This window comes from Aulonocara stuartgranti (genome assembly GCF_965226115.1).
Source record: "Aulonocara stuartgranti genome assembly, chromosome: 14".
Classification (NCBI taxonomy): domain Eukaryota; kingdom Metazoa; phylum Chordata; class Actinopteri; order Cichliformes; family Cichlidae; genus Aulonocara; species Aulonocara stuartgranti.
In genome coordinates this window covers 36873854-37075712 of record NC_138950.1, presented here as the reverse complement: position 1 = coordinate 37075712, position 201859 = coordinate 36873854, and the positions used below count along the sequence as shown (strand labels likewise).

Genomic DNA, 201859 nt, shown 5'->3' with positions numbered 1-201859 from the left:
GTTTTGTGTGTGTGTGTTTTTGTTCCTGAAATTTTTGTCCCAGAATACAAATTAAACGAAATATATTTCACCATTAATTCTATATTTTGCTCCCAGTGGCCTTGGCTAAATCATATATTCTTAGTAGTCCGTCTGATTTATGAGCAGAAAACGAGGCACCAAATACAGCCCAAAAGAAGTTTGAACATTTACAGCTGAGCTGCAGAGTTGGCTCCTTGTCATTACATATGGTGGCAATATTTTCCCTACAGAAGATTTTCAGGCACTCCTGCTATGCGGTGTGCCTTATTGTCAAACGGACCTGACGTAGATCCAGACAACAACACAACGCACTTCTGATCATAACCGCGAAGAGTTCAGCTCGGTCCAGCATAAGCGTTCGGTTCCTGCTCGGCGTGGCGGAAATCCAGGCTCCTGACCGCCAACACTCAGGGCAAAGTTCCTGGAGGCTTTTGTTCGTCCTTCCCCTGGCGTTAGTAGGCGGATCTGTGGAGCACTTTTAAAAACGCGTGACCTCGATCTGTGAGCTCTGTGTGTGAGTTAAACATGTCGACCAGCGGAGATTTTGATTGCATAGTGATCGGGGCAGGCGTCCAGGGCTCCTTTACGGCCTATCAGCTGGCAAAAAAGAACAAGAAGACTCTGCTGTTGGAGCAGGTGCGTCATGAAACGATTTTGAGTCAAGAGTCTAACTTGAGCCATTGCATTTTAATCAGGTTTCTCTACGTTCCACTGTAACAGTACTCCATTACAGTTTACTTATAATTGACTACAAGTTCATAGAATGCATAGAAAATGTCACGAAAGAAGAAAGTATGAAAGAGTAGTTAGGAAAATACCATCAAAAGTAAAACTACTTAATTCACGAGTATGATAGGCAGTGAAGTTTAGTGTACTTTTTATTTTCCTTAAACAAAACAATATACAGATACGTGAAACAATAAGCAGATAAGTCACATACAGCACAGACAAAGGCGAGCAAAACAAGTAGAGTCCTTGTATTTGAAATGAAATATTTGTGTCTGTGCATCTACTTAAGTCTCATATTAGTATTATTAGAAGGTAGAGCCAAGAGGGGTATGGAAATTAAATATAAATACATGAGTAAAGAAAAACAAGTATTAAAAGTAATGTTATTACAGAACATTACCACAGTCCCTGAGGTGGTGGTGGTCCTGGTCTTCCTAGCCTAGACGTTTGAACTCTGATGTAGTGACGGTATCAGAGTTTCTCAGGTTGGGTGAACATTATGCATTTCATAGTTTGAAAACGTTATTCTTCATTCCTGATTCATTTTTTTTCCCTTTTCGGAGTCGTTTCCAGACGTCTTAAAGGAGGAAGCTCACCTGGAGGGTTTAGCCAATTTAAAGAAAAAAAAGAAGCTCCCAAACCCTGAGGAGGGGAGCCATTTAGAAGCTGACACACTGGTTGTGTTGAAGGAGTTAATCATGCAAACTGTATTGTATTTTAACTCTGACTTTATCATTTTTATCAAGCTGCTGGTTATTACTTCTATAAATTCCACAGTAGAGGAAACGTGCCTTAGGCAAAAATTGTTGTGATTTGACTACATAAATAATATTTTATCAAATTGAATTGAACTGAGTAGACAGGCCTTAAAACTGACGACTCTGCCTCCCATTCTACTTTTGAAAACTCTTGGAATCACCAGTAAGCCTGCAGTCTGAGAGCAAAGTGCTCTGTTGGGATAAAAAGTTACTATAAGGTCATTAAAATATGACGCGGTCTGATTGTTTAAGAGTCTGTATGTAAGAAGAAGGATTTTAAATTCAGTTCTGAATTGAACAGGGAGGCAATGAGTAGAAGTTAATATGGGAGAAATGTGCTCTCTCTTTCTGGTCCCAAGGAAAAAAAAAGAGAATTTTTTTATAGCAATGATGTCAATTAAAATTTATGCAGTGTTTTGTAATAATATTGCCTAAAGGAAGTATGTGTAAAATGTACTTTTTCCTACCACATAACTCTTTGGAACTTTGTGGCTACTTTTGTGTACGAGGAAGACTCCGCACAAAACCTCTGCAGCGAAGTTCCTATTTCACAGCAGTGTCATATCTGCAGTGAAATATTGTGGTCAGTGGTACTGAATAATGCATTAAGGTCTAGCAGGACAAGCACAGAGATGAGTCCACTGTCCACAAAAAAATATCATTCATAACTTTCACTAGTGCTGTTTTTTTCTGAATCTTGATTGAAACTCTTAAAAAAACATTACTTTACAAATGATCAGTAAACTGTTTTTGAGGTAAAGGGAAGGTTAGAAATTAGCCTGTAATAAGCTAAGGATCAAACAATGGCTTTATGAATAATGGTTTATTTGCCACTGCCTTAAAAGCCTGTGGTACGAAGCCTGTCAATAAAGACAGATCATCCTCTTTAAACTTGAAGAATTAATTCATGGTGGACTTTGGGCAGTCTTGGCAGTAATGGGGTCTAAAAGGCACATTGATGGTTTAGAGGAAGAAATTATTGAAGTTAACTTAGAAAGATTGATAGTAGAGACCTATCTAATATCAGCAGTTATTAGAGCTGGCGTACTTATTGATACATCTGTGGGACAGTTAAAGAAATATTTGGTTCAACAGAGCTTTGACTCTTTGTCAGCCTGGCTCGAATTCTCAAAAGAAACCTAGGGTTGTGCCTGTTTTCCTCAATGAATTAAAAAAGTAAAGTGTCCTGGCTTTACAGAGGTGGGTTTTAGGCGGTGCTGCCCCGGGTGAGGAGCAGCAGTGGGATCTGTGCTTTCTCCAGGAAAAGGAGGACTGGAGTGCTGAAGCAGCAAGTGCCTCTGACAAACCCCAATCGAGTAGTCTGGCGTTGTTAAGGCGGCCTAGGCAGAGACCATTTTCCCCTGGATTGGGATACAGGTGGCAGTGGTGGAGGAGAATAGACAGTTGAAGAGGCTAGAGAGTGAGTGGAGAGTAGAGAGGCTGGTGTGAAGCAGAGACCGGCCACTCTTATCACCAGAGGATTGGGCAGGGAGGGATCAGTATCTTTGAAGTCCTCCAATAGCCAAGTGAGTCCCATAATGTAGGGATTCGTTGTCTGGAGTGCGTCGCTGTCAGTCCCTCACCATTGACTGTGTCCATGTTACCGGTTGTGTCATTCTGTGATGATTGTGGAGAATTTGGACCCAAAATGCAGACTTCAAGACAGATTTCAATAAATGAAAAAATAGGCTTTAGTTACATAAGGCAGCAAGTCCAGATGTAGTCAAAAGTAGTCCTAAACAGGTAACACGTGAGGAACACACTCAAACAGTACAATGTAACAAAGAACTGAAGACAGCTAAGGGTTAATTTCAAAGGTATTCAGACTTCCCCTTCTATATACTTTTTGACTGGGTCTGGTTTTCCTCAGCTGGTCTTGTTGTCTTTAGTTTATACAAAAATGTACAGTAAATGAGTCATAATGATATTTGCGGCCTGCAGCCGAGACTGCAGTTTTATGTACTTTTGAGCATTTTCTTACTTCAATGCAGAAGTAATTTAACCAGTTGTTTTCATGCTTATATTTTCCAGTTTGTACTGCCCCACAGCCGAGGGAGTTCCCATGGCCAGACCCGCATCATCCGCAAGGCCTACGAGCAGAACTTCTACACCCACATGATGGAGGAGTGCTATGAACTGTGGGCTCAGCTGGAGAGGGAGGCAGGAGTGAAATTGTACAGGTAAGGAGTCAGCAGAAGAACAGAGAGAAAACCCAGAACAAGGAGATTTGTTACGTTCAAGGTGTTATGTACGCACAAGAGCAACAACTCAATCTACAGGAGCTATTAATGCATGACTTTCTCATTACCTCCAGCATCACTGAATTGGCCGTTGACAGCTCCTATGCTTTTGAATGTGGTGTAAATAACCTCATTAATATTTTGTAAAGTAGTTTGTAAAGTTATGAGTGACTATTATATTGTTGGAGTGGATGCTTTTATTTTGAAAGTCACAGAGCGACAAAGTTGCCGTAAATCAAGTGGCGTAAACCATACAGCAAACCAGACAGAAGCGCGAGTTTTAATGCACAGAGAGAAGGTGTGCTCTATGGTTAATGGACGGGAATGGGGAAAAGAACGGCTATTAAGGTGCAATACTGAGTTGTAAGCAGTTTCTTAGCACCTGGTTACATGTGGAACGGTGCCTTTTTGTCTTTTTCTTTTTTCTTTTTTTTTTCTTTTCTTTTTAAACTTTCGGAACCTCATTTCATTCACAGAGACAGTGGCATAAATCTGTGTGTAACCCCCATCAGCACTTTCACTTTCCATCCATCCATCCATTTTCATCCGCTTTGTCCGGGGCCGGGTCGCGGGGGCAGCAGCCTAAGCAAAGAGGCCCAGACCTCCCTCTCCCCAGCCACCTCCTCCAGCTTATCCGGGGGAATACCAAGGCGTTCCCAGGCCAGCCGAGAGATATAATCTCTCCAGCGTGTCCTGGGTCTGCCCCGGGGCCTCCTCCCGGTGGGACATGCCTGGAACACCTCACCCAGGAGGCGCCCAGGGGGCATCCTTGTCAGATGCCCGAACCACCTCAGCTGGCTCCTTTCGATGTGGAGCAGCAGCTGCTCTACTCTGAGCCCCTCCCGGATGGCCGAACTTCTCACCCTATCTCTAAGGGAGGGGCCAGCCACCCTTCGGAGGAAGCTCATTTCTGCCGCTTGTATCCGCGATCTCGTTCTTTCGGTCACTACCCACTAGAGCAGGGCGATATGGCCAAAAATATTTATCACGATATATATTTGAAAATTTGCGATAACGATATAACTGACGATATAATTGATGCGAGACAAAATACAACTCCACAACATTACTAGCGCAAAAAGACAACCTTCCATTTATTTTCACTTAAACAAGAAGCTGGTTTTTATGTACATTAAAGCTTTATAAAAATGTAACAGTGCAAATGCAAATTCCTTGCTGAAAGTTTAACCAAAAGGCATTTCCAGTAGAAATGGGCTGACATATCCTGAGCATAACCATGTATAATATCCACTGAAGTTAAAAAGAGGTGCTTTGCAACATTAAACTGCAGTGTGCAGTACGTATTTTTCGGACCATAAGGTGCACGGGATTATAAGGCACATTAAGCGAAACAAAGCAGTCAGATAAATCAAACTTTATTAAACTCATTCTTCTTGCTTCCTCCACTTCTGTACCATTGATTCATTAATGTTGAATTCTCTGGCAGCTGCTCTATTCCCATGTATATTAATGACTGACCTCGTATTGTGGATGGATTATCTCAGTTGTTCTCCTGACTGAAGTTTGGTCCGTTTACAGCATCCTGCCATGCGATTGCATTTGTCTCTAACCATGAAGAACCTTCACGTTAACTTTTATAAGTGGAAAAGTGTTAGTGTTCGTCCTCCAGCTTCACTGTTTATGTTATGCTAACATAGCTGTGTCGCTAGCGATCACGTAGCACATCATAATATACCAGCTAGCCCAACTTCAGTAACCCTACAAACGTCACTGCTGTTTAGTTTCCTGTCTTCATTTATGTTGGAAGTGATAGCAGAGCTGTACGTTTGAATTTTTTCAGAAATCTCTCAGTCATAACATGCTATATCATGCTTAGGTAACTAGCAAAACTAGCGAGCTAACTTCCGCTAGCTTCCTGCTAACTTCTAACTCCGTTAAATGTAATAACTTTTATTTTCATGGATGCCTGGAAGTTAAACTTCATAGTTACACCTGGTAAAGCAGCAATGCTGATCGTTTTATTAAAGATGAAAGAATTTAGACAGTTTTCAACTCTCAGTGATGCTGCAGTGTTGTTTGACCTGAAGTCAAATATTCGGAGTTTAGGACCCAGATTACTCCCAGCTTTAAGAGCATCTTAGTCCGACAAATACGACAATAACAACGGCCGCTTGCATGTTCTGCAAAAAAATGTGCTTTGTTGTGTATCTGACAGACAAACACCAAACCAGTTCCACATCACGGAAGTTGCACCATTTTACAAACCAATTCTGGTTCCTCAACAATCGGCCATGTGCGTATGAAAACAAAGGCACTGCGCATGCGCATTTTACTCCCATTCTATCGCGATATTTCATTTTCCTATCGTTGCCTAACATTCTACCGGTATTACCGTGAACGGTATAATATGGCCCAGCCCTACTACCCACAGCTCGTGGCCATAGGTGAGGGTAGGGGCGTAGATCGACCGGTAAATTGAGAGCTTCGCTTTTACACTCAGATCCCTCTTCACCACGACGGACCGGTGCAGCGTCCACATTACTGCAGCTGCAGCCCCAATCCGTCTGTCGATCTCCGGCACCCTTCTCCCATCACTCGCGAACAAGACCCCGAGATACTTGAACTCCTCCACTTGGGGCAGGAACTCATCCCCGACCCGGAGTGGGCACTCCACCCTGATCATATTCCTTTAAACTGTCCCATTTTGTCTCATTACCAGTAATTTTGATAGCACATTGTTTCATTATTTGTGTCTCAAAATAATAGTTTGTTGTACTAGAACACACTCACATTATGTTCCTTAGAAATACTGCGAATTCCCTGGTCTACAGCTTATGACTGATGGGTCTGCAAGTAAAGGCCACCTGTGCCCTTGAGCTGTTAAAAAAAATGACTGCATCACAATGAGAAATGTTCAAGCCAGGCTGGTTTGAGCAGCTGCTTCTAGAATATAAGCCATTAAAAAAGAGCAAGAGCTAAGCTAAAATCTACCCTCTGGACTATCTTCCTTTCCCTGTCATGTATATGACAGTGTGTTAGCACATCCATCAGCTGAAGCTGTACCATGCGTCACCTGTTATGTCAGGTCAGGTCAAATGACGTATCACATTTATGAGTCTACATGATTTTTTTTGCTTTCTCTGTCACACATTTGCAAGCACACAACCACACACATTAAATTGTGTGATGAATGGCTAAGCTGTGGTTGCAAGTGACTTATGGCTGCTGACAGATTTCGGAATGGCTTTGTGAAAGCAGTGCTGGCGCGGGTGGGTCAGTTATCTCTCAGACAGATCTCTGAATCAGACCCTCTCACTATAGGACTCAATAACTTAACACACTGGAGCTGGGGTATTACCACTAGTAATGATGTCCAGCCACTATGATGTCACAGGTGATATTAATGGGTCCATTTATTACTTGGTTTCATAGTTTTGTTCACCATCTGTAATTAATGCATCAAAGAACTGATGGTATATGATAACTTAATATTCTGCGGGTAAGGTCCTTAACGTTTCGATTTTTAGTGAACTTGAGTTTACTGGCTGAGTCCATCTCTCGTTAAACTGTGCAGTATCTTTGTAACCGTAGTCACGGCATGTAACACTTTTCGTTCTTGTATTTATATAAACTGAATATTGAGTTTTGTCTTCACACCGTTGACACTGCAGAGCAACTTTCCAGAGTGTGAATACTGGATGCGATACAGCTGTACTGCCCTGTACCACCCCTCCCCTGCAGTGGAGCCATAGATGCGATGGCTGCTGTTTTTTCCACCTGTGGACACACCTGCCCACCTCCCAAGTGGTAGCCCAGCTACTGTACTTCCCTCCATCCAACCGCACACATCTTCAGGTTGACCGTGAGCTCCGCCCGCCACAGGGACTCCAGGGTGGCATCCACCTGCTGCACATGCTCCGCTGTGGTGTTGCTGTGGATGATGACGTAGATGGCAGCATATGCAGTGTGTGGATGCAGCACCCGGTCCATGAGGCACTGAAAAGTGGCGGGGGCTGCAAACAAGCTGAACGGAAGTGAACCGTGATACAATCAATCAATCAATCAATCAAAGCTTTATTCGCCACATGCAGGTTGCCCTCGAGTGAAATGGTACCCCCCCTCCGTCATTACACACACAACACAGACATTACATGGGGATACAAGTCGGAGATCGGTAGCATTACAGAAAAACACTGAAATATACACTACAATGGGAAAGTACAAGAGGAAAAAAAGAGACCTCTACTCGTGCTGTGCTTCCATGGCAGGACAGCATGAGAACAGGAAACAAAAAAACTCCTCTGCACAAAAAGCACATAAATGTCCACAGCACAACTTTGTGAAAGACATAACAAGCCACAGGATTGGGTGGGGGGGTGAGGAGTAATACGAAGCGAGCACAGCAGCCGCCCTGCACAGCGCTACCATTCCAGCGCGGCACACAGACCCACCGTGTTCCCCCGCAGGAAACAAGCATCGAAGGCGTGATACCTTGTTCACCTTGCAGTAGTTGACACAGAAACATATAGAACCATCTTTCTACAACACAAGAACTATGGAGCTACACTACGCACTGTAGTGACTCTTCTATTACTTCCATTTTCAGCCAAATTCTGTATGAACAATTTGTCTTTTATGCTCAGGTAACCAATAAGGCTGTGCATGCACTGTCACAACTAGGGACGTTTCAAAATGTATCTCTAAGAAAGTGGTGTGAACGATCAGGGGAGAGAACACCTCAGCGCTGTTGCAATGCAGCAATATCTGCTCTCTATTGTGAGATAGTTATCATAATTGAGGGAGGCGGGGATGGTTGAATTTTTTCCTTAACTAGAAATGTGGTTTCAGCCTCTCTCTATGCTTTTAGGAAGGTGATATACCTGTGTGGCTCCACCCGTGTCTGACCCCCACCACTTCAAAGTCACTGTGTGACCATAAAGGGTCCTCACCACTTGGCAAGTAACCTAGAGCTGTATGAAGGGTGGAATATGAGTACTTGGGTTTTTTAATTTAAGGAAAATGCCAATTGAGCTCCACAGTGGCAGGCAGTGAACACAGGGCCCATTCAAGGACGTAGAGCTCTCATAACCCTCAGAATATTCACATTACTGGTTTGTTGAAGGTCATTTTGTAGGACTCTGCCATCGCTCATCCCATTCCTCCTTGCATAAAGGAGCAGACACCAGACCTACTGATGGGTGAAGCACCTTCTAGGGCCTAGTCAAGATATCCTTCACTAACTACATGCCGGGTCCAGGTTTCACTTTATGTTGCCAGTTACGACACTGATCCTAGCCAAATTCAAAATTAGTGAAAAAAAAAAAGGTCAGAAAAGATGAGGAAGAAAAAATGTCAGTTGTCCACCTCCAAAACTCCTCTAGTGTGCCAAAGCAGCTGAAACCGATTAACAATCCTGTCTGTTATTTAACTGACCAGATCAATATCCCAGAAGTTTAATTGACTTGATGCTATACTTAAAGTGGGGTTTTTTTTATCATTTTTTTTAGCAGTGCAGTTTGTAGCTAGCTCTTTATGATACTTTCGTTTCTTTTCTTTTTTTTAATGCCAAAGTTAACATTGCACTCTATTAAAGTCAATTACTAGTTTATTAATTTCTTTTTTTGAAGATTTATTTTCAAGATGCCGCCTTAAATTTCCCCTAATCTCCACTTTCAGACAAACAGGGCTCCTGGTTATGGGGCCAGAGAAGAGTGAAAATTACCAAAATATTAAGGACACCCTTCAAACAAACAAGGTTCCCATGGTTGTCCTGACCCATGACATCTTTAGTCAGCACATTCCCAATGTCAACTTGGCTAAGGGAGACGGAGCACTGGTGGATACAACTGCTGGAGTTCTATTTGCTGACCGCACACTCAAAACCGTACAGGTATACCACTGATAACATGATACGGACTTGTGCCGTGTCTTGAGTGTGTGAATGTGGATGTTTTGGTTTGTTCTGAAATTTGACAGAATCAAGTCTAAAAATTCCAGTTTAACAAATGAAATATTTTAAATAAAAAAGTAAAAATGATATCATCATTACTAAAAACAAGTCCAGGCATTCCAAAATATTTTAGGACTTTGTATTTTTAAATGCATGCTCAAAGACAGTCAGTATGAGGAATCTGTTTTTGTTTTGTCTTTTTATAATAAATTAAATGTACTTGAACCCACTGTCCATTAATCATCATCCACTTTACAAAGTTCCATATACATTTCTTGCATTCGTTCCAGTAGCTATTACTGTACCATTTAACAGCTATAACAGGAATTTCAAATGTTTTGCTGCTCTCTTCTTTTACAGGGGCAATTTCAGAAATTAGGTGGAGTTATAAGAGACAACGAGAAGGTAACGGACATCAAGCCTGGCCCTGTTGTAAGAGTGTCAACCTCTGTGGGTGTTTATCATGCTAAGAGTTTGGTGATCACCGCTGGACCCTGGGCTAATAAACTGCTGGCCAACACTGGTTTACAGTTGCCACTAGAGGTATTAAAATGTTCAGTATACAATGTGCAATGTTTATATGGCTGTACACGCGTTACAGTATTTTCAGGATGAATATAAGAAAGTTATTAGTGTCCTTGTTGCTTTTGAAACTGTTATTTCAAAGAATGGGGCCAAGTGAGCTGCTGTCTTTGGTGCAACTTTGGTGCATCAAAAAGCAATAAGATGGAATTTTGACAACTTGACCCCATTAAATGGCAATTAACTGTGATTTTTAATTAATTTAAGTCACAATAAATAGAAATTTTGGACTCTTAATGTAAATAGAAATTCTATGACATAGATTTCTGTTTCATGTTACAGACTTGAAACAGAAATTCATAGTTCTTTTAGAAATAATGTAGTTGCTGTGGGATGGCAATTTAATAACTGAAAAATGACATTGGCACCCTTGATTTTCTATTGGACTATAACCAGAATACAACCAGATCCCTTCTGTGACTCACCACTTTACTGTGGAGGAGGGGTTTGTGGTCCCAGTGAAACCAGGAGTTATGTCGTTGGACTGCAGATGACACACATGAAGATGGGTGTGATCTCCATTAAAATTGAAAATGTATGCCATGCCTTCTAATGATATTGTCTTGGGGAAGCATCTATAATATAAACAGAATTGGCCCTACCAAGAAACCCTGTGGAACTCCATAATTAACCTTAGTGTGTAAAGAGGACTCTCCATTTACATGAATGGAGTCTATTAGAGAAATATGATTCACACCACCGCAGCGCAATACCACAGCATTCTCTAATTGCTTTAATAAAATATGGTCAATGGTATCAAACCCTGCACTAAGATGTACAGGACAAGCAAAGAGAGGAGTCCACTGTCAAAGGCGCTTATTTGTAACCTTTACTGTTGCTGTTTATATACTGTGACAAGTTCTGAAACCTGACTGAAACTCTTCAAATAAACCATTCCTCTGCAGGAATCGGATCAGCTATTGGTTTTACAACTACTCTTTCAAGAATTTTTGAGATAAGAGAAAGGTTTGAGATTGGTCTATAATTACCTAAGATCAATTGGAGATAAAAAGTCTGTATAAATATAAATGGTATTGAAAGTAGCTCTACATAATATTACATTTGTGAGATGGTTATGAGTAAGTTTTTCTCTTTTGGTTACAGTTTTATTTGTGAAGTAACTGATGAAGTCTTTTCTAGTGAAGGGAATGGTTGGCTCAACAGAGCTCTACTTTTTGTCAGCCTGGCTACAGTGCTGAAGAGAAACCTAGCATTGTTCTTATTTTCTTCAATCAGTGATGTGCCTTGGTACACATTTGAGTTATACCAGGGAATCAAGTACTTCTGATTTGAAGCTTTCATTTTCAGAGAAGTCACAGTGTTCAGAGCTGTACGCAGTGAAGATGTAATACTGTTAACAAGCTAATCGACCTCTGTTGGAGTAGAGTTCTGATAGCTGCTCTGTCTGCTCTATTCATGTGTTGGCACATGGCACTGAAGAAGATAAGTGGCAGAATTATATCCTTAACCTCCGAGGACCTGGCGTCCACATATGTGGACATCACATTTTGGGTTGTCTAGATCAAAATACAAAATTTTGCTCTACAAGGGCCTGATATCCACTCATGAGGACATTATACTGCCTTTGTTTTATGAAAATTTAAAACGAATAGCCTCATATGTGGCTCTCATTTTTCTTAGAAACACAAATCGGGCAAAAAAAAAAATCTTGTGATTTTTATTTATTTATTTTTTTGTTTTGTTTTTTTTGTTTGTGCATTCATTGGGTCCCAATATGCCCAAATACGAAAGAGAAACTAAAAATTCATGCCGTGGAAGAGTTCGGGTCTGAGGAGGTTAAACTTAGTTACAGCACTTTCAGGAAGACATCTACTGTGATGCAATGTATTGCCCACTACTGTGAAATTCATTATTGTTAATTTAAATGTTATTAGAAATAATCAGTCAGGGTTTTTGGTAAAATTGCCCACAATAATTATTTTATCTGAGTTGAGCAGTAAATCAGATAAAAAGTCAGAGAAGTTCTGAGTGAGGGCCGGGCGGATAATAGATAACAACAAATAAAATTTTCCAGTTAGGGTGGACAAGGCCTTTGGTTGATTTATAAGCTGGAGTTTGGTGCCACTCCTCAGCCTGTGCTTCGAGGACTCTGACAGTTCATATGACTCAGTTTAAATATGAGTAAATACCCCTAACATAATCATCCTGCTGTAACCAGGTTTCTGTATTAGGCTGGATAAGCTTAAGCGGGCAGTGTGGGTGTCTCTGATTAGGCTCTATCGACAGACAGATGGATGGATGGATTTATTTTCCCTGTTGCAGAATTTGTCTGGCTTTTCAAATTAGACAGCAATTATTTGCAGACATTTGTCAATTTGTCAGTGGTTGCAATCAGTCCAAGTCGGACTGCAGTTATTTAGAAAGAAATTGCCTCCCACCAGGTGACATGTGTAATTGCTTTGCGACCTCTGGTCAGCCAGAGGCTGAGGGTGTTTCACTCACAATCTCTAAATGAACGTTTGGTTGCAATAGCTATTTGCAATGGGCTATTGAAAGTGACAAAATTCAATACAACCACCAGGTAACTTCCTTTAGGTGCTTGCCATTCTATTTTTACTCTAGTGTGACGGAGTCATAACCGTTCACGTGTCATTTAATGTAAGCTGTAAAATGATGTTCAGAAACGTAAAATTAGCTAACAAAATTCAGTGTGTCCTTGGTTCAGTGGTGCTTTATAGGCGCTGTGTTTTTTGCCAAATCATTTTAACTGCTTCCGTGTGCTCGTTTTTAGCTTGGCTGAGTCAGTTTTGCAATGAACTGCAAAACCTGCTAAATCCAAATGTAAATAAGGGCATGAGTCACCAGCAGCAGTGGTGGTTCAGTTGATGAGCTGTGGCCAGGTTTATTAGAAATAATTCTATTGTGGGCAAAACAAAAAAGATTGTAATTAAATTTTGCAAATAATATTTTTTACATGAGCAATCTTTGCATAAACAGCAAATCTGTGGACTCGGTTAAATTCCTTGGTGGGCATATCACAGATGATGTGAACTAAACCACAAGTACATCCTTTAGAGAAGAAAGCACCATAGCTCCTGTAGTTCTGATGGACTGAGAGGTTTGTTCTCCAAAATGAAAGATGCTAGAAGATTAAAATCCTGGGAGGAAAAATTATTTCCTGACTGTAGATGCATGTAATTAGTGATGCCTGTGACAAACACACCATATGTATTACCTTATGACTAATATTATTAATTTAGAATATTAACTTGTGACTTTTTTCATGCAGTGCATGAGATCCAATCCAGTTCAGCTCCCCCACCCCTTTTATCACGGGGATACTGTCCTTCCTACCCTTTTATATTCATCTGAAGATACCACAGAAACAAAATAATTTCTCTTCCACATTTAAACAGCTCAAGAGACCTGATTCAGCAAATCAGTCTTTTCCATTTTGCAATATGCCACACAGCCTGAAAAGAGAAGGTGATGAGAAAACAAGCAGACAGCTGTTAGAGTGGAGAAGTGGTGGTGATATTGGAATTGCATTATTCAGGCGGGGTGGTGGTGGGGTGAAAAGGTGTTGAATGTCATGCTTGAGTGAACTGGCGGAAAAGCACAAGCTCTGAGCACATTGGCTCACCAGAGCACTTGTGTCAGAATTTTTATTGTCCCGGGGAATGAGTGTACGGCCTATTAGTTCATTACACTAAAAGCTCCTGAAAAATGTGTCCTTATTATTGCTACCCATTGATGGACGTCATTTGTACAAGCATGTGTACGTTTCATTAAATCCTAATTCTCGCCTCACCACTGCAGAGCAACTTTTGTAATAGCACTTTTGTTTCAGAGGAAATAAATCTGAGTAGGTTGCAGTAGGAGGTGTTATGCATGAGTATATTTTAAGTTTTAGCTACTATGGTGTTTGCAAGCTGATATCAACGTGCTAATTTTGTTTCAAATGTGTAATATTCAGATTTAAAATTTAGACTATACATTATACAATATGTTTAAACTATAATAAATTCAATTCAGTCATATGTGGGGAAACCCTGCATTCAACAAGTACCAAGACTGGCATGGCATTTTGCATTAATTTATTTATTCTTTTGGTCAAGCTGGTCAATGCTGTATAAATATACAGTCAGTCTTGAGGTCCTTGACTGTGTTGCTAATGACTTTATGTTACTGCAGGTAGTAAAGATCAACGTGTGCTACTGGAAGGAGAAGGTTCCTGGGTCCTATAGCATGAAGCAGCGCTTTCCCTGCTTCGTACAAACTGAATGCTTGGAGTCCAAAGTGCATATCTACGGACTTCCGTCCAATGAGTACCCAGGGCTAATGAAGGTACGTCATGTAACTGGGCCTTTAAGTGAAGTTTTACACAGAAATTACTGCATACCTACCTCTAACATACAAACTGTGAGCAGGAAGTAGACTTTATAAAAGATCAATTCAAAATTTGATTTCAACATGTGATTTTGTTGTTCCTCATTTGGTTTTGTTGTCTCAGTAAATGCTTCTAGCACTTCAATATCGGTATATAAATCTGTGCTGTGTACTCAACCAGATACATTTTTTTAATCAAATGAAGGCAACGACACCAGAGTATAGCTTATGGATATGAATAACAGGCGTGTTATTTAAGTTCAGTGGCTGAACTGTGGGAGTGGAAAGGAGGACCCAAGAGCGGACACGAGTTTAAACACTGGATTTAAACAAAAAGTGAGCCATTTATTATGGCTGGAAAACAATGAATAAAAAAATAAAGCAAAGGCAAGCAGGGCGAAAACTAAACTAAAATCTAAACTGGGAAAAATTAAACTATGATTACTATGACTGAACTATGGTAACTGTGATAACAAACCTTATCAACATTATTCTGACCAGGAACGTGCGAGAAACTATGATGAACAAGAACATGAAACATGAAGTACATGGAACTTGACGTGACGTGGTGGGAGGAAACACAGACGACCTGACGAAGACTGAAGGAAAACAGTCTTTGTGTGTAGGGGAAGTAGGAACATATGGGGAAACAGCTGACTAGAATAAACATAATGAGGCCACAGGGGAAGTAAAACTAAACACATCAAACATGGAAACACCAGGCTTTTCAAAATAAAACAGGAAACATAGAGAGACGTAGACATGACAACACCAGCTAGACAATAAGAACATAGAACACGGGTAGACAAGCACACGGGCATGACTGAAAGTAAAGCACTGAGGACAAGACAGACCACATAGAGGACAGGAAAGGACTCATAACTAAAGAGACATAGAAGAACCTAAAATAGACCTAAAACTCAAGGCCAACTAATAATAATACTGGAACTTGATATCCTTTCAATATAATATAAGAAATCACAAAAATAAACTCAAAATGCTGGGTCACAGCCCCTGACATGAACAGGCAAAAACAGGGCCAAATGCAGCGGTCCAGTTCAAATCTGACCTTTTACTTGCACGTCTTCACTGGTGTCCTCTCTGCTTTTTATTGAACAATATCTCTGTGAAGGTTCTCAGTCATCCAGGTCATCGTAGTCAAAGGAGCTTGCAAAGAAAAGCGTCTGGACTTCTTTAAGTTACTTGAAGACGTTTCACCTCTCATCCGAGAAGCTTCTTCAGTTCTAAGGTCAAATGGTGGAGAGTCCCAGATATAAACCTAGTGGGAGTGACCCCCCACAGAGGGACAAAAGGACCCCCTGATGATCCTCTAATCGCCTGAGCCAAGGTGTGAAACTGGGTGTGGGTCCCAATCAGCCAGAGTTTCGGGTGAGTTCATTGTGAAACCTTATCATGCGAATTCCTCTTTCAAACCATCTGATGCCAATGTTCACATTTTGGACAGAGAGGACAGATGGTTTGAAAGAGGAGTGAAAGAAGCCATCTATGTCCACTGTGAGCGACCATCTTTGAACAGAGGCGGGGGTTTACGACACCAACTCTCTGCCATCTATAATCCAGTTTTGAGATCCCTTCCCAGACGCCTTAACGCCCACTCACATTCTGGGCCATCTGACCTCAGGAATTCGCATGATAAGGTGATAAGGTGGGGCCAGGTTTCACAATGAACACACCCGAAACTCTGGCTGATTGGGACCCACACCCAGTTTCACACCTTGGCTCAGGCGATTAGAGGATCATCAGGGTGTCCTTTGTCCCTCTGTGGGGGGAAACTCCCACTAGGTTTATATCTGGGACTCTCCACCATTTGACCTTAGAACTGAAGAAGCTTCTCGGATGAGAGGTGAAATGTCTTCAAGCAACTTAAAGAAGTCCAGACGCTTTTCTTTGCAAGCTCCTTTGACTATTGAACAATATCATAAAGTAAAAATAACTAATATTTTAAAAAGAATATGAGTAATAAAATCACCAACAAACAGTTATTTAATCTTATTTGTAAGTTCATTGAGCTCTTTATTCACTCATATGCCTACATTCTTGGGCATTTGAACTCTAGTCTCTTTTTTCACTTCCTTATCTCCATGTTATTCATTTTCTTGTGTGCCACTCAGCCTATTGTTCCCTGTGCTTTGAATCTCAGTGCACCCCCATACAGAATTCAAACTCAAAACCACCCTGCTGTGAGATGACTGTACTAACTAGTGAACAACAATGCCAAACGGCATATTACTGAAATTATATTCAGTTCTGTCAGATGATTTATCCTTTTATATTGTAGAAATCATGTTGGATAACTGGTTACCCTTTATTTGAAAGGACTTTATATAACTTTTTATTTAAATAATAATAAACATAACTGCTATAAGAAGTTAATTTAGGGTCATCATTATTGTTTTTAGCATCCTTTAAATAGTCTCATTGAGATCAAGATCTATTTGTCCAACAAAAGTGCAAAAAATGTTTTGTGATAAGAAACACATACTGGGGTGGCTGTAGCTCAGGAGGTAGAACAGGTCATCTGCTGACCGGAAGGTTGTCTGCATGCTAAATATCCCCAAGTTGCTCTCCGATTCATCCATCAGAGTATGAATGTGTGTGAATGGTAGTTAGAAAGCACTTCAAAGCATAAAAACGGTGCTTGTGTGAATGGGTGAGTGTGGTATACTTGCTGACATATGCAGCCTTTAAGCCTTTTCTTGAGAGGTGGTCCGCATGGTTTTTAAAAGGGAGTCTAGCATCCATTCACAGTCCTGAGTGTTTAACATTTTAAATTTCATGACTATGAATGTTTGAATATGAACTGTTGGCTGGATATTTTTAGGTGACCTTGTAAGTATCGTGTATTTGGTTTTAACAAAGTTTTAAAGTTTGTGTGATAAGAGAGTTCTAAAATGTATCAAAAGTAGCAGTTGTTGCTGTTAAGGGCCCAAACAGTTATTAGGTTTAGGGGGAAATCCCTTTTTCACACAGGGCTATGTAGGTTTAGAAACTGTGTTTTGTGTTTACCTGTTAGCTTTGTCTAATATCTAATATCTTGTTGATATGAATTTTGATTTAATTGTAAACAAGGATCCAACAGTAACTCAGTAAGAGGGCAAACACTTTGTCACACCAGTATAGATGTGCAAACGTCTCTAATTGTCCATGTTCTCCAGTAGTTCAGAACACAGCACTTCCTTGCTGTATTTAGTTTTATTGCTGCCACCCAGACACATCTTGCTAATAATTGAACTGAACATTGTCACGTGGTTTGTGGTGAGACATTACGGTGTGCTTGGAGTTCACTTAGGTTATTACTCTGTGTGAAAAAAAGTCAAATCACAGGGAAAAGCAGCAACATCATCAACTGATTTAGATCGGAGTAAATGAACTATATGTGTGAAACTGACACTAAGAGGGACTCTAAGATTTGCTAGGCAAGATAATTTTGAGATGGGGCAGCGATTATTTAAGTTACAAGGGTCACTACCGTTATGGAATAGAGTATCTGTGCTTATTGTCCTTTGGTCTTGTTGCCCTTTGGCAATAAGACTGATGAAGCAACATAACTAGGCAGTGCTCCAAATGAAAGCACAGGACCCACAGGGTATAGATGCTGTTGGTGGTGAATCAAATGGTAGATGGAGTGTTTCAGAATCCCAACATCCACAATAATGTGTAGTTTGGGCAGAGGAGAAGGGTGTGGTATCTTAGTGAAAGAAACTGATCAACTGTCTTATCATGTCTTGTGATCCAGCATTTAGTGCACAAAGCTGTAACCAGCCTTGCATCTATCCATTGCCAGCCATTTCATCTTGTACAAATCTGGCCAACTCTTCCAAGTTTGTGTTGTTTTTCCTTCTGACCAGATGTGGTTTTTGTACCACCACCCCGCCTCAGGCGATCAGTATTGTGGCCCTAATACTCTGTATCTGTAGGGTTATGACTTTTGGAGTTCTCTTTTAAACAAATACATATGAACTGCATATAATAATATAATTGTCCTTCTGACAAAATTAATTGGTACTGTAATTAATGTTACAAGTGTACATTTCTAGGAGATGGGTCATTCTTCAACATTGTTGCCGAATACTGTTCACTTCTTTTTTCCACATTTTATCTGCTCTTCAGACGTTTTCTGTTTTCCTTTAAAAGTTTATGAATCCATGCATGTTTGGAGGGTATATCCAAATTCACAAGCAAGTCTTGCTAACATTTGACCATTATTTATCAAAGCTGGAAAAAAAGGTTTTAGATTTTATTGTTTTAAAGAACTTAATTAAGGCAATTAATAGATAACTTTAAGTGTTTTATGTTTTGTTGTACACAACTGTTAATGCTTTTCTTTAAAAACAGAAATGCTGTGGCAAAATGGACTTTAAAATGTGATTTGTTCTCCCTCGACATCATATTAGTTGTAAGGTTTGTGCTGGAGTTGATGTCATCCGATGACACATCTCTATTTTGGGCATTATGGCAAGCCAGCAGGAGCTCACAGTCTAATAGCAGACCACATGCACAGCAGAGAACGGGAGGACAGATGGTGATGCCACGTTGCATTATTCACTCGAAGACACAGTCACCAGAGCTAGCAATGCTTGGACCATTTAACAGTTTGAAAGAATGCCAAAATGAAGCAGAAGACGGTGGCATTTTCTCATCTGTAGTTTGTTTGTTTTTACAGCAGGGACCTGCCAAGCAGTTTTCTAAAGCAGAAAACCTAAAGAAAAAAGTCAAAGCAGCAGTTCTTTTAATCCCTCAGGGTTCTCACTTTGCCTTTAGTCTCCGAGTAAGACTGTATGTGTCAAAACTGGCTTATAAAAACAGCACAAAAAAAGATGCTTTGGAAGTTTTTGTAGAGTCATCCTAACCGACAGTAGCTACTGAAATGAGCGGAACATGCTCGTGCCTTATTACATTTAATATAAAGCATTTTATTGAGTTCTGAATAACCCCAATCGGTGCTGCAAAAACAATCTGAGACAGCCTGCTAAACTGCAAAATGGTGAACAAAGAGCTTCTCCTGTGCACCTGCACCTTTGAAAAGTACCAGGTTTGCAGTGAACTTGTGCATAGTGCCATTCAAGCTGTGTTTCTGTTGTCATTCAATTGATATAAACACCAAAGCCACAATTAGTCCCACGGTCACATAACACAAAATGCTCAGATGCAAAATTGTTACTATGACATAATAACAGAATGCAAAGCTATTCTATTCACAATACTGCAGCTGTCCTTCTGCTCCTCATATCACTGAAAATGTGCTGAGTTTTTGGTACTTTCATATAGAACTAATACCAGTGATGTCATTACAGGTGTGCTACCATATGGGCAGCAAGACAGACCCAGACCAGAGAGATTTGCAGAAAGACAGGTCTGATATTGAGATTCTCCAGCATTACATCGCCCGCTGCTTTCCTGGCCTCATCCCTGAACCTGCTATAGTGGAGAGCTGCTTGTATACGGTACAGTGTTAACATTGTGTTTTTTGTTGTCATCTTCATCTGTGAAAGTGCAGAGAAAAAAAAAACGATAGTGAAAATTTACTGCGTAAATTGTGTATTGCGTTTATAGAATCACCAGTCAAATCTAGTAAACAGAGCTGTGTCCCAAAATAAGGTTTAAAAAGGTCTTCTTCTGTCTGCTGTACTTCACCACAGACAGGGATTAACAAATGTGTTAGACCACCAGTCATAAAAACAAGAAAACACACAAACGTTTTAGTAATCTGTCAAAAACTAGTTTAAACTTAAAAAATTCTGTTGGTATTTAAGCAAAAAGCAAACTGAAGGTAACCTGTCTGTCGCCAACAATGAAAATATCATTTATAATGCTAAAATGAAAAATGCAGACTTTTCTCGATAATGGATAATATATTCTATTCTATTCTGCATTCTGGATAGATTATATATTCTATCCAGTATCAAGGGGATTTATCAGAATAAATGAAGTTTATAATACAAAATGTGAAGTGTGTGAGTTTCTGTCTGTACTTAGGTTCTTGTCAGGTTTTAATGCTGTTCTAAGGTTCATCTTATGCAGTGCAGAACTGGGTTTATGTATTTTGTTTTTAAAGCAGTTTTGCAGCTGCTCACCAACACATGATCACATACTGAAGCAATAGGACAATAACATTTTGGCCACCTTGTCTAATATCACTGAAAATCCTGACAACTCTTCTCTCACTTAACAAGTCATTCTTAAGAAGATAACTAGTCTCTTCTGTTGTGCTCAAATTTGGTCTTCTGTCAGAGGTCACTATGCATATACAGTGGCCTTTTCTATCGAGTTAAACAGGTTTTTGAAACATTTTTTATAAAGACTTTGACAGGAACAGCTCACAAGGCCACAAGAAGCAGAACGAAGAGGCTGCAGCACTCTTGAGTGAATGTGCATTAAATCTTACTGCTTTTTTGAAAATAACACTTATTTAATTTACTCAAAGTTTGGTTACCAGGGTAACCCGGGTTCTCTGAATACAAAGTGAGGAGTCTCATAATGGGAAGCCCTACTACCACTACATCTAAGACGTAAGGGGTGAGGTCACTTCCACAGCACCTTTGGTGCCCTTGTTTCTTTTGAAAAGAACAAAGGCTAGCTCACAGATACCCAACCACATCTGTCCCACAGCTGGTGGACTGTGAAGAGCAAATCAGCTCCAGGAGTGAGGCTCAATAGAGTAGGAGTTCCTGCTCCATTTCTTCCTTTAGTCCAAAGTTGGGATCGCCCCCAAGACCAAGTGAGCAATCTAGGTGTTCAAAGAGTGCAGTGAAAAAAGCATGGAAGAATGAGGGGTCATCAACACTTGGGCCATATATACTTACAATACATAACTTTTTGTTAAGCATAGATAATTTAATGGCTTTATAACTGTGTTGAGTACTGTAAAATTAACATTTTTATGTATTAAAATTGCTACTCCCCTTTGCCTAGAGTTATAGCAGGCTGAGAACGCATCAGGAAACTCAGGTGTTTTAAGTTCATCTGTAGCTGTAGCAGGTCTATCAGTCTCTTATAATAAAACAACATCTGCCTGTAGTGTTTTTAAGGTGGTTAAGTATCTTATCTTTAACCTCTTCTCTCTGGAGTCTGCTCAATGCACTTTCCATGTGACAAACCTTAGTGTGCCCATAACTGTGTGTGTGCAGCTAATGTTGCACACTGCGTGTGACGCTGAAATAATTGAGGAAAAAAAATACCGTATTTCCCGGACTACAGAGCGCACCTGAATATTAGCCGCACAAGCTAAAATCAGGGGAAAATCCTGTTTTGTACATACATTAGCCGCACCTGACTAAAAGCCGCAGGTGTTTCAATGTTGACTTATCATATGTAAGAGAATATGCACAAAGCGAATTGTCAGGAAAGAGATGGCTGTTTGGAGACATCACTTTTATTAATATTTTGAAAAACAAGTTATGGGTACATATTTGCATAACTTTTTAGGTATATGTACAAGTAGCGGTAATTACAAGTACGAAACATGTACTGTGCTTCATAAATGAGTAACAAATGTAGTACATAACAATAACCTGCAGCACACCAGAAAAATAGATTCAGACTACCTTTTAGGCTCAGGTGCAGTGACACGGCTTTAACAAAAAGAAAAGTCAGTCATTCACCACCATCTTCCTGCGCACTAAAACCACCAAAGTCCTCTTCTCCAGTGTCGGAAACGAACAGGCTCAGGATGGCTTCGTCATCCACTCTCAGCTTCTTTCCTTCGTTGTCACTTTCAAAACCAAAGAAATCCTCGTTGTCAGTGTCAGAGTCGAACACCCTCAGAAGGGCCGTGGCGGTGTCCTCCTCTCCATCATGCAGCAGTCCAGCCCTTCGAAATCCGTTGGTGATCCTGGATGTTTTCACACTTTTCCACGCTGTCAGAATCCAATGGTGGAGTTGGGCATAACTTGCTTTTCGCAAGTTTATCGCCGCTCATCATCCACGCCTCCAGCTGAACGCATAGCGCTACTTTGAAGTTTGTTTTTCGCGCTACTTCGTACGGCACTACATTGCCTGGCGGATGGACATGTGACCAACATACCACTCTTGAACCCCGATCCTTCCGCCAGGCAACGTAGTGCCGTACAACAGCGGAACAAACAAAACAAATCCGCTCATGGACAATCCATAGAAAAGCCGCACCTGACTAAAAGCCGCAGGGTTCAAAGCTTGTGCAAAAAGTAGCGGCTTATAGCCCGACAATTACGGTACATACATCAGTCAGGTGAGGGGAAAAAAAGAACGTTTGATAGGATGTTCCATAGGGATGCATTATGTAGATGTGGATGTGCTGGTGCTGAGTGCATATGTACTTGATATGCTGAGCAGATGTGTAAAGATTGAGTGTGTTCAAATCAGTTTTATTTATACAGCACCAAATCACAATAAAGGTTGCCTCAAGGTGCTTTATATTGTTCGGTAGACCCTACAATAATACATCAGAGAAAACCCAACAATCATATGATCCCCTATGAGCAAGCACTTTGGCGACAGTGGGAAGGAAAAACTCCCCTTTAACAGGAAGAAACCTCCGACAGAACCAGGCTCAGGGAGGGGCGGGGCCATCTGCTGCGACCGGTTGGGGTGAGAGAAGGAAGACAGGATAGAAGACATGCTGTGGAAGAGAGACAGAGGTTAATAACAAGTATGATTCAATGCAGAGAGGTCTGTTAACACATAGTGAGTGAGAAAGGTGACTGAAGAAGAAATACTCAATGCATCATGGGAATCCCCCAGCAGCCTACCTATTGTAACATAACTTATGATGTTATGTTGAATTAACAAATTAACATTAATAAGTTGGATGTTAATGGAAGAAGAGGATAGAAAAATGTAGTGGATCCCCTCTGTTAGAAATACATATTAGAAATTTATCCAAGTATGTTAACACTCTGAGTCCCGCTGCCCACAAGGAATTCAGGGCTGCTTTGATACACTTGGTGAAAACTCTAGGGTTCAGTTCCAGTGCTTACAGGAGAGTCTGATCGTTGTCATTTTCTGTGTGCAGTATAAAGGCTTATATAGAAGTACCATGCACACCATTCTTCCACCCAAGCAAGCAGGGGGCCTAGAGGATTTAAGTTCTAAAGTGGTACAGCTGCACCGTCTTGAAACAACAACCTGCACTTTCTGATTATTTTTTTTCTTGTTTTGTTGGGTTTTTTGTTGTTGTTTTTTTAAAATTTACTAACTCTTCATATTTTATTGTTTTTGCAGCTAACGCCTGACCATCATTTTGTGCTGGACTACCACCCTGCATACAGCAACATCGTGATTGGAGCAGGATTTTCAGGTACAGCACAATATGGCTCCAAAAAAATGAAAGAAAACATGTGTAGCACATATAACTCTAGCCATATTTGTCAGGATAAATAGCTGACTTCTATTCATTCAAAACTACTGTTAATTCCTTTTTTAATGAAATAGCTATGTCAGTTTATATTTGGAGGTTTCTTTTCATTTAGCATACTTGTAGTAGTAGCTGTAGCCTAGCAACAGCTAATTCTGTCAGTACTCTAGCTCTGAGAATTTCAGACAGGAGCTGCTTCAGACCATCACAGTTATTCAAACCACACAAAAAACCAAAGTATAGATAGGAATGGTAATATTTTTTTGCTGTCAATGCAGGTGTTAATTTCTTAATGTAGACGTTTCCTTTTGAGACATTTCCAGCGTAACCAGATCTGTGTTAATAGTTAATATTGAAAACGAAGAACCAAGGTAAGGTGCATCGTGTGGTGATGCCTCAGGCACAAGGGCTCTGTGGGAAAGGGGATTTTAAGTAGTCATGAACACTAGACAGGTATCCTCTCCACTCAGGAAACCCTGCAGCTGTGGACACTCTGCATTAATCCCTTCTAATTCTTCAAAATCATCCCTGATGGTCAACAAAGTCCTTGGGTCCTTGACACAAAAGTCAGAAAAATCAAATCAAGCAAAATCACAAAAAATCAAAACAAAATGACATTTTCCTGAACTAGTTTCTGAGTCTGTGTTGTAGCTGATAAACTTGCAGCAGTTCCATTTAGATGCTCGTGATAATGATTTAACGCAATGAATATGAGCTTCAACTGAGTTTGTTTTTCCTCAACAAATCATTTTGGAAAAAGTCCCTTTAACAATATTTCATTGAGCAAAGAGATTCATTTTATAAAAAGGGGAAATTGAATGCTGGAATTAGCTTTATTTACAGTTTGTAAAATTTATTTTATTTAATTATCATATTATAGCAGATAAGTACTACTGTGTACCACTGTGTGATTTAATCACCCTACTGAACTACCTTGGTCCTGTAGTAATATTAGTAATATTGCAGCTGTTCTGCATCAAATTTGATGCCACACAAATTATTTGTGCTGCTCCAAAAAATAATTTCTGTCCACTATGAGATAAAGGAGAACAACAGCCTGATACCTGCAGGCCTGACAACAGGAGATGTATCACTGCTGTAACTCCTGTAACATTCAGCAGTCGCCTCATTGTTCTGACACACACAACAAAACTATTGACTACACTACACACTAACTACACAAGATTTGTGCTAAACGTCGCAAATCTCTCATCTTAAAACACCGCCGTCACGTTTGAATCGTGTTTGTACTGTAATGTGAAATATAAAATAAGGCTTGTATCGCCCACAGTCTGCCTCAGTGTGGCGTGAGATTATACGACCTGAAAATGTTTTCACACAAGTAACAATTTTTATCAAGACAGTGTCAAAAATATTTTTGGAAAAATCTCAGCGTTGGTTTAAATTTATTTATTTAAATTTATTTAAATGTATCATATCAGACGTATGTGCATTAATGGTTTGTAAAGAGTTAGTCAGTAATATTCACATGAACTGATTTCCACATATAATTCATTAATGTCTCTAGATGCACTTAGATATCATGTTTAAATGATCAAACCTACATTTTAAGAGCTGAAATGTGTAGCTGTACTACCAAAGAAACAGTAGCACTGAGTTTTAAAATAACGATAAATTTACTGAAGACTTTACAAGATCAACGAGTTTCCGCCAGCATTAATCTCCTCAAACCTCCTTTGTGCACACCTTGGTTACATACACAGCCTGTTTCTTTTTTTTCTTTTTTCTTTTTTTCTTTTTTTACATTTTTCTTTTCTTTTCTTTTTTTTAAATAAATAAATTGGTACAAATGGTTTTTGAAAAAGTACATTGAAATAATAGTTCGTTTTTTAAATATTTTTTCCCTATTCCATTTTTGGATTATCAGCTAAAGATGAGCCAAAATGGCAGGCTCCTCTGAGCATCATGAAACTAGCTGACAAGGCTTGTTGACACCTTTACTGTATTAAGCCATTATCCTCACAATCGCTTATTAAAGGCAAAACACCGTGACAGCAGTCAAACAAAACAAACAGTGTCTGTTTTGATTCAGTCGACAGAGTCAGCGGCGTTGTTAAAATGAAAATGTCAACAGCTCAAGACAAAGAACAGCAAGAAGTGTTCTGGCACTGTGTACACCAGATGTGTGCAGATGAGTGCCAACTCCAAAACAGCAGGAGCAGCAGCTAAATTAATCAGCATTGCTTGTTCCAGGAAGAACAGCAGTGTTACTCAGAACTCGGGGAATCAAGGGTTTCACCTCTGTCAGAGCAGCAGCCTAAAGAGGGAAAAAGAAATGAAGAGTAGTTGCAGAAAGAAAGAGGAGCCAGATGTTTGCTTTTAGTAAATGTAAGTAAGACAGTTTAATTAATGTTATTTAACAAAAAAGGGACATCATATTTTTTAGGATTAACTAATAATTCATATAGATCAATATAATTGGGGGTTTTTTTTGCAACCAAAAGGAAAGAAAAGAATCTATATTTCTTACTATTGTCTAAAGACTTTAAATGCACTTAAAAAAAACTTTAGACCCTCTTATTATCTACAGTCTGAGAGCTTCCAAGAATGGAGATGCAGTTTTCCAGAGATATTAAAATCTGTACTCACATCTAGGTAACACATTTGCCCTATATTGTGCATATGCACAATATGAGATATATGCACAGTATGAGGTTGCCATTGTTCCCATAAATACAGATCGGTGGCAAAAGTGGCCAGTTTAGTTTCTGACAGATAATAAATACAAATTTTAACCAAAATTAACCTTTTATTTTCACATCTGCACTTACGAATAAAAAGGAACCTTTAAGTTTGACAGAAATAAGGACGTGATTTATACTGTGATATTCATGTTGACTGATCATGATCTCATATCATCCAGCCATTCCTGATCATCAGGATTTGTGCACTCAATTCTCAATTAACAGGAAGTTAATGTGGTAAAAATGTAGCTGGTTCTAATCTCTGAAGGTTTTTCGGGGAGCCTTTTGGAGAAAGTAATAAGAAGTCCAGCACAAAAGTCCTGACAAGCTGCTATTCTTTATGACATTTTGACAGCAACAGCTGAAGATGGTCTAGTCTGAAATATTGTTTATTGACAAGTGTAATAATAGTGTACATTTTGTGTCAAGTCTGAATTAGTTAATACATAGCACTGAGTAATTAGCAATAATTTTATCAAAATATTCAAAAAGTCCAAATAATATCCCTGTCTTCATACATTCAAATCTTAATTTTATTACTGCAGAAAACTTTCCAGTTTTATTTGTTCTCAAATGTTGAATCAGTTATCAGAAGTGTTATTTGTTTTTGGTCAGTATAAAAATTATTGCAGCTTTACTGATTGATTGGTAAACTGCATTTATAGTGGGAATTTCTAGGGGCCAGTGACCGATTTTCCAGGACCCATCAGTTACTTAATAGTTGTATCCTCAGTCTCACAGGAGACATCAGGATTCTTAACCACCGTTATTCTTACATTTGTGTTCTCCCATGCGGCCTGCTCGACTCCACCTCTCCTCTCCTGCAGTTATCTATAGTGTCTCCTGGCACCTCTCCGTGTCTTCATGCAGTCGTGTCCTTTACCTAATTATAACTGTAATTAATATTCTGCTCCCAGTGCTTTGCTCTCAGACAAGTATGCGCTCACTGGGCTAACAGGCCTGCAATAGAAAATGTTGCAAATATAGATTACGTATTAATGGGGTTGTTTTTTTTTCTTATTCTTAGAGGTGTATGAGTAATGAAGCTAAAAATGTAGAGCTTCACACCAAATGCACATGTGCAGCCATGGAGGAAATGGTAGGTCTGTACTTAGCCTGTGCATCAAGTGCTGCAGAGGTGCACCAGCATGCACTGCTTCCATTTTTCACCAGGAATATTTTGCTGCAAGTCTTCATCTGTGTATTTGAGTTTCATTCAGTTTTATTTACATAGCACCAAATCATAACAGCAGTCACCTCAAGCCGCTTTAGGTGAGTGAACAAGAAACACTCAGTGCATCATGGGAAGCCCCCAGCACCTACTGTAACGTAACTATACGCTTTCTCAAAACAGAAAGTTTTCTGCCTGAAGTTAAAACTAGCGTGGGTGTCTGTCTCATAGAAAACAAGCTGAGAACTGGTTCCACAGAAGTGGGGCCTGAAAGCTGTGGACTAGGGACCGCAAATAAGCTAGTAGTCTTTTGTGGTGATCGGGTACTCTGAGTTTATTAAGATAAGATGGGGATAAGTAGTAAATGCTTATCCTAGTTTTTCAGCATGACTTTGACGTAGGATGTTTCTCATTTTAGAGATACTGCACAAATGCAAAAGGCAGTCATACATGTTTGTGTAACATGCACGTGGAATGACCTATCGTGGTCAAAAATGAGTCCAGCTTTTGTCAGTGTTAATGCCAACCACACATCATGATGCTACAATTTTTAGGGCCAAGAACAAAACATCTTGTTTATTTGAATGTACAAGTAGGAAATTAGAAGTCATCTAGATCTTTGGCTTTAAGCCATTCCTGCAGTATAACTAATTAATGTGTGTCATCTGGCTGCATGGATAAAGTTGAGTATCAATGCAATGAAAATGTATGGTATGCTTTCAAATGCCTAAGGAAAGCATGTATACTGTATCCAAAATCTTGTGGAAGTCCATAATTAATTTAATTTAATTATGTGCCTTAAATCAAAGACAGATTTATTGGTGAGAATGAACATTGTTTGCCTTCCAGTTTGTATTTTGTCCTATCTGTTTATGCTCTCTCTACACTCCACTCTTCTACTATATGGACAGAAGTATCAGGCCACACTTCATCTTTGAATCTGGGTGTTTCAGACTCATTGCAACAGGTGTAAAAAAAAAACAAAAAAAAAAAACATAGCTATACATTCTGCCTTTGTAAACATTTGTGAAAGAATAGTTTGTTTTAAAGAACTCACCAAGCATGTTCCTGTAATAGGTGGACACAGAGGCTGAGTTTCTCAGAGGTAGAGATGGTCACAGATTTCCCAACCTGCAAAAGCTGCATCTATAAATTGTACAAACAATTTCAGAAAAATGTTCCTCAATGTACGATTGTGAAACTCACTGGAATGGAACTCACTAGATGGGCTCAGGAACACTTCCAGAAATTACTGTCTGTGAACAGAGTTCAGCAAGTGTCATTAAAAACTAAAGCCTTTCTAGTGGCATTTGGCAACCCAATAGTTAGTATCCATGCAAGACTTTGACCATAAAGTAGATGCTAATTAATGACCTTCCAATATTAAGTAGAGATGGCACGATACCACTTTTTTATGTCCGATACCGATATCATAAATTTGGATATCTGCCGATACCGATATGAATCCGATATAGTGTTTTTTAATCAACAAAACTGTTTTTTAAATATCTTGCTGCATTTTGTGTAAGTTCATACTCAAGTTTAAAACAACAACTACACTAAAGCTATTCTGTTATACCTGTATGCAAAAAAAAATATTTCATAGTTCAGCAATACTGATCAATCTAATAAACTTAAACCTACACCATCCTCCCTATTCTGGTATTTTAAAGAGTACTTAGCATAAATATTAAGCAACCTAACTAATAGGGTTCCAACTCCCAGCAACAACAAAAATAAATAAATAAAAAATAGGGAACCACCCCTCACGCTCCACCTCATGATGCTTAATCGACGTAATCAACCTTAATTTGATGGAGTGTGAAAAAAATGCACAGAAATCAATTATTTTTCAAGAAATATTAAATAGATTCAACATCTTTCTTCAACAAAATTGCAGACTGCACAGACGGTACCTTCCCAAAGTAAAAAGTACTATAGCTTACTAGGGTATATTAGACTTAATAGTCACTATATACAGTAATGGACTTCTATTCATTTTACATCAAATTAAAACTTTGGGTGTCAGATAATTATTTATTAAAAGCTCGACATTTTAAATGAGAATAAGAAAGAAAAGTATGTCTTTGTGCCCCCTTTTCCCTGTTAATGCCCTATCGGCCCCCCTGGCTAAACTTTGCTAGATCCGCCCCTGCACAGTTACCAGCGTCAGCTACGTAGAAAAAGATCCTGGTGTAGAAAGTAACATTAAATACATTCTAACAACAGCTGATCAAGCTTAAACGTGCTGCTGTTGTTCAGCCGCTGGTTTCCTCTTTCTGGTGCAAAGTGGGCCAAAAACAAAGAAGAGACACGGACTCGCGACAGAAAAGCCGATCAGCTGATCATTAAGCAGTTTCATGATTGAAGTAGCAGCCGGAGAGGAGAGGCAGTCACTTGTTAAGCTTAACGCAGGAATGCTTTACAAACATTCAGAGATGGACTTACACACTTGCTTTACTTCTCTCGGGGATAACTTTGTCGGAGATGAAATGCCGGGTTGCTAGCGAAGCTCCAAATGCTATCCAGACCACCGACAGGTCCCGAATGCCACAGCCGCTCTATCACGTGATGCATACTGCTCCGACGTGCTAACGTTCTGAGGTGAGTTACGGCGTGTTGCAAGTTTTGTGAGGTGCTTTCGTGATATTTAATGGATCGGATTACATTTTTTATTTTTCTCCGATATCCGATCCAGTAATTTAGGTCAGTATGGGACCGATACCGATACGTAATATCGGATCGGTCCATCTCTAATATTAAGTCAAAAATGTATTAACCTGATAGTTTTCTAGAGGAAACTCCAAAAATGTTAGCCTCACAGTAGCACTGAATAAAAATCTATTAGATCACCAAGGCTAGTGGGATTCATCAGTGGTCCTGCTTGTTGCTACCAAGTTACAAGGGGAGCCATCCGATGATTAAATTATTTAAATACAGACCCAAATAGTGGGCTGAATTACTGTAGTGGCCTCATTTGTTTTGTTTTTTATTCTTTCAGTAAAATTGATAACATGTTTTCAGAGAAAATACAATTTTCCAATTGCAATCATAACTAGTGATCATAACTAATGCTACTAATTGTTATTTATTAAGTGTACTGGATGTGCTCAGTCTCCATCCTTCCACTCACAAAGTTCATATTTTGAGGAAGTTCACATGCTTTAATCGTAACACAGAAACATGTATTTCCTTCTGTTCTCTCCTTCACTTCATGCATTCATCATTAATGCGTGACATAAGTACTTTCAAGCAAGTACTGAGAACGGTTGCCATGGCTACAATATCATCCTGTAGGCTTGGCCTAGGTTTTCCATTCTCCTTCTCTGGCAAGATGAAAATTCACAGGTCCAAACTGTCAAAGGCAGCTTTTTATGACTTCAAAGCCAGACAGAATCCACAGGAGCCTTGAGACCTTTGTCAGATGGCACTGTGCTGCATTCTTCAAGCCCCGTTGATATTCACAATTTCCTTCTCAGACCCTAAAAACAATGAATCGTGACGCCTCATTTTAAAAATAGTATTTCTCTCATCTTACTCCTGAGCTAAGGCACATGAAGCCATTACGCCAAGAAAGGACAACTCTCCCCTAATTTAGTATTTGGTGTTGTTCACTAAAGTGAGTATATTCTCAGTGACAGGAGTTGCAACAGCTTTGCTTTTCTTTTATGTGTTCACTCATGTGAATCTCAAACCCAGCGCCTTATTCAGACAAAGCCCAAGAAATACAGGCTATTTTTATTCTAACTGCAAGGTGCCTGGCTTTGGTTCACATGAAGACATCAATTGATCTGACACAGCTTGATGACCTATGTTTGTGCTTTGCTCACTATGAAGGCTTCTTTATTTTTCCAGGTCATGGCTTCAAGTTTGGACCAATCATTGGCAAGCTTCTGTGCGAACTCAGCCTGGGAGAAGTGCCCTCCTATGACCTTTCACCTTTCCACATAAGACGCTTCCAGTCAAAGAGGAACTCAGCTTTATAGATCTGCAACACAGCGAGTGTTTTATAATAATAACAGCTAAATTATAATTTTAGTAAATTCATTTAATCACTACGTTTAAATTCTATGATTGTATTCTTTGTAAGTTTTGTTTTTTTTGGCACTAGGTGTAATCAAATGCTTTCAAGCATAATGAATATGTGTGCTGTTATCCATGTAACTAGGCTATAGGCTTTCTCTCATGATCTGATTTCTAACTAATATTTTGTGATTTCCATAATTACTATACAAACATTATAGATGGGCTCTATCAATCCACTGATCTGAAGCTCCTGAGTTGATTTGCACAAAGTAGTGCTTGTAGAAAGTTTACGAGATGTGATGAGGCTCATGTTTATGGTAGCATTACTGCGCATGTGTAATTCTGTCTGTAAACACGATAGCATGGAAAGTTTTGAATGACTTCTGATAAAACTTTCGCTCCTTTCCAGTCCAGTTCTTGTGTCTGACCATTTTCAGAGGATTTGTTTGTTTGTTTCTTACGCTACTAACAGACCTAAATGTGAATCAAGCAAAAAAGGCACCTGACTCATGACAGGAATCAGGGTTGTGTCTGCATATAACAGACAACTTGACCAAGAACCCATTTGAAATTGTGTATTTAGGCACTTTGTTATCAGCAGTCTGTCACAAAAACACTGTTCCCATTTCTTTAGTTGAATCTACAAGAAAATGTCAGAACTGTTTGACAGGCATAAACTGTGTTCTTTTTTACTAAAGAGTTGTTAGCTAAAAACACGGCACATCTTTGCATGGTGTGCAAGATATCCCAAAAAGTTTGAGGGAACTTGACAAACTGAGGACAAAAGATGTGGCAGGCCTAAAACACTATGGCAGATGATTGGTGAAAGTCATGTTCCTAATGAATGGGGGGGAAATCCAGCAAAGACCTGACACAGGACCTGAGGGTGTTGTGAAAAATAAAATTGAGTGTTGAAGCCAAACTGTTTTTTCTGAGATTTATTAAAAGAAACCTTTGCAAAGGAGTCAGCACAGACGGTCTTCACACCAGCACGAACAAAGAAGCAAACTGGGAGAAGAGGCCCAGTTCAAATGGAGGGAGTCAGTAGTAAGGTAAGTAACAGTGAGTGAGCCATCTGTAAAACACAGTGGAGGCTTTGGCATGGTTGCATTTTAGCCATTGTTGTTGGTGATCTTACAGAAAAGTCTTCTAAGTCATTGGATCTATTGTCCAATGTGGCTTGGAAAGCATCTGATTGGGAATAATTTCATTTTTCAGCTTGGCAGTGATCCCAAACAGAACAAAAGGTTCTTGTTACTTAAAACATTGGATAAAGAGCGAGGGGGGGGGAACTGTTTTTCTTGGTTTCGGCTCTGACTGAAAAGTCCTAATAGCTCTGATTCTGTCAGTCGGTTGGTATGAAGAGCTCAGCTGGAGCTGAGGTGGGGGACACATTTTGGCCGTCCAATCATGTTGCTGACATCCAGTGACCACCCACCCACAGACTTACAAGAGTTAACAAACACAAAGGTTAAACTTTAAAATCATTTCATTACATTCACTTTGTTATTCTTAACACAGAGAATTCACATTGAAACATTCAGTCAGACATGGATAGAATTCATTGCATGTTTTACTCAGTTTATGTAATTCTGCTTCAGTTATATTTATCTTTAGCACATTTTCACATGAACATTTTTTGGGACATAATCCCATCTTAATTTAAATAGAGAGGAATACTTTTATCTTTTACAATGTTTGTCAGTCATCTTTTTAAATGTATTTTATGAAACATCTTTTATTAATTCATTCATTCTGTAAGTCATTCTGTGAGACTAGTGGCTACAGTGTGTCGCGCTCACCCCCATCCTGCACCACACACACCAGGGTCAGACTCTGTAAAGGTTTTCAATGGGGGGCTGTTATCACTGTTGTTTTATTTTCTGGTCAAACAACACAACGCAACACTGTAATCCCACATTGTTGAGCTATTGTAAATTCAACAATTAATGACATATTCATTATATGTATGCGTGTATACATGGATGGGTGGATGGATGGATGATGCATCAGTGACCCACCCTCCCTGGATTTCCATCATTTTATCAACTATCCATCCATCCATCCATCTTCATCCGCTTCGTCCGGGGCCGGGTCGCGGGGGCAGCAGCCTAAGCAAAGAGGCCCAGACCTCCCTTTCCCCAGCCACCTCCTCCAGCTTATCCGGGGGAATACCAAGGTGTTCCCAGGCCAGCCGAGAGATATAATCTCTCCAGCGTGTCCTGGGTCTGCCCCGGGGCCTCCTCCCGGTGGGACATGCCTGGAACACCTCACCCAGGAGGCGCCCAGGGGGCATCCTTGTCAGATGCCCGAACCACCTCAGCTGGCTCCTTTCGATGTGGAGCAGCAGCGGCTCTACTCTGAGCCCCTCCCGGATGGCTGAACTTCTCACCCTATCTCTAAGGGAGAGGCCAGCCACCCTTCGGAGGAAGCTCATTTCTGCCGCTTGTATCCGCGATCTCGTTCTTTCGGTCACTACCCACAGCTCGTGGCCATAGGTGAGGGTAGGGACGTAGATCGACCGGTAAATTGAGAGCTTCGCTTTTACACTCAGCTCCCTCTTCACCACGACGGACCGGTGCAGCGTCCACATTACTGCAGCTGCAGCCCCAATCCGTCTGTCGATCTCCGGCTCCCTTCTCCCATCACTCGCGAACAAGACCCCGAGATACTTGAACTCCTCCACTTGGGGCAGGAACTCATCCCCGACCCGGAGTGGGCACTCCACCCTTTTCCGGCTGAGAACCATTGCCTCAGATTTGGAGGTGCTGATCCTCATTCCCGCTGCTTCACACTCGGCTGCGAACCGTTCCAGTGCGAGCTGGAGGCCCTCACCCAATGAAGCCAACAGAACCACATCATCTGCAAAAATCAGAGATGAGATTCTGAGGCCACCAAAGCGAAAACCCTCCGCCACTTGGCTGCGCCTAGAAATCCTGTCCATAAAAATGATGAACAGAACCGGAGAGGGCAGCCCTGGCGGAGCCCATCACCCACCAGGAACGAGTCCGACTTATTGCCGGCAATGCGAACCAAGCTCTTGCAACGGTTGTATAGGGATCGAATGGCCCGTAGCAATGGGCCAGACACCCCATATTCCCGCAACACCTCCCACAGGACACCCCGAGGGACACGGTCGAATGCCTTCTCCAAGTCCACAAAACAAATGTAGACTGGTTGGGCAAACTCCCATGCACCCTCAAGTATCCTGGAGAGGATAAAGAGCTGGTCCAGTGTTCCGCGACCAGGACGAAAACCGCATTGTTCCTCCTGTATCCGAGGTTCGACTAACGGACGAACTCTCCTTTCCAGCACCCTGGCATAGACTTTCCCAGGGAGGCTGAGGAGTGTGATCCCCCTGTAGTTGGAACACACCCTCCGGTTCCCTTTCTTAAAGATGGGGACCACCACCCCGGTCTGCCAGTCCACAGGTACTGCCCCTGATCTCCACGCAACATTGCAGAGGCGTGTCAACCAGGACAGCCCTACAACATCCAGAGCCTTCAGGAACTTTTATCAACTAAATGGTGTTAAAAAAGACATCAGCCACTGAGCAATCTGTCTGTGTGAAGCTAGCTGCGTGCTTAGAGCTGCGTGCTTAGAGCTGCGTGCTTAGGCTATGGAGGTGGACTATTGCCTAGCTCCATTTCCCCATGTACTAGTAAACATTTTAATCACTAATCAGAGGCCCTGTTACAATGGATGCCATCCAAGGCCATCAGTGGGAATGGGAAAATTATGCAGTGAAACGACAGAGATCACTGAGCCATTTGCTCCCTTGCCTCTAAGTGACTGCAAATGGGAGCAAAGAGACATTATACAAATGCAAGAATTAGAATTACATTAAACATGCAAATGCAAATATTTAACTACGAATAACCATCAACTGAAACATTGCTTACAGAACAATATCTAGCTCGTAAAATTACATCTTACTGTTGTATATGAAGAGTATTCATGGCTCCCCTAATATAACTCTGGCACCTTTTAAGGTCCTGAATAAGTAATGCCTCGTGGTTCACCTATGGCATTACTTATTATGCACACAAGGCTCTGTCCAGAGACTCGTGTGTCAGTATAACTACCAATAATGATTCATATAAGCAAGCAAAAACTTAAAGCTGTGTAATTTTATCAGCAACTCTACAGAACATTTTACCATTCATCCTGTAAATGTTTTTAGTGGTGAAAGCACTGATATACACAATGAACAGTACCTACACAGCAAGGAAAGTGCTTTGTCCTGTTTTCTGTCCAGTTGTCCTGTATGCAGGGTAAAAGTGAAGAAAAAGGATCAAGTCATCAGAAATATTCATGATATACTAAAAAACACACACAATTTATCTTCTAAAAATAACTTTTGAATTATTTAAATGTAATTATTAAGTCCCATGTACCAACAACCAACCAGAGCAGATACTGCTCTGTTTTTTATTTTGAGGACCAAAATATGCTCTCAAATAGATGAAAATCTGCATATGTTGATGGGTTTCAAACAGGGAGGGTAAAAATGGCACCATAGCTCCACTGTTCCACCATCTGGCACAAATGTGTAACACCCCAAACCCCAAAACAGTAACCAAACTCAAAAGGACCTCTGCCATTTTGATTTTAAAAAGACTTTATTGTGATTTTCAGACAGCGTACTTCTTTAGATTTCTTCTAGGGATCAAAAGGAAAACTTCATATTTGGTCTGTCTCAGCTACAGACTTTGGTGACGCTAGTACAAAGTGTAAAGCTGTTGACTTTTCATTGTGGGGCATGTTCAATCAGTCACCATAAAGCTGTAATTTTCTGTCATTCACACGTACATTGTTCAATCTTGCCAAACTTCTGATGAATAATAAGGTCCAACTTGTGACAACAGTCACAATATATACCAAGACTATAAGCCAATAGAAATATTTGGAGTGTAACCTGGTAGAAACATGCAGCGTCATGTTTTATGCTTTCGTGTACTACTCCTCGCAGGTTGACTGGATTCATCTTAAACATGGTCTGAACTTTTGACCCTGATGCTTTTTATGAAAACATCCTGTCGGCATGGCAACTCACCAAGAAACAGGAAGTATTTAAGGGGACAAAAAAGTTTAAAAGTGAGAAACTTGGCACACACCTCCAAAGTGATGAAGGCTTTTGTGTTGTCTTGGTCTTATTAGTGTCTGTGCTGACACCCAATAACATGTACCAATGAAGCAACAACAGTGTTACATTTGAACTAGATGTGCGAAATTTGACTTTTGGCATTCTTTAATATCTCAAGATGTACAAAAATGTCTCCTGGAGTGACATTCAAGAGCATGTCAGCTATTTTGACTTAATAGATGAGTTTTCAATATTTTTTTGCAGATATGGGCTTCCTGAGTTAATTTTCACTCAATATGTTTAAAATGTTAACTTTGTTAATATCAACCAGAATGTAGAGGACCAGACAGAAGTACCATTTCTTTAAAAAACGATTTCCCAGAAGGGAGTGAGCCAGCAAAACTCAGTTTCCACTCGCTGCTGTGAGACTGGAAAGCTAGAAGAGACATGCAGACACTGAGCCACTGAGAGTGACAGCAGCAGTATTTTCCACTTGGCCAAGCTTACTGCAAGTGTTACGTCAGTTTGTCTCTCTCACTGTGGTGAGAAGATGCTGTCATGATGGTTTCAGGCCAATGCAAGCATAAGTGATCATAACGGATATTTCTGCGAAATGCAAAGAGAGTAGTTGTGATGATGAATATTTACAGGCCAACCTGACGGAGTGTTTTCGGCAGGACATCTACACTATAGGAGTTAAATAAGAAATCCCAGAGAGACAATGGACCCAGCTATCACTATGAGTGCACTTTGCAATGCAGCATATGCATAAAAGACTTGTAAATTGGATAGATGGCATAGGAGATAGCTGAGCTCCATTAAGTGTGTTAGTTCAAGGAAACCATGTTTGCTTTGTCTCAAAGGTTAAAGCAGCTGCATTTAATAGGACAGGGTTCAATGCTCTATCCCAACATGACTGCAATTGCTAACAAAATTATGACCTTCAAGAACTTTAACCCCACAAGGGGTTAAATACCTGGGACTCTCCATCAGTTGTTTTAAAACTTTTCATCTTCTCAGATGAAAGGTGAAACATCTTCACAAACTAAAAAGAAGAGCAGCTGCCTTCTTGTGAAGCACTCAAGACTTTTAAAATGGACTGGTTCTTATGGAGTACTTCTCTACTTGAGCACTTTATACAACATGCATCATTCACCTGTTCATGCAAGCACCTCTTTCTACTCTGTTTTATATTTAGCATTCACAATCAAATTAACACAGCACAGAGCAACTTGGTTTTCAGTGTCTTGCCCAAGGATACTTTGTTTAAAGGTTTTCAGTAGCATTGTCTACAGTATTCACCCTGTAATGTGCATTTAACATCTTCATATTTTCTAATATGCTAGTTTTACCTTCCTTTGTAAAATCAGCCATTATGCTCCCAGTACATGTTTAAGACTGGTCTGATTCTGCCAGTACCACTTCTTACATGAGAATACACAGAGGCAAATCTGGTTTGAGTTACTGAGGTGATAACCAGCTTAGTATAGCTGCTTATTCGATTGCCAATGTCGGGGTGAGTAAATTCAGATAAAAGAAAGATACCTGGGTTTGTCTTCTATACTATTTTATCTAAATCAGATTTATGGATACAAAGGAAACTTTGATGAATGTGAAGAATGCCCTCTAGTAAAAAATTTCACATTTTTACATCATGATGTTAAAGTATTTTTTTGTGGGAAAACAAAACAGATGAAGCTGAACTAAAAATACTAAATATCACAAGGGTATAATATTTCACTACTTTCTGACATTTTATAAACAATTTATACTCAATAATTAAAGTAATCAGATGTCATACATGACACACTGAGACCATTGTGAAAAGAAAAAAAAAATCACCATCGAGGACCTCATCGTCCAGAGCAGATGACAGTTCAGAGGGGTTTCTGTGGTACGCTTGACACAAGGTCAGAGGCAACGACTACAAGTCAGCCAGAAAACAAGATGGACTGTCAGCCAAGGAGCCCAAGGGGAAAGACAGAAACAGCAGCTACATTTGGAAGGGTAATGAGCTGGCAAGGCATCCAGGAGAAAACACTGAAAGCATTGCATGTTTTTATGGCACCTTCTTGTCACCGTCTCTCTCCAGGGAAAAGGCATGCTTGCCTTTCCACTATCGCTCCCTCTGTCATCCGAGTCCACCTCAGTCCCCTCCCCCCGAGCCCGCAGAGATGTGCTACAGTGTTTGAAAGGCCGAATCTCATCATTCAGTTCCTGAATACTGAATGGGCTCAAGTAATTTTGATTAAGGAAGGACAAAGGTTGCTGACAGTAATCTGTAATCCACTTGAAGGATTTCTAGGACAATGAGCCAGAGGAAGGACTAAGATGGATTGGAATAATTCATGCTTCATTTTTACACTAATTCAAAGAGAGAATGGCTGTTGCTGTTTAAGGCAGTAAGCTTTTCATTTCACTCCATACAGAAGAGAACTACAAGCTATTAACACCCGAGAGAAGTGCCTGAAATTGACAGTTCCCCAACCAGGAAGTGCTGATGCAGCAAGCTGCCGATCTGATGTGTTATGAGAGGTGAAGCTGAACAGCCTGTTTGCAGCTTGGGAATGTTCCCTATTAAAAAAAGCCTCCATTTCAGTTTCCAGCTCCACAGATGATCTGACCTCACCTCCAGTTGCTTCCTGCTGGCTTTTGCTTGTCAGTGGCACTACGCTGCATGTGGGGAGCCACTGACGAAGGGCGAATCACATTTGACCTGTGAAGGGAAACTGCATGAGGCCAACCTTTACACATTCTCCCAAACATGCAATAAATATGAAATGTTAGAGGAGAATATAGCTCATTTCTAATTAATGTCTCAGTTTTCTTAGTTGCTTATGAATTTTTTGCATTAATTCTTGTCACCAACAGCAAGGTCCCCACTGCTCAAGAAGGCGCATGTACAGGCCCATCTTATGTTTGGCAGTGGAGATCTAAAAGATTCAGAAAAAAAAGTGGTCAGATGAATCCAAAACCGAGCGCTCTGACAACTTGACCGGCTGTATTTGGAGGATGACCTAAAGAAAACCATCCGCACAGACAAGCAGGGATTATTCTGTGGGGCTGTTTTTCTGCTAAGGGTACAGGATGACCACACTGAAGGGCCAAGAGATGGGGCCAAATATGGTCGAATATTAGATGAGAACCTCCTTTCCTCTGCCAGAAGACTTAAGATGGGTCATTGGTGGGTCTTGAGGCATGATCCAAAACATAATGCCGAGGTAACAAGGAGTGGCTAAAGAAGAGAAATCAAGAGGCCTCATCAGTTCCCAGACATCAGTCCTATTTAAGCCAGCTGAAGCTTCAAGCTGCCAATTAGCAACCAGAAAAAGCTAAAGAATTTAGAGTTTAGGCAAATAGCAGTGGACCAAAATCTCTCCTGTGAAAATGTGTGTAAACCTGGTGACAACAACAAGAAATGTCTTAGTGTTGCACTTGCCAACAAGGATTTCTCCACAAAGTACTAAATTATATTTTGCTTGGGGATCAAATACCTTTTCACTCTATGACCATCGAATTAGTTGCAGAAACTTCCTCCAGTGGTTTCTTTTTAGTACCATTTACCATTTCAAACTGAATGCCTTTTGTTCTTCCAAACCTCTTTTTTTTTAGATGTGTCACTACCTTCAAATTCCGTCTATTGGCGTGAAGAACTAAAATGCAATTTGGCCTTGAAGTTACTTTTTTTTGTTAGGGAGGATTTGTTTGTTGTTGACTGCAATGTTAAAATAAGTTCTTTAAAAAGAAAAATGATTTAATATGAAGGCAATATGAGCAGAGAGTACAAACATGCTGAGGGATTGGCTGTGTTAGCTCAGTGAGAGAGTTATTTATATAAAATCTGCTGACTGCAGTGCAAAATACATTTGTTTAAGGAACAGTGGGTAACGAGAACATATTTTAGATATCCAAGTATTCCCATTTTGGACATACTGCAATATTCCTTGAATCTTGAATTTCTATAAAGAAAGAAAGAAACCACTTTTCAAACAAACAAACAAAACACAACAATAACAAGAATTACTACAATCATTTCAAAGCAGACAGTTGTTCCTAATTTTGCTGTCTAAACTTTTCTGGAGAAGCACAAAGAAACTAAGACAAAGGACATGCTCTGCCAAACCGAACGCAGCAGACGAAAGACTTCAAGCTGGTGTCAGTTCATGACGGAAAGATGTTAAAGTCCAGCAGCAACATCACTTTAAAACTAACAGAAACCTGTTTTAAGACTTGTATAGACGTATACTCTAAATTTGATTGAGGCACCAGAACACAAAAAATGGCATGCAAAGAATTGTAACAGACTGCAGGATGTTTATTGGTCCTGCATCAGTCTCTGGCTCAATGATGTTACAGAGTAGAGGTTCCTCAACTTCTGCAAATTGACTTTGTTTCACTGCATCCTCAATTTACTTTTGCATTAAAACTACAGCAACATTCAAATGAGAAAATATTAAACCCTTCTATAATGCTGCTGAACATGACAAATTGTGTTCAGCTGGGTTGAGATCTCATTGTTAGGAAAACCACAGCATATGTGTACAACATTTTCATGCATGTCAGTATTTTTAAGTGACCCCTGGTGGAGATCCATTGATTTTATCTGGTTTTCCTATTGTATTTTATTTTATTGCCCTTATAGTTTAGTTTTGTGTTTCACTTTGTGTTGTGCTTGTCTGTCAAGTAAAAGCTGCAGAAGAGAAATGTTTCACATGGTAAAGGATAAACTAGGAAGTGCTTTACCTCTACAAAGACAAGTAGACCCAAATATTGCCAGCGGTATGCCTCCCACAACATAACAGAGTCAACAGATGCCTTTAGTAGTTAAAGTTTCAAATGTTTTCTTTTATTTGTCACCCATCTGAATGGCCAGTCAGAGACTGATCCACAGAAGCAAGACATAATACGTGTGTGAATGAGAGAGATAGTATAAAATAGAGGAGTTAAAATACCTGGGGTCAGTCATCCAAAGCAACAGAGTGCACAAGAGAGGTCAAGAAGAGAGTGCAGGCACGGTGAAGTGAGTGCGACGAGTTTCTGTGTTGATTTGTGACAGAAGGATAGCAGTGAGAGTGACAAGGAAGGTTTACATGATGGTAGTGAGACTTGCTATGATGTATAGACATATGGAGACAGTGGAACTACCAAAATACAGGTCAAACTAGAAGTTGAGATGTTAAGATTTTCATTGGGACTGGCCAGAAGGATGCTAGGGATACAGTTAGATGGTAGCAGATGCTCCACTGTGGCGAACCCTAAAGGGAGTAGCCAAAAGAAGCAGCAGAAGAAACGGGCTGATGTTCCCTTAAATTACACACAGTGAAATAAATATTAAAAGCAGCCACCCATAGCATCCATACTGCTATCTCACAACACACGAAGATACAAAAGTAGGTGCATCAGACACTCCCACAGCAGCAAAACACTTCAAGTCAACCATTCTAGAAGCCATTCCAAACAATCCCCATCATTTATTTACAATATATTAAAAAGTAATGCAAAATTTGTAACAAGTGGTCAATTTGTATAGTAATGAAAATAGGAACTATTCTCAAAGCTAGCATGAATCATAAACATATTTATATATAAATACTGTGTTTGTGTGTGTGCAGTCAGTGCTGGGTCAACCTTTTTACTTTCTTTTATTTTGTGTGTGTGTGTGTGTGTGTGTGTGTGTGTGTGTGTGTGTGTGTGTCTTCAAACAAAACATGTTATCAGGTCAATCAGGTCAGAAAACACATTTCCACACTCGTGCAGACTGCATAGAGAAGAAAAAAAAACATTTCTTAAAAAGCAAGAGTCACACCTAAATCCTCCCACGAAGAACACCCACTGATTCTTTCAGCCCCTGTAATGTGAAGCTTTTCTGAAGTTTAAACTGCTTCCAAACATGTCTAATGCCACTCAGCAAATACCAGACAAGACCAAAGGGTGTGATGTAGCACTTCAGTCAAAAAAATAAAATGCAGGTTGTTCTCTTTTTTTTTCTTTTGCTGTTCAGGAAACACCAAACTGAAAACAGAACAGGCTTGAATGACACTGAACATGATTTCACAGTATTGCTCATACAGGCTATAATGTATCCAGTTAAAGACATTACAGTTAAATGAACCTTGGTGATGTTTTACACTCTCATTATTAAAACTCACTGAAAGACATCCAAATTAAGATTCATTTACTTCTGTGGACTGAAACATCTGGTCCATGTGTGAAATCACCAAGTGTGTTTATGTTTACGCGGGTAGTTCGCTATTTGTCTGAATGAGACAACATTCCTAATTTGACAGAGGTAAAATCCATTTAGATACTTTAACTTAGCACTAGCTTTACTGAAATGGATCTCTCATTCCAATGAAGAGATGTCTACTAAGCCAATAGTCCATTTTAGAAGTATTAGTACTGTGCATTCAGAATGCATATCCCAGAGTTTTACTGCAGTTTGTGAAACAAAGCTTCTTGCATGTTTATGATCAGCTTCATGTTACACAGGAGAACCCCACCTACATCAGAAAAAAATTAAGATATCAACTAGCGTTTGGATAGAAGCAAATGTCACACAGCTGACCTTTCAGAATAAAATTTGCTTTAAAAGGAAAACTATATATTTTAAAGCTTCTTTTTTAGATTTCTGTTTTCAGTAGGAAGTTTAAGAGCTTTGATGGCATCAAACAGACTGTCTATAATGATTGTTATAATGTGTCACCGCTTCCTCTCACTGTACAAAAATGAAGTAGCAGCTGTGACTGTGGGTAACATAAAGGTCCTCCCTGCTGACCAGACAAAATGTGGCCCCGCCCCTCTCTGAGCCTGGTTCTGCCAGAGGTTTCTTCCTGTTAAAAGGGAGTTTTTCCTTCCCACTGTCGCCAAAGTGTTCGCTCATAGGGGTCATCTGATTGTTGGGGTTTCTCTGTATTATTAGAAGATCTTCACCTTACAATATGAAGCGCTTTGAGGAGACTGCTGTTGTGAATTGGCGCTGTATAAATACAGTTTTATATCATTTAATTGAACAAGCCATTGAAATCTTAACTGCCTTAGACTGTTGTGGATTATAACTGCAGCTACATATTAAGTGGTTTCACTCTTAGCTTAGTGTGAAGGACCTGTTGGGAGGAGCCTCAATACCACCCTCAGGTCACTACTGCACGTGCGAACTTTTGCACTTCATATTTTGTTCCAAAACCATTGTCAGTTTTGATCTTTCCATGTAATTTGGTGATAAGAAAAAGCATAACACTAGACTTTTTCTTTTTTTATATGCTGGCTGAGGATCAGTTTTTATAAGAACCCAACAAATGACTGTTGTCCAAAGTCTATTCTGTTTAAAAAAAGGAAAACACATCAACCTCAAAACTAACGGAAACAAGAGCGCATGTAAGCATGACACACAGGAGAAAGCCATAGAGTCTTCCTCACTAACAAAGCCTGGGAAATGCTTTGTCAAATCAAATCAAAATGGCTCAAACCATTTCACAGAAGTAAGATGAAAGTAAATGAATGTGCTCGACAGTAATCCTCTGAAAAACACATCTGTCGTTTCATAGTGATATAGCTCTCCTGGAAGGAAGAACTAATTTGCCAGTAAAAGGCAGAGAAAAGAGAATTCAGGCAAACAAAAAGCGAGCAGATGATAATGAAAGCGTCTTAAGTGTACCATGCAGCAGTTCATGAAGCACCCCAGCTGCAGAGAAGCCAGCTGTAGAGGAGCCCACTTAAATCAAATGGCACTTCTCCCAAACGGGAAGGAAGGAAGGAAGGAAGGAAAAAGACTGGTAATAAGAAAAGCAGTGTGCTCACATACTTGGAACAAAGGCTTTTTTGGCAATACACTGTAGTATGGCAATATATATTACTGTGGTATATTACATGTAAATCCAGAAGAGAGACAAAGAGAAAAAGGATCCATTATTATTGCAAGCTCAAGTTCTTTGGCTCAGTTGCAGCCATGATGAGTTTTATACCAGATGGCTGTTCAAGCAAAGCAACTGCTGCTTGCATGCAATGAGCACAGTCGAGCCGTAAATAATGGAGCTGCTGTTTGTGCAGTGAGGTCAGACTGATAAGTGCACGGTCAAAAACAGACCATAGTATCTGTTCAATTATGTCCTGTGAGGGTCTGCCACAGGAAGCATTGATTCTAAGTGTTTGTGTTCTCCTGCAGGGGTAGGAGTGTTTGTGTGTGGTTGTGTCCATATGACCACAAATGTGCTGATCTCTGCATGCAAGACAAAATGTCACAGCTGTCACAGTCTCATAAGGCTATGATGCAGTCTCGTAAGGCTTGTCCTCGCCATCTCGACCTTTCACACTGGTGTTGTATCTGTATCGAGGATAGTGTAGGGACGCCCCGCCTTCTTCTTTTTCTTCTTCTTCTTCCTCTTCATCAGATCTATCGAAAAGGTAGCGTCTTTGGCTAGGCGGGCTGGAGCAAGGAAGAACAAACAGATTTTTTAAATTATTATTTAGAAAGCGAATAGAGAACAGTATGGAGGCTGAAATCTGAGAAATGTCCTCGAATGTTTCTCAGTTATTATTTCATTTGCTCATTTGGGGCAAAAAAAGCTTGTGAATCTGATGACATTTTCTGTATTTTTGTAGAAATATGAAAACAGGCATCACGTTTTTACACAAGTGATAAAATTAGATAAATCAAATAAAACAAGTGGAACCAAATGAACTGACTTGGTTGAAACAATTTTACCCCCTTTCCTCCACACACAACAAAACACGGCTGACTTATCCACCTGACTGTGGATTGGTGTAGTTTAAACTCCTAGCAGTTTCAGTGCCTTTTGCAGCCTGCTAACCATAAACATGCCTTCTTCTAAAGTCACCAAAAGTTCACACTTTTTCCTTTCAGAATTTTGTAATACCAGATACATTTTCTCAATAAATAGATAAAAAGGTTTGGCATGATTTCATTGTTTTAAATTAGTTCTTTATCTGCTTTTAGTACTTGAGTCAAAATCCAATAACATTTGTACAGAAAATATCAGAATTTACAAACTTTTTCTGGCAGCTGTACAAACAACATGTACACAAAACACTCTGTGATATGCTGTGAAAAGTTCTGGTCGGATCAAAAAAGGCTAATATACTGTAAAAGACACTTTGCCACAGTTCACAGTTCAGGTCTTATATATTTCACTGATTTTTGGATGTATTATGTCCATATGGTGACTAGATTTTCTTCATTAGCCTTCATTATTCTGACTACATGCATGTGTGTATATGTTATATTCTTCTAATCAGAGAGCTGCAGTATTTTATTCATGTCAGCCATTGCTCTAGCATCTAGTGGGCACAAAAACTTGCAATCTCAAGCAATGTGGGAACATGCTACCATCCAAAACACATCATATTAATGTTGTTATTAAAGACAAGGATTTCAAAGTGACAGGTGAGATTACAATCTCAAAATGTTACAATAATATTTGTCAATGGCCTGTGAGAGATATTTTGGTCTCGGAGCATATGCTGTCTGATACTGTTTCAGGCGCCTTGAGGCAACGGCCCATTATGAATAACACTGAACTGAATATGAAAATTTAGAGGGAGAAAAATGTGGAAAAGCAGGAGACAATGATTTATTCTAGGGTCATGATATTGTTTACCCAGCATAGTGGCTTCACACTGTCACACAGCTATACTGAATATAGGCCATTTTCTAACCCATTTTGAGAATTGTTTACACCTCAATTAGCCGAAAAAGCAAGAAAAACAAGAAACCTACTAAAAATAAACATAGAAATTTTTCATATTGATATTTAAATATTGTAAACTGCTGGAGTTAATTACAGTGAAATGTGCATCACACATAAATTTGCTAATTGACTTGTAATGTAATTTTTATTCCTTTGTAAATCAAAGGAATATCTCAGGAGTATTGAGTAGCTGAGCTAGATATCCACAAATAATACCTTCTTATCGACTGTGTCTCCTTTTATGATAACATTTCACCAAACCAGGAGGCGGTTCTGGTCTAAAGGACTCCTGGATAAAAGCAATCAATGTGAAGAGACCACCACACAGACTACTGTCTCTAAAGTATACAGCACAAACTGTTAGCATCACTAATGTCACACGTGAAAAAGGCAATCCCCTTATTAGAATTTAAAACTATTCAAGTCAGACTGTATGAGAAATAGTTAATGTGCTGGTTAATAGAAGTGAAAGGCCTTTGTTTGGTTAGGTGACATCATGCTTCAAACAACTCTTTCCAAGGTAAGTCTACGTACTGCTTGCATCAGTCACTCTCCGGCCGGTATAAATACTTCATCATCAGGCTGTCGACCTTCTTCTTTCTCTTCTTCTCATCCTTTTTATTAAGGGGCTGAGTCTTGCTCTGAGACCCAGCTTCTTCATCCACTTCTGGACTTGAAGCCTTTCGAGCTGGTGCCCTTTTCACACTGCTGGAACTTCGGTAGGAAATAGTGGAGGCATCAGAGCTGGATTCTGATTCTGAAGATGAGGAAGATGAGGAAGAAGACAAAGACTCATCCTTCCTTTTGGATTTTTTCTGAGATTTTTTGGATCTCCTCTTGGAGCTGCTTCTGTGACGATGGCCATCTTCTGAGCTGTCAGAGTCAGAGCTGTGGCTTCTCTTCTTTTTCTTGCTCTTTCCTTTACTACTGTGGCCATGGCGGCTACTGCGGCTACTGGCTGGTCTCATGCAGTCCGCGGCAGATGCAGAGCGTCTGAGGCTGTTGACAGGGTGAGTATCTTTTCTGTCAGCTTCATTATTGTTGAACTTTTCTTCTTCACAGTCAGAGTCTTCCAAAGTCCTGCGCTTGAATTTGATAGGTTTAAAACTCAGGACTTCATTGATGGCTTTCTCCAGGTCAGGGTCAAGGTAGTTGCGATGGCTGACTGTTTTGACATCCAAGTTATCAACTGCGTCATTTTCAAAATTTGATCTGACTTGTGGTGGTGGCATGGAGATGCTGCGTCCAGTTGAAGAGTGTGGACTGTATGCTGACCTCTCAGTGAAGGCCACACTTCTACTATCATCAATATCAACATCAAACTCACTAAGACGGCAGCTGTAAGCCACTGAGTCTGGCCGACTAACACTTCCGGGACTACAACCTCCAAAACGTCTGCTATAGCAAGGGCTACTGGGACCACTGCTATACTGTGAACGGCTCCCTCTACCCTTGTCTAATCTTGAGGTGCTTTGATGGCGTCCAAGTGGGCTTGACAGACCTAAGCTGACGTTAGACTTGGCATCATTCTCTGGGTTTAACCCAAGAAATGTGGAGGCCCGACTTGGTGCAGTAAATGAAATGGTTGATTCTTCGTTAAAGTTGCTCCAGCGGCTGTCCAAACCTTTTCTAGCCTGGCTGTTGGCTTCTGAATAGGCTTGGGAGATGACTGACTGTCTGTCATTCATGCCATCCAATACCTGAGACTTTCTCCTTGAGCTGGCTAAGTATGCATCATTCTGAAAATCAGAAGCTTTGGGTTTCGGTTTACGAAAGGATAGCGTATCCTCTGACTCAGCATTCTGACTGAAGAGGGCATCTCCTTTGCTACTGAGGTTGGATCGTTTTCTGTAGCTTAGGGAGCTCATCACTGAAACTGGCCTGCTTGTTTCTACCTCTCTACCTTCTTTATTCACCTCTTTCCATTCCTTACCCTCTTTCAATTCCTTTCCTTCCTTTGCTTCTACATTTACAGCACTTCTACAAAGAAAAACAGGAAGAGACAAAAGAAATAAAGACAGTGGGAGAGAAAATGACAAAGACGAGATATTAGGCAAAAGCAAAGGTGAGTGAAAGAAGAGAATGAAATGAATGAATGAAATGTGACAAAAATCATAAAAACTGAAATGAGAGAAGAAATGCAAGTGCTGAAATTTAGCAAAATGAGATGAAAGCAAGGAAAGCAATGTAACACAATACCACTCAGGTTTGGTTCAGGGCTAATTTGTCTACCCATCTATACAGTCCTATAAAAATGTGTGACTTTTAATAATTTTTTTCACGAGCACATAAAAGTGCACTTGTATGCATTTCACTCACATAATGTGGCTGAAACTCACAGAAAAATGAACTTCACCACAGCGTAAATTCTCCCTTAAAACATAGTCCTTTCTCCCCCTTTTCCTTTCTTTTGAGCTGTTTTATAATGAGTTAAAAAACCCAACAGGAACTCTAAAGTATCTGTACCTGTGTACTGGCAGTTAGTCACTGAACTTGAAAGTGTGTGTCCATAGGGTGAAGCTGCTGAGAGAAATTTAAAAACACCAAGTATTTAAAGTTGGGAATGACTCAGCTCAGCTCAGCTGAGGGAGGAAAGTCAAATGTGGTAAGGAGATAAATCTGGCCCAGTCAAAACCGTCAGCTCGCAGACATTAATCTCAGCAAGCGGCTCAGGTAGACTGTGCCAGCTGGCCTATGGGCATATCGATAAATCCACCACCAAGGTCCCCTCCTTTTACTAAAGGGAAAAAAAGCCCTGCTTCACCAAGTGGATGACAATGAAGACAGAACAGTTTGCAAAATACATTTAATAGCAGTCCCTTCTTTTCAGTTAAATTCTCTGTGTTGATGGCTTTATTTCCTCAGGCCACAACATGTTAACCTTTTTAAGCAGATATGCTTAAATATGCTAAGTTCAGGAAAAACAAATGTCTTGGCAGACTGTTTCCCAACTGCTGCTGAAGAGACGGTGAGAGTTGCTACTGTAACCCACCTAAAATTTGCCTCATGAAAATGAACTGCTGTTCCCAAAGAATGCCAGTAGGTGGCACTGTGAGATTGTTTAGTGCTTGTGAACTTGAGTTGATATAGAGAATAGTGCTAAGGCTACGTATGCTGGTCCGAGCTACTCACCAAGTTTTTCTTTAATCCTTGTTCAAGAAAAAGGTTATGTGTGAAGACACAAATTGGATTTTACTCTTCCGCTTGCTGGGAAACACGGACACTTTTTGTTGATGCCGATGTACCTCTGTTTTTGTTCATTTCCGGTGACTGCGCTAGCATAGCAAGCTAATCGTTAGCTAATCATTAGCTTAGTATAATGTAAATTTCATGTGTTCCTTTTAAGTGCTGTATTATGTTTTTATTTCTTCACTTGTGAATGTTTTAAACCAATCGGAAATATTTCTTTGGAAGCTAGTAGGTAAGTTTTATTTATTGTAATGAGATGATAAATATGAGCAGTCTTTGGCTAAATAGTACTGCGACCACGTTTTGCACTTTCCTCGTGCATCAGTAATGTGCTTTCTCTCAATTCATTGGATTGATGTGACTGCTGTTCACAAAATATGAGATTTGAGTTAAATTTGTATGATGTGGAAATTGTTTTAAGGTTCTTTGATTTATTTTTATTATTGATTGCATTAAGTCGTTATATACAAAGAGTGAGAGGCATTTGGTCACTAGTGTTGAGTAGTGTTGATTAAGTTGTTACATGATATTCATGTAAAATATGTTCCTGCCCTGTGCAGGTTGGTTTTTTTGTTGGAGTCTAAAGTTGCGAGCCAGGATTCCGGATCCCCAGCTGCGATGCAGGAAAGGTTTCCAGTAGGGCTGGGCCATATTATACCGTTCACGGTAATACCGGTATAATGTTAGGCAACGATAGGAAAATGAAATATCGCGATAGAATGGGAGTAAAACGCGCATGCGCAGTGCCTTTGCTTTCATACGCACATGGCCGATTGTTGAGTGAAACAGATGAACCAGAATTGGTTTGTAAAAATGGTGCAACTTCCGTGATGTGGAACTGGTTTGGTGTTTGTCCGTCAGATACACAACAAAGCACATTTTTTTGCAGAACATGCAAGCGGCCGTTGTTATTGTCGTATTTGTCGGACTAAGATGCTCTTAAATCTGGGAGTAATCTGGGTCCTAAACTCCGTATGCTTCAGGTCAAACAACACTGCAGCATCACTTAGAGTTAAAAACTGTCTAAATTCTTTCATCTTTAATAAAACGATCAGCATTGCTGCTTTACCAGGTGTAACTATAAAGTTTAACTTCCAGGCATCCGTGAAAACAAAAGTTATTACATTTAACGGAGTTAGAAGTTAGCAGGAAGCTAGCGGAAGTTAGCTCGCTAGTTTCGCTAGTTACCTAAGCATGATATTGCATGTTCTGACTGAGAGATTTCTGAAAAAAAATCAAACGTACAGCTCTGCTATCTATGGAAGCCCGTTTCCGCCACTAAAAAAAAAAAAAAGCTAGTATCCATAACTCGAAATTTCGAGTTATTTTCTCGAAATTTCGAGTTATTATCTCGAAATTTCGAGAAATATAACTCGAAATTTCGAGTTACTTTTCTCAAAATTTCGAGTTAGCTCTGCCAATCAAAAATATACGTGAATGAGGTCGCTTTCTTGTTACCCGGAAGCATATGGCGCAGGACCACGCACTCAAAAACGGATCCCAACAAATTAAAGTATGTTTGCTGATAGTAACACCATGTGATTCAGCTAATAACACAGGGATTTCATCATTTGTGAAGCCAGGCTGAAAACACTCAGCAATCTGTGCATTCACGACTGGATGTAATACCAGTAGCTTAGCTGTAGCATTTGTAGCTGAGGGCTTCAGCTTCCGGGTAACATGGAAATGACGTCATTCACGTAGATTACTGATTGGCAGCGCTAACTCGAAATTTCGAGTTGCTTTTCTCAAAATTTTGAGTTAATATGTCGAAATTTCGAGATAATAACTCGAAATTTCGAGAAAATAACTCGAAATTTTGAGTTATGGATCCTTTTTTTTTTTTTTAGTGGCGGAAACGGGCTTCCATAGCTATCACTTCCAACATAAATGAAGACAGGAAACTAAACAGCAGTGACGTTTGTAGGGTTACTGAAGTTGGGCTAGCTGGTATATAATGATGTGCTACGTGATCGCTAGCGACACAGCTATGTTAGCATAACATAAACAGTGAAGCTGGAGGACGAACACTAACACTTTTCCACTTATAAAAGTTAACGTGAAGGTTCTTCATGGTTAGAGACAAATGCAATCGCATGGCAGGATGCTGTAAACGGACCAAACTTCAGTCAGGAGAACAACTGAGATAATCCATCCACAATACGAGGTTAGTCATTAATATACTGCAACAACATGGGAATAGAGCAGCTGCAGAGAATTCAACATTAATGAATCAATGGTACAGAAGTGGAGGAAGCAAGAAGAATGAGTTTAATAAAGTTTGATTTATCTGACTGCTTTGTTTCGCTTAATGTGCCTTATAATCCCGTGCACCTTATGGTCCGAAAAATACGTACTGCACACTGCAGTTTAATGTTGCAAAGCACCTCTTTTTAACTTCAGTGGATATTATACATGGTTATGCTCAGGATATGTCAGCCCATTTCTACTGGAAATGCCTTTTGGTTAAACTTTCAGCAAGGAATTTGCATTTGCACTGTTACATTTTTATAAAGCTTTAATGTACATAAAAACCAGCTTCTTGTTTAAGTGAAAATAAATGGAAGGTTGTCTTTTTGCGCTAGTAATGTTGTGGAGTTGTATTTTGTCTCGCATCAATTATATCGTCGGTTATATCGTTATCGCAAATTTTCAAATATATATCGTGATAAATATTTTTGGCCATATCGCCCTGCTCTAGTTTCCAGCCTACTTAGAAGTGACAACTGCGTTACTTCTTGACAAATAAGCTTATGAGATCTCAGAACAATACACTACCCGGGTAGTACTACTAACATTAACACTATACACACACTCACACACCTGAACTGAAAAGAACTCTGAACTCTAAAACTGAATACACAGACTGACAAATATGGACTATTGGAACTGTTGAATGACTGTTTTTGGTTTAGTTTTTGAATAAATGTTGACTGTTCTTTTAGCTGTGTGTCATTCGTGCCTTAGTCGATTCCTAGAGAACATAAGCCCAAGATCCTAACAAAGTATGGTGTGTTACACTACCTTTGTACTGACCTGAAGCTTTTGAGACTGCCGTCATCAGAGAGATTTTTGGTGGAACCTTTGTTCTTGGACAGCCATGACTTCACCCCTTCCACATGATCCTCCACCTCAGAATCTGTGTTTGAATCCCCTTGACTGGTGCAGGCCAGATACAGGAAAACAGGTCAGCGAAAGCAAAGGAGAGAAGAGAGCAAAGAATAGGATAAAGAGAAAAGTCAAATATTGCCATTCAGTGGGAGAATAGGGTGATGGAATATGAATGTGAAATGGCAGTTAGCACAGGTAGTAATGTTCGTGTGTGGTGTTAGTGTGGCAGCGAAGGGTGGCTGTAGCATTTATTCTAGGGGGAAAAAAACACATGCATGTCAAGTCAAGGTTGCAGAGATGTCAACACCTTAAGACTTCACTTATGGTTATCAAACCATGAAATCAATGCCAGAAATTTCACACGTTTTTCAGTGTTTATTGAACCTTCTGGCAGTTGTACAAAAAGGAATAGAAATTGTGTATATGAATTTTAATTTCTACTGTATTTGTTACATTTGGTATTTTTGGGGAGGCGGGGGGGAATCACACTGATGATGCACAAATCACAAAAACTGTGTCTGAAATAGGATCCACCAGGCGTTAAGGGGTTAAATGAGCGCTACCAATGCTGGCAAACATTAAACTTCTCTACTTCAGTGACAAAGAAACAACATGAAAGAGCTATAATGCAAGGCACAACAGCTTTGATATATACAGTTCAACAGGGAGGGAGGGATAGCTCAGTAGATAGCGTGGTCGCCCCATGATCGGAAGGGGCTCGAGTCCACTGAATGGCTTACCCTGAGGTACCCTTGAGCAAGGTACCATCCCTACACACTGCTCCCTGGGGGCCTGATTAGTGGCTGCCCATTGCTTCACTGAGTGAATGGGTCAAATGCAGAGAGTAATTTCCCCATGGGGATAAATAAAGTATACATTATTATTATTATTATTATTATCATCATCATTCAAAGGAACTGGAGATCCGGTTATTTTAGCAATTTAGCATTTTGTGGGTTTTTTTGTTCTTTTTAAATTGTATAAGAAGTAAACATCTCCATCACACAGTTGTTTTGTGGGTTTTCAAGTTTTGCGCATACTAGAGAGATATGGACAAAATTATTATTATTTTACTGTGTCTCCCAACACAGTTTAAAGAGCATGGAGGAAATTGCAGAAGACAGGCAGGTCTTTAACCCATCAGCAGGACCGGTATAAATGGTAAATGGACCGGTTATATAAACATATTTCTACTCTGGGCACTCAAAGCGTTTTATACAGTATGCCTCACTCACATCCATCTATTCACACCTATGTACACAAGCACTATGCTTTCTATCTAACATTCACACGTTCATATTTCAGTGGATGCATCTGAGAGCAATTTGGAGTTAGTATCCTGCCTAAAGGTGTTTGGCATGGATGTGCGCTGCCAGAGACCTACAAAATGATGTCTAGTATAAATGTCTCTGACCAAACTAGACTTGGTGAGGGTGGCCCTGCAACACTGATAAAGTGCCATCAAAGGTTGTGTGGTGCTATGAAATAAAGTTGCTACAGCCTAATTGTCCTATAGAGACATCAGAGTGTGGCTCAACATCTCTGCATCTGTTTCAGAAAACTTACCATCATGTGGAGCACAGAAAGGCCTAGAACCACTGAAAATTAAAATCATTTGCAATCAGAAACTAAAACTGAAGATTTCAAAAGGGATTTTTAACAGTATGCTTTGCCCTATGAGATCCGGCTCTTATGGAATACAATACCTTAAATAGTAATACTGGAGCTGCATTGCATTGAGTCCCAGCCCCAGCAAAGATGATGCAGAAGGGATTGGTGGAAGGACAGAGCGACAGACTATTAAGCTATAAAAAGCTTTGCAGCACACGTCTCGGCTATTAAATAATCTGTGGGATTTGCTTCTACCCACTGTATGTCCTCATCTTTTCCTCTGTGGACTTGCCACAAAAGACCATTCGTTTTCTTTGTTTTTATCTTTCATCTCTCCACATCTTGTGCTGTGGAGACATAAATTGTCCTTGACATTCTTTCGCCACTGGTTGTACATCTCTGTTATATTCATCATTAGCGTGTATAGATTCTCTGTGTGTCCCTGAGTCTTACAGAATCTATTATTTTTGCCTGCCTTATGTGAAAAGGCTGGGCAAGTGAAATCTATGTTGGATAGAGTCATAGGGCGAGAGGCGGAGCTACACCCTGGATTTATCTTTATATACGTGTGTGTGTGTGTGTGTAGGCACATGGCATGAACGAGCAGGGTCCAGAAAGGAGGGGCAGAACCAAAAACGAGATACTGGTAGACAGAGCACTCGCTCAAGACTATAACACCAGACTAATCAACCAGGGCGATGTCTGGATTGACTACAACAATGACTCAATGCCTAATACATGGATTCTGGAATGTGTACAACTATACAAGATCAACAGGATCCCGAGTGTCTTAATCAGGAATTCAGAACAAGCTTACAGGCCAGCTTCAAGCCAATTGCAGTGCGGGATTGACCAAGGAAATTCTCTGTCCCTGGAGCTGTTCTGCATTGGCCTGAACCCACTCAGCTAGATTAACAAGACTAGCTAAACGTTAGTCATCTGCTCTACATGGAGGAAAAAAAGGCTATCCAAATCTACCTGGGCCTGTGTACAAAATCCCTTGATTGACTACATATACAGAGTTTAACTACTGATTTTACTAATACACCACCTTCATTTTTCATTAATTTTTAATCCCACTCTAGATATATTCGCAGTTAACCACATCACACAGCGTTTCAAACATTTAAATTTAGCTCTGATTTAAAAAAAAAAAAAGTTTTAATAATTTAAAATGCTTTTCAAACCAATGTATTGCCTTGTGTTTCTGACCTGATGCAAAGCTGTCGCGGCCCTCGCAGGACAGCTGTTGCAAACATGAATTGAAAGAATTTGATGCAACTAATAGTAAACACTTTAGTAGTAAGAAAATTCTAAGCCAGAGATGTAGTGTTGAGGAAGGGTAAAGTAAGGGGTTGTCAGAGCGGTGTGTTTGTCTGGTTAAAGACTACATTTTCTCCTTTATTTCTTCCTCACTTCATTTTTATTTTGTTTTATTCTCATGTATTTATTTATTGAGGGGGTGGGAGAAGTACTTCTGTAAAAACCACTGCACACCACTGGGGCAGTGTGTGTAGTTTGGGAGCAGTAGTGTGCAATTCTAAATTAAATCAAATATATAATAATAACAATATATATATACATATATATATATATATATATATATATATATATATATATATATATATATATATATATATATATATATCATAAATCAAATCAAATATATATCTTAGTGACTGTTGGTACCTAATTTAACAACTCATGGTGTAGGACAAGATGTGCAGGTCTTTGCAAATGACTATTTAAACGAAGTATGTGAACCATATGAAGAATAAACTGTATCTGATATTATATAAAATGATAAGTCAGGCATGAAAGCCAGAAGTCTACACTTCCCTGCTTTGATTAGTAATCTGACAAGGTAGTGGAATAGCTGAGAACCAGAGGTTAACTGTTCGAGTGTTGAGCAAGACAGCTTTTTGTAAGACATTTGAGGGTTCTGCATTATTAAGCAAGTGCAATTTAAAGATTGATGAGAAACACACGATCCCTTTCTCCTGTCAGGAGGGCAGTCACTGCTGAGTCACAGTCACATCCAGCCCTAGAGCAGGGCAATAAAATATTAAGAGGGCCCAGGGAGCGAGAGGCTAGGCATCACCAAGTGATATTTAAACGCAACACAGAGGAACTGACACTTTCCAGGTAAACCAGAACATAAACACAGTGTGAGAGACCACAAGAACTGTGAGAACGATCTCCTCAAGAGGGATGACCAAAGAGATCCCGACACTTGTGGTTAACCAAAAAGTAAGTTTATAAACTGACTGAAACAGAACTAAAATAAGCTTTTTGTAAAGTCTGTCGGGTTTTCACATATTTCAGTGTTGAACAGCTTCCAGGCTTAAAGAGGGTATATACAGTAGAATAAATGATGTATTGTGTTGATGCTATCACCTAGAAGCAGAAATGTGAGTCATAAAAATCAGCATCTCTTTAAGTCAGCAGGTACCTGGGATCATGGGTAATCAGATACCACTTCACAAAGTCAAGAAAGCCATCATTATTGACTGTGCTTTTAGGATTCTGTGCTATCTAATCCTACCAAAAGACTGTTCCAGTGTCTGGGACACTGGATGTACATTAACATACAAGCTGGTCAAGTATATAACTTTGTTGTTATAAGTTGTGGCCAACCTGGCTAAAAATCCATCTTCTAGCATAAAATTCCAATCAATAATCTGCACACTATGTTTTTCTCTTCAACTCAGCTCACAAATCTCTGCCTCCTGTTTTTATTCTAAGAATGCTCACTTTAAGTGGTGATGTGGAGCACAACAAGGCTGGCAGACTAAGCCACTGCAGACTTAACGATAATCAAATGTGCAAAAAATAGAAAACTTTCATGCTGAGGGTTCATAATGTATTGTAAGTGTTATTCATGCATCTTCATGGCATGCAATAAAATGTGAAATAAACATGGTTAATAAGGGAATCTCTGAGCACTGTTGATGATGCATTTATCTCTCCTTACATGACGCTTTCATTCCTGTTTGTAAAAACTGCAGAAAATCAGTGCATTTGGAATGGAGCAATTACTCTAAACTACCAACACCTAAAATTTGTCTATTCATACATTCATTCAAAATCCATGTTCTATATTATTTCAATCTGTAATATCACCTCTTCTAGTCTTTTCAAAACTGAAAAACTAACTAGATGTAAACCAAATCCATCTAAATGTTCAAAGACTAGAATGCATCATTTCCAGTGGTGAAAATAAAATAAATAAATATGTGTATGTGTGTGTGCATAAGGAGAACAGGTTCCTCACATTCTGTTCTTTCGTTTCTGATACTTTGTTACCATGTCTTGCAAACTGGCCGTGGTGATGATGATGGTGATGATGAAGGGGGGGGGGGGGGGGGGGGGGGGGGGGGGGGGCAGGAGAAATAAAAAAAAACAACAACAACAAAGAAACAAATAGAAAAAAATTGAATAAAAATTATGACAAAAATGAAACGTGAATGATATTCAAATTATTTCAGGAATTAATGTGACGACCCCTTTTTTTTCTCTTCAGCGAACTCTCTGAACCTTTTTAAGGGACAAAGAGCAGACTACTTCAATCTGACCTTGCAGAATGAATAGAAATCTTTTTTCTTTCATTCTTTGAAATAGTTCATTATTCAAAGATCACTTTAGTGTATCTAACCCTGTCCCTTACTGTTTTATACGCTCTGCCCATTAACTTTGACTTTAATTCCCAGCGGTTTAAACTTTCTTTACAATGTCTTTACAACGTGGATGTAAGAGTTTCCCCTGCAAACAAATTATTGCACCTCCATAATATAGCATGTATATTTCGGTTCAATAGCATGATATGCATTTCAGCTTTTGGGTCACAGTTAGAGAAATCTTTGGTGCAGCACAGAAGAAAAGAAATGCATCGTCTATAAAGACAAGCATATCATATTCATGCTAAATTTATATGAATGAAAATCTGCAGTGTGATTTGAGATCAAATCTCACTCTGTCAAAAAAGGATACAGCTATTGTATACTGTTTAACAATTTTCATTGGAGCTGTCAGTGGAGCTGATGTTCAATGGTCAATGAGAGCTCAACATGACAGCTGTCCTGGCTGACAGACAATGATTGGTTTGTTGACATCATTTTAAACGTGAAATTTTTCTTCTTGGATACCTTGTCAAACTATAACCAACTTGATGAAAACCGTCTTTCAGTTAGATATAAAAAAAGGCAGGCACCAGTGAAAACAGTTAGATTGTCACATTAAAATATTGCTAATGTTCTCCAGATTTAATCTTGAGAACTCGTTTTGTGACCACTACAGAAAAGAGTGATTTTAAACCTCAGCTTCAGTTACACATATAAGTGGCCCCATACCTGTTAATAAGGTCTTCGTTGTCATCACTCTCCATCTCATCCTCAATGGCTGCCTGGAGGTCACCAATCCTTTTGAAAGCCAACTTAAGGTCTGCCTGCAGGCTCTGATTTGCAGCCTCCAAGCTCTCAATGTCCATTTCCTGTTAATGAAGCAAGAGATAAAATGAACCTTTCAGCTAGTCTGGACCAAAGGCTGATGAGTTCAGTGTTGCTGATATATTGCTTGTGGATGCTGTGCAGGGTGTCCTAACATGTTAGTAGCATGTGACTGCACTGCTTAGTTTACTGATATCATTCTCATTGCTGTCTTACCAGCTCATGCTTCTTGCGGCTGGCCTCTGCTTCTTTTTTGGCCAGCTCAGCCATTTCTTCTTTGATGTCACGGATCTGTCTCTGGAGACGTTTGTTTTGTTCCTTCTCTCGAATCTCACTGCTGCTGCGCTGATCTCGTTCCTCCGTCAGCTTCTCCAAGTTCTCCTTAAGCCGAGCTAAATGGCTCTGTCAGCAACAAAGGGAGGTGGTTAGAGACAGAGACTGAAACTATAAATATATAGATATGGCATGTAAAATGTGAAAAATGTGTGTATAGTAATGGTGGTGAAAGTAACATTTAAGAGAAACTGTACCAATCAGGTATCTCACTGATGTGCAAACCATCCACGGAGGCCCAACCTCTTGAATTCAAGTACCTGCTGCTCATATCTCGGTTCCTGATACAACAGGATGCCTTCAGGGGTCCTGTGAAGTTTCTGTTTTTATAGGGCAATGTTGTTTTATGGAATGAGGTGGACCTACACATTAATTGTGTGGTTGAAAATCTGTATTAAAGTATATAGCAAAACACTGCTGGCCAAATTTGTAGCCAAGGCGATGTTCTGACTGACCAGCATCCCTAGACGCAGCTGATGGTATGATTAGGTTTAGTGTCACTACTGATAGTTCGACACAGTGTTAGCTGGAAATTTAATTCCACCAGGATGGTACATGTCCATTTCCAAAAGGTTTACACAACTTTGTAATTAATCATTTTTTTTGTCCACCCTTGTCTATTCTCACCCCCAAGTGGTCACAGCAGATCACTGCCTCTCCCTAAACCTGGTTCTGCTGGAGATTTCTTCCTGTTAAAAGAGTGTTTTTCCTTCCCACTGTTGCCAAGTGCTTTCTCATAGGGACTTGTCTGATTGTTGGAGTTTTGTATTACTGTAAAGTCCCAGCACAGTCTCAAGAGCAAAGAGGAGATTCCAGGAGACGGGCATACTCTTGGAGAATTGGACAGGTCTGTAGATGGTTGTTAAACCATCATCAATAAAGGTATCTGCTCCTTTGTGCAGGAAGGAACAGGATGAGGACTGCTAGAGCCCTGCAAAATGACCTTGAACAGGCCCCTGGTATGAATGCCTCTGACCAAACAGCGAAACAAAGAATCTGTGGGTGAACCAAACAAGAGGGTAGTATCAGGGTCCAACATCCTCTATTGGGCCCTGTTCAATGTGTATGATTAGTATGTGCCCCCTCTTGAGCTATTTGCATACATGCAGATTGAGACAAAAGCTGACCAAATGACTGACTGCTGGAAACCAGGCAGCTGACTGACAGGCTGACCGTTGCGGGATCAGCATATGCTGATGCTTTTAGGTAGTGAAGGGCTGTCAAGTAGCTCTTGTCCTCAGACATGCCTTGCCTAGTAGCATGGACCAGGGAACTTAAACACATGGGGTCGCTATAGCAAAAATACACTGATTCTTCCACTTATCAAATTCGGGGTGATGAGTGGGGGAGTTCATTGCAAGTAGCAGGTTATACCCTTAACAGGTTACTAATCTGTTGCAAGATTAACACAGAGAAACAGACAAACATTCACACCTACAGTCAATTTAGAATCATCAATTAAGCTAACCACTAACTGCATGGACTGTCGGAGGAAGCTGGCATACTCAAATCAAACCCATGTAGACAAGCAGAGAACATGCAAACTCCACACAGAACGGTGCTGTTTATTAGTCGATTCAAACTCATGATCTTCTTGATGTGAAGCAACAATGCTATATAAGCACCATCATGCTGCTCATTACATTTTTATATATAAGTATTATCACAGATTATATGATTTAGCAACACTGATGGATATGTTTTTGAAGTGCAATACGTTTATAAGGTGACCTTTTTCTGTTTCTACAGTTTCTTTCTGACGTTATTAGGATCTTTCATGCTCCCACCAGCCTCTCAAAAATGTCTACCAATGCCAGCAGCACCCAACCTGTGTTTAGCTCTTACCTCTAGGCGTTTGACTTGGGTCTTCTCAAACTCCAGCTTGGTCTCAAGCTCACGACACTTGGCTTCCTGCCGGCTGACAAGGGATTTCTCCACCATGGACTGCTCCTGGAACTCGATCTGGCTCTGGAGGGCTTGCATCTAAGACACAAATGTAGATATGCTGATGTTACTATTTAGTGCGACACACTGTCTAACGCTGAGCTTTCCTAATCAAGTTCAATTCATTCCAAAAGTTTAACAGCTATTTTCATTTAGAATTTTGTTGGCACACCTAGCACTGGGTATTTACACATCCTCAACACTGCCTTTACCATCCTGGTAAAACTGCACCTCAAGCATCTATTTTTTTTTAAGTCCTAAAATGTTTCCCATTTAAAACAGAATCTACCTAAAATTAAAATTACTGATCTTCAAGAAGAAACTGCAAGTGAAAGCACTTAATAATAAACGATTAACTTAACAGAAAATGTACAGAAGATGCCTTCTTGTTCATCTTGTCAGTTTGTTCTTTTTTTTCCTTTTTACAAAACCCAAAAGCATCTTGAGGATGCTTGGTACTTGGAACCGAGAATGTCTCAGTGTGTCAATAAGTCACCAAGTGTTCATTTTATAATAGCTGTTCCAAACTCCTTAAATATGATCTCTGATGAATGCTTTCTATGATACAGTAAACACAAACACACTAACACCAACACTGAAATCACCTGATTTAGCTTCAATGAAAAACAGCCATTGTGCCATTTTCACTTTTCTCCCTCTTTACACATGAACCAAACAATGTGTACAAGTTCACGTATTTCCCTCTCCTTTTATTTGGGTTCAACTAATGTGTTTGATGAAGAATAAAAGATCATGCAGCTGCAGTCATTACAAGGATGACAGTAGCGCTTGCCTGAGTATGGAAACCAAGCTGGCCATCTGTGTCCCATATTGTCAGTGTCAATGTTGCGTGAATGACACATGCATCTTCTTATAATGATCACAGTGTATGCATATATCTCTGCTCCTTAACTAGTTTGGATGAAACGTGCTATATAAACTGCTTAGGCTACAAGGAATATCAACATTTATATAACTTTTGAGAACTGTTTTTATAACACTTAACTGCTTGCAATTATATATATATATGAGCTGTTGTAGACGATCTAAAAATGAACACCATTACGCTCTAGTGCGACTGTGAATTGTCCTCTTATATATTCTACATGTTATGTTTGGTGTAATGTCAAAATAAATGGCAATGCTATGTGTTACATGTATGTTGTTACGTTACATGTATGTTTCTAAATACATTTTGTTAAACTATTTTTAGTGCAGTGCAACTTTGTGTTCTCATTTATATATGTGAAAAAGTCTAATTATTATTGATTAGTAACTGATTACTTTGTCAAAGAATATGTAGCTTGCAAAAACTAACAACAATAAACACATTTATGTACTATTTGTTTGGTGTTTATCAACACCTGTTTTTGCCATAAAAAAAAATAACATGATAAATGAACATGCACCTCTGTATTTCTATACACGAACAAAGCAAATAAATTCTGTAGGCCTGGCAAAAACTTCCTGTAGGGTCGTAGGTCGTATTTTTGCTAGTTATGTTGAGGATTGTATTTGTCAAAAGCAAAGGAAACAGGCTGAGGAGAGGTACACATTAATCATATTCTGTAAATGAGATTTTTCACTGAACTGCAGTAGCAGAAACTCTAGAAACTTTCAGTGTGAGGAAAGCAGAGGGTCTACAGCAGCGGTCCCCAACCCCCGGGCCTCGGACCGGTACTGGTCCGTGAGTCGTTTGGTACCGGGCCGCGAGAGTTGAGGCTCAGGTGTGAAATGTATAGTTTTCAGGGTTTTTATCGGTTTTCAGCGTTATTTTGTTATCGTTTTTATCGTTAATTCTGTTTTCCTGGGTCTTTTCACGTGTGTTATGAATAAATCTTCTTTTTTTGGGTACCAGTACTAGTTTTATTTTGTTGTATTTATCCACGACACCTTAAAGGCCGGTCCGTGACAATATTGTCGGGCATAAACCGGTCCGTGGCGCAAAAAAGGTTGGAGACCGCTGGTCTACAGTATGAAACTATAGATAGTCACAGGACCATATAGTGCTCACAGTTTCTATTCTGAGCTCTTAGGCAGCAGTAAATGGTCTAATTACTGCTGAATGTCAGGAAAATTGGTGGCAACCGCAACGTGGCAGGAACATGGCTTCATTTAGAAAGAGAATGCTCTCATGGCTGCATCAAAGCATACAACAGGGGTCGGCAACCCTGGGCACGCGTGCCGTAAACTGATGGCACGGCCATAGCTGGACTGGCATCCACACTGACATTCGGCATACCGGGCATTTGCCCGATGGTGATTTTTCGTCTTTATGGGCCAATGTTTTTTTTTTGGCTGGGTTTTTTTTTTTTTTTTTTTTGGAACGGCATGGACAATGGGAAGTGGTGGGCTGGCCAGATGCTGGCCGATGTGTAAAAATAACTCTGTTGTTTGGTAGTGGCTATGGCGGAGCTTCCACAGAGGCCAGCAGGTGGATGAGGGAAGGGGAGGCAGGAGGAGGAGAGACCTGAGTGTCAGGTGAACTGAACTTCAGGTAAGAAGTTATGACCTGCAGTCTATCTGGGTCAGATATAAACCAAGTTTAGGTGGAGTTTATTTTTGTTGTGCTGACTTTTTACAGTCAGTTACAATAACTCGTATGCGTACTAGCTAGCATGACGGAGTTTCTATACAGCTGGGTCGGTGCTTTGATGTTACTGATAGTGAACTTTATTTTATTCATAAGGTTAGTTAGTAGAGTTGCCAACCGTCCAGTAAAAAGACGGAATCCTCCCGCATTCAGAGAAATTATTACGCGTTTGGTGTTGAGCTGAGAGGGAACACAGTTTGTCCCGGACTTCAGCTAGAATGAAAAAGACACAAAGCTGGAGTTTTGTCTTTGCTGCACAGCTGCCTCTTCTCCTTTCATTCTCTCCCCTCCCTCTCCTGTTGCTACTTCGATCATGAAACTGATCAATGATCAGCTGATCGGCTTTTCTCTCTTGTTTGTTTATCGCTCACTTTGCGCCAGAAAGAGGAAACCGGCAGATGTCGAGCTAAACAACAGCAGCACGTTTAAGCTTGATCAGCTGTTGTTAGAATTTATTTAATATTAATTTCTAGTGTCAGCTGATGTTTGCTGGAGCCACAGCTGTAAATAGTGCTGGTCATGATATCGGTTTGGATATGTGGTGAGAGGGAAACATGAAGATGAAACCAGGAGATGTCCTTACTGGATCATCAGAGCTGAACAGGTGATGGAGAAACAGGTTTACCTTTTAGGTGACATGGATGAGTTGAAGGGAAGTTATGAACTGTTTCTGGGAGACAAATAACACCAGGATCCTTTTCTAAGTAGCTGACAGCTGGTAACTGTGCAGGGGCGGATCTAGCAAAGTTTTGCCAGGGGGGCCAGGTAGGGCATTAACAGGGAGAGGGGGGCACAAAGAAATACTTTCTTATTTTCATTTAAAATGTCTGGCTGTTATTAAATAATTATCTGAAGCTTACAACCAAAGTTTTTATCTGACGTAAAATGTATAGAAATCATACATATACCAACAAGACTGTGCATCACTGTCACAACAGCGTTTGTTTTCATTCAAAGGCTTTATGGCTTTAATACCTGGTGGGCCGATCTCTAGTCAAAATGCCCGGGACGATTTTTTGTCCCAGTCCAGCCCTGGGCACGACACGCAGTTAATTAATTTGAGCAGATGTATTAAAAAATAAATGGCCACACCAGCGGTGCACATCGCAAATTAGCTTGCATAGATACATTAGTCGTGCCTCTTCTTAATGACGGTATCTTAGCTAACAACCCCAACTACCAGATTCTACTTGTAATTGGCTAAAAAAAACATAACCGGTGAGAGGGACGTTGCTAGCTGGCAGTTTTTTCGAGCGATGTTGAAATTTCCACATTCCAACACTTCAAATGCTTCAGGAGCTGTCCGCTCAGCGCAGCATCAGCACCACGGAAATCCGTAGACTCGAGACAGAATTCACAATGCAGGCGTATGGACCAATGGTTTTTTTCTGATCAAACCAGAAAGCTTTAATGAGCAGCTGGATTTGTCTCACATCAACTGGCTGGACACAGAGGACATCGAAATGCAGCTGATTGAACTGAAAAGCTAGACTCTGTAGGGGTCAAAGTTTGCAGAACTACGAACTCAGCTGGAATCCACAGCTGTACGTGTTCATGGAGCTGCATTTTCACCTGCTGGACATCACTACCTGACTAGTTTAACTGTCCTCAGAACATTGCAGAGGCATTATTGACAGTATTTGGCTCTAATATCTGTGTGAGCAGATTTTCTCTCACACGAAGAGTGTCCTCAGGTAGCCGTCTGAATGCTGGGCACTCGGAGACCTGTGTCTCTGAGTGGGAGACCAGAGATCACATTAACATGTGTATCCCTGTATTAACAAACATGCCATATTGGCACAGTTTATTTTTCTTATCATTGTTGTGAGGATACTATAAATAGAATTTGCATTTTCTGTTGTACAGTTCATTTTCTGTTATGGAGTTCTTGTTATGGATAAGAAGTCTCTTTTTTTTTTGTTTCAAAATAGCTGATAACTATTCGCTGATAGCTGCCAACATCTGCGAACAAATATATTTCTATAAAGTTGTTCTATATAGTGTGTAACTGTTAGTATAGAGCGTTATTAAATTTATTGCTAATGCAATTATATAGCACATTGACTTCTGAGGAAATTTTAGATGGCACTCATCATCAGAAAGGTTGCTGACCCCTGGCATACAATATGATACAGAAAAATTATTGGGTGTCAAGATTTTCCTAGTTTTACACTGGTTGTACTACCAAACATAAAAGGTAAACCAACCCACTGTTTGAATTAAGCTATCCATATTTAAGTGAGCGCTGCAAAACTTGACTAACCATAAAGACCTAATGGAGTCCTCTGGAAGATGAAATATCCCCAAAACAGATCCACCTAAATTGTTCACATTTGACTTTTAAAGAGTCTCTAATTCAAAATTTTTATTTTTTTATTTTTATGTTTTGATGATGAAAGGACTGAATTTCTGTTCACTTACTCTATCCTCCTGTTTTGTTTTGTTTTTTTAATTATGCTACTCCTTTCCCATCTTTTCACACGTTTGGAGAACTTGAGTGCTCAAATAGAGCAAAAACATACTGCTTGCATCTCTACCATTTATTATTATTATTATTATTATTATTATTATTATTATTATTATTATTATTATTATTATTATTATTCCCATTTTCTGTTCTTAGACAGAGTAAAGCCTGGCTGACCATGCCACTTCTCCATTTTTATGCCAGGAACAAAAGTCATCATCTACCTTCTCTTGAATTTCCTGCTTCTCCTTTAGGGCGTCCTCAAGCTGGGCTTGAAGGTCACTGATCTGAGCCAGGTTCTGAGCTGACTGAAACCCCCAAAAATGGAAAACAAGGCATGAAGCAACATTTTATTGGATTTAATGATCATTTGAAATGGATCACAAACTTTTTATTGCCAGTGTACATTAAACAAGAAAGAAATCATACCTGGGCCACAGCAGCCTTGTGTTTCTTCATCAGCTCATTGAAGTCCTCTTGGTCCTCCTCCATTCTTGACTGCAGGTCATTCTTCTCTCTCTGGAGACGACTCAGCTGCTCCTCCAGCTGAAAAAAAAAAAGATATGCCAAAGATCTACAGAGCAAGAAGGCAACTGCTTCCCCAGAAATAAAAAATTTAACTGTCTTCACAAGATTTAGATGAGGCAGGAGATCCTATACAATTCTCTGTCCTATTCAATGCCATGAAAAATATCTGCACACTTCTTGATTTTTTTTTTTTAGTTAGTTGTATATTTCTTGCACGTAAATGTTTCTGATCATTATAGTAAATTTACACACAACAGCAGGTAGGATTGAAAACTTTATATCCTTAATAAATTAAATCATTATCTAACATTTTCATTGTGCATTTACTCAGATTAACTTTTTCTAATATTAAAATTTGCAAAAAGAAAGAAAGAAATCGGGGAGGGCATAAATACCTTTTCACAATATTGCATGTCCAATTACTCAAAGTAACATCTATTAATCTATTATTATCAGTTACTATGTTGTAAAACAACACTACCAAAAGAGAAATTTAAGATGTTGCAGAATATATTTCAAAGTAAAATGAATGAAAATATAAAAGAATGTTGGAAAGCGAGTGGAGATAAAATGGCTCACAATACTGATTACACATTAACATTACTCACTGTGCAGTATTTCTGCATTATGATGAATCCCATTAACGGGCATCTGGAACTGGATAAGTAACAAGAGTGGTTTCTAAAATTCAGAGCTTTTTAAGATCTTTTTAAATGAGCAAGTAAACTTTCTTATGCATCTTTCGCACCAGATGTACCATCTTTAACATAAAATGTGTGTAGACACCCTAAATCTACAGGAGAGACCAGTGACCCTTTGCAGAAAGCTCATTTATATCCACAATCTAATTCTTTAGTCATTAGCCAGAGTTCATGACCATAAGTGAGGTTGTCAGCATCAAAGTAGCAGAGGCCCAGTTCATCGGTCAATCTCCTGCTCCTTTCTCCTGTCATTCATAAAGAAGACTCCAAGATACTTAAACTCCTCCACTTGGGGCAGTCACTTCTCCCTGATCCAGAGACACTGCTCACAATACACCATCACAATAACTTTCTGGTGTGCAAAGTCTGTCCGACATCATCCCTCGTCACCTCATCCAACTCATCACTGGGCGGTGATCAGGTCCTCTCTTCACCCAAGTGTCCAGAACATATGACAGAGTGGACGATAAGATTACAAATCTTATCGTCACAATCATACAAAATTGACCTGCACCGAGAACACATGTCCTGATGCCACATGATCTTATGGACATCCTTCAAAGACGGTGTTCATTACAGACAAACTGTTATGTGCACAGGTCTAATAACACCATCTTACAGGCTTTTCCTCACACTGTCCTTCAGGTCTCGCTGTGATTGCTCACATGAGCACTGGGGTCTCCCAGTAAGACAGTAGGACATCTGAAGTTGCAGGGAAACAATCCTCTGATCTGCTCGCAAAATTCCCAATGTACAGGAAGCACACTCAGGGGGATACGAAAATGCTCATCCCTGCCAGCTGCCTCCAGACTGGAACAGAGTCCAGCCCTCTCCAAAAGACTGGATCCATTCAGACTGAGATAATTAGTGTAAAATAATTAGTATTACCAGATTTAACAACAGTTCCCCGTGTTTGTTATAGACAGCATTAATTGTGATTGATTTTAGTTGTTACCATGTCTAGAGATTGTATTAATCATCCAGACAGTTTCTGTTACGTGTGTGGTTCATTCATGACTGAAGCACAGCGTCACCCAATTACCACAAACCTTAAGAAGACCTACAAATTGTGCTTTGGCTGTCTGCTGGATGACCAGGATAAATCTTGGGCTCCACACGTCATCTGCAACAGTTGTTCCAATGGACTGCGTGACTGGCTAAATCTGTGAATGGCCACAATGCAGTCCCGATGATGTGGCTGACATAGAGCCTACATATGCTGCTCTAATCACAGAACTCAGCAGAGGTTATCCAAGCTCCCTGATATAACCAACATACAGTACCTAATTAAGAGACTGGCAGCCTGGGAACTGTGCTGAAATAATCCTATTTTTGTAATAACTGAGATAATATACAAAATAAGAGGAGAGGTTGTTGGTGCAGGGCAATGGATCAATAAATCATGACTAATGTGACTATGTGAAAATGTTAACAAATCAATTTAGGCACAGAGTTAACGCAAAGAGCTAGTGACACTCAGCGCTTAGTGAAAAACAGTCTAATGGGATAGAGAATGATCCAAACATCCATAGCTTCAAAATCGGGGTTTAGATCATAAAACTAAGATTTCATTTTATTTTTATATTTATTTTTATTGAAAGCACCGAGTGCTTAGGTGTACCAAGATGCACTTGATGCACTAAAAATATCCATGCGGAATCTGGGGCAAATTCATTTACATATCACACTTTCTTTTTTTAATCCACTGTTGAGTGCTTTTATCAGTGCTGAGTGCTGATAAAAGCTGCGAATGCATCTCCATCTCTGGAGCATGTGATGGATACTTGAAAAAAGTGCCAGTAACCAGCATCAAACTCTCATTTAACAATAGACTGTTAGTGTAATTTCAGCCCAATTACATGGCCGGGCTCTTTGTTTTTTTCTCTCTTTTATTTTCCCTCTCAGATTGCTAGAAGCTCTTTGTGGAAAAATAAAGCTGTTGAAAACATGTGTGACAATTTTCTCAAAACACTGCAATTACAATGGGAGAAGCATGCAAGCGGCAGCCATCTAAAAGAAATGTCATTTGCATGATTTTATTTCTACTGAATTGCAGTGTGTCATGTAGTTAGGGCTGCATAAAAAATCCTCCATTTATGTAATTACAGTTTGTGTTATCGGTTCTCACAGCCTTTTACTTTTCCAGCATGCTGGGTGCATGAAGAGGTCATTCTCAAAGATACCATTTCAAAAACAAACAGCTGCTGGCACAGTGATCTTGATTCCTTATCTCATCTTATATACTCCTCCTTCACATTTTACTGAATAGATTACACATTCTGTCAAAACAGTTAAGCAGTATTAATATCCCAAGATGAATATTTTCTGCAGTACAACACTTCTCAACGTTCGCCAAACAACCTGAGAAAGAACAAATGACGGCTAAGACATCCAGGGTAGAGGGACAGAGGCCATAACACATTCTAATTTAACACATACTGTGAGTAAGTCTGAAGAGGAAGAACATTATGCATTAACCTATTAAAATAATCCACTCATTCTCTTCTGGTTATTCTTATTGAAGACAACAGTGATAACCACCATGCCACAGAGAAAGTAACTGACATCTATCACTCCGGAAATGATTGCAAACCACTTCGAGCACCATTATCCACAAATAGGGAAAACCTGGAAAAATAATAAACCTTTCCAAGGGTGGCCAGCCGACTAAAGTTACTCCAAGAGCGCACCAACAAATCATCCAGGAGGTCACAAACGAACCCAGAACAACAGCTAAGGAACTGCAGGCCTCACCTGTCTCATTTAAGGTCAGGAGTTCATGATTCATCTGTAAGAAACAGACTTCAAGAGGCAAATATGGTGGGATAGTGTGACGGACCACTTGCCGTAATTGATTTAACCATAAATTCTGCTCTCTACCTCAAAATCCTGAAGGAGAATGGTGGCCATTTGTCTGTGCCCTAAAGCACAAGCACCCTTGGGCTATGCAGCAGTACAATGATCCAAAATACGACAAGAAGTCCACCTCTGAATGGCTCAACAAAAAGCAAAATAAAGGTTTTGGAGTTGTCTAAAGAAAATTTAGAATTAAATCAGATTGATATGGCTGTGCATAACCTTAAAGAGGCCTTTCACGTTCAAGAACTCTCCAATGTCACTGAATTAAAGAAGAGTGGGCCAAAATTCCTCCACTGTACTATGAATGGCTCATTGCCACCAATATCAAACACTTGATCGCAGTCCTTGCTGCAAAGATTCAGACAACTGGTTATTAGGTTGGTAATAATTACTTTTTCACACAGGGTCAGGTAGGTTTGGAGAACCTTTTTCAAGTAATAGTAATAATAAATAAAATGAAAAGTAAGAAAATACATGTACTGTATTTACACAAGTTCCCTTTATCAAATACAAAATGCTCTTTGTTGATCTGAAACATACAAGTGTGACAAAATAAACTAAAGACTAAGAAATCGCCTTTTGATTACACTGTATCTTCTCTCCTTTTTGCCAGTCGGCTGTTCATTCAAAAGTATTTTTGAAAGAGTGTGTGAATATGAAATGTGGTGTTTCGGTGTACATAGGGTACTCTGACGTTTTCCAAACTATGACCTGGGTTTCTCTGCCAATTCAGTTAATACAAAAACCTTTTATCTTGTCCAGATTTAACTGTGTTGGCTCAATCTAAATGCTCATGCAGCTGAATTCTCAGCGAAGCTCTTCATTAACCTGCATTCACGATGACACTAATTAGAAATAATTAGCAACTGAAGTGAATGTTCAGTGCCATTTCTTCCAGTTTATACATCAGGACAAGCAAGGCAAGCACTGCCTGCCCAGTGAAATCTAAAAATAGGTATCGATTAAACTGTACTGCTCCACAAATGATCTCATGTTGCTTCTTTGAACTCATCCTGTAATTTACTGCCATCTGGTGGTCACAGTTGGCTAGCTGAACAAAGAGTCACCAGAATCTAATTTCTATTATTTTCATGATGACGTCGAAATAAAATAAGAAAAAAACGTGTGGGGCCAGTTTTGTAGCCACCTGCTGGCCTGTTCGTGCCAGTGGCTATTTTCACCAAGCCCAGTTACGAGTTCACCTGGGAACTAGAAACACTAAATTAATTATGCTTTTTTCTTGTCGTCTGGTTTACTAGCTTATTATTTTGCAGATTTAGATGATGAAGATTGTAAATAATAAACCTTTATATTAATATTTAAAAATATAAAAGGTAAAACCTTTTTTTTGGACCCATAAGCAAACATGGGAGCAGTAAAACGTTTTCCACCACTGCTCTGGGGAAAGGGTACGTTGGGCACTGGAAGTAATAATATATTACACGTCCAGCCAGGAAGGACTGCAGAAAGCTAAAAATACCCACACAGAGTGCAGCATGAATAAAAGAATAAAAACAGCTGAACACAGGTGTATTAGAATTAACTGGTATTTATATGACACTTTTCTCTTCTTACAACTGATCAGCTGTTTCTGTAACGCAGTGTAATTAATATATATTTATACTGATTTCTTTACTTTTTTCATTTCATTTTTTTGCTCATTGACTATAAAGAATTATGTAGAAGTTAAGCTTCTTCTACATAATACATACACTCTACACTCAACACTCTATAGTGATTATGTGAAAATGCAGAAACTACCAGAAGCTAAAACTCTTCAAACCACCTTCAGTACAAACAAATTCCTGACCTTGCACCTCTCTACATCTGGCTTCAAGTACAGTGTGCAATGAAATCAATAAAAGACTAGAAGTGTGCAGCAGGCTTCACAAGTTTGGCAGATTAATAGAAAGCCAAAGGAACATTTTATTATATAATTATATGATTAAGTATTGATATGTAAAGCCATCCGTTCATTAATTCCATCCATCCTTCCACGATTTGACTGACTATAATGGCATAATATTCACCTAAAATTAAAGTTAATCTTTTTGTTATTTAAATTGGTTTTAGCAATACGTGAACAACCATTGTGTGATAGACAGTCGTTTCTTTTCAACAGGCAGGAGAAGAACCAGAAGGAGATTAAACTTCACAGAGACAGAGAGTAAGAGTAGAGTAAATGACAGGCAAGAGAAACATTGGAGAAAGGAGAAAACACACTCTGACCGATGTGTGAAAACCAGATTATCATGGGAACCGGGCTTAACGTAAGATAAGTCATTCCGAAAAGGACAGAAAATATAAAGGTCAAAACAGATTATGAGCGTTTCTGACAGGAGCAAACTAAGAAAAAAACTAAGGAGCTAAAAATGGCTTCTTAGAAGAAGAAGAGAGTTGTATTTTGCAGTGACTAAGAAAAATCTCTTCATGAAAATTATATTGTCTTTATATGTAAATATATTTTAAAAAAATTAAAAAAAGAGGACCAGAAAGAGTAAGATGAGCTCAGAGGGGTCTCACAGGAAACAGGTATGTCTTCAATCTCTCACTAATCTCTGGCTAAAAGTAGAGATTCAACATATCTACTGATACCCCTCTACCACCACAGATGACATCTTAAAGAAAATGCCCTACATGGTTGAGACAGCTTTAGCTTTTTCTTAGGAAGAATCCTAACCTTCACCTAAGACTGCATGCTGAAAATTCTCCTTCTAAAGGCTGAGAAGGAAATCCAGTGAGCTGTACTGACCGCCTGTTTCGTTTTGGAAATGTCCTCCATCTGAACATGTAGGTCTTCAATCTCCACCTCCATGGACTTTTTAGCTTTAACTGCAGCTGCACAGGTGAACTCCGACTCCTCTAACTGAAACACACAGACATTGAGGAAAAGAATGAGCTCAGGACGACTTCACAGTTAGTATCCCAGTAGATATATTACAGTTTTTTAATGGATTCTGGTCCCAGTCAAGAATCCAGGTGGCTGGGCTTTATTTGGAAAATCTTCTGCTTTGGATCAGAGGTTTTCAGACGGTTCAGTCCCGTAAGAAGGCACAGGGGAGTTGAAGTGAGGCCACAGACATGAATGCTTTGAGTCATAACTCAATCACATCAGGGGGTGTTTTACAGCTTAAAGCCTGAAAAACTGTCACAAAAAATAATCCAAGATTATGCTAATTACCATAACAGGAGCATAAAATGTGTTGACATGTAAATGTGCTGGTGTCAGTATTTGACTTCTTTCATTCTTTGGTGTTTTTCTATCTAGATATGATGCACTGGTCTGCATTGGTGCATCATATCTTTATTCTCTTCCCCCTCTTTCTTAAATAGATAACTATCATATCTGATATCATATCTCACAGTACAATAATATTGAATGGGTTGCATTGTTGGATAACAATGTTGGATAACAATGTTGGATAACACCTCCCACCCACTCCATGACATGTTGGTCAGTCACAGGAGCACGTTCAGTGAGAGACTGAGATTACCGAAAAGCACCACTGAACGACACAGGAAATCATTCCTGCCTGTGGCCATCTCCCTGTACAACGCATCCACTTAACACACTGTTTGCTGCTACAGCTACACATGTTTCTTTTCTAAATATTTATTTATAAGTGACTTATGTATGTATGTATGTATATATATGTATATATTGTACTATTCTTAGTTAGCGTATTGTCTGTCTTGTCTTAATGTTGGTTTAAAATGGAGCACTGTAACAAAAAATAATTTCCCCCAGGGATCAATAAAGTATTCTGATTCTGATTCTGATTGTCATGTTTCTCAGGTCTTTGTCTGAATTTCTACGAACATTATTGCTAAGGATTGTCTTATTGCATTGGAGTCACACTGGGTTAAATATGTACACTTGGGTTTTAAGGGGTATTTATTATTTTCTTCTTTTTTTGGGTTGTATGGAAGCCCCAAACGCAATTTCATTGTTCTTGACAATGACAATAAATAAATAAATACTACTATCTACTTAGATTAGGGGTCTTTCCATTTTCCCACAAGCCACAGATGATAGCATGTTTTTGAAACTGCTGCTGTCAGTAATTTATGAAGTTGTGGCTGTACCTGATTCTTGAGTTGGGCGATCTCCCTCTTGCTGGGTGCGTTATTCTTTATGTGGTCCAACATGATCTGGGCATCTGCTAGCAAAGCCTTGGTTCTCTTCAAGTCCTTCCTCAAGCGCTTTTCAACCTCTATGTCACCACCTCTCACCTGGGAACCAAGATGACCAAAGTGTGACTCAACTGACTGAGTGGGACAAGTTATGGTAGTTATAGTAGTTATAGTAATACACAGTGTGTTTTATCATTAAAGGAAGAATCCTTAGATTATCTAGCATACATAGAACTTTCTGAAAAAACTGAAATTTCTGAATTGATAAATTAAATTTGGCTACAGTGAAACACTACATACGAAGAAAGTAACAATTTTAACTACTAGATAAACTTTAGTAGTTTCTTACTTACTAAAGACAATATTCTTTGCATTACAAATGTTTTAAGTATGTTTGAATAAACAAATGAATTATTACCTTAGCATACATTTGCAAAAATGTCTAAAAAATGTCTAAAAAATGTAGTCTAAAAGAATATCATGAAACGAAATGAGTGATGCTTACATCCCTTGATAACACAGCTCATTTTAAACATAAACACCTCACACAACTTGTTAAGTTTAATTTATTTGCCCATACTCATATAAAATTGGATCTGCAATCAGATATGTAAATTTTCTTCTGCTATGTCCACAAGGCCAAATTTTGCTAAAACCTCAGGTCATGTCAGATATTTGCTTACAGTTTTATTTCTTTTTTTTACAGATGCTGCTCCGGTTGCATTGCACTGTGTTCATTGTATTTACCTGGTCCTGTACAGACAGAAAGTTCGACTCCAGCTCTCTCTTCTCTTTCAGCACCTTCTGCTTCTCATCATACTCCTCTTCAAGCTGGACTTCCATTTGTTTTAGCTACACAAACAGACACACACACAGTCGTAATGCAACTGTTCAAGAACCTTTTACACAGTCACCATATTAACATATTATTTTCACATGCCAGCAATAGTCAATAAAAGCTGGTTTGGCTCAATTTGTTCACTTAGAAAGAGAGGTCACTGCAAATCAATACAAAGTGAAACTGGGATCATAATGCCCTGTCATTGAACAGTTTGAGTATGCCAACAGTCGGAATCGTGTGCTATGGCCTTCAGCTATTAGACTGCCAACTGAACATTTATTGAAGAATTGTGGACAAGATTGACGGCGCTCTCCACCACCATCACTGAAACGACAAATGAGGGAATTACTTTTGGGAAAACGGTGCCTCATTAGGCCCGCAGAGACCCATGAGATGCAGATGTTACATGTTCTTGTGACATGTAACATGTAATAGCCCAACACCGTATGAACACCTTTTTCCCCCATTGTCACCCATGTGTACATGGAAATGTGTCATATGCCAAAACATCCTTGGACAAGATACAACAGCATTTAGGTGCACGTTGGTTATATGAATGAGTGCGAATGGGTGACTGAGGCAGGTACTAGCACCAGTCCATTTAACATCTTGTGTCATTTAATTCATCTTGGTAGTTTCTGGATTCTTGGTGAGTTAAGTTTATAATCTCAAAAAAGAAAGGACTTTTTTTCTCAAACCTTTCAGAGTATTTCAAGAAGTGAAGGCTATTAGTAAGGGTTTGATTAATTACACATTGATCCTACCCTGTGAGTCAAGTCAAATCCACCATTTTTAATTCTATTGCACATTTAAAAACAATAGCTGTTCTCTGAAGTGCTGTGCACCTAAAAGAAATGTGCACACAAAGTCAAGCATCAAGGAAAAACATTTAAAACAGGGTACATGTTAGTTCAACGGTTTTCTGTGGTGTCTAGAAACCTCCCATAAACAACACTGAATTGATAGCAGCTTGATTGGATTTTGTCATATTGTTGTCATCATTTCATTTATCCTTTGCTGTGCATGCCCTTACAGCTAATTTCTCCATCAGTGTCTCTGGATCTAGTCTCTAGCTGTGCCTAAAACCACAAATTTTAATCCTGCTTCTCCTAAACACTTGCTGACAAGTGTTACAAAATGTGAAAAAGCACTTTCTCACCTTTTTGCTACATGACTGCCTGATCTCCTCCACTTCCTCATCTTTGCTCTCAATCTCCTTGGAATGGGTTTGACGCAAGCGCTCCATCTCCATCTCAAGACGTAGCTTACCCTGAAAGAAACACAGACCAGATGCTCTGGACTCACTGTGGCTTAAAGAAGCATAATGTTAATGTTCCGTCTTTGCCTTGATGGAGGTATGTGTCCAATGCCATTCATATTTCACAAAATATACTAGCATGACTTTCAGAAGGAGTTGAATGTGTACAAAAACAAGAATCATTACATTTTGGTGCAGATTTTGAAAACTTTCTTTAAAGTTGCAGGATACTGGACTTGGATGTGGATGCACACTTAATGTCCTTTTTGTTCCAAACTGTCATCTTTGTAATCTAAAAAGCATGACTACCATCCTTAATACTAGTCTAAAAACAGCCTTAAAATATCATCCAGTTAAGGAAATCCCAAAAAGCTGGTCCTGTTCATCTGGACGTAGTGTTTTCAGTGGGAGAAACGTTTCGTCACAAATGACATCACTTGGATGACTTCATGATCCGAGAAAGTGAATTGGTCACTTGAATGAGTGATGAAACGTTTCTCCCACTGAAGACGCTACGTCCAGATGAACAGGACCAGCTTTTTGGGAATATAAATAAAAAAAATTTACTAAGCAAAAATACAGCTTTAATTGGAGTTTTTTTTAGTTTTTTCCTTTTTCGTGTGTACCTGCTCCAACATCTGGATGGTACCAGCCTGCTCATCAAGCTCTTCTTCTTGGTCTTTCACCTTTGCCTCTAGATCACGAAGCTGCTTCTTCACCTGCATAGAAAAAAAATGATGTTCCAAAATGAATACCTGATATTCAATTAATAAATGAATGCACCATCATATATCTATTTTAGTTGAACAGACAAAGAACAGTTTTGATTTTTTGTGGGTGTGGACTGGCACAAACAGATGGAGTGGATGGTTTGACTAACTAAAAGAGGAATAGGACAAACCTTGGCCAGTGATGCCTCATCCTTTGATTCTTGGGAGTTGAGATCCTGCAGCTCGGCCTCCAGCTGCTCCAGCTTCAGGTTGACTGCACAAGCTTCCAGGTCTTTGTCCTGCAGGACAGGTGATTAGAGTCAGAACACAGAAAAGGGAACTGCCACATGTGCACGATGGGGAAAAGTTGAGATACTCTGCTCTACACATAGCCACAAAGTGGAAACACACAAAAGGGAAGTTACAATTACAAGTTAAAATGACAAGCTTGTTCTCTGTAACAAGCACAGTATGAAGCTGGAGGTCTTTACAATATATTACAACTGCAATCAAGAGCTACAAGTTTCCGTGGATAAAAATTGTAGACTTGGCATGAGTTAGACACGCAATTAGAATAAAAATGTACAGTCTTGTATGAGGGGCCGTACAAGCCAAAATTCATACTTTCACTCTCACATAGTTTTATTTTAATTTTTTATTCTTATGTTTACACATATTTAAAACACACATTACAATATTGTGTTCTCTTATACATGTATTTTAATGTACATATTCACAAATTTTCACTCTAACATACATGCATTTTCATTTATGCATTCCTACATTTTCCTCTCATTTACATGCATTCAATATGCCTTTAATCTCCCAAATAATATATATATGTAAGAAGAGAATGCTTACATGTCTGAAGAAAATATATGTATGAAGAGAATAATGTATGTGAATGAAAGAGTGTAGTGGAAACGGAAGGCTGGGTGTCTGTACCGCTGTGATTGGCTGGAAGCACGCGCAGGTCACTTTCAAGTGTCTGACAGCATGGAGGGGGGAGAAGAAACTCGAGTTCTTCAGCAAGCTATCTATGGCGTTATTTTTGTGCCACTATTCTGAGCGCAAGTAAAAAAAAGTTTGCAGGTGCAAGTGTTGCATTTTGAGGAGAAATTTATTTTGAGTGAAGAGAAGAGAGCAATGTGTTGCTCGTGCTTAACGCGATTGGTCCCATACTTCAGCTAGAATGAAAAAAAGACAAAGCTGGAGTTATTCTGTCTTTACGTTGCACAGCTGCCTCTTCTCCCCTCAATCTCTCTCCCTCCCTCTCCTGTTGCTACTTCAATCTCTCTTGTTTGTTTATCGCCCACTTTGCGCCAGAAACAGGAAACCAGCGGATGTTGCGCTAAACAACAACAGCAGCACGTTCAAGCTTGATCAGCTGTTGTTAGAATTTATTTAAAATTAATTTCTAGTATCAGCTGATGTTTGCTGGAGCCACAGCTGTAAAAGCTGCTGCTCATGATATTGGTTTGGAAACATGAAGGTGATACAAATCATACATATATACCAACAAGACCGTGTACGTCACTGTCACAACAGCGTTTGTTTTAGTTCAAAGGCTTTATGGTTTTTCCTATAATACCTGGTGGTGTAGTCGGTGATTTTTTTGTCAGTTGAGCCTTATATATTATGTTTAACCCGAGCGACCACCCGGTCAGCTGGTGGGTAACAGGCATCTCTAAAAACGTCAGAGCACTTATGCAAATATGTGATGTCTTGATGAATCGAGCAGGTATTAGAAGTTTACACAGCACCATTCTCGCATGAAAATATCTTAAAAGTTTATTTTGTGACCCAGACAGAGTAATGTTTCAAACTCCGCCACTCGGTTCCTCCGCCACTGCCTCGTTTGAGTTTTGGACGAAATGGATTCTGGGATATTGCATTTCGTCATCTCGAGCTGATTGGAGACCAGAACAGCCAATCAGATATTTTTGCATCCAAGTCTGTGATTGGCTGGTTTTGTGGCACAAATGTAACACAAAGAGTTGAGCGCGCACGGGCAGAAATGTTGAGAGTGCGAGCAACACATTGCGAGCGAGCGCAAATGCAAAAACTGAGCGAGAGGGGCTGCTGTTGTGTGTGTGTGTGTGTGTGTGTGTGTGTGTGTGTGTGTGGGGATAATAGCAAACACTGAAATACATTTTTTGCACGCAGCAATGAATTTTGTTCACTCAAATTCAGCTTTTCTTCGCTCAAAATAAATTTCTCCTCAAAATGCAACACTTGCACCTGCAAACTTGCGCTCAGAATAGTGGCACAAAAATAACACCATAGATAGCTTGCTGAAGAACTCGAGTTTCTTCTCCCCCCTCCATGCTGTCAGACACTTGAAATATTGCAATGTGTGTGTTAAATATGTGTAAACATAAAAATAAAAATATCTAAATATAAAAATTAAAATAAAACTATGTGAGAGTGAAAGTATATGTGTGTGAAAGAAGAATGTATGTGTGTGAGAGTGAAAGAATGAATTTTGGCTTGCACGGCCCCTCATAATCTTGGATCATATTGTGCAGCCATCCTGGTAACTACAAAGGAGGCCCAAACAACAATTTCTTCTTGCAGCTTTAAACTTAAACTCACAATGATCACACATGCTCATCTAAACATACTGATTGTCTTTACTGCTCAAAGACAATAAGTGACCGAGTAAATACAAAATCTAAATATGAGTAGGATGCTGAAAACTTTAAAATGCTGGGGTATCTGACACTAAATAATTCACAAATAACGCACCAAGTCCCAAGAAAAGAAAAACCCCTTCACTAAAGCAACGTGCCACAGTGTAGCCCACAGAGACACAGACCTCCAGCTGCTGCCGGAGGCCGAAGACCTCTCCGGTCAGCACGTCCTTCTCTCGAGCCAGTTTCTCCCTCAGGCTTCTCTCCCTCTGCACCTCATCCTGGGCTGCACTCAGCTCACTGTCAAACCTTTCAAAAATACACACACACACACACACACACACACACACACACACACACACACACACACACACACATAAAACACTGTAATTTATTTACAATTACTGTTGTTATTACACCATTACTAATGGGCCTTCCAGGAACCAGGCAGAGGTAGGTAAAGTAATAGAACTGTGTGATGACATGACAGGTAAAACTTGACTGCGTGTGTTTGTGTACTGACTTCCTCTGCTTCTTCTCCAAATCATGGTTGCGACTCTGCTGACCCTCCAGGTGAAGTTTAGTGTCCTGCAGCTCGGCTGTCAGTCGCTGGGCTTTCTTCTTCAGCTGCTGGATATTTCGCTGAGACTCCTCATAATCAGCCTCCAGGTCACTGATCTGCACAAAAAGTATCCTCAATATGTTAAGAAGCCTGTTTGATGAATGCATAAAAAATACAGTCAAGCAGTACGCAAGCAATTTATTGTTTTTAAAACAGCTTATTAAGACCATTGTAGCTTAAAAACCACGTGGGGAATGAGATTAGTTTTCAAATTAAAAGAAGAAAACTGGATTTATTCCAATGTGCTTTCAGTTATATAGTCATAAATGTGCTTGCTTTGAGTGCAAGTGTTTGTTTTGCTTAAGGATACTATTACCACTCTTACTGCAATAGATGCTCAAATCAAATTATAATTTCTAATCAGATAAGTGAGGATGTCACTTGTGATTGAACCCAGATTCACCCTATCATCAAAGTCTCAGAAGAGACAACAGTTAAGGCCATTTAGCAAAGTGTGAACAAAGCAAATCATCTTTCTTGCTGTCAATTCCTTAAAGTAGTCACAGTTTGCATTGATGACAGCTATGCACACGTCTGGTAAGAACTTAAACAGCTTCATGACATCATCACCTGAAATAATTAATTCCCTTCTTAATGTGTTTAAAACTAACCAGCTATGTTGTTATACCTTCGTTATCTGGGAGCCATGAAAGTATGTGTTGCATGTTTTGGTATGACACATTATATTGTCAGAATATATATATACTGAATAACTGTTTTTGTAATAAAATAAGGAAATCAGAGTCATATAATTAAGATAAAGCCCAAGATTTTACTGTAAAGAAAAACTTGAATTCTGTTCATAAATATGTATCAGTGTCCACTCACCCTCCTCTCCAGCTGCCGCTTGTTCTGCTGCTCCACCTCCAGTTTGTCATCAAGCTCCTGCTGCAGTCTCTTCTTGGTGAACTCGATCTCCCTGATTGCTCGCTCATACTTCAGCTTCCACTCTCCTCCTGTGATATTTCGTACTTTTATTGTCTACATCATGTGCTCTGTCACTTGTGCTACCCCATGTACTCAATACCACACATGTATTTACTGTATCCAGCCATAAAAGACATTCTGAAAGGCTGAGAATAAAAACATTTAGATGCTACGAACTAAAGTCAACCTTGCTTAGTCCAAGGCAAAACATCTCCAAGGATATCTTAAAGCGATTCATACATCTATTGTAAAGCTTAATTGAAATGCAGATTTCATTTTCCAACAGGACTTAGCAAATGCCCACAGTGACAGTGTTATTACTGTGCTTGAATGACCAGCTAAGTTACCTGACTAAACCCTATAGAGCGTCTTCAGGGAATTGTCGAGTGTCCATTAATTCAACATTCTCTTATTTTACCAACAAACCTCAATACTCTGAACTGCACTTTAGTAAGACCTATACAATTGTCAGTTATAGCCACGAGGAGCAACCTACAGGTACTGAATGTACTCCAGTCCTGCATAAATACCCCTCCATGAGTGTGGTGCTACATCATTTTTGCTTTACTGTAGTACAAAAGTGAAAAGCTGTTGCAAGATGGAGACACTGAGGAATCAATTCTTCTTTCACAAAGTCTGCAGGCCAAACAAAGACGGCTGGCAGCAGGCCTGCAGGGCGTCATGAACTGAGTCCTTGCTTCCTTTCTTGCATTGAACCAATCCATCTCTAATGTACTTCTTCACATTGGATTTTTCTTGGCTTTTGTCAAAGCATCGATTGGACATTACCCCTGCGGTTCCTGCACCCCCACTAAAGAACACACACTGGGTTTTTCTAACAGTCTGGAATAACTGGTACTGTAACAGCTGTGCAGGGCTATGTGAAGTAGAGTCCATTTAGGGAACAGAAAACATAACACAAACCACAAGAATGATTTGATGATGTGAGCTTGTGCAGAGATTGTCAAGTGTTAATTTCGTTTTAGGTATTTAGAAAGCCTCAAGTGAAAGATAGAATTGCTGAAAGAGAAACTGTAGCAACCACTAACGTTCCTTGTTGTTTTTTCCCCCTTTGTTACATTACATACACGATATAATGATGCTGCAGGAGTACACCCTCATAGACCTTAAAATAGTTACAAAAACAACTGTATAGGTTTACTAGAATGTAGCTCTTAGTATTGAGGGGGCTCGACCAATAAAAATGAGAGGAAGTGAATTATTGCATGCAATTATAAATCTATGGAAGTACAAACAGGATTTGGAAATGTGTAGAGTTATGAATAAGTTATACTCATTTGATTTAGTGACAAGAAGCTTGACACCCAGGAGTGATCAGTATCACTATGTCCTGATTGGTCAGTACTGTTGTGCTTGGGAGGTCGTGTCTAACCTGTCTCATCATCATCCACCTCTCCACTGAGTTCGGAAGCACGGATGAGTCGAGCCTCCATCACCTCCATCTCCATAGACTCCATCTCTTTCTTCGTGCTGTCAAATTTGGCCTGGTGGATTAGGGATAACAAGCAGCTTCTATAACAATGGCAACAAAACTCTACGAAGATTAATCAAGAATGTGGTTTTGAAAAGGTCCATTACAGTGTTAAGACTTGAGTAGCATTTTTAACTGTGTGCAAAAGTTTACATGGGTCATGGGTCAGGTGAAGGGTCCCCTTAACATAATTTTGCTCACAGCTCAGAGGTCAGAACTGGGTCTGGGTGAAATATATCACTTAGTGAAATGAACAGTGCTTGGACTTTGGCTACATTAAAATATAACACATGTTCTTATTTATTTTCTTCGTTATGCTTCTCCCTTTAGGTATCATCTACTTCAATTTCATTCTATCATCTTCTTTTACATCAATCGTCTGCACATCCTTGAGTCTTCTCTGTGATCATCGTCTCTTCCTCCTGTTGGTAGTTCAGCATCCTTTGTCCAGCATATCCACCATCCCTGACGAAACTAAGTTAGCCTTACCTTCCTCGCTCTTTCTCTCCTACTGCTTATACCCAAACTGATTTCAACATTCTATCTCTGTCTGTTGGTCATTGACAAAGGAGCATTACCAAAGCCCCTTTGAGTCAAACAAATTCTGCAGGTCCTGCCACACACAGCAAAGTTTTTAGTTGTGTAAATATTTAAAGTTGAAAGTCTCATTTTCTTAAAACTGGGTAGTTTGTTTCTTATTTGATGATCATTTCAGGTATCTAGACTCTTTTACTGAATAAACAGTGAACCAATTCAGCAGTAAATGTCATGACTGTTTAACATTACTACTCATGTGCGAAAATGACGCTGGTGTTCTTTCGTCATCTGATTTATTATTGCAAAAATGGCAGTCTTGAAATACAAATAACAGTCAAAAATACTGCTACCACAACATTCAGTATATGTTGCAATGCATAAGCAAAAATGTCCAATTTCATTACACGGTCAAAGCAACAGTACGAGAATAATGGGACAGACACCCTGAGCCAGGGTGTCCTGCACACACAGCAACGTGGAATTACAATTTTGTTACCTGGCTCAAGGGGCCCACGCTGCAAACCACAAACTGCAGGTAAGCAGTGCAATTTCAGGAGTGTTCCTCTCCTGAATATGAAGTGCATTCACAAGCCCAAATATCAAGTTTTCTGAGCTGGATGAATAATACGCTCACCTCAAAGTAAAAGTCAAAATGAGGTAGCCCGGAAATACAGCATTATAGTAGCTGGTGACAAGACTTTTCTCCAGTGTACATGCATGTGTGTATGTTTCCATCTTTACCTGCAGGTCCTTCATGTCCTTCTCCAGACGCAGTCTCTCAGAAGTTTCTGTCTCCAGCAACTGGGAGGCAGATTCCCCAGTGTTGCGCTCATCAGCCAGCTCTGCTGACAGCTCTGTGATCTGAAGTGTGAATATTGACAAATCTTGTATTAATGTATAGCTTGGAAGAACTCTCAAAAATTGTGAGATTTTATTTTAGGGTCAGTTCGTGATTGTAAAATTTGTTGTTAGGAGCTAATAGACAGGGTATCATCTGGGACCCGATAAGTAAAACATGAGAACTAATTAACTAATGCTAACTAAGCCTTGCTAAAGAAAGAATTTATATTTCAGTTGTCATTTGTCTTTATGTCATAGCAGGATGATATAAGAACAACAAGGCCAAATGTTAAGAATTTCAGAGGGACAAAGGAAGAACCATGCCGAACAGCTCAAAAGTTTGGGTCACTTAAAAATGTGATTGTTTCTCAAGAAAAAGACTTCACTGTTTTCACTGAGCAGAAATGGATCATAACCCTGTTAAAACACAGTTAACAATTCTCATCATCACTCATCATAAATCATTGAAATGATATTCAGTAGTTAAATCTATATCTCTGCAGGGATGCAGATGACCAATGTTAGCAAACATCACTCCAGATTAGCTGTCTGCTGACACTTGAGAAATATGCTAACAATTTTCATCCATCCATCCATCTTCATCCGCTTTGTCCGAGGCCGGGTCGCGGGGGCAGCAGCCTAAGCCCAGACCTCCCTCTCCCCAGCCACCTCCTCCAGCTTATCCGGGGGAATACCAAGGCGTTCCCAGGCCAGCTGAGAGATATAATCTCTCCAGCGTGTCCTGGGTCTGCCCCGGGGCCTCCTCCCGGTGGGACATGCCTGGAACACCTCACCCAGGAGGCGCCCAGGGGGCATCCTTGTCAGATGCCCGAACCACCTCAGCTGGCTCCTTTCGATGTGGAGCAGCAGCGGCTCTACTCTGAGCCCCTCCCGGATGGCCGAACTTCTCACCCTATCTCTAAGGGAGAGGCCAGCCACCCTTCGGAGGAAGCTCATTTCTGCCGCTTGTATCCGCGATCTCGTTCTTTCACTACCCACAGCTCGTGGCCATAGGTGAGGGTAGGGACGTAGATCGACCGGTAAATTGAGAGCTTCGCTTTTACACTCAGCTCCCTCTTCACCACGACGGACCGGTGCAGCGTCCGCATCACTGCAGCTGCAGCCCCAATCCGTCTGTCGATCTCCGGCTCCCTTCTCCCATCACTCGCGAACAAGACCCCGAGATACTTGAACTCCTCCACTTGGGGCAAGAACTCATCCCGACCCGCTAACAATTTTAAATGTATTAATCCCAAATTTAAAGAATTCTATTGATTATGTTTAGGAGTAACTCAAATCTCCCAGTGTGTGTGTGTGCGTGTGCGTGTGTGTGTGTGTGTGTGTGTGCGTGCGTGTGTGCGTGTGTGTGTGTGTGTGCGTGCGTGTGTGTGTGTGTGTGTATTTTTACCCGGCTCTCGAGACGGTCACTGTTGAGTCTCAGCTCATTCCTCTCTTTCTCTACCTTCTCTAGCTTCTGCTTGAGTTGCTGGATCTCTTCCTGAGAGGGAACATGCAAAAGATCAAAAGATGGTTTTAGTTATTTATGTATTTAAAAGAGACAATGCAGTTTAATACAGCTCAATATGGAGCACGAAACTGATGTGCTGCACATAGAGCCCATAGTTGCTCATTTTCAATCCTTGTCGAGCTTTTACATTCACAATACACAAACAAATTACAAAACGCATTACTTAAAACCATATTGCGCTATTATTAAAAAACTATAGACTTCAGTGTGAAACACAGCTTTTAAAAAACAACCCCAAAAAGCAGAAAACCTGGGGGAAAAATAAAATTTGAAAAGTATGGATACTTGTAAAATTATAAAATGATTAATGAAAATGACTACAGCACTGATTTACCCTTAAGTAACCTTTGACCTGTAAAGGATTTAGGATCTGTAATTGATTTGATTTGAGTGGGAACTGTTTTCCATAGATGAGTAGCCTTCATAGAAAATGCTGACTGTCCGAATTCAAACCGCGACATGGCATTTTACAGTAGCCTGTCACATACATGTTAGTGCACTGTGTAAATATACTTAATAATAATGCTTTTCTCAGTTTTACTGAATTGAACCATGTGTTTTAATCCAACATAACAACAATAAGAAGAAGAATATCCCCTTTGGGGCTGCGGCAAGAAGGGTATCCAGTTTAAAACTCCAAAATCAAACATGCTCCATAACTCCTCTCTGGAGGGGAGAGGGAGGGGAAACAGGAGGACAAAGGAGGGAACAACTAAGCTGTAGTGCCTCTTCACCTCACTGTGCAATACCTTTTGTGCAATACTTTTGTAAATAGTCAACAGTGCAATAGACTCAATACTTGAAATGTGCAATTCACTTGTATTTTTATTTTTATTCCTATTTATTCTATTTATCCCCTTCGTATATTTTATTTATATTGTCTCTGTATTTATATATATGTGTGTGTGTATAACTCTGTAACTTCTGTCGGTGCTGTGCTTTTTTGGAAATCGAATTTCCCAGAGGAACCCACCCGAGGGATTAATAAAGTTCTAGCTTATCTTATCTTATCTTATCTTATGCAGGGCTATCTGTAATATCACGGAAGAAATTACAGCTGTGACACTTGATACAAACCCTTCATTACACAGGTTGGTCTTAATTTCAGGATTTGTCATGTAGAAGTAAGGAGAAGGCATTTCTAAAACTGTTGAATGTAAAATACAAAATAAAGTAATTATTCAAAGTTTATATAACCACCAATATTACATCCCACCACAAAAATGGCGACTGATTTTTGTGCATTAAATCACCACACGGCTTTATTTCAGATACATACCAGGAATGTACCACCAGTGTATGTGCTTAAACTTACATCCTTGCCACGGATCTGTTCCTCAGTGAGCTGCACCTCTATCAGAGGTCTGACAGTGGTGAACAGCTTCCACCATGGCCAGCCTTTGACACCACGATTCTTCTTTATGTTCTTCTGGATGCAGCGGATTGCCAGATCCTGAATCTGTCACACAAATACAACAACATTAAGAAAAAGACCACAAAGCTGGACAATGATATTAACAGATACAAAGTGCAGGATAACCAGAAAAGTACTATGTGGGGAGAGTTTGAGGTTTCTTCTTGATTGTACCAAAAAGAGATTTGAAGATTTAAAGCTTCAAAGCCTCAAAGACATATCCTACCAGTAACATCTACTGGTCAGCTGTAATTATAGTGGCCACAAACTTTCAACTCCAGTTCCAAGCCAAAGGCAAGAATTCATTCTAAGGATTATCACCCACACATGAAAGTGTCACAACATTTTGAAATGTCAGTTTACTATAAAATGTTTAACAGTAAAACCACCAAGGGGGTCCTGTTGACCCCATTTTGTCATGAAAGATGCTGTAATAACGTGAGTGAGCTAAATGTGATAAGCAAACATATAAGGGACTGTAGTTAAATAACAGATGAACAATTAGGCTACTGCAGGCCTGAACGGGTTGTGCAAAAAAGTGATCTCTCAAATGATATGAAGTCATTTTGAGGCAAAAGAACATTCCTGTCACCAGGTAGAAGCTGCAATCAGCTGTTGGCAAAGTGACTTTTATATATCCTTCACTTATCCAGGTATAAACACTCACTGAGGCATCTGGGCAAGAGGGCAGCAGAAAGTACAACAAATATAATAAGATAACAGTTCCATAAAGATATGTGAAGTGGCCAAAAAGGACTGCATTGATTATAATGTAGAACACATAGTGGGTACTATAAAGGCAGAAGCATAAAGATACTTGCAAAACAGGTCCTTTTTCAAAATGTATATATAGGTTAACCACTTAATGTTATGTCACTTCTACAGGCATGACACGTATAAGCAAAGATATTGACATTAAAAACACTCAAAAACATCGGAAATCACTTTTTTGGAGACAACTTTTTGGCACAATAGCAGATCAGAGTGGGCACTGTGTGACAGAGTGCATGCAGAACTGGATGTGTTGCTGGTTTTGCAGAGAAGCAGCAGAACAGAGTTAAACTGAGCAAAGAGTCTGTGGAAATAAACAGTGAAATTGGACAGGTTTCAGGGAAGAAGAGCGGAGGAGGTGTTTCACTGATGAGAGGCTGCAGGTGATCAGAGGAAGATGTGGAAGATAAATATGAACTTTTCTAATGTTACAATAATTCTTTTATATGTAATATGTATATAATATGTAATAATTCATTTTGACCTTTTCATAAAGTTCTTCCTCTATAACAATTAAATATTTACATGTGCCAGCTGCTGTGTAATTTGTTGTTCCCTATGTTTATTAGTTTATTATAATGCATATCTTAAATGTATGATCAGTAATGAAATTATCTAAATAATCTATAAATCTAACAGAAACCCTAGAAAGTTGTTAGGTTTATATTGTTGGATTGTCATTTATGCTTAGAAATATATACTCATATATGCTTAGAGGTATATAGTCGATTGCATAGTGATAGGATGTCTGATCCTTAGCAGTCTGCAAAGACTCTGTGTGCCTCCCAGAGGGTTCTGGCATACACACACATCCTAGGGCAGCGGTCTCCAACCTTTTTTGTGCCACGGACCGGTTTATGCCCGACATTATTTTCACAGACCGGCCTTTAAGGTGTCGCGGATAAATACAACAAAATAAAACCAGTACCGGTACCGAAAAAAGAAGATTTATTCATAACACACGTGAAAAGACCCAGGAAAACAGAGTTAACGGTAAAAACGATAACAAAATAACGCTGAAAAACGATAAAAACCCTGAAAACCAGACATTTCACACCTGAGCCTCAACTCTCGCGGCCCGGTACCAAACGACTCACGGACCGGTGCTGGTCCGAGGCCCGGGGGTTGGGGACCACTGTCCTAGGGTCATGAGAGAGGTCGTACCTTCTCTTACTGATTTATGGGATAGGAGGACACCTACTCTGTATCTGTTTTAGTATAAAAGCCCTTTGTTTAGGTGGACCGCTGGGCTCCTGGCACCAGCTTTGGGGAGTCGTTCACAGGGTCACATCTTGGGACACACACACACACGCATACCTACACATACACACAGACGGTACTCTTTGTTCACATGTATGCCTATGTAAGACGTCATATGTTAATGAGACTATGCATATTCATGTAACCACAATAAAGAACAGTGCTGCAAGGGAGCTAACTGAGAGCGACTGAGGTTCGAGCGGAAGGAACGGCGCTCGTCACAGTTCTCTCCCTCGTGCACGAGCAACACAAAGAGCTCTGGTGACTTGCGTCTTGCTTTTGCCATTGTAGTAGAATTGTCTTGGTGTTCCAGCAATAGGCCTGTGCTACACAAACCTATCAAAAGTCATTTTAAATACTTATTTTACCAACCTTTGCTTAAAACTAGAAAAGAAATAACATGAAAATGAACAACTTAACTTCAAAAACAGGTCACGATCAAAATGGCCCATTCTGGCAGGTCTTGTGTTAAAGTGTTACTGCTTATAATACTTGAAACATAACTTATGATTATGGGAGGTATGATTGAAGATTTGTGAGAAGTTCTGTGTCATGGTTCTGGTACCGGTGTTACATCTTTCACCATCTTACAATGCTGTGACTGCAGCCATTCCCCAGCTCTCTGAATTGTACTCATGGCCATTGATCAGTGGTTTTTGATCAGTGGTTGCTCATCAGTGGTCATCTGGTGCAGATGGCAACAGATTTTAGATTTACTAGAGTTAATTGTGGTATTATTGCAAACAGATTGCATATACGTGCTAACTTGAACCTGTTCAATGGAAAACTGATCGCAGACAGACTCTGTCTTGGTGCTATTTTATTCTCATCTTGATGGACCTTTTGAAATCCTTTGAAGACAGTAGTTAGTAGCCTCAGACCTGGTCCCTATCTTTGAAATGACAACTTCAAAGATCACCAATATTTCTCCATAATTTTGGTCAGGACATGGACCCCAACCACAGTTTTCCATAGTGAGCCTAAGAGAGTTATGGCTATGTTGGAGAGTAAAGACAGTCAAAATAACAAATACTGACTTTCAAGCTTCAAGTCTTATTTAGCTTCCTATTTTCCTAGCAAAGAGAAAAGCGGACTGGCTCAAGATATTTTTCACCAAACTGTATGATTTTACTTCATTAAAAGTTTAGATCCAACGTTCTTATACATTTTGTTTCAAATGCTTTCAACACACGGCTTTATTTCAGATAAACTAACGAAATAACGAAAACTAGAAGTGAAAAAACATTTTCGTTAACGGAAATAAAAATAAAAACAAAAAAAGGAAAACTAACTAAAACTGTAATGAGTGTTCACAAAACTAACTAAAATTAACTGAATTTATAGCAAAAATGTGTTTAGTTTTCGTAGATGTGTGTGTGTCATACAATAGTCAAGGGTGAAAATGAAGTTTAGTTTCCAGATTTTTTTCTTGCTGTCTCATTATCCCAATTTGGGATTACTTTGAATATGACTGTGTTTTGGATAAAGCAAGTGTCTTGTAGTGGAAAGAGACAAATTATGAGGGACATTTCTAAAGGGGAAAAAAATCCCACAAACCTTAAAGTGCGCTTGAAAAGCTCGCACAAGAAGGCTAACCTAGCTTACCTTGAGAAGGTAAGGGAGCACACTCAAACCTCATCCCCAGAAAACAGAAGCTAACCCCAGGCAAGGCAGCGTGATGCATCCCGAGACAACAGGACGGGGATATCTACATAACTGTGTGAGTCAATTGCCTTCAAAAGGTTTATCAATTCACTTGAACCAAAATTACGAACACCCGGTGCTGCAAGAGTTAATAGTCTCATTGGGGCCAAGATATAAATTTTATATTTGCCTGGTATCAATGGTTGTTCATCTGCCTTTATTTATTTATTTAAAGAACCCATAGGTGGAAATGTGAGTTGTCTGTCTCTGCGTGTTAGCCCTGCGACAGACAGGCGACCTGTGCAGGGTGCAGGGTATGGTAGCTGGAATAGCAACATACCCAAGGATAAGCAGAAGAGCATGACTGATGTGATGAAAATGGGAATTTGTTGCACTTAATTATTGCAAACAAAACTAAAACTATAACTGAAACTAATCAAAACTAAACTGAAACTAAGGATTTTCAAAAAAATAAAAACTAAACTAAACTAGCAAACAATTGGTAAAAACTAATTAAAACTGATATAAAATTGAAAATCTGAAGTCAAAACTAAATAAAAATAAAAACTAATGAAAATTGCAAAACTATTAAAACCCTGGTCTGAATACAAGCAGTAGCATCTTTCTCAATACACCTGTTTCCTGTCAGGGTGGGGAAAGTGGGGATTCTTTCTTTAGGCAACTGTTTAATTAGGCTCAGCGTTGGCTGGCAGTGGAATCCCCCGTGCTCCTCTACTCTCAACTGTTCCTATGAATGTCAAAAAGAGAGAGAGTGGAGACAGACTGCAGGGCTTCAAAGCAGTCAGCAGATCTCTTCTATTTGTCTGTTCCCCCATGGCGAAGTGGAGTCTTCATCTTTCTTTCCTTTTTTCCTATTTCCCCATCATCCTTCTCCATCTCACTTATTTCCTGGAGTGCTTTGAATGCAGCTCCCTCAGGGAGAGAGGGGGTAGGATATGAGGAATGTGAAAGACAACAAGGAGGTTGCCTAGAGCAGGGAAGTGGGTTAGATGGGTAAACAAACTAACCGGTTGTGTCTTGTGACAAAAAAAGCAAACCTGATTGTTATACAAATTACAGCACAAATTCACATTCTAAACTAAGTCCATCTGTAAGAATGAAAAAGGACGGACTTGGATAAATCTTTGATTTTTAGTTTCATTAGCTTTTTGGCTAATGTTGAACACTCAGTATACGGAGTCTGTAAAGTTACAGAGCAGCATTACATAAAAGCCGCCAGCACCCAGCTGACTCAGTAACTGCAGAGTTCAATCAACTCCTACATCTTTAAAGCTCCCACCGGCATTCATTTTGTTAACAATATCCATTCAATGTATGTTTTATGGGTAAGCAGATTGGATTTAATGTGTCTTTAAAGTTTATTCACAGGGCTGTGATGCTGGATTTGACTGATGTCTATCACTTTCACTTTTCATTCTTGTAATTTTTAGAACTCTAGTGCAAATCCAGCATTTCTTACTGCTCCTTTACAATACAAGCACTGAAGTGATGAAATGCTGGGTAACTTATTGAGAAGATAATTTAGACATATGTGATTGTGATGATATGAACTTGTCAAGGCATCCTAAGTTGCATTAGAAGACAAACTACAGTGTGAGCCATTTCCTCTTATCTGCTTTAAGATTTCAACCAAGTCTGAGACTCTCCAGGATGCCTATGAACAGCGCACTAGAAACAAACTATTTACGACGGCGTAAAAGAAATGTGCCCAGTTCTACATCAATTACATGAGATTACTGTTTGCCACAAGAGATGAGGCTCAAACTGAGTTCTTTGGGGGATAACAAGAAAGCCAAACGCCCTTGAAAAGTCCTTTTTGTTGGCAGCCCTGAGACCAGTGCTGCAAGACAGGATAAAATGAAATGGTAATGAAAGCTTAATCTCCACACACACATATACACTTACCACAAATACAAACACTGTGTACCAAATTAACTTTGAGTACACATGAGAAAAGTTTCACAAGCAGCATGATCACTTCTGTAAAGCTACACATGAAGTCAACAGATCCCCACGTGTATTTTGCGAGACAGCACCAATGTTTCCCACTTGTCAGGTTATTATTTTACACACATGCACGCGCAAGCGCGCGCACGCATGCAGAGAAGAAAATGACTAAAGCACAATCATCCAAACAGGTAACTTGTAACACATCCTTAAAGCTTCTTTGTAGCAACCTAAACTCGAACTCACTTTTATTTCAGGGGAACTGTCAAATAATAATGAAATCCCATGACGGTCTTTTAATTGAAACAGGGGCAACTGTAGCTCAGGCAGTAGAGCAGGCAGTCTACTGATTATAAGGTAGGTGCAACAATCTCCGGCTCATCCAGTCCAAGTGCTGAAGTATCCTCGGATCCTTGATCAGGATACTTATTCCCAGACGCACTCCCCCGATGCACCCATAAGATTGTGTGTGTGAATGTTAGATACAGCATTTAGGCGTAGATAACAGTGCTGTCTGAATGTGATCGAGTAAATACGATTTTTAGTAGAAAACACTTTGAGTGCTCAAGTGAAGTAGCAAGGCGCTACAAATACTAGTATAATTTACCATTTAGAAAACTCTAGTTTTCTAAATAGACTTTTTTGTTTTTTAATATTTGTATTTTAATATTATCACACCTGCTTCTGGACAATGAATTTTTAAGGTACTAGTATTGTACCATTTAAAATAAATATATATGTATAAAAAATGCAAAATCATACTTTTGTTGTATAGACATTGCCTTGGTTTGTCTTTTAGTCAGTTGGGTTAACGCTTTTATGCATGTTTTTAACCCCAAAATTGGGTTTTATCTGTCAGACATGTTCTGTCCCTTACCTCAAGAGTCACTGCTACTCTTTGCCTTCAACACCAACTTCTGACACAACTAAGTCTGAGACTCTGTCCAATGCCTATAAACAGCACATCAGCAACTAGCTATTTACAATGACATGAAAGAAATTAACCCAGTTCCAGTCTACATCAATTATACGAGATAACTGTTTGCCATAAAAGCTGGGGCTCAAACCGAGGCCTTGAGGCAATAATAGCCATGGCTGCACTTGTGGCTCCTTACTGGTTGGCCCTGATGTCTCCTCGGGGACTGATGACATCCAGTGTTTGTTTTTTAAGAGGATTACCAGGAGGGCATTTCCAGAAGGATGTTAACACATGGCTGCTCAAGATTATGATTGATTATGTGTTTTTTATTGCCTGTAATGTCCTAATAGTTCTACTCATTCTGGATTCAAAGTCAATGTCAGGAATCAAGCTTTTTGTGGTTATAGTGAAGTAAAATAATAAGGTCATACCAATGAGGCATAAAAGGTACAGACAGATTAAAGGGGTATTCTGCATCTCCAGTTTCTTCAGTTCCTTTCCTTAAAGTTTTCCTCCTAACCTATCATCTATCTACCTGACAGAAGTCACCTATAAGGAATATAATGCCAAATCCCAACAACAGTCACCTCAAAGGTATGTAAATGCAAATGCAGAACAAAACGAAACACAATCAAAAATGAAAAATGAAAATGGAGGGGGGAAAGGTGATAAAAGGTATGAGAATGACGTCACACAGTCAGTAATCGATACTGGAATGGTTAAAGAAGACACTATGATGAAGTCACAGTGGGAAAGAGTAGCTGACTGGGAGCTGTTTCTTTGGCAGTTGCTCACTGGAGATGCATGATCACAAAAATCATCCGAGCAGCAGGGGGAAAGCCAGTATATTTACAAATGGCAAATATACAACATATCTTTTTTGCAAGTCATCAGTGCTGTGTTGGTCAGATTTCAACACGTAATTCCTAACTTTTTAAATGCCAAATGATAAAGTAGTCCTACCTTTCTCTTCTTGAACGCCTGTCTGGCTAAGTATCCCCTGCAAGCAGCCTGGAAGAGAGAAATGTTCCTCCTCGTCTGGAAATCTCGCTGCTCCTCCAGTCTGGACAGAATCCCTGCTCTGAAGAACACCTGCAGAAGGACAAGTAGAGTTAGAGGAGTGTCACATATACTGGCTCTCTCCTTTATTTTCTCACATTATTAACTCTCTGAAGTTAATAGTTCAAGTTCAAGTAAAGTGCTGTTAAAAACTATTTGCTCTAATTTTTTTAATTTTTTTCCCATGATCTGTCATTTATTCTTAAAAATCAAGTACATCACATAAAAGTTACAGAGTTCAGTATTCATCACAAAAGGGTACTCCGGATGATCAATCCACATCAGCAACTCAACAAACCGAATATTTTTATTCAGTGCTTCAATGGCTTTTATTTCTTCCTCAGTCAGTGAAAAATCAAATATCTGGAAGTTGTGTTTGATCCGCTCAGCTTTGAAGCTCTTTGGGATCATTACAACTCCTCTCTGTATGTTGAGGCGCAGGGCCACCTGGGCACTACTTTGGTTGTACTTTTTCCCCAATGGATACAAGCACCTCATCGCCCAGCAGAGGAGGACATTTCAAATTCACCCAAGATGCATCTCTAGAGGAGCCAGTTTGGCAATAGCTAACAATCATGATGTCATTCTGACGACAGTACTCTAGAAGTTTTGGTTGTCTGAAATATGGGTGGCATTCGACCTGGTTGGATACGGGTTTGTGTTTGAGACCAGGTTGCTCTAATTTTAATATTAGAAAAAGATAACCAGAGTAATTAGAAATAAATGTAGTTTATTTGTGTAAACTTTTGTAAATGTAGCACTTTTTAAAATGACTTCATGTGTTCAAGGAAAAAAGCTGTTCAAAGCAACAATTTGCATATTAATGATAAAGAAACTGACCTCACAGCCCATCGTTTGTCAGTTGGGCTAGTTTTAGTCATTAATCAAATGTACTCTTTATAATGAAGGGTAAACCTGCAGCCAGCTGAGACTGAAGAAGTCACTTGGTGGATTGACTAAATGTTTCTTCTAGAGATGGCACGATACCACTTTTTTATGTCTGATACCGATATCATAAATTTGGATATCTGCCGATACCGATATGAATCCGATATAGTGTTTTTTAATCAATAAAACTGTTTTTTTAATATCTTGCTGCATTTTGTATAAGTTCATACTCAAGTTTAAATAAACAACACTAAAGCTATTCTGTTATACCTGTATGTAAAAAATACACTGCACCCAAAATATGTCATAGTTCAGCAATACTGATCAATCTAATGAACTTAAACCTGCTCCATCCTCCCTATTCTGGTATTTTAAAGAGCACTTAGCAGAAATATTAAGCAACCTAACTAATAGGGTTGCAAACTCCCAGCAAAAAAAAATAGGGAACCACCCTCCACCTAATGATGCTTAATCGACTTAATCAACTTTAATTTGATGCAGTGTGAAAAAAAATGCACAGAAATAAATAATTTTTCAAGAATAATTAAATAGATTCAACATCTTTCTTCAACAGAATGGCAGACTGCACAGATGGTACCTTCCCAAAGGAAAAAGTACTATAGCTTACTAGGGTATATTAGACTTAACAGTTACTATATACAGTAATGGACTTCTATACATTTTACATCAGATTAAAACTTTGGGTGTAAGATTCAGATAATTATTTATAAAAAGCTCGACATTTTAAATTAGAATAACAAAGAAAAGTATGTCTTTGTGCCCCCTTTTCCCTGTTCATGCCCTATCGGCCCCCTTGGCTAAACTTTGCTAGATCCGCCTCTGCACAGTTACCAGCGTCAGCTACGTAGAAAAGATCCTGGTGTAGAAAGTTATATTAAATAAATTCTAACAACAGATTATCAAGCTTAAACGTGCTGCTGTTGTTCAGCCGCTGGTTTCCTCTTTCTGGTCCAAAGTGGGCCAAAAACAAACAAGAGAGACGGACTCGCGACAGAAAAGCCGATCAGCTGATCATTGATCAGGTTCATGATTGAAGTAGCAGCAGGAGAGGGAGGGAGAGAGGCAGTTGCTCCATATATCGGTTGTTAAGCTTAACGCGGGAATGCTTTACAAACATTCAGAGATGAACTTACACACTTGCTTCACTTCTCTCTGGGATAACTTCCTCGGAGATGAAATGCTGGTTTGGTAGCGAGGCTACAAACACACACAGCCGCTCTATCACGTGATGCACACTGCTCCGACGTGCTACGGTTATGAGCCAAGTTAGGCCGTGTCGCAAGTTTTGTGAGGTGCTTTTTTGATATTTAATGGATCGGATTACATTTTTTATTTCTCTCCGATATCCGATCCAGTAATTTACGTCAGTATCGGACCGATACCGATACGTAATATCGGATCGGTCCATCTCTAGTTTCTTCCACTGACAACGCTAACTCCAGATGAACAGAATAGACATTGCTTTGTGCACTGGTGCACAGTCATGTTGGAACAGAAGGAGACCATTACCAAACTGTTCCCACAAAGTTGGGAGCATGAAATTATCCAAAATGCCTCGGTGTGCTGAAGCATTAAGAGTTCCTTTCACTGGAACTAAAACAGCAGTTTAAAGAAATTATTAAAAACCCTAAATTACAAATAACAGTTATGCCCATGATGAGTATATGTAATTCTGCAATAATCACTGTGTGGGTACCTGCGTTATAGTTCAGTGAGGTGATCTACTATGATTTTGGGTCCAAGTCAAAATTTGCAGCCCAGCTGGGCAACTGCTATAGTTTTGTTTGGGGTTGTTTTGTTTTTTTATATAGTGGTTTAATGAGCAGTAGGTTGTTCCTCATCCAGTTGCCTGTGAGCTATGTTTACTGCCAGAGGGAAAAACAACAACAACATTTGTTCAGGGCTTATAGCAAATTCCAGAGTATCAAAGAATATTATGGTGAATTACTTTTGTTTATGTTTGTGGAGCTTTATAGATTTCTACAAATACTGATATTTTGTGTAAAATGGCATTGTGCAGGCCTTTTCCCTATACGCCAATCTAACAGTTTTAAATACTGCCTTACTGTTGTTGTGGCTATAGATGCTGGTGGGAAAATGAAGTGGCTAAGGTATAAAAAGCACAGAAATGCTTTTTCCACTCCCCAAAAATGGATTCGGGTACCACAAATCAATTCTGCTCCAGTGGGATTTTCTATCATGGGAAGATGATGTCTAACTAGCCTGGAAGCAGACAACACATGCGGCAAACATGAACAGCTATGCTCCTCAGAGACCCTTGTGTCAGTGTGGGAATGGTTTAATACTACCATGCAGAGAGCTACAAAAAGTTTGGCATTGCACACCAGGGACAGGTTGGCAGCAATACCTGCACAGCCCACAAATCTTGTGTTACTGCTAATTCCTCCAGGCTGATGAGAGTCCAAACACAACTAATGTCAAAAGTCTGTGTGATTTGCTTTAATTTTAGATGGCGGGACATGTGACTTGTTAGAAAATACTGAGAAAGACAATGCTAGTATTAAGACCCTCAGTCTCTTAGATGAAATGTAATATTATTATTTATTTAAATTATTAAAATCGGGGGTGGAGGTGGGGGGCTGGGATCATACCATTATGCAAAAGATTTAAGGGGGACAGATGTTCCGAAGACAACAAGTGTAGTGGTACAAGCCAAGTACACAGAGAGACGGCGAGCTGGATTTAAATGCAAGCGTGTTGGGAAAAAGTGAAGAAAGGAGCTAAAATGTAAAATGAGCAGCATCTGGCTGCATTTCAATGATATTGGAGACTGTCTGAAGTGATATCCACTTTTATATTCAGCCATTTTCCATGGTGGAGGATAAAAGGTTTCAAACATATCCAGGCCTTAAACCTCATATGTGTTCTCCTAAGTTACAGTTCAGTATTGAATATTACACAAAATAAACTATATACAAAGTGTCTTTGAATATCTGCATGTAGCACAGAGCCATGGCTCAGGGTCTAAATGAGTCTCATAGGCCAGAATGTGCTTGAAGTTATTTATAATTCTTAACTTGTTTGAACTTCTGCTCACCACAAACAAGCACAAGCAGAAACTTTGGCCTTTTAACCGTTTTGTTTGTTTGTTTGTTTGTTTGTTTTCTTAAGTCTTACAGTTTTTCCTACTGATAAAATGCTCTCATATGGCCATTCATACTACACAAAATAATTAGGCATTAAAAATTTAAATGACAGAAAAGTTTCTGTTTTTCCACTTTCTATAGAAATTTCTGGTTTTTACGATTACAAAAAAACCTGAACAGTCTGGGCAATCAGCTGCAAGAATTTTTGCTGTAACCTTTCACATCTATTACTTACAGTTTAAGTCCAAAGATGCGTGCCTACAGATTTCTTTCCTTGTCACAGCAGCTTTTTCTTCCTCATGTAGAAAAACAGTTAAATAAGTAACTTCTTTATACTGAATGGGAAGTTTCACTGGTCTGGCCCACTTAAGGTCAAAGTGAGCTGTACGTTGCCCGCCATGTAAAATGAGTTTGGCACCCCTGACATAGACCATGTTAGGCAGGTGTTATTATTTAACACAGACAAACGTTAGCTGGAAAATGTACCTTTAATTATCAACAACATCTCTTAGGCAAGTCATTGCTCTCTTCACTGCCATTTTTTAAGTGTGCCTGTCTTTCATGTATTTCCATCTGACTCTGATTAAAAAAAAATAACATACACAAATATATATATAGTAATAATATATATATATATATATATATATATATATATATATAATTCTATAATAACATAAATAATAATATGTAGTGATATAACGTAATGTGTTTAACTAAATTTATCCTGTTGTGTTATTATTTTGTGATGTGAAGTGCTGCTTCACCAAGCTACCTTCTTCATAAAGGAGAAGTGGCACTCCATTCTTTGAGGACACACAATTTTTGTTAGCATCTTTAAAGAGACTAATGTTTATTGAATTCAGAAATCTGACCTCAACTCCATTTACCATTTATGGAACATTTGCAAAGCCAAACACTTTCAGCAGTAGGGATGGGTATCAAAACCCGGTTCTTGTTGAGAACCGGTGTTTCAATTCCTTGGAATTTTTTGCCATTTTTGCAAACGATTCTCTTATTGATTCCAGTCGCCCCGAATTTACCTGGCAGGAAACATGGCGGCTCAAACGCTCAAAAGTTTGGTTATACTTTACGAGAACGGCTGACAACAGGGCAACTTGCAATACTTGCAAAGTAGATATTTCATTTAAGGGGGGAAACACTACGAATATGCAAAAGCATTTGCTCACAAAACACACGATGACCTTTAATAAATGTCATGTTTTTAATTCCGCTCCGGACTCGTGAATCTCAACCCAGCAGCAGCGGTAACGTTTGCACGTCCTCTCCCGTTAATGCGGCAGGTAAATAATCAACTAACAGTGCATATTATGTTAGCGCGATCTGCCTTATTACAAACCTGCCATTACTGTGCATTTAGGTGACCATGATGAGAGAGACAGAGTCTGGCTCAGATGCTGGCAGTTCTCCCTGCAGTCTACCGGTAGCGTCTCCTTTCAGGCCAGGATAGACGAATGTCACCGAGCAGTGACTCAGTTTGTGGTCAAAGGCTTGCACCCATTTGCCACAGCAGATGCCCCCGATTTTCGGTAAGTGTTTAATTGTAGGCAGGGACATTACTGGATATTCTTGTGTAATTGCTACTGAATAATTTATGTTATGCTTTGTTATTGCTACAGAAGAATATTTATTTTATTATTTTACATTTACAATTTTTTTTCCTGGGGACCCTGTGACACCCCATTGAAGAGCCGTAGGCTGGATCTCTTAAGATCTCACTGTTGGGTTTGTAAGGCCATGTTACTCCTAAATTTCTATCTTGTTCAAAGAGAAGATATAAAACTAAGTTCTAAGCTAACCGACCTTAGTGTTCTCCTTTTTTAAAAAGAATCGATAAAGAATCGAATCGTTAAACAGAATCGAAAATGGAATCGGAATCGTGAAAATCTTATCAATACCCATCCCTATTCAGCAGTATAAAAAAGTCTTTGTAACATTGCCACATCACCCTGGGATAAAACTGATTATCATGTTTAATGTCTTTATCAAGTCCATCTAGCTCAAGTGTTGCAGTAATTTAACAGAACTGATACTGTCATCTGGAATTAGAAACTGTATTTACTTATCTTCACTGACCTTCGGATCTAACTGTACATACTGTGTAATTGTTAATATAGAAATATGGGGAGCGATGGATGAGTAATATAGAGTATTTATCAGATGTTTAGTTAAGTATTATAGGAGTAGGCCGGTTGGAGAGTAAGTGGCCCACAGACTGGGCCACTTACTCTCTAAATGGGAAGCTGGTGCTTTACTTTCCCACATGAGCTGGTTGGACACCTTTGTGTTTCAACTGTCAGTACAAACATTACAAAACAAGAGGCATTACCAATGTTGTGATATGAAAACCACAGATTAAAAGAAAACTTTGGTACTAAAAAGTTAACTTTGGGAATGTAGTGGTCAAACTCTGAAGCAAGGTCAAACATTCTGCAATATCTGCCAAGGCCCAGACTGTTCTTTATTCCGCAGACATTCACAGATCTAATTAGCAAAAACTGCCTGCCCTTTTCCTTGTGATTAGCTGCACTTTATCCTCAACAGTCTGGCAGTGTTTGACTGCTGCTTGGCAAGATACAGAGAGTGCAGAAAATATCACCTCTTGCCCCCAAAAAGAAAAAAAAAAGAGAATTAGAACTAGTGAGGATACATGTGGAAGTGTGAAGACTTTGTCACTGCAGAGGAACAAAAAAGAAACAGAGAGCCTGTCGCCCCTTTTGCTCGACAAGCTAGTGAGTAGAATGAAAATGTGTTCTAATTATCTGTTTAACTGCAAGGGCCAAAGCATAAAAAGGTTTTTGAATTTGAATACTTTTTCTTGCTCTTTCACAGCAACACAAAGCAGCAACAGCCAGACGACAAGCTGATCAACATCAGTGTAGAAAGTGATGATGAAAACCCACAAAAATCTCATTTTCAACAACAAATGTAAAGACAACAAAGAAGAAAGAACTGGATTTTAGGATTGCAATAAAAAAGAGGGGCGTCTGAGGATCACCACAAAAAGAATTAGTACTGTGAAGGAAATGTTGAGTTTGCAATAACAGGAAAACTGCATTAACTCATAAGCAGAAGTACATTGAGATGAAAAGTGTATGCATTAGGGAAAACTCACCCTGCTTAGCCCCATGTGGTAGTTACTCTTCTCCAGCTCCAAAGACTCCAGTAACTCCTCCACTGCCTGGAAACGAGCAGAACGAACACTCATTAGATAAACAACCCAATCGCTCTGTGTCCGGGCCTTACCTATGTCTGGTCATGTGACCTGGCTCCTAAAAATGATGCAAGTTACGTGCCATAGCAACAAACACCAATCCACTCTGGAATCAGCTAACACAAGCACACACATACCTCGATGTCCCTAAAAAGGAAACAGACTACAAGGTTTGAAAAGTGATGCTACACACTACATTTGGTAAACGTGTCATTAAATGTACAGTGGGGGAAATAATTGTTTGATCCCCTGCTGAATTGGAAAGTTTGCTTATAAAGAAATGATCAGTTTCTAACTTTTATGGTGGTTTTTATTTTAGGGGAAAAACACAGAACAGCAACCTAAAATCCAGACAAAAGGAATTACATTTAAGTTACAAACTGATTGGACCACTCCACTTCACATGAACTCGCTAAATCTTTTAGGTTTCTTGGCTGCCACTCAGCAACTTAAAGCCTGCTTCAGCTCCATCCACAGATTCTTTATACAACTGAGGTCTGGAAACTGAATAGGGTACTGCATGACCTTAATGTGCTTCTTTGGCAACTCTCTTATTGTCTTTGCAGTATGTGTTTGATCACTGTCAGAAAACGGCTGAGTTGATGCCATAGAGTTCAATTTTGGTTTCACGTTTTTTAACAAGCGTTCTCTGAATCATCTAGATCATAGGTGTCAAACTCTGGCCTAATTACATTTGGCCCGCGAAGCCATACCAAATGACTATCAGAGCTGGCCTACTGGTATTATACAGCTAATATATATATTGTTTAGTATTAAGCTTTGCTTGTTCCATATTCAGTTTTTCAGCAAAACGTGTTTGAGTCCATAAGAAGAGATTCATTCTTATATCTGGAGGAATAAATATATTTCAATAAATATTAACGTTAGCCCGCGACTTTGTTCTAGTTTTGAATTTTGGCCCACTGTGTGTTTCAGTTTGACACCCCTGATCTAGATGTTCACTGTTAAACTGTATATGTACCTTCTTGAGCAGGGGACCTTGCTGGCGTTGCAAGATTTCAATCCATTACAGCATGGTGTGTTACCAACAAGGTTCTTGGTCACTGTGTTCCCAGCTGCCTTAGATCACTAACAAGCTCCAAGCTTTGGACTGATCTACCACCTTTCTCATGATCATCCCCACCCCATGAGATACGATAATCATCCCTCCTCTATCTGGAAAGATGTCCATTTTAGATTTCTTCCATTTACAAATAAAATAGTTGGAGTTCTGTATTGCTGCATTAAAATAAAACTGCAATAAAAATTAGATACTGTTCTTGTTTTTCTCCTCTGTTTTTTTGGTAAGGCAACAGCAAGGGCTCAACATCGAGTAACTGTTTCCCCCACTGTAAGAGCCTTTGAGGGAATCTATTCTGAGAACTCTTGGAAAAACTACCTTTATTTCATGCACATATCTGTTTTGTGAAATTCCCGAACAATTGCAAGACAAGATTAATGTAATTACAGGACTTTTGCAGTAATTAAGGAAGAAGCGTTCCTCTTAAAGAAGGGTTTTAGGTCCTCGGTATTTTTGCGATTTCTTCACTGAACACCTCAGTAACTCTTCTTTTCAACCATTCTGTTGTTAATTTACTCATCAGACTAAAACTTCAGATCTCAGATCATCATGATTATGTTTTGGAGTTGATGAATTAAAATTTGTTCAAAAACCAAAAATGCTCAAATTTAGTCTCAGAACATTTTCCCTGACGTGAAGTGGAACTAGACACAGTGGTCTTTTGGAAACGTAGGCTTTTCAATTGCATACGGTCCCTTTATTGCAACAGTCTTGAATTTGATTTGAAGTGTTGTATAAAAAAGTACAAAAATTTGCAAATTCCTAGTTTATTCAGATCCTGTGTGTAAGCGTGACTTTGAACAATCACATTGCATTTTATAATGCAGGAAAACTTAATTTCAACCCACAAAATTAAGCTGCCATGAAAAACAATATTGTTATTAATATTGTAGCTTCAGTTTTCAGCTTTTTTGGAAGCATCCTTTTTTTTTTTTTGGCTGCCTCTTGTGTTTCACAAGAAGCTGACAGACAGATATATCTATCAGGCAGGTATGAAACTGGGATCTGATTGTAAAAGATGTTTCATACCAGGCATTCTAGACCATGGAACCTCTCAAAGGAGGAAAACAATAGTAACAAACTTTAGAGAGAATTAAGCTTCTCAGGGATGATGCATTAAATTTCTCCCCTGCTGTTTGCCTGTTTGGTCTGAAAAGCTCTTGGCAGGCGTACCATATGGACACTGACAACATGGCTACATCATGCTGTCTTAAGAGGAGCAGACAGTACTGGGCTATAGCAGGAGAAAAATGGGGGCTTTTGTTTGGCAGAGACAAACCGTCCGACAGACTCAGCAAACCAAACCCTCTCTCTCTTGCTTTCTCCCTCTGTGAAAAAAAAATTGTATTATCGTCCAATTAAATCTGGCTAAAGTAATCTATCTCACACCAACACCTTCCATCCATCTTCCTTTTCAAATAAAGAGACCTGCGTAGCATTAGTACTCTTTGAGTGGGATATCCTCTCTAAGCTCATCTTCAAGAAACTTTGAGCCTCCTCACTGCCAGTGTAGTATAGAGCAGTGTAAAGGAGCACGAGATTTTACACATCTGTCCTTGTTTAAGTTTTTTTTTTCTTTTTACAAAACAAAACAAAATGTTGATTCTTAGAAAACAGATTCTGCACCTTTTGAGACAAGACATGAGGTACAGAGGATCTTAATGTAAATATGTTTTCTCACAGTATCCTCGTAAGACTAATCAGACCTTAGTGCAAAAATGCTATATACTCGCTAAATAAATGTAGGGAAGACATTAATCATATGCCCGGGGATGTTCCTAAACTGTTCTGCCACCTATACAAAAGAAATTGAAAGATAACGAGACAAAAAAGACACAAGGGAATGGATGGGAAGACAGAGAGAAGAGGAAACAAAGAACTGTTCCCACCATCAGTAATTATTCAGTACAGTGGCTGAATGCTGCCATCCCCCACAATTATAATTAATTATACACAAGAGCGGGAGAGCCAGGACAGCGGTAAGAGAAGAGGAAGAATAAATGGATTGTGTTCACAGACTCAAGTGTGGAGGGCAAAGAGGGAAACACCGCATGTCCAGACTTCATCCTTTCTACACTGTACGTGATTTTGTGGTGTGAAAAAAAGACAAAAGATATCCCCATGAGTAAGTATTTCACTTACAGGCAAAAGACTCACAAGAACATAAATGATCAATCTGAAAGTAACATTTCCTGTTATTTATCCCACATTTACACCACATCACTTTAACAGTGGATTTCAGGTACTCTTAAATAACCTTACATCTCCCACAATCCTGAGCAAATTTTACAAAACAATTTCCCCTTGTGAATGATTTATTCTGATTAAACCAAGGCAAATGATTACATTGTATCTTAATATACGAACAGCTAAGGATGTTGACAAGAGAGCACTTTTCGTTATATCAGCAGTCACAGTCCAACTACTCACAGCAGAACTGCAAGTATCATGCTAACTCTGCACTCACCCTCTTCTCATCTGTGACAATGTAGTGGTGGCCATACTTCTTGGTTAGATGAGGTGCCAGAACATCAAAGCGCCTTCGAAACTCAGAGAAAACCATGTGGTCAGGATAACCTAGAGGCAGAGAGGCAGAACAGAGAAGAGAGCACACAAACTCAGAACACCAAAGTTAAAGTAGCATCTGCAGCTGGTGGAAAGGCTAGAACTTTATCAACAGCCAACAGACAGACAATAGTATGAATGTCTATGGGACAGTCTTACATTGGGGTACTTTAACCCCTAACCCCAGATCAAATTAAACTGAAACGTGGTTCTGTCATCAGCATAACAGTGACTGGAAAGAGTGTTGAAATTACATACATATAACACTGCAAAGTAGTTACCTTGCCTGTGGATGCGCAGAGCATCTAGCAGCTTGGATCCTCGGAGCTGAGCTCTCAGGAGGCTCACGTCCAGAGTCATAAGACCCGAGTCAGGGCTCTCTCCATGAGCCATACGGTAATCACCTCCTCCTACTGCCTCTACTTTGGGCAGTAGGCAATGGACGAAGTGAACCTTAGAACGCCGCACCATGTCAATCAGAGCATCCTAAAAATAAAGAGATTATATCAGATATCAGTTTCCAGTTCTAAGACTTCATGCAACAACAAGCTATGAAAATAGTAGAGAGTTAAGCGTCACTGCCTTAACAAGTATTACAAAAGCAACAGAAGGGGGGACTGTTGTCCTACTGGGAGAACTTCAATGTTCATGTAGACAGCGAGACCTGGAGGGGAATGATTGTGAGGAACGGCCTCCCGGATCTGAACCAGAGCCATGTTTTGTTGTTGGACTTCTGTGCAAACCACAGTTTGTCCATAATGAACACCATGTTCAAACATAAGAGTGTCCATAAGTGCACTTGGCATCAGTACACCCTAGGCCGGAGGTCGAGGATAGATTTTATAATTGTTTCACCAGAGATGCGGCCACATGTTTTGGACAATTGGCTAAAAAGAGGGGCTGAGCTGTCAACTAATCACCAGGTGGTGAGTTGGGTCAGGTGGTGGGAACTGCATGACCTTAATGTGCATATATAGTGAGGGTGCGCTGGGAACGCCTGGCAGAGGCCCCGGTCCACAAGATCTTCAATGCACACCTATGGCAGAGGTGCCATAGGTGTGCAGCTCCATTGCCAAAGCAGCTGCACTGAGCTGCAGCCACAAGGTGGTTGGTGCCTGTTGTGTTTTCGTACCTTTTAACCACACTCTCATCCACTTACCACTTGGAGTTTCACTTGGATACACAGACTCTTCTTCTTGACAGCAGCCACACCTGTAGTGAAGGTTTTCCTCATACTAGTGGCTCGCCGCAGGGCAAGCTGGGAGCTGCCCTCCAGACCGGCGATGGAGCCCGACAACACGGTGGCTCCACTGGCCCGGCCCATGAACAGCGCGCTGATGTTCTTCCTGCAGTGGCAGAAAGATGATAGGGTTTGTACAAATCCACATCACTAGCATCCAAGAATTCACAAGACAATATAAAGAAATCAATCTGGTAGCATTAGTGCCATATTATAGTTTTGAGAGCCATATGTTGACAGGCTCCTTGCTGCACTCTTTGGTTCACTCTGTTGCCTCATGGTGTCAAACACTCACCTTATGACTGCTAAAGGTCTGAAACAGATTTTGAAAAGCTGCTAAGTTAGATATTGTCCCTGCAATTTTTGTCTTTTTAGAGCAAATTAATTGCTTTAGCTAGACTATACTTAAGTAGAGTGTGTATTCCCTTTTGCAAGACAGTAAGGCAAATGTTCCCAAGACTTTATAGACAAAGAGCCATTGATTTCATAACCTACAGTACAAAATATATTGACTTCATTCATGGTTGAACTGTGGATTGTAGCAGTAAGATCATACTGGAAACATTTGATTAAACTCTACATTCTTCCCCTTGTCAAGCATATTATGTTTTTTTGAGTGACTGAAACCATAAAATTTACAGACAGACTGAAATGAGTGCATATGAACTAAAGACAAGAGAACACAGAGCCCCCAGAGGTGGAAAGGCAGGCCTAACATGACAGAAACTGAGATAAATCCAGGCAATGCAAGAATAAATTGGGCATTTCTTTCACAAGTTCACATGCAGTGTACTGTAATGTACATTTATATGTTCTCTATATCGGACAAATGTAATTCTATTAGTACAGGACATAGTTTTATTTTCTTCTTACGTAACCAGTTAATTCAAATCCACTACTAGCAACTCCATCAGGGCACGTGCAGCTTAAAAACAACAGCGGTGATGACCAATCACTTCATACATTGTTCTATTAAACTGGATGATATTCATGTATAGACAGAGGCATCATACTTCTGGGAGTCCTGCAGCAGGGTTGCAGCATTCTGGGCAGCAGGGTTGTGCTTGGCATGGTTCAACCAGCCTTGGGTGTTATACTCCACCCAATTGGTCCCATGGCTGTGGCCCAGCAGGAAGAGGTGGGGCTTCTCTCCTCGCAGAAGTAGATTAGCTCCTGCAACAGAATGGAAATATTCTGCCATGGTGTATCAGTGTTGTCTATTTGTTTCTTCAGAAAGCCTCGACTGATTGCGTTAAGGGACAGCTACGTGTTTGAGTGTTCACCTTTGTTTTCTCCCTGTGCAGAGCCATAGTAGCTGAAGAGTCTCTCCAGCATGGTTTCCTCTGAACCTCCTGGCTGAACAGCCTCCTCCTCCATGAGCCACAGAAGGCCTCGAGCTTCATCTGTCCTGGCTAGAGTACGAACCTGTGATGAACAAAGGCAGGCGAAAATGTCTTTTTTATTTGGACAGATCAAGGAAAGACAATATAGAAATCGTTATCTGTCACTTTCATCAGAGGACAGTGACTGGGTACTAAGCAGCCAAATACCTGACAAGAGATGTTTGTGTTTTGCTTTCTTTTTTCAAAAACAAAATAAAGAAAGTAAAAACATTTTTTATTTTTGCTCTCAAGATTAAAGGTTGCTTTGGAGCTGTGGAGTTGACTGTCAGCACCATCATCTGATGTCACTATATAAACATGGAGGCCTTGGGTAGCATGGATTGGACCAATTTCTGTTACTCCTTCAAACCTTAGAGACAGTGAATTTCCACATGGCAAATCTCCACCTACAGTAAGCTGCTGTTGCTCTAGACAAATTTGTCCTTAAGGTTTGTTCAGCATTTTTCATAAAGACTCAATCAAGGGCATTCTAATGTCCTCCCAAACCTTCAAAGCTGAACACTACAGTACTGATTTAAACTAAAGTGCAAGGATTGGCCCTTTCATTTAATTTTCTACTTTTAAGAAGATTTCCTCCCATCCTTTAAAAATTGTCAGTCACACAAATCAGACTTGAGTGAGCTTTCCAACTGTGCACTGAAAATCATACAGCTCATATATTTAAGTTAGAAGCAAGCAAATAAAACGAATTCTGTGCAAATGCAGAATAAGCCTTCCACAAGCATTTCTGAATGCCTGTCATTCTACTTAGAAATCAATGTTCAATTAATGCTAGTAAATTAGCACCCAAAATCTAACAATATAAAAAGAAAACAGTGCAGCACAAAAGCTTGAGTGATTACTTGGATATAGGCTTTCACAACCTTAACAGCTGATTATAAAACTACTCCTCTTGTCAGTACAAAGTTTAAATCCTGCACTGTTTTGTTAAATTGTTGAATTTGTGGACCTAGCAGAGATGAGGCTTTCTACATAAAAATATGAAACCTGTGCAGACAGGCCGCTTATAATGAAAATACAAAGTTAGCTGACTCTTAAAGGCTTTCCAAATCAAAGAAGAGGCTTAGGATTGTGCTGCTGAAAACACATTATCTGCTAAAGTGTCATTCGAATCACTTACAGAGATTAAAAAGAGTTTGCTGTAATTTGAACAGAGATCACAAGCTAGATGCAAATGCACCACCTGTATTGTTTAATCAAAATTGAGTCACAGTGTGTTTCCATGTCTACTGTTCTTCTGGGTGTCATTAGTAATGCAGCTATTAACTAAAGCTAAAGGTATTGGACAGACTCATATTTGTGTAACACGATGCGGTGCTACCTCAAAAAGATCAACAACATTATTTTAATTCCTCTTCAGATAAATTGAAATAATTTGTTGTTCACTACTTGACATCACACACAAACACAGACACAAAATTATTATGATTCCACTCAAAAGGACAGTGGCAGTGTGGTGTAGTTCCATTGATGGCCTGGTGGAGCACAAGCTGTGTGGTTCAAGCTCACCGAAAGTCTTCTGTAGTTGCTTAAAATCCTTCAAGCTGGTTATGATTAGGAAAAAAGGTACCAGATTATGCACATATGCATCTCGCTGCATATGAGGGCTGTTAGCCACACAGTGGTGAGAATGCCTTTGCAGACCCATGACCTTTGCCAAAACGCCTACGATGGACATGTGGGAGCCTGAAATGTGCCACAGAGCAGTGGAAGATGGAACAAAAAAGGCACCAGAGGCAGAGGACCTTGGTGTTTATGTTGGTGTAATATCTGTACCACCTGATTGTTCAGGATTGGAAACAAGATAAAAGTTTGATCTACAGAGGCCTTGTGACGCTAACACCTTCAGTCTACAGATTCCTTGCCTTGAAAGACCAGGGCAGCTTGACAGAGTGATTTTGTTTGTGGTTGAGCACTGTATTATCTGAGGATGTGTGTACATAATGTGTAAGTCCATCATAAAGAGGATCAGTTGCAGAAACTTCTAAAATCTTTAGTGATTGTAGGTCAGAACATCCAATGTCAATCTAGTCCTAAGAGTTCATTTGAATTCAGTTGAACCATTAGAAACTGACCTCAGATTCACACATGCCAGCAAAAAGGAATCCATTCTGTAGTCTTTGCTGCTAAAGCACCACACTCGCTTTGAAGCTGACACCTGTTTCCTTAATGTTCCAGGTACGGGTTGCCTGGGTAACCATCTAATTTATTTACTACCTAGTCATATGTCAAACAACAGGATCCTGCTCGCGCACTGATAACTGCGTCAACCACTTGCCTGGAGAAACGTATCTCGAGTGGTTATTTTGTTATTTTTCCTGTAGTCACAGAATGTCATTTACGTTGTGTGGCCTCTGGTTGCTGTGAACTGCTTCCAATATGGATGCAGCTTAAAGCATTTCAGCTAATATTTGGGGGATTTGATTGTCTCTAGGTGTCTTGAAAACTAGAACGATCAACAGTTTGGCATGAAAAACAACGTTGCTGATGGTATCAAATGTCAGTTATTATGGTTAACAGACATTTGCTACTCTTACATAATTACAGGTTTGTTGTTCTACTCTCACTTCAAATAAAAATACACACCATTATATAAATCATCTAATACATTCAACACAGTCCAACACAAAAGGAAGCTGGAATCTAGTACTTGTCTCCATCAAGACTGCAGGACCATCTACACAGACCAAATGCTGCAAATACTTGTACTGCTAACAACACAGACTTTTAGTAAAAAGGGAACCAACGAGTGGAGAGAAAAGGAGACTCTTTCAAGCTTCAAAGAGAAAACACATCACAAATTTGATTCTAATCAATAGTGCTGATCTCAGACAAAATCCTAAAGGAAATGAAAGAAACAGCAAGAAAATATGGAACCAACCATCACAACAAGTTGACAAGCATTTAGGCTAAGCATGCTTTGAAAACTCTTTTATGTTACATCTAATTTCAGTCTCAAGAAGAGTAGGGGGAGTTTTCTGTCCCAGATCTCAGGTCCTCTGGCTTCAGCACATATTGACGCCTGCTTTGCTAGATTGGCCATGGACCTAGAACTATTTGCATTTGCCAGCAGTGATGAAAAGAGCTATTTGCTGGCTCAGTGGTACTCTGGGGTGCTCATTTGGCTACAGCTTCATTTGCATTAATGTCTCCCTGAATAATGACTGAAATTCAGGCCCAGATAAACTGCCCTTGAATCTGGACCTAAATACCTCAATGCTCCACTGAACATAAACACAACTTTAATCTGTGCTGTTAACACAGCATATTTCTCACAACTGATTCCAGGTGAAAGCAAAGCAGAGTGTAGTGAGGGTTGCTTACCAGAGCTTGGGTTGAGGCTTGATCAATAACTGCTACAGACAGTGAGGTGTTGGACTCTATGTCATCTAAAGCAAGTTCTATGTTTTCCTAGATGCAGGAGGGGACAGAAACTCAGGTTAGTAACCTACAAGACACGTACCAGCAGAAGATGAGCTCATAAAAAATAAAAAACGGAAAATCAAGTGCAGCTGTTCATCTCAATCTTGAAATCAGCAGTTACTAAAGCTATAGATTGGGTTGAGTACATAAAAAGTTTTGGAAATTTCTTAAACTGGACATTTGATTGTTGGGGGTTTTCTCTGCATTATTGTAGGGTCTTTGGTCTGTGCAAGCTTACCTGGAGGAAACCCACACAAGCACAGGGCGAGGCTGTAAACTACACATAGAAATGCTTTTACTGACACCACCAATTTCTCAACATTTGAGTTTTTGTGTATTTATTCAAGTTTTGAAGCTCAATTACTCGTAGAAACCACAGATCTTGATGTGAACCACTTGCATTGGAACTACAGTAGAAGTAGAAATTTTCTAAACCCCGAGTATCCTGTGGATTATCTGGAGTACTGAGGTCAAATTCTTTACTGCTGTGGAGCACCAATGAACTGATCTCCAGTGCATCTAAAATCCTAAAAATTTTAATTAGTTGAGAATTATCGGTACAGGCAGACGCCAGAAAAAATAGACATCTGTGTTTGACTACATGTAATTATTAAGTCGTCCTTAAAATCAGTGCATGAAATATGTATATGTTCTGTCCCTCCCAAGTGTTAAGCTCTGTTGTTCCAGCTGCACCTCCTTGTATCTCTCCAATTCCTTGACAAAGGTCCGTTCATGAAACAGAGTCTGTAGCCTCTCCTGGGTGTAGTTGTGACAGAGCTCTTCAAAAGTGGCTCCCCTCTGCTGATGAGCCAGCCGAGGGTTCTGGAAACCCGGAGTGTCAACGATCAGCAGAGAACACAGAGAGTGCTGACTAGACTTCAGGGCCCTGAGGGACACAGATGCATCAGCAGGCTTTAGTGAAGAAGCTTTGACTAATCAAGCAGTCTGCAGCTTCCCAGTGTCAAAATTATATTTATATACCAATTCATTCTTACAATATTTGAAGGTGAATGTTTTAAATATTTTACAAAAAAAATCTAAAGTGCAGCGCTTATCTGGCAAGATGAATTCATGAATGATCTAGCTATTTTATATAAGTCCAAATTGAATATGAATATTGTAGTACTAGAATTTGAGGTAAATGCTGACAGCTAACCTGTTAATAAGGGAGATGACAAGTGTGAAAAGCTCAGAGTAAAGTCCTGATGCCATGGCCTCCAAACACTCCAGAGCTGTGACTTTAGGGCCTGAGAGACAGATGAGATGCACGTTTTATGTTTTTTTCATGAGACTCAGTTTTTAAACAGCAGCTGAAAACAAGCAAAATGTGGTCTGCATCTAAGAAAAAATGATCATATCAACAATGGGAACCCTTTTAGCAATAATTCAACATAAATGGAAATTCCAACGTTTGCAGTATTTTTACCTAAGCCATCACCATGGCTAGCCTCATCTGGTGGTCCTCTGAATGAGGTAGAATGCTGCAGTCCTTTGGCCTGATGCTTAAAAATAGATGAAGATAGCTCCTCCAAGGTGCAGCCCAACAGGTAGGCCGCTTTCTGAGCCCATTCATGACGAGCAAACTGCCGACGTCCCACTACAAGTAAAGCATGAATGAGTTCAAATTCTAAAACAAAGAGCTAGAAGAAGAAAGGCAACGAAGATAACATGTACAGTAAAAATGAAGAGCAAGTGTAAGTATACAATTACTGTAGATCAAAACTACTATTTCTACCGTCTGTTGCAAATTTAGGCAAGATTTCGTTTCTGTGACACTCCAGTATCCAAATCCAGTACAACTATCAGCTCTGCTGAGGTTCAGTACAGCTGACAAGACCTCAGACTGTAACTGTTAAAATACAAATTCAATTTCAACGATGGTCCTGGCCTTCTACCTGGTAAACACTTCGCTTGGCACCTCTATTTAACCAAAAGAGATGTTCTCTGCCTTTGACAGGAGTTGTCCCAGATGTGAAAAAACAATGCTGAAAAGTGCAAAAACTGTCAGTTGAAATGAAACGACAACTGAGCTTGAGATTCTGCAGTAATGGAACATTTAGCGCTTCTCTAACGCAGTAACGCAGTCATATCAGCATCTATGATTTAGAGGAGTTCCCTAAAAGGAAATGAATGTTGACTTGATTCTTATACTTGAGTGGGATATCTCTTATATCAAGATTTAACTGCATAATGATAATTCATCTCCTGAAAGTGGCAGAGTGAATGAGAAATTTTCCAGACCCCAACTACTGCCATCAACAAAGGCAACTTTTGTGATGGACTCACTAGAAGGACTAAAAAGTATCTATTCTCTTAATGAAAGATGTCATGAGGTGTACAGTACAGTCTAGTACTGATTTACTGTATAATATCACTTTACCCCATCCAAAACACGACAGCAGACTCCTGAAGAATGTATTATTATAATACCACAACTATACTGTATTATATGCTGTCAATGGCATAGACAAAGAGAGAAAGGCAGCATTTCTTTGTGCAATGTGTAATGCTGAATTAATGCTGAACACTGGTGGCTCTAAAAGTCAACTGGTGAATATCTTGCAGTTGACGTGATGTAAATTATTTTTACTAAAATACTTAAAGTCAGTACAGAATAGTTTCATGTTGACACTTTGCAGCACATACACTGACAGTAAAAATTAGAGACACTTAAATATTTTAATGTCAATAAATGAAATCAATGTTTTAAAAATCTTTAAAATATTTAAGTAGGATCCAGTTATGATCCCACCTTAAACACCAAGAGTCCTCTGCTGTGTGGGTTTTAGCACATCATGTTTGTGTTCTGTCCCCACGACTCCAAACATAAATATGGAAATCTCTACTGTGAGAAACGGAAAAGCTGTGTGAGGCTGGTGTGTTCTTAGATATGTGATGGAGATGACAGCTAATCATGTTTAATCCTAACTCTCAATCTGTTTTTGCACAATTATCTGCAAGAGGAGAGCATCTCCACTTGGTCGGAACCTCAATCAAAGCCAGTGTGTTAGAATAAACCAAAGAATCATGACAACACCAGCGACATACAGCCAATCAAAGCGACACAGAACCAGAGAACCCAACAGGGTCCAGGTTAATCTGGGAAATACAAGGTCTGTGGTAGAGAGCTAAAACACAAACAAGAGATTTGAAAATGTACAAGTTTTACTTTGTTTGTTTCAGAATTGTAGTAGTGTGACAGAAGTCGAATGAGGTGACAGGGGAGGTATGAGAGAGGGCGGTTTAAAGAAACAGTGAAGTTCTGATTTTCATCTTAGAGAAAAGGAAAAGGCGATGCAAGGAGATGGGAGAGCCGTAATGAAGAAAACACAAAAAACACAAGAGAGAAAGAGGAGGAGCAGAAACAATAAAAATGCTAATGGCTGAAGAGAATGATAAAGGCATACAGACAGAAAACAAACAGGAGAGGCTCTGACATAAGGTTTTTTAGGTTAAAAAAAAGGGTCAACAAGTCGTGTGTTGTTTTTTTCCCATTACCTTCATCTCCATCTGTGTTTGATATGGCGCAGCATGCAAACATGCAAGTAAAAAGAGAGGGGGGGGGGGGGGGGGGGTGTTAGAGATAATAGTTTAAGGATTCATCACATCATCACAGACACAGGAAAACATGAACATTAGCATTCAACAACACTGACAACACATCATTATGCTTTGGAACAGCTGGCTGAGAAATGTGACTGATAGCACCCCAAACCCCTGTTTCACACCAATGGAGAGGAAATGATACTCAGGACTAAAAGAAAACGGTCCAAGCATAAAGAATGTCCTTCAAGTAAAGTCACTGTCAGTGCAGACTATTGACGTTAAAAATTATTCAAGTCACAAAAGACTTTCTATACTATGACTGATGTCACTTTGAAGTAAGTGTGCATTTCAGCAAAAACATGTAAAAAGATGACTTTTACTGTCCCCAGTTTTATGTTGGAGCATCCATCGCCACCTGACATTGAACCCATACGACCCAAAAAACAGAAGGAAACACTTCACACAGCCACCACATTGAGATTGCTGCAATGAGGAGAAAAATCAATAAATACGTGCAAGGGTAATCACTTCCAGTTATGGAGACACAATTTTGCAAATAAATTAAAGTTGGCACTTAAATTGGTAGTGATTGTAAAGTAGTCACATCCAAATATAAAATAAATGTATTCTGTTGCGCTCCATCTTATTTTCTGTGCAGGTATGCTTTCTTTTTCAGACGGCACAATTTTAAAGTTAAGGGACCTTCTACTTATATACAGTAAAACCTCAAATATATGACTAGTGATTAAACTAAAACTCAACTTCAAAAACTGTTTGGATGTCATACATAAAAACAGAACACAATGTAGGATTTGATCAACATACCTGGACTTCTAAAAGTTCTAGGGGAATTAACTGTGGACTGCTGAAACATTTTGGAAAAAGCCACATTAAACGGCATCTAATGGAAAAAATCTGCATTCCCTTTTGCCTCTGTAGTCAGCGTGCCTCTGACTGAGAGCAGTACATTCATATGTCAAACATGACACCTAGTGGCTGGTGGTAGAAAGTAAATTTGACTTAAAAACAATTTTTCTCCCACTTCTGCAAGAAGAATTCACATTTGATGCCTTACAGTTGATTGTAATTTGAACAGAGACATGCTGGCATTAAGTAATCAGGTCAGTGCAGTGCAGAGAAGCTGGGAAAATCAATAAATCAGTTGTTGGGAAACTTGCATATAAGTATAAAACCAAATGCAGGATATGCACATCTTCATTTCAAGTCGTCCTTACAATCTAAAACAACTAAAATTACATACGTAGGAGGATCATGTTAAAGGGACAAGTCAAATATGGCATATAGATTTTAGACTGCCCATTTGGTACAAATTCATTTTAGACTTTTTGCCAGTTTGTTGTTAACATATTGTCATCCATGGCCTCTTTTTTCCATATACCTTTTCCCTATTAAGCAGGATGACATTGCAAGTTTCAGGTCTTACTTTATTTGGAGTGGATCAGTGCTCACTCTAGTGGCAGCAGGGTAAGCGGGATATTTCAACCAAATTTCTCCCAAGCAAAACTTTCCAGTTCACTTTACACAAGTTCTGGGTCTAACCTGCTGTCTCCTACCAGTTCGGTGTGCCCAACAAACCTTCAAAGGTTGGTGGCCAATAGGCTTACTAAGAAGATGCCCAAACTGCCTCAACTAGTGACTTTCGGCACAGACCAGTGGGCATAGCTAGAGTTCATCAGGACCTTTGACTGAGAGGCGAGGAAGACCGTGATGTGATCCATGCAAACTTCCCACTTTCCAGTCTTTCTAAAGCGCTTGGAGTTCCAAAGGAAATTCCAAATGAAACCCAACTATGAGAAGTAAAACAAATGTAAAGGAAAATATGCATTTTATTCAGCAGTACGGACACGATGACACTTCAGTTTTTTGTTGTTGTTGTTTGTTTGTTTGTTGTGCAAAACAGGCCGTAATTTTGTTGTGACCATGTAACTAATCATGGCGATGTAAGGAGTCGCGCGTAAAACGATGGATTTTGCGCATATCAGTTTCTTTTGAAAATGATTATACAAGACATTGCATTTTAATAATCCAGACTAAAATGTGAAATAGAATGAAATTCTTTGTGGATTATCTAAGACAGAACAAAGCTCAAGCTGCTTGTGGAACGCATATGCACACTTTCACACTTTCACTGCTGATTTAGTGTGGGATCCCCTTACCGAACTCTCTCCCGTGAAAATGGAGCAGTGAAAACGGTATTTAACACTTTATGTATTTACACGCTTTTTTTATTGACACACAAACAAACACAGACGTTTCTACAGACCATTAACTTCTTTTGAAAAGTCGACTGTTTACTCTTACTGTAAATTTTATTCTTTATTCTGACTGAGAATAAAGTTTTTGCGTATATAGGAAGATCAGCACAGACTGGCTTTTGTTTTCATTAAGGGTTTCGACAAAACCTAAAACCTCAGTCAGAGCTGGCCATGACAGAGATGGCTATCACATCGGTGGTTAACTTCTTCTGCATCTGCTTCTGCTCACATAAAAGAGGGCATTTAATGCATCATGTCATTCTTTTTCTGCAGAAATAATCCTTATGAATGGCAGCTACCAGGACAGGCTGCAGAAAATCATAAATGTTGGGATTTACCTCAAAGAACAGTAAAAAGGTGTTTTTACACTTCCAGTTTATTGTTTTCTCGCTGAGTTTTGTCACAGATCTTTGTTAAATTTGTCTCACAGGAGATGATGACACCTCTCATATGCACGTGTCTTTCATGCTTGTAACGGGAGCCGCACAAGCCAGAACATTAATAAAGGGTTTAATTAAATAAATCTTATACAGGGCTACAGTTGTCTTACTTTAGAGGAATAAATATGAAAGAATTTGGGCATCAACACAACCTCAGACGCCGTCTCTGTTCAGATTTATAATTGTTTTGCGTTACAAAACAGAAATGTGGGTGTTTTGTTATGATTCCACTGAACATGGTTATCATATATATACACAAAGAGAAACCGTCACCTATAGCTTACATCAGCACCATGGACATAGCCAGTGTTGGGAAGGTTACTTTTAAAGTGTATTCCACTACAGATTACAGATTACATGCCCCAAAATGTATTTTGTAACGTATTCCGTTACGTTACTCAATGAGAGTAACGTATTCTGAATACTTTGGATTATTTAATATATTATCATGCTTTTTACAACTACATGAATGTACTATAGCTGTGTGATTTATTACTATTACTGAAGGTTACTCATCATACCAATACCAGCTACATTTTTAAATCTTAATATAAATGAGTAACAGTAGGTGGACATTAGGTAAGGCTGCACTTTTTGCAGTGATCTCGTATAGAAAACTATTCTGTGCATATATAAAACAGGTCCACAGCTCCGAACCGTAGTAAAGCGACCTCTGGCTAATACGTCAGGTTCGTGTCGGGCTCATAGCTGAAAACTTTACTTTGTTGCCTGGGTCAAGTTTGCTAGCGAGAGACAGAGAGAGGCGTTGAAAGGCTGCTCCAATGGAACTTATTGTTTCAGAGGAAAACACGAACACAGTGTACTTACAGCTGGGCTACACTGCCCATGAGGCTACATTCTTTAGGGCTATGCCTGTATTGCCTTCATATTAAATAATTTTTTGAACAATAATTTATTTAAATATTTCGTCACGTCATTTTGCGGGACGCAAGTAGAGGTGACATGGGCTTGAGACCCAGGCATTTGAGCCTCTTAATGCGTGTTTTGTTTGGGTTTCCACCGGCGTGGAATTACCAAAAATAGAGAGGGGACAGCCTAACATATGGAACAGGAAAAGGCCGCCGTGTAATCCCTTTATTTCAACAAAGTAACTGTATTCTGAATACCACCTTTTTAAACGGTAATTGTAACAGAATACAGTTACTCATATTTTGTATTTTAAATACGTAACGGCGGCACATGTATTCCATTACTCCCCAACACTGCCAGTGGCTCTACTACAATCTTTCTCCAGATGTCTAAGCTCCTAACTTTAAGTCTAAGATACAGCCGAGCCTCCCTACAGAGGAAATTCCTTTTAGCTGCTTGTATTCACAACCTTATTTTACTGGTCAGTACCCAGACGTTATGAGGGTGGTCAGATCTTTGACCATGACAATCTGGTCCATGTGTTTGTGTGTGTGTGTGCATGGCTGGGTCTGGGGCTTGCTGGGGCTTGGCCCCTGTGAGATATGGTCTTGGAGGAAAGAGGTTCACCCTCCCTAGTGCTCCTTGCTGGATGCTGCTGCCCCTCCCTGGGCATACTTGTTGGTTCCAGGGCGTGTGGTTCGCTGTTCTGACATGGTTGTTGACCCACTCCCTTGGTGGTCTGGAATGGCTTACACGTCTTCCGTGTTGGGGGGGTCTCTGCCGGCCAGTTCTTGGGCACCTGGAGCCCATTTTCCCCTACCCTCATTTTCAAGTTCATTTTGTGACAAAGACACTTAAACACTTACACTCACACTGGACACTCTCTCTCACACTCACACACTGCACAACCCCTACAAGAAGAATATATCTGTGCATTTTTTTATTTTTTGGGTTCTAGTTGCTGTATGGTTGTTTTTCTGACGGGTGTGGCAGTTGGTGATACACTGTAGATTTCTATTTGTACGCTATCCTTTTATTACATCTTCTCCTATTCCCCTATAATCACACCATCTCCCTAGTCAAGATCTGATGTACTTAAAATCAACGAGGAAGGGAGTTCCTACCTTTAGTCGCGCCCGCTGCCCCCAAGTGGTAAATGGCACCGAGGATAAGCCAGAGGGCTTTCTGCTCTTCACTGGAGATGCCCAGCACCTTCATGGCTGCCTGCAGCTTGGTGAACTGCTGCAAGGATCGCTGCTTGTCTTCAGGCTGAAGCAGATCAAATCAAACTTTACTGAACCCTGCAGGGAGTCTGGAATTTTGCAATAAACAGTTGCTTTCATCCACACATTTTATTAACATCTACCATCTACTGTGATTACCTTAGTCTGTGGCAGGATCCCAAAAGCACTGTTCTCAGCCAGGTGGTTAAAGTGCAGCTCCGTCCTGGAGGAGAGGAAAGACACTAGAAACATAAGCTCCTCAGTGCCAGACAAATGTGTAAGCTTGATGTGAGTAGTTGTATTTTTGTTATATCAGAAGAATATCCATATTATGTGACAATGATTTTCTTTTAAGACAGCTTTCTAATTTAATTGCTGACTTAGCAAAGATATTTAGTGTAAAACCCCAATTCTAAAAAAGTTGAGAAGATTTGTTAAATGTAATTAAAAACAGAACGCAATGACGCAAATCACAGGATCAATGTTCACTACAGTTCCTTCCAAGTACTACATTTGATAGATACTGACGACTGTCAACCAGGAACACCTCACAAGAACTGCAGTCGTCTAGTGACAACAATTTACTCAAATCCTTAAGCTTGCCCATTTTTAGACTTCGAGCACAGAATGTACACTTGCTACCTAAAAAAGTAACGAAATCAGTGTTTGGTCGATTCTTTTCTTTGTTGTAACAAAGAAAAAAAGCTATAAATATTACACCACTGGAAAGTCTGTTTATTTCCCCGTAAGCATTGCCACATTTGTAAGAAAAATGCATTTGTGCATCGAGTATATGGGTTACCCCCATGAAAAACCTGCCAAATCTTCTCTACCAATGCTGCTGCCTGATTGGCACCTGATTACCATAAAATGTTAAATTGCTAATATGTTTTGTTTCTTCAGACACTGTATCTAGGTTTTGGTCCCAGTGGGAGGCCCTAACACGCTGCAAAGCATTAGAAAGTTTAATCAACAGCATGCATTGTTTGTGTTTTGACTAAAAATTTCAAGGAAATACATCACATCCTCTTGTATTTTGGTTATTGTGGGTGGACCACAAGGGATTTTCTGGGTTTTAAGTGGGCCACAGGATTGTTGACTTTGGGAATGGGTGGCCTATAGAATTAAGAGCCTGTACATTCATGCTGTAAGGTATATACAGGTTTTAAAGTAACATATGCTCCCATGATACAATGACTGAAAAAATCAGTGATACTGATTGTTGACAATTTCATTTCAATGCAACTGCACTGCCATACAGCAGTGAAACAGTGAATATTATGCCACTGTCCAGAAATTTCCAGACATGCCTATCCATAGCAAACAGAGAATAGGTGACGAAAACTTGTCAAGAAAACAAACATCAAGAAATAATATGACAAACACTGTGAAAAACCTATTGTAACGCTACAATTCTTCCAAATCAAATCATTTTTTTATTTTTAAAAAACAAAAGAAAATCTCTACGTTACTAAACAGTACAAAAAAGGGCTCAACGAGTCACCTGAGACTGCTGTCGGCTCCAGCCATCATGTAGTAAAAAACGTTGAAGGTGGATTCCCCCTCAGGTCGTCTGCTCACCCTCAGTTTCTCCAACAACATTGTCTAAGAAGTAAAGAGAGTTTTGTAAAAAGGGTACAGTACAAGCTAATCAGCTGTGTGCGCGCACTTGTGTTTGTTACCTGGATGGAGGCAGAGGCCACCTGCCCAGCTTGGTCGAAGTCCAAGGAAACAACATGAGAGAAGTGGCTGGCATTTGTGTTTATGGTGGTAGAGCTGTTCCCAAAGGCCTCCAGTATGGTGTAGACTGCCTGCCACTTCTCAGCTGTGTCACCAAAACGATAAGATGTCCCATCATTTGATGATTCATTGCAAACTAGCAATCAATGTTTCACAAAGAACCCATAATTCTGTTCTACCTGTTAATAATTCTCATTGTCCAAATCTTATTATACTTTTATAAACAAAGACCTGATGAAAATTGTGTGGACTGGCTACACTGACACTGACAATACTGACATTTCAGTGTATAACTGTTATACATGTTATATATGTCCTCAAACCAGGCCCTGACTCAAACCGCAGCCTGTCTGTCTTACATATCCTTGTTGGTGTAAAAACCTCTGGCTCACACTGTCAGTAACAGGATTTGAGCCTACTTGTGTTTAGTTAATTATTTCTATTTAGTAATTGAAGAAAAAGCACTTAAAAATTATCTGATTTTATCATCTGTAATACTTAATTTCAAAAGTTGTAGAGAATAAGGATTGTGCAAAACAAAAGACTGAAACCAGTACAGCTGTGATGTTCTGGCTTGGACAGTGTAAGCTATCCTGTGCTCAAATTCAAACCTGAGCATTTATTCTTAAAAAACAAAATCATCATGTGATAAGTTCTCTTTTTTAAGTTTAACTGAAAAAAGAGAACTTATCAGATGATGATTTTGTTTATTAATTATTATGAATTATTATTTAATTCTTTCTAACTAGGTTGAGAATCCTGAGAAACCATGTAAAATTCCAATATAAGATATTTGAGGTTTGTAGTCCACCTACCCCTGTCTTTTGTGGACAAACTCACCAGAGAAGATTTTTCCTGTGCTGCCAGCAATGCAGACCAGGTACTGGACAAGATGCTGACAGTTGGTGGTTTTGCCGCTACCAGACCTGCCCAGCAGCACAATGGACTGATCCTGTCGGGTGGTGAGCAGGTTGCGGTAGGCCGACTGGGCCACAGAGTAAATGTGAGGAGCTGAATCCTCACGCCGGCAGCCTTTAAACATGTTCATCACCTTGTGAGCAGGAACAGAATATGAGATTAAAACATGTACAAGCACAAAAATAAAGAGAGACTAATGAAGAGTTAGCTGTAGCATAAAGCACCTCCAAACCCTCGAAGTGATCATTACACTGCTACACTAAACTAAACAGCTACACTTTCTTTCACAAACAACCGGCATTAATGCACTATATATAAATGCAATCCATTAATTTGGCTGGCCTTGCTCATTAGTCTTGAGCTTACCTTCTCCGAGTACATGGAGGGCATGCTGAGAGGGTTGATGACCACCATGTTGGGTCCAGCATAGGTATGGATGAGGTTCCCTCCATAGCGTTGCCTCAGGCAGTGCATTACACTGGATTCATTCAAATAGAGTAGTGAAGCTAGGTCTTCTGATCTGTCGTATGATGGAGGGTTGGCCTACACATAGAGAGAGCAATCATAAAATGACAGAAGAGCTGTACTCATTCATTGATTAATCACTTCCCATCCTATTTTATTACACGGTCATTTTAAAATCAAATTTACCAAATGTGATAGTTTCGTATTCTAATAAACTATTTAGTCAGTTACATCTGGTCTCAAGCACCTGCCGTAAGTTGCTCATGAAATGTCTAAACAATCAGTATGAACTGGCAGATGTTCGATTTCCTTCCTTTCTCAAAGTATACTTATAAAAATAATGCATAAATAAATAAATAACTGTCTTTTTTTCTTCAGGGCACTGATGTTTAGATCCTTGCTCTCAGAATTACGGTAATAACAAAGCTACTGTGCTCCACTGAAATTATTTGTATAGATTTTAGAAGTACTATAAGTGCTGTGAGCAAGAAAGTAACTTTAGACAGCCAGTAGTGTGCGTCTGCCAAACTTCCCAACAGTCCCATCTGACCTTACCTACACCTATTCCAGCATTCCCATGAGCTGGTAGTATCCTCTGTGGCCGTCTGTGACAAACTGATTCTCTGCCTCTGAGTCTCTCGTACACACTGAGTGGACCTCCTTCATCATGTGCATGGGCTGCTAATGATAGCTAGCTTCAAGCTAGCTTTTTTTTGCTTTATTGGACTTAAAAAAAACTTTATGCTATATAAATAATAATTTATATAACAATATTTTACTTGGAATATGAATCGTTTATTAAATTCAGTTCAATTTCATTTATACAGCGCTAAGTCACAACAACAAACGTGCTTGAATGTCCGAATTTAATGTGTCAGCAACAAAAAAAATGTTTTAGCCATCAGTTTACCACAGGCTTACATAATTAATATGCACATTGTTGTTCTGTGATACAGTGTGATTTGATATGAAAGTTTTGTACTGTGGATCCTTCGATGCGATCATAACAATCTAATCTAATAATCTACTTTAATTTATGGGTATTATTGTTTATAATATCCCAGAAGTGAAAGTGACAAACTTAGACCTTTATATGCATTGCAGTAAATGTATATCTGAAAGTGCTATAATTAAGTTTAACTACAATACAAATCCTGCACTGTTATCTTCTTTAGTGCCATAAGCCAAGGCAAAGTAGCCCCCTGAACTCTACTCCCACAGAGGTCAATTATCTTCCTAATAGTTTTACATCTTCACTGCGTACGATTCTTGAGATTGTAGCTCCTCTGACAAAGAAAGCCTCAAATCAGAAGTAATTGACTCCCTGGTAAAAGTCTAAAAGGAAAAGGTGTCCTACTAATTTAAAAAACATAGTTTGTTGTTCTTTTTGAAAGAAAAAAGCCCTCTATAAAGCTAGAACATCAGTCCTCTTCATACATTAAGGTTAATTATGAAGTTCCACAGAATTCTGTGCTAGGACCATTTCTCTTTACATTATACTTGCCTCCCTGGGGTAGGCATTTTTGACCAGGATGTGTCCTTCAATGCACATGAAAACAGAACAAAACATGGAGGACTGATTTCTTCCATTTGTACAATATCTCTAAAATTAGAAACAACCTGTCTCAGAGAGATACTGAAAACCTAGTTCATCGTCCTCCCCTCACCCCAACCGGTCGCAGGAGATGGTCGCCCCTCCCTGAGCCTGGTTCCACCCTATAAAAGGGAGTTTTTCCTTCCCACTGTTGCAAAAGCGCTTGATCATAGAGGCCCATCTGATTGTTGGGGTTTTCTCTGTATTATTGTAGCATCTTTACCTTAACATATAAAGCACCTTGAGGCAAATGTTGTGATTTGGCACTATATAAATAAAGCTGGATTGAATTAAATTGAATTGAATTGAATTTAGATGAACAGGGTCGGAAGTCACCTACTCACCTTTTCAATGTCGTCTTCATCCACATCCAGTACAGTCCCGTCATGCTCCATTTTGATTCTTACCTTGCCCTCTGGCAGAGAGCCAGTTTCTGTCTTTATCACGGTGGCTGGCCAGAGATAAGACAGTAAACACTTTAGTTTTTGCCTGACTGAAGTGCTCAACTCTACTGATCTCTATAGTTTAAGTGGATAATTAAAGAGAATAACAAAAGGAAAAATGCATGACTTTGCCATCTAAAACTCTAAAGACCAGCAGTGTGGATTTTTTTATTTCCATTTTAAAGACTTTATCATCCAATAAAATTATTTTTATAGCTAATTAACACATTTAATCCCAATGAAAAACACTTCACAGCTAGGAGGTTCTAAAAATTTAATTTCAAATATGCAAATATGTGCAGTGTTAAGTGTTAAGCTGTAGAATGCATATGCTGAGCTGCTGCAAACAGATGGGGATAAGAACAACACACTTTTCTCAGTGCAAACTGAAAATCATTGCTCAGTGAAGCCAACAAAACCACATCATCACAACTACTCCACAGGCACTTTCTATGACTTCAACATAATGTTGCAAAAGCAGGCTGACAGCCCCAAAACATCTACAGCAGGGGTGTCGAACTCATTTTACATCGTGGAGCACCTACGGCCCACTTTGACCTTAACTCATCATTCTGTCAGTGTAAAGAAATTACATATTTAACAGTTTTTCTACATGATAAAGAAAAAAACTGCTGTTACAAAGAAGAAGAAAAAAATCGGTCAGCAAAACTCAGACACTGAGCCATGGCTCTGTACTACATGCACACATTTGTCCATTTCTGCCATTCAAAGACACTGTGTGTAGTTTATTTTATGAAGAATTTGAAACTGAACTGTAAATTTAGTCTTCTTCAATTTAGCAATTTTTTCAGTGTTTTTTATTCAGTGTAAAAGCCTTATTTTCATGGATTTGATACTACTAGGGAGGATATGAGGTTTAAAGCCTGGACACCGTTTGTCATGTGCAATGGAAAGATGTGATAAATTCTGCACTCAGCTTTGCAGTCTCCAGTATCATTGAAATGTAGCCAGTTGCTGCTTATTTTATGTTTTTGCTCCTTTTCTTCACTTTTTCTCTACCTGGCCTGTACCACTACACTTGCTGTCTTCAGGACGTCTTCCCCTCTTCCTTCTTTCACATAATGGTATGATCCCAGTTTGTCTTTGCATGTGATTGACTGCTTGATGTGCCAATCAAAGTAAAGTCGTGCCTCTGCCTGCATGGATTCCCAGCACAGCTGAAGATTCAGCTCCACATACCAACATGTCATTATTAACTTACACATGAAATTATCTTGTGGGCCGAATATATTTTTATTGCAGGCTAAATGTGGCCCGTGGGCCACATGTTTGACACCCCTGATCACGAGCATTCAAACCTAGGGTAAATCTCAATCACCCCAGATGTCGTGCAGTCAGAGAGTTATTTAACTCTAGGGCTGCCACAAACGATTATTTTGATAGTCGACTAGTCACCGATTATTTTTGCGATTAGTCGACTAATCAGATCCATTGGACGTAAAACTACAGCTTATTGCACCAGCAGCATCTGCTCTTATATAACTATCATTAGCTTACAGCTTTAAGTGTTTAAGGTCTGTGCTAACTAAAAATAAAGACAAGATGATAGTTTATTAAATTTTAATGAAATTTGCAGATTGTTTCGGTGAAGTTTAATAAACTCCTTGCTTTCTAAAATATAACAGGACACCGGAGTAGATTCTGGAGCATCTCACACTTCTGATAATCAGTTGTCTGCTTGACGTTTATTCAGCTGTGTAAAAACTATAACTTTAATCTCAGACAAACTGATTTACTCAGGAACAAATAAAATACTAAAAAAAAGCCAAACAATAACATTTTAAGTTATCTAAGTGACTCATATATATTTAACCTGAGTAGCGAAAGACAGCGGTGGGTTTGAAAACGATTTGCGGGGAGTCCGGTGTTCTCACGGCGCTAGTGAGCCTAGCCCCGGCTCGCTAACGAGCTAGTGGGTAACAGAGACGTCTCCGAAAACGTCGGAGCACTTTTGAAAATATGCGGTGTCCTGATAAACTGAGCAGATATTTGAGGTTTACACAGCTACATTCTCGCCTGAAAATATGTTAAACGTTTATTTTGTGACCCAGAAAGAATAATAAGAGTAACATTAAAACTAACTAGCTGCCGCCATTATTGGAAACTGCGCTGGGCTGCGCTATGAATTCTGGGACACAGCTGCTTCTTCTTCTTCTTCGGGGTTTAACGGTAGCTGGCATCCTTGTACATGCAATGCTGCCATCTTCTGTTTCAGTCCGTTATTACACTCTTAAATCCTGCCACTTATTCCTGCGTCTTTTGTGATCTTACAAAGCTTCAAACGACGCGTCGACTATTAAATCAGTCGTCGACGATTTTGATAGTCGACGTAATCGTGACTAGTCGACAAATCGTGGCAGCCCTATTTAACTCCCTCAGTGACAGCCACAAGGATGTGAGAGATGCCCCCTTTTTTTCCAGCTTCTTCTTCCACTATAGGATGCATTTAAAGGGGATTCAGGAGCTACTTAAGTAATTTAAGTACTCTTTTCACCATCCAATGACACAGTTAGGTCCATAAATATTTGGACAGAGACAACTTTTTCTAATTTTGGATAAGATTGCATAAAAATGTGGGGAACTAGAGCATTTTTAACACAATCCCTTCATTTCAGGGGCTCTAAAGTAACCGGACAAATTAAGTTAATGCAAAATAACAGATTTTTTGCAGTAAAATATTACGTACACACCTCGTGTATTTTAAACGGTAGATATATTAAAAAACACATTTAGTAGCAAGTAACTATGTAGCTTTTTATAAAAGACCAATAAAAGGCAATGGAATGGGGAAAAATGTGATGCCACCGTAAGAACATTTTTAAAAAGATAAGCCAGACTCACCCAGGGAAAAGCCATCCTTGTGGACAAGCCATACTTTATCTGATTCATACCAGGCCTGCTCTGCTGCAATCTGTTCCTCAGTCTTCACCTAAAAAGGACAAAGGTCAGAATTAGAGGACAGCAGGGGAAATTATACCTGTGGACCACTCACAGCAACATGTGTTTTTTTTTAAACCATTTGAATTTCCAGTGAGATATCAGGACATGCTGAAAGGATGCAATTAAAGCTTTTCAAAATAATGATCATGTGATTGACTGATCAGGCTTGTATGAAGAATGTGTGAGGACATTTGCGTTTGTCAAACGGCAGTTCAGTAGCAACCCCTGGTATCTAAAATGCCAGAGAGCAGCTTGGTTCAGCCCAATATTCATAACAACATAAAAGAACACAAACACATAAGGAACCAAGAATGAAAGTGTAAAACAAAGTAAACTGGAAACAAGCACAAAAAAAACTTGGGTGTTCCTATTGATGACTTCTTACATTTTACTACATTTTAACAGGAAACATGAATAGGGAACACTGCACTTTGCAAGCACGAGCACAATGCAGCACAACACAAGGGATGAGCTGGTGATTTTGTCACACTCAGGCATAGTGCAGTCCACACCTGGGATTGCTTAGCTGCAGCATGAGATGCTTGGAGAGCAATAAGATCCTCTTCTACTGATCCCTGGTGATTTTGCCAGCATGAGAAGGTTAAAGGTCACAGTTATACATAAGCAATATATGTTAAAACAGACAGACATATACAAACAAATACACAGATATAATGAAACATCATCTGCTCAGCTGTAGACAATGTCACTGCAACAGATGCTCTACATATCCAGAATATATGAGAAAGAGAAATTAAGTCTACTCACTATGCATGATCATCGATTAAAAGTACTGCTTGAATGTTACATTTTGAAAGTTTCACAGGTCACTAAAACATGATGATTATATGACAGCAAAAAAGCTTCATTCATAAAGACTCTAAAGACATTGCCTTTGATAGAAAGCACTTCCATAGAAAGAGCGAAGAAAAAAGTGCTTGTGTGAATGGGTGGGAATAGGTGAATGATGAAAGTAGTGTAAAGTGCTTTGAGTGCTCAGAGCAAAAAAAAAAAAACACTATCAAGACCCGATCCATTTACCAATTTCATAATCCTACATCACCTTGTTCTCAAGTTACCACATTCACAGAAAACTTACTCTGACCTTTAGGTTGAGATCACTGAGATTCAACCTCGTCCATGATTTTGTTGATGCACCTATGGTATCAATCTGAAAATCCTAGATGAATTCCTTCTTGAGTTATTGCATTCGCAAGATGTTTAGAAAACTTGACCGATATTCAAACTCATCTGAGATTTTTAGTAGACGCACCCACGGTGTACGTCATGACAATACAATGGGAAGAAAACTGAAAATGCCAACAGTGAAGTTCAGACTTTTTATACCGATAAAGAACAAGGAAATTTGATTAGTATATGAAGGCTGAGCAATAGGTTATAGGCTACTGGCCACTTCAGCCAGCCATCAATGAGAAAGCCCTGGAGTTCTGTGCTCATGACAAATTAGTGAACACAGTTGTCAAACAATCTGTGATGAAGGCTGCAAGTGACGGCCTCCTCACTGCTTCATGTATTTAAATTAACTTTTTTATCTGCTTAAAACCAAAAAATCCCAAATAGATGATTAGAACTTATTTTCATAACAAGCTCTTTCATGATTGCATTTACTAAAAAACACGTGCCAAGTAGGAACTCCCTGCCCAACCCCCCATGTGCCACACATACCACTCTGTGAATATGTTGACAATTCTGGAAATTATTAATTTAATAACCCAACCTAATATCCAACTATCTGCAGGTTATTATATCACTTTAGCATCCCTGTATAATGTCTTAGCTGCTCTCATCTTTAGAAAGACTTTATCCAGTTTAGCATGCCTGAATTGAAGGACTAACACTATATTGTAAGAAAAAGTCCTTGAAAGCCTGAAATACAACTCTGATTCCAAAAATGTTGGGATGCTGTACAATAGCAGAAGTACAGCAGAACACAGAAAACACATCACATGTTGAAACTGAGAAAATCTACTCTTTTAAGGAAAGAATTGAGGTCATTTTGAACTTGATGGCAATAGGTCAAAAAAAATGTAGGACAGGGTAAAGGTTACCACTGTTTACAGGCTCATTCTACAAGTGTCTGCAAACTGAGGAGACCAGTTATTGGATTTTTGTATTTAGTACCACTCACTTTTCCAGCCTATTGTTCTTCAAAATGGCCTTATTTGTTTCTTAACATGTTATAATTTGGGTTTGCCTTCTTTTTAATATAAGAGACAGAGAGGGGGGGGGGGGGGGCTCTAACAAACCAAACATATTAAGCGTATGTGGAGTTTCGTGGAGTTTAACTGTCAACAGCACCTTGAAGCAACTGTTGTTGTGATTTGGCACTACAGAAATAAAATTCAATTCAATTTAGTTCAATACAATACTTCAAATGGGGGAAATTGAGGAAATTAAAAGGATTTTGGGCCTTACATTCTCACATGTCAAATGAGTACAAATTCCAGATAGGAGCCCCAGGGAAATGCAGGTCTGTGGTGCATGGAGGGTGCCCTGAGCCTGCAGGGGTGCAGACACGAGCGCCTCAACAGAAGATGAAACACTGACTGCTGGCTCCAGCTAGCCACAGAGACAACCAGCAAAAGCAGTGTGAGTAAAGCATGGAGAGAAAGACAGGGAATGAGGGGAAAAACACAGAAGACACAGTCAACATGGAAATTCAGATGAAAATATTGCAGAACATGGCTGTATCCCAATTCAGGGTCTGCAGCCTTAAAGGCCGATTACGTCACAGTGACGCGACGAAGGCTGTCCCAATTCGAGGCTGCTCGAAATGCGGCCCTCAAATGCATCCTTCATTTCCCTGAATTTTAAGGATGTGGCGGTGTGGACTTCATGGCCCAACATATCCCAGAATGCATAGCGCGGCGGTGGGTGTGGATAATTTTGCCGAAAAAAAACGGCAGCTGAGGGGCGCCCGAAGAGTAACTTAGTAAACTAAGTGATGAATATTATGTCACTTATTTATGTGGAAATGCTTAATAACGAAGAACATTAAAACATTACTGTTGGCCACATGTCGGCAAAGTTATGTGACATTAGTGAAGTTTGTACTAACTTGGTTTTAAAGCCTTTACTTTAAAATATACGCCGTTCAAAAGCTGAGCTTCATCTTATAGAGAATGATCAAAGCTCATGTAGAAACAAACAAACAAATGAACAAAAGATTTTCTCCTTCGTTTCTGTCAAACAAAGCTGTATGAAACGTTTCCAGCTGTTAGTATCATGGTTGCTAGGCAACCTGGGCAGCGCAACGGAGGCTAGACCGTCCCATTTCACAAGCCTCGCACTTCCGGCCTTAGCGGCCTTTGAGTACGCGGCCCTTGAGGATCGTTGAGGCTGCGTACTTTAAGGCTGCAGACCCTGAATTGGGATACAGCCCATGAAAGCAACAAGAAGTGCATGAACATTTGAGTGGCAATGGAAAAGGGAAAATGGCTTTACAATGAGTAACCATGGCATTGAAATAATTCCCCTATCTAATGAGAATGTAGTCAGTTCAAACATATCCAGTTATTGGCTAATTGTGAGAAGTTGGTTATATCACTCATGAAAGGGAATGTGCTACAAAACTAACTAGCGAGATATAATTTGAGCTTCATTCCACAGGAATGTCTTAAGCAGAACTCTCTCTGAAACCTGTCAAGTCTATAACAAAATCCATAAGTGGGTGTTTCTGTAGTGTCCACAGCTCTAGCAGCTCCAGCAAAATGACTGAATTTAAAGGTAACAGAATTTGACATTGCATCAGAAGTCAAGAAGAAATGTGGGCCCAATTCATGTTCATCAGGGCAGCCCAATTTTCAAGGTTTCCAGTAATTTTTCCAGTTCTGAAATATAATTTTAATAAAGTACAAGTTTTTATTGTCAGGGTAATGAGCAACACAGTAGTAAGGGAAACTGCTGCAAAAAAATTGTGAGAGTGGAATGATGATCAATGTGATACATAGTGATGTATGCTAACAGCTTTGGTGAAGTTATTATTAAATTAGAAAGGAAGGGGAACATTTCTGAGATGTTAAAAAAGACTACAGCACAAGAAAAAACAGAACTAGTTAGCTAAAGCTCAGAATTTGCTGATTTTTTCCAAACCCTGCTGACAGACTTAGTTTCCATTGCTTAACTTAACCTGACCTTGTGCAACACAGATCGTTATAACTGCAAGAGTGTATTTGAAGGTTAATTAACATTTCATCAAAGATCCAGAATTCAATATGAACAGGAGAGATAAAAAAAACTTCCATGTCGTCATGGTACTGTCTCGCTGTCTTTAGGGGAATATTTTCTATTAGCTGGCACATAAGTGGAGTTTACCAAAGTGATTGAGTGGGCAGGGTGTGGAGATGCAAGACTATGTAACATTAGACCAGTTAATCACAACAACCGTTGCATCATAGTTTTTGGTGATAAATTAAAAAAACAGAATTTAACTGAATAAATTTAGCAGCTTTCAGAGAGCAACTTTTAAAAACAGCTGTTTTTAAACTAAGCTGTTTCATGACTTTAAATCAACCATTTCAGCTATTCTGAATTCCCTTTGGTGAAACAGTTTTTCTCTTTAACACCACTGACTCAATGACGCCACTGGCAAAGCAGTAAATAATCAATAATCAATGGGAGCACCACTTGAAGCATCTCTATGCTTTTTTTGGAGCCTTTTACCGGTTGCACAGCCAGGCTGAAGACATGATTGTGTCAGTTTTTACTGCCATTTCAATGAGATATCAGTGCAGAGGATCACAGGGCTTCAGATTATAAAGAAGGAGATGTTGCAACAGCTTGAGACTTTCTCAAGAAAACTGCTGTACTCCTGTGCCAGCACACTATATGTAGAGGTAACACCTGGCATTTACGAAATTATGACAGCAATAATGGGCTCTTTACTTTTTTGCTACAGGGTTAACCGTCCCTTACTTTACATGGCATGACAGTTTTCACCACCAGTTGCTTCATACCAGCACACTGTGTTATTGCCACATGCACAAATGTGAAGTGTAAAAAGAGCCACCCCTTTACATCGGTGCTTTAACTTGCCTAATCGTCAAACTGCTTTAGACCATGGGGGAAGTGAATAATGCTGGTTAGATTTTTTTGATGTGTACATGTACAAACACGGAAAATTCAAAGGCAATATTATCTGTTTATTTACAGGGACGCCAAAGATCTTCATCAGGCGTCGCTGAGCTTCCTCAGTTGGACTGACCGGTGCCTCCTACAGGTCAAAGCAGCAAAATACTGAATCTGAGCACACTGACACAGATGAAGCAAAGCCCACAATTAGACACAAACAGAAATGTCCTCAGCAGATGGATATGTATTTTAGTTATGTTTAGTCATCTTTAAAAAATAAACAAGTACATCAGATATCCTCACTGACTTCACTAATGTTTCCCACAGGAGACTCAAACACATACACTGATTTTATCAACAGCATAAGCAGTTTGGGTTACCATGGAATCCATTTCAAAAACACCATGTTTAGTAGTTCTGTAGTAGCACTAAATAGGTAGTAGTAGTAGTAGTAGTAATATATAAATAGCTTCTGCTTCAAACAGTACGTATGCTTTAACCTCCTAGGACTGAGCATCCACATATGTGGACATCACATTTTGGGTTGTCTAGACCACAATAAAACATGCTGCTCCATAAGGGCCTGCTATCTCTTATGAGGACATTATACTGCCACTGTTCTATCGAAATTTAAAACAAATGTCATATGTGGATATCCAGCCCTTGTAGAGCAAAATCAGGTAAAAAGAAAATTCTTTGTTTTTACATTCATGAGGTCCCAATCATCCCAAATAGCAAAGAGGAAATTAAAATTGCGTGCCATGAAAGAGTTCGGGTCTTAGGAGGTTAAAAAAACTGTGTAAAAACAGTGTAACAGAGTAACACAGTGTATTACTAAAATTGGCAGTACACAATCTGGAACAAACCAAACAGAATGTGTGAAAAACATTAAGAGTGCTAAAGAGAAAATAAAGAGAGAAACAGGCAGCAGACCAGTTAGTGTACTTGTCTGTGGCAGCATCGTTTTCAAATATAATGTTTTTTCTTTCAGTTGCTTTTCCACAAAGCAGCATTGCAGTAACTGGCTCTACCTGGTGATGCTAGTCATGTCAGGCTACCAAAGTTCCCTGTTTGAAAAATGTCTTTGCTGACACTCCATCTTTGCAAACAAGGCTTATTATCAAATACATTCTGCTATGTGATATGTTAAAGGTTAAAAACTGAAACTGTCCTCCTTGTTCATTGGCAGACTTAATCACAAAAATGATTCAAGAGTCATAAACCTCAAAACTAGCAAGTGTATTTAAAACCATAGGAGTTTACATAGCCGCTAAAGAACATACAATTCTGACAGCGACCCCAGCATTCTGTAGAAATGACTAAGCTGAGGACGTACACAAGTGCTTGTGGTTTAATGATTACAAGAATGAGAAATACTGGTTGGATATAATATTAATATTTCCAAATATAACACCACCTGTTGCTAAGCTGATTAGAAGCAGGGTATTCATAAAAGAGCCCTTGTTGAATGCCCAAAAACAAAAGGTACAAAGAAAATGACCAACAGTTTTTCAATATAAAATGTCAAACAACTGAACAACTGTACATTAAGTCAATTGACTAATTACTAATTAGTGACTTCATCATCTACTGGCAATTAGCTCAAGAGACTCCAAGTAAACCATTTCCTTGTGTGTTGCAATTTCTTCTGCTCATTTGTCTTCCACAGCTTTTTAAAAGTGGCTGAGTCTAGCCACTGTGAACACTAACATTACACATAAATGTGGTGCAAACACTATTAGCAAACACTACAGTGCTCTTTCACTCCAAACATGCATTTTAAATGCTATGCACCCAACATCAACAACACCATGTCCCAAAAGTCAAGACGACATGCCAAGTGTTAGACTGTACCTCTTTTTGACTAACAGTAGGTTTCTGGATAGAAACAATTCCTATAGGTGTAGAAGACAGTGGACCAACACTGGGCTGGGGAGGATTAGGGTTCACAGAAGTTGATGCAGTGAAACATGATTGGGGTTCAGGTATAAAGTCAGGAGCTGGGATGAAGCCCATAACTGGTGTGAAAGATAAAGGCCGGGAATGAGGAGATTTGGAAGAATCTGAAGCTGAGCCCACAGTTGCTTTGTTAGCAGGGTTAACAGAAACCAGAGAAGATGTTGTTTCCTTTGTAACTGGAGAAGAGCTGCTGGATTTGTGTTTAACATCCTGCAACTCTGGCTTGGCTTTAACTTCATTCTGCTCCTTTGTTGTCTCCTTCAAGTCAAGTTTTTCATCCATCTTCTCACTTATCTTGTCTAACTCCATTTTTTCTGGTCGGTTATCCTGAAATATTCTTGGAAAGCGCTCCCTTGTTCTGCCTCTGACCATAAGGCTTGTTAAGCCTCTTGAAATATCATCTTTGTCTTCTGTTTTAATGACATCATGTTTAAACGAGAATCCTGGCATCACTTGGGTTTGGGACACTGAGGTTGCTGCTGCTGCTACTTTGATTGTGTCAGTAGCAGGCTTGCCTACTTCTGTAACTTTGTCAGATTTCTTTGCTGGTACATTGATCTCATCTTCTGAGGGTAAAACCTTCCTGACAACACGACGAACAACCTTTACTACTTTCTTACGTGTGTAACCCTGGTCATCAGTGGTAGCCATTTGGTTGGTGCTGGTGCCTGGAAGGCTGATGATACCATTGGCAGTACCATTGACTGTGCTTTTTCCCACCACGCCATTTTGTTCTTGCTCACTCAAATCTGGTTCAAGCTTCCGAGGAATTTGTGGAGGTTCAGGACTTTTAAGTTGTGCCGCCGTCGTTGATGGTGGCTCAGGACTTTTGAAGTGCCCTTGGACTTTTATGGGTGTCCTGACTTTTGGTGGGGAAGGACTCCTGATCCTGGCAACTGACTCTGCAGTAGGACTTTTTGCCCTCAATAAACCCCTGCCAGGATCTAGAGCTGGTACTGACTTGGCTCGGCCGGGAATCCCATCACTGTCTGACTACTCACAGAGAAAAGAAAGCAATTACATGAATGTAGACAAGTAATGAAAATCCAAGCATTATGTCTTATTCTGTCAAAGAATAAAAATGTTGGTGTGTTACAATGAATTTTATGAAGACTAGTAACAGAGAAGAACAGATATTCCTTTAACCCTACAACGTAATGCAATATTGGAGCTTCCAATGACTTTGAATTTAGCCTAGAAATCCAATGCCTAAAAGCAGGCTACCAACCAGAATATCCCTAAGAAATCAAAGGCTTTCAGGACAGGTTCAGCAAACATCACAGCTCCATTTTGCTAGACATGGTACTAATTTTAACACTAAAAGGGTGTATAAGAACATGTAATCATCCCAAAGCAATCAGTTTGAGAGTTTCTGTTCTATATAAAATAAGTTAGCATGCTCCATCAGGTCCAAAGGTCTATCTATAATGACATATTTGCTCTCCTGGAACAAGGTGTCTAGCCGTCCAACTCAAGGTTTTGGGAAAGTGCTAGTTGCCAACTATCAGTTAAAGCATGTTAGCATGATTAATCCAGTACACTACAGGGATTTACCTACTATGGAATGAGTTAAAACCAAAACTTTGTGGCATTAAGTTCAAATATATGCTGATGCGAATGAGTATTCCAGTTATTATATATTAGGAAAGAGATAAGCCTAGATGTTTAGATAATGATAATAATTAAGAACGTTTTCAACTGCAATGTGTGTCAAGCATCATGAAAGAGAAGAGACCCTGGTGGTCTAACCCCCAGCTGTTGAAACTACCACTTGGGGCATGGAACATCACTTGTCTGTTAGGAAAGAAGCCTGAGTGGTTGGGTTTGAGAGATACTAGGTAGATATAGTCGAGTTTGTCTCAACACACAGTGTGGGCTCTTGAACCAGTCTTCTGGAGACCGGGGGTGGCTGGAAAGCACTTAGATGTAGAAAAAAAGTGTGTCTATGAAGTGCTTTGAGTGAAGTGCTTTGAGTTTTTTACTCTACTTCTACTGAAGTAGAGTAAAAAAAGCACTATATGAGAAGCCGTGGTGAGGCTGAGAGCAGGGGTCAGGATACTTGTATCTCACAATTTGGTGCATGTAAGTTAGGGTTTGTTCCTGGTCAAGACTTTCTCATCCTGGTGGATGATGGGGAAAGTGTCCTGACTATCACTGCCCTTTATGTGCCAAACAAGTTTTCAAAATACCCAGCCTTCTTGGAGTCACAGGGTGGGGTATTAGAAAGTGTAGCACGCAGGTGCATGTCTTGGACACTGGACAGACCTGGCATACCGAGTACCCATTACTGAGGCAGATGCATAGACCTGCAGCTACAAGGTGGTTGGTGCCTGTCAAAGTAGTAATCCCTGAACTACATGCTGGACACCAAGGTGGCGTCAAGCTGAAGCAGGAGTCTTGTCGAATTTGGTTTTCCTGTAGTACTCGGGAAGCAGCTGACAGGTACCAGCAGTCCATGTGGAGTGTGGCTCTTGCAGTGGCTGATATAAAATTCAGGTGTGGGAGAAGTTTCATGAGGAACAATGCATTTTGCACGGAATTCTGGGCGAGCTCTTATCCTCTTGAGGATATTCAAGACAGATGTTTTCTGGAGATGTTTATGGATAGAATTTGTAGGCATAGCCAAGTGGTGGTATGCCTCCAATTTAGTGGTCTCAGGTTCTTCCATCTTTCTGCAGATGATATGATTTTCTGTCGACTTCATCAGGGGTGGCCTGATGAAACACTTTTAAGTCTGAGACCATGGTTTTCAAAAGGGCCTCAGACAGTTGTTGACCCAAGTATAGTTGTTTAAGTCTCTTAGGGACATGTTCACAAGCGGGGGGAAGGGGAAACGGATCTGGGCCACAATCACAGTGATACAGACAATGAACTGGTCTGTACTGTTGACAGGAAACCAAAGCTGTGTGATTGACCAGTAGATCTACATGAGCTCTACATCCCTACACTCACCTATGGCCACAAGCTTTAGGTAATAACTGAAAGAATGAGAATATGTATACACTCAGAGTAGAGCCATTTTACATCAAAAGGAGCCAGCTGAAGAATTTGGGCATCTCACTAGGATGGTTCCTAGGCACCTCTTGAGAGATGTGTTCCAGACATGCCATGTCTGCCACAGTCAGTGACAGATTAAAGTCAAAGTAGTTATTTATGGAAATGTTTTATATATTTTTTATTAACAATCTGTAGCATTTCTGTGTTTTACACTGTTTTGAACATTCTATACTTTTGAAAAGAACCTTTGCATATTGTTATTACAACTAACTAATGCAACAACAAACTTAGAATTTTTTAATTTTAATTTAAAATTTTTTAAATGTGTTTATTTCTTTTCTCACTTTTTTATTCACTAATTACATTTTTTACTATCTTTAATTGTAGTTTAAATAATTCAGAAAGCTTTACATTTGCTTTAAAATATATTGCCACAAATATTTCAGGAATAGTGCTATAAACAAAACATTTTGTTTTTAAATATATTCACAGATTTAACCTAAAAAACAACAAAGAAATAGATGATGGCAATATATACAGGGTATTTGCCATAAAATGTGTCATCCTAACACTTCAAACTGAAATATAAATACAAAGACCATGCTAAAACACTGGATTTTAAATGTCAAGAACCAAGACGATTCTAAAATGAGACCCAGAAACTCTAATTAATGCCATTGTTTACTTACACTTTTGTTTGCTGGCTTGTTCTCTTCTTTAATCTAAATGTGTTGAACAGGAAACCAAATCAAAATCTTATAGCTTAGATCCATTGCACACCATGCTAATTACAAAACATGCACATATTCTGAGAGCCATCTTTTGCATGAAAATATTTTTATTTCAGTGCAATAAAATGTGCAATAATGTGCTGTAAAAATTGTCTTACTATTTCAAGAGCTGAAACCAATGCACTTACTGCATTTAAATTGCGTTAGTTAAGTATAACATAAAATAAGTGAAAGCCATTAAAATCTGAAGTGGGGTGCCACACCAAATGCCACACAAATCCAAACATAGAGATGTTAGTACACCATAGTAGTCCCATCACACTAATGTGCTCTACTAAACATCTAAACAAGACTTCCCTTTTGTTCCCAGAACGAAAAACGAGATGAAAATGCCATGTTGGCTGATCTGCTGTCATGGGCTGTGATGGGTGAGATGAAAGCAGGTGAAGGAGGTGGAGGAAAGCTAGGAAAGGAAGATTACACACAGTTAAGAGAAACTTCTTCACACACCAGGACGCACTGAATTTTCAGCGCAAGTAACGTTTTGTTTTTAATGACAAAGCACTGAGAAAAACAAAGAATGAGCACAAAATTAGAGCTTATTCTAAGAAATGTAAACATTTTTTGTAAAAACAACTATACAAAATCAAAAGTAACTCATCCTACACAAGTGGGCTAATCTTGATAAAGTTTCCATAAGCATTGCCAAGGACATTGTGAGTGCCAACATCTATGTGGTGTATACAAATGTTTTATGTAAATCTCACAATCATATACATTTGACAGTTAAATTGAGCACTGTGTCATAATATAAAATATCAAATTAGAATGGTGTATCACAATGTCACGTATCATAGTACTATACTACTATAATGATTGTAACATACACAGCAGGTAAAAATAAGTACTGACTATGTCACTAATCAAGGTGCTATTGATATGAAATTATCACCAGATGTTGGTAACGACATCTATCTATTATTACATAGTACTGAACACATCAAGAAAGAGAGGTGCAAAAAGGCATTAAAATTCATCGGTAATTAGAAAGCAATCCTGCCATTTTGTGCAAATTAATATCAGCTGGTTCAGTCTCAACTGATGGCCTATGAAAACCAAGGTGCCGCACAAGAAACTTTTCATGATTGTAAAACCAATGAGCTCTCGCAAGACCTTCACAACCTTATTGTTTCCAAGCATACTATTGGCACTGGACGATTCCAGTGAGCACTGTTGGGGCTAAGGTTGGGCAATATGTAAATATTTTCCAACGGACAATCGTCAGTCCAATAACTAACGATAGGCAATATATTCACGCATGCGCAGACTTTTTGATGGGCAGAGCAATGTAATCATCCACGGACTGATTTCCGCGTTTAGAACACAGAAGAAGTCCAAACATGGGCGAACTAATTGTTAAATTGCACACTGGAGGAGAAGGTGCAGATAGAAATGGACTGTTATCTCAGCAAGGGGGTCATAGACGGAGAAGATGATCCGCTAGCTTGATGGAAAATGCATAAAAAAACGTTTCCATAAACCATAAACCACCATAAACTGGCCATGGCCAGGTGCTCCCCACAAGATTTCAGACAGAGGAGTGAAAGGAATTATTAGAAGGGTTGTCAAAGGGCCAAAAATCACTTGTGGTCAGATTCCATTGCTCAAGAAAAAGCATGTTGAAACACGTTTAAAATCTGCTAAACAACATTTCATCAAGCCTGTGAAATACTGGGAGAATATGGTTTGGTCAGATGAGACCAAAACTGAATATTTGGATGCCATAATGCAACCATGATTGGAGGTCAAAAAAATTGCAGATGACACCAAAAACACTATACCAACAGTGAAGTTTGGAGGTGAGAACATCACAGCTTCATTCATCCTGTATAATTTATAGACAATGTGAATCAATGTGAATGTAAAAATCTATCATAACATTATTTTCATAATGTATACACCATATCTGCCACAAGCTGATAAGTTTCCATTCTTTCCAAGAAAACATAAATGTAAAGTAAGTTAACTGGGACCACTTACTGACCAACATCTGAGCAGAAAAATGTGGACTACAACAAGAACCAAGGAAGTTGTATTGTGTAATGCTACTTTCAGTTGGCAAAGCCCCCCCTTGTCCATCTCTAGCCATAAATAGTGGCAATGGCTGTAGAGCCTCAAGGCCCCATTCTTGTCATATATATTCAGCAGGAGAAACCACTTGTTGTTAAAAAAAAAAAAAAAAGTTAGTATAAATAATTCTACCTGTAAATGAAGCAGTCCCACAACTTCTGTATTATAGTAGTCCTCAAACAACAGACCAAATCAGTAACTGGGTAAAGAGGAATAGATCTGAAAGACCAGCCAGAGACATACAAAGTAGAGAGTGAAACGGCAGGGCTGACAAGAGAGGGAGCACTATGATAGGCTGGCTATTCCTGTTGGTGTACAGACAAGAGTTGACGGGGACAGCTGTTGTGATAGGAGGCTGCTAAAAGGTAAAAATAGGAGCCCCGGCCTTCCAGTCTTCTAGACAGCTCTGCCATTCACTCCCCCAACCATTGCCACAGTTCAATCACTTGCCCCACTGCTCAACCACACATGCTGCTCTAGTTGGTGTCATCTCAGCTGCCTGCCTGCCTGCCTGCCTGCGTGCGTGCCTAACTGCGTGTCTAACTGCCTATTATGAAGGTCATCCCAGGCACATAGCCGAGATTTGATTTGTTGCTTATTGTGGCTTTATATATGAGGCTGATGCTGCAGGTGTTACATTCACTTCAGCACATGGAGTAATTACAACAATAAAGACTCTAATTATTTTTCATCAATGCTGCCACATGCAACTTCTCTCGTCTCTCCCAGCCGGCCCCAGGACAGAGACTGCACCCCGAAACCATACACCTTCATTGGTACCAGATAAAGAACCTTCTTAACTGAGAAGCCCAGAGAAGAGGGAAACTAATCAGTTTGGTCAGTTTTCAGGATAAAAACTTAGCCTGCATAAAAGTGAGTTATTTCCTGTGGATGGAGGAGCACCAGTGTATGACTATTCTACTCTCCCTAGAGCTGGGCGATATGAGATTTTTTCATATCACGATATGTTTTTTTCATTTCAGGCGATAACGATATCTATCACGATATAAGCCAAATAACTATATTTGTAAGATTTAAATGTGCCGTTGCTCACAAGTAAAATGTGAAATAATCAGCAGCTTGTTTTTAAATATTTATTTCCCATAATAAGTTCAACAGGGTAGATGTACTTAAGGAACATGAGACTTTTTCAGATAAATAAAGGCAAATATTGCAAACTACACAAAAGGCAGCCGCTAAAGCGTTTAAATTTCAAAATAGAACAAACGAAACAGACTAAACTGTCAATTCCACTTAGAAACAAAATATTAATTCTAAAAATAAATCTTAGTTTGTTTTACAGAAGAACAGACAAAACTGACTAACTTTTGTCAATATCAAATAAACTGAGAACTAAAAGGAAATTCTCAATCTCTCCTTGTTGTATAGCTGAGCTTTTCAAACAGTTTTAACAGTTACTTTAGTCTGACAAAAGCCGAATGACGAATTAGCGCTTCCAGTCAGAGACTGAGGCTACGTCCACACGTACACGGGTATTTTTGAAAACGGAGATTTTCCGTTTTCGTTTTAAAAAATAATCCCGTCCACACATAAAGGGAGAAATGAAGGAAAACGCTGCTATGAACATGCCAAAGCAGCAGGTGGCGCTAGATTCCTAACCGTGCAGAAATGTTGGCCAATCAGAAGTCTAGAAGCCTCGGTGGGAAAAAGTAAACAAAGCTGGGGCATAGAAGCAGAACCGAGTCGTATGTGTGGAGGGACAGTAACTGTGTGTATATGTAAGCATTTAAACACTGCAGAGAGTAGAATTAACAGTAACAGTATTGTAGAAATTCATTTCACCGAAACAATAACGTGGCACACAGTGTGACGCATGCACCAGTTTATTGTATTTCCAGACTTGCTTTCAGCACAATTTACAGTGCACGCTACTCTGTTTTTTGTCAGACTTGAAATAGCCGAAATACCTTCACACTACGGAACTTCTATGGCTCTTCCGTTCGACAATCTCTCCGGCATTGGAACCATCATCTGTTTTCTCTTCGGTCACGCTCGGTTGATTTTTCTAGTCGGCACACTCATTTCCTCCATTACGGGCTGGCTCCATTACCCGCTGGCTGCTTCCCAAACAAACACACGTGCGGCTTGGCACTTGTGCTGTACGTAACAAGTCACGCGACGTGACGCTGCGGCTGTGATTGGTTCGGCTCTGCGCTGCTTAATTTGGATTGGCTGACCTTTTTTTTTTTTTTTTTTTAAGAGGACAAGAGCGGCGAGGTCTATCGCGATAGCTTAATTTCTCTATCGAGTAAAAGTTATATCGCGATACATATCGTTATCGTTCTATCGCCCAGCTCTAACTCTCCCCTTTAAAATAGCACAAAATCAATTTACATATCTAGGTATAAAAGTTACAAGGAAGCATAACTGTCTCTTCAAAGTGAACTTCCTTTATTTATTAAATTATACAGAACAGCACCTGGCACAATGGTCCCCTCTCTCTACTTCTCTGGTGGGAAGAATTAACTCAATCAAAATGTACTCCCTTAATTTTTCTCTTTCTTCCAATAAATACCGATTTTTATCCCCAAATCTTTCTTTGATTCTTTAGATTCAACTATATCATTTTATATATGGAGAGCCAAATGCCCCTGATTGACTAAAGCCCATCTTCAAAAGCCCAGGAGTAATGGAGGCCTGGCAATAGGGATGGGTATCGAAAACCGGTTCTTGTTGAGAACCGGTTCCCACTGTTTCAATTCCTTGGAATTGTTTGACATTTTTGCAAACGATTCCCTTATCGATTCCAGTCGCCCCGAATGACGTCACCACGTTGCGGAGCGTCATTTACCTGGCAGGAAACACGGCGCGTAAGCGGCTCAAAAGTTTACGAGAACGGATGACAACAGGGCAACTTGCAATACTTGCAAAGTAGATACTTAATTTAAGGGAGGAAACACTACGAATATGCAAAAGCATTTTCTCACAAAACACGTGATAACCTTAAATGAATGTCATGTTTTTAATTCCGCTCCGGACTCGTGAATCTCAACCCAGCAGCAGCGGTAACGTTTGCACGTCCTCTCCCGTTAATGCGGCAGGTAAATAATCAACTAACAGTGCATATTATGTTAGCGCGATCTGCCTTATTACAAAACCTGCCATTACTGTGCATTTAGGTGACCATGATGAGAGAGACAGAGTCTGGCTCAGATGCTGGCAGTTCTCGCTGCAGTCTACCGGTAGCGTCTCCTTTCAGGCCAGGATAGACGAATGTCACCGAGCAGTGTCTAAGTTTGTGGTAAAAGGCTTGAACCAGTGTTGCCAACTCCTCAGTAAGGAAAATCGCTATTGGTTGTCCTAAAAGTCACTAGAAGTCGCTAAATGACGTCATCGCCTAATTTGCATAATTGGTCATGCTAATCTAATTGTAACCTATGTTGTTGGAGAGAGAAATAACATCGTGGAAGAGACATAAAGTGAGTAAAAAAACGTCCTAAATGCATTTAGAGTTTATTTAGAACTACAAATTAAATTTATTTTAGCAATTATTGTTTTTTTTAATGTCACAATTCCAACCCTGCTCCTTTACCCGGGCTTGGACCGGCAAAAGTGACCTGAAATAGGCACTCTGGTGGAGTTACTTTGTGTGTGTTTATAAGTAGTTTTAAACCTTGTGATCCACAAAACAGCATAAGAGTAAAAGAGTAAAAGAAGAACTGACTGCGTTACAGCACCCACTGCTTGTTGAGAGTAAAAGCGATACGCGCTTTCACGTCTTTTTTTAGCGACTAAGGGGTCTGAAAACTCGCTAAATATAGCGACAAAGTTGCTAAGTTGGCAACACTGGCTTGAACCCATTTGCCACAGCAGATGCCCCCAATTTTAGGTAAGTGAATGTGTTTAATTGTAGGCAGGGACATTACTGGATATTCTTGTGTAATTGCTACTGAATAATTTATGTTATGCTTTGTTATTGCTACAGAAGAATATTTATTTTATTATTTTACATTTACAATTTTTTTTCCTGGGCACCCTGTGACACCCCATTGAAGAGCCGTAGGCTGGATCTCTTAAGATCTCACTGTTGGGTTTGTAAGGCCATGTTACTCCTAAATTTCTATCTTGTTCAAAGAGAAGATATAAAACGAAGTTCTAAGCTAATCGAACTTAGTGTTCTCCTTTTTTAAAAAGAATCGATAAGAGAATCGATAAAGAATCGAATCGTTAAACAGAATCGAAAATGGAATCGGAATCGTGAAAATCTTATCAATACCCATCCCTACCTGGCAATGCCTAATTTCCAGTATTACTATTGGGCAGCAAATACACGCTGCATTATATCTTGGGTCTATTTCCAAAGCAAAGATAACTGCCCGTTAGACTCAACCGTTCTGGTAAAAAGTCAAATTAGCTTGTATTTTTCTGAATGTGGACCCCTCTTGTGATAAATGTGAGAGTGAGGATGCTTCTCTTATCCATATGTTCTAGGCATGTCCTAAACTCAAAACATTCTGGATGGACATATTTCAACCTTTGTCTCTAATTCTTGAATATCATATGGATCCTAATCCATTAGTTTCTATTTTTGGCACTAATGGGGAGGCTGATGCACGGCTGACCTTGTCAGTGTCTTTTGCTTCCCTTGTAGCGAAATGTGCAGTCCTACTAAGATGGACGGGGCTGAGGCGCCTTATGTGTTATTTAAGCCTTGAAAAGATCTGTTATTCGATTAGTAACACCACCGGAAAGTTTTACAAGGTGTGGAGGCAATTCCCGAAATATTTTTCCAGCCTTCGGCTGCTCAGCAAATCCTCGGTTTTTCCTCGGTTTTTTTGTTGTTGTTGGGGGTTTTTTGGGGTTTTTTTTAACCTGGATCGAGGGACAGAGTTATTGTGTGGGATGGGTAGGGGGTAAACAACAATTAAAAGATATGTGATTTAGAGCAGGGCGATATGACCAAAAATATTTATCACGATATACATTTGAAAATTTGCAATAACAATATAACTGACGATATAATTGACACTAGACAAAATACTTTACAACTCCACAACTGTATTAGTGCAAAAACCCCATCAATGTATTTACACTTAAACAAGCAGCTGTTTTTTCGCCTTGTAATCGGAAGGTTGCCGGTTCGAGCCCCGGCTCGGACAGTCTCGGTCGTTGTGTCCTTGGGCAAGACACTTCACCCGTTGCCTACTGGTGGTGGTCAGAGGGCCCGGTGGCGCCAGTGTCCGGCAGCCTCGCCTCTGTCAGTGCGCCCCAGGGTGGCTGTGGCTACAATGTAGCTGCCATCACCAGTGTGTGAATGTGTGTGTGAATGGGTGGATGACTGGATATGTAAAGCGCTTTGGGGTCCTTAGGGACTAGTAAAGCGCTATATAAATACAGGCCATTTACCATTTTTTATGTGCATTAAAGTTATATAAAAAGTTTACAGTGCAAATGCAAATCCTTGCTGACAGTTTAACCAAAAGACATTTCCAGTGGAAATTGGCCGACATATCCTCAGCATAACAATGTATAATATCCACAAAACTTAAAAAGAGGTTATACACACACAGTACTGTAATATTATGTTGAAGCACAGTACGTATCACTCCGCGAGGCTCCTGCCTACGATAGCCGTAATGCTCCAACAATCCATCAAGCGGTGCGGCTTCGTAGCTTAGCAAAGTCGTACTGAAACATTTGACAGATTTTCGAGCGCCGTGTACGACATAAAATCGTTTCGAGGTCAGTAAACACAACCAGAATTCATACATAAGGCACACGGGATTATAAGGGGCACTGTCGATTTTCTGAAAAATTAAAGGATTGATTTTAAGTGTGCTGTATTTTCCAAAAAACACGGTAATAACGACGGCCCGCTAGCATGCTCTACCAAAAATAGTGCTTTGTTGTATATCTGACAGACGAAAGCTAAACCAGTTCCACACCACTGAAGTTGCAGCATTTTTACAAACCAGTTCTGGTTCATCCGTTTCATTCAACGATCCGCTTTCGCTCTTCTCATTCTGCGTCGCCGCCATGTGCGTATGTAAACAAAGGCACTGCGCATGCGCGTTTTACCCATATTCTATCGCGATATGTCATTTTCCTATCGTTGCCCAACATTACACCGGTATTACCGTGAACGGTATGATATAGCCCAGCCCTAATGTGATTGTGTTATTAAGCTGTATTTTATTATGTCAGCTTAAGCAATCATCGTGAAGCCTACCTACTCACATATTGTATAAGAATTTTTTGTGTATCTCTTTTTGTTTGTCGTTTTAATCTGATAAAAATATCTTTGAGAACAAAAAAAATGTAATGGTATGGTCCTGATCAGACAAGTGATTCTGTCTTGGGGGGGATTGGGAAACACAGCAAACCTTCTGGCCACAGCACATATTGATGAGCCATTCTTATGCTACCACTAGTGACACTGACCTTAACCAAATGCAAAACCAGTGAAAAAGAGGTCAGAAAAGATGAGTAGGGGGAAATTGTCAGTGGCTTCTACCTGTAAAACCATTCCTGTTTGGGGGTCGGCTCACTGTTGCCTCTCTAGTGCACCTGTTTCGACACCAAAGCAGCTGGAACTGATTAATAACTCCCTCTGCAACCTAACTGACTTGATGGTATACTCTGATTAAAAACTGTTGCAAGTTTTTGAGAAATGTATTTAAGTCTGTATGTATACTTTTGAGCCTGTTCAGATTACAGAAAATCCTAAATAATATCAACTTGTGCACCCAGTTTTTGTTTTTTCAAGTAATTCAATTTTTAAACATAACTGTATATGTACACACAGAGACACAGAATTTGCACAGCACTACAGTACGAGCTTGCTATAATGACAAAAGATACATCGATCTCGTAGAGCAATATTCAGGAGAGATCTTAGCCATTATTTCTTAGAACTTCCGAGTTGAGTTACAATGCCATGTCCCATATAATGGTAACGTACCTTCATATTTAGTCGAGTCATCTTGTTCCAATTCAATTCCTCATTTAGCACTACAGCTTTCTAATCCTACAAAACCTTCTATTTTATCAACTCTCTCTGCTTTTGAATTTTGCACAAGACATGTTACATGTGCTGTGTAGAGTGCTGGGGTTCCTAGTTGCACTGTCTTCCTTTGTGAAACCAGTGTATACAGCAAAGAGGAAGACGTGTAAAGCAGCTAAAGGAAGGCATCACAATGAAAGCAGAAGCAGAGTGGAACATGTTACAGGAAATGAATGCTTCTCTCATGCTGCTAGCAAAGGAAAGAAAGAAAACCCAGGTCTTATCTCTGTTCTGTCTAAACTGTGGTACTTTTTCAGTTGAATGAGTCCCAGTTAAGTAAAGTCTGTTCTCTTATGAGTAATGTTATTTACCGTTGTTGTTAACAGGAGTTTTTTATACTAATCTGTGGCTTTTCCTAAAAAGGACCCACGTTTTATATATGTATATATATATTTTTAAGTGATTGTTTTAGTAAGTAAACCCTGTCTGAGGCATGTTTTAATTACCACAGTCATATGTTTTAGAGATGCGCTGATTGGCTAGCCAGGGACCAGAAAATCCCCATTGCCAATGTCCTCAGCCCTTATTGGTGGCCAACTGGTCAGGCTCAGGTTGGTCTGTTTAATGTGCAACACACGATGCAGGCAAAAAGTAATGCACACACTCACAGCCAAAAATATTGCATTGAAGCTCCTCACTCTGAGTGAAGATGCAAAGTTCACCAGGGGTTCAGGGGTCAGCCATGAAAACATTGGTAACAACAAACCTAATCAAACAGTTTAATCCCCTTCACCCAGCTGACATGGACATTATAAAGATTAAAGAAAGGCAAATTGTCCAAAGCTAAAGCTATCCAAAGCTTAGAACCAGCCACAAGACAGCAGCCCCTCGATGTGCAAAAGATCAAATCAGGAGAATTATGGAAACAACTCAAAAATGAAAACGCAGAAGGCATCAACAGGTACTTAAATTTTGCTTTCCTACTCATTGAGCAATCACAGTACTTTTTACTGCAGCTGTCAGGTTTATGAGCCTGTGAAGGTTCCCCGTCATCCAGATCATGTTAATCTAAGGAGCTTGGAAAGAAAAGAGACTGGACTTCTTTAAGTTTCTTGAATATGTTACACCTCTCATCCAAGACACTTCTTCAGTTCTAAGCGCAACTGGCGGAGAGTCCAAGATATTTAAGCCCTATTGGGAGCAGCCAGTAGGCAGCAGATATTGACCCCTTAGTGCTCTGCATTTCCCCACACTTCTGATCTTTCTCCACAAGATGGAGCCATGGAACCAAAAAAAAACCACACACACACACGCACGCACGCACACACACACACACACACACACACACACACACACACACTTCAGCAATCCCAAAACTACAGAATATATTTTTCTGCAGTGGCTTCCACATTAATCTGGGAAGGGAATGGGAGATTGATGTAGATAAGGTACAAATATTTTATGATAGCTTTAGTCAAGATGAAAGAGAATGAGGGTTGTGGGAATGTCAAGCTAAAGTGCCTTTGGAAAGAATGCAGCCTAAAGAAGAGGGTGGTGAAAGAAGGGAGAAATGCGCTGACGTAACATCTCTACGGTGACTCTGTGTATCATGAGTAGCAAAGTCCTGTATGCAAAGGCTTGTGTGAAATCAAATCAGATGAGATGAAATCAACAGTCTGAAATTTGACCCAACTCTGTTGTTTTTTTCTAAAAATATTTAACTGTCATTTTATTTATATAATATTTAGAATATTACATACTTAATTTACTAACATATGGAAAGACAAAAATAAGGTGAAAGCAAAGCGTGAGAGCATAGCCCAGGCTTTTACCATGTAAAAGTTCACTAAACAACCCACTGCTTATGATCAAGAGAACTAAGGACTCGATTGTTGAATTAGGCGAAATACTTTACATCACTGAAGCTGTGGTTATCACTCATCTCAACCCTAATGAAGAAAGCTCAAAATCAACTCAACTTCAAGTACTTGTTGACTTCTAAAGAAGAGCAACAGAAATCTTCTTAACTGGAAACATCACAATGGGATGATCAAGGCCTAAGCCCGGAAAGCTCTGCAGAAGATGATTAAAACTGCCCAGAATATCATTGGCACCCATCAGTAGAAGCAGCTGGGTGTTTCCCATCCAAGAAACAGCACCCCAGCTACAAACTCTTGATTTTCTTTCCTCATATGGTAAAATTAAGAAGCTAATCCTCGACCCTTGATCCTGAGAAAGAATCTAATGACAAAGTATCTAATAATCTTGACAATAAAAACATAGCAATTTTTTACTGATCACCAGCAGCCTACTCTATTTGAAGATAACTTAAGGAAAACACAGCATACTGGTGTAAATCACAAATTACAGTGAAACTGACAGCTTTATAATTAAATTACATGAAGATATAAATTTATCCTATTATTGGATATACGGTAATATAAAAAGCTATAGGTGATTCAAGTCAGTGTTATTTATATAGTCCCGGATCACAACAACAGTTGACTCAAGGTGCCTAATGATTATATTATTCGATCTCATGACTGTCTCATACCACGTGTGCTGATAGCAATATCTTTAACCTAACCTAAACCAGAATCTAAACTGAACAAGTCAAAGGTCCCCATATTTCCTTGTTTTCAAAATATTACACTTTGTGCTCACAAAGGCAGACATACAAATGCACAAGAGAGGCGGAGAGAATTCAGGCAAGATGGAGTGGGTGGAGACAGGTGTCAGGTGATTTGTCACAGGATAGCAACATGAATGAAAGATAAGGTGTACAGATGGTAGTGAGACCTGCTATGTATAATTTAGAGACAATAGCACTAACAAAAAGAGCAGAGGCAGGGCTGCAGGTGGCAAAGTTGAGTATTTGTTGGTAGTGACAAAATTAAAAACGCAAAGATGATAATAATGCATACACAAACAGACATACACAGTTCTACATTTCAAAAGAAACAAAAAATACCCCATCTCAAATGAACATATTTCTTCACTCCTAAGCATGCGAATTCTGTTTGGCTACTGTAATTTCTGAGGCATGCATAGGCATAACAAAACAGCAGATGATGCCCTTTACACACTAAGAATCAGCTCCTGTAATTCATATCTGATCAAAGTGCAAGAGATATTGGGGCAGCAAAGCACAGGCCAGTGACTGCTGCCAAAACCAAACAAACAGCCTCATTGACTAAAACCCTCAGCATCATGAAAGCTAAAAGCATGTGTGGTTCAATGGAATGTATTGATGACATGTCAATGATGTCAGAAGAAATCAGGTTGCAGCTTCTGAACACATCACAATCCATAAAGGATTTAGGTTGTTGAAAGTTAACTTGGAAATGTGTTCAAAGAGCGAAAGGGTTCTTTGTTTATGTCAACTTCAGGCCTTCATGATAATTTTTTCCCTCTTTGGTGGGTGTATTTGGTGACATCTATGTACCAAGCCTCGTGCTGACACTTCACAAAGATCCGTGGGAGCACAATTCAATTTAGTACCAGCAAAAAGATGATCCTGAAATCAGCCGGCTGTGTTAGAAATGGTCATCAACTTTTCTACCCAATGATAGTGTCACAGCTTTGCCAATCTAACACAAAGGTAAGTGAAAAACAACAAAACAGTAAAAGGTTGCAATCATTTCAAAGCCACACAATTTACAAGGACAGAAAAACATCAAGTCTTCACAAGATTTTTTGCAGTATTTGCAGACATACACATACACAGCCGGGGAGGACTGCACAATTGTGAGCTTTTTTGTTATGCACAAAAACAACATTATTTTTTTATGTTTTATTTATGGAGCATTATTATTTAATAAATGCTGATAATTTATTTCAGAGTAATTTTTTCTTGTACATCTATGCTGTATGTTAATAAAAGTGCCTATGTGAGATTTGGGACACAGCTTTGACTAAGAACTCTCTTTTTGTTCTTACTTTATGGCTTTAAAAAACATATCAAGATATATATCTTATATCGCCATCCAGCTAAAGAATATCAAGATATGAATTTTGGGTCATATCACCCTAACTCCTGATATCACTCAACATTACTTAAGAGTTGAGCATGACTACAATTCATGAATTTACGAATTTACCAGGGAGTTGTGTGGCTCAGTAATCTGTAGTTTTGTCAAGTCTGAAAAAAGTTCCTGACAATATCATCAGGGTAACTCTGACTTGGACTGACGACAAAAAAATACAAAACAAAAAACAAAACACAGGGATATCAGGGATAAAAATCACAGTAGAGTACAGGTACAAGAATAAATTTTAAAAAAAGTTTCTATATGTGCAACCCTAAAACCTAAATTACATAATCACCTCCCCTAAGGTTTCCTAGATGCATTTCAAGGATGACTGACTCTTACAGAAAAAAGAGAGGTGGGATAGATTTTATATGACTTAAAGCTCAAACTCAACCAACATATTTCACATGATATTTCAGTAGTCTTTTGCATAGTTAAAAGTAAATACAATATCTGTAAATTACTAGATTGCTATATGCAAGCCATTAGTTAGGTGAACACACACACACACACCATAACTTATGACTGAATACCGTAGTGTACAATCAGGCTAATCCACTGTCTGCTGTGTTGGGCTGGCAGAAATCTCGGGGCTTAGGTCAGGAGAGGAAATTATAGATAAAACACAGAGGCACTCTGCCCATTTGGTCAAACAAAAACTGAAAAGCAGTTTTCATTGAGTGGCACAAATGTGGTCTTTTTAAGTGTGCATATATTTATAATAAACTTTTCTTTCTTTTTATTTTATTTTTTAAATGGGGCCCCGAGACCATAATTTAACCTGGCACTAGGTGAAAAACTGGAGCTCCACTTGAATCCACTCGAGTTTAACAAAAGTATGAGCCAGAGCATGTGCTTAGAGGTAAATGAAAGTGATTAATGTGACTGATTCACTCTGACCACATCTTCTACTGAACAACAGCTTAGTAGCCAAACCATGAAATCACTTATGTTTGAAACACCCCTGCCACACAGAATGGAGTGCAATTCATTGCAATCTATGTGGCACCAGTGCCTTGGTGAGTTCTATATCTCAAATACCACAAGACAGTATAAGACCCAAAAAACAAGGAGCATGCTTACATTTGTTGCAATGAATTCCTACTCTTGCATTTTGGGGGGTTTCATACAGGAAGTGTCTGCTGTCAAGAACAAAATAACTAAATGACTCATCAGAGCTAATGATCACAATGATATATACTTTGGTTGGCTTGACCTGCTAGTTGCTGCACAAGATAAAATGGAAAAGTCTCATGTGAATGACCACAGCAGACCCCGATGGCATGAACATGCTTTGCATCCATTATTTACACACACGTTTGCTGTTACATTACACACAGAGCTGGATCTCTCCCACTGCCAGCTCAACATACCAACAACAACCCCAACCACAGGACCCAGTGTAATTACTTAAGTCAGCGGGATTCCTTAAATAAAAAGAACACATTCAGTTAGAGTGTTACTTTTAATTAAGTATTATTGTATAGAGAGCATAGATCCTCATCAAAGTAGTGGTGATACACACTAAGACTGGGGATATTTCCTATATATTTGTGTTTTACTTTAGCTTGTTTCCAAGTCCACAAAATCATTTCAGTTTTAATTTCTTTTTAAAGTTTAGTTTTTGTTTAGATTTTCTTTTAGTTTTAGTGAACAATAATAGCGTTGACAGGGAAACATCCAAGTGTTTCAACGGAGACAGCATGTTTTGACCATGCTGCTGTGTCACTGTGCTTAGTGTGTAGAAAAAGGAGAGTGCTGACGGTGTGGTTTTCAGGCAGCAGCAGCACTAACAGAGACAGACCAAAACAAACTGTGGTATCAAACCAAGACATGGGCTCTGGCGGTGTGCTAATCCGCCACTTTTCTTTAACTCTTACACACATTTCTTACCTGCTGAGAGCTAGGTAACTGGCTTCCTCAGAAATGTGGTATTTATTTTAGCACAACAATATTAGCATTAACAATATCTCCACAGCAAGTCTGGAGCATGTTTGGACTTTTTTCATCCAGGGAATAGATCTGGTTCTTGGTAGAAGTTGAAAAAGGAAAAATGTTATGCAGAGTTCAAAGAGGAGTTGGGACAGGCTCTGGGTGGTAGGGAAGTTACCAGATGACCAATTATTAGGGCTGTTCGATATGACAAAATATATAGGATAATGAAATGAAAACATTTATCATTTCAAATTATACGCCATCTTTTGTTTCGTTTTGTCGCAAAATACACTGTTAACGCCAATATCTTTTTACTGGGGCACAGATAATACCAGCAAATCCAGTGAAGATGAGGCAGAACCAGATAGCTAAAAACAGAAGGACCAATCAAAACAAATCGAGGACCTTATTCCTAAACGACGGGCTACCTCTGTAGCATGGACATGGTTTGACTACGAAAAGTCTGACACGGACCACAAAACTGTGCTATGCAAATTATGTCGCAAACCGGTCCCCACCTCAGACTCAAACACGGCAAACCTCTTCTACCACCTATGCACGAATCACACGATAGAGTATGGAGTTTACGGATGGGAAGCAATAAACAGCCATCAGGTCCTCAAAATAAACCTTAAAACAGGCTGTTCTAAACGTTAGAACAGGCTTTTCCCCGCAGCACGCAATGTAATAAACACTCACAAAGAAAATGGCGGCCGTTACAACTTATGTCTAAAAATTAGTGCTGCCAGCATTAATCTTGTTAAAATGACGTTAACGTTACAACCGCATTAATGCAGATTGCCAGTGCATGTGGCTGCTCAGCATCAACACCTTAGTGCGGTTAGCTCGTTAACACGCTAGCACAGATTACCCCATGCGTGGGGCTGCACGGCCTCAACGCGTTAGTGCAGTTAGCTCGTTAACACATTAGCACGGATTGCCCATGCGTGGGGCTGCACGGCATCAACACATTAGTGCGGTTAGCTCGTAAACGTGTTAGCACCGTGCAGCCTCACGCACGGGGTCCACGCTAACTCGCAAATTTTCTCCAAACACCACTTCTCTGTAGCTTTCAAACCCAAACATGGTCCACCCGAAGGATCTGGTCCCCTGGGACAAACAGAGTAATATAGTCCATGCTGTTAAGTGCCAGGAGGAATGACATGATATATACATCCGGGAAACTACAAAACCTCTGACTAAGCTGATGGCACAACACAAAAGAGCTAACTTGTCAGGCCAGGACTCCACTGTCTATTTACACCTACAGGCCAGTTGTCAATATTTCAATGATGAGGATTCACATCGTGCAGAATAAATACTCTTATTGATACTTTATGCAAGGAATATTTAAAATAATATGTTATAAATGCAGAACTTGGCAACATGGTGGTGTGCACCCTCGCCTCACAGCAAGAAGTTCAACTTCACCAAGGCCAAGGCCTTTCTGTAGGCTGAGGCCATATACTTTTTTTTGTTGCTGTAGTCCATATTAAGGCTTACTCAGGGAAAGCAAAGTAAGTATTTAAGCCCTTGTTTACTTCTACAAGAATTGAACATTTGTTATTAGTGAGACGAGCATAGCCAAAAGCATGCCAGTCTCCCAGATTTTTTCAAATACATTGCTGGCATAGTTTGTTTATTTATTTATCATTTAATCTCTTGTATTTTCAGTACTTTAAATTAAATATAGGCTTTCAATGACTTACAAATCATTGAATTCTGTTTTGACTGACAGTTTTTCTTCCAATTTACCTCATTCTGAAGCTTCATGCAAGATCTTGATTTGTGGCGTGAGGATGATCATGAGATTTCAATCTGGGTGAACTGCTTATAGCATCCAAATGTTTGCCAGCTTTTCTGCAGACATAAACAGGATGATGCTGAAACACACTTTAAACGTGGACTCGTCTATTCAGGGTACCTTCTTCCAGTAGTCTACAGTTATGTTTTTATGCTCCCTAGCAAATCTCAGGCATTTCTAGGTACAAACAGGGCTTAATAATGACTTCTTATAAGCCATTTTTACATTAAAGCCTTGTTCATTCAGTCATGTGCTTATTCATTCTTAAGATCTCTCAGACCCTGATTATGGCCATAGTACCCTGACCACGAACTTGTCTGAGCTCACAAGCTAAGTAGGGTCAAGTAGAAAAGTGGTATAAAAGAAGCAGTCCATTTACCTGATCTAGACGTATTTATCTGAGATGGAGCTCTGGCTCTAGTACTTAAAATCTTGAGGTGCCAGATATCTGCTTCAGTCGGCTTTCTGCCTCTTCCTTACCGCAAGTATCAGTCTTGGCAATCCACTCCAAAGCATACTTGATCAAACTGTGAGAACCCTCGAACATCTACAAGTGCTTTAACACAGACTCCTCCCTTTTTCACCATTTTGAACAGAAATGCCGCATTTCAAACTGAATTCACGTTTTTATACCTAAATTTGAACCAGCACACTAGACTTGACTTTGTGAAGTCAAAAGTAAGTAAATAAAGAAAAAATATTATTTCCATAGTCCAAGTTCCTTAAACTACCATGACCTGGATGACTGAGAACCTATACAGACATATTTAGATAATCCTTTTCAAGAACCAATGTCAGAATATTAATTTAAAAAATGTATGAATTAAGAATTTAATAAAATATCATATTCAACCACTAAAATAAATTTTTCTATTCAAGAATGCAACTAAATAAATGCAATTTGGCGTCGTTATTAAGAAAATAATAATGTGCTTTTCAATTTGTCTTATTTTTTTTGGCAAGCAGTACATTTTAAAAAATTATGGATAACAACAATAGTTACATTTTAGCATTATTCCAATTAAGGAGCATATGCACGTAGTGCAACCATTACAGAAACAAAAATATCCGGGTAATTACCAATAATGTTAAGTAAAGGCAACTGTGACACACTGATGTAAAGTTATGCACCGCCATTAAATGTGTGCTCCAACCATCACTTATCACAAAACTTAAAACTTGTCCTACGGCATTCCAGTCTACTGGCTTGTCAGTCCTCATCAGTTGAATGTTGAAACGTTAAAAGACCTATTTATTGATGTTGCAACATCTTTGTATGTGGTGTTATTAGCATTAGCTCTTTTGAAAGAGAAATACCCATCCATTTATGTGTAGTTGGATTAATTCATACCAGTTTCCGGGTTATACACAATCCGAATTTCTGATGGCTCTTACACACGGCCTCGTTTTTAATAGTTAGGTATGATGTCTAGACAAGATAATAACGATCTTGTAGCAGCACCCGTCCGTGGTTTTATGGCTGGTTAATGCCATAGTAGTTGTATCTGAAAACACTCTGTCCACTGCTTGTTAGCCATGACTTGATGTGATGTACATGGCTAAAAGCTTTTGATACATCTTCATTTTTTGCTCTGCCTAGAAGTACACAAAGAACATTTTATTTCCTTTGGTGTGATTAGCTTTTTATCTTCAAGAGCAACTGCAGTATATATTTTTTTTATGTATACATGCATGTACAGTACTGTGCAAAAGTTTTAGGCAGATGTGAAAAAAATGCTATAAGAAAAGAATGCTTTCAGAAATATAAATGATTATTTATTGCCCCCAAGTGTATTCTGCAGCAGGACAACAACCCCAAACACACAGCCAAAGTCATTAAGAACTATCTTCAGCGAAAAGAACAACAAGAAGTACTGTAAGTGATGGCATGGCCCCCACAGAGCCCTGATCTCAACATAATCAAGACTGTCTGCATGAAGAGACAGAAGGATGTGAGGAAGCCAGCATACACAGAGGATCTATGCTTAGTTCTCCAAGCTGTTAACAACCTACCAGCCAAGTTCCTTCAAAAACTGTGTACAAGTGTACCTAGAAGAACTGATGCTGTTTTGAAGGCAAAGGTGGTCACACCAAATATTGATTTGATTTAGATTTCTCTTTTGTTCAGTCACTGCATTTTGTTTATTGATGAAAACAAATGATTAACACTTCCATTTATGAAAGCATTAATTAGGACACTGTGTTTGTACAGAACTACTGTCAGCTTTAACACAGTCTTAGTCAATGATCCCGAGTCCATTATTCTGGATTCCAGATGTTTAGATCATGCTGAATAACAACGTGCGAAAAAAGTTTTTTTAAATACAGCGTGTAAAACCATCATAGAAAACAGTTTACCATACAGAAAACCATACAGCAAACTGTTTTCCAAGATGTTTTCTAAGCCATATGAACCCATCAAGTTCCTTCCCTCCTCCATCAACCCTGATCCTCAAAAACTCATTCCTCTTCCTCCACAAGAGATTCTCGGGAGGATAGGGTCAGGAAGTGGCCTATTTGTTCGAAAACAGATTCCACAAATACCAAAGTGAGACCTAAAGGGAAGACGTGCTTTCCGTTGCTTTTAGGCAGCCTGTTAAGACAAGAAAAGACGGCTTCTTACTACTTTAGCCTCCAGTCTCTCTCACGCTCCACCCAGCCCTCTTATTTCAGACCTTTTCAGTTTTTATTCCTGCTGTTAAAATCTTATGTGAATAATATTTACTAGTTAGCAGGTTTACTTAAACATTTCCATGCTGCATGTTATCCTACTTAACAGGGTGTGGCTGTAAATAGCTGAGATAATTATGCAAAAGTGTGCCAAATACTAAAGATGTAAGCTTCTTGGCAATGGCAATTACATGACAAGTTAAGGCATTCTTTCTACTTAATATATGCTTACATCAATAATAACACTACTTGAACACTTTTTAGGGGGAATATGGATTTGAGATGGAAAAATGAGGAGCGCAACATGGAACTAAGGAACTCATCCAAGACAAAAACTTGACATATCACTGTTTTCATACGTGTTTATAATAGAACACCACAGACGTCATTGTGTCTTAACAGTGTCATAGGCCAACATTCACTTTTCTTCAGCTGACTGAGAGGATGTGCTAATTTTATCAAGTGTCTCTCTGTAGTTCAGTTACATTTCATTGCAAACTAATGTAATATAATAATGCCTTAAGCACATTATTCCATAACGAATCATCCCGCTTTAATGTGCGGGACCTCTGTTAAATATGATATGAAGACATGTTAATGTAAAAGATGTTTGCATATTATTAAGATATCAAATAATAACATCTAAAAAAAATATATTAAATTGCGACTTAAAAATGTGGGGCTTTGTGTCATGCATTATGAATGAGGCAAGTTGTTTGAAAAAAGGCGAACAAGGGAAAAGAAAAGGCTTATACTGAGTTGTAGGGCTGGGCTATATCATACCGTTTACGGTAATACCGGTGTAATGTTGGGCAACGATAGGAAAATGACATATCGCGATAGAATATGGGTAAAACGCACATGCGCCAGTGCCTTTGTTTACATACGCACATGGCTGCGACGCAGAATGAGAAGAGCGAAAGTGGATCGTTGAATGAAACAGATGAACCAGAACTGGTTTGTAAAAATGCTGCAACTTCAGTGGTGTGGAACTGGTTTGGCTTTCGTCCGTCAGATATACAACAAAGCACTATTTTTGGTAGAGCATGCTAGCGGGCCGTCATTATTACCGTGTTGTTTGGAAAATACGGCACACTTAAAATCAATCCTTTGATTTTTCAGAAAATCGACAGTGCCCCTTATAATCCCGTGTGCCTTATGTATGAACTCTGGTTGTGTTTACTGACCTCGAAACGATTTTATGTACACGGCGCTCGAAAATCTGTCAAATGTTTCAGTACGACTTTGCTAAGCTACGAAGCCGCACCGCTTGATGGACTGTCGGAGCGTTACGGCTATCGTAGGCAGGAGCCTCGGAGTGATACGTACTGTGCTTCAACATAAGTGTTTGTATAACCTCTTTTTAAGTTTTGTGGATATTATACATGGTTATGCTGAGGATATGTCGGCCAATTTCCACTGGAAATGCCTTTTGGTTAAACTGTCAGCAAGGATTTGCATTTGCACTGCAAATTTTTATATAACTTTAATGCACTTAAAAAGCTGCTTGTGTAAGTGCAAAATACATTGATGGGTTGTTGTTGTTTTTTGCACTAATAAAGTTGTAGAGTTGTAAAGTATTTTGTCTAGTGTCAATTATATCGTCAGTTGTGTCGTTATCGCAGATTTTCAAATGTATATCGTGATAGACATTTTTGGTCATATCGCCCTGCTCTACTGAGTTGTATGAGAGGCTGGACACTGACAAAGAAGAAAGGATGCTTTTTAGCTTGATGGGCAGCAGGTCAGGGTGACCGAGTAAGCCAAGAGAAGAACTTTGGTACTGTATCAGGAAACTAGATGTGGTACAGAAGTATGTGAGGGTGGTGCAGGACATGTATGTGGACATCGAGACAATGGTCAGGTATGCCTTAGGAGTGACAGATAAGTCCCTTTTCCACTAGTACCTACTCAGATCGACTTGCAATGGTTTTAAAGGTTTTCCATTAGGCATAGTACCTGGTACTGAAATACTACTTGCTCGGCCATGGTTCCAAAGTGAAAAAATTAAAACCACCATTTTTGAAACCCAGCAACGATAGAAAAGCTTCAAAAAAAAAAAAAAAACCCAACACAGTGGCCCGTGACTCTGACGAAAAGCCACAGACCAAGCAGCAGATATATCCACACCCCGACGTCCACCTTTGTTGTAGCGTTCGTATCTAACGCTAATCAGGTCACAAGATGCTCAGCCACATTGCTATAGCGATGACCACACACATTATAAAATAATCATAAAATAAATAAATTACCTTAACGCTTTGCATTGTATTTGATGCACAAGCAAAATGTGACTAGGTGGAGAGACACTGTTCAGTTCTCACACAGAAGACCCCACCCCCTCCTGGTGACCAGGTGATGACTCTGTCCCCGGACAGCGTGAGGAGATCCCTCAGCAGGATCAATGCACGTAAAGCTCCGGGTCCTGACAACATTCCTGGTCGTGTACTGAGAGACTGTGCAGTGGAACTCACTGATGTCTTCACAGACATCTTCAACATATCACTCATCCAGGCTGTCGTCCCCACATGTTTTAAAGCCACCGCAATCATTCCGGTTCCAAAAAAGTCATCTCCCTCCTGCTTTAATGACTACCGTCCTGTTGCACTTACTCCCATCCTGATGAAGTGCTTCGAATGACTAGTCATGCAACACATCAAGACTGTCCTGCCCCCCTCCCTGGATCCCTTCCAGTTTGCGTATCGGCCCAACCGCTCAACCGATGATGCCATCTCCACTGCACTCCACTCGGCACTCACACACCTGGACAAAAATGACTCATATGTTCGAATGCTGTTCATAGATTTCAGTTCAGCATTCAACACTATAATCCCCCAACAGCTCACTCAAAAACTGGTCCAGCTGGGGCTCAACACCTCACTGTGCAACTGGCTGTTGGATTTCCTCACCGGAAGACCTCAAGCAGTACGGGTCGGCAGTAATACATCCAGCACCATCATTTTAAACACGGGGGCCCCGCAGGGATGTGTGCTGAGCCCCCTCCTCTTCACTCTGCTGACCCATGACTGCACTCCATCATACAGCTCCAACCTCTTCATCAAGTTTGCGGACGACACAACGGTGGTGGGTCTCATTAGCAACAGGGATGAGACCGACTACAGAAGTGAGGTGAGACGCCTGGCCACGTGGTGTGCTGACAACAATCTCTCTCTGAATGTGGAGAAGACGAAGGAGATTGTTGTGGACTTCAGGAGAATGCACACCCAACATGCTCCTCTGACCATTGACGGAGCGTCTGTGGAGAGAGTGAGCAGCACCAAGTTCTTGGGTGTGCACATCACAGAGGATCTCTCCTGGACGTACAACACCACAGCACTGGCCAAGAAATTACAGCAGCGTCTCTCCTTTCTCCGCAAACTAAGAAGAGCAGGAGCACCAGCCCCCATCATGTACACTTTCTACAGAGGCACCATCGAGAGCATCCTGTCGAGCTGCATCACTGTGTGGTTTGGAGCCTGCAATGCGTCCTGTCATAGAACCCTCCAACGCATAGTGAGAGCTGCAGAGAGGATCATTGGTGTCACTCTCCCCTCCCTCCAGGACATTTACAGCACCCGTCTCACTAAAAAATCCCTTTGCATAGCGGCTGATCCCACGCACCCAATGCAAAGCTTCTTCAAGCTGCTGCCATCGGGGAGGAGACTGCGGAGTCTCCGGGCCAGGACCAGCAGACTGAAGGACAGCTCCATCCATCAGGCTGTCAGGAAGCTTAACTCCCTCCCGATTCTGCCCCCTCTCCCCTCTCTCCTCCACGGTCCTACTGAACTCTGTCACACACACACTCTCTAACTCACTCACTGGCCTGCACCAGTTACCAGTCACTTTGTGGAGCATTGGACTGCCACTACCTCATAAGACTTTGTTGTTACACTATCTCTTACCGTACATTACCAAATCTCCATTTGCACTATTTGCCCATTTGCACTACTCTGCCTGGTTTGCACTCAATGTCATTTACTCATTATATTGTATATTGTATAGCTTTCTTGTTATATGTAAAAATTGTATTGTATTTATTTATTTAAATTTTACTTTTTAATTATTTTACTTGCATTTTTAATCACTCTTATATTTAAATGTTCATTTGCTATTTTATCTAGGGATTGAGAGTAACGTAGTTTCTATTCTCTGTATGTCCTGTACATGTGGCAGAATTGACAATAAAGCTGACTTTGACTTTGACTTTGACTCTCAAAGAAGGCAAACTTACAAATTCAGCAAGAGACCAATTAATTATTTCGCCCTCTATACAATTAAAACATCACTATCTTAGCGCCTAATGAGCCTTAACATAGAAAGAAAGCCATCAGTAAAGTAGGAAACCCTAATACAGAGACAGCCAGTAAAGACATTTGAAAGCCAGATCCAATCAAAGACAAAATTCAAAAAGATAGGGAGAAAAACAGCGGGAAGTAAACAGACTAAAAGGACATCCCCTTGTTTAGTAGAACGGGAACTAACTCAGTCACTTGTTTCAAGTCTTACTGAATATAACATGACAATAACAATTGACAATCAATCAATATAACAATTTGATAGTCCCTTTTAGATCGAAAAGGATGATAAGGCAGGATATCCTTGACCAGGCGACTGGCAGGTCAAGACACTATGAGTGTGCCAAACTTCTTAGCTGTTACCAGCTGTGGCGGCATGGCTGCCACTGTTTTCATGCTTTGTATGCTTGTGTGTGTAATAGAGTCATCAGGACACAACATGGTAAGAGACAGAAGCTCTGGCTTCTGAGCAGGAAAATGCTGCTCAGAGTATAATTGGATAAGAGGCTTACTTTGTGTCATGTTAGGGGCTTTCCATTATGGCAGCAACTGGAAACCATTAGAGCAGCCCTTCAAAGGGTCAGCCAGGCTGGTCAGTGTTTCTCTCTGTGGACTGGTGTTCCCAGTGCAATGTAAATACATAAGAGCGAAGACACCACTAATGTTTCTTTGATGGTTTTTTAGTAATATCAGTAAATGCTCAAAATGACCAGCAGAAAAGTTCATTTCGAAAAAACAACTGACAGAAGCTTTGACATCAGCTGACCCAGCTACTGTGTCTGGCCTTAGTTTAAACATATGGCTATGATTGTACTATGTGTTGTTTCGTTTCCGAAGATATCCCCGTGCTTTTTTAAGAATATCCTGTCTATGCTGGTCACAGCTAAAACAATAGTGCATCCTGTCTGCCTGCTTCCAAGTCCTGATCAAGTCTTAATGTGTTCATACTTGTGTTGAAGACTCATTGCACCAACACACCTTAGCTTTAAAAATATGTTTAAAATATGCAGAAAAGCCAGCAGCTGCTGTTGGAATTGGGAGTGTGACTTGGCAACACTTTATCAAGATTGAATGATGGGCCCTTTGTCAGCTTGCCTTTGTTTAACCCAAGTTGGTGATATCAATTAAAGTGAACAAAGAGACACAGAGAGGCCTGCTGTTTAACATACATAAAAAAAAATCAACAAAACGGATCATTCTGTGTTGTGCAGAATGTTTGCGTACTTGACCAAAGATTGTCTATACACTTAAAACAAAGTTCCCTCCGGTGTACACTTCCTGTTTGCTTCATGAAAACTTTAGAAGTTCCCCACATGACACAAGTAAGTCCTTATCCAGTACTCAGAGCAGCATTTTCCTAACAAACAGCCACTGTAGAGAAAGACCTCCTCAGTTAGCCACTGCCTCTGTCTCCTGTTTAGAAAAAGGCAGCATGGGCTGCACAGTCACTCCCTGCATCCCAGAGGAGATGAATTCCATTGTGGGAGTAGGGGATCAGAGTCTCTTTCAGCCTGACTGTGTCACAAGGACTCTTGATCCAAAGCCAAACAAAGTCCTCTGATACTGCCAACTATGCCCTGATCGGGACACTGAGCCCGCTGGAGTAAACTCAGATGCTGTTAAAGCCAGGTATCTATACAATTAGCGCAAACTGAATGTAAGATTTTCAGCTACAAAGTATTACAACTGTTCAAGGATCCAAATATAAAGCAGAATCAAACAAAGGGGGGGATCAGCAAAATATTACCATCTTTACTTGTCTAATCATTGCAATTCTACTCAGCGGGTTATTGAAAATGTTGTTTTGTACATTATGACAGCTAAACATGCAATCATCAATACAAGTTTCATTAACACTGCGTTCAGTTTCCATTAGCATACGAGGTGGATTTTCAAATTAAAAGCTTAACAGAAAATACACAATTATGCCCAGTGAATCACCGTTACAACCTACATACTGTTAAACATCTGTGAAGTGTTGACAGTAGTTTAAATTGGTAAATGTGACAGGAAAGAATTAGTAAATGAAAACAGTAATTCTGTCAACGAAAAGCTATTGAGCCGTACGATATCGAGTCAGTGGTTGTACTGATGAACTCAGTGCTGTGTAAACACACATTATGCTGAGTGTATCAGCACTTCAGGTAAAAATGAAGGAAAAGCTGACTTTGCAGAAATGGAAGTCTGTGCCAAGCTGCTGCTGAGGAAGGGCTCTGTAAAGGCTAAAACCTAAAAATACATCAATCATCTAGCTACACCCTCACCACTAAGGTCAGCATTTTCACCTGCCTTTGCCAGATGACAGCAGTCAAAAATGACTGAAAATGTAAGATCAGAAGGTCATCAGAAGGGTTTAGAGGCTGCAGAAGAAACCTCACACAGAAGCAGGAAGAACAAACTAAACAAAAAGGTCCAGAACATTCTTGTTGTAAAAAAATATATATTATTAACTTGGGTGTGGTAAGGGTTAGGTAATTATAATAAAATCAAAAAGGGTTTAGTCAAGAAAAAGAGGCAGAGTAAGAAAATTCTGTTTAGAGCCTTTTCAGTGAGTTTGAAATGAGTGGACAAAAATATAATTTCAAACCATGAAAGGGAAAATAAAAGTCATCTTTGCTATGTTCAATCAGCAGCACAAAACGTATGTTTTAAAGAAAGTTTTAATCTCCAGGCTTCTACTAACAATTAACTTATAAACTAGAAAACAATGAGCAATTGATAAAGAATAATATAAGCACAGGAACACCCAAATTGTACATCTCGGCAATAGAGACAATTACTCTGTACTTTTTACATGTTTGAAAGGTGCATGGCTTTTCAAAATCAAAATATGCAGAACTGACAAAAAGGTTGTATGCCACTGCTGATCACCAACAAAGCAATATATAAGTGGAAGAGGTCCTTACCAGTCTGGCCTCCCTGCGCAGCCCCTCGGTGTTCCTCAGCCAGAAGCGACTCAGCTCACTTAACTCCAGTATTGGCTGCACCTTCAGCCTCACCGTGTCTCCTGACTGACGGATCATCTCCACTATCTCGTCTCGACTCTTATTCTCCACATTTCGTCCGTTTATCTCCACCAGCCTATCGCCTGGCACCAGGCCCAGTGCCAGGTCCTTAGTGCCTGCACCAGGCTCTGCAAAGTGAACCACACGTCTGTACACCCCTCCATCAGGGCTGCGGTCCAGCATTGTAGTGCGACGCAAAGAAAATCCAAAGTCACCAGTGTTACGGCGCTGGAGTTCCAGTTCACGGGTTTCAGGTGGACTTGGAGCAACCACAGCTGGCAGCTGGAGTTGTGCAGGGAAGGTTTTATCGACCACTTCGGGAATGCAGATTCTTTTGGGGGCTTCTGCTCCAGGCTGCTGCTTGAGGCTGTGCTTGCGGAGCATGCTGAAAACTTTACTCTCCACCTGTGGGGATGGGGCAGCAGAATTCTGGCCTGAAGGGGTGGAGCCCTCTGAAGGGCTCTCCTCTTTGCTTCTCTGGGAAAAGGAGAAGCGTTTCATCATCTGTGTAGAGTTCTGCTTGGCAAGTGAACCAAAGTGAGCAACTCGATCTCGCACTGAGCTGCGTTGTCCATCCTGTCCTCCTCCACCCTCACCCTTCAGATCATCATTGGAGCTGGCAATGCTTAGTTGGTCATCCAGGATCATGCTGCTTCGGTTACTCAAGCCATCTAATTCAATGTCAGTGAGGGGGAGATCACTGGTGCTGGCCACTTTGATGGGAATGGGGTTGGAAATCTCAAGCTTGTTCCTAGATTCCCGCTTCGACTCCCTCTTCAGGTTGAAGAAACCACGGCGCATGCTCATCTCCTCCAGACTGCGCAGCTCTGCTGCAGACATCCTCTCCTTTTTCTCCTTCTTCTCCTTCTCCTTTTTCTTTAGATTAAACATTGTGGCACTAAATTAACTTAGTGTTCCCTTTTCGGCTGAACTGACTTCAGGTCAGGTGTGTTTGCTATGATCCAGCGAGGAAAGGCTAAGAATTAAAAAAAGAGAGAGACAGAGAGAACAATTTCTGTTAAACTGCTAAATATTACAGTAACTGCTCTCCATGCACACCAGTGCGTGTCCATGAGTGTATTTAGTGGTATATGTGACTGTTATATATTGCGATGTTGGTATTTTAAAATATTATACATCACTGGTTTGTGCATAAAGTAGGAATATTTGTTGTAAACTAGTTCTGTAATTGTGGCAATTTATGAATTTAAGTGATAATTTCTGAATATATAAGAGACATGAATTGTCCGGTTATCGGATCAGATGGCGATGTTAAACGTTATTTGGCTTGTTGATGACTGCACTGACATTCTGAGTGGACTGTTATGCAGGTGTGACATGCCTAGCACCTAGAAAAATGTGCTTGTGCGAATGGGTGTGAATGGGTGAATGCACAAGTTGTGTAAAGCGCTTTGAGTGCTCAGAAGAGTAGAAAAGCGCTATATAAGAACCAGTCCATTTACCATTTTACCATTTACCTAATAGCCAGAAATCCCTAATTGGCTGAATCTTACTCAATGTGTATATATGCGCAAACGTGTATGAACACTGTTTCTTTGTACCTGACGAAGGTCACACAGACCAAAAGGTTGTAACTGAATAAAAAATTAAGGTAAGCAGGACAGTGTGCGGCTGTAACAGCGATAATGAAAGAATAATGATTCCCTAATGTTTTCACACACCTAGAACAGTCAGACAGGCTAAGAAAATTGCCTTTTCTCATTAATGTCACAATTAAATAATATAAACAATAATTATTATCAGTATTATTGAAGTCTTCGGACTGTGGGAGAACATGCAAACTCCACACAGAAAGACTCTGGCCTGTTGGTGGAATTGAAGCCAGGACCTTCTGTGGTTACCAACGTGCAGTTAGAGGGGTTAGGTCAACTGGTAAATCTAAATTGCCCATAGGTGCAAATGGTTGTGTGCCTCTATGTGTTAGCCCTGTAATGGACTGGTGACCTGTCCAGGGTGTACACTGGGATAGGCTCCAGCTCCCCCGTGACCCTGACAAGGATAAACGGAACAGAATGGATGGATGTATTATTATTATTATTGCTAGTGGTGGCATAATCTGACAACAGACATTTATACTGTCTCATAGTTACATTTTTATATCACTTCTCAGCCTCAACAGTTTAGCAGCACTTTCTGTATTGGAATATGTTTTGTAGTCCCACATGTTTTGTCTGCTTTGTTTCATGATTCTGCCTGCTTATTTAATGGATTTTTTACCACTGTATTGTTGCATATAGTTAAAAATGTCCGTAATTACACACATAATTTTACAACTATTAAAATGCACAGACCAGATCTAAAACATTTTTTTAAGCTGGCATCAAACGTCTAAGCAAACCTGATTGTTTGCATAGAGCATATGTGTAGACAACCTTGCAAAAAAAAACAGACCTACATCCCTGAACACTTCTAGTATTCTTACATTAAAGAAGCCCACTGGAGAAGCTTGACAAGACCATTTTTGTAAGCCTCACAAATAAGGTAAAGTCCTGCCACAAACTGAAAAGTCCAGGCAGGCACATCCACATGGTTCAGCCTGGTTCTTATAAACTGCTGGGTAATACACAGAGATTCTTATTTACAAAAAATAAAAAAACCTCCTACTATTTTAACTGTGGAATAGGTGAATTATGTCAATGATTTCTCCTGCTAAGATAAGTCCGGATTTCCAGCAAAAAAGGTCATTCAGCTGTTATAAAAACCTAATCAGGCAAGAGCCTAAACTGTCAGTTATGAAGTAGTCATATGCTCAAAGGTGTAACAGAATAGCACTGAAAACATCACAGCTATTTATATCTATACAGCAAAACTACCGTGGTAACGTGTTGTACAGATTTACATATAGTGTTTAGCAACACAGTATCAAATAACCAATTTGCCAGAACAGTAAAGGTTTCCTTAACAGTCCGCTCAGATTATTACCTTCTGTCATCTGTAGCCAAAATAAACGAAGAGCGTCTGCACTAAGAGTAGCGTTAGGTCCTATATGCACTGGTTAAGGAATGCTAAAACGCTAAATGGCTTAAGAGTTTTAAGTTGCCTCCCTTTTATCTACTTGGCTTCTGCGGTTAAATCGACACTAATACTTAACCACTAACGTAAACAAAGCGTATTTGTCAGCCGCACTTCTCATTAAGCGTGAAGTCGGGGACAAAAGCATGACAGAGCTAAAATAAGTATAGCTTCTCAGCTACATTAGCTAGCCGAGCTACTGCTTTGTAAATGAAGGTAATGTTACCTAATAATCAAAATCTCTTGTTTTATGCTATTCCAAATGAGAACGCGCCAAAAACACAAGGTTACATATTTTATGTATTTTTTTTTCACTTTTCATTTAGCGTCTAGCTAGCTAACTAGCCTAATTGGCTCAGGTCACAGCCTCAGTTCTTTGCCCTCATTTTGGTAAAGCAAATCCTGGAACACTCTGGGATCCTATGAAAATCATTCAGTCAGCCCCACTGACTGCCTGTCCGTCTCAGCACAGCTGCCTTAACACTAAATGTGCCTTCTCAGTAGAAGCACATCTTATTATAGGAACAGATACTCACAGCTTTCCAATACTTCAAACGAAGCCTCGCTAGTCCCTTGTTAATGGGTGTAGCTCGGCTTGTAGGGAACAGAAACAAGCTTTCAGGCTCTGGTTGTGATAGCAGGCTGCTCCCAGTCCAGCTCTGAAGCGTCAATACTGTATCTAAAACGCGGTCAACCTACTCCCCCTTCTGTTCATACAGTGTAACCAGGTACACTACTGGAAAGACGGTTTTTAATTGTGAGTTGTGTATTTAAACTGTACCACTGTACCACAGTATTTGTGCACAGCAGTCGATTATCTTGTTAATAATTCTACTTGTTCACTATGTACGACTCTGGATAATGTAACTCCAGTTAAAAAGAAAGCCTGGGAGAATAGTTTGCTGCTTTATAAAAATAAAAAAAAAAGCCCTCCATAAAGCCAGAACATCTTACTATTCATCACTGATGGAAGAAAATAAGAACAACCCCAGGTTTCTCTTCAGCACTGTAGCCAGGCTGACAAAAAGTCAGAGCTCTGTTGAGCCAACCATCCCTTTAACATTAACTAGTAATGACTTCATGAATTTCTTAACAAATAAAATTTTAACCATTAGTGAAAAAAATACTTGGAATCATTTCACAGATATAACATTATGTACGGCTACTTTCAATACCATTGTTATTTACTTTACTATAACAATGGTATTACTATTGTTTAATTACTGAGTTCACTTCAGTAATTACATCCTCCAAACCATCAACATTTGTGTTATGTAATGTTTCTATCTTAAATATGATCGACCTATCTCTAATAATTAGCTATGTAGCACAGGTCTTTAAGCTGTAATTAAATGAAACCATTAATTAAACCAATACTTAAAAACCCATCCCTAGACCCACCGGTCTTAGCTAATTATAGGCCGATCTCCAACCTTCCTTTTATCTCAAAAATTCTTGAAAGAATAATTGTGTAAAAAAAAAAAAAAAGCCGACTAATCATTTGCAGAGGAATGGCTTATTTGAAGAGTTCCAGTCAGATTTCAGAGCCCACCACAGCATCACAGCACAGAAACAGCTTTAGTGAAAGTTACAAATGATCCTCTTTCAGCCTCTGACAGTGGACTTATCTCTGTGCTTATCCTGCTAGACCTTAGTGCAGCGTTCGATACTGCTGACCATAATATTTTATTACAATCATTAGAGCATGCTTGTAGGTATGAAAGATGCTACAGTGCAGTGATTTGAATTATATCTAACTAATACACTCCAATTTGTTCATGTAAAAGAAGAGTGCTCTTCACACAGTAAGGTTAATTATGGACTTCCACAGGGTTCAGTGCTATGGGATCAACTGTGTTTACGTTATATATGCTTCCTTTAGGGAGTATCATTAGAAGCCATAGCATACATGCAGATGACACCCACCACCCATCTATCCATGAAGCCAGATAACACACACCAATTAGTTAAACTGTAGGAATGTCTTAAAGACATAAAGACCTGGGTGACCTCTAATTTTCTGCTTCTAAATTCAGATAAAACTTTATTGTATTTGACCCTAAAAATCTTAGAAATATGGTATCTACCTTACTCTGGATGGCATAGAATAGAATAAACCTTTAATTGTCCCACAAGGAAAAATTTGGTAACACAAGGGGAAATTTGGTAATTCTCTTGGCCTTGGTAAAACTGATGAATATTGGAGTCATTTTCAGCCAAGAGCGGAGGCCACCTCTGGGGACAAGTGGGACGACTATTCTATCTCTGGTTGTGAGGTCACCACTGAGGCTGTTAAACAACTCCTTGGTGGCAGGGCCCCTGGGGTGGATGACGTTTGAGTTCCTGAAGGTTTTGGATGTTGTAGGGCTGTCTTGGTTGACACACCTCTACAATGTTGCATGGAGATCAGGGGCCGTACCTCTGGATTGGCAGACCGGGGTGGTGGTTTCTATCTTTCAGAAGGGGGACTGCCCTTTGTCACCGATTCTGTTCATAATTTTTATGGGCTGTCATGGCTGTGTGCAGGCAGGCAGGGAGGAAGGACCCAAAATGCGGGATTCGGTGAGGCAAAGTTGAACTCAAAGTAAACAGCTTTATTTGCAGGTTGCAGATTGAACAGAGGACTAACTATACTGGGAAAATATAAACTGACAGGCAGATAAACAGGGACCGAAACACAGAGCGTAGACTGAGGGCGAGTAGACATTAACGACGCGACAGAGAACAAAGGAAACACAGTGCTTATTTTATTGTAGAAACATAATTTAAAGTTTTTATGGAGCACAAGGCTTTGGATTTTTATTGACTTAATCTGTGTTTTGGTATCTTTTATGTTTTTTTTCACAAGATTAGCTTTAGTTTTATGAAGAATTATATTTTTTCAGTGGAATTTTGCATCCATAATGTACTGACATCACCCACTGTAAATTTTGTACCTGGAAAATAATCAGAAAAAAATTGTTTCAATGTGTTTAATACCCAAACCTGTCATGGTCCCTGGGTCTCCCTGGCTGGTTCACACAGGAGCCACATGTTTTGTTATTGTTTTGTCTCTCTCGCTCTTTCTTTCCTGCCTCTTTTCTGCCTGGGGAGAATTTGTTATGGGTTCCTGCCTTGGGCCCACGCACCTGCAATCAATGACTCACCTGCTGCTCATTAGCCTGTCTCTCTGGGCCACTACTTAAGGCGGTGGCTTGGTGCTTCTTGCTACTGAATCATTGTGCAACCTGTGTTAGTGTAACTGGCTTATCCAGCTCTTGCGTTTCATGTGATTTCCTAGCGTTGTACTAATTGTCTGTTTCCTGCACATAGATTCCTTGGACCTGTGTGGTGTGGAGTGACTGAAAAGGACCCTAGCATGTTTGCAGCGTTTGAGTCTGGTGTGGCCTTCCTTCCTCCCCGTGGATCCCTGGAAGCCTTAGCCCCTCACATTGTATATATCACCCGGTCTTTGTAAATAAACTTTTGTGAGCTGTATTCAACTCTCAGAGTCCGTTCAATCTCTATGACAAAACCTTTTCATCTACATGCATAATAAATACATCAAAACAAACCTCTTTCATCTAGTGTTAGATGTAATAGGATTTACAGTTCTGTCATGAATGCCAGAAAAGCACAGCCTAAAGAATCGGTATAAAACATAAGCATTGATATCATTACAGCTGAATATCAGAACCACAAGCTGTCTTAACACTGTGACAACACCCATATAATACACAATTTAAATGTGATACTTTAGCATTTTGTACATGAAAAGTTTTTGTCCCTCATGGTGAAAGAAGTTTTTCAGTGTGAGATAGTTTTCTCTTGGTAAGCTTTTGGTAAAGAGTGAAATCCTTATCTCTATATTACCTACACCCTCCTTTTTCTCTGTGTTCCTCCCTGATGATGTTTGGGGTTTTTTAAACATCTCATATCCTTATCGTACTTCTAGTCACCACAGCAAGCCATCCAACCCACATGGTCACATCATCCTTTCTCTTTCAAAGTCTTAAACTCATCATGGCTGATCCTGTGGAGGTATATGGGGGTCAGTGTGTCCTGTTTAACAGGACCATTAAAGGAACAGCTTTAAACCAGTTTAGCACGGCTGTTGTTAATCTTATTAATATCACTGTCACAGCCTTACAACCAGTACTACATTGAATGTTTTGATGACTGACAGCATTACAAGAAGTGTGAAAACTTTCAAAATAAAAGTTCTTCAAAACAAAAGCTGACTATCAGTGGTTGTCAATAATGCTGGATTTTATGGACTTTCAAATGACCTTTTAACATTAGTGTTTTTGCAGCCTGTTTCACAAACAGAGACTTGGTGATAGAAAAACATGTCTTCAGCATATAACCCATTTACATGGGCTTGTTAAAGATTCTAGCTTATGGCTTTTGTGAACTCTTCTGTGTCTAAACAGAAGCTTAAAAGTAACAAAGCTGGTTGGTCTCTAAAATGTGAGAGTAACATATAATTCAGCAGGATGCCTGTCAATTTTTGGCCTGTTAAAGTAAAATTCCAGTCATGCTAAAAGACCCTTCAACACCAGTTTATTGCTGTATTTTATCTGGCTTTTCTCCAGCTACCTAGAATATGCCAACTGCCCTCAAATACGACCCATAGGAAAGTTTCCAAAATGAGCCTGGGAGGAGACAACAGCCTGATAATGTTACATGGTGTATAAACTGAGGTGGCTGGTGGTACCCTGGTTACCCTATTCGGCTTCACAGCCGTTGGTATTCCCCCCCCCAGACAGAACCATTCCTGCACAGGACCAGCACTTCGAGACGCTTGAGTTTATTGACACCTGTGACAGAGCGGCTTTTTGCAACTGGATTTACAATGAGGAAGACCAAGACACAAGATGGTGGAAACAACTGGCATTTATTTGCCCATATAGCTCTACAGCTGTGACAATGACTCGCACAACAAGCTTCCTCACAGCACAACAATCACTCTGTCTAATGACAACTGGCAGCCTTAAATACTTTCTGCTGTTAGGGGCTAAACCTGTCACGGCTGGGGCAGCAGTCTTGTGGTGTGTGGGATAAAGGACTCGAATGCAGGCATTTACTGAGATGCGAGGGAGATTTATTATAAATGACAGAACACAAAGTAGGGATGGCAAAAACAGAGCTAAGGATAATCTAATCTAATCTCTGGGAAAAACTCAACTATAGAACGGCCTGAACACTAAGGGAGGACAGCAGGGAGAGCACACAGTGGATTCACAGAGAGGTTCACAAACAGTCTTCAGGAGACGAACACAGACGGACCAGTAACGAGCACACCAATTCACACAACATAAATACACACAGAGGGACACTGGGGAATCACACACAGGTGGGAGACACAGCTGGACCTGACGAGACAGAGGAAACACTAACACCAGGGACCAACAGAGAGAGCAGCAACCCAGAACCCCAGAACCAGAAAATCCCAAAACTAGAACATGAGTCCACAAATAATAATAATAATAATAATAATAATAATAATAATAATAATAATAATAATACACCATCTGTGATGTCCTTTTGTATCGCTGCCTGGTTTGGTAACCTGACAGTAAGAATAAGAATCGGTTGGGACTTATAGTAAAAACTGCTAGCAAAATTTCAGGGCGCTGGCAAGATGGACTTTTGTCCATCTACAATAAAAATGTGCTTAGAAAGGCTCATTCTATTATTAACTGTTTGAACCATCCACTTCACAGTGAGTTTGAGTTGCTGCCTTCCGACGAAGACTAAAACACTCCAGGTTTCTTTTATCCTTACTCCATCTTGTCTCCTACATGGCAATAACTGTCCTTGGACTTTCTATCACTATTAATTGTCATTATTATTTTATATTATTGTTCTGTTTATTTTTATCCTGCTGCTAAACTAATTTCCCCTTGTGGGACAATAAAGAATAAAGAATTCAAATCCTAACCTTCCACCATATTCTATAGTATAGCATTTCATCCATCCATCCATTCGCTTCCGCTTATCCTTTTCAGGGTCGCGGGGGGCGCTGGAGCCTATCCCAGCTGTCATAGGGCGAGAGGCAGGGTACACCCTGGACAGGTCGCCAGTCTGTTGCAGGGCTAACACACAGGGACAGACAACCATTCGCACTCACATTCACTCGCACATTCACACCTAGTGGCAATTTGGATTATCCAATTAACCTATCCCCACAAGTAGTATAGCATTTTTATTACATAAATATATACATACATTTTAACATTTTAATATTTTTGAAATATTTCACACTTTATCCGTACACAGTACCATTATTATAAAAACACCAAAAACTAGTCAACTTGGTGTGTTGCCGGGGTTGTGGGCGGGTGGGTGCATGGGGGCCCATCCCAGGCGCAGGGTGCTGCCGGTGCGTCGAGCCACCTGGGGGGCTCTTCAACTGGTGGGGGAGATTGTCACACCTTGCAGGAGCTTTCCTCTCCTCAGGAACTCTCTGCAGGAGGGGGAGATACAGGAGAGGTGGAGGAAGATCTCAGCCTGGGCGTCTATTGTCTTATGTAGTCTGGAAGATGAGTGGATGGTGGGGTGGGTGCAGTTTTCTCTGTGGTGGGGTTGGGTGGACTGTCCCGGGCTCTGTGGGGCCGGGGGGCGCTGCTGCACTGGGCCCCGGTCTGGATGGGCCTGGGCCCCCTTTCCCTGGCGGGTCGCGGAGTATGGGAGTGCCTACTGGGGTCAGCGGGGGAGCTGGCCCCAGGGAGGGGTCACCTGCCCCTCCCTTCCTTCCCTCCCCATCTCCAGCTGCCTCCCTCTTCCCGCTCCACCACAACCACCCACACATGCAGGGCCTTGGAGTAGGGGTATGTCACCAGGGTGCAGAGGAGGCTACCCCCCCCCCCCCCCCCCCTGTCCCCTTCTGGCTGCCTCTGCCTCAATTTTATCCCACAACTTAGACATTCACATTACTCACACTCTCATTACACATACATATAGGATCTTGGGGGTGGGCACGCTACACGGAGTCCAAATTACCATCAGGGTGTACACCTCACCCCTGGCGTCGTTGCCCACCTCTCAATTTTAAATACACGTAGACATTGAGGGCTAGCAGGAGGGACTATGCGCTTACCTGCTGCTCTCTGGCAGGTAGCTCCATGCCCTCCTGGGTTTTAAATGCACCTTAGAACACACATGCATCAACACTACAATGAGCGGGTGGAGGGAGGTTTGGAGTCTTCTCTCACCCCCGTTCTCTGCGGCCTGCTGGAGCGGGGGGGCTAGGAGGAGGAGTTGGCCGTCCGACTGCGGTCTGGAGTGTGGGGCCTTCCTGCTGCTGCGGAGTCGGGCGGTCTGCCTCTCCCCACCGCAGGGAAAAAGGTAACACCACCTGGGTCTGGGTGCAGTTCCCCTCCTCCAGGGGCAAGGGTACCTAGACCCGGTTCGTAGAGTACGCTTGGGGAGTGTGATCGTGTGTACAGCGTCTCTTTATGTCTGTCTCCACGTTGGTTGAGTGTGGAGTAAGTGCATATGAGAGCATGAGGGTGGGAATGGATGTTTGTGTCTGTGTGTGCCTGTATGTCTGTGTCTATATGTCAGGTTGGGTATCAGGCGCCACCTCTCTGGGGACATCTCAGGCCCTCCAAGGTTTGGAGGCCTATCTCCACCCACCACCACTTCCCCTGCCAGTGGCGGACTCCCTCAGGTGTCAGTGCGTTGGTGGTTCTTTGTGTCTGGGGATGGGCGTCCGGGTACACACCGGCTCACTCCTTGGCGGCCACTTATCGGGGCCTGGAGCCTGGGGCTCGCTCGGGCCACTTCGGAGGTGGGGTGCCTCCGAAGTGGCCTCTCGGCCTGGGGCTTGGTCACTCAGGCACAGCTGGCTGCTGGCGGAGCTCACGGGCGTGTCACTGCAACTCCCCCTGGCTTCTGCTGCTGAGTGAGCCCTCATCTGGGACTCTCCTCAGCTCTTACTGGGACAGTGGCGCGGCTGCCCCTCTGTTGGTCTTCCTTGGTCTCTTGTGTTCTGGGGGCCTCTGGATGTCTGGAGTTTTGATCTCCTCCATACCTGCTTCATGCCCTGGAGGACGGGGCTATGGCTCCCCACACTCCCTAGCAGATCGTTACATGGAGAAACCTTTGGAATACAAGCATGCTGATCCACACAGGTATGCACACAGGTGTACACACGGGTATTCACAGACGCAGACTACAGCTTTCTTGGCTGCTGCCTCAAAGCACATTGTGCGCTGTCTATCCTGCGTGCTGCACAATATCGTTTATTATTTAGTATCTACTGATATCTACTGCTAGCTAGTTTATTGTGATGGTGCTGTTTTTTTATTATGTTGCTCTTTGTTGTTTGCTTTCTCTTCTGTTTTTTTTCTCCATACAGGTGACCCAGGTGTTTCTTTTTTGTTTTGATTTTTCTTTCTTCCCCCTTCTCACCGTCTCTTCTCCCCTTTGGTTTTCTTTCTCTCCCTCTCTTTCTTTCATTCTTTCTCCCTGTCCTATCCCCCAGTCATGTCTGTCCCGTTTGTAGCAACTGAAAATAAAATAAATTCATAATTATAATAAAGGTCAATCAAATGGACCAATATGGCAAGACCATGATGATCCACTTGGTAAAATAAATCCGCTTGGCTTCTTTCTTGGCCTTAAGACAACAATTCTGATGGTAAAGATCCAAACGGGACACAAAAAACAACAAAAAAACACCAAAAACTCAAAGCACAAAGATTCCCCACACTCCCTTAACCCACGGCCTCTCCCGGAACCTTTAACTGGTGTCTGGATCCCTGGGGAAGCGTTTGCCCAAACAGCCTGGAGAGGACACAAGAAAGAAAGGTGGTAATCACATCACATAGTCTTTGCACCACCTTTATTTCTATGTTTTCCAGACACATTTGCCACAGCTCTCTTCAGTGGTTAACCTTATTTGCTCTCAGTAACAACCTTTCCTTTTCACAGACAACCACCACATTTCTTAATGAGGAGCAGCTGTGCAGGACCTGGAACCAAAAGGCTACTTACTGATTTTAAAATACACAATAAATATTCAATAAATAATTAAACATCTGTGCAAATGTTCTTCATGTGCATATCTATAGTCAAGGTGCAATGCTGAATAAAGTGCTAGATAAGGTGCTTTTAATAAAGTGCAATGGTGCTATACACCTTATAATATAAACAATCCTAGTAAGGGAGTCCTCTTCCTTACAGCACCACTTCATTTTCCTTCAAGCTTACTTGAAGCAAGTGAAGCAGTGCTGTAAATTAACAAACTGTGATAAATTGTATGTTTCTAATAAAATGAAGTAGAGTAGTAGTATATTAAATATTCCTTTGAGTGAGAAAATCATGCCATGCCATAAGTGCTTCAACTCAGAAAACAAATCAAAGGGGTAAAACAGAGGTGCAATCATTCTTAATACATATATCAATTTCTCATTGGTTATATTACCCGGGTGTATGCTACATACATCCAGTAACACATTTAACATAGTATCAATTCCCAACATTTGTTTAATCTCTTTTTCAACATATCTCCAGAAATAAATTAACTGAAGACAATTCAATGGAATATGTGTAAAATTCCCAATCTGCCCACAACCTCTAGAAACAAACAGGAAGGAACAGGGTAGAGATGATACAAACACATAATATCCTTATAAATTATAATGTAACACTGTAGATCAGCGTCCCTTAAAATATATAAAGCATGTACAGCAATAATATGCAAAAAACACAGTATTACTATTAATCCAAATTACGCCATGTTCCATTCAATTCAATTCAATTCAATTTTATTTATATAGCGCCAAATCACAACAAAAGTCGCCTCAAGGTGCTTCATAGATACAGAGAAAAACCCAACAATCATATGACCCCCTATGAGCAAGCACTTTGGCGACAGTGGGAAGGAAAAACTCCCTTTTAACAGGAAGAAACCTCCGGCAGAACCAGGCTCAGGGAGGGGCGGCCATCTGCTGCGACCGGTTGGGGTGAGAGAAGGAAGACAGGATAAAGACATGCTGTGGAAGAGAGACAGAGGTTAATAACAGATATGATTCAATGCAGAGAGGTCTATTAATACATAGTGAGTGAGAAAGGTGACTGGAAAGGAAAAACTCAATGCATCATGGGAATCCCCCGGCAGCCTACATCTATTGCAGCATAACAAAGGGAGGATTCAGGGTCACCTGGTCCAGCCCTAACTATATGCTTTAGAAAAAAGGAAAGTTTTAAGCCTAATCTTAAAAGTAGAGATAGTGTCTGTCTCCCGAATCCAAACTGGAAGCTGGTTCCACAGAAGAGGGGCCTGAAAACTGAAGGCTCTCCCTCCCATTCTACTTTTAAATACTCTAGGAACAACAGGTAGGCCTGCAGAGCGAGAGCGGAGCGCTCTAATAGGGTGATATGGTACTACAAGGTCATTAAGATAAGATGGGGCCTGATTATTTAAGACCTTGTATGTGAGGAGCAGGATTTTGAATTCAATTCTGGATTTAACAGGAAGCCAATGAAGGGAAGCCAAAACAGGAGAAATATGCTCTCTCTTTCTAGTCCCTGTCAGGACTCTTGCTGCAGCATTTTGGATTAGCTGAAGGCTTTTCAGTGAGTTTTTTGGACATCCTGATAATAATGAATTACAGTAGTCCAGCCTGGAAGTAATAAATGCATGAACTAGTTTTTCAGCGTCACTCTGAGACAGGATATTTCTAATTTTAGAGATGTTGCGCAAATGGAAGAAAGCAGTCTTACATATTTGTTTAATATGTGCGTTGAAGGACATGTCCTGGTCAAAAATGACTCCAAGGTTCCTCACCGCGTTACTGGAGGCCAAGGTAATGCCATCCAGAGTAAGAATCTGATTAGATACCATATTTCTAAGATTTTCAGGGCCGAGTACAATAACCTCAGTTTTATCTGAATTAAGAAGCAGAAAGTTAGCGGCCATCCAGGTCTTTATGTCTTTAAGACATTCCTGCAGTTTAACTAATTGGTGTGTGTTATCTGGCTTCATGGACAGATAGAGCTGGGTGTCATCTGCATAGCAGTGAAAATGTATGCTATGTCTTCTAATGATACTGCCTAAGGGAAGCATGTATAATGTAAACAGAATTGGTCCTAGCACTGAACCCTGTGGAACTCCATAATTAACCTCAGTGTGTGAAGAGGACTCTCCATTTACATGCACGAATTGGAGTCTATTAGATAGATATGATACAAACCACTGCAGCGCAGTACTTGTAATACCTACAGCATGTTCTAATCGCTCTAATAGGATATTATGATCAACAGTATCGAACGCTGCACTGAGGTCTAGCAGGACAAGCACAGAGATGAGTCCACTGTCAGAGGCCATAAGAAGATCATTTGTAACCTTCACTAAAGCTGTTTCTGTGCTGTGCTGAGCTCTGAAACCTGACTGAAACTCTTCAAATAAACCATTCCTCTGCAGATGATCTGTTAGCTGTTTGACAACTACTCTTTCAAGGATTTTTGATATGAAAGGAAGGTTGGAGATTGGCCTATAATTAGCTAAGACTGCTGGGTCTAGAGATGGCTTTTTGAGTAAAGGTTTAACTACAGCCAGCTTGAAGGCCTGTGGTACATAGCCGATTATTAGAGATAGGTTGATCATATTTAAGATCGAAGAATTAATTAATGGCAGGACTTCTTTGAGCAGTTTTGTAGGAATGGGGTCTAAAAGACACGTTGATGGTTTGGAGGAAGTAATTATTGAAGTTAACTCAGAAAGATCAATTGGAGAAAAAGAGTCTAACTTAATATCAATGGTACTAAGAGTAGCTGTAGATAATATTACATCTGTGGGATGATTATTGGTAATTTTTTCTCTAATGATAAAAATTTTATTTGTGAAGAAGTTCATGAAGTCATTACTAGTTAACGTTAAAGGGATGGTTGGCTCAAAAGAGCTCTGACTTTTTGTCAGCCTGGCTACAGTGCTGAAGAGAAACCTAGGGTTGTTCTTATTTTCTTCAATCAGTGATGAATAGTAAGATGTTCTGGCTTTGCGGAGGGCTTTCTTATAAAGCAGCAAACTATTTCTCCAGGCTAAATGATGATCCTCTAGATTTGTGACACGCCATTTCCTCTCCAGATTACGAGTCATCTGCTTTAGGGTACGTGTTTCAGAATTATACCACGGAGTCAGGTACTTCTGATTTGAGGCCTTAGTTTTCACAGGAGCTACAGTATCCAGAGTCGTACGTAGTATTCCATATAATGGAATTTAAAAGAAAAAAACACTGACTTTGTGCCACCTGAAAAACTGATTTCATTCATTCTCCACTTGAAATGTTTCATTCAAGTGGATTACCTCTAAATACCTCTGTATCAATATAGTTATAAAAGGAAGGCAAATGTTTGTCCTATTTTTTTCCTTAGATACAGTGAAGGATAGTAAAGGCAGGTGGTCAACATTAGGAGACAAGAAGCAGAAATACTTTATTGAGGCAGCTGCACTCAGGGAACAGGCATCTTAACGCTGAGATCAGAAAGCTCAGAATTTCAAAAAGCATCTCAAAGCTCAGGTTTGGAGAAAAGCTTTTTATGCTAGGTGTTCTTATCAATAAATATCAATGTATTTGTACATAAAATTTATAATGATGTTTATAAACAATCAGTTTCTTAATGATCAAGAAACTGATCTTACAGCCCATTGTTTGTCTGTGGTACTAGTTTCAGGCATTGTGCAAATGTACTGTTTATAAGGTTGGGCAGACTGAAGAAGTCACTTGGATGTGTGACAAAATGTTTTGGGATTACACTTTGTTAGCTTGGGGTCTGGAGCTGCAGCTTAGTGAATTCAGTTGGGCTCAAAATGAATGAAAGAAATTTAAAAAAACGACAACTCGAATTCTTATTTTAAGAGCTGAAAACAATTCCATGTGTGAAACAGATTAAAAGCTGGAGGTGTTGAATATCTGGGTGGACCACTGTCTATTTATTGTTTATTATTATTTATTGTTTGATAATCATCATAGTGGTTTTGGTCTGAAATTAAAAAAAAAAGTTGGAAATGGGTTTGCCTTGCTTCTCTCCTGCTTAGTGTGTCAAATATTTAGTAACTTTTCAGCCTGGTTTAATGGCAATGGTATATTGAATGAATGTAGATTATTCATAGATTTGTAGGCCAGTCTGGAACTGGAGACACAGCTCCTCAACTTTGAAAACGAGTAGATAGCAATGCTACTGTAATCAGTCATAGAAACATGGCCCTGAAATTACATTACCGAGGTGTAAACTGTTGTACTGATCAAAAGAAACACTATATTGATCTGGACACTACTGTCAGCATTTTCTTTTACTGTTTTCTTAATCAGCACGATAGTCTTGGTCTGTGCTGTCTTTTTTACTAGTTTGCAGCTTCTGGACTGTGCCGTGTACACTGAGGAGCATTAAAGCCTCAATATTGAAGTCTGAGGTGAAATGTATTCAAGCTCCTTAGATTACAATGACCTGGATGACTGAAAATTGAACACAGCCTGCATCATTATTATTATGAATTTTTTTTTTTGGTGCAGTTCCAAGAGCTTAATTATCCAAAGCTGATGTTAAAAATGACTGCATATGTCCACAAAACTGGACAAAATATACTTCAGATGTCCGTTGAAAACAGACAACTGAGGCAACAGTTCACACACTTTGACAGCAATGTCTGATGAGTCTTGATTTCTACTGCTACAGCTGGATGGCAGGGTCAGAATAAACAACATTAAAAGCATGGATCCATTGTCCCTTGTATCAGTTGTTCAGGCCGCTGCTTGTGGTGTGATGATGTGGGAATATTTTCTGGGCACCAGCTCAACATAATTTAAATGTCACAGCCCGCCTGTGTATTGTTGCTGATCATGTCGATCTCTTTCTGATGGCTGCTTCCTGCAGGATAATGGATCATGTCACAAAGATTAAATCATCTGAGTACAGCACTATGTTTAGGATACCAGTTTGAGATTATCTGTGACTATGTGTCACTTGTTATTTTTGTGTTTTAATGTTGTGCACCATGTAATGCTGGCATGACTGAATTTCTGTTGTGCTTGCATAGGATTAATAATGGTCTTGAATCTTGAATATATACATTATCTTCAAACTGCAGGCCATATAATGACATATCTCTGTATCAGTGTCTCATGACACTGATTTCAATTTACTAAAGCCTTATAGCACTCTCTGGTGGCCATGATGGAAGGTTACTATGTGGTTCCAGTTCCAGTACCTGTAAAGTCAGATTGTTGACAAAGAGACAAGATTATATTTATTCTTACATAAATTAACTCCAAAGCCCAAACTGTTGTGCTCATTGCAATCATTTATTTATTTTTATGCAGCACTTACATCACACATCAGCTTGTAATAAAAGAAATATTAAAGTTGAAAATATAAGTAAAAGCGATCTAATAACTGTCGGTGGAAACTCACATTATCAGGCTGTATTCAAACTCCCACCAAAAGTCTGCACTCCCAACAACATCAGAGTCTTAATGACGTGGCATCATGTGGATCAATACAATATCTAATGTTTTGACAGCCCTCAAAGCAGTGGGTTAGCCCACAAAGTGGCTTTAAAAAGCAGCCTGGTGGCTTGCATAAATACCATGACCTGGTATGTTGACAGATTTCTTTGTCCTTATTCATTAAAATATCAAGATGACAACAACAAAGCTTCATAATAAGACACCACCAACCTGTTGCTTACTGCGGTTATGTCGGTCTTATATGTACTCTATAGCTGGAATAAAGAAACTAACAGAGGCTCAGTATAGACCTTGCAGTGTTGGAAAAGTAACTGAAATAAGTTGGATATGGCTCAGGGAAACTGTCGAGCACAGTATTGAAAAATGGCAGCTTGTCAACAAACATCATAGAGATAAACATTAACATAAGCAGCAGTTCTTTTAGACAGAAAAGACCACCCTACATTTTCATGTGAAATGCAGTAAAGAATATTATAGAGATTGGCTAGTAATGATCTAAGTGCAGAATGATAAGAAATAAAATATAAAAATTACAGTATGGGAAGAAAATCAACTACTCAGGCACCACCTGAGTTTAGTGGTGCAGCGGTTATTCATCCATTGTGGGTTAATTTGTGATTCGAAATTACCTATGGATGTGTTTGTCTAGCTTTCTGTGTCACCAGACCAATGACTGTAAAAGCTTCTGAACTCAACTAAGAAAATGATTGAACATGGGTCAAGTTTACAATACTGGTGACAAATCCAACTTCCAACTAGACAGTGTTACATTTGCTTAAAATGTTTACTCTTTTTTTGCCTTCATTGGACAGAATGTATGTGTGTAAATTAGGCGTCCCTGATAACCAATAATGGTTGTTTCTTTCAAGAGTGACCATGTTTCAGAAATATAGAGCATACAATATTATAGAATCAGGCGATTATAAAATGAATGCAGAGATGTTGATTATACTTTGTACATTATATAATCAAACTAAGCAGTTAGCACAAACTTCCAATTAATGGGTAATTACTGTGGCTATAGTTAGGGAAATGCTGCAAAATGCTGCCAACAGCAACAGGGTCCTGCATCTCTACACAATCACAGAGGTCAGGCTGATGTCACCGTCAATCTCCAGGGAGGTAACGGCATGCAGGGGGTTGAAACGATACTTGTAAGTATGGGTCTGCATCCCATTGGCCACAATTCGGAAGGAGTGAGCTTCACAACTTATAGTCAACTAAAAAGAAATAAAAGATCATTTTGTTAGTGAAATCAGTTTGTTTACAGTGAAACGTGCTAAAGATAGCACACTTAACATGAGACACAATAGAAACATAAGTTATATGGTACTCCGAGGTCAGATCACCTATAATTCTCCTTTATTTTATGTGAAGTCATGACTGAAAAGCAGTGTACCACAAAGCAATGTGACTTCTACTGAAACTTGTACAGTGTGTATGTTCAGTCGTACCGTGAAAGGCTGACCCCGGTGGAAAGGCATGGCACCACCACGCTCCTCGGAGCCCCACTGATCCCACTGCTTGGTATTTCGCACCACGACATTCTCATTGAAACGTGGGTTGTAATGCAGAGCGATGCCAGACTGGTGGCTAAGATTCACAGTGAACCTGTGACGAAACACAAAATAACGCAATACCAGTGACTAATTAATCAATCATTTCTTTTGTAATTTAAGTCTCTAATTATACAGACAGGACAGTTTGGTTACCAATTGGCTGGCAAAAAAAAAATTCTTATGTTTTTTTAAGTTTGTTTTTTCCTGATAACAAGATTCAATTCAAGAGCAATGTTATGTTACTGTAGCTTTGGCAGATAATTTACATTTCAAACTGTTTTAGATGAAACATTTCAATGTGTATTTGATCACCTACAACCACAATTCTGGCTTCTGTACATTGGCTGTGTCCCTGTGTGGCACACAGATTACAATCAGTCTATTACAGATACTCCTGATGTCCACTCATTATGTGTATACACCTGTCCACAGAATCAATGTGTTCTATCCCAGCCTCTCTTCTACTGTGGGCAAGACCAAAGAGCTGTCAAAGGACATCAGGAACAAATCTGTAACATGCGCAAGGCTAGAATAGTCTACAAGACCATGAAGAATAAACTTGGTGAGAAGGTGACAACTGTTGGTGCACTTATTAAAAAATGGAAGAAATATAAAATGACCATCAATGCAAAATTTTGTCTCATTGAGAAGAGTGGTGGATCAGCCCATTGCTACACAAGAGGACCTTGGTAATGATCTGAAGGTAGCTGGGAGCGCAGCCACGAAATACACTTTTGGTAACACACTACACACTACTACTACATCAGAACAGGAGCACAGAGGATGCAGTCTCCATCGCACTGCACACTGTCCTCTCACACCTGGACAACAACAACACATACGCCAGAATGCTGTTTATAGACTTCAGTTCAGCGTTCAATAAATCCACCCCTCACAACTCATCAGGAAACTGACAGACCTGGGCATCAGTTCCCTCATCTGCAAATGGTTACTGGACTTCCTGACCAACCGCCCCCAACATGTCCGGCTGGATAACCGCTGCTCATCTACAATCATGATGAACACCGGTGTACCACAAGGCTGTGTGATGAGCCCTTTCCTCTACTCCCTCTTCACCCACGACTGCAGACCTGCTGATGGTTCCAACACCATCATTAAGTTTGCAGATGACACCACGGCGATTGGCCTCATCAGTGACAACGATGAGGCCGCCTACAGGGAGGAGGTGGATCGTCTGGCTGAGTGGTGCGACAGAAACAACCTGCTGCTTAACACCGAGAAGACCAAGGAGCTCATCGTGGACTACAGGCTGACCCACATCCACCCATCCACATTAAGGGGACGGCTGTGGAGCGTGTGAGCAGCTTCAAGTTCCTGGGAGTCCACATCTCCGAGGATCTCATCTGGACGACCAACTGCTCCAAGCTGGTCAAGAACGCTCACCAGCGCCTCTTCTTCTTGAGGACTCTGAGGAAGAACCACCTGTCCTCAGACATCCTGGTGAACTTCTATCGCTGCACCATCGAGAGCATCCTGACCAACCGTATAACAGTCTGGTACGGGAACTGCTCTACCTCGGACTGGAAGGCGTTGCAGAGGGTCGTGAAAACTTCCCAGCGCATCGCTGGAGCACCACTTCCTGGCATATGTATTGGACCGTCTTTAACTTGCCTGTGAACATTTTATTAATTCAAAGAAGGATTGGAAGAAAGTGCTGTGGTCAGATGAAACCAAATTTGAGCTCTCTGGCATCAACTCGACCCACAATGCTTGGAGGAAGAGCAATGCTGACCCAAAGAACAGCATCCACAGTCAAGCATCGAGCCAATGGACAGGCCACATACTGCAAGATCTTGAATGAGAACCTCCTTCCTTCAGCCAAATGGGTTGTGAATGGGTCTTCTGGCATGGCCAACACAATGACCAAAACATACACCAAGGCAACAAAGGATGTTTCGTCATGTTAGTGGTCTAGCCAGTCACCAGACCTCCATCCTATAGAAAATGGTAAATGGACTGATTCTTATATAGCGCTTTTCTACTCTCCCAGAGTACTCAAAGCGCTCTATACAACATGTCTCATTCATCCAATCACACCCACTCAAGCAAGCACCTCTAAACTCAAGTGCAACTAATAAGCATTCACACACTCATCTGTGTGTGAATGCTTATTAGTTGCACTTGAGTTTAGACACATCAGAGGGCAATTTGGGGTTAGTATCTTGCCCAAGGACATTTGGCATACAGACTGTCCTCCAGTCTGTATGCCAAATGTCCTTCCAATCAGTAGCTGATCTGCTCTACCACCTGAGCCACAGCCACCCCTATAAAATCTGTGCACAATAATGAAGGCAAGTGGCACCCAAAAACCTAAAGGATAGTGAAAGGTTTTGTACATAGGAGTGGGTCAAAATCTGTGCTTTGTGTGTGCGCAAACCTGGTAACCAACTATAAGAAATATCTTACCACTATGCCTGCCAACAAGGGTTTCTCGACCAAGTACTAAGTCATGTCTTGCCTGGGGATAAAACTGATTTACTCAATGACATGCAAATGAACTTCTAACATTTATGTAATATGTTTTTTTCCCATATTTTTTGTTGATATTGTGCTCTTCTCCATTAAAATGAAGCCACCATAATTCATTTCTTTGGAAGGGATCAAATAATTATCTCCCTCACTGTATAGTTTAATTCTTAATTGTTTCACTTCACTACATAGTTATGATGTTTGCTGTTAAATTGATATATGCTAGTTTCAAAGTAAATAAAGCAACATCTGATCATGAAGTCTGACCTTGTGGCACTTGGGTATACAGTTCCCTGGATGGTGATGGTCCTGCCAGGTCTTAGTCCACCACTGATGGCAGACCTGTATGGAACCACCTGCACACAAGAAATATATATTATTTCAACAGAAAAACTGCAACTCTGACTACAGGTAGGTAAGATTTACCTTCTTAACATCCATCAGTTCACTAGTGACATCTTTAGGGTTAAAGGTAGGGTTAGGGACAATGTTTTAGCCACAAATAAATGAGCACATTTTTAGAAGCCAGAACGTTACCTTTCACAAAAGTCTCGTGCATCCATTTTAATACTACTACAAAGAAAATTCACAAAAAAAGAACAATATAGCATCTTTAGCAACACTAAAGAGTAAAACAGGGTGATTAAGCATTAGGTCTCTCTCTTGTAAGTCCCTGTCATTTAATTAATGATTTTTTATTAAATGATTTAATAATTGATCAACATATTTATTTATTTTGCCTTTCAGAAACCAGGTTGCAGCAGTTTGAATATGTTAAATTGAATAAATCAACACAGAGTCATACTAATTGTCAGCACATTTGAAGCAAAGGCAGAGGAGGAAGAGTAGCAGCAATCTTCCACTGCAGCTTATTAACCAACCATAGACAATACAGATTTTTAATTCATTTGAAATCCTAACTCTTAGCTTTGCACACCCGAACTGGAAAACGCGAAAACCTGTTTTATTTGTTGCTATCTAGACACCACCTGGTTCTTATTTGATTTTCTATCTGATTTCTAAGACTTTTTCTCTCATTTACTATAGACAGTGGGTGATTTTACTATCCTTGTTGGGAAAATCACCCACTGTCAGCCTCAACACTGATTCTATTACATTTAACAGTATTCACTGAAAAAATTATTTTGTCTGATAATTTCTTAATGACATTTAAATTTACAATAATGGATTACACACAGCATCCATACATCCATTTCCAAAGAGGCCCAGACCTCCCTCTGTCTATCCTCCTCCTCCATCTTATCTGGGGGAACACTCAGGCCAGCTGAGCAATATAATCTCTCCAGCATGTCCTGAGTCCTTAGGCCTCCTTCCGTGGGACACCTCACCCAGGAGCTGTCCAGGAGGCATCAAATTCAGATGCCCACCTCATTTGGTGCCTTTTGAAGTAGAAGACTTGCAGCTCTACTCTGAGCCCCTCTTGAATGGCTGTAGCTCAGGTGGTAGAGCAGTTCATCTACTAATTGGAATGGAAGGTTGGTGGTTTGATTCCTGGCTTCCCCTAGTCTCCATGCCAAATATCCTTGGGCAAGATACTAACCCCAAATTGCATACTCCATCGGAGTATGAATGTGTGTGAATGTTAGCTATAAAGCACTAACGAAAGATGTGAATGGGTGAATGCACAAGTTGTGTAAAGCGCTTTGAGTGCTCAGATGAGTAGAAAAGCGCTATATAAGAACCAGTCCATTTACCATCTCATGATGATGAGGTGCAGGTATGTTATTCGACAAGTGTATTTGTGCTTGCCTCACCATGAAGGCCTGGTACAGCATTCACATCTGTATAGGAATTTCTTTTACTTATGTATTAATCACATTATTTTATTGTATAATGCCTTGGTGCCACTGGACTTTAACATGTCTGACACTCATACAGTAAGACAAATGGTGGGGGTGTAGTAAGGAAGTTGGGGGAAGCAGAGCACAGGAAGAGTCTTTTGTCTTTTCAAGGACTCTGGGAGGTAGCAAGGGAGTGTGAACCTGCCTTTTGTTCCTGAAGAAGGTATTTAACTGAGAGCCATGCTGGGCTCAGGGAGACTCTGCTGACCGTCTGTCCCGCGGTCATGTAGGCTCTCCACAAGCTTGGTTTTCTGTTCTTTGTGTGTTTGGATTAAAGAACGTTAGCTACCGCTCACCGCTCGTCTGCAGGCTTTATTTAAATGGAAAACTTCCACAACACATCACTGCAGACACCACCCCAATCTGTATGTCAGTCTTTTGCTCCTCTCTTCCCTCACTCGTAAGTAAGACCCTAATATGCTTAAACTCCTCCAATTGGGGCAGAAACTTGTCCCTGGCTCTGAGTGAGTGTTCCACCCTTTTCCATGGCCTCAGATTTGGAGATGCTAATTCTAACTTCTGCTGCTTCACATTCTGCTGAGAACCATTCCAGTGCGACCTGGAGGGCACCACCTTTGAAGCCAACAGAACCACATCATCTGCAAAAAGCAGAGATGAGATTCTGAGGCCATCAAAGTAGAATTAGTTGTTTGACTACCTCAGTAACCTCTCCCCCAGTGATGGGTTAGTCCCCCTCCTTGTCCCCAAACTGCTTTCTCTACAGAAGCCATGTCAGTGGGATTAAAAAGTATTACTTACACCGCCCAACACTGCTCAACTATATCCTTAGCTAAAGTCAACAAGCAGCACCCCCACCTCTAATGTACACTATGTAAGTAAAATACTGCTGTTACAAACTAGAACCTGACCACGATACTCACTGGTGTTACAGGAGGAAATCCAGGCTGTGCTGGGAATCCGGGCTGTGCTGGGAATCCGGGCTGGGGTTGAAAGCCTAATTGTGGAGCAAACGCAGGCTGAGCAGGAAAAGCTGACTGTGCAGGAAATAAAATACAAAAAGAAACCACTTTGTTATCACTGTTCTATCATATTCTTGATTATTTATCAGGTTTAAGATTATTCAAACATGAGCACAAATACACAACCAACTATGCTGCTATATTACTTATGCATTTCAAATAAACAGCCAATAAATTGTGTAAACTTCCTCACCACAGGGTTCTGAAAAGCAATGGAAGAAATTTCCACTTTTCCACCCACTGAGATGGTGTCAACCTGGTGAAATGGCAGGCGATGTCTGTACTCCATAAAGTAGCAGCCATTGATGCTGAGCTGGTAATAGTACATATGGAATTAAATTTGTGTCTTATTGTCCAAACAGTAAAAACTATTTTTGCACAACAATAGATTTTAGAGAAAGAATCACAAAGAAGAGTATTTTAAGAAATTCTAGTTTTTTAAATAAAACTTTCAATACAATAAATAGATTTTTATGATATGAATGATCTGCTCTACACTTAAATAAACACACAAATACAGTAAAATGAAATGTCAACTGAGTAGATCATATTAAAATGTTTAGGAGCTGACCTGGTAGAAGTCCCGGGTGACAGCAATGACAAGAGTGAAAGAGGACCCAGCAGGAAATGGGGAATTGTACTTCCTCTCTTCAGTGCCCCAGCTCCCATTCTGGAAAGTGTTGGTCACCACATAATGCTGACTTTCATAGCGTGGGTTAATGTGGATAGCAATGTTCGCACCAGCCATGGAACCACACTGTAGATTCACATGGAACCTGTGAGTAAGAAAGTGAATAAGAAGGAATATATGGGTGTATCATGTGATTATATTCACAGACAACTAATGAGTATAAGTTGTAATTTTTAAGTTTTTGGAGTTTTTAAATGACTGTGCTGAGTAAAGAACTAAAAATTAACAAAAATATTCCTTACAGTGGGGCAATGATCTACAGACATTCATTTCTTTGTAAGTTACAAAGAAATGAATGTCTGTACTTTTTATTTTACTGGAGAGAAAGAGAATAAGATCTTAAGATGCAGGAAAAAAAACATAATACATTAATATGACCTAGTAAACCTTTTCTGCTTTTCTGTTCATCCAAACATGGCAGGTTAAGGTAATGCTAAAGAACCTAATTTTATTTTCATGTGAGCACAGCACTTTCTCCTGTGCCTTGTCAGATGTTGACTGGCCTTTCAACGGGGGGTCACCCAAGCCCCTGCATTGTGAGGTCTGTGGACAACAGCACAGTGGTCAGGCTAACCGCAGGGGGATAACAACACTTTCTCTTATTCAGAATCATGTATAATGATAGGTTGGTGACACATGTTTTTATCTTCCACATTCCTGCAGTCCCACACAAGGTCAAGGTGTGTGTAAAGTTTGACCTGACACACTGGTATGTTGTTTACGTTTGAGGAGCATTTAGTGCAACAGCACATATGTAACCACCCCTCCCCTGCAGCTGAGCCAGGGACCTCGCCTGCCACGGTCTGCCAAGGTCGAAGCTGGGTCATGTTCACCCACACAAAATTCAGACATTAGAAGAGTCTTTTTTTTTTTTTTTAAACAGAGAGCCGACCCAGACTTCCTGTTTTGGGGTTCTGGACCCTGCATATCAGATCCATGCCTTTTTTTAAAAAAAACAAAAAAAACACCTTGGCTCATGTGATGAGACACATGATTAATAGTGACCTCTTAAGTGGCTGTCCCTTAACACAGATGTGCAGCGGTCTGTATGGGCTATCAACTTTCAATGAAACAAACATATCTTTTCTCACACAGTAACTTCTTACTGTATTTACTTTTGTTGCTCCTGCCCCAGACACATCTGCCCATTGAGTGGACTGAACACTCTCACGTGGTTTTGGTGACTTAATTACTTCTGATTGGATCTTGTCAGTCCAGAACATTTTCATCTCTTTTTTATTTATAGATGAAAGTGTTAATGTCCCCCTGCATTCGTTTTTATTTAGTTTCGTCTTGTTTTGTGCAAAAAAAAAAAAAAGTTGACGAAAGCTTTGAAGAAAATTATTGGTTAACAAATAAAACACTTCTGCTGATAAATAAAGGAACAAGCAGACAGACCTGTCAGCCCCAGGTACGACACGTCCACTGACAGTGATAGACTTCCCCTCCTGCAGACCACCTTGGATTGACCCAGTGAATGGGATTATCTAGAAAGAACATGGATAAACATCTAATTACTGGCTTTATATTTTGACTGCAAAATCTAATATGCTACAAAAATTAAATACATGAAGTTAGAATGCCACATAAACCAAAGAAACAGTCATTTTGTTACTGATCATTCTTTCTTTTCTTTCTAATGGATATATATCTACATATTTTGTAGCTACTTTGTTTCCTGAAGGTGCTCTTTGTATCACTTTCTTAACTTTTTAATATGTGTGTCTCTTTCTTCATGAATGTCTGTTTTTATGTTTGCAGCAGTTTAATAGAAGAAGAAAAGGCTGGCAAAATTGACATGAAAACTCACATCTAAGTTGGAAAAACACATATTTGTGAACTTTAATTTGTTCAGTTTTGAGAATATTTTGGTACACAAAGTTGCACAGTTGTTGATATCATACAAAGAAGAACACAAATTATTTGCTTCATTCTAAGGTTTTTTTATGGTGCAGATATATTTATTTCACAAATTCCAACTGGGCGATGGCTGTTTCTCGACTGGCGCTAGACTTCAGTGTACCATCAGAAGAGCTGAGATTGCGGGTTCCAATATACTCTGCATTGACTGATGCCCCCAGAACTCCAAACCAATGGAACGGGATATATGACTAAGTAACTTGTAAATGGTGAAAACATAATACCAACAACAAGTTGCTAAATGGTCGGACTATAGGCTTTATAAATATATATACATATCAGCATACACACACAGGAGGAAGTGATTGAAAAACATGAATTAGGCTAAACTCATTGGGGTGGGGAAAAGCAATAACACTCTATTTGAGCACTCAGTTATTCCTTATTACAAACTTCAGTCACACACACGCGCGCCAACAGGAAGCCTCCTCAACCTAAACATGGCAGACTTTAACCTAAAAATGCAGCCTGGTCCCAGTGTAAGGACCTCCAGGACCTCCACAGCAGCCAGCAGTTGGCACTCACATTAAAATAAATAAATAATACATTTAAAAAATGTAGAGTCTAGAAAAGAAAGTGTTTTATCGTCTCTCCCTGGAAAAAAGATTTTCACCCCAACGACACCTTTACATAGATATACAAAGGACAACAATAATACATGTTATCAGCAGCATAATTATTATTATTAGTGTTATTATTATATATCTGGTCCCAATAAAAGTCCTGCTACTCATGATGTACTTAGAACCAAAGAAGGGGGAAAGGCCTCAAAAATGCAAAAGGATGTTGCTGCTGTAAACCACTTCCTGCTAAACTGTCATGCATGAATTGCAGCTTCACTATTATAATCTGATCTTATAGGTAGTGGAATATAGAAATAATGAATACCATTTTACACAAGAACATCAGAGAATAGCTGTGACTTTAATTATTGATCTTCTATTATTGATAGACTTTTACACACTATCTTTAGTTTAAGTTGTGTGACACCAGTTTTAAAGCCTGCAGTTCGTCTTAACCGCACTGTTTATTGCACTTGGTTTGTTTGTGCGTCGCAGATGTTTAAGCAAATGTATTTACTTCTGGGCCACTAAACATGTCCAAATATGAATTCTGTTCTGGCTCGATATTTTACACGCTATATCCGTATCGGAATAACGCAAGTTGTTCGGGTTGTTTTCGAACTTTCTTTTTGTTCATATTCTGCGCATCTGTTTCCCACCTAACCGCTGCACTGGAGCCAAAACTCGAGACGCCTCACGGACTCAAGCATCTGCATGTGTCTTTTCTTCCCTGAAAACCTCGAGGCCAAAGTTCACTTCAGTGTTTAGATTCAGGAAGCAGCAGTGTACACTTCCTCATTCACGCTGCTCGCAAGTGAACATTTTGGAAAGATCGGAAAGTTTTACAAAACAAAACTTTTATGATGCGCAAAAAACCCAAAACGTTTTACTCTCATGCGTATAACCAAGCCGACCAGCGAGGTCTAAAACTCGCACTGCCTGTTTGTGTTCGCTGCGTTCACCGGGCCTTGCGTAACGGACTAACGGAGCAGCCGTGAGAGAGGAGTATTCTTGCCGTCCGTGAAAGAGCGAAAAGTCTTAAGATGAACATATTTTATTCTCTTACCGGGTTGTAAAAAGGTGACTGCTGATAAAAAGCCATATCCCTGAACGGAAAGACGGAAGATTGTTGAGCTGTAGAGTGCTCTGAATTTCGCGAGTTAGCCCACCTTTAGGTTTCGTTTTTCCTATAATAGGCGGTATTTAAAGGTTTTTTGCAAGCTGCTTATTTGCTTATCCTGCCAGAGTCCCCCACCACCCCGCCCCTCTCTTCCTGGCGGTATTTAAATATGATGAATCGTATCCGTTTCCCTCAGCATTGACATCTGGCTAACTGTAGACTATCAGACCTCAAACAAGACTCTACAACACACACATTCATACAGACAGCAGACAGACAAATTTTCAATAAAAAATAATTTCACTACACTGTAACTCCTGCAGCAACTTAAAGTTTAATGGCAGGCCATCTCCAAAGCTTTAACTTAATATGGAAAGAAAATAATGGCTCTGTATTATCACTGTGGGAAAAATGATTTGGACTAGCACACACTTTTGTGCAATGATGCTTTCTTTACCACCACAGGTGTCAGGGCTCTGTGTGCGGGCAGGCGGAGAGGAGGATCCAAACGCAGGACTCAGACACTAACTTGAAACTCAAAGACCTCAGCTTTATTGCTGGTACGAAAGCAAAACATGAAGTGAACATGGACTATGGAGAACAGAAACACACAGGCATAATCTGATGATACGACGTGACACCGAGCATGGGAAAACACAGGGCTTAAATACACAGGGTAGTAATGAGGGAATGGGCAACAGAAGGGAGACACAGCTGGGGGAGATCAGGGCTAAAGAGACGGGGGAGCTAAGCTGCACACACCAACATAAGACAAAGACTTTCACAATAAGACAGGAAACAAGAAGTACTAAACCAGATGCAGACATGACACTGAGAGACAGACTAGACACTGAACAGAAACTGCAACACACATGAGAACCCAAAACCTAAGAACTGATCCCTCACCAAGAATAACAGAAACAGATCTATAATGATAATAATAAACAAAGCACCAGAACATCAGAAAACAATCCATAATGCAAAAATAAACCAAAACATAATAAACTCAAAATACTGGGTCCAACGGACCCAGAACCGTGACAGAACCCCCCCTCCAAGGGCTGGCTCCCGACAGCCCCAAACGAAAAAGCACAAAGCACCAGGCCAGAGTGGGCGGAGGGGGCCCAGGGGCCCGTTCTTCGTATCTCGCTAAGTAGGTTAGCTGGATTAAATTGTTGACGATTTCGCGTGATCTTGGATCGTTCGGTTCCCCGAAGCTCATCCGGGACTTGCTGCCATAGCAACAGAGCCATAAGCGTAAACCTGCTCGGGAGCAGGTTCACTTTATGTAAACAGGATTAGATCGCGGCCACGCAGGTATGTCCGCTTCATTTATACGAAAGCAACAGCGATATTCCACCACTGTTTCACCATAAATAAATAACATCAATGTAACTAAAGATAATGCAGCACCTGATCCATTTATTGATTTCACACAGATACATACAGGTCATTTCCTAAAAAAGGGAAATGTACTATTAACATTCTATTACATGTATGTGATTATTTCAGATGTAAGTCATATTTCAGAGTAGTAATTGGAAATTACTTCGTGTAATCAAGATGAGAGACCACGGCTATAAAAGCGAAGGTGGATTTGGGAAGTCTGTCGCAGCCATGTCCTGTCCGTATACGCAAGCCACCCATTGCGGAAGGTGCAAGATTGATAAGGAGAGTCCTCAGAATTCAGCGTATATTGCGGGACAGACAGGATCCTTTAGCTCAGCGCGACAGTGTGCTCATAGAGAGATATCGATTTTCCCGTGAGGGTATTATTCACTTAACCAACTTGTTGACGAGGGGGTGCAGGACCACCACCTGTCTTTTTTTTGCTCTGCCCTTTTCTTGGTTGCTGTTATGAACAAACAAACAGAGTATTCCAGGGTCTCTTTCCAAGAGACGACAAGCAATATAAGTGATAAATATTACCATTCTGTAGGATATTCTTATATTTCACTTTTACTTGTTCCCATGTTCTAGTGGGTCCTGTTGTGGCTCTAATGTGTAAGGGGATATAATATAACATAATATAATATAATGTAATATAATATTGGTTAATATAGTGTAATATAATAAATCTACCCTACCGCCTACTGGTGTTGGCCAGAGGGGCCGATGGCGCGATATGGCAGCCTGGCTTCTGTCAGTCTGCCCCAGGGCAGCCTGGCTACAACCGTAGCTGCCTCCACCAGTGTGTGAATGTGAGAGTGACTGAATAGTGGCATTGTAAAGCGCTTTGGGTGCCTTGAAAAGCGCTATATAAATCCACTCCATTATTATTGTTATTATTAAATTACTTACGAGTTTAATTTGTCAGCAACTTTCTGCCAGCCCTCTCTCCTTGCTTTTGCAGCCTTTGCAGTGTTCCCTTGCGTTCTGATTAAACTCTGAAACTCCTGAAATCCCTCACTCAAGAGTTCTTGCTCTGCTGCCGAAAAATACCGAGCGCTCTCCTTCGACATTTTCGCCGACCAATCAGAGGGTTGCCGATCAATGTTTCTACTATCGATGCGTAGCCCCTTTTACGACACCCAGTGATCTCACATTACTTCATCCAGCTGTACTGATCGTCAACAGCAGGTGTGTTCGGAGAACCGGATTAGCGAGCTCACGGTTAGCGCGATGATTTGGTCTTGGATGTAGTAAGCGACGTACGAAGAACGGGCCCCAGGACGGAGGGACAGAGACCAAACAAAAAACAAGAAGAACCAGAGTCCAAAAACGCAGAAAAGCACATCAAAAACAAAAGGAAACCAGAGCTCAACAAGAGCCCACGAAAAGTTCAGGGGGCCGACCGTGCACACGGCAACGGCGGCGCGGGCAAAACCAATTGGGAGCCCGACCACTTGGAAGGCAGTGGCGGCCACAGAGCAGGTCCGGAGGTCCGGTGTGGCAACGGCAGGACCAGACGAAGACGAAGGCGGAGCTGAGGCTGGACCAGATGAAGACGGAGCTGAGGCTGGACCAGGCGTGGATGAAGACACGGCTGCGGAACCTGACGGCAGCGGGACGGCTGCAGGCGGTGATGCTGCAGGCGGTGATGCTGCAGGCAGTGATGCGAATGCTGCAGGCGGTGATGCTGCAGGCGGTGATGCGAATGCTGCAGGCGGTGATTCGAATGCTGCAGGCGGTGATGCTGCAGGCGGTGATGCTGCAGGCGGTGATGTAGAAGTCGCGGGGGATGATTCAGCAGGTGACGGCTGAACAGACTTCCCTGGACCATCAGCAAATGTGAGGATGTTTTGGCTGGGTCCTCCAGGACCCTCAGTTAACGAGGCGTGTTGCTGGACGGGCTCCTCGGACCCTCCAGCGGAGACAGGAGGCTGAACGGGCCCCTCGGACCCTCCAGCTGACGACACTTGAGGCTGGACGGGCCCCTCGGGCCCTCCAGCTGGAGCAGATGCAGGACCAGAGGCAATTGGGACCCCTGGCTGAGGGTGAAGATGAGTGGCTGACTGAGCAGATGACAACGCTAATGATTCCTCCACTAACTGAGCTACTGACTGGGTTATGGACTGTAACAAAGCTTGCAGAAAATCTGGTTGTGGTATCGACTGAGCTATGGATAGCGGGGGTGAAGACTGAGCTATGGGTGACTGAACTTGAGATGAAAGTGATGGTGGTGGAGTTGGTGACTGGGCTACAGGCGGCTGCTGAGCAGGAAACACTGGACACTCAGCTGAAGGCGGCTGCTGATCAGCTAACTGAGCTGAAGGCAGCTGCTGATCCCGTGAGCTCCGCCAGCAGCCAGCTGTGCCAGAGTGACCGAGCCCCAGGCCGAGAGGCCAAGGGCACCCCACCCCCGAAGTGGCCTGAGTGAGCCCCAGGCTCCAGGCCCCAACAAGCAGCTGCCAGGAGTGAGCCGGTGCGTACCTGGACGTCCATCCCCGGACACAAAGAACCACCAACGCACCGATGTCTGAGGTCGTCTGCCACTGGCAGGGAAGTGGTGGGGGGAGATAGGCCTCCATACATTAGAGGGCCTGAGATGTCCCCAGAGAGGTAGCGTCTGATACCCAACCTGACATATAGACACAGACAAACAGGCACACACAGATACAAACATCCATTCCCACCCTCATGCTCTCATATGCACTTACTCAACACTCACCCAACGTGGAGACAGACATAAAGAGACACTGTACACACAATCACACTCCCCAAGCGTACTCTAAGCGCCAGGTCCAGGTACCCTTGCCCCTGGAGGGGGAAACTGCACCCAGACCCAGGTAGTGTTACCCTTTTCCCTGGGGTGGAGAGAAACAGACGGCCCTGGCTCGGCAGCAGCAGGGAGACCCCAGACCTCAATCGGACGGCCAACTCCTCCTCCTAGCCCCCCCGCTCCAATAGGCAGCAGAGAACGGGGGTGTGTGAAGACTCCAAACCTCCCTCCGCCTGCTCATATGTAGTGTTGATACATGTGTGTTCTAAGGTGCATTTAAAACCAGTTGCACAGTTGTTGATATCATACAAAGAAGAACACAAATTATTTGCTTCATTCTAAGGTTTTTTTTATGGTGCAGATATATTTATTTCACAAATTCCAACTGGGCGATGGCTGTTTCTCGACTGGCGCTAGACTTCAGTGTACCATCAGAAGAGCTGAGATTGCGGGTTCCAATATACTCTGCATTGACTGATGCCCCCAGAACTCCAAACCAATGGAACGGGATATATGACTAAGTAACTTGTAAATGGTGAAAACATAATACCAACAACAAGTTGCTAAATGGTCGGACTATAGGCTTTATAAATATATATACATATCAGCATACACACACAGGAGGAAGTGATTGAAAAACATGAATTAGGCTAAACTCATTGGGGTGGGGAAAAGCAATAACACTCTATTTGAGCACTCAGTTATTCCTTATTACAAACTTCAGTCACACACACGCGCGCCAACAGGAAGCCTCCTCAACCTAAACATGGCAGACTTTAACCTAAAAATGCAGCCTGGTCCCAGTGTAAGGACCTCCAGGACCTCCACAGCAGCCAGCAGTTGGCACTCACATTAAAATAAATAAATAATACATTTAAAAAATGTAGAGTCTAGAAAAGAAAGTGTTTTATCGTCTCTCCCTGGAAAAAAGATTTTCACCCCAACGACACCTTTACATAGATATACAAAGGACAACAATAATACATGTTATCAGCAGCATAATTATTATTATTAGTGTTATTATTATATATCTGGTCCCAATAAAAGTCCTGCTACTCATGATGTACTTAGAACCAAAGAAGGGGGAAAGGCCTCAAAAATGCAAAAGGATGTTGCTGCTGTAAACCACTTCCTGCTAAACTGTCATGCATGAATTGCAGCTTCACTATTATAATCTGATTTTATAGGAAGTGGAATATAGAAATAATGGAGCAGCCGTGAGAGCGCAGAGGAGTATTCTTGAGTCATGAGTAAATGAGTCGTATCCGTTTCCCTCAGCAATAACATCCGATTTAACTAGTGGTGTGCGATACTGCATATTTTGGTATCGATCCGATACCAAGTAAATTCGGGCCAGTATCGCCGATACCAATACCAATACGATACTGTTCAATAAATAAGGTGGATGCCTCATTGAATTGCTAAATCACAATTAATTTTCATGACCTTAAGTGTTTTTTGTGATGTTTCCTTTGGTATTATTAATTAGTTAAAACCCAGGACATAATTAGGAGAAATAATTTATTTATAATTAAATAAAAAATGTTTTATTATTGTGGTGGCTCGTGGTTTGCGATGCTGCTGCAGGTGAGATGGACTCACCTTCACTGCATCTACAATCATGCCTCACCGGCTTAAAACCTGTGCGCTGCTTGTAGTGTTGTTGTTTTTGGTGTTGATGTGTACAGCTGGCAGCAGGAGGGCTGCAGCTGTTGAATGTAGGCTACTGTTACAGCAACCGGGTGATCACTGTAAGGGTGGACAGCTCGGGGTGAGCCGGAGGCTGGCGCGCCAGCGGGACCTGCCAAGCTGGAGATGGAGGTCGAGGTGCGCAAGGTGTGCTGGGGTCCTGCCTGAGGACGGCGTGCTGTCCGCTTCGGCACGCAGGCTGCATGGTCCTGCGTGCTGGCCATCTGCCCAGCTGCCTCTGAGCCCTGGCTCACTTCCACTCCTGCTGCGCCGCCGCTGCTTGGCATATGGGTGGCCATCAGGCCACCTTCCGGGCTTCCGCTGGAGGCGCGGGCGACCGCCAGAGTGGACACTTCCCCGTCGCTGGGGCATGGGGCACCGATGGTCCGGGCCGATTCCCTCGCCTGCTCGCGGGGTGGGGTGAAGCGGGCGATGGGGGTATGTGGCAGGGCGTGTTCTGCGATGCCGCTGCAGGTTTGGTGGTGGTGATGTGTACGGCTGCCAGCGGGAGAGCTGCAGCCATTGAATGTACTGTTACAGCAACCGTGTGATTATTGTAAGAATAAATGATGCGGCGAAGCATGAAAATGCCATCGGGTCTGCCGTGGTGGGGATCTTTTTTTTGTTGTTAATATTAAGTGCACGCAAACCAGTAAACAAATTAAAACAAATACTGTTGATAAACTATAATACAAAAATTACAATTAAAATCCTGCTGACACAGGAGCGTCGAGTCCAGCGACCTGGCTGTTTCGTCTTTGCCGAAAGCACAGCATAGCAAACAAGCAGAACTCAAAGTAAAGAATCGATCTAACCAGACTAGTATCGATCCGATACTGATCCCGATCCGCCCACCACTAGTTTCCAGGCTTTGTGTTCAGGTTTTGCTGGGAACCAGTGTTCTTGTTTTATGCTCAATTATTTTTGGTTAATAGGCTCAGACTGGTCAAATGTAGATTTGGTTAAATATGTAAACAGCACAAAATATATATTACTCTTCTTATATGTCAGTTAAGATAAGTACTTGGAATGTTAAAGGGTCCAACAATGTGGTGAAAAAAAGAGTCTATTCTAAATTCTCTGAAGAAAGATTTGATTCACATTCCTTTTTTGCAAGAAACCCCAGATGATGAACATAAAAAATACTGTAGAGAATGGGTTGGTCAAATTTTTTTTACATCCTACTCCACAAATAAAAGGGGGGTTATTACTCTTATACACAAAAATCTTCCCTTCACTGTTACAGCCACTCACAAGGACAATGAAGAAGATATATTTTGGTTAAAGGGATGTTGCATGGGGTAACTGCTCTC

At 40.2% G+C, this 201859-nt stretch overlaps 3 protein-coding genes across 13 annotated transcripts; 1 reads left to right on the top strand and 2 right to left on the bottom strand.

Annotated features, from left to right (window-relative positions):
• Positions 1–308: 308 nt before the first annotated feature.
• Positions 309–32767, top strand: pipox (pipecolic acid oxidase). Its single transcript, XM_082502292.1, has 8 exons — positions 309–657; positions 3540–3688; positions 9386–9599; positions 10020–10202; positions 14397–14549; positions 19907–20056; positions 23811–23886; positions 31675–32767. The coding sequence occupies exons 1-8, from the start codon at positions 547–549 to the stop codon at positions 31803–31805; spliced, it is 1167 nt and encodes a 388-aa protein (XP_082358418.1). The 5' UTR covers positions 309–546; the 3' UTR covers positions 31806–32767.
• Positions 32768–41755: 8988 nt separating this feature from the next.
• Positions 41756–169700, bottom strand: myo18ab (myosin XVIIIA b). Of its 11 annotated transcripts, none has more exons than XM_082502109.1 (43): positions 169591–169697; positions 165923–166997; positions 128311–128398; positions 125350–125456; positions 123313–123489; positions 122869–123079; positions 121971–122113; positions 121793–121893; positions 120448–120511; positions 120190–120334; positions 113360–113530; positions 113090–113180; positions 112627–112819; positions 111835–111921; positions 108391–108532; positions 108121–108280; positions 107027–107213; positions 106149–106353; positions 105770–105879; positions 102123–102188; positions 94878–95006; positions 87254–87397; positions 85819–85908; positions 84312–84431; positions 82935–83046; positions 81443–81570; positions 80516–80670; positions 80178–80301; positions 77551–77658; positions 77276–77368; positions 76551–76661; positions 75298–75402; positions 74503–74649; positions 73169–73282; positions 66758–66874; positions 66553–66636; positions 61170–61307; positions 59208–59393; positions 58896–59035; positions 57821–57865; positions 52861–52983; positions 48569–48615; positions 41756–45353 (listed from the first exon to the last, which is right to left on the bottom strand). In XM_082502109.1, exons 2-43 carry the CDS (start codon positions 166910–166912, stop codon positions 45235–45237), a joined length of 6117 nt encoding a protein of 2038 aa, XP_082358235.1. In that variant the 5' UTR covers positions 166913–166997; positions 169591–169697; the 3' UTR covers positions 41756–45234. The 11 variants fall into 11 exon arrangements, with proteins under 11 accessions (XP_082358235.1, XP_082358237.1, XP_082358236.1 ...); XM_082502112.1 differs by lacking the exon at positions 41756–45353 and adding an exon at positions 46899–46924; XM_082502111.1 differs by lacking the exon at positions 57821–57865.
• A 13624-nt stretch (positions 169701–183324) lies between these two features.
• On the bottom strand, positions 183325–194812 carry lgals9l3 (lectin, galactoside-binding, soluble, 9 (galectin 9)-like 3). The gene is made up of 8 exons (XM_082503369.1): positions 194642–194812; positions 192491–192579; positions 190973–191177; positions 190595–190714; positions 190303–190416; positions 187827–187915; positions 184965–185121; positions 183325–184730 (listed from the first exon to the last, which is right to left on the bottom strand). Exons 1-8 carry the CDS (start codon positions 194675–194677, stop codon positions 184584–184586), a joined length of 957 nt encoding a protein of 318 aa, XP_082359495.1. The 5' UTR covers positions 194678–194812; the 3' UTR covers positions 183325–184583.
• Positions 194813–201859: the final 7047 nt, after the last annotated feature.

Excerpts from the sequence above, each read along its gene's own strand:
- myo18ab (XM_082502105.1), bottom strand. The coding sequence starts at position 166,912 with ATGTTTAATCTAAAGAAAAAGGAGAAGGAGAAGAAGGAGAAAAAGGAG. Across the intron at positions 66,875-73,168 it reads TTTCCAAAACGAAACAGGCG|CTGGAGGAGCAGCTGAGTCG; the intron begins GTCAGTACAGCT and ends TTTTTTTTTCAG. Across the intron at positions 59,036-59,207 it reads GCCGCAAGAAGCATGAGCTG|GAAATGGACATTGAGAGCTT; the intron begins GTAAGACAGCAA and ends CTTCATTAACAG.
- pipox (XM_082502292.1), top strand. The coding sequence starts at position 547 with ATGTCGACCAGCGGAGATTTTGATTGCATAGTGATCGGGGCAGGCGTC. Across the intron at positions 9,600-10,019 it reads GCACACTCAAAACCGTACAG|GGGCAATTTCAGAAATTAGG; the intron begins GTATACCACTGA and ends CTTCTTTTACAG. Across the intron at positions 10,203-14,396 it reads GTTTACAGTTGCCACTAGAG|GTAGTAAAGATCAACGTGTG; the intron begins GTATTAAAATGT and ends ATGTTACTGCAG.
- lgals9l3 (XM_082503369.1), bottom strand. The coding sequence starts at position 194,677 with ATGGCTTTTTATCAGCAGTCACCTTTTTACAACCCG. Across the intron at positions 185,122-187,826 it reads GTATACCCAAGTGCCACAAG|GTTCACTGTGAATCTTAGCC; the intron begins GTCAGACTTCAT and ends GTTTCGTCACAG. Across the intron at positions 184,731-184,964 it reads ACCGGGGTCAGCCTTTCACG|TTGACTATAAGTTGTGAAGC; the intron begins GTACGACTGAAC and ends ATTTCTTTTTAG.